The sequence below is a fragment of the Vicugna pacos genome, chromosome 13, assembly GCF_048564905.1.
Source record: "Vicugna pacos chromosome 13, VicPac4, whole genome shotgun sequence".
Taxonomy (NCBI): domain Eukaryota; kingdom Metazoa; phylum Chordata; class Mammalia; order Artiodactyla; family Camelidae; genus Vicugna; species Vicugna pacos.
The window spans coordinates 41,547,955-41,826,600 of NC_132999.1; the positions used below are offsets into that span (position 1 = coordinate 41,547,955).

Below are 278,646 nucleotides of genomic sequence, written 5' to 3' on the forward strand. Positions count from 1 at the left end.
AGACAGAGGCAGAGCCCCAAAGAACAAGATCTAGGAGTTAGGGACCAGGAAACAAGCAACGAGAAGCGGGAAATAGGGGGCGAGGGGTGACGGGACAAAGGGAAGATGCCTAAGATGCAGACTGACAGATATGGGCCAAGGGAGGCCCAGAAAGAGACAGCGGTGAAGAAAGTTCACTGAGCCAGTTGCAGAGAAATAAGACCCAGAGGGGCTGTGGGAGAGAGGACGAGCCGGCACATCCTTGTGCAAACGCGGTGTTTGCAGTTTCCTGCCCGCTAGCTCATGGCTCTCCGCCTGTCACCGACACACAGCAGTGGAATCTGAAATCTAATTTAGCCTTTGTCAGCTCCATAAATGCTGTTCTTTAGGGGTGATTCCCTTATAAATGGATGGAAGTTCTAAATTGGAAGTCCACATTGGCCGCCCGGGACCCGTTCTCCCAAACTCTGGGCAGGTCACTGCGAAGGAGCTAATGCTCGTGACAAATGGAAGTCACCAGGCTGCTTAGGCAGCGACTTCAGACAACCCGACCCACCAGCCGCTGGCCCAGGAGATGCAATCAGCCCAGGCCTGGCCCCTGATTGCTGTGGCAGCCGAGGAAATAACTAGGTCCCGGGAGAACGAGGGCCTGGAACTAATTATTAGAGCAGAGGAGAGAAGGGGTGTGGTCTTCGAGGGGCCTGGGGGTTCAAACAAAGCAACTCCTTCCTGGGGTGATCTCTGGCCCAGTCCTCACCAGCGGCCAGACAGAAATCTCCAACATGCAGAATGACCCTGTTCAAGTCTTTGCAGAAGACAGTTCTAGGCCCAGTGCCACCACCTCTCAGCCACACCTCCATGGACAGTTCTCCGCATGCTCAGATCCACCGGGCATGTAAAAAGCCCACCTCCAAGGGGCATTCCCGGCTTTTTCCCACTTCTGCCCCAGAACCATCTCAAACATTCCACGGGGATTGGGGGCTCACTGTGTTGCAAGAAAAGCTCAATTCAGACACGCAAGAAAGCTTGTGTCCTTAGGGGCATCCTTTCAACCAATGGGGTTGAGAGTCGGTGGAGAAATGTCTCAGCTCCCAGTCTTCCGGGAGCAGGATTCAAAGCCACTCGGCTGCTGGGGTCATGTTCCCACTGCCCCCAGAAGCAGCCTTGATAACTTACTCTTACTTTGGCTTCTCCTCCTGCCCTGTCTCTGTCCCCCTGCTCTCTCATTCCCGCTTCCTGGGATCATCCCCCAAGTAAACCACCTGCACCCAGGTCCTTGCCTCAGTCTCTGCTTTCAGCATTTTTCCAGCTGTATTCCTAGGGACCGCAGGGCACCTTAGGATGTGTCTAGCTCCTCTCTCATCCATATTTGGCTTAATGGTCTGTTGTTACCATTTTGAAATTTTTAATAATTTTTGAACAAGGAATTCCACGTCTTCATTTCGCACTGCACCCTGCGAATTCTACGGCTGATCGTGCTCTGAATTTCCCTCACTTTGCACTAAGTGTGGCACTTAGTGGGTGCTTAGCAAATATTGAACTGAACTGAGCTTTGAGGCCTCTGTCCCTCCCTCTCTCCTTTCTTGCTCTTAGCTCCTTCCCTTCTTCCCTCCTGAGCTGGACATAAAGTTTGCCAGGATGCGGGGCCAACAGCAGCAAGAGCAGCTCATGTGGGTTTTCCCTGGAGCAGAAAGGAGTAGGGCTTACAGCCTGCATCCTCGACATTTCCGAGAGCCCCCTGGTGACACAGCATCCTTTCTCAGATCAGGTATTCCCTCTGGTCACAGTCCCCTATGAGGAAACCATGCGTTTTCACTTTTAAATATCATTACACAGTTTTCATCATGTTTCAAAAAAGCTAAGTCTGCGATAATTTGGAACTGCCCTAACTCTAAGCCGGGGTAACAGAGAGCAGTGTTCCACAAAGAGGCGGTTACTTGAGCCAAAGCACTTCAAAGACACGAGGTTAATGGTTGACCTCAAGAATTAGAAGCAGGCTGGGATTTGAGACAAGACACATCTCCAAAGGTTGAGAAGTTTGGCCAGGGGAAGGGATCAGGGTGAGGAAATGCTTTTCTTAATTGGAAAAAAGACAGTCTGGGAAAACGCAGCACACATGTAGCCTGATCCCCGTCTCGTCTGTTTCCTGCTGTGAAAGAGGGAAGATGTAGGGGCTGTGAGCACAGACAAAGGAGACCAGGGCCTTTCCAGGGATTTGCAGAAAGCAATCACAGATAAGGTTCTTTCACCAGGGCAGTTAAAGCCACAGAAAGCAGAGGCGGGGGTTTAACACCTCGTCTGGCTGACCAGAGGCCCCTGGGGCTCAGGACAAGCCTCACAGAGGCCAAAATGAAATTGCCCTGAGCATGAGACAAGTTAAGAGTCAAAGTAAAATTAAGCTTAATTATTAGCCATTAAGGACTAAGGAGGATGCCTGACTTACCTAAATGTCTGCTTATTTCTGCATCTTGCTCTGAATGAGCAATCGCTGTTTGCATGTGATCATTAAAGACTGGGGGTTCTGCCGTGTTGTTTAATTCACTGTGACCATTAGAAATGAGTTAGCTGTTCTGCTGTGTTGTTTAGTAAATAACTGCACACACGCACAGTTTCGGGTTTTGTTTTGTTTTATCGTGATGGGCAGTTTTGGGAGAGCAGTAAATGTCCACAATTATCCACAACCATGGAGAGGTTTTCTGTTCAAGGCGACTCTAGACCCCCACAGCCCACCTAACGGCAGCTAACCAAACTGCAGCCTACTGCCGGGAACTCCAGAAAAGCTTCCGAGCGAGCAGGGATGTGTGCTCAGAGACAGGAAAGGGGGAAGGCCTGGGCTAAGTCCTATGGGGTGGGGGTGGGGGTGGGGAATGGGGTAGGGACATGAGGCAGTCATCAGGATGATGGCTTCGTAGTTGGCAGTGGGGGTTCTTGGAGGCCAGGGAGGTCCCAGTGACAGGAAGAGCTCAGAGGCAAAGAGGTGGCCCAGAATCTAAGAAAAACCCTCTTCCCTGGGTCCAGGCCCAGAGTGGGAGGCCCTGACCAGGTACAGGAAGAGGGCAGCAGCGAGAGCCCAGGGAATTGTATCTCCAGGACTGTAGAGGGGCTGAAGGGAGGAGGAGAGATGTAAGGAGGACTCCCCAGGAGAGGCAGGACCATAGTCTGAGAAGGGCCAGGGTGGGTGGAAGGTGGGAGAAAGGAACTTCCCACTGACCTCGGTCATTCAGAACATGTGCCTGGGCTTGGACGCAGGTAAATGTGGAGGCCCCGTGGGCATCAAAAGAGAGCAGATAATGCAGCTGAGCAAGCTAGCCTTTGCCCAGAGCACCCAGCCTCCCACACCTTGCCTCACCCAGCAGGTGGACCCTGACAAAGAGCATCATTTCCGGGGGTGCCTGGAAAGGTCTTCTTGGATGGATGCTTCTAACCAGCCCAAGCCTTATTGTCACCTGTTGGCTCATTTTTTAAATTTCAGGGAAAATGCCCTCTCTTCACTTGACCCCCAAACTGGGTCCAAAACAGAAAAACATCACCACCGGCAACCTTGGATGGGTCACAAGCAGCATGGGAGCCTAATGGGACTTGAAAGTATAAGCACCAACCATGTAAGGAACTTGGAGCAGGGGGAGATTAACAACCCCAGAGCCTGGTCCCACCAGAAATTCCAGCGCATAACCTCGCAGGGTGGTGTCCCTGGTTACGGGAGGCCCCACCAACTAGATGGAAAATTTCAACACAGGTTTGGGTTGAGCTGAGTGAGCCTCAGAAAAGGCAGCCTCTTCCTGGCCTCAAGCACAGCGTGGATGCCTGCATCTCAGGACCCCGGCCCCTGAGGGACCACAGCCCTTGGACCCCTTGCGGGAAGCCAGGCCCCTCAGGCCCACACTTGGGTCTCTGAAGCACTGTGTCACTTCCCAGGCCCGACATCAGGCCCACCACTGGGCCTCCCCAGCCCCTGCCACCTCGGGTCACAGCTCCTTTGACCCTTTCCAGATCTCGGGGCCCCACGAAGCCTCACTGTTCTCTCCTTGAGCAGCCTTCACCCCAGTTCTGGGACCCCCACCCAGCGCACAGTTCCCTCCCCACAGAACTGCCAGGGTGCAGGGGACAGGGGCCTGCCGGCTTCCGGTGAGGCAGGTGGGCTCACCTCCTCCTCTGAAGGATGAGGTGGCTAAACCAGAAGGCCTCTAAGAACACCTGCTCTTAAAAACACCTGCTCTGGCCAGACTTGCCGCCAGCCTGAGGTAGGAGGGCCGCTTCTCCGGCTGCCCCCCAGCTCTGGGGGCCTGGGTACAGGGCAGAGGGTGGGCCGCTCTGGGTTCAGGTCGGACAGTTCGCAGCCAACACAGATGACCTCTGCGCTGGTCTGCCCACGAAGCCTCAGGGCGGACTCTGAAGAGAATCCTCTCCATGGCTCCAAGGGCCCATTTCAAGACCCATGAACACAGGCGTCAGAGTCAGTTCCAAGTTTACATTCTGACTCTGTCACTGCGTAACTGCGTTATGTTGGGCAGGTCATTTCTCCTACCTGAGTACTGGTTTCCACATCTGTGTTCCTAGCACAGTAGTTGGGCTACAGAAAACAGTCAACTGTGGCTCAGAGAGAGAGAAAGGATAAATTATAAGAAATAAGGGGGGGAGAGATGCAAAGATACCCAGAGACAAGCATCCTGAGGATAAAGGCCTAAGACAGGGGCTTAAGCCCTGAAGAAGGAGGCGGAGGTGGGCTTGCGGAAGAGGAAAGAGCAGGAAGGTTTCAGGAGAAGAGTTGGGAGTGAGTCAGTTCTCCTAGCTGCTGAATAATTCACGGGGCAGCCGGGATGGCATATGCTTCCTCTAAGCCCTCACCAGTAGGAGTACCAGCCTCCTCCCCCTCCCCCATTCCCCACCCCTCGTCGCCCAGGAAACCAGCTCCCTCCTCCTGGAGGAAGATCCCCTTGGGGCCCAGAAACTGGGAGGTACAAGGTGCAGGGGACCTGGAAGGGGAGTCACGGGGCTGGGGCAGGTGCAGGCAGCCCAGATGCGCCAGTCACACCAGGCGTGAGGACAGGAAACCTAGGTGAAGAGGAGGCCAGGACCGTGGGCCCCCACTGTTCTCAGAAGCCACCAGAGATGCTAGAAAATATATAATAAAGGAAGAGAAGCAGAAATTGCTAACAGTGATGGGTCAGAAATGAGATTATTTGGACAGTGGGTTGAGGGGCAAAAGGTGTGCTCAGGACCTTGGTCTGTTTTGCAGTAGCCTCCTGTCTACGTTTGTGTCTGTCTTCCTCGAGGTCCCTGCTCTCCACCTTCTCCTGTGCCCGGCTCTGTCTCTAAGAACAACCTGGGCATCTCCTAAACTTGAAGTGGACTTTCAGGAATAGCTCCTTCCCAGCTCACCTCTGGTACATGTTCCAGCATCATCTTCGGTCTTGTATAGACCAGCCCAGGTAGCCCCTGGCCCAGGGATGCCAACCTCTCCAGTGTCACTCCTTTCCCCTCCACCTTCCCCATGTATACCTGCCCTGAGGGCCCGCCCATCATCTGAGCCTGGCTTCTCTTGTCTTGCATCCTCAAAATGGCCCATTGCCTTATCCCTGTCCTTGTCCCCATGGGGTCCCAGAGTGCTCTCATGTTCTCAGATTACTTCCTAATGCAGAAGCCAACCATGCCTGACTCACACAATGGACACAACGATGGACTCACTGAAACAGAAGCGTCTGTGGCCTGGCTGGTGCAGATGACTTTACGGTGTCCTAACAGAAAGGGGTCTTTACTGATCAGTGAACACAGGCTTAGCTCCTCATGCATCAGAAACCACAGTCGGTTACTGGCTGTCAAACCTTGTGCAGGTGCCTTAACCTCTCTGAACCCCAGTCTCCTCACCTACACAGCGGGGAGAGCCCTGTCTCAGAGGGTTCAGTGAAATGAGACAGTATAGCACACACTTAGGCACTCATGGTTATTGTTATTTGATATTGTTGCTATTGATATCATATTATACATCACATTTGTGTTACATACAACATAGACATGTGCTGTGGTGCCATGTGTTCATCTTTCTTCCTATCACACGGATATTTCTTCCCGCTCACCTCAGAGGAGCGCGTGCTTGGAGCTCAGCTGCACAAAGTTCCATTTGTCACAAAGTCTAAAACGCTGAAAATGTCACTCAATTAGCAAATTTGTCATTATTGTCGGGAAGAGCTATAGCCTTTGATTGAGTTTGTCAAACAGGATCATTTTTATTGAGGAAACCAAATTACATAAGGTTGCATTGGCACTCCTAAATTAAGAGAGTGACTTTAGCTATGAAAAGGGTGCTACAAAAATACGAATTGCATATGTTTCCAATTTTCCTGCAATTTCTATTTTTCCCCATAAAGAAAAATAAAAGGTTTTGGTTAATTTTTTTTTTAACCCAAGCTTTCCAAGTTTCCAAAAATGCAATTTCTCAGCCCCATAAGGTGAGGGAAATATGCCAGAAGCACAGCATTGCGTTTCTAGGACACTCTCAAGCCTGACAGCCCCATCTCTGAGTCACTCCACCTACAGCCCAACTAGATGGGGTTGAGCCAGAAGCCCTGTCACCCCTCCCCAGGTCCAAGGCCTCAAAGCAAGAAGGCAGATCTTGCCTGGCCCCAGTCCCAGACGGGTCTAGTGTTCCCTCCTTGTCTTCAGTTCTGAGCATTTTCCTATCTGTTCTCCCTTCTCCTCACACCAACTATAGGGGGTTGATTTGTATCCCCCCAAAATACATGTTGAAGTCCTAACCCCTACCCCCACCCCAGAGCCTGTGAATGTGACCTTTCCTGGAAATAATATCTTTGCAGATGTAAAATAAGATGACATGTATGGTGGGTCCTTAAGCCAAGAGGATTGGTGTCCTTATAAGAGAAGAGACACAGAGACACCCAGGGAGAGGCCATGCGATGACAGAAGCAGAGACTGGGTGAAGCAGTTACAAGCTAATGAACACCCAGAATTGCCGGGAATGACCAGAAACTGGGGAAGAGGCAAGGGAGGATTCTAGAAACTTCAGAGGGAGCATGGCCCTGCTGACACTGATTTTGGACTTCCAGCCCCCAGAACTGTGAGGGAATAAATGTTTTTTCTTTCAGCTGCCCAGTCTGTGGTCCTGCGTTATGGCAGCTGCGGGACTACCACAGCCACCCACCCCAGCCCCAGGGAAGCAGACACACATGGCCTCCCCTCCTCTACTAACGGACAACCGGCGGCTAGGGAGGCGCCCCAAGGTCACGTATTCCAGAGAAGTGGACAACGAGGGCCTCCTAACCACCTGGGAGGAGGGAAAATGAGTGACAGTCCTGAATCAAAGAACGGAGTTGAGTTCCACTTTTTGGTCTCATTTGCTGTGACTAGAAAAAGTCCCATAGCACTAGCTTCTCTTCAATATTTTTTTATTTGCTCATTATCTGTCTCCCTCCACCCCGTATTAGGACGTAAGCTTGGGAGGGCAGAGATTTTTATCTGTTTTTGTTCATGGCCGCACCCCACTGCCTTATCCTAGAACAATGGTTTGGATACAGGAAGCCCATGAAAACATTTTTTTAAATGAATGAATGACTCTCTCTGCCAGGGTATGTCCTGGGCCCTTGGACTACAGAGAACATTAGACATGGGCCCAGGCTCCCAGACAGCAGGAGAAGGTAACGTAAAAACAGGTCATTATGGTTCCTTGTCATGTGTGCTCTGGCAGAGGAAAGAGTGAGGTGGCGTAGGGCTCAGAGGACGGAATGTATCTACTTGGAATGGGGATCAAGACAGCTCCACCCGGGAGAAGACCATTGAATGGGCCTTGACATATAAATAAGAGATCCCTGGGACCACATTTTGCCATACTGAAAATGTCTGGCCTTGCACTGATAGGTGATGGGGACCGCCCCTCCTCCAGGGCTTCAGGCAGAGGGGTAAGAACAGAATCAGATTTGCACTTCAGAACACTCTCTCTGGCTACTGTAAGCAGAGAGTGGATTGGAGGGAGTGTTGGGAAGCAAGGGGAGCTGTAAAGGGTCTGTAGTAACAGGCCAGGTAAGAGCCAGAACTAGGGTGCGTTGTCTGGGATGGAGAGGAAGGGGCTGATTCGATCAAGTGTGTAGCCTGTTAGACTTGGAGGGACACATGCTCTAATGGGAAAGAAGAGAAGTCTGCACAACAGAGAGGAACTGATGGCATCATAGCCAGAAGCCTGGTGGCAGGAAGGTGGGTCCCAGGCAGAGATGTCTGCTGACTGGCCCGAAGATTTTGACTGATCCAGGCAAGTGTGTTAAGATGACATCACATCTCAGCTCACCTTCCCAGCTTCCAAGGTCCAAAGCCCCTTATCCTGGGCAATTTGGGGAGATAATCTCCATGCTGGCCCAGGGAAGGAAAGAGGTGGTTTGCTCTTGGTGACCCTCAGTCTGAGAACCCATCTGAGATGACTCCTTTGGAGCTGTCATCGGGGAGATGATGGTGGCAGGCGAGCCAGGTGAGCTGGCAGAAGGACAGAGGGGAGGGGTGGGGACAGAAAGGCTGAAGAAGCGGAGAAAGTGAGTGCAGAGGGCTCCTCAAGAAGTCTGCCTACAAAGGAGAAGGGAATAGAGGTGAGGAGGGAGCGATCTTTGGGCTGAAGGAAAATAGACAACAGAGGAGAAGGTACCACAGTGGGGTCCCTAGGGAAAGAGGATGGAAAAGGATACTGGGCAATAGTGAGGATATTTATCTTGGACAGAGGGATTCAGAAAATATGATTCCCCAAAAATGAACTGGCTGGTGAGAATAAGCATGGCATTAAGGAGCATTCTCAAATAATGGCCTCTTTTTCTAATGAAGCTAGAGGAGAGTGTGTCTGCCGAAAGTGAGGTCAGTGGGGACCAGGGGTTCCAGGAGGGCCAAAGTGGTTGGCACAGCCAGTGAGAGGGGCAGCCGGGAGGAGGCAGAAGGACTGTGGCGGTGGAGGTCCTGAGTGGGCAAACCCTCCACCAGTGCTGGGACCCAGGGTGCAGCCAGAGCAGTGACACAGGATTGATGTGTGCTGGGTCCTGCGTCCTACAGTCATACTTGGACTTGGCAGACCATGTGTCCTGATTTTCGAGTGGGAAAATATGTTGCCTGCTGTATCAGTTAGGGTCTCAGCAGGAAACAGATGGCACACTCAAATTGGGTAATTTAAAGAGAGTTTACGAAAGAAGGATCTATTTACACAGGTGTGGGCAGGGCGTAGGGGAACCACAGGAGCAGTACGTTTCCCTCAGGCCTGTCTGGGGGGAGATGGGTACTGTTGCCACCCTAGCACTGCAGGGGTAAAGAGGGGGGGGCAATGGACAATGGTACCCAGAGAGCGCGCCTTGGAGGTGGGCTGACTGACTTCCAGGTCAGGGAGGAGCCAGGTAAGAAATACCCCAACCTCATCTCCTCCCCTCCTCCAAGCTCTTTCTGAGGGTCCCCACTGGCTGAATCCAACAGGAAGCCAGAGGGTAAAGGAGCCCTTTTATGGGTTCATACTGGTCAGCAGGGTGGAGAAGGGCAGAGAGTAGGTCTAGAGGGGCAAACAGAAGGCAGGGAACCCGGCTGTAGGAATCCATCCCCATCTTCAGAAGTGCTGGACTACCTGTGGAAGAGGAAGCAGACTGGTCCTGGGGGCCTCAGGGAACTCAGACAATAAAGGTGTATTTTTGTGTGTTTAGGGAGGGGAGGGTATGATGCGGGGGAGAGAAGACACTTCTCATCCATCTGGCAACTCGCCCCCCTTCCACTTCTCCCGCAGCACCTGATTTCTCCGGCAGCAGAGTGGTAGCACGCCTGCTTAGAAAGAGTTAGTGATCAGATTCTGTGATTAGGAGAAAGAGGTTGGGGGAGAGAGAGAGCGAGAGAGCGAGAGAGAATTCTACAGGGGCTTGGAAACTCTGGACTCAGCGTACATCCAAATGGACAGGCAGACAGACCAGGGACCACCCCCCACTGACCCCTGTCCTGCTTCTTGTCCTATCAGGTACAATTGAGTCAAAGGTGCTAATAGATCCCTGAGAAAAATAGATGGAGTAATCAGGGTAAATGAAATTAACATGCACAGGGTAATCAACACTCATTAAGCCAATTTAGTCAAGTGATGACCTCAGTCAGCTTTTATTTAATCATATACTTAAATGTCAAATCAATATGCAAATCTCACCCAGGCCTTTTCCAATTATAACCCATTAAAAACTTTCAAGTAAATCAATGCAGCCAGGCAGGGCCGGCGAGGCAGGGAGAGACATGCTGGGCCCCAGATGATTGGACAGTGGATCTTTTGTCTACAGTACTCCCTCTGTCCCTACTCCCAGGGTCCTCAGTGGTCCACCTTGCCTTTATCCACCATCTACCATCACAACTTACCCCTCCTGTGTCCCATCCCAGGCCCCCGACTCAGCTATAAGGGAGAGAAGGATACTGAACTAGCTCTTCCCTAAAAGTCGCATAATAACCACATTCACACCGTGCACTCAGCACTTTGTTTTTTGCAGTGAGTATTTGTGCCCATTATCTTCCCCCAAAACCCTGATGAGGTAGACATTAACATCCTCAACTTACCAATGACCAAATGGAAGCTCAGAAAAACTGGAAGCTTCTCCAGTTTAGAAAAGGGAGACTCTTGCCAGCATCCTGAGGCCAAGCACAGCCCCGAGGTCAGTCTGCCACCCCAACAATCAGGCAAAGGAGGGAGACGGGGAGAGGAGGGTGGGAAACGGGCCCCTCTTCCCTCTCAAGACTGAATCACCAAAGTCCTCGTGCCTTTCCCCCAATACCTATGAAGCTGGGTGTGAGTGATCCACAGTTAAAAGGCTGTGCTGGGGGAGGGTATAGCTCAGTGGTAGAGCAGGTGCTTAGCATGCATGAGGTCCTGGGTTCAAATCCACAGTACCTCCATTTAAAATTAATAAATAAACCTAATTATCTCCCCCACAAATAAAAAAAAAAAATGCTGTGTCAAACTTGGTTAACTTTTCCCAGGCCCGTAAAAGAAGAAGTCAAAGCATGACTGTTTTTGCTTATTATTCACCCACCTAGCTCTGATGCTGGCAGGGGTAGTAACACCAGTGAGGCAAGGGACAGACAGACAAACCAAGGTCCCACAAACAAGGGAAATAAGAAACGGCCAGCTCTCACCTTATTCTTGCTGGGTCCCGCACGTGCCCTGTGCTAAGTGCTTTTCCTTCAGTGTTCTTGTGTGCAAGGTGTTACCACTCCCCCTCTATAGATAAACAAGGGAGCAAGATTAGAGAGGGTGGTGAATGGCTCTGAGGTTGCACAGTGAGTAAATGATGGACTTGAGAACAAAAGCCAGACTCTTCCGCGTCAGAGTCCACGGGTCTCACATGCCCAGAGGAGCCTGGGGACCTGTTCACATGAACCTTCTCCTAGGGGGATGTATCACCAGCTGGCACAGTCCAGGCTGCTGGGCTAGAGGCCTGGCTTCCTGGAGCTGACATGAAGTGTCAAGGGGAGAAGTCTGAACCCCCTGCCTGGCCTGGCTGGTGCAGCAGAAATGACAGCTGCTTCTCAGAGACCTACTTCTAGGGGTCAGCCAAGAACTGACAGGTAAGCACTGAAAGAGATTTGATAGCATCACAACAGAGCCAGACTGAAGATGCGTTCCTGGGGAGATGCACGGGAATTGCCTCCCATATGGCACCGTGGTGTTGGGCAGCAGCCCCGAAAGCGATCAGGAATATCGGTGACCACCGGCATGAAGGAGCCAACACTGGTGCCTCTGACAGTTTCAGGGCTGCTTGCCCACAGCTCAGAACCATTCCCAGGGGTTGGAGATGGAAGACCCCTGACTGAGTTGGGGGAAAGACAGAAACACAGTATTGGCAGAGCGGAGAACCAGGGTCTCTGGCCAAGACCGGAACCATGAGGTTTAGAAAAATGCCAGTCCTGTATACCTCATCCAAGGTGGGGTCAGAATAGACAGTGCAGGTGGAGCCTGCTTCTGGGGTTTGCGCTGAAAGTCCTGTGCCTCAGAAACCCCTCAGTTCTAGGCAAACCCGGATGATTGGGCCCCCAGTAGATGAGCCAATCGGGGCTGTCCATGGGGAGAGAAGGACGCCCACCTCCCACCCAGCAGCATGTAGGGTCGGGGTGGGGGCTTAAGTGACTCCTTCTGACAGTTTCATAACCAGAAGGCAGAGGAAGAGGGGAAAGGAAATGAGGATGGGAAGGGAGGAGCCAGATGATCCCTGCTCAGTGCCTGCAGGAACCCGAAACTACTCGGTACATCCAAATATATGATCTCATCTAATCCTTGAAACAACCCTGGCAGGTAAGATTTATTATTCCCTTGGTATAAGTGAAGAAACCAAGGCTCAGATCAAAGAACTGACAAAGTATGTAAATGTATCAAATCAACACATTGTACACCTTAAACTTACACAGTGTTATATGTCAAATCAATTTCCATTTTTTAAGTAACTACTTTTCTAGACAGATGTTAGCCAATAAATCCTTGCCAGAGAAGTGAGAGGCACAAAGGGACCTGGCCGTGCCAGCCCCTGTGGGCCAAAGAGGGAAAAAGCAGAATTTGGTCTGACACATGCCCCTCCTCTAGGAAAAGGCAGGTTCTGAAACATTTTCGTAGTAGAGAGATGGAAGCTTCTGTCTGGGTCTTCAAAGGGAAAGATGTCTCCAGAGGGGCAGATGGGAACATGAGGGTACACCAAGACCTGGAGTGGCCCTGGTAAAGAAGGGCAAGGAGGTCTGAAGGTATCTAGGGAGGCAGCCCCTGGGGAAGCTCTGACTTAACAGGGATTTTGCAGAAGTCAGGGGACCAGGGCTGAGAGCCCCACAGACCCACCGGAACCGCCAAAGCACTGAATCGCCACGGTTGCCAAATGCGAAGGGATCTGAAACATACAGGAAAGAACTTTAGATGCACATCCAAACCCCAGAAAAATTCCCATCCAGGAGGATGAGAAAGTCCAAGAAATCCTGGGGAGTAGACGAGGGACAAGAAAACTCCAAACAGGGAAATGTCTTCATTTTGCAAAATGATGAGAAGGTACATTTTTCTAACTTGACCTCCGTCCGGGCCAGGATCAAGGACATCCGGTTTGCTTGCCTATGAAAGGCAAGCCATGTCCAGGATCACCAGGGCCCAGCACAGGACCCCTAAAATGAGACATGCCGGACTCACCTCACCTCCCATTCTGTCCAGTGACCCATCAACCTAGTGAAACTCTGGGGCCTTGAAGAAGGTTGTGGACGAGACAGTAAAAAGGAGCTGGTGGCAGAGCTGCTCCAGGCATTCATAATGGCTCAGAGGGAAGAGGGAGAAGGATTTGCCCATGTGGGTCTAGGACCTGAGGGACAGGGAATTTCAGGCAGAGGAAGGGGCAGATGCAAAGGCAGGGCAGTGGGAAACTCAGAAAGGACTCCAGAGCTTTCCTTCCTGGACGGTAACTAAATAACTTCCCACCCATAGGACCATCCTCGCTGTCTCCTTTATCTCTCCCTTCCTTGACCTAACCAACCCCTATGACACTCATTTATCTCATTCCTCAAATGAGCACTTATGGAGCACCTACAATATGCCAGGCGCTGTCCTAGGTACTAGCCCCCAACCATGCACGAGGCAGGCAGGGGCCCTGCTTTCATGGCATTTAGTCTAACAGAGACAATAACGCTGAGCAAGCTTCTCCAGCTCCAGTCCCCTCCTAGGAATGCTCACCCAGTCACATGGGAGGTAAATGCTCCACGTTCACAGATAACTCCTGAGTGTATATCTCCCCTGAACGCCAGATGCACGGTTTCCACTGCTTCCTTGATGTCGACATTTGCATTCCTACCCAGCACTTTAAACTCAACGACTGCAAGACAAAGTGATTCCACACCTTCCCCTCCACAAAACCTGTTCCTTCATCTCCAGCCTTCCCACTTACTCAGGCAAAAACCTGGAAGGCATGCTGCATTCCCATCATCCTGCACACACCTACACCCACACACGTACACACACACGATCCAATCCATAGCCTCTGGTCCTTGTGTCACCCACCAAAATCCCCAGTGTGACCACTTCTTCCTGCTTACACAGCTACCACCCTGCTCAGTGTCATCATCTCTCTCTCCTGAACCATTAAACTAGCCTCCTCACTGGTCTCCTTGCTTCTCAATTCTCACCACCCTACAATCTACTGTGGCCTGAGGGATCATTTTTAAAAGATAGATCAGACTCTTTCTCTCCCCTGCTCAGAACCCTAAACAACAAATCATGCTCCGGTCCCTTCATCCTAAGAAAAAGCAATGCCCCAGTCTTACACCCTCTCTCTGCTCCCCTCTATATCAGGCGTCTTGAAACAGTTTTCCTTAACTCACTCTCTCCACTGCCTCACCTCTCAATCTCACTGCAAGGCACTTCTGTCTGCCTCCAAGACTGTTCTCACCATGGTGACTCATGACCCATCCTAGGCTCACACCACTGTCTCATTTGTCCTCACTGGCCACTGCATTCCCAACCCTGCTGACCATGCATTCCCTCCTCCTCCAAACACCTCCCTTCCTGGGGTCTCTGGACACCAGCAATTCCCTGGTTCTCCTTTCTCCTCTCTGACTACTCCTCCATCATCTCTGGGACCCTTCCTCAAGCCAGTGGGGGTTTTCAGGGCTCAAAATGTGACTCTTTTCTACTTATTGTAAACACCCTCATGCACTTTCACTACCTCATCGCTAATTCACTATCACTAACTCTCTGACGATTCCCTAGTCTAGGTCTTCAGCCCAGACTCCAGCCCCAGATTGATAATTAAGCTTTGTCCTGGCCACAGCGCTGCAAACCAACACATCAAAGCTTGTCATTACTTATCACTTTATCCATTCACAGAGCTTATTCCAATCCAGAAATTTTGGCGTCATCCAGTTCTCCTCTCTCCCTCAATTCCTATGTCTAATTTGTAACTCACCTTTGTGCCATTACTCCTTAATAGCACTTGTATCTGTCTCCTCCTACTACTCCTGCATCGGGGAAGGCCCTCACCACCTCTCACCTGAATCACCACCTTCAAGCTCACCTCCTCCAATCCATCCTCCATCATCCATCCAAGAGGTTTTTTAAATCTGGCCAGGTCATGCTCTTCCTTTGAACCCTCCATTGGTATAGCAACTAGCTATTGCTGCGTAACAAATTACCCCCAAATTCAGTGGCCTGGAATTACTGTCATTTGTTATAACTCATGCATCTGTGGGCTAGCTGGGGCCAGCTGACCTGGGCTGGGGTCACTTGTGGTCTGTCAGTAAACTAGGGGCTCAGCTCTAGTCTGGCTTCTCTGGGGTACATCCTCTCCTGGGACTAGCAGAAATGTGCAAGGCTCAGAATGGACACATGATCAGTTTGTATCATTCTATTGTCTAAAGCAAGATACATGGCTGAACTAGTGTCAAGAGGGGAAAATATACTCTGCCCTTGATGGGTGGATAAGCAAAGTCACCTAGCAAGGGGCATGGGTACAGGGAGGGGTGAGGAATAGGGGCCGTTAATGCAACTCATGAAATAGTTTCCCATTGCCCTTATGGTTACATCCCAACTCCCTAACATGGAAACCCTCCCGGGGCCGACCCAGACACCTCATCACCCCCATCTCCTGTTGCTCTGAACTTCCATCCACTCCCCACTTTCCACAGATCAGCAAATGGGCTTTGTTATTTCACGTTCCTGGTTTACCTATGCAGGTGCTGCTTTTCATGCTGATTTCTTGAATCCTTATCCATTCTTCGAGCTCTGTCTTAGCAAGCAGCTCCTTCCTGGGGAATCCCTCAAGGGCTACCTTCCCCATCCCAAGGGTGGCTCTCAGCTCCCGTTACACTCCTCCCCTTCTGTTGTACCCTGTGATAGCACTTATCCCTATACAAAGGTGTCCATTTTCTCCCCTAGGCATTGACTACTTTAGGGTAATATATTTCTTTGCTATTACCATTGAAACAAGTTGCCACAGACTCAGTGGTTTAAACAACACAGATTTATTCTCTGCTGTTCTTGAGGTCAGAAATCCAAAATCAGTTTCACTGGACTAAAGTCAAGGTGTTGGCAGGGCTGGTTCCTTCTGGAGCCTCTGAAGGGAGAATCTGTTTCCTTGTCTTCTTCAGTTCCCATTGGCCAACTGGATTCCTTGGCTGCTGGCTGCCTCCTCCATCTTCAAAGAGCAAAAGTATCTCTTCAATCTCTGCTCACATCACATTCTCTTCTGTGTCAAATCTCCCTCTGCCTCCGTCTTCTAAGGACACGTGATAACATTTAGGGTTTCTCTGGATAATCCAGAATAATCTCCCCAGCTCAAGATCCTTAATTTAATCATATCTGTAAAGTTCATTTTCCCATATAAGGTGATGTTCACAGATTCTGGGGGCTGGGATGCGGTATCTTTGGGGGATCACTATTTAACTTACCATAGACAGTCTTCATGTTTCTCATTCTGTTCTCTCCTCTACCTGGCCCATGATGGGTGTTCAATATACTTGATAAGTGAAAGAATGAATGAGTCAGAGAATGAATGCAGTACCAGAGGGGCCAGTGGAGGTGCCAGAGTCCCCAACAGGCTGGCTGGCAAAGGTAGTGAAAATTCAGGCTCCTAAAACTCTATCCCCTGCACTCACCATAACAGAGAATATTCTCTGTAATAAATAAGAGATCAAACCAGGCCCTCTGTGCAACGCAGGAGCCAGGCTGCCTGAGCTAAAAAGGGAAAAGGTTCCTCCCAGAACTGCAGAGACAGAGCTGTGAGCTTACCCCGCAGAAGCATTAACTCCCTGTTCTTCATCATAACTGCACAGACAGGGCTGTGTGCTGGTTCTATGGGGTGGTGGGGTGAGGGAGGGTTTTCACCCCCATTCTTGTGTATTTAATAGAAAATTATGGGTGCTACTCTGTGCCAGTCACATAAAACAAATGGTGCCTGCCCTCAAGGGGCTGCCAGTCCAAATGCCTTTAGAACAGCCTTGAAATGACCAATCCTCAGCCCAGCACAATTTCCAAACATGCTGAAACTCATGGAAGTCCTACTGCCTATAATTTCAGAGCCCCTCCTGGAGGGACCTTCTATTCATTCAACAAAATTGAGCACCAAGGACATGACAAGCCCCATATCAGCCCTGCTATTCGTTGTGTGGCTGTCCCACGAGCTTCCCTCGGCCACAGGTTGACATTCGCTGCAGGACTTCGGGAGCCTCCCACCTCTCCCTGAGAATCCCCACTGCCCTGTCAAAGACTGCGGAGAAGTTGGGAGGAAGGGAGATGGGAAAGGGCTACTGTAACATCACTGGTGATTCAACCGAGAGGCGGTTTTGTTCAGGGCAGGGAGGGAGTTCAGCTGTAGCAGACTGAGGATAACACTGGAGATAAACAACAATAATAATAGCCACTAAATATTTAATGAGCTCTTTCCATGTGTCAGACTGCACTGTTTTGTTCCACGTGGGTCATCTCACTTGACCCTCCTCACATCCCTGTATGGTAAACATTATTAATCCCACTTTACAGATGAGGAAACTGAGTCACAGAGAGATTAAGGGACTTGCCCAAGGCATGCAACTGCAAGGAGAGCCAGGATTTGATTAACTATGTTTAGACTATTCCTTCTCGAAATTTGACCATGAAGAGAAGGTAAGCCATGTGTGTGAAGAGGGAGGTGCTATGTTCAAGGGACTTCATGGTTCAAGTTGTCTTGTAGGTAGAAGAACGTAAACATGTTTGTGCATAAAATAACACATTGGAAGCACACTGATGGGTGGGGGCTTAACGGATGGGGAGGGCAGGATCCAGGACATGGATGAAGACTGGGCCAGGTCCAAGAAAGAAGGAGGAGAAAGAGTGGACAATGACCTAGAATCCAGTAAGGTGTCAGAGGGCCTGGGGCAAGTGTCAGGTTGGAGACAAATGGCTTCCATATTCACTGTTTCCAAATGTCCTTCATCATCTCTCTTGCTAGATGGAACCTCACCAGAAGCTAAGCAGGAATTTAAGTGAAACAACAGAGGTTTGAGAAGTGACACAACTTGCCCAAGTTCAGAAAGTTGGTGGAAGAGCTGGAATTCAAACTCACTTACTCCACAAACACACTCTGACCCCTGTTAGGTCCTGTGCAGGGATCCAACTCCATGGGGTGGGTGGATAAGGAGACTAGTACTCAAGCTCAAACAACCCAGAGGGACATGGAAATCAGGGCTTCAGCCAGCACATTAACAGGCGAGGATGGAGGGTCTCTAGAATCCACTCCTCCCCAAAGCAGTGCAGGCGCGATGATGGCTGGACCAGGCAGCCATGCTCAGAATTTCAATTCAAGACTGACTGGTGGAGTCAGGGCCTCCAGACACCCCCCCAGACAGGCTAGCAAGACACTTCTAGGAAGACAGAGCCATCCTGGAGAGCGTCTAAAGTCAGAAGATTTAGCCAGAGAAGGTGGGTGAGTATAGTAGGAAGACCGCCCAGAAACAGGAGGCGTGATGGAGCGCCACCTTGGGATGAGGATGTCTGCTGCCCACACACAGCTGGAAACATGGATGCTGGGACCTTTCTGGCTGCATCCAACCTGTATGTCTAGTTATGAATCCCACTTGCTCCTCCCCTCAACTGGGGAGCTCACAGAATGACATCAGGGAATGGACTGAGAGCCCAGCTCTGATGCAGCCCCCCAGGAGAAGGTCCCCAGCCCAGGAAGACCAGGAGGAAGACCGGGGCACTGGGCCTTCATGCATGTATTCACTCATTCATTCATTCACTCTTTCGTTCAACAAATATGTACTGGGCGCCTGCGGAGCATCAGCACGGAGAGTAAAAACGTGAGCAAAAGACAGACACATCAGTGATCTCAGGGAGTTTATGGTCAAGAAAGGAGACAGACTTGAATCAGACAATCACAGAAATAGAGGTAAAATGATAATCAGTGCGCCGTACAAGAGGCACGTGGTCTCCTGAGCGCATGTAACAGGGACTGACTTACCAAGGACTGCAAGAGACTTCCCTAAGGAAGCAGCCTGTGGCCCAAGATCAGAAGCACGCAGGGGATTGCCCAGGTGAAGATGGGAAGAGCGCCCAGGCAGAAGGGAACGGGCGACCAGGTGGGACACTACAGCAGGACAGAGGCGCTGGGATGGGCAAAGAGGAACACAGCATCTGTGAGCCATTAGTGCGCTGAAGGATTCCACTGGCATGGCGTCAACTGCAGGAAGCCTGGGTGAGCAACAGCAGCTAACACTCGTGTAACTATAACTAACAATCTACATGATGCTAATATAACTAATAATAATAGGGCCAATCATAGCTAAGACTTGTATAGAATTTACTCAATGCCAGACACTGATCTAAGCCCTTCTAATCTTAAGCCGTTTAATTCTCACAGTGATTCTAAGAGGTAAATACCATTGATACATCTATTTTACATAGAACACCCAGAGAGGTGAAGCCACTTTCCCTGGGTCACGCAGCTAGGAAGTAGTGGTACCTAGACATGAACCCAGGGAGTTGAGCTCCAGCATCTGGCCCCAGAGCCTGAAATTGCTGCCCTGTTTATGGAGCACTTACTCTACGCCAAGCCCTCACTCTATGTTTTATGTGTGTGAATGAAAAATATTGCAAGCCGTATCAGTAAACAAAGAATGCTGTGGCCATCAAGTCATCAGCCGCTTCCACCAACCCTGACGCTGAGCAGAAGGAACTCAGGTTGCAGACAAGCAGGAAGCCCAGATTCTGCAGCCACCCCAACGGTTCACCCTGAGGGAAATCAGGATGTGCAAGAACAGGATACTGGTCCTACATAGCTAGGTGCATGTCAAAGGAACGATTTCAGTGAACCCAGGCCTTTGCACTTTCCCGTACATAAAAAAGCGCTCGATTCTTTAACTTGAGATATCTGGTCTTCTTTAATAAACAGTAATCTTTTGATGTTCCGACTACTTGGTCTTTGTTGTAAAAACTCCTATATATCCTGGCTCCTCCCTACCTCTTCAGAGGTCAGTCCCTCAGAGCTATCAGAGAGGCTGTCATCCTGGGCTGAGTTCTCAGAAATTCTGCCGATTAAACCATAACTCTCAGCTTTTAGGTTGTCCATTTTATTTCCATCCACACACGCATGTCCCATTGGCTTCTCACAACAACGCCGTGGGAGGGGGTACTGTCAGTACCATCTCTATTTTGTAGATGAGGGAACTGAGACTCAGAGGCAGAGTGGGGCTTGCCCAAGTTCACACAATTTAGTACGTGGAGCAGCTGAGCTCAGAACCCAGAGTTGCTGGGATGGGTAGAGGGAGTAAGTAAAGGCTAAGGGAGATACTGGATGTCAGTACAGGAAACGACCACCCGGGGATCTTTCAGCGACAACAGATAGACTCTCATTCATTACTTCAGGGAAAAGGGGATTTGTTGAAATTATACATATGCATGGGCATGATATAATAAAAAGTAAATATTTGCTCTTTGTCCTGGTTCCTGGCACACAGCCCCTAAAACCGTTGGCATCTCCGAGTATTTAGAGTGTCTTTTGTATGCTAACGAGATGACTGATAGCTGCAGTCCCTAGAGAGCTGCAGGATGGGGGCTGGTTGCTGAAAGACCGAGGCCTGATTAGAGGGTTGGAACACGCTCTACTCCAGAACCTCCAGGGAGGGGAGAGGGGTTGGAGATTGAGTTAATCACTAATGGCCGTGGTTTAATCAATCATGCCAGCATAAAGAAACCACCATAAAAAATCCTGAGCAACTGGGTTTGCAGAGCTTCCGAGCTGGTCAGTCAAGGTCCTGGGAGGGTGACAAGCCCAGAGAAGACATGGACGCTTCTAGCCCCTTCCCCAGATCTTGCCCCCTACAGCACTTGCCTTTGGCTGTCCCTGAGTTGTATCCTTTCTAATAATTTGGTAAGTGTATATAAAATGATTTCCTGAATTCTGTGATAATTCTAGCAAATTATCAAACCTGAGGAGGGGTCATGGGAACCTCTGACTTACAGCCAAACATTCAGAAGTACAGGAAGCCCAGAACTTGCAACCAGTATCTAAAGTGGGGATTTGGGGAGCAGTCTTGTGGGACTGAGACCCTTATTTTGTGGGGTCTGATGCTAACTCTGGGTATTTAGCGTCAGAATTGAATTAAATGATTGGACACCCAGCAGGTGTTGGAGAAACAGAGAATTGGTGTTTAGCATTGGAAGAGTCCACATATTTGGTGTTAGAAATGTGGTGACTAAAAACAGTTCAATGGCTTCTTCACATTGGAACACTACTCAGACATAAAAAAGAATAAAATAATGCCATTTGCAGCAACATGGATGGACCTGGAAAATGTCATTCTAAGTGAAGTAAGTCAGAAAGAGAAAGAAAAATACCGTATGATATCACTTACATGTGGAATCTGAAAAAAAAAAAAAAGACAAATGAACTTATTTACAAAACAGAAACAGACTCACAAACGTAGAAAACAAACTTATGGTTACCAGCAGAGGGAGGGGGTGGAAAGGGATAAATTGGAAGTTGGAGATTTGCAGATACTAATTAATATATATAAAATAGATTAACAACAAGTTTATACTGTATAGCACAGGGAAATATATTCAATATCTTGTAGTAGCTTATGGTGAAAACGAATATGAAAATGAATATACGTATATTCATGTGTGACTGAAGTACTATGCTGTACACCAGAAATTGACACAACATTGTACACTGACTATACGTCAATAAAAATATATATACATGAAAAAAAAGTTCAATGGCCCGTAGCCAACCTATGGAAAGGCCTCCATTGTTTCAGGGCAGCTCACATGGCCCTCGGCACACTCGGCAAGGGATGGAAGCCAGTGCTTCCCCAGAGGTGGTGTGAGCGGCCTAAAATATGTCTAGTTCATTTGGGCTAAAGAAGCAGTTAGTATGGGGGGGGAGGGTACAGCTCAAGTGGTACAGCACATGCTTAGCGTGCAAGAGGTCCTGGGTTCCAGTACCTCCTCTAAAAATAAACAAACCTAATAACCCCCCCACCGCCAAAATAAAATAATTAAATAATACAATAATAAATAAATAAACAATGTTTTTAAAAGAAGCTTCAGGGTAGGCATCACAGGTCCAATCGGGAGGGGGCTGCGTGGGGCGAGGTCAGTGCTGAGGGTTACAGGTGAGGATGAGCAGAATGGAGGCAAGGAGTGGAGGGCAGGTGGGAGGACCATGTTAGTGACACACAGAGAAAGAGATAAACGCACAGAACTCTCATCAGCTGGTGGGCGGGAAGGCTGGCTGACCCTGACATTATGACAAGCAGGAAGGCCAGCACAGGGAGAGGTCAGTGTAACAGAGCGCCCACAGTGTCCACGGGGCCGGCTGTCAGTGTGGCAGAACGTGGCCAGGGAGGAGCGGGGCTGCGGCCCGCCCCTGCCTCTGAGTGTCAGCTTTGTGGACTTTTGCTGGGGCGAGCTGTAAGCGAGGCCGACAGCCGACAGATCAGAATGACAGGGTGGCGGAATGCCTGTGTGTCAGAAGGGCAGCGTGGCGGAATAGCTTCATATTGCGGTGTCAGTTGGGGGAATGTTGCTTTGATGGGCTGTCAGCGAATGGGAATGTCAGCCCGGCCTGTGGCTGGGGCGAGCCAGCGACCTTGACCTCTATTCCCTGAGACCCAGGCCAGTAACGCCAGGAGGTGGGGGCTCGCTGTGCTCCTAGCCGGGGAGAGAGAGCCCATGAGGCACTGCTTGTGCATCCAGAGCAGAGATTTGGAAAAGTGGAAAGGAGGTGCATTCGTTTGCTAGGGCTTCTAGAACAAAATACCACGGACCGGGAGCTTAAACAACAGAAATTTAATGTGCCACAGTTCTGGAGGCTGGAGGTCTGAGGTCAAGGTGTCAGCAGGGTTGCTTTTTTCTGAGGCCTCTCTCCTTGGCTTATTATAGATGACCACCTTCTCCTATGTCTTCACAGGGTCTTCCTTCTGTGTATGTCCCTGTCCTAATTTCTTCTTATAAGGACACCTGTCATACTGGATTAGGACTCATCCGTACGACCTCATTTTATCTTAATCACCTCTTAAAGGCCCTCTCTCCAAACACAGTCACATTCAGAGGTACTGGGGGCTTGAGACTTCAACACATGGATTAGGGGGTAGGAGAGACACAATCTAGTCCATGAGAGGGGGCAATTAGGGAAACGGGGCTAAGGAGATATTCAACATCAGGACTGGGCAGAGAGAGCAGCAGCCACCGGACATCAAGGGCTCAATCAGGGAAGACTTCTTAGGGGAGGCAGGATGGTAGACAGAACTTGGTTTGGACCCATGGAGACTCCAAGTACCCGCTAGGTGCCTAGATTTGTGGAAAACAGAGAACCCCTAAATATAGAGAGAGGGAAAATTCAGGAGGAAGAAACCTCCCAGAAAGCTGTGACCTAGAGGCTACCTTCCAGAGGGAAACTTGGGGGACTGAATTCAAATCTCCCCAATGTAGGGCCAGGTTTAATAACTCATGGTTGCTCCCCTCACCCCATTTTTGAGAGACTTCGAAGTTTTCAGAGTGTGGGATTTGGCACCTGAGAAGTCTGGGTTCCAATCAGGGCTCTGTCATGGTCTGTGTCACCTTGGACAGTCACATGACTTCCCTGAGCCTCAGTTTTCTCATCTACTCAATGAGACTAGTCCAAGGGCCAACCTCCTAAGGTTATTGGGGGATTGTTGAGATGGCACTGTGGTGACACTTGGAACAGAACTCGGCCAGTAACAGGGCTCAATAAATGGCAGCGAGATGATGAATCTGCAGGTCTTTGATTTTATATCTCTCTCCCCAAACCCAAGCATCCAGCAGAGGGGGATCTCCCCTCCTCTGCCACTGTGTGCCCTTGAAACCAGGGGAGACTGCCAGCGCCTGCATGGCCCTTTCCTCTCCACACAAGTCACTCTCCCCCTCTTTCAGTTCTTGGCTCATGTATCCCCTCCCGGGACCATGCTAATTAACATCACAACCCTGAACACTCTATTCTTTGTCTCGGCTTCATTTTTCTCACGGAACTTGTCACATCTAACATACTGTCTATTGTACTGATTAACATTTGTGATCCATCTCCTGTGTGTTGAAAATGGTGGTTCCAGGAGTGCAAGGGTTTTTAGATTATGTTCCTCAGCACCTAGAAGAACACCTAAATCAAAGGAAATGCTTAATAAATGCTTGTTGCCTGTGAGTCAAGGTGAGGTGCCAGTGCCATGGGGCAGAGGCTACAGGACACAGCCAGCTCTGGGAGGTCACTGAGTCCTCAGGTTTGTGGGAACTGGGGGGATGAGGTGGTACCCCCATCCTGTCTTTTCCTGAGGGTTAAGAATGATCAGGGGGCTATGACCTAAACCCTGCCCAGGCCTCCTTGGGTCAAGCCAGCCAGCTTTGCAGAGAGGGCAGGAGAAGTGGCCGTTCAGGTATAAAGACTCCAGCTGGAGCAGCTGGATCTGAAAAGCAAATCGCCCTCCCTGTGGTTTGCCCATTTCTGGCTCAGGAAGCTGAAACACCTCATTTCACGGCCTCTGATTACCAAGGGAAAGCCCAGAGGGGAGGCTGCAGTGGTCTCTGCTCATGACACACCCCCATTCCTGAATCTTGACCGTGAGCTGGTAGAGTACCACTCTCTGTACCCAGAGCTAGTGGCCGCTGAACCTGCTGTCTCTGGTGATGAGCATCTTCCCTTGGCCCCTTCATCAAGTGCCCAAGGTAAGTCCCCAGCCTCCCCTCCTCTGGACACCTCCAGGCTGTGCATGGCCTTTTTACGGCAAGAGCTCAGGAATAGACTTAACCCTGGGTGTGCTCTGAGGGGCGCAGGTGCAGAGCCACACATGAAAACACCTGCGCAGATCTACAAGTACATGCATATATTTTTAGGTTCACACATATGTACACACACACAAAGGCATGCATGCTACCCTGGTCCTCAGAGCAATATTAGAGGGCAGACTTCTGTGAAGGGTTGACTCTCACAACAGGAGGATACTTGGACCAGCTCCAGGCCCTCAGCCCCCAGAGGAGGTAATGAATCTGAAACCTCCTGGTAGAGCTGGCTGGAGACAGTCTTAGTGCTCCCAGACTGGCCCTTCCAGGATGACCCAGGATTTCCCTGTTTGCAGTGCTGGTGTGGGACTGAGGGGCAGAATCAGCACTCAGGTGAACCCAGAGAAAGCAAAATCAGAGTTCTGGGCCCTTGGGACACTTTGGCCAGAGATCCTGGCACCTTCAAACCCCAGAGGCTGGAGAGGGATGGGGCTAGGTCTGGGGCTGGGGCTGGGGCTGGGCTAGGACTAGGATGGGGCAGGGGAGAAGCTGGGGTTGGGACTGGAAATGGATCTGGCCTGAGTTGACACTGGAACTGGCATTGAGGTTGACAATGGGGCTGGGGCTGGTAGACGGCTGGATCCCTGAGCCTGTCCCGGGGAGCAGACATAAGCCCCTGGGGGTCTTCAGCTCCAGCAGAGCTGAAAAGCAAGAAACAGGACTTGGTTGCAATTGGCCCATTTCTACATTAAGCAGTGGCTGATGGATGACTCGCTTTTTTGGCTAATGAGGTGAAATAGGAGTGAGGAAATGACGGCTTGAGCCTGAGGTCTGCCCTGAAACATTGACAGCAAGAGCGCCAACCCTCCATCCAGCCCCTTGCCTATCCTGGCAATCCTATAACCTCTTTTGGGCCCATGTTTTCTCATCAATGAAATAATTCTATTTCTTTACCTGAGCAGGTTGACCACCCAGGTTGCTTTATAACTACTCATTACCTTATACTTTCTGTACTTTTCTGTGTATATGCTGTATTGCTCAATGATAACAAAATATTACATTTTTAAATATACATTAAATGAGGTAAAATATATACAAGGCCTCTGGCACAGGGCCTGGTACATAGTAAGTACTCAATTTTTTTTTCATTGGAGCACAAATGGTACCAGAAGTTCCAGAAGCTGTGACAGCACAGAGTAGACAGAGTCCTCCCAGCTGGAAGGATCCCTGCAGACTTCATGGAGGAGGTGACGTCAGAACTGAACTCCGAAGGAGGAGCTAGATTTCCCAAGGGGAAGGCAGAAGCAGGTAATGTCAACACATGACGACATGTGTGCAGTGTGAAAAGCACAGTGACAGGGGAGTTTTGAAAGCTCATGCTGGCAGCTGTGAAAGGAAAGAGACAGACTAGGGTGAGCTGAGACAGGAGACAAGAAAACTGCTCAGAAGCTGAATCTAGATGGGGGGTGACTGCAACCTGGATCAGGGTGGGGCAGAAGACCAGAGAGAAGGGAACAGAGCTACAGGGGTAGAGCCAATGACTGGGGGAGGGGGGAGGGAGAGAATGGGTGACGCACTTCTCAGGGTACCAGTGCCCTAAGAAGAAATGCAAAAGTCAGAAGATACCTATTCTGCAACAGAAGCCCACCCATGCTCCCCCCAGCTTACGGCCAGCACCTGTACACCATACTCAGATCGTACATAGGGCAGGCTGGAAGTGTCCAAAGCTGGCAGCAGCCAATGACTGATAGGAGTTAGTGAATGAACACCAACTTCGTCCTTGACTGGGATAACTCTGAGACACGTTCTGCACCATCTACAGCAGGATTATACACTCTTGTGCATAACTGCAACTTGTTCACATCACATTCCTCATCGACTTCCTTCCCTTCCCTGTTCCATTTTCCCTCTCCCCTACCAGTATTTCCCAGGCCACCTTCCCAAGAAGCTAGTTGTGCCTGAATCCTTGTCTCAGGGTCTGCTTCTAGAAAATCCAAAATTCTGAAGTTTGACTAGGTAGTGACCTCCCCATGATAGGAAGTATTCAAGGAGCAGCTAAACCAGTTGCCCTGCAAGATCACAAAGTAGGGCTCACTCCCACACTAGGTAGAAACTAGCTTTTATTCTCGCAGATTCATCAGACATTGTCCAAGTACCTAGTTAGGGAGTGTCTGGCTCTGCTGGGGAGAATGCGGCCCCTGCACCCATGCCCAGGCCTCATGGCTGGGACAGGGTTAAGGATGTTGGTTCCCAGGCATTCCCTGGGTCACACTAAGACAGAGTCCAGCATGAGAGATGTTGGGTGGCAACAACAAAGGAGGGGTCTTTCCCCAGTCTTTGCTCCCTATGGTCCACGGGGCTTGGAATACCCACTTCTGAGACCTGCACCCCACCCCAGGTGAACAGGTCTCAGCTCTCATTAGAGTGAGTGTGAGGAGGTGACTCTGGGCCAGACTCATCCCCCAGGAGCTTCTGCTCAGTCCCATTTCCAGGAAGATCACTCAGCAGAGTGTGTTGTGAGAGTTTCAAAGCAGTTTCTGAGTCAGGAAATTATTGGCAACATCATGGCCCCAGCGGCTGGGTCCGCACTGGTCTGATTGCTGAATGTGACCAGCTCAGAAGCTCCCAGCCTCCTCCTTAGCTCTGGCACACACTCAGCAGAGAGGAACCAGACTCTGTCCCTGCAGGGGCTGCGCCCCAACACCCGAGAGACCGAAGGCTCCCTCTTGGCTCTGCTTCTGACAGGGAGCCAGCCTCCTCCACTCCGGGCCTCGGGGTCTTCACAGGGACAGGTCTGGCTCTGCAGGGCGGACTGGCAACAAGGGACAACGCAAGAAAAATAAATTCCCAACATGTATATTGAGAACCTGCCGCAGGCCAAACCCGTGCTGGGGACTTGCACCCAGACGTAAGTAAGACAGAGGGCTGTCCTCCCTGCGTTCCCCAGCGGTGGGAGATCAAGCCTCCAATGAACACGATAAACGGCCCTTTGCCTGTCAGAGGCTTAAATGAGGTGCTATGGGAACACAGAGCGAGTGATCTCTCCAGTCTGGACGGGCCAGGAGGGGGTCAGGGAAGGCTGAGCGAGAAGGAAGTTGGCGTGACTCATTTATCCAACAGATTTTTTTTTTTTTTTTGCTTGTCTACTGCATTCAAACAGTTTTGGGGATATAGAAATAAACAAAAAGATCCCCAAAACGTCCCGGCCCTCGTGGAGCTTTAAGTCTGGTGGAGGGAAACAAACTAAATAATTTAAACTAAAATAAGAAAATATACAGTGTGTTGGTGACACATGGTATGGAGAAAAAGGAAGCAGGAAGTTTGCAGCTTTAAAGAAGAAAGTCATAAAATGTGTCCCTGAGAAGGGGCAGAGAACTGAAGCCGGTGTTGCAGAACAGCAAGAAGAGCACATGCAAAGGCCCAGAGGCAGGAGCATGCATGGTGTGATCAAGAAAAAGCAAGGAAGCCAGTGCAGCTAAAGCAGAGCAAGCATGGGCGGAGCAGTAGGAGGTGAGGTCAGGGAGGCCATGGGGGCGCAGACTGTATAAGATCTTTAAGATTGTGGTGAGGGCAGCAGCTTTCCCTCTGAGTGAAATGAGAAGCCAGCGAAGGAGTCTTCAACAAAGGAACAGAGAACTCAGACATGTGGGTAATGGAATGGGGACAGAGGGAGGAAGGACAGAGGCAGGGAGACCTGTGACGAGGCTACCACACTAACCCAGACCAGCCCCTGGCCCTCCCAGCCCTGGGACCGAGTGGTGAGAATGGTCAGCTTCTTGCTATGTTTTGAAATTAGAGGCAACAGGATTTGGTGACAGATTAGATACAGGGATACAGGGTATGAGAGAGAGAGGCCAAAAGGGTGACTCCAAGGTTTGGGGGTGTACACGCCAGAAGTGGGGATGCCATTCCCTGTGATGGGGAAGGCCGCAGGAGAGCTGGCAGGAGGAGGAAGTTGGGATTTCCAAGGAATGAAGAATGGCGAAGGGCTTTTCAGACTGAGGGAACAGCACCAAAAAGGCGTGAACACACATGGTGCAGCCTGGGGACCTCAGGTGATCCTGAGGACTGTAAAGCCGGGAATGCATGGTGGGACCAGGGTTGGGGTGGCGGGAGGTGGGGCTGGCTAGGGAGACTGAGGGCATTCTGGATTGATCCCACAAGCAATGGGGAGCCTGCTGAGGTTCTAAGAGAGGGAGAAGGGTCAGAGTTACTGTTTAGAACAATCACTCCAACCACACTGTAGAGGCTTCATTGTGGAGGGAGAGGCTGCGCCCACGGACTCCGTCGGGCAGCCGGCCATGGCAGGACTGGGTGGGCAGGAGATGGTGAGGCCTGAACTTGGACAGTGACGGTGGAGGGAGGGGTGGCCTCTCTGCCAGACATCTCGTGGGGGGGCCTGGTGGCCAACTGATCAGTAATGGAAGGAGGGTGTCAAGCACAACATCCAGGCTGCTAACTGGGGACTGAGTGGTGAGTGATCTGAGGCATTTAAAGGCAACAGTGAGGATGAGCAAGCATCTGGGGGTCACAGATCATACATGTGATGAGGGCTGGGGAAGGGCCCTAAGGTGGGCATCTCATAGGGCGGAGCAATGCCCACTCTGGGCTCAGACACAGGCAGAGCAAGCCTTTCTACTCTGCTCTCCCCCTGTTCACCTCACCCACCACCAAGGGAGGACGCAGGACGGGCCTCAGTCAAATGAACGCTCAGCCCCAGAGCGCTTCAGCCTTCAAGAGATGCCAGACTGGGCACCCAAGTGGGGGCGGCGGCTCCATTTCCAAGGTCAATTCCCGGCCCCCGCAGGACCCCCTCCTTTGCTTCCATTTCAGCTGATGTAAAACTAAGTGGCACTGGGCCCGCATGCTCTTCACATCAGCACAACAAGATGCTTAGTCAATAAAATAGTTGAGCCAAGTGAACTCAGCATGCGACTCCAGGAGGAGTTTTTTTTCCAGGGGAAATGTTATCATTTTCCATTCCTGTTTAATGAATCATGGGAATTATAGCAACATTACAAATGGCTTTCTGCGCAGGCTATTACTTTGTTTCTGCAGGGTTCTAATGGCAGGCCCGCTTCACTGAGGGCTCAGCCTGCCCCCGGCTAAGGAGAATAATGGTATTATTAGAAGCAGTCCCCTTACAAGGCTCTGGCCTGGGAGGGGTGGTCACCCGGGACCTTATGAATTGGGTCTAAAGTGGGAAGCCCCGAGTGATTGATTTGGGAATTTCCCGGGAAGTCTGCACAGGCGTCCGGAGCACCATCTCCTGAGACCCAGCACAGCTAAGTCAGGTCTCCTAGGGCTTGGCCAAAAATCTGGGGAGGAGGGTTGGAAGAGGAGGGGAAGCAGGAGACTTGTGAGCTATTTTCCTGAGCTGAGTGTGGAACAAAGGGAGCAGCAGTGAACAAGACAGACTCGGTCCCCAGGGGGTATGGGGTGCTCAGAGATGGGGCGTGGGGAGCAGACATGTCCCAGCCTTCACCAAGACTGCCCAGAGCTGTCTCTCACCATGGATCTCGCCATGGTGGCTACCAGAAGGAGCAAGCGTGGTCTCTGTCCATGGAAGCTTGCAGGCAGGGCAGGGACAGAAGAGGGGAGAAGGTGGGCGGGAGAGAGGGGATCCAACCCTCACCCACAGCGGCCGGCTGAGTCAGGTCTGGTGGACAGAGAAATCTGTGGGTGCAGGTAGCCCTTCCCCAGCCCCCGGTCCCTCCCACTTGGAAATGGAGGATGCAAAGAGCCTGGGGGATGCGCCATGGCCAGTATCCTCCTTGAGAACACCCAGCCTGTCCAGAGCTAAGCCTCACTGCCTAGAAGTGAGAATAAGCGCCACAAAGCCTTGCTTCTATGAAGCCTGCCGCCTGCTTTCTACAATGTCGATCAAGAGCAGACGTGTGCCTTAAAGGGCTATTTGACCATTGTAGTAGAACCCATCTGGGTGGCCTCCGGCTCACGAAACCCACCTGGCCGCAGCTGATTGGCTTAGGGTGGACACCCAAGCCCAACTGAGCCTTTCAGAGTCTGTCCTTCTCACGATGTAAGTTGCCAGAGAAGTTCTTCTGTTTCATTTGATCACTGCTGTCTCTTGGGGGCCTGCCTGAATTCTGCTTACCACACAGGAGGGGCTCGATAAATATTTATTGAACAAATGAACCAACAAATGAATGAATGAGCCACTATGAGGAATTTGGAATTTTTAACTGGGAAACGGAGACGGGGAGCTGTGGAGCCAAGCAGCATTAGCTGCAGGAGTTAATGAGCACATAAACTGCTCCCTGGAGAGAAGACCCACCTCCTCTGACCTCCAGGATCCTTGGGGCTACCTTGGTCTTGACTTTCCAAAGCTGCCGATGCTCCTCTTGTTACTGCCTGTTAGCTCTGAGATGGCCCAACACCCTGACCATAAATCCCCTCTCTTGCTTAAGTCTGTTTCCATTGCCTGAAACCAAAAAGTCTTTACCAACCTGATGGGAAATTTTGCTCCCTGATATGTCTTGTTCCCCTACCTGGCTGCTTCTCTCGGAGTCACACGCACTCCTGCTTGTGCCTGGGGCTGTACCCAGGTCTGCCCATGGCCACCATCACCAGCTCTTGATGGGCTCTGGCTCTGAGGCTGCAGGGACCCAGAGACAGGGAGCAGCGGCGTGCTGGGATGCCAGGTCCTTAGGACAGCGGGGTGTGGGAGGTGCAGTACCTCCTCTCCCTCCAGGGCCCTCACCCTACCCTAGCCTCAGATGTGGGCTCTGGGGAGGTGGTGGGGAGCTCACTCAGATACTCCCATTGTGTAAACCAGGGCCAGCCCCAGAAGTGCCTGACTCCTCGCCTGTCTCCCACCCTACACACACAAAGGGGTGGGAGTGTGATGGACTCAGAGCCCTGAGAAAATCTGAGTTACAAGCTGAAGCAGGAGGAAGGGCTGCCCCAGCCCCCAGCCCCCAGCCCTCAGAGGCTGCTCTTCGCCTGGCTGGATCAACTCTTTTTTCCTTTCTTCCGCCCTCGCCCCAGGTGCCCGGATACTAATTATAATGACCCGGTGAGTTACAAGACGGTGAAATTGCTTCCACCTGAGGTTGTCACGGGCTGGGGAGAAATACCAGGGCTGGAAATTAAACTGTGCCAGCAGGCCTGAAGGGGTGGGAGCAGGCGGGAGGAGGAGGCGGAGGTGGGAGACGTACCCGCAGCTTATAAAGTAGCGTTTATGAAGTGTCGAGAAGACGCGTCCTTGGCAGACTCACAGAATCTGGAGCTGTCCGCTGCTGGTTGCTGGACACAGGTGCTACAACAGCAGGTGACCAGGGACCAGCAGAAGCACCACGGCCACCTGGACACCCACAGACAGAGAGAACAGCGGAGGACTGCAATGGAGGGTGGATCGGGGTCAGGCTCCGCTCCCTAGACACGGGGACACAAGCACCCTGACAGGTGAACCTCCTCTCTGTGGGCTCTGAGAGAGAAGGAGGAGAGGGAAGGGGTGACTAGAGCCCAGCCTGACTTCAGCAGCCACCACATCTCCAAGCTCAGCCTGAAGAAATTCTCCCCTCCAAATCCAGGTCTCTTCACCCTAGGCCATGTCTGCCCACCAGCTCTGCTGTGATCTCTCCATGTGGAATTCTTACAGACCCGCCCAGCAGGAAGATCCCGGATGGTGGGAGGGAGGGAGCCACCCCGAGGACCCGGGAGTCTGCATGTCTGAGACCTGCGGTCAGCACCACCGAAACTGTCCTGCTGGACCAACCACAGCGGTGACAGGCTCACCTGAGTTACTGAGACTATCTTCCCAGGTACCAAGAGCAGGTTGAAGTTGGCCTCTTGAATTCTACCAAATCATTCATGGGTGGATCTCTCCAGCACTATTTAAACTGTCCCAGGACATGGAAAAATAAGGAAAGTTTCTAGATCATTTTTATGAAGTGAGCATGGCACTAATACTACTACCCAAATGGGAGAACATACACACAAAAAAATCATAGATCAATCTCACATTTATTTCCCTGTAACAATTCTAAATAAAGAAGTAGCCTATAGAATCCAGGCAACACAGAAAAAGAGCAATATATCATGATCAAGAGGGGCTTAAGAAATGCTAGGTCATTAGTGTCAGGACATCTATTGATATAATTTACCACATTAGAGAATCTAAGCATAAATTATCTGCTTAAATCAACAACCATTCTTAATTTTTAAAATTCATAATGAAATAAGAAAAAGCAGCTTCTTCTTAACAGGATCAACTATAACCATCTTCATCCCAAAGGAGGAACTTCTAACAGCATGCTCATCAATGTCAGGAACAAGGCCAGGACATCCAGTAAGTTCACTATGACCTGACTTTGTTCTGCAAGTACCACTTAATGCACTGAAATAAGAAAAATCACTTAACCAGCTGAAAATTGAAAAGGGTAGGTAAACTTATCATTATTTGCAGAAGAAACATACGCATAACTGGTGCAACAAAAAGAATCAACTGAAAAACTACTACCAACAATGAAGAAATTCAATAATATGGCTAGTTACAAAATTAATATGCAAATATCAATGGCCTTCATACTTCAAAATGACAGCCAGTTGGGGCATATAATGATATGATATGAACATATGATATTTACAATTAAAATGAAAAAGACAAAATGCCTAGGAGTATGCAAAAAATACATTTATAAAGAAAACCCTAAAATGCTGCTGAGGGACCCGAAAGATGACTTGAACAAATGGGAAGGCATACCATGTTCTTGGATAGGAAGAATTGACATCAGAAAGCCATATCTGTTTTCCCTGAGTTAATCTATAACATGTGCATGTTTCAATGAAAGTACTGTTGGGAATTGTTAATGAAACGAGATGACTCTGAGGTTCACATGGAAAAATAAGCAGGCAAAATAGCCAGGAAAATTCTAAAGAGTAATGAGGGGAGGCTAGCTCTATCAGGTATTTAAAGGTAGCCTAGAACTGCAGTAATTTGAATAAAATGGTAGGTGTGTCTTATGAGTAGACAAACACATCAATGGAACAGAACAGAAAGCACAAAAACAAATCTAAAAACATGTGAGCATTTAGTCTATGAGAAAGGTGGCATTTAAGTCACTGAGGAGAAGATGAACTATTCAATAATGTTACTAGGACAACTGGGAAGCCATTGAGACAATATTAAATTAGATCCATACCTCACACCTATGCCAAAGTGAACTCCAGAAGGATCAAAGATTTAATTATTTTTGAATGAAGCAGTAAGTAGCCTAGAAGAAACAATGAGAGAATTTTTTAAAAAATAATCTTAATGTGGGAAAGGCCTTTGACAAGACACCCAGAAGCCAAAAAGCAAATTGCTGATAAACTTAGCTACATAAAAGTAGAATACCACTTCATGGCAGAAATCACCATCAGCAAAGTCAAGACAACCAACAAACTAGGAGAAATACATGGTGCTTATCAAAGATAAAGTATTAATTTCCCACTTGTATAAAAAGCTCTTATAAATTAATAAGAAAAAGACCCGTAACATGATGGGAAAAATGGGCAAACAATATGAAGACAGTTCACGGCAAAGGAAATAGAGATAGCTCTTAAACATTTGAAAAGACACTCAACCTCACCCATAATAAGAAAAATGCAAAATGAAACTGCCTGGTATACCTTTCACCTATCAGATTGGCAAAGATCGAAAAGCTTGCTAACAGACTGTGTCGGGGAGATTGAGAGGAAATTGGCATCTCCTACATTGCTTCTGGTACAATCTCTGTTGAGGAGCAGACGATTTGGCAACATCTATCAAAATTACAAATGCATATGCCCCTTGGCACAGAAATTACACTTCTGAGAATTATACAAAAAGAAATTCATGGAAATATGTGAATTGGTGAATATATCAAATTATTCCCCCATATCATTGTTTGAAATAGTAAAAATAAATAAATAAAAGGGGGCAGGGGACTAAAGGGCCACCAACAGGTGATGGCTTAAAGAAATTGTGGTCTATGCATACAAGGAGATGCTAGGTGGACATTAAGAAGAATGCAGTGACAGTAATTCCACTCCTAAGTACATACCAGGAGAGTCAGAGACCTATGTTCCCATAACAACTTGTACAAAGATGTTCACAGCAGCACCATTCATCAAAGCCAAAATGCAGAAATAGTCTAAACATCCATCAACTGAGGCATGGATAAATAAAATACAGTATATCTCTAAGACAGAATATTATTCAGTTAAAAAAAAAAAGAATGAAGTACTGATGCACGCTACAATGTGGATGAATCTTGAAAACATCATACTGAGTGAAAGAATCCAGACCCCAAAGGCCACATATCATGTGATTCCATTTATAATCAGTGTCCAGAATAGGCAAATCCCATTCATTCAGAAAATAGATTAGTGGGTGTCAGCGGCTGGGGGAGAAGAGAATGGAGAGTGGCTGCTCATGGGTGTGGGGTTTCTTTGGGGGATGATGGAAATGTTCCAGAATTAGATAGCAGTGATGCTTGCACAACGCTGTAAATATATTAAAAATCACTGAATGTTACGGCATGTGAAGTATATCCCCACCCAAAAAAAAGAATGAGGAAGCTCTGTCTTGTTAGGGGGTGATCACTAAGACATAAAGTGACAAAACAAAGCACAGAACCCTGTGGATATATTATTATATGGTACCATTGGTGAACCAAAGAGGGGGGAAGTATAATTTATTAAAATACATGGGGGTATCCGTATATGGCCCTTATATGCAAAGACTGTCCCTGGAAGGACACACAAGAAACTGAAAACCCTGCCTCCGTGGAGGGGACTGGGAGGCTGGGGACCAGGTGGGAGGGGGACTTTCCTCTGTAGATACCCTTGAAATATGATAATTTATTACCTACTCAAATATTAAATTGAATTAAATTTTTAAAATGAAAGTGACCCCTCTGTCTGTCAGAGGGGGGGCCAGAAGTAATTGTAACGACACTGGGGCCACCATCGATGGAAGACAAAGGCCTGGGGCAGAGGTACCTGGGTCCAGCCATTTGGGGGCCTGAGGAGTGACCTGCTGCAGGGAAAAGCCACGAGATGGGCAGGGACTCTGGTAAGGCCCAAGAGGATTCCTGAAGAAGGGAGCCAAGGACAGAGGGAGGGGTTGGGGAGCAGGGAGGACTCCTGTGCTTTTTTCCTGGAGACAGGAGCCAGCTGCTCAGAGCTGTAGGGATAGCCACAGCCTGGATAAGGATGGAGAGCAGGGAGGGGCAAAGAGAGAGATTGGTTGGGAACTATGTGCTGAACCAGCTGAGTCTCTCTGTGTCAGTGACAGTAAAATGCATGTGCCCTCCCTGTGTTGGGCATGGGATATGGGGATGGATCAGACATGGTCTCTGCCTTCCAAAAGCCTCTAGTCCAGTGGTTTCTGAGTGGAGGTGTAGCTGTTACTATCCCAGGCCTGCAAGGCAGGGGAATCTGGAAACTGCAATTGTAGGGAGAGGGCAGGATGGCAGGAGCTGTGGCCTCAGAGTGTAGGAGCCAACTGCCAACCGCATGGCAAGGGAGAAGCAGAGGGAAGGGAGGGTGGGAAGTGGAGGATGGAGACCATGACTCCACTCTCTTTCCTGCCAGTGCCTCGCATTGACCCAACCAACCAGCCAATGGATAAAGGAGCCTGTTGAATTGTCCACACTGATCAGCCTCCTGCAGCACGGGGCAGGGGGTACAGAGCAGAAAGTGGATCTGGAGATGCACGTGGGAGACAGCCAGCGGTCCAGCACGTTCACGGCCCTTCGTCTGTGAGTTCCAAGACAGGCTTCTTCCCAGAACAGGAGCAAAGGCAAGCCCAGAAATTTAGCGTCATGGGGGCTAATTCCAAAACATATCAGCCTGGGAACCTGATGTTCCCCAGCAGCCCGGTCAAGGTGACCCATGGCACAGCCACCCTCTCCTCCGGCACTAGGACCCAGTCACCTGACTCGTGGGTCCTCGTCAAAGTCAAAAGGCAGAAAGCAAACGGCCCTCTCTGATCCTCCTGTCAATCCTGTATCTGGGCCCAGGACTTATTTCAAACCAACCAAGCGTCAGAAAGTCACACATCAGGCTTATCTCTCCTGCCACTCATCTCCCGAAAGCCCTTCTCCCCGTCCCTGTCATTCCCAGACAAACAGAATCCCTCCCCCACCCCAAACCCTAATAAATGTCTGAGCTGGGGGAGCAGCACCCAGCGCTGCAGAGCACCCGGTCTGCCCCAGCTGTGCTGTTTCGATAGGTGCATCCCTGTCTGCCTCTCCTGGCCTGGAAGAGGTGAACAGCCCTGTCCATGAACGCGAAGAAAATCGCCACCCCTCCCCACAGCCACCTGCCTCTGCCCCAGCGACTCAGAACTGGTTTCCATCTCTAGCCAAGAACCACAACAGGGGCTGGGGGCTGAATTTTCGCATCTTTGTCATCGTGCTATTCATTCCAGAGCTGCAATCAGGCTGAGGCGTGTCTGCTGGGACCCTAGACCCAAGGCATCCACTACTTGTATCAACCCCTCTCTCTATATGTTGCTTTCCCTTTGACAGTGACAGGTGGCATTGATGCAGGGGCTGCCAGTAGGTAGTGTTGTTTTGAACCTGGTTCCTAGTTGGAATCTTCATTCTGCTTTTATCAGCCCTGGGGCATTCGTTCGTTCACTCATCCATCCATCCATTCTTTCACTCACTCAACAAACATGCATTGTTCAAAGCACAGTTCTGGGTGCTGTTCTGGGCTCGGAGACACATAGGGGAACCAGACAGACAAGGTTTCTGCTCTTATGGAGCTTCCACTTTAGTGCGGGAGGCAGGCAATAAACAAGGAGGAAATAAAGTGATAAGATGGAAAGGACAAGGGGTGGGAGAGGGGCGGAAAAGAATAAAATAAGTGGTCAGAGAAGAATTCTCTGAAGAGGTGACATTTGGGAAAAGATCATGAGCAATGATCCAGGCTCTTAGAACCTATTTCCCAAAAAATTGGGGTAATTTTAATCATGCCTGTCTCTCCAGGTTGATAAAGAATTAAACAAGTTAATATACATCAAGCACTTGGCCCAGGGCCTGGCATCGAATAGCGCCCAATAAATTGCAGCTCCGTGTCTAGCTAGGGAAACAGGGACTTGGGGAGGCACCGCAGACCCACATGGGACTCCTGACCCAAAGGAAGGGCTTGCTGGCCTGGTTGCATGCCGGGAAGCTTCCTGGAGGAGGCTGTCAGCAGTGGCCAGTTGCAAACCTGAGGCCAGCCCAGACATCTAAATCAAGAAAACTCCTGCCTAGGTTAGGCGGACCCCAGCAGCCTGGGTCTCTGAATCTGGACCTCTGTACTGCCTGAGTCATAGCCTCCCCTCACCCACTCCTGGGCCCTTGAGCCTTGGATTTCCATTGAGGCTGGAATCTGCCACAAGTCCCACGTTTCTGCTCCGAATCACCCAGAGCCACAAAGTTGAATGAATCCGGAATACGGATGACCTACTTCAGGAAAGCCCATCCACGCAGAACTCAGTGCTCTTTTGACCGATGGCCACCACTGTACTGCCACCTCCCCAGGCTCAGCTCCTCCATCCAACCCAGTCCTGGATCCTCCCTCTCCACCCGGGAACCAGAATCCCATTTCTCCTCCATGCTAAACTGGTAAAGCCCCAGCGAGAGGGAGGAGCAGACAGCCTTGAGGGAGAGAAGGCAGCCATGGGAGGGCAGGACAGAGTACTCAGTCCCAGAGCACCATGTGTTCCCCCCTCCCCCTTCCCAGGCCTCGCACTGCCCTGCAAATGCCACCACTCCTGACTGATGGCAGGAAATTGGTCCCCGCTCAGCACATCTCAGGAGGACTGATAACTACTCAGCGAGATGGAGTGAGGGGAGGGCTGGGGGGTGGAGCCGAGAGGTAGCAGGGAGGGGAGGGCACCCACTCTGCTGAGACAAGCCCTCATCACCCCTAGTCCTGAGCCTCTCCTCTGCCTCTAGGGGAACTGAGGGGAGGGGGACACTGATGTGCAGACGGGAAACTCCTATGTCTCTCTTCATAAATATGGGGCATTCCACCACATTTCCACCAGCTAGAGTCTTTCTCATCCTTCAAAGTCTATCTGATGTCCTCCCGTCCTCCCAGAAGCCTTCCCAGATCCTTCCAGTTGGATGCCAGCTCCACTGCTGAGCACTTACTGTATGCCAAACCCGATGCTAGGCATTTCATATACAGTATTTCATCAATGTTCATAACTCCCTGAAAAGAAGGAACAGTTACACGCATTCCACAGTTGAGGAAAGTGAGGCTCAGAGAGGTTAGGTGACTCGCCCAAGGACACACAGTTGGTAAACTGTGTTTGGAGTTTGAACCTGGGCCCAACTGACTCCAGGTCCTGGGTGCTTCACCACAACTTTCTCCCACCTTGTTCTCCTATCAGCACCTCGAGCCTCTGATATAGACCCTGCTGGTATACAGGTCACGGGTTGCCATGGCTCTGTCTGCCTCCCCCATTAGACTGTGAGGTTCTCAAGGGCAGGGCCATGTCTCACATCACCTCCACCCCAAACCCCCTTGGGTCTGCTCACAGTAGGTGTCACTTTGTGGGACTCAGCCCCAAAAGACCCAGAGCAGAAACTGCCACCTGCACCCTACTCCCGCATTCCTGCCGCCTTCACCTCACCAAGCAGGCACTTCCTCGCCCACTGATTCTGCCGTGCTCCATCTCAGGGCCTCTAAACGTTCCTCCTGGCTTCACCGAGACTCTCCTTAGACTGTTTCCAAAATCTCGATGAGCCTTTGCATTTTAAGCAGACGCGATTTTATCAGATTTCCCCGTCTTTCCAGGCGCTCAGCTCTACCCAAGTTTGATGAACTGATCTCAGATAAATCCCATCAGCTGTCGGCTTTGCTGAGACTCAGGGAGTGACATTTCCCCGGTTTGCTCAGGTTTAATGCAAAGGAGGCAGTCCTGCTGCAAACCTTCCAGGCCAGGTGAGACTAATAAAGAGTCTTCTACAAATGGCCTCACTCCGCCAATCTGGGCCATCGGACTGGCTTCTGGCTCCCTGCCGTTTCTGGAAGGGTGGAAGCCAGCAGACAGCAGACCACGGAGGGCGCCAGGGATGCAGCCTCTCTCTTGGCTTAATGGTGGTTGGCAGCATTTCCATGCATTTCCATGCGGGATTATGCCATAAATTTATTTGGCTCCAAACAGGCATGCTCACAGCATGGATGCAGTAGGGGAATAGGGAGGGGAGGAAGTGCCCCCAGACTCTAGGCCTAAGCATCTTGGGGCACACCCAGCCCCATCACCCCAAAGCTGGTCATCACTCCCAACCCCTCAGGCAGCCCGGTTGCCAGCTGACTGTCCCGGGAAGGGAGGCCTGAGGATCTGCCCCCAGGGGAGCAGACGAATCGACGGGGGGCAGGGGGGAACAAGAGAGGTAAAGGGTCCAGGCATCACGTGATATCACGAGTATAAAGGGACACCCAGCAGCCTTGTCACATCCTCAGACTGGACCCAAAAGATAGTCCCTGCCCTGCAGTGGGGACCCTGGCTGCTCAGCTGACCAGGGCAGGCCTTTAATAGGCCATCTTTGCCCCTGTAACCCAGGGCTGGGAACGCTGGGAAGCAAAACAGGACAGATGTGGGTTGAAAGTTTATGTTTCCCCGCAACCTGGGTCCATTAGGAATAATGACTTGTAAGGAGGGGAGGAGTAATCTTGGTGGGGGATCCCTGGAGATGAGGTGGATGTGTGAACACAGACACCACAACAGAATGCTCACTCCCGAGCCCATGTGCATTCGCTGAAATGTGCGGGCACCAGCACACCCACTCACACACTCACGTTCACCCACACGCTCACAAATGTGTTCTCACTCATAGGTGCGCACACACACACACACTCCTATATACCCACATCCACAAACTTCGCAGGGACCTGCATTTGATTTGTGATGAGTTTGGGTATTTTTTTCTTTTTTATGAATATCGTTTGCAAAACTAATTAAGAGGGATTGAAGCCCAGAGCAGAGCTAATGAGCTATTCAAATACCCTGGCATCAGCCCCGCTGGTGAGGTTCAGAGATGTCTTGAGATAGAGTCAGAGGGAAGAGACGCCACCCCCAGGGTTCTCTCTCCAGCAGGGAGACTCAGTGGAGGTCTTGCAGCCTCCTCTCCTCCAAGGGGCTTCCAGCTGGGATGGGGGGACAGCGGGAGGGGTAGCCTGTGGAAGGGGCAGTACTGTGAGCAGTGATTCCCAAACTCCAACGTCAGGATCACTGGGAGGGCTGGGCCTGAGTTGGATTCACAATGTCTGGGATGGAGCCTGAGAATCTGCATTTCTAACACACTCCAGGTGCTGCTGCTAGACCAGAGGCCACACTTGGAGAAATTCTGCCTTAGAGGCCTCTGCTCCAAGATAACGTCTGCCTGGACCCACACACCACGGGGTTTAAATGCACAAGGGGTTGACGGGAAGACAACCAAAAACTTGAGATCCTGCCGTTACAGAAAGGGCCCATCACACTGAAGGATTAAAACCCACCCAGGATTCCAGCGAGAACGAGACTCCCATCCTCACCTTGATGTCCTGTCCCCATACAGCAGCCAAAGCTCAACCACAGGCATTAGCCCATCTGAACTTACGCGGCTCCACCGCCTGGCATCCCGTTTCACAGATGAGGAAACTAAGGTGCAGAAAGGTGAAGCGATGCACCTACTATAACCCAAGGAGAGCCCGGATCCTAACTCAGACGTCCCCTTTCCAACAAGTATCCTGCTTTGTGCCACAGGAAGCAAAGTACAATGAAGTGCTGTGGAGCGTTCAGAGGTAAGTTCAATGATGAAACACGTCGCCCACAAAAAGCTGCATGAGTAGCATTAAGCCAGAGGAACAGAGCTTCCAGCTCTTCCCACTTTGTCCCTCTAAGTCCCAGAACTAACAAAAAGCCCCAAACGTGGCCTGCTTCCCACAGCCCGCAGCCACGCCATGGAGTCACATGAAGCCAGGGAGGGAGGATGAGGCCAAGTCAGCACAGAACCTGCCCCACAAACCCAGGCAATTTCCCTTCCATCCCCAATCTCGCCCTCTGTGGACTGGCCCTGCCTGTGACACATGCAGTGTGACCTCTCACACCTGAACGACTGCCTGCAGAATGCCAGCATCACCAGGGCCAGCAGAACAGGTGGACAGGGACAGTGCCTGGGCCTCTCCCTCTGGTTTATCAGTTGATCATGAACTGACTTGGGAAAAGCCAGCAGGGGAGACTCCAGGGGCCCCTCCCTCCTCGCCTGCTCCCTCAGTCCATCCTCCAGGCTCAGCCTGTCTGGGACCTAGATTCCTCCACTTATAATTAATTGTTATCAGCTGGTCAAGTCAATGGGTGTAGTGAGCTGGCGTTGGGCTGGGGTGAGAGACACAAGAGAACTTGAGCACCTCAAACATGACGGAGCCCGCAGAATCTCCCTCTGTGCTCCAAACATGGTAGACCTTTCCAGGGCTCAGACTTCTAAATGTAGATGCCCCCAAGTAAGAATTTTTGCTGCTTTATTAAACACCAAGAGTTTGCCAAGCAGCTCATAGGACTATCATCAATCTTTACAATAACCCTGGAGAATCATTTGTTTTATCCCTAATTTATAGGTAAGGAAACAGATACAAGAGAGAAGTGACTTGCTTAACACTCACACAGCTGGCAACTGAGATAACTTGAACCCGTTTCATTCTGACTTCAAAGCCTGTTTTTCTTTTCTGCTTTGTTGCACTTTCCTCCTTTGTTGCACTTTCCTCATGAATGCTCTTCCAAGAACTCCTATTCACCCATCAAAACCCAGTGTTACAGTGTTATTTCCTATGTGAAGCCCTCCTTCATTCTCTCTGTTCACTTCATATTAAGAATGTTAGTCATTCTTATCAGAATTCTAAATGAGGTTTTGATTTAGTCAGTGGCATTTGACTGGAAGGCCTAGTTGTGCCTGCATTTTGTTTCACTAATTATTCCTTCTTCTTAAGCTACACACCCAAGGAATAACCAAAAAACAAAAAAAAAAGCCACTTATTATTAGCTAGGTCAATGTCTGAAACCCGAAAGTCTTGCCCACATCCCTAAATCCAATAGATAACTAAAACTGTGGCCAAGCCCAAAGCAGTGGAGACCCTAGACTTGTTTGAAAAGAGAATGAGGCTTAATATCTGGCTCCAGCCTTGGTTCCAGAATTTCTACATGGGCTCAGGGTTGACAACCCAACCAGAAGAGGCAGCTGGGGGACTTACCTTGAAGGCAATTTGTATAATAAACACACTCTTTTTATTTTAGTGTTTGATTCATGTCATTTCAGAGGGGAAATGCTAACAGAGGTTGGGAGTGGGGGCTGAAGTCCCCCAAAGTACCCCCTTAACACTGACCCTGCCTGGCTCAGGTTTAGTCCCACCATGAGGACTGAGTGAGTGACAGCATGGGCTCCCTGCCTGCTAGTAAACAGGACCTGACACCCTGAATCTGGCCAAATTTGTCTTCCTTTGGGGGAAGTGGTCCTGGGGGCTCAAACTGCTCCCTCCCCAACAGTGCTCTGCTCTGCTCCCACAGCACCTGTTCAACCTTGTCTCGCTCGGTCCCTTTGTCTCATCCTCGCCCAGCTCTAACCTGCCCACATGTCCTCAGTGCCGAGCCCAGGGCCCAGATGCAGAAGAGTCAGGTGAGGGCAGGTGTAGGAATCAAGAGATCTGGGTAAGAGGTAGGGGATCCTCCCAAGAAGTCAGAACCAACATCCTCAAAAAACATGTGGGAGTAAGGAGCAGGGTCAGAACTAAGACCAATACATCTGGAGAGCAGAGAGCAAGACTGAAATGCAAGCAGGTGAACAGGTAAGTAGGCAAGGAGGTAAGCAGGGCCTTGTAAGGAATAATGCGAAAGTGATATTTATCCTGGAGCAAAAAGGAGTGACGTGATCAGAATCACACTTGGGAGGATCTCTGTGGTCCTTTGTAGGAAATAGATTGAGACCTGCTGAGGGTTCCTGCATGTCCCTAGTCAGGGCCACGAGGAAGTCAGTCCTGTGATGGTTAGTTTTATGTGTCAACTTGGCTGGACCATGGGATGCTCAGATAGTTGGTCAGTCGTTATCCTGGATGCTTCTGTGAAGATGTTTTTGGATGAGATTAACATTTAAATCCATGGACTTGAGAAAAGCAGATTGCCCTCCATAATGTGGGTTGGCCTCATCCAATCAGTCGAAGACCTAAATATAACACACACACCCCCCAAAAAAGCCAAAAGGCCTCCTGGAGCAAAAGAAAATTCTTGCAGATGGTCTTTGGACTGGAACTACACCATCGGCAATCCTGGGTCTCCAGCCTGCCAGCCCACACTGCACATTTGGACTTGCCAGTATCCATAATCATGTGAGTCAATTCCTTAGAAGAAATGTCTTTGTATGTATACATAGGTATATATGTAGGTACACACACAAGCACTTGTGCACACACACATCCCATTGGTTCTCTTTCTCAGGAAAACCCTGACTTACACGGTTTCCTTCACAGAGACTCACCCAAAATCCTAGTTGGGCAGCAGACTCTGCAAGCAGTAGCAGAGGGTGGCTGGACCAAGCTGTCCTGTCTTCCATGAGGTTCTCCTTCCCCATCTAACTTCTCTCTTGGGTTTTCTTTGCTCCACCACGTGGGCCCCAGGGAGCTCCACCCAACTGCAGGCCTCTGGTCCTCCAACATTGACTGTCCAGTGATGGTGCACAACAGGAGCAAGACACAAAAGCGAAAGCAAGCATGGTTCATCCCACCTGCCACAAGGCACTGGTCCAGCGCCCTCATCCCAAGGTTCTGGTCTGCTGCTGTTAAAGGTAATAATAGCCACATCAAGCATGTACAGTGTTCTTAACACATCACACATATTAACTCATTTAACCCCCTCAACAACTTCAAGATAGGTATTATTATGATATCCATTTCACAGATGAGATGACTGGGTCACAGAGAGGCTTAGCAAATTGCCCAAAGTCACACAGCTTCTAAGTGAGAGAGCTGGGACTCAAACCCAGCAGTCTGGCTGGCTCCAGAGTCTACAGCATTTTCTTCAATTGTGGTAAAATAGACATAACATAGAATTCGCCATTGTAACCATTTTTAAGGGTACAATTAAATAGCGTTAAGGACATTCACATTGTAGTGCAACCATCCTCACCATCCATCTCCAGAGCTTTGTCATCATCCCAGACTGAAACTCCATACCCAGTAGACAATAGCCCCCATTTCCTCCTCCCCCTCCCCCCCAATCCCCAGTAATCTCTATTCTATTTTCTGTCTCTGTGAATTTGACTACTCTGAGTACTTCATTGAGTTTTGAAATGAAATCATACAGTTTTTTGTCCTTTTGTGTCTAGCTTATTTAGCTTAGTATAATATCCTCAAAGTTCATTCAAGTTGTATCAGGTGTCAGAATTTCATTCCTTTTTGAGGCTGAATGATCTGCCATTGTAGGGATGCACTACACTCTATCCATTCATCTGTGGATGGCAGTGTGGGTTGTCTCCACCTTTTAGCTATTGCTTCTGTGAACATTAGTATACAAGTATCTGCTTAAGCCCGTGCTATCAAAGCTTTTGGGTATATACCCAGAAGCAGAGCCCGGAATCTTAATTACTATGGTCAATTGTCCCTAAACAGCAGACTTTGAAACCAAGGCAAAGAAAGCCACTTCCCTCTTCCCAGATCTACTCACCCCAGCTGTTTCTACTCTCCATAAATCCTTGTCTCCAAGCTTAAACCTTCCTTAACACGAGGCTTTTTTTAACTACAACAGCCTCCTGGACATTTGCACCTCTGTGTCTTACCGACATCTCAAACTCAACACGTCCAAATTAGAATTTTCAGTCCATCCTCCCCCCAGCGTCACCATCTCAGTTGCTGGCATTTCCAAGAAGCCTGACGCTGGAACTAAAATCCTGGGCGTCATCCCAGACACCTCCCTCTGCTGCCCTCACTTACATGCACCATCCACAGCCAAGGCTTATCAATCCTAACCCCAAAATACTCCTGGAATCTCTTTACTTCTCTCCATCTTTGCCAGTCTCACCTCCCAGGCCAAGCCAACACCATTCTCTGCCTGGACCACTGCATCAGTCTCCCCTCCAGTTTCCACGCATCCACTCTTTACAGCCTGACAATCAATTCTCACACCCAAACTTTCCCTGGTCTTCAGATGCTTGTAGGATGAAGTCCAAAGCCTTTATGATGGCCCAGAGAGCCCCAAAGCTCTGCTGACTGCCACTTTTCCAGACTCCTTTCATGCACCCCCGTCCCTGGCCTCCTTGTAGTTTCTCCAAGGAACTTGCTCTGTTCTACATCAATCTTTACACCTACTGTTTCCTCTGCCTCTAACACTCTTCCTCCCACACCCATCCCCAGCACACCTCTGCCTGGCCAGTTCCTACTTATTCTTTAGGCCTTGGCCAAAATGTCATTTCCTCAAAGAAGCCCCCCTTAACCTTGACCCCCAGGCCTAATCAGGACCCTCTGTTTGTCTCACACAGCACTAGTTCTTTGCCTTCATAGCAACTATCCCAAAAATTATGATAATGTCTTTATTAGGATCATTATTTATCCCCTCCTCATTTTCTTCACGTAACTGTCAGCTTCATGGGTGCAGGGTCTTGGCTATCTGGTTCTTCACTGTATCTGCAACCCTGATGCTCAAAAAAATTGTTTCAAGTGAGTATTATTGAACATGGAAACACCTGACATCAGAAATGACCTTCAATAACAGGTGAACCCCACCACCACCACCCTGCCTCTACCAGAGTGTGGCTTTTCCCCAAAACACACACCAGCAGTCCCACACAGGTGCCTGGAGACACGTACACACACACAGTCACAGGCACATGTGGCATGCTGACACCCCCCAGCCACCACACACAGGCATATGGTGCAACATGCCCCCCTCCCAGCCCACACACTCACACACTCACAGACATGCACACACGTAGACATGTGAAGTCACTCACAGGCATCACATGGGCACACTGTCACACAGGAGGTCACACACCCACAGCCATAGTCACAAACTCACATGCAGACCCTAATGCACACGTTTCCATGCACACAGCATACTGCACCACTCACATGGTTGCTCACCCACAGACACAGTCACGCACTGCCCTGCACTCTCAGCCGGCTTCCAAGTGACATCTGGAGGTGGCTTCTAAAAGCCTCAGGGCGAGGACAGCCCTTCTCAGTTCCTGAATGGGAACCTCTTCCCAGGACCCCCAGAAGCCTTCTATACCCTTCCAGCACATTCTGCCCCCTCCCTTGGCCACCTGCCTACCAGCCCAGTCCATCCTGGCTCCCAGACTACAGGTTCGAGGTTGGGGCAGATATGAGAGTCATGACCAAGGGTGACGAGGACCAACTCAGCAGAACCATTTACCACTACACAACCACTGGTAATTATTTGCCCTCACACTTTTCTGTGCATTTCCATATGAAATTGCTCACTCTGATTCTTGGGAAGAATTCAAATGAGAAAATCCCATGAATAATGAAACTGCCTGGGTAATGAGGAGCCATTGTCATTTCTCGGGCTCTGAGCACGCCTCACCCTGGGAAACAGGAGCTTAATTCCATACGGGGGCCTGGCATTGCTATGGGGAGAGGGGTGCTATGAGGGGAGGGAAGAGCCGGAATCAGAGAATCTTATATGGATGTGAGTGTGTGTGTGTGAGCGTGTGCATTTGTGTTGTGTTTATGTGTTGATGTGAATGTGTGTGCGAGTATTTCCACTTTCCTATTGCTGATAACAAACTACCCACGAAAATTAGTGGTGTATAGCAACAATCGTTTTTATCACAGCTCACGATTTGGGGGATCAGAAATTCAGGCTGGGCTCGGCTGGATAATTCTCCTGTTCCATGGAGTGGGGACAGAAATAGTGACTTAAGCTGGAGAACTGGGTGGTCTAGGGGGTCCAAGGTGGCCTCACTCACCCGGGTGGGACCTTGGCAGGAGTGAGGAAGCCTGGGCACCACCAGAATTTTCCACCAGAACTCTGCACGTGGCCTCTCTGGCCGGACCGTCTCAAATTGTCAGACTTTTCACAATGTGGCTCAGCACTCCCAGAGAGTCTCCCCATGATGTGGGCAAGCTGCAAGACTTCTTACAGACTAGCCTTGAAAGTCTCAGAATCTTCTGTTCCCACATTTTATTGGTCAAGCCAGTCTTTGGACCCAACGCAACTCTCGGGGAGGGGAATTAGCCTCCATGCCTCTCAACAGGAAAGGTGGTAAGAATTTTCAGCCACCTCTAATGCGCCACCGCGTACATCACACTCCAGAATTCATCACAGTGTGATGGGAAGACATTGCATTTAATAGTGCGTTAAGATAGATTTGGATCCCAGTGCCTCCACTGACAAGCTGCCTGGCCTTGAGCAACAGAAATAACTCCTCTGAGCCTCAGTTTCCTGATCTGTCAAAGGCTGTTGTTGCGAGGACTTGGATGTAAGTTTCAGGCAACAGCATTCAGTGAGCACCTAATGTATGCTAGATGCCCAAAGCATGTGCTTTTCTTCCTGTTTTCCCCTGTCCTCCTGCCCTGGGTCACACACCTTAGGGGACTCTTGAGATGGGAGTGGGTAGGTAGGAGAGGCAGAGACTGAGGCCCCAACAGACTCTGCGCTCACATCAGGACGCAACCCACAGCCGCCTGGCTCCTGCCAGCCTCCTGATGGTCCCGTCTACTCCAGTGCCAAGGCCCAAGGTGAGCCCTGGAGCCTCCGCCATCTGGTCCAGCTGGGCCAGCTAGAGGCAGCTTCGCCAGCTCGGCGGGGGTGGCCCTGGCTAACAATGGCATTAATTTTTCATTTGTTTGTTTGATTTTCCGCAGCAAATGAGGAATGTTCCCACAACATCTGGAGCCGCCCCAGGCGGAGGCACGCAGAGCGGCAGTGGCAGCAGTGACAGCTCAGAATACAGCCCTCTTGTTGCGTGCACATCCCCACATCCACACACACACAGACCAGTACCCACGCACACATGTGTGCATCCATATAGGTCTGTATACTACACAAACGTACCATATACGCGTGTGCCTGGGTACACATGTGTCCTCATATGTATGCAACCATGCTCGTGACACATACGCATGTGGGCGTGCCTACATGCATAGATGCTATGTGTCCTCAAACACACATGTTCAGATGCACAGACTTACACACACACATACAATCACAGCCACACCACTAGGACTGGGCTAAGGGCTCCCAGTTCTGGACCAGAGCTTAGGAAGTCCACAGCCCAAGGAGGCCCCTGTAGCCTCTGCTCTGTGTGCCCCATTCAAGCCAGTGAGAGCCAAGCCTGACCCCCAGCCTGGAGCGGGAGCCCAGCTCCCTATCACCTCCTCTCAGAGATGCAAGTTCTACAGCTCCCTGCTCCCTCCCCAGGCCTGGCCCTGCCCCTCCCTGTCCTGGAGCCTGATATGACCAGCTGATCTCTCTGCTCCCAGGAACCTCCCCACCACGGACCCCACACTTAGAGACAGGTGCTCAGGGACAGTCACCTCCCCTCCCTGAATGATTCTTTCCCCTGTTGTAAAATGAGAGAGCTGACTAGACAACAACACCTGAGGGCCAGCCCGCGGGGACCCTCTCTGCTCCCACAGCCCAGCTCAGCTCAGGCCCAGGGGCACTTCCACACGGAGCTTCGGGGCTGTGTGTCCGCATGTGTGTGCTCGGTGTATCTGCACACATGTGCTTATGTTCATGTATCTGTGCAGCCAGGTCTGCCTTGCATGTTAGTGTCTGCGTATGTGTCGGCAAACACCTGTGAATGTGTGTCCGTGACTCTATATGTGCATCTGTTATCTGCACTTGTAAGTGCACCTCTGTGTTTTTATGCCTGTGCTTTTGTGCGTCTGGGTCACTGCACGTCCTTGTGCCTGTGGATGTTCTTATACATCTGTGTGAATCTGCAAAGCTGTGTATGTTGGTGTATAGGTCTGCAAACATGTGTCTCTGTGCTTTTATACATATGTCAGTGTGTCTGTGTGTGTGTATATGTGCAACAGAGTGTGGCTGTGTATACGTCAGTATGTGCAGGGGTGTGTGTGCGTGTGTGTATTGGGAGCCAGGGTGAAAGCATGTCAGTGTCAGGACCTGACCACCGGTTTCTCTCCAGCTCTGGCTCCATCCAGGCCCTGCCATCCAGCCAGGATGGTAGGAAGAGGGCAGCCAGAGAGAAGAGAGCTTCCCAGACCAGAAGTGAATCTTGGCCCAGCGGCACAGTGTGGCCACAGAGGCGGGAAGGCACAGGGGCAAGTCTGTGTCCCTGAGGCCCCTCACCCTCACCTGGCAGCAGGCCGATGGCCCTTGGGACCAGTGGGCAATGGGGGAAGCAGCGCAGTTTGTTCCCTGTGTGGCCCCCACATCTTCTGTGGATCTCCCTGCTGGTTGCTCTCCTGGAGGCTCCTCCTCTGGACTCTCTCCCTGCACACAGATGTGTGTCAATGATCAGCTTCATCCTCTCTCCCATTCATCCTTTCCCTGGCAGGTTGCCCACATGTCACACACACAACACACAGACCCTAGTTTCTGTCGCACTCACACTCCTTGTGAAACACACTGGCACACACACTTCACAGGGTCTCCATGGTTCTCTGTCTTTCCCCATCCCCTCGTCCTCCTTCCCCTCCCGGTGCTGGCAAGAGCAAGGTCCTTGCCCTAGCAGCTGTGGTAAGGGTTCTTGGATTGCTAGTAACAGCACCTAGTGGACAAGCTTGGGATTTTTTTTAAGTGGGATGTTATAATGATACAGGCGTGTCTTGGCAAACCCAAGGGCAGAACCAGAGCCCAGCCTCAAAAGGACTGTAAAGCTAGTGGGAGCCCAGAACCTTCTCTCTTTGTCTTCTCTCTCCTCTGCCTTCTTCTCTTTCAGCTTCTCCATGGACTGGACTAGCCAAAGACAGCTGCCCCACCCCAAGAGCTCAAAGTACCTCAGTTCCAAAGAGCAGCAGGGACCCACCAAGGATTCCAAGACTTTCAGAGAGAAAATGTAAGTGACCAAGCTCAGGTCAGTCGTCCACCTCTGGTCCAATCAGCAATGGCTGGGGGCGGGGTCACACAGAAACATGGCAGCCAAGCCCCACCCCTTAGGTGTGCCCAGCACTTCCCAGACAAAAGGTCTTAGGCAAGAAGTTCAGTGTCCAGTGAAGGTGAATGAGGTCCTCTGGGTCAGCCAGATAAGGAGCCCTGCTGGCACCTGGATGTAAAGGCCTGGATCTCCAGAGTGCAGATGACAGTGGGTGTTGTGGGCTGAACTGTGTTCCCCTCAAACTCATATGCTGAATTCATAGGGTGAATCCCTGACCCACCAGTGGCTACACTTGGACATGGGGCCTCTAAGGAAATAAACTTATATGAGGCCTTTATGGTGGGACCCTGATTGGCCAGAAACTTGATCTGGGACTTCCAGCCTCCATAACTGTGAGGAAACTAATTTCTGTCGTTTAAGCCACACAGTCTGTGGTATTTCGTTAAGGCAGCCAGAGCTGACTAATAGAGTGGGTTTATGCATTTAGGAGTCTTCAAAAGGTAAGTGATGTTGAAGCCACAGGAGCCCACGAGAGCATCTGGGTTGGAGGGTAGGACATGGGGTAGCCCACACGACAGGTCTAGTCCCGAGAACACCCTTCGTTCCTGTTGGGACCTGCACCCTCTGCAGCCCGCTGAGCCCCAGCCTGGTGGCAGCCCCAGCAGCAGCCCCTCCTCTGCCCTCCTTCTGGATGCACACCTCGACCCTCCCACCACACTGGACAGGCTGTCCCCTGCGTGCCATGTCACCTCTCCCTGGCTTCGTTCTCACCTCTACCCATCCTGGCCCCACCCTCCTGCACATCACCGCCTAAGAAATCCCCCAGGTTGGAGCCACAGACAGTGATGCTTAGACAAGCACCAGCACCCGCCCAGGCAGGTGACCCTGTGAGTGGGATCTAGAACTCCAGACCATGGCAAAAATGGGAAGAAGGGCTTCTTGCATTCATAGATCCAGTCACTGCATGTCCTTCCCTTAGATGAAGCCAAGACACTGAGAGACTCTGGGTCCTGCTCATGGACGAGAACCCAATCTCGTCCATCCAGGCCCCTCCATCATTTTTGCTCCAAGACGCAACAAATGCCTCTCGGCCTCAGAACCCCTGAAAGCAAACTGACTGATGGTACACTTTCAGCATATCCCTGAGAACGCTCATTTCAAACCATGTGATCTCTCCAGCCTCGCGTTAAGAACGGTGTTCACTATTTGCTGGGAATCATACTGGCAGCGGACAATAGTAATTATTTTAGCTGAAATTTAATGAGCACTTACTACCTACCAAGAAGAATGCTAAACACTCTGCAGGCATCATCTCATTGAATTCTCACAGCCTCTCTGTCAGATGGGTCTTTTTATACCCATTTTGGAGACAAGAAAATGAAGGATCAGAGGTTAGCTAACTTGCCCAAGGACCCCCAGCTAATTAATGGCAGAGCCAGGATTCAAATAGAAAGTCTGTCCAACTTCAAAGCCAGAACTCTGAACCTCCGTGTCCTGTCCTCACTACCAGTACACACATGTGTGTGGTTTGGGCAGTGGTTCCTGGGATGAACAGCCCACCCTCTGTCGCCAGCAACCGACAACACAGGAAAAGACTAAGGAACCCCTACAAGAACAAAAAGTTCCAAGGTGCTACCAGAGTCTGTGGTCACACACCTCGCAGACTCAGTACTTCTGCACTGTCTTGTTCCCTGCTTCAAGGCTGCGTCCCCAACTAAACTGTAATCCTCTGGAGGGCAGGACCCGGGTCCCCCTTTTCACCCACATTCCCCAGGGCTGCACAAAGTAAGGATTCAGTACCAGCTTTCCCCATGGTTGTCTACCGCTTGGTTAGGTTTAGTGGCAGATGGGTTATTTGTTTAGATTGTTGATTGGTCGCTTAGACGGTGAGATGGTCAGTTAGTTGAATTTGATGATGGTACCAACGTGTGGGGCAAGGCCAGGGCGTGTTCCCTGAGTGGGAAACTTAACCATCTGACCCCAAAGGGAGTTTTCTTGGGGCTAGAAAAACTCTCCCCAGGAGGAAATAGAGAACCCTCAAATGCTCCTCCCTTCCTTTCTCCTCTCCCCCTGCCCAAGACACGGCTTGCACCAAGGATCAGTGTGGTCCCCTTTCCTTCATCACCCGCAATGGCCCACTGAGGAGGACCCGGACCCGGGGCGGGGGGGGCCTTCAGAAGCCCAGCATGATCACCCCAGGGAAGCACATGGGTAACCATCCAGCTGTCCTTGGTTGGATACGTGGGCTGCAGGGTGGCTTCCTACAGGCTGGGGTGCTACAGTGTAGAGAAAGCCCAGCGCTTAGGAACAGCTCAGCTCATCCTGCCCAGGAGAAAGGTCATGTGCTCCGATATGAGTAATTAATTTTCTCCGAGCCGCGTTGAAAAGGTTAACCTGATTTATGGGACGCAATTGAGTGTAGAATGGGTTGTGTATCTTGTAAAAGGCCCGTTCCGGCGTCTGAGTCTATAGACTCGCCTACGGCTGGGCATCAGCTGGGAGTTGGCCCTGCCTCTTATGCTTTTCTGCGGAATCCAAGGGAAAATCCCAAAGAGAGCCCCACTTGGCTGAGAAGTTGCTTCCTGGACTCCAAACCCTAGAGAGGGGTCATTGGCGCAGGCGAGGGAAGGTGTCTCCTGCTCCTGTCACAACCTCCACTCAGCTGCAGCATCAGCCTTAATCTTCGCACAGCCCAGGGTCCAGGAAGAAAAGCCCAGCACTGGGCTTGAGTTCTGAGTTCCAGACCAGGTTCCTCCACTGACCCTCTGGTTTTGCTGGTAAGATATACAGTTTCCCCACCTCTAAAATGGGCTAAAGATTCCTTGCCCTCCCTGCTTCCTTCTTGCCATTTACTAGCTGTGTGAACTTAGCCAAGTTACCTAACCTCTCTGTGCCTGTTTCCTCATCTGTAAATGGCAATAATAATAGTACCTATCTCATAAGGTTGTTATGAGGATTATATGAGTTAATATTTTTAAGAACTCAGGACAGTGCCAGGTCATAGTTTATGGAGCACAGCGTTTGTTAAATAAGTGAATAAAGTCTTAAGATGAAAGATGACTGGGGACACAGATGTGTGGCTGTTCTTGGGAGGGTGTCGGGCAAGGCTAGGGCCTGGCCAGCACCATCACCTGAGCCTCGGCTCCCAGCTGAGCAGGACACCAGTGGTCCTGGGGCTTCAAGGACTTATTGGACTATGTTTGACAGAAAGGGAGCTGATGGAGATGGAATGTTGTAGCCAAGAGAAGTTTTCTCTTTCTGATGTCTGTCTCTCCTCACCCAAGATGTAAGCTCTGCTCCCCAGAGCCAGCCAGAAGTCTGCCCATCAAACCCAAAGATGCTAGTCTAGCACCACCTAGTGGAAAGACTGAAGTCAGCATGGGGGTGGCTTCTGGGCCCCTCTTTGGGGGAGGAAAAGAAGCAAACGTGCTTTTAACCTATCCACCTGCCAGCCACCAGAAGGGGAAAAAGCACTCCAGCAGAACCCTCCCTGAGAAACTGCTCCAGCTGAGAGCTCCTCACTTTGTGCCTCTGTGGTATGTAGTGATAAAGTATTCTATAGAAGATGAGTGGCATGGTACATAGGTCTGCATGGATGTATCATGTGAGTGTTTCTGTATGTCTGTCATTACTGGTTAAGTGGGTTAATAGGTATGAAGAACTTAGACCAGTGCCTGTGCATAGAAAGTATTTAATAAATGTGCGGCATCATTATAATGTGTATACATGTGTATATACTGTGTCTGAGTGTTCATGTAAACGTGGATGCACAGATTATTTACATGTCTATACCTTTGTTTATGGATGCAAGCATTATGTATATGTGTACCTAAAAATGTGTATGTGCTTATGCATGTATATACGTTTATGGATATAAACATGTTTGGATATCCTTGAACATGGTGTACATGTAGATGGAGAGGTGGGAAATTTCATATGTCTGCATATATGTGTGCTTATGTACATATGAATGTATATGTGGATATATTTGTGTACCCTCATTGAATGGAGTGCCTGTGTATTGGTCTCTATTACTGCACAGCAATATCAGAAATTACCACAGACTTGGCCACTTAGAGCAATATCCAATTATTATCTTGCAGTTTTCATGGGTCAGGAATTCAGGTACAGCCTGGCTGGTCCTCTGCATAAGGTCTCACAAAGCTGCAGCTAAAGTGTTGTCTGGGGGCTGGGCTCATCTGAGGCTCAGGGTCCTTGTCCAAACTCATGTGGATGTTGGCAGAATGTGTTTCCTTGGCAGTGTGCTTGTTCAGAACCAGCAGGAAAACCTCTACCTCTCTGAGCTCTGGACCTTCTTTTAAGGGCTCACCTGATTAGGTCAGTCCTACCCAGGATAATCTTTCTTTTGATTAACTCACAATCAACTGATTAGGGACCTTAATTACATCTGAAAAATCCCTTCACTTTTGTTCTAAGATATCACCTAATCATGGGAGTGATATCCCATCATAGTCACAAGTTCAACCCATATTTAAGGGGAGGAGACTATACAGGGTGTATACACAAGAGGGCGGGACTCTTGGGGGCCATCTTAGAATTCTGCCTACCATAAAGTGTGTGTGTGTATATATGTGTATTTTGGGCTCTGTATGTACACAGGATTGTATATGAGGTTGCATGTATGTGTGCATCCATGAATGTGCTTCTTCTGCGGGCTGTATTCTTCCCAGTGGGATTGCAGGTTCCTATAATAAGAAGGATTTCAGCTCTCCCACTCGAGAAGGAGCTTTCCAAAGTGGGGTCTGTACTATCTGCCCCACACCCCATGCCCCATGCAGTGTCAAGTCTGCATTTTGGAGGTGCTGAGTTACCATCACCATATCACTGGCTCACACACATGCATGCATGCGCACACACACACTGGTATGAATCACTCTGTGAGGCAGGATCTAGGATCAGATCTCACTCCTGCTCATTGAGGGAAGCCGCACCCCACTTCCCCAAACTGCCATGTAATTATAAAATCACTGCTCTTTCCAAAAGGTGGTCTGAAGGTTGTCCCCCAACCCGGGGTCCTGCTTGGAACCCAAATGACCCTGCAAGCAGGTAATGGGCCTCATGTCCTTATATGAGCGTTCTCTAAAGGGATTACTAGCTCCAGGAGATGCTGGAGCCCAGGTGAGCTATGGCTGGAAAGTTGCCAATGGACAAGTAAGTTTGTGAAACTCTGCCTTCTCTTACCCACCGCTTGGAAGTTTGCATTAAATATTAGCGTAGCAGAGGCTCTGGGAACACCTGCAAGAAGGGAAACCTATCTGCCTTGGTTTAACCAGCACTGCCCACACTTATCTGTCCACACATCCACTTTTCTCTAAACATGTTCAACAGAACACATTTTGCGCTCCGGTTTTAAGCCATTCTTTGGCTCCCTGGGAGGCTCATACAGGAGCTTGGGGTGATGGTAAGAATTAGAGGGGTGCTGTTGTGCAGGGATCCAGATCAGACATGGAGCAGGCCTTCTGGGAGGGAAGCAGGGAACCTACAGAAGTGATTTCACTGCATGTGGGAGTGGATGGTAAGTCCAGAGGCAATGGGGACATGACATGGGCACCCCTGGATCCCAAAGAGACCCTGGATTCAGAAGACAACTGGATGCTGACAAAGGAGGTTTATCCCTCCAAACCCGGGGTGCAAACTGGAGACTACAGTCTGAGATTCACAGGAATGGGGAGCACCCCAAAAGATATGGCTTAGTGGTCAGGACAAATTTTGTCAAAGCAGCTGAATCTCAGATCAATTGCTTCTGAGCTGCATGACCCTGGGCAAACTGCTTAACCTTCCCGAGGCTCAGTTCTTTCATCTTCAAAGCTGTGGCTTTCTCACACCTAATTAGAAAGATAATAATAACTTATTCAGTGTTTTCTATGTGCTAGGCACTGTCCTGAGCATTCTGTGCTAGCTCATTTAATCCCAGCAACAACCCTATAAGGTCAGTACTGTGGTTATCCCCATTCTACCGAGGAAGAACTTGGCACAGAGAGGTTAGGTGACTTGCCCAAGGACACAAAGCTAGCAAACGGCGGAGCTGGGATTCAAACTCAGGTGGTCTGGCTCCAGGTGTGGCAGGGATAGCCTTCAGCAAAGAACTCTTTAGTAAATAAGTGCTGACTGTTAGCTCCTGGTCTGCAACTGGCGGAGAAGTTGGCTTCTTCAGACTCTCTTACAACCAACAATCTATACCCAAATGAACAGCTAAGGGGAGGGGGCTCCTCTCATGAAGGCACAGGGCGGGAGAAGATCCCAGCTCCTCATGGGACAGAAAGGCGAATGCAGTGGCTGAGCTGAGACGTCAGAGGCACTGAGGGTTAATTTGTCATGTGCAGAGAATAAATCTAGGGGTGGAGCTGTGAGCCAGAGCCGGGGGTGCGCGGGGTCGGGAACACAGGAACACATCTGTGCATCTCCCTGTCATCTTGAATTTCATATTTACTTCTGTCGATGAGATTTCGTCATGCTCGATTACAATTCATAGACTCGTGTTTCCCGATTTTATGCATCAAAATGCTCTGATTTACAGAGTCACCCTTAGCCTGACACTGGCCCCCTAAGGTGCCGTTTCTGAGCATGGGCACTGAGGCTTGTCCTAGGGTCACGCGGAGGCCTCGTTTCTGGGTACAGTGGCCCCTAGGGAGCCTCAGGAGGAAGGCGACAGGATTGGGGAGAAGGCCAAGCACTCGTGTCTGGGCCATGCATGGGGACAGAGGAGCAACAGAACTATGGGGGCAGCCACCTGGCAGCCACAGAGAGGCCCACACTGACCCTGTATCTTACCATGTCCCTTTCCTCCTGCTCCTCCTTCAAACCGCTCTCTGGCTCTGAGACCCTCTCTCTCTTGCTAGCTTTGACAAAACGAGTGTTGCTTCTCACCAATACAATGTGGCAAAGGTGACAGGATGTCACTTCCGTGCTTATATTACATAAGATGGGTCTCTTGGTTAGAAGCAAGTCCCAAGCCCTGCCCACACGCATGGGGAGGGGTTTATGCACGAGCACGAGGGTAGAATTCCAAGAAGACAGCATTATGGGGGCTACCTCAGTGAGTGCCACACAGTCCCCAAAGCAGCCTATGGCACTGGCAACACCACCCCCGTTTTACAGGAAAGGAGACTGAGTTTTGCCAACATTATGGACATTGTCCAAGGTCAACGTAGAAAGAGCAGAAAGAGACTGCCCGAGGACTTGAACCCTAGGACTTCCACAACCTGACCTCTTCACCACCGGACAATACCATGAAAGGAAAACCAGTGTAAGCCCACGCTGACCTTCTTGGACGGAGACTGGGGCTATCACACTGGGACTGTTGCACCCTCAGCCTCCTCTAGGACATTGGATCTTTGGAATCTTTGCTCATCCTCCTATCATTTGCTGGTCTCCTTGCTGGGGTTCCTGATTCCAGCTGAGCTGTCAGTTTCTCCGGGACTCAAGCTTTGCCTTCAGACTTTCATGCCCCAGCAGGGCCCACAGTACCACTTGGCTACTGAACTATAATCTTCTGCCTAACTTTAGCCACTGGCACCTTACCACAGCTCCTCCCACTGTGGGCACTTCACTTGGTGGATATTGGCTCCCCCTCGGCCATCACACACAAGCCACATCTCCTGCTTCAGTTCCCCTCCCTTATCACCTCCACCCCATTTATTTTATTATTTTATTTTATTTTATTTTATTTTATTTTATTTTATTATTTTATTTTATTTTATTTTATTTTATCTTATTTTATCTTTTGTTTGTTTTGGTTTTTTTCAACTCCATTCTTATGAGTCTTGTCCAGCCCTGTGTCCACACCCATACTTCTGATTACTTTCTCAAAAGTTATCACCATCCTTCATTATACTATCCATCACCACTATTATGCCTTAATCACAATCTCACCTTTCATACCACCACTGCCACCATCACCTGTCACCACTAATGAAACTGTCACCATCATCACAATCCCCTCAACCATCAACACCATTACCTCTAACTCCACAGTAACCATCACCACCTCCCTTTCCTCACACCACCTCTAACAACAGCATAAGCCCACTACCACCATCCACCTCCTCATCATCACCGCTCCCACCATCTCCATCACCACCACCATCATCACCATCATCATTGCCACTTACTAGAGCCTTTATTAAGCACTGAATCAGGGCCCAGATATTTTAATTGGGAACTGAACTAGTCCCCAGCTGAACTGAATTGAAGTTAGAAAGGCAGAGATCCCAATCTCAGACATTTCATGGGGGGAATGCTAATTTGTCACTGAACCAAGATTAGTTTGCCCACTCCCGTGCTGCCCTCACCTCCATCCCCAACACTCCCACGGTCCCTCGAGGCTTTCTCTATGTCCTCAAGTTTAAATAATGCCTGTCCTTTCTGATGCCACAGCCACCGTCTGTCCCTACACCTCTCTGGGAGGCGGTTTCTCAAATACCAACCTCCTTCCCTCCCAACTTCTCCCCTGTCTAAGCTGGAGGCTCTCTCTAGGCCAGGCCCTCCTGATCCCGGCTGTTACTACAACTTCAGTCTTTGCCGGAGCCCAGGGAAAGCTGTGCCTCTGCCACCCCCACCCTGGGCAGCTGAGAGTCTGGCATTGATTACCAGCCCCGTAATTACCCTGCAGGCACTGGCAGGGATTTCAAGGCTGATTGACTTCAAATGAGAAATCCATGGGGATTCAGGGAGGGCGGGGGACTCTTTGCTGGGGGAAGGGGTGGGGTGAAAGCCGCCCTCACCTGCATGGGCCTTTGTGTCCAGAACCACAGCTTTGACAAGAGGGCATCTACCTGCTGGGTTAATACCTGGAGGCCTCACCTAGAGACTGTGAGATACAGCCAAGCCAGGCCCCCTGCCCACAGGCACCTCTGTCCTTAGAGAAGAGCTGTTCTGAGGGAGCCTAGACAGGCTTGGGGAAGAGGAGGGGTGCTGGAGACCTCCTCCAGAGTAGACAAATTGAGGGCCTCTCCTTCCTGGGTGCACGAGGGAAAGCTGGAAGGTTGGGATGAAGGCTGGAGAGGGGAGTGGCAGTTCAGTAAGGCCCCTCAAGGCAATAAAAGTAACTGCTCCTGGGCCCAGGGGAATTCAGGAGGGAGGCCCACTGAGAAATGCCTCCTGAAAGGAGATGCATAAATAAGCATCCTGTGACCCCCCACACATTTACAAGCCCATGGAGTTTACCCCAGGCACCTGCACACTCACACTTACGTTCGTGAACACACTCACTCACCTCCTATATCCATGCACTCACAAGCTTAGAGGCAAAAATAAATACCAAAAGAAGGCCATCACCCGTGTGTCCCATCACATACACGCACATCCTAACCACACACACCAACACACGCCACGCCATTACGCATGCACAGCCTCACACGCAAACATGCTGACACATCTTCAAGTGCATTCTCACACGCTCAGAAGCCAAATACCCAGAAAAGAGAGAGCCATCACCTCCACACTCACGTGCTCCTTGAGAAATTGTGGAGAGGGCTGGGCCGCTTGTTCTCTCTTCCCTCTCCCCCCATGCAGAGAGGTTTTTCATTTAAAAGTTGCCGGAGCCCTGGCTTTCAGATTACAGCCTAGACTATATAGGTTTCCTAAAGATAAGGCTGAGAAATTGATTTCAATTACCAAAGTGGAGAGGCTGCACTTCGCAGCCTCCGGAGCGGAGCATTAACCCTGGAAACCCGGGAGCTGGGGGAGAGGAGTCCGTCACGCCAGGCACACGGGGAGCCCGTGCACGTGCGTGCCCATGTGCAAAATCTCACAGGCACCAGCTTGGGCAAAGAGCCCAGGCCTCTGAGTCGCGAGGCCTGGGTTCCAGCTTCGATTCTGCCAGTATCTAGCTGTGTGATCCTGGACACCCATCTTTCTCCTCTCTAGGCTTCTCTTCTTGGACCACATTCCTGCTCCCAAGGGCTCCTGAAGCCTGAGCTCACTCCTGGTTGAGCACCCATCTCTGCAGAGACTGTCAGCAACCCAGGAGACCTAAGCAGCCACTCAGATGGCCTAGAACACAGCCTCTTCTCCACTCTGGCCCCCAGCTAGCGTGGACATCCCCGAACGCTGGAAAATAATGAGGCCTGCGTTAGAGTAAGCATCGTTAGCTGCTACAACCAGCAGGCTCTGCAAACTGAGTGGCCTGAAGGACTGTTTTCTTATGCACATGAAGTCCTATGCGGGTGTATTAGCTTTCTATGACTGCCATAGCAAATTAGCAGAAAATTAGCAGCCTATTAAAAATACCATTTATTATCTCATAACAGGTGAGATGTCCAAGCTGGAGTTTGGCTAGGTTGTCTACTTAGGGTACCACAAGGCCAAAATCAAGGTTCTAGCCAGCAGGGCTGTTATCAGAAGTCTCTGGGAAGAATCACTCCCGAGCTCATTCAGGTTTTTGGCAGATTATAGGGCTGACTGAGGTCCCCATTTCCTTGCTGGTGGTTGGCCCAGAGTCATTTTCAGCTTTTAGAGGCTGCCCACTTACTCTGGGTCATGACCTCTTCCACCTTCAAAGCCAGCCATGGAACATGAAGTCCTTTTCACATGACACATCTCTCTGCCTTCCTCTTCTGCTTTTAAGGACACATGTGATTACATTGTGCTTACCCAGATAATCCAGGACAATCCCCCTATCTCAGGTCATCTGATTAGTACTCTTAACTGTGCCTGCAAAGTCCCTTTTGCCAACTAATGTAGAATCCCCATGGATATAACTTCAGGGCAAAGGTCAAGGGGCCAAAATTCTGCCTGCCCCAGTGTAGCTCTCCTAATTGGCTCTCCTAAGTGGCTCTCCTCCAGTGATAACTCAAGGATCCAGGCCCCTCTGCCATGCAGTGCTGCCATCCTCGAGTTGTGGCCTTCAGTGTTGCTGCAGATAACTGCTGGATAATTTCATGGGCTGTTTTCAAGTGCCATCCTGGAAGCAACTTACATCAGTTCTACCCACATCTCATTGGCTAGAACCTGTCACATGACCCCAACTTAACTGCAAGGAAGGCTGGGAAACATGCAGGAGTACATGGCTCTTCGGAGCACATAGCTGGTCTCTATCACACAGCCCAAGCTCTAGGATTGAGGGGTAGAGGAGGGCCTGCCACGTTGGTCCTTTACAAAGAGAAGCAATAGGAAGCTGTATCTCAGAAACTTAGTCTAGGGTTCTCCTCTCCAGGGCCTCCCAATGGGCTCCAGAAAAGTGTACCAGTCTGCCCATGGGCTGAAGAGCCCTGAGATGAAGGGAAGGGAGCCACCCCATGTGCTGTCATCCTCTCGTGAGTTCAGGGGATAGAATAGGGAAGACTTGAAAACTCAGAGCCACATCCAGGGTGCAAGACAGAGTTGTGAGGTCTCCCCTGAGAGCACCTAAGGGGGAGTATCTGGGAGGTTCTTGAGAGTGCCAACCCACAGGGCAGCGCAGTGGGATCTTTTAGGAGGGCCAGCCTGGCACTGCGGTGAAAGGATATTCTGTTGACCATGACCCCTTCTCTTCTCTTCCCTTCCCTGTGCCTTCCCCATGGTCCTCATGGTGATGACCTCTTCTCTCTTCATTCTCATTGAGAACCCATTACAAGGGGCCCATATCTGTGAGGCACACAGCTGTGTGGGCCAAGTGGAACTGTCTCAGGGAAATGCTTCCCTACGGTGCCAGGATTGACATCCTTTAGTAGAGGGGTAGGGAGGGGAAAAATGCCCAACCCTCTTCCATTCTGACATGACCTGGTTTTTCTGGGACGTAACTGTCTCAAGGAGCCAAGCATGAGGATCACCATAGCTACTGTGCATGACCCAGTTATCTAGAAATCTCTCCAACCATGACCTGACCTGCTCGGCTAAGTGCAACGCACAGGACTCTGCTGAAACCCAGAAAACTGTGAGTCATGGGTCAGAACATTCAGTAGTCAGCATCATATCAGTGGGCAGATCTTGAGGCAGATCAGGGCAGATGATTTGGATTAGAAACTGAAACCCATTAGGGGGAGAGCTGGCTAAAGGAGTTGAGGATGGAAGCCCCAGCTTTAAGGTTCCTGGGCAGCTGTGATGGGGGAGTATGATGGAAAAATCCGATCACGCGGAGAAGACACAGGTGGTGGTTATACTTGCAAATGAAGACTGAAATCAGTCCCAGAGGAAAGTTAGAGTAACGGGCAAGAGACTTGCAGACAGCACTCAGGCCAGAAGACGTTCTTTTCGCTGCCTAAATCAACTGAATATTTTAAAATCCTTTCCACTGCTGCAGAAGATGTTCCAAGGCAAATCAGGAGTTGTTGCTCTGGGAAGACTCTGTACAATCACAGCAAGACATGGGAATAAAAAACCACAAGAATAAAAGCGCAGAAATGGTATGCTCTGGGCGGGGGAAGCAAATATGGTCTGTACTTAAAGGAAGAGTCTCAGCTTCCGTACCTCCCACACCCAACCCCCACTTCCTGCTCCACAAAAGTCAAGTCTGAGATAAGGATTTGCATGCGAGTAGTTTATTTTGGGAAGTATCCCAGGGACTAGGAGTGGAGGCCAGAGAGGAGGAGGAAAATCCACTACAAGGGTGCATTATCAGACTAGCCACTGCTGAGGGCCACTGGGGCTCTACCCTGCTGGGACCTTCTGAGAAACACTTCAAAGAATTACCCATCTGCAGATAGACAGTATTTAACCACCAGCTTCTGAGCCCCACAAGGGCTGCCCCACACGTGGCTGTGAATTCCCGCCAGTCGTGTGCCAGTAAATCCGCTCTGGATGGGGAGGGGCGAATGCCCTGATTTGCAGCATTTGCCAATTCCCACAGTATCAATACTCCCACCCAGGCTGATTTCAAGCCGCCCACAGCTAAACATCTGGCTAGCAAATTGTCTGGCTATATAACAATCAGCTCTTGCAAGCCAGGCCAAGCCGGCCTCAGCATGTCACTGACCCACGTTCCCAGGTTTGCACATTTATGGGTGTTGAGTGCATCCCCACGGGAGCCTCAAACCCTGGCACCAGGAGGCCCTGGGGTAGAAAGTGAAAGATATAGGATACAGCTGCACGAGACAAGGTTCTTGAACAAGAGCAGATAGAGAGACAGCAAGGCCCCCGGGGAGCTTATCAGGAAGCCGCCAGGCCACGTTAGATGGGACTCGGGAGAAAGCAGATTAAAAACCAGAAGCCCAGCCCCCGGGAGCCAAGAAGAGGGAACGTGAGACAGTCATCAGGGTGGAGACTGCCCGGTGAGGAGAAGCTGGTGGTTACGGCTGGAACCACACTGTAGCTACGCCTGTGGGTGACCAGCTGGGGATACTAGGTCCAACTCAAATTAACTTAAAACCTCAACATGGCTCATGCCCTAGGTGGGATCAGTTCTCCACTCTCCCTTTTATTACCTCAATGACACTCAATGAATTATTAAATTCTCTCTAAAAACCTTGCTCTCAATGAAGCACCATCACCAGTCCCATGAAACAGAGCACTGAGCCGGGCTCTCACGGGGTGGTGAGGACACAGGGCCACCCTGCCAGCATAGTCAGCTTTCCCCAGGCTGCCGCTCACGGTTCCCTCAGATTCCATCCCTGTAGCCCTGTAGCAGGTGGAAAGGGATGGTGGGCAACACCAGACCTCGGCCAGCCTCCCAGAGCATGGCAGAATAAGACGGTTCTTAGTCCATTCAGGCTATTGTAGCAGAAGATAATAGACTGATGGCTTATAAACAACAGACAATTATTTCTCACAGTTCTAGAGGCTGGAAAGTCCAAGACAAAGGTGCCAGCAGAGTTGATGCCTGGTGAGGGCCCACTTCCTGGTCCGCACATGGCTGTCCTCTCACTGTGTCCTCACACGGCAGAAGAGGCAAGGGAGCTCCAGGGTCTCTTATAAGGGCACTAATCCAACTCATGAGGGCTCCTTGCTCATGACCTAATCACCTCCCAAGGGCCCCAGCTCCAAAGACCATCACATTGGGAACTGGGTTCAACATATGAATTTAGGAGAGACACAACCATTTAGTTCACTGCAACTGCTTTCCTGGGGGACCCTCAGGGTGGAGGGAAATGTGCCTCCATCCAGACCCAGGGTCCTCTGACCATGTCTTTTGCCTCATCTGTCCTCTTACCGTGGGCAGGAAGGGCCAGGGTCACAGAACCTCAAAGATACCACCTCCTGTCTTGGAGCTGGGTGTGAAAGACTAGAGGTGTGAAAGGAGGCACGCTGGGAAAAGTCAGAGGCAAGGGTCCAATCCAAGCCAGAAGGTCAGAGGGGTCATGAAGGTGGACGATTTGACATCAGTCAGGAGACAAGGAACCAAAGGAACAAGACACGTCCAAGTGTCAACAGCCAAGTTCATAGAGAATAGAGGCCCACGAAATAGCAGAGAAGAACCTCAGGGGCAAATTTCTGAGCAGCCCAGAGAATTCTGGCAACATGGTGCCCCAAGTGTGTGGGCATTCACATGTGGGCACCTGCCTTCCCAGGTGCACTGAGGACTGCATCTAGGCACTTGCCAGGGCCCAGGAGAAGGGGGAGTATGGGCTGTGGAGTCCAGTTCTTCCCCCTGAAACACATGAGAGGAGGGCCTTCTTCTCTCTGGTCATGGGGGGAGAGATCGGAGAAATCTCCCCTGACCTGAAAGAATTCACCTTCATGGTAGAGATTCAGGCCCAGGGAGGGTGCTTTTTCAAGCAGAGTTCTTGCCTCTCCCCACGCTCCCCACTGTCCACGGCCAAGGCCAAGCTGCTGAGGGCTGGGGATGGGTGGGCAATAGAGAAGCTCCAGCTCAGGCCCAGCCAGCGGGGCCCCCCTAGAATCTTCCTCACCTTCAACACCTCCTCCTCTGCCCTCCAGCAGACCGGTCTCGGTGGACTCTGCCCACCGCCCTGGGAGGGGAGACGAAGGGAGAGCTTGGAGCCAGGGAGGACGCAGTGTTCCTTTTCTGCTCCTCCGTGCCTTAATTAAGTACTTTCATTTCCCTCCTTCCTCTCCACACAGGCCCAGCTGAGATAAGGCATTGATCCCCTCCCAGAGGAGGAAGAAGCCGGCGGGAGACCCGCAGTTCTCTCTTTGTGGAACAAGATGGATGGCTTATTAGCGAGCCCTTAATTGTGTGGTTTGTAACTTGGGGAAGTTCAAAGAGAAAAGAAAGAATTCTGGACTGGGGACTGCCTGGGGGTTCATTTCTCCCCTCAAGGAGGGTTCTACTCAACATCCCTGTCCAGAGAGCCCAGTCCAGATCAGCCTAGCCCAGCCCCACCAAGGGAAGCCTCAGGAATGTTCTCCATGAAAAGGACCAAGGAGACCGCATGTAGCCAAAGTAATGTTCCGTGTTGCCCAACCCAGTCAAGGACAGGCCCCTAAGCTGGGAGTCCAGAGACCTGGGGGTAGGTACCAGCTCTGCCACAGACCAGCTAAGTGACCTTGATCAAGACTTACCTCTCTGGGCCCGTTTCCCTTTTCATCAAAATGAGAGGGTTGGCCTGCATCCATGGTGTTTGAACTATGTGCGAGAACTGTGTGACGAGGGGGATGTGAAAAGGGAAGTCAGAGCCTCAGCTTTTTCAAGGCCCATGTAGATCTCCGTGTGTTGGGATTTCACGTAAGCTCCGTGACATTAGGCATGTTGTTTAACCTCCTTGTCTCAATGGCTTTAGCTGCAAAACGGACATGATAATAGAATCAGGATTGTCGGCACTGATCTGGTTCCCAGCACATAGTAGGAACTCCATCATCATCACCTCTTTTTAGAAAAGTTTTATGCTTTAAAAAATGATTTGATGCAATCTCACAACAGCCCTAGGTCAGGTAGTATTGGCCCTATTTTAGAGGTGAGGAGACTGGGCTTAGAGCAGTGGATTGTCTTGACAGCAGACACACAGCTGCCCCCAACAACCCAAGGCTGAGACCTCCTGGGTCCTCCCCCTTCTGGGGCTCAGGAGGGAGAGGTGGTGGTCTCTCATAGACCGGACTCCCACCACTCACCAAGGGGAAACACTGACCATACCCAGCTAGACAGAAGGCGCCTCCCCAGAGCAGATTTCAACCCACTCAGAAGCTAGGTCTCTTCTTGACCCTTCCCTGTGAAACAGGAGGGCAGGCACCCTGTCCAACACTCACACCAGGGGGAGAGGAAACAAAGCAGCCTCTCAAATTTCTGTTCAGTTTCCAAAAAACTAGAGTCCAGGGCTCCAAATGTTCTTCCCCAAATGCAGATGTTGAGAATCAAGACAACAGAGCTTACTGCCAGGGTTTTCAAGCCAGGTGCTGTAGAACCCTAGGGTTCCTTAAAGGAGTTTTAAGGGTCAACCAGGGTGTCGGAGGCCAGTAAACTGGGCTCCTTCCACCCCATCCACCCCACTGCCCACACTTCAGCAGGACATCTCCACTTTATCTGTTTTGTGTTTGGAGTTTTCATTTGAGATTTCACTTTTGAAAAGACTGTAGTTTCTTGGGTTTGTTTTTTTTTTTTAAGTTTAAAAATCCCCATTTAGTGGGAAAAGCATGGGGCAGAGAGACAGAAAGCCTAATTCTAGCCCCAAATTTGTCCTATGGACTTGGGCCCATCCCTTCCTGTGTGTGTACAGGGATTGGGTGAGGGGCTTTGTCTCCAAGGGGCATTTCCACCTGTGGGTCTCAAGTCCGGCTTGACTCCCTGGGCTTCTCTGCGGGGTGGGAGCGAGGCCCGGTGGGAGGGGACATCCCCAGCTATCTTGGCTGGGTGTCTCTCCGAAGCCACCAGAGGACTAATAAAGCCTGGAGTTGTTTTCTTCCTCATATCACTGTGGAAATATTGATACTGGCTTGCTAAACAGAAAAACAATTTTTCTCTCCTTATGGTGGGAGGACAACAAGGGAAATGAGCCTGCTCATTAGCAAGGCCGCCAAAGGTATCTCCCGCCTCCCCACTCCAGGCTCCCCTGATCTTCAGGATGGCTTGGGGCTTGGACTAAAACACAGATGAGAGATGTGCATGTTTGCATTTAATTTGAGGCTGAAGTTCACAGCTCTTGGCAATGGAGAGCTGCATTCCAATACCCAGAACCAGGACAGGGGTGGTGGAGGAGTGATTACTGCCTATGAGGGCCAGTAATTATAAATCAAGGGCTTCGCGGTAATATCTGGGTCTCTTCAGTGTTTCCCTGGTGATTAACGCAGCACATGTAAGTCAGGGCCGGGCGGCCGATTGAAAGGGGGATTGGCGAGGACTGGCCCTTTCTAGACTTCCGGGGAAGCCTGTCTCCATCAGTAATAGAGCTCATGGCTGCCCTTTATCCTACCATACACTCCACCCTGAGCTCAGAGCATTCAAGACTTTATCTCAATATATCCCCACAATAGCCTGAAAGCAAAATGGGGATAGTGAAAGCTCCATTTTACAGCTGTGAAAACTGAGGCTCAGAGAAGGTTAATAATTTGCCCAAAGTCACAAAAGTTAGACTTTAACCAGATCTGTCTCACTCCAAGTTCCATAGCCTATGCTCTTAACCGTTCTTCCAAGATTCGGAGTCTACAGATAATAATAATAACAACAGCAGCAGCAACAACAACAACAATAACTATTTATTTATTGAGTGCTTACTGTGTGCCAGGCACACTGCTCTAAGTGTTACTGGTTATCTCGTTTATTCAACAATGTAAAAGGTGAGTGCCTCTATCCCCATTTCACAGATGATAAAACTGAAGCATGAGGAGGTTAGGTCAGCTACACAAGGTCACACACCTAGTTAGGAGTGGAGCTAAGATTCAACACTCTGTCGTTTATCCAGATTGACTATTTCCTGTCAGTCTGAGGGCCTGGCAGGATGGGGAAGGGCTGAGCCGGGGCCGTGGACAGCTGGACGTGGCCAACACTACACAACCTCTTGCTGACTTTCTCGGTGACAGGCAGGAGGCAGAACTATCCTCTTCCACGTATAATGGGGAATTTTAAAAGTTTTCACAAAGGCACCAAGATACAACAGACGCTGCTTGCCAAAGCGAGGGCCCCGACCGATACTCCATCAATCCTGTGGTCTAACTCCCGTCTGGGAGATCTAAGTTGCAAAAGACTACAGCGGAGGGGAAGCAGCTGCCCTGGGGGTGGCCGGCACGTCCAGAGCAGGTGGGGCCAAAGGCTCTGCAAGTGTTTATATAGATCGAGGGAAAAGAGGAGCTTCCAGCCACACCAAGTGCTGCCAGGAAGAGCAAGGACTCAACAGCTAGACTCCTGTGTGGAGAGGACCCATAGGAACACAGGAGCCGAGGGGCGGCAGGAGATGTGCACCAGCCAGTCCCCGGGAGTGTGAAGCCTTGTTCAGACCAGAGCGAGGAAGGCATTTCACTGCCCCTCCCCACCTCCTCCATCCCCTTCCCCAACCCTGGGCAATTACCAGTCGTATCTCCTGTCCCCTACAACCTGCAGCTGCCCTAGCTTGGGGAGGGAAAAGGTTTGACCTTGAATCAAATATGAAATGGGAATTATTACCTGGGACTATACATTCTAATTTTGGAATCAAAAACTGCTTTATGCCTGAAAGTGACTTTTTAAAAAGGACTTATTATCTAAAAGTGAGCCAATAGGCCATGGAGGTAGAATTTATAAGGACAGTGGGAGACACAAGTAGAGTTGCATTTTGTTTACATCCCATAAATTGCAGTTGGCAATTTTTCAATGTAACGGTTATACCTGCCAAATCCAGGATGCTGTGGGATGAGGCAGCCCAAAGTAGAGAGATTCTGAAGTCCAGGCCAGAGCACAAGAATAGGATTCATGCCTTAATGGAACCATGTGGATTAGTCAGACTCTCTGGCCCAAGTCCTGAGCTGGTGTGTCAGGAGAAATAGCAACGTAACCTCCGAACCAGGTCAGTGTCAACAGCCACACACTCAGGGGCCCTGGGAGGCTGCACATTCCCAGCCCTGGCCTGGTCCTCTCCTTGAGACCCTCGTACCCCTCACTAGTCATTGGGGGTTGAAATAAGAGAACTTGGGAGTTCACGGCAAAGCCTACACTGAGCCTTATTCTGCAGGCAGTCCTAAATCACTGAAGGTAGCTGGGGGTCCCAGGTGCCTGAGACCCCAAGGGATTGAGAGAACTAGAGAGGAGGCCTTGGTCCCTCAGGGAAAAGGTTTCTGGCTGCTCCTGGGTCACACTCACCCACCCTCTGGTGCCAAGTCTGGAGTTTGTAACTTCCCACAGTCCAACTCTAGGTCAGATCTGGACCTCCCAGGACCCAGGACCTCACTGTGCTGTTCCTGTCGCAGCTGCCCTCGCTGCTTCTAGCCTCTGAAACCTCTCGAGGGCCCAGAGAGGGAGACCCTCAGCCCAGACTGAGCATCTTCCAAAATGCCTGAGACTCGGTCTCTGCCTGGGCCTCGGGGCAGGCGAGGGGCCAACCACCCAGGCAGAGGCGAACCAGGAGGGTGAAGGTGACACACCACCCAGATCCCCTGAGGCGCCGAGGAGGGAAAGTGAGCCCGGCATCTTCCCCACAGGCCTGCTGTTCACAAGGAAAAGAGCACGTTCTCTGTGGGCATGAGCTTCCAGCCACCCTGCTCCAGCCCGGGACAAAACATAAGCATCAGCTCCAGGTCGGATCCACCTCCTGTTCTAGAGCCATGCCCAGGAGTCAAGATGCCTGGGTTCAAATCCCTGATCTCCCACTTAGTAGCTGTGTGACCTTATGCCGGGTACTCAACCTCTCTGCTGTCCCTTCTCCCCATCTCTCAAATAGGCACTATAATAGGTCACAGTGAGGCTGAGTGAGTGACAACAGTGGGACATCGTTTGCTCTGCATAACTGTTTGTCCCCAGTCCTAGTGTTGACTCTGGCCCTCGCTCACTTTCCTGGCTTCCGGGACTCAGAGGCCTGATTTAGTGCACTCACCTCCCCTCTCCCTCTCTGGGATGGACTGGTTTGAATGCGATCTGTAATCTCCCCAAAGGCCCCAGAGGGACCCATCGGCTCCTTCCAAGAAGCATTAACTCAAACAGTAACCAGCTCTCCACGCCTGCCTGGAGGCCAGGGCCTCGGGAGCGCTTCTGACTGCCACCGAGGCACCAGCAGCAGCCTCGTTCTCCAGCTCAGGAGTGGGAGTCCCATGGCAGTGACCCCCAACCCAGCCCCACGTGTGCCCAGGAGCCCACCACTCCCCGGAGGTCTACTGCTCTGTTGCCTGCTGAGTCCACCCTGTAGGGCTGGTTTCCAGGGTGAGGGGAGATGGTTGCAGGGCCACTTGGGCAGGGACCACAATATTGCCAGACGCCTCCTGCCTTCCGAGGGTTGGGAGCAGCCCTCAACCTCCCAGCCTACAGGTTAGACTGTAAACCCTTGATCCTTGCCCAGGAGGCCCTGCTCCCCCTGTCCCCCTGCTGGGGTGGAGGTGAGGAGTCCCCTAGGAACCAGGGCCCTCGTGAACAGGGGGCAGGGACAGGTTACTGAGGGGTCTGGTCTGGGAAACGGTGCTGGAGCCCGGAGAGATCCCTCAAGGGGACCAGCAGGAGCTGGGCACAGGGTGGGCAGGGAGAGGCCTGACCACCAGCCCTGCCAGGGCTGACTCAGAAGTCCTCACTCTCAGCTGAGGACATCTTGCCCAGAGCACCCACTCCCTATGTGCCGAAATTGGAACTGGGCTCCAAGAGAGGGAAGGGGTGTTCCAGCTCAGAGGCCAGAGGCCTGGGGCCAGGCGAGGGAAAGAGAAGGCAAGTTTCCACCTCCCCTCAGACTGGGGCTCCCTGAGAACAGAGCTGGTCTCTTCACAAGCACAGCCTCTCACACCCTCACTGGGCAGGCCCGCCCCCTCCTCTGCCCCCAGACTGCCGTTCCAGACTTTCTCCACACTCCTCACCAGCCCGCCTCGGCCCCCTCTCTCAGCTTCAACTGCCATTCAGGTTCACTGGGAGGAAAGCAAGGCTGGCTGGTGTGACCTGCCTCACCTCCCACCCCCTCCCATTCTGCTCTGGAAGGAAAGGAGGACTCTGTGCTCAGCCCAGCTCCTCCCTTGCCTGGGGTCAGATCTTTTAGAATCCCCTTCCCCTCTCTCCGGATTCCCCTCTCCCCTGCTTCCTTCCGTCTGCACTTACCCACAGGCAGGTCTCCTGCATTAAAACATAAAGACCCTTCCTCCACCCTCCTTCTCGAGCTGTCTCCCCCTCCTCCTTTTCATAGACCTGCAACTTGAAAAACTGTCAGCTGGATTCTAACGGGGGAGTTCAGAGTGGTGGACACAGAAGTAGCTGGTATCTAAGCCAGCCGTACATCATTTATTCAAAACCACTTACTGAGAGCCTACTGTGTGCCGGCCCTGGGCTAGGGCCTAGGACTTGGCGGTGAGCAAGGCAGGTGTGGCCCCTGCCCTGGTAGAGAGCCCAGCCCCACTGCTGCCCCACCATCCACTCCCCCAAGCCAGTCACAGGGTCCGGGAATCAGAGCAGCAGGAATCCCCCCTCGTGGGCTCCTCCCTCACCAAGACCAGCCGTCATGAGGTAAATTAGATGCCAACATCCCTCCCCATGGGCCAGGCTTGGTCCCATTCAATCCTCCCAACAAAGCTCTGAGTTCACACCACATTCCTGGTTTACAACTGAGGCATAGAACATTCAGGCAGCTTCCGAAGGCACTGAGCACCAGGATCGGGGTGTGGGCCCCATCTATGAATTCCTGACTCAGCCTTCTAGGGCTGTTACAGCCTTAGCATCCTTGATTCCTCAAACCTCTCCAGGCGGTGCACTACTATGTTTCCATAAAACAATGAGGAAGCTGAGCTGAGGTTAAGAAACAAATTCCTATGGAAACTCCACCAAGGCAGATATTTCTCAGTTTCATTCACTCCTGCATCCTCAGGCTCTAAAACCGCACCTAGTGGGAAACACTCAAAAAAAAGTCTTGAATGAATGAATGAATGAACAAAGAAACAAATGAATAATTGTTTCTGGGGTCAGCAGTCAGCGGTTGGCCCCACTGTGATCACCCCTCTTGACAGGCTACCTCCCGTCAGCCCCAGCCCCCAGCAGTCCTCACAGCCGGAACACAGAGGCCCAGCCTCTGGCCCCAGAAGGTCTAGAAAATGAGGACACCCGGGGCCTCCATGGGATTTGATGCATGCGGTTGAAACGGAGGAAAATGCAGTTGAATCGATGCCTGGAAATCAGTCTATCAGAGAAGCACTGAAAGCCGGGCCCCTGATTCTCTCTCGTTTGGAATGGGAGAGGTGCGGGGGGGCTCTGCCCACCAGCAGGTTGGCCTGCTATACTGTCTGTCAGCCTGTTCACTGACTCCCTGGCCAGGGCCTGCCAGCTCCTCGCCCAGCTCCCCTGGAGACCACCTCTAGTCAATCCCCGCCTCTATCTAGAGCCCCCTACCTCTTACTCCAGGCCCAAGCTGGGGTCCTGCTGGGCTGAGAAGAGACTGAGACCCAGGGAGAAGAGAGAATAGAAAACAGTAAATGATTCCCTGCCCCGCCCCCTCCCGATAGGCACAGATGCAGGTTGCCACTCAAAAAGCAATCTCTCCAAACGTTTAAAAACTGCCTGCAATTTATATCTTGTGCTTGACAGAGCATCTCCAAATCATTTCCCAGCACACAGAAATACAGACTCCTGAGCCCAGGGGGCTGTTCCACCCCCAGCCTGGGTCACTAGGTTGGGTACCCCCTGTGGGGGAGGGGAGGGAATGAAGTGGGGAAATCCCCTGTGAGACCCTTCCCACCTTGGAGGGGGTCAGAGGGACGTCCCAGAGGCCAGCAGCTGCAACCCCAGCCGGGAGTCTCTGAAAGTTACAGAGCTGGACAAAAGGGGCGTGTTCCTCAACAGACATTTATGAATAAGGCCCCCCTCTGTGGGAAACAGGTGACTCAAATGTGGGGTGCCCTGTGCTCTAAGACAGGGAGCACTGAAACCAAGGGACTCAGAGGAGGAGTGGCAGCCTTCTCCTGCAAAGCTGTAGCAGAGAGAAGAATTCCAAGTGGAGGCAGGCACAGGCGGCAAAGGCTCAGAGGCGTGGAGGAGGCTGCAGTGCTGGATGCAAAGCCAGAAGGGGTAGCTAGGGGAGAGGGGGCATGGATAGGCAGGGATAGAGGGTGCCTGGCTCTGGGAGCTAGCCGTGTCCCCAGCATATGTCCACGGGGCCTTCAAACAGGAAGGGACGTTGGTAGATACACAAAGAGAAGCAGAGAAGCCAACGGGAAGTGGAGAGAGGCCACTCAGAGAAGAGGTGGGTCACTGTGGAGACCTGGAGACTGGGAATGTCCCCCTCCCCCCTCTCCCCTACCAGGGGATGGGGCCTGAAGTCCCACTCCATCTCCCCCACCTCCTCCTGCATGCCCCCGCCCCAGTCACACTCACCTTAGCTCTGTTTTTATAACCCGCCCATCTCATCCCTCCCCAGGACCTTTGCCTTCACTGTTCCCCTGCCTGCGGCACCCTTCCTGCAGATTCTCAGACAGCTGGCGCCTTCTTCTAATGCATGTCACCGTTCAGTGTCACCTCCTCTGGGAGGTCTCCTGTGATCTCAGTATCTAACCACACCTCCCTTTGCCCCATCAGCCTTTGTCATTGTCTTCAGAGCACTTACTGTCGTAGATGAGCTTATTATGGCTTTCAGTCGTTACTCTTTGTCATCGGCTTAGAATGTTCAACTCGTGGGAGCAGAGCCCTGGCCTGGCTTGTTCCCAGAGAGAGCCCCAAGCACCTAGAACAGTGCCCGGCACATAGTAGGCATTCAATAAATAGCTACCCAATAAATGAATAAGCCCTTCATCACAGCATCCGAGATTCTGATTCCCTGTTCATAGCGGAGCTCTCCTGCCTGCAGACTCCAGCCTGGCTGTTGTCTGTGTAGTTCCTTCTGCAATTAATCATGTTCTGTCGGTGATACCCTTTGTGTTGTCATTGGAGGCTGCACCTCATTCATCTCTGTCTCACCCCAGGGCCTAGCACATAGTAGGTGCTCAGTCAGCAGTTCCCTGTCATTACTGCCTCCCCCATGTGAGTGATGGGCTCAGCAGCAGACTCCTGAGGGCAGGAGCAGAAGGGGCTGAGCAGACACCCCCTTACCCCTCCCCCTGCAGGTCCCTTTGGGCAGAAGGAAGGAGTGGAAAGGGGGCAAATCAGAGAGCTAGGGGCAGTGGCTCAGAAAGGACCAGCACTGTCAAGGACTCGCCACCCTGTCCTGAAGGAAAACACTCTTCGCAGGCAGGAAAGCAGCTGGTACAGCCAGAAAGACACAGGTCTTGGTCTTTGAAAGATTCCACGGAAACAGCATCACCACTCAGGAGCTGGGTGACCTCAGGCAGGCCAGTTCACCTCTCTGAGCCTCAGATCTCTCATTAGGAAAAAACTTATCATTGGGAAGATCAAATGCTGAGCACAGACCTAGCACCTGGGGGTGGGGGGACATAATACATACTAGCAATAAAGATAACAGTAGTAACTGATAGACATCCAGAGCTCGCTCAATGTTAATCACTTTGCTTTCAGTGTTGTATTCAATCTTCACAACAGCCCTGCTGTAGGTGTTATGATTAATATCCTTTTGCAGGTGAGAATGGGGGATCCAGAGAGGTTAAGTAACTTGCCCAAGGACACAGAGCTGACAAGTGGAAAGAGCCAAGATTCGACCCCAGGAAGTCTGGCTTCAGAGTCCACCCCCTTAAGTTTATCATTATTATTGCTAGTACAATGCAAAACTAAAGCACAGCCTTACTTCTCTAAGCCTCAGTTTCTCTGTCCATAAAATGGGTGTAATAACACCACCTGCCCACAGGGGTATCACAAGGATTCAGAAACAGGTAAGAAAGCCTCTGGCACATGGTGAGCACTTAGGAAATGTCTGTGGCCTCCCCTCCTGGTGCCCAAAGGCCAGCAGCCCACTTGGAGCGCTCTGAACAGAAAGCCACGTGGAGAACAGAGCCAGCTGATAAAACAAGTGTCGGCTGCTCATTTGGTAAATGGGATTTGGTTAGAAAGATGAACGCTGCCACTTCTGGCTAATGTGTCATGTAAATTCTAATGATAATACAGCTCCCGCACCCGCGCCCACCCCATGCCCGCCGCCTGTGCTGCCGCAGCTCAATTATCTCCCGAGGCTCCTGGCAGAATCCATGCTTCACTGGGATCCTCGCCCCGGCCTGCCTTCCCCAGCCGCAAATAATGAAAACCCGCCTCGGCCACGAGATTGCTCACTTACATTTTCTATTAATTTCTTCCTTTCAGAGGAAAAATGAGAGGAGCTGGGGAAGGAGGAGGTGGGATTGGGGGCAGGGGCGAACTGCAGCCATTCCAAGCTCAGCCAGCTCTGTCCTGGGGACCAGACACACAGATGGATATTCTGGGGAGGGGTGGTCAGGATGATGAAGACTCCAACAGCGTGACCTCAGTCATCAAATCCCTGAGACAGAGGAAGCTCCCCTGATCAGTGAGACCCAGAGGTCAGAATAAGCTCCCTTAGGTGGGAGAAGCTGCTCTGGACTAGGAGTCAGGAGCAGGGATTCCAATCCTCTATTCGCTTGCTGTGTGACTTTGAGCAAGTCACTTAACCTCTCTGGAAACAGTGCCTTCACCAATAAAAGGCAAGATAAGCCAGCTAGTTGGTTGGGGTCCAGGGCCTATTGTGGGCTAATTGGCTGGGATTCTCAGTCTCAGGGACAGACTTCAGCTCCTTGCAAGGAAGGACTTCTCAGCAGACAGGAAGGGGTTTTGTGAGCAGTGGTAAGTTCCCCATCAGAGAAGGTATTCAAGCTGTAACAAGGATGTGCAGTGACTTACCACTCTCTCTGCAAGATTCTGAGTTTGCCCCCAGATACTTATGCAGAATCTGATGGTTAGGGCAAGATGGCAAGGGAGGGCGGGCAGGGGGAGATTTTCCCATTCTACAGAAAGGAAAGGGAGGATGTGCCCCACCCCAGGTCCCACCCAGAGTCTGTGTGGAGGCAGTACAAAGCTACAGTTATTTTTGGAGCCATTGTCTTCCATGCGCTAGAAATGGTAGGCACAGCCTTAAACCTAACCACAGTCTTTGCCTTCAGGGAGTTGTTTATAGTCCAGTGGTGTGGGGAGTGGGACCTCTAAACAGGCCATTATTCTGAAGAGGGTACACAGAGGAGTGAAAAAAAAAAAAAGAGGTCATAGCAGCAAAAGAGAGATGCCCACCCAGGGAAGGCTTCCTGGAGGAGGCAGTGTTTACTATAGGTAGCTCAAGAATAGGCAAAGGCAGCCTAGAGGACTGAATAACTTGTAAGAAGTCATCTAGTATACAGGGGACACTCAATAAACGGTCTCCCACCACCACCCCAACCTAGAAACCCAGGACATCCAGCTACAAGAGTTCATGAAGTGGATTCAGTCCTTCATGACTAGAGGACGGAACATCTAGGCTGCCCCAGACCCCATCTGGCCCGGATCGTGTTCCCTACGCACACCTCTGGTGCATCTCAGGAGAGACCAAGAGCACCACCTCACTGCCCTGTGATGAGCCCCAGCACAACCCCCACCCCCATCTCTGCTTCAGACATTGCCCGGTGAGGCCACCGTCTGCAAGTCCCACCGCCGAGGGGCCTTCTCCGAAGAACCAGGCTCTCCCACAGTCCGCGGTGGCCTCCTCTGCGGCCATGTTAGGGCATCCAGGCAGGGAGCCTCCCCAACAGCCTGGGCCCCATACAGGGCCAGATACACACAGCAGGGGCTCAGCACGTGTTTGAAGACTGAGAGTCGATGAGCCGGTGACAGAACTGTATTTATAAGCAAAAATACGATCCCACTTTTTTAAAAGAAAAATCATAAAACCTTATGGTCTTATTTGTATAAATACTGGGAAAGGTCTGGAGGAATACACACCGAACTGCTGACTGTGGTTTCCCCTGGACAGAGGGCCGGCAGGAGGGAAGGAGGTTGACTCTGTACTCCAGAACCTTCTCTATGCTGTTTTTTATAGTGAGGATGTATTACTTTTGTTAGCTTGTTTTTAGTGACGTATAGTCAGTTACAATGTGTCAATTTCTGGTGTACAGCATGATGTCCAGTCATACTTATATACATGTATCTGTCTTCATATTCTTTTTCATTAAAGGTTGACTACAGGATATTTATGTATTACTTTTTAACATTAACAACAACTTTAAAATGTAAGAAATGTTCAAGCTTGGTAGGCAAATTAAAAATTAAATCTATATCAGAGACAACTCCCTGTCCTCCAGTCCCCTAGCCAATAACTGTCCTTGTCAGGAAGTCCTTCCAGACATCAAACCTAAATCCCTTAAGACATAAAGCTCACTTCTTGGGCTGTCTCCAGGTAGGAGGGAGAGGAGTTGGCAGGATTCTTGGCCCAGCCACAGCCTGACGCACTGGCGAACTCCACTCCCACCCCTCGGAAGTGAAGAAGAGGGGTACAGTCTTGGCCTGGCCCCACTCTGGGGAGAGCTCCCCACCTCCAGGAAGGGATTTTCCTGGCAGAAGCGGCAGCCCCTTCAGCTCCCAGGACGCGTGGGATGTCTTCAGACCCAACATATGTGGGATCTTCTAAAACAAGGACAGGAAAAAAGGAAAAATAAAGTCTGTTCCCCCAGGTCTGTTGTCTCAACACGCAGAGGCCTCCAAGAATCCTCCCCACAAGAGGCAGTGGGGGCCCAGATTCAGAGGCAGAGTCCCAGTGTACAGATGGGCAAACTGAGACCCACTGGATGAGAAAGGACAGACTCTGAATCACCCTGCACAGTGGGTTAGAGGCGAAGCAAGACTGGACCCTAAAACCCTAGATTGGAACATGAGGAGGAGATCATGGGCCTAAGAGGGGATGCGGGAAGGGAAGGAGATGGAGGGGAGACCCACGGGTTGCAGGGACAGAGCTGGGGAGACTGGGACTGGGTTGAGGAGGGGAAGAGAAGGGCCCCAGGCCAGCACTCTTAGCGCCCCTTCCAGGGACACAGCAGTGCTCTGGGGCTCATGTCACAGGCAGCTGGCAGAGTAAACATGATAGGTGCTATTCACTGAATATTTCCAGTTCTCCCACTTCCTGGCAGGTGGTAGGATTGCACTTCCTGTAGTTGGAAGTGAGGCATGATACTAGTCTTGGCCACTTCTGTTAGTGGTGTGGTCACTCCTGGGTCATAGCACTTAAGTGCAATGCACCCTCCAGAGCTCCCTTTCCCTCTGCCCAGCAACTGGTAAAATCCAGGATGAGATGGCAGCCTCTCCATCAGCCAGGTGACTAAGATGAATAGAGTGACTGTGATGAACAGAGGTCCTGTGGACCCTTGTTGGACAGGTAGCAGAAGTGAGAAATGTCTTTGTTGTTTTCAGCCATTGAGACTTGGGGATAGTTTGTTATGGCAGCAGAACCTGGCCCATGCTGACTGATACACAAAACATGATCTTTGGAACAAGATGGCCCAGGTTCAAATCCACTAGCTTCACAGACTTGCTGAATGGCCTAGGGCAAGTCTTTTTGCCTCTGGTTCTCTGTCTCCTCTTTTATAAAAATAGAGGACCCAATATATTTTTTTAAAACACCCAAAAACACGAATTCAAAAATATACATGCACCCCAATGTTCATAGTAGCATTATTTACAGTTGCCAATGTATGGAAGCAACCTAATTGTCCATCAAAAGATGAATGGATAAAGAAGATGCAGTATATACACATACAATGGAATACTACTCAGCCATAAAAAAGAATGAAATATTGCCATTTGCACCAAGAGGGAAGGACTTGAAGGACATATGCTAAGTGAAATAAGTCAGGCAGAGAAAGACAAATACTATACGATATGATTTATATGTGGAATCCAAAAACTCCAACAAACAAGTGAATGAAAAAAAAAAAAGAAGAGGCAAACTCACAGTAATAGAGAACAAACTAGTGTTTACCAGTGAAGAGAGAGAAGCAGACAGGGGCAATATAAGGGTAGGGGGGGTAAGGGTTATCGTGGGACTGTATGAAATCATGTAAGTGAAATTTTGAAAATTGTAAAGCACTATAGAATTTAAAGAATCATTCATTCAATTTAAACAAATTGGGGAAAAAAAATAAAGGACCCATATATGAGATTCATTCCAGTTCCCAGAATTCCAGGACTCTGCCCTCGTACTGGAAATCTCCTCACCTCTGGCCAAGATCACACAGGGTCCTGAAAGTACCAGGGAGACAGCCTGCCTCTGGGGATCCCCAGAGGGAGGCCTTTGATGGCAGGGGGACTTGGGGAACATTTAAAATGCAGATCCCTTAGCCTGATTCCCAGAGATACAGACACAGGAGGTCTGAGGTGATGCCTCGGGCCGGGTTTGGGAAGCCCCAGACCAGAGAACCCCCAGTAGGTCTCCCCATGTCTGACAATGGGGAGCCTGGACAGAACAGATCAAGTCCAGCCCTGGATCTCCACAGAGCCTACCACCCTTCTTTCTTTTGAGAGTTGCTGCCCCCACCTACCTCCCAGAGCTCCAGAAGGGCCACCTCCTCCTGGCTGTGTCTTAGATAAAAGCAGACAGGACACTCAATAATGCAGCTGGAACCCAGCTCACCCGCACCACCACACGACTCCCCAGCCGGGGGCCAGCTAGATGAATCTAGCCTGGAGGCATGACACCTCCCACCTGATACCTCCCCATCCTCCCTCCATCGCCCTCCCCAACCCCTCACTGGGCCAAGGGGAGAAAAACACCAAAGTGTGAATTTCTGATTAAAAAACAACTCTGCCTTGGCTGTTCTCACAGGAGAGGAAAAAAAGAAGGTTAATTTTGTGTGTGTACACGTGGGTGCTCAGGCACATGCGTGTGAGTTACTGATTGGGGGTGCATGCTGATGAATAGTTATGTGTGAGCACCCATGTGTCTGATGGAGCCTGGGGGAGTGAGCATGTGTGTAGCCATGTCTGTGTGTACATGCATGGCTTGGGGGATTGTATGTATCTGTGGGTATCTACGTGTGTGCAGGGCTGTGTGTGTGCAGGGGGGGTGTGTGTGTACCTGGATACGCTTAGGAGGGTATGTGACAGTGAGTGTGTTCAGGCGTGTACAGGAAAAGCCTTCTGGTTAACCTAATACCATCAGTTTAGGGTAGCAGTTTAATAAAAAAAAAAATGGTCCTGGGGAAATCATTTAGAAAACACACATCTTCACAACTCCGTCATTTTTTCAACATATAGCATGTAAGTTTTTTGCCTTTTAAATTTTCTTTAGTTCAGGACCAAAGTTTTCCCTTTGCCTATGGGTCTGCCTTTGGGAACTGTGCCCTCTTTCTTGGTTAAAGTGAACCCACAACACATCAACCTCAATTTCCAATTTCAATTTCTCTAAAGTGGAGCATGAACTTAAAACACACTCGGAAAATTATATGAGTGTCAAATCTTCTCGATTTTTACAATTTTGTTTCACATCTTATCTTACAGTTGCTTATCCGCACCTAATTTGACAATTTCTTTAGCAATTCACTTCGATGGAGTCTTTCTAAAGACTTTCGATTTAGTTTTACAAAAACAACAACTTTTTGTGTGTTCACTATATTTTGGTTTAGTTATTGTTTCATTAAATCATCCAACTTCGTTGGCATAAATGAATGGGGAAAGAAATGCAACCGACACTTTGTAAGCCTGTGACTCAGCCTGTGGGAGGAGAAGCCCGTGGATCGGGACATTGGAGAGAAGCCTTGCTGATGGGCAAAGTCTGCATAGGGTGGACGTCAGGTTGTATGTTTTATGGTGAAAAAGTTGAATCCCAGGCAAACAGTGGAGGGGAGATGAATCAGAGGAGTCTCCTATCCATGTGGGTGTGCTCTGTGTGTGTGTGTGTGTATGTGCCTGTGCCCAGGTATCGCCAGAAGCACATCTGAGTGTCCCTGTCACTTACCCCCAGCAGACAAGTCTCAGCCCAGAAGACTGAGAACCATGGTTATCCACCCAACCATCTATCTATGGCAGATGACCGTGATGTTGGTAGTGGCCAGGTCCTCCCTAAGCGAACTGGCCCAGGCTGTGATATGATCTGTGTCCCTGACAACAAGGTACAGCTGGGATGGGGAAAAGCCAGTGTGTCCTGAGTATCCACTCTGCCCTCTCTTTGAGCTCTTTTTGTCACCACCACCAATGAGGAAGCCAAGGCTCTGAGAAGCAAGGGGCTCCAAGGCTAGACAGTGGCAGTGTTACGTTGCAGACATGGCTTCTCAGGCCCATGGCTGGCCAGGGCACTTCCTCAAGAGGTTTGAGAGACCCCTGATTTCCTGTGAAGCATTGCTGAGCCCTATCACAGACACAGCCCTCTCCTCATGGGCTTCTGTAGAGCTGGGGGTGGGGTGGGCGTGGAGGCTCACTGGTGGGTGCCCAGGAGATGAAGAGGGGTCTGAGAACAGACTGGCACCCACCACTAACCAGACCAGGGCTCCTCTTGGCAAAGCCCTCTGGATTCTTCAAAGCCACCTCCATCCCTCTGGGCATCGGATGCTCCCATCCTCAGGATGAAAGAGGAAAAGGTTCTTCTTTCCCATTTTACAGATGAGGAAACAGAGCCCAAAGAGGCACCCCTAGCAGTGAGTGAAACTTGGGCATGACTCCCCAACCCCATTTACCTCCTCCCACTCGGACTCTCAATGCCTGGTAATCAGTAAATACACAATAAAATGTATTCCACTGACTAGGGTTGCCAGATAAACAATAAATAATTTTTATACAAGTATTTCCAAATATTGCATGGAATATACTTAAAATTTTATTTGTCATTTCATATTCAAATTTAACTAGGCAGCCTACATTTTTATTGGCTTAATCTAGAATCCTACAATGATACCCCTAACCCACTCCCAAGCTACCTGCAAGACATCAGAAAGGGGGTGTCAGCCCCTCACCCCACCAGGGAAAGAGCTGACAACCCAACGGAAAGGACTTGGGAGGACCTAGGTGTTGACCTCAGACAGCCCTGGGTCTGAGTTCTTGTTCATTGATGTGTTACCTTGGCCAAGTCACTCACCTCCTCCAAGTCTCCAAAGGCTGGTTATGAGCGTTAAAGAAAATAATACATGTAGAATGCTGTGTTCATGTTCAATGGAAGGCAGCCTTTTATTATTATTATTTCCCAGGTGGTGAAATTGAGGCTGAGAGAGAGAAAGTGACTCATTCAAAGTCACCAGGAATCAGTAGCAGATCAGACAAATGCCCTTACTCTGGCCCTCTGTGTCCTGGGCCTGGGCTCTGCCGAGATGCTTTATTGCTTCATGGCCAAGAACCCCAACCCTGGGAAGTTCAGAGGTGTGCTAGGAAGACAGGAGTGGGGGGGGGCACCCCCACACAGCTATCTCCAGGAAGCCACAATGCCTGCAGCTCCTCACCCTCACACCCAGGTTACTTCCAGATGCAGCTTCCCCAAGAGACTGGCACTTCTCCTGAGCCTCTCTTGGGGCTGGGACATCACAGTCCTGCTGGGTCCTGCCTAGAGCTTCACAGGGGGCCTGGCAAGAACTCTGCCTCCTCCAACTCCCTTCCTCTGTCCCCCACCTCCAGCTCCCCATCTGTAACCCTAACGAGCTGCTGACAGCTCCCATCTGCTTCTCTCTGGCTTCCTGGGGAAAAAGAGAGAGAGGAAGGGATGACAAGAAAGGTGGAGCCGAGTGAGGAGGGTGGGTTTTGACCCTCAGCCCTGGCCCGGTTTCATGCTGGGGGCCTGCTCAGCATCCCCATCCTGTATAGGTAGCCCCGTTCAGCTGCCAGAGACTGCTTCTCACCAGCACCCTTGGAGGCCCCGCTCCTAAGAGTGGGAAGGTCTCTGAAAGAAGAGGTTGTAGCCACTTCCTGCCCTGCCGGGACCCCCAGACCCATCAGCTCCCAGAGCGATTCTCTCCAGAAGAGAAGGGACAAGCCTTCCTCCCTAACCCAGGAATTTCCCAAAGTATCACCTCCCACACCCCACCCCACCCCTATCACTCTGCTCTCGGGCAGTGGGGAGGGGCCGTGTCTTGACAGGAGAGCTTCGGCTGCAGCCTTAGCCCATCTGGCCCAGCCCAGCCCCCTCCTGTCACCTCCTACTTGCCTCCTGCTCGCCAATGCTGCCATCTAGAGGTGGTAATTGATACTGCAGGAACTGGTGCCTGGAGCAGGAGCCTGAGGAGTCCTTCACACCCAAGGCCACCATGGGTGGATGGACCAAGAATGGGAGGCCCAGTCACCTTACCCTGGAGGTGCTGGGAGAGGTCATCTCATCCATTCCCCCTGCGTCCAGGCAGCCGTGTAGCCATGAACTATTTCCTGGCTTTTCTCACTGGGCAACCCCCTACTCCTGGAAACCCAGGGCCCACAAGAAGAGAAAACTATGTGCTGGGCACATCTTATACAGAACCTCCTCTGAAAGTCACAGCAGCTGCCATGTGGATAACATTGCTCTATTTTACAAATGAGGACACAAGCCCAGGCAGGTAGAGGGGACCAGTCATTTAGAGCAATTGATGACCATACCTCGATGTAAGTAGTTTGCCTGGCTTTCTTTTTTCGGGTTCACTTGAGCAGCTTGAGGGTTCACTAACACGCCAGTCCTGTGCTGGAGGAGCACCCACTGCCTGCTGATCTGTGCCAGATCCTGAGCGACCCAGAGACATAACAGACTCTGCCCTCGCCCTGGCCCTTGCCCTGGCCCTCACCCTGGCAGGCTCACCATGGAGGATGTGATGGCGAGCAGGACCCCCTAGCCTGGCTCACTCACCTAGGGGTCACCTGCACCATGAGCCATGAGGTCCTTGTGAAAAGTCACCAGCTGTGACAGCAGTGTCAGCAGAGCCGCCTCAGCCAGGGTGCACCTGCCGCCAGTTTGGCTTCTTAGGAGCACTCTGTCCTGGGCTCTGTTTCCGAGTCTGCCATCACCTACCAGTCCTCTCCTCCAGAGGACCCAGCATCTCCCACAGGTGCTGTGACCAACCAGCCCTCAAGCGAGCCAGAGTCCATGGGGCCTGACACACAGTAGGTTGCTCAGTCTGTGTCTAAAGAATGATGGAGTGTTTTTACAATAGCCAAGACATGGAAGCCGCCTAAATGTTTATCAACAGATGACTGGATAAAGAAGATGTGATATATATATGTATATACATGATTGAATGGAATACTAGTCAGCCATAAAAAGAATGAAATACTGCCATATGCCAGACAGAGAAAAGACAAATATCATACGATATTACTTACATGTGGAATCTAAAAAAAAAAATGAGACAAATAAACTTACTTACAAAGCAGAAACAGATTCACAGACATAGAAAACACACTTATGGTTACCAGTGGGGGAAGGGGATGAGGAGGGATAAACTGGGAGTTTGGGATTCATAGATACTAACTACTGTATATAAAATAGATAAACAACAATGTCCTATCATACAGCACAGGGAACTATATTCAGTATCTTGTAATAACCTCTAAAGAAAAAGAATCTGAAACGGAATATGTGTGTGTGTGTGTATATATACATATATATATAACTGAATCACTATGCTGTACACCAGAAACTAACACAACATTGTAAATCGACTATATTTACTATATTTCAATTTAAAAAATTTAAGTTAAAAAAATAAAACTCAAAAAAAACACTTTAAAAAAAAAGAATGAGTGAGGGAGTGAGTGCATTAGGAACCGTTCACACAGGAGCTCCCCGCCATATAAGGTCAGATCTGCGTCCCCCGCCACCCCTGGCTGCCCTCTCCCAAATGGCCAGTGCAAAGAAAGCTCCCTAGAGCAAAGGAAGCATTCTAGTCCCAGTTCTGCTTCTCAGTTGCTGTGTGAGCCATGGCAAGAATCCACTGTCTGGGCCTCAGCTCCCCGCGTGCATACAGGGGAGCTGGACTAGCCAGGAGGCCTCCACAGCAGGCAAAAGAAGGCCTTGGTGTAGCAGAGGAGGTCTTAATCCCACCCAGCCACCCTGACTCTCTTGCCCCTTCTACCCAGGGTCAAAGGTGAGACCAAGGGCCAGTGACCCACAGACACACATTTGTGTGTTTCCTCCACATACACAAAGCACACATGTGCGTACACCTGGGCCTGAAACCACATACATACACACACATGCATGTGCAAGCGCCCACCTGCACACACCCCTGCGTCTGCACACTGCGCCCTCCGGTGCACACCCTCTGCTCGGCGCTGCAGAGCCTCAGGAGCAAGCTGGGGGACGCCCTGAAGTTACAAAATTGATTTCTCTGGGAACAGTTGGAATTAGTTTTAATTATCTTTATCTTCTTCCAATTGTGCTCTCAACCTTCTCCTCGATGTTTAATCCATTGCTATTGACTTCCCCGCGGGCACTGAGGCGGGGAGGGGCAGGGGACGGTGGGCAGTGTGTTCACTTTCAGAAAAAATAAGCAACAGCAACCACATTCCCCCACCCCACCCACCTCTTCTTCTGCACAGGAGAAACTGCCTCTCCCGGGAGGCCGGCGGGGCTCTCAGCACACAAACACACACACAACAGCCAAAACTCATCCTCCAAGGAAGCCCCATCTGGAAGCCCCCCCTGGCCGGGACAAAAGGCTGAGAGGGGTTGTGTTCAGATCTCAACATCTCACAAGTTTGGTTCTTCAAAGTGGTTCCCTGGGGAGGCTGAGCTTCATTCAAGCATCTCAAGCCCCCTGTTCAAAAGCCCTTTCCATCTCATTTTCTGTCCCCTTCTCTGAGCCCACCCCCAGCACACAGGGCCTCCCCAGCCAACATACCATGGGAGGGCAGGGCTGGGTCAGTTATCTCTGAGGTCAGCCACATAGTAGGAGATCGGTAAATATTTGTTGAATGAACGAAAAGCCTCTGTTGGAAACCTGTCTTCAGAGTCTAGCGCGTTCACTCATTCATTCATTCAACCAGTACTGAAGGCCAGTGATGCTCCAGGCACTGGGCCAGGTGCTGAATATACAGAAATGAATGTGACTTTGGTCCTGTCCTTGTGGACACCCCACCTAGGAGACCTGACAGGTAGGGAGGAGTTCCCCTACACTGAGCTGGGATGAAGGGTGTATTTGGAGGAGGAACAGACAAGGGCAAAAGCTCTTATTCTAAGCATCCCTGATGAAGCCGTATCTCCTTTTTTTTTTTTGAGGATGTGTTGATTTCTTTATTCCTGCTCTGCCTCTAGACCTGGGGGGACTGATCATAAGGTGTCCCTTTTTCCAGGGACTCCCCCAGCTGTGCCTAGGCCTGGGCCAATCCCACAGCAAGCTCCTGGAGGCTCGGCTGCTCTGGGTGGGTGTGTGGGTGTATGAGTGTGTGGGGGTGTGTGTGTGTGTGTGCACGCTCGTGTGCATGAGTGTTTGGGGGATATTGGCTCTTCCTCCTTGGGGTGCTCCCTTTGAAGCTGTGGAGAGGGCGGGGGAGCCATCCCTCACTAGCAAGGTGCCGGTGCTAAGTGCCCTGCGGTGCTAATATTTTATGATTAAAAACCATTAAGGTTTAGACCGTGAAAATCCAAGGGACACAAAATCAATGACCCAATATTGCTTCCCCTGGTAAGCTGTGTAAATATTGTGTCTTTTATTGTTTGGCCGATGGCAAGAGCAGAGATACAGGTGCAGATTATACCTACAAATCCCCTCCTGTCCCAGCCCTGATCTAGCGGAATTAGCAACCTGGCTTGGAGGAGCCTGGAGAACCAGACACAGGGAGCTCCCTGGCTGGCCCACGATGGAAGGTCATCCCATTCCCTCCTCCCTTCTAGAGACTCCTTGTCCCGCCCCATCCAGCCCCATTGGCCAGAGGCAGTGCCACCGCCCCAGGCTCCTCTCCTCCCCCATGCTGTATCCCCACACTAATCACACAGACACATACCTACACCCAGGTACACACATCACACGGTGAAATGCTCTCCTGACAGCCCGTCCATCACTGTGCTCTGCCATCTGCTTGGATTTGCATATTTAATCAGGATCTGTCTTTTCTCTTATGGGGGTTCAGATTAGGGTGGGGAAGACGATTCCAGAGGTTGCTCTTATCTCTTTGAGGAAGGAGATGATAAGGGGGTGTCTTTTCTATCTCTAGCTGGGGTAGCTGTGGAATACCTGGGGTTCCTCCTGCCCCTCTAGGGACGGGGTAGTGCCAGGTACTCCCCTGCCTCCGGGAGGAGTTGGAGGTGATGCTAAGATCCCTCCTGTCAATAGCAGGACGGGGATGCCTGAATTCTCTCTATCTTCTTCCAGTCTTGGGTGGCTCCACCTCCCTACCCTGTGCCTCTCAGGGAAGAGTGGAGTATGACTCCAGGATTAGACACCACAGGCCCTGACCCTGCTCCCCGTGTGGATGAAAGAAGTTGGACCAGAGCCGAGGGGACCCCCTAGCAGTGCCAGAGAGGCTCCCCTGGGGGAACCCAATACAGCCTATCCACTCCCAGAAAAGGGAGCCACTGAACTGATGTAAGGGCCAGCTGATTGTGGGGGACAGCTGGGCTGATGTTATGGGGAAAGATGCTGAAAAGATGTGCAGGGGAACAGCTGGGGTGACCTGAAGAGGAGTAGCTGGGGCTGACGCAGGGGGAGAACAGCTGAGCAGATGGGGCAGAACACCTGGCCTGATGTGAGGGCAGAGCCACTTTTCTGAGAAGGCAGAACAGCTGGGTGACTTGGGGAACAGCTGATATCAGCTGATATCAGGGAGCAGAGGTGAGAGAACTCACACTGGGTGGGAAGCAGCTGGGCTGATACAGGAAGGTCATCTTGTCTAACGCTGGGAACAGCGAGGCTTATACTGAGAGAGTGGTTGGCTGAAGAGAGGGAACAGCTGTGCTGAGGGGAGGGGGCAGCTGGGCTGAGGGGAGGAAACAGCTGGGCTGAGGAGAGGGAACAGCTGGGCTGATCTGAGGGGACAGCTGGGCTGAGGGGAGGGGACAGCTGTGCTGAGGGGAGGGAACAGCTAGGCTGAGGGGAGGGGACAGCTGGGCTGAGGGGAGGAAACAGCTGGGCTGAGGACAGGGAACAGCTGGGCTGATCTGAGGGGACAGCTGGGCTGAGGGGAGGGGACAGCTGGGCTGATCTGAGGGGACAGCTGGGCTGAGGGGAGGAAACAGCTGGGCTGAGGAGAGGGAACAGCTGGGCTGATCTGAGGGGACAGCTGGGCTGAGGGGAGGAAACAGCTGGGCTGAGGAGAGGGAACAGCTGGGCTGATCTGAGGGGACAGCTGGGCTGAAGGGAGGGGACAGCTGGGCTGAGGTAGGGGGACAGCTGGGCTGAAGTGGTAAGGACAGCTTGGCTGGTGGGGACAAAACGGCCCTAGGGCAGTGTCAGTGATTCCCCAGGTTCTAGAGATCCTGGGTATAAACCACTGTCTTCGGTGTTCTGGCCCACATCCTGGCCACAGAGTCACCCTGATGCCTCCAGTCCAGACAGGGGAGGGTCAAGGTGGGAAGATTGTCCCCACCCCTCACCGCACCCCCCACCACTACAGACCCACAGCTCCAGAGATGGAGTGGAAGGCAGGCAGCAGGGGCACTCAGGCCTGCCCTCCACCACTCCCCTCCAGAGACTCACCAAGGAGCTGGGAAAGATCCCGTATCCAGGGTCACATGGCATCGAAATAGAGCAGGCCTGTGGAAAGAGTCCAACCCAGGCCCCCATTTTACAAGTAAGGAAGGGACCTAAGACAAGTCCTGGGCTGCAGGTGTCAATAAGAAAGCCAGGTCTCAGTGCCAGCCTCACACCCGCCCTCTCCAGCAGCCCTCCATCCCTGTCCTGGTCAGCTCAGGCTGCTGTAACAAAATGCCACAGCCCTGGGGGGAGAAGGAGGTCTTAAACGACAGGAACTTATTTTCTCACAGGTCTGGATGCTTGAAGTGCAGGATCAGGATGCAGCATTGCTGGGTCCTGGGAAGGATCCTCCTCCTGGCTGGTAGGCTGCGGCCGTCTCGCCGCGTGCTAACATGGGCTCTCTGCACGCTGTGAGGAAGAGGGGGCTGAGAGAGAGCAAGCTCTCTGGTGCCTCTTCTTATAAGGGCACTAATCCCAACATGGGGACCCCACCCCCTGTCCTCATCTAAACCTAATTACCTCCCAACTGCCTCACCTCCAAAAACCATCACACTAGGTACTAGGGCTTCAGTGTATGAATTTGGAGGGACACGATTCAGTACAGAGCAATCCCCCAGCCAGCTTAACCCCAACCCCAGCCACTTGGGCACCCCCTTGTCTGAAACTCCCTGCCAGATGGACAGTCAAGCCCCTCTCCAGATTCTGGACCTCACCATGGTATCTGGCAGCTTCCCTCCACAAAGGTCCCAACAACGCAGCAGCCAATGGGTCAGAGGGGCCTGTATGTCCCACCACAGTGCGCCAGGCACTTTAGTATGTCATTTTATGTCATCCTCCCAGCAATCCTGTGTGTCATGTGATCTTGTGAGTACCATTTTTCTGACAGGGAAGCTGAGGATTAGGTGAAGTGACCTGCCCTCAGGGTTGGGTCAGACAGAAGTCAGGACCTGAACAGGGACTGAACGTGGGCAGCCCAGCTCCAGGCTCTCTGCGACACTAGGCTGCAGCCCAAAGCACCTTTCCCAAACTTGTCCCAAGGAACAAGACCTCCAGGCCCGGCTCACTGCTGTCTGCCTTCCTGGCTCACCTTCCCCATTCCCTGTTGGAGAAAACCAGTTCCCTGGCAGCCTTCCTGCCCCAAGCCCTGGCCCTGGGAGAGCCCACATGTGTGAGCAGCCATTGCCAGTGACGTACAAACATACAAACGAGACGGAGGGGCGCTGTCTGCTCGGACACCACACCCACAAAGCACAGCCCATGCCCACCCTTGGGACTCCTCTCCAGAGCCTTTCCCAGAGTGAACGGCCCCTCCCTTTGGAGGCCCCACCTCGAAGTCCTGGGGCTGCACCCTCCCTGCACACAGCCCTCCCGGGAAATAGGTGGATTCCCCCAGGCGGGTCAGTCCAAATGAGCCAGGCTGGTACCTTGGGTGAGTGTCTGTGTGGGCAGGTGGACCTGGGGCTGTGATGGGGTGGCACATGGGTTTGGGGGCCAGAGGCAGATGTGAGGGAACAGGACACGTAGAAGTTACGCATTCTTAGGAGACCGATGGCCTGAATTCAAATTTCAGCTCTACCACTCCAGAGCTGTGTGACTTTGGGCAAGTCACTTAGCCTCTCTGTGCCCAGCCCCCTCCCCCAGCTACAACCTGAGGCTAATAATAGTACCTACTTCCAAAGGCTGTTGTGAAGACTTTAAAAGCATATCCATGTAAAGTGCTTAGAACAGTGAGGACCGTGTGATAAGTGCTGTGCATGAATTAGCTGTGAATATTATGTGTCATCTCGCCTCCTCCACGAGAGGCAGAGCTGCTTGAGGGCAGCACCGAGTCTCATCCTCTGTCCAGCCCTGGTACCTGCTCAGGAAGAAGCAGAAAACGTGTTCCATAAAGACCAGGGGCCTGAACAAAGAGCAACCAGTGGGTTTAGGTGTGTGTGTGTGTGTGTGAACATTGTGTATTCGTGTGTAACATGCATCATTAACTCATATGTCAATGGTATGTCAATGGTGCCAGTGTCACAGTGTTTGTGTCCATCGGTATTAGGGTATCAGTGTGGCACAGATGTGTCACTTGGACGTGGATTCTGGTGTGTGCCAGGTGTGTCTGTAGAACTTAGGTCAGTGAGGGTGTGTTTGCATGTGCATCCCTACTGCGCGTGGGTTGGCACCATGCGCAGGAATGTGTCAGCACGCGTGTGTGTGATGTCAGGGCATGTGTGTCTGTGTCTGCACCAGCATTGTGTGAGTCTGTGTGCCGCGGTCGTGGGTATGTGCATGTCAGCAGCGAGCATATATATAAATCAGGATTACGCACTTCCGTGTGTCAGCTTTTGGAGTCCACATGTGTCAGTGATTGGGGGGGGGTGTGTCCGTGCTGAGAGTTTGTGTAGATGTGTGTCAGTGGTGAGTTCACACGTGTGTGAGTGACGGGTAGTTCTGTGTACTTGTGTGGATTTCATCAGCAGTGAGAATGTATGTGTGTCCACATGCTGTCCATGTATCAGCCTTGTGTGTATATATGTGTGTCAGCTTTGGGTGTGTTTGTCAGTGTTGAACATTGTGTCAGTGTTGTGTGTGTGTGCATGAGTTGGTGCTGGGAGTGTGTATGTGTCAATGTGTGTGTGTGTCAGAGTTGAACACACAGGTGCAGCAGTGTGTGTGCAAGAGTGCCTACCCCCTCACCCCCCTCCACCCCCATCGCCTTGAGGGAGGGGGGAAGGAGGAGCTCCCTCGGACCCTGACTCTGAGCCTGGACCCCCAGAGCCCCTGCGCCTGCGCCTGCGCAGCCCTTGCCCCCACCCCAGCCTCTCCCTGACTGGCATCCCAGTTAATAAGTGTTGCTTTTCTTCTATTCTACTCAGGCCTGTGATGGAAAATCCTCGGGCTGGAAGTGAGCCCCGAATCGATAGTCCATTCCATTTAACAGGGTGGCTGTCACCATAACGAGATAAAAGTGGATTAGCTTCTGCGCTGCTGCCGCGGCCACAGAGAGCCCATCTGTTCCCTGCACAGCCAGCCTGGCTCGGAGCGGCGGCTGGGCCTGACAGGACCTGGCCATGGGGGCTTTGGCCAAGACTGGGATGGGTTCGTGGGGGTCGGGGATGGCTCCAGACTGGGGTCCACATGAGGTTCAGAGTGGGGCTCAGGACCAGGTCCAAGTAGGATCACAGTGGGCTCAGGGTAGAGATGGGGACAGGGAGGTAGACAACTTGAGATGAGAGCCAGCGGTGAGCCTGTATTCCCAAGCTGAAGGTCCAGTGAGCCCTCAGAGAAGCCTGAACTCTCCTGGACCTTGCATGTGGCTGAACAATGTCTTCCAACGCAGGAAGATCCTGGGGCCTTCTGGCCTGGACGGCCTGGAGCCACACAAAGTGCCTGAAGCCACTTCAAGGAAAGGCCCTAAGGCCTGAAGGATCAAAAGTTTCCCTTTGCAGCAAGAAGGATGCAGGTCGGACAACAGGAAGAACTTCCTAATCATGAGGGTGAGCACTTTCACGAGCAGATGACCAAATATTTGTCTTTTCAGGACTTACTCTAGCTTCTGCTGATTTGTTTTAATACTAGGGGTCAGGAGCAAACTAAAATGGAGATTGACTGAATTCAACCTTACTCAGTTTTGTCTTTTTTTTTTTTCAGTACACACTGCCAGTATATTTTCCCAGTGTCTGCTTTTTAACTTCGAAAGTTTTTATTTTGATTTTATCGGTTCTCACAGATTCATCTGTGGTGTCTTCCCTTGTCTCCTTAGGAAGGCCCACCTCATCCTGAGATCATCTCCTTTGTTTCTTGTTTTATGATTTCATTTTTATATTAACATTTTTATCCATCTGGAATTGCATGAAATGTGCCTTTATTCCCTCCAAATGATTAACTAATTATCCATCTTTATTTCATGACTAACCTATCCTTTCTACACTAATTAGAAATCCCACTTTTATCATTTATTAGATGTCTTATGTTGGACATCTCTGTTAATTTGTTCATTCTTGTGCTAACACGAGTTTTATTTCGGTTAGCTTCATGATATATTTTGATATCTGGGAATGTGTTTCTCTTTAGCATTGACGGCCCTATATCAGTGTTATTTAATGGCTGTGTAAGTGCAAAACTTGATCTAATGAAAGTACCAGAAAAGCGTACTTTGTGAAGCCTGTGGTGAGTGTTTTTGAAATGTAAGTAGCAGCCCCAAACACTGTGCGTTCAGATTTTCTGGAGCCGGCCACGGGCTTCAGGAAGAGCTCCCTTTGCTGTAGCAGCTGATGGAACAAGAGGTGAAGTCCTAAGGACTCACCTGCCATCCCGGGAAGGGTGTGAAAGAACCAGATGTCCATACCCCGAGGCTCACCCTTGCAGGAGGGACAGACCATGAGTCCTGCCTTGATTTGGATTCCCCTAAAAGTCGACTCTGAGCAAGGATTTGAATGCAAGCATTTTTTTTACTGCAGCCTCAGAGGAAAGCTGCGGGCTTTTGGAAGTAGGGCAGGCATGCACTCCAAGGGAGGGCCCAAGGGGATCTGGGCGGGGTATCGATGGGGAGGAGCAGGGAAAGGGAGGAAGCCCAAAAGCATGCTTTTATCAAGCCAGTTACTACAATGGGGAAGTGGGGCTTCCTCCCACTGGGGACTTCAGACCAGGCCTCGGCCATCCTTCCCACAGGGGAAGGAGCCGGGGCATTTATATACCAATTCCCCTCAGCAATAGGCTGAGAGGGATCCCGAGAAGCCAAAGAGGAACATTACTTTCTGCCGGCCTGGGTGGAGGAAGCAGGCTGCAGCCCCAGAGAAATCCCGCGGACTTTCGGAAGTCCGATGGGCATGCATTCCATGGGAGGGCCCAAGGGGATCTGGGTGGGACATTGACCAGGGGTGAAACAGGCGTGGAGGCCCAATGAGGGCAAAGCACTGGGGATGGGGAGGAGAGGGGAGAGTCAAGAGGCTTTTAGGAAGCAGAGTGGACAGAGCTTGGGGACAGGAGACTGTGGGAGTGTAGGAGGAAGAGGAGACTAGGGAGACCCAGGGGTTTCTGGCCTGGGGCACAGGCTGGACAATGGAGCGAGGCACCTAGGTGGGAAACTCAGAGAGGGAGCCAGGATGGAGTCTTTGGAGCATCTGAGAGGAGCCATCTGGGAGGGAGACGGTATATGGGTTTAGGGCAGAGTCAGGAGGTAAATGGAGTGTTGGGAGTCATTGCTGAAACCACTGAAGTCAGGGGCGTGGATGAGGAAGAATCCAGGTTAGGACGGGAGACAGGCGCGCGGGGCCTTGGGGAACATCCCGCAGATGCACGGAGCAATTGTGAGTGAAGCTTAACTGAGCTTGTCTCTTCCTGGCTCCTGGGTGACTGGGAGGCCCCTCCCATCCTCCTGGGGTGGGGAGGGGTGATGCCGAGGGGGAAGGTGGGGAGGAGGGAGGCGACAGGGTGATGTGGATTCCAAAGGAGCCGACAGCTGTCAAATAATATAAAACCTCATATGTTAATAATTCTTACAATTTTGCCAAAGACTTAATGGCTGGCCTGTCAAGAGCGATGACAGAAGCTATTATGGAAACAAGACGGGAATATTTCGTAGGCAGTATGGATGGCACAGTCCCGTGAGCAGCTTCCAAGGACCAGGAGGAGGACAGCCTGGCCTCCCGCCACCCTAGGAAGGCCAGGTGCTCGGCCAGAAAGGAGCTGGGTCATTGCGGATTCAAGCCATTGACTGTGGACTGATCACCTATGAGGACATTTTAATTAACCGTTAGATCCCAGAGCTGCCCCATCCTTCCTGTCCCCACCACCTCCCTGGGCTGCAGCCACCTCCAACCCCAACACACAAAGAAGAAGCAATCAGCCAACCACACTATACAGCCAGAGGCACCCAACTGTGTCAGCGGCGGGAGGGGCAGATAGCGGGTCCAGGAACTGATCTGGCTGATCTGGAAGCCCTCTGAGGGGTCTTGCACAGCTCCTGGCCTCAGGTCCTGGGATTCAACCTGCCCGATTCTGTAGCTGATTCGCTAAATGAGCTTGGACTGACCTTTTGGTTTTCAAACGCCTTAATTGCTCATGTTTAAAATAGGAACAATAGCAGAAAGAGTAAATAAAATGTGCAAAAATGCTTGAAGAGCTTCAATATCTCAGAATCACTTTCCCCAACTCTCTGAAGCTCCTGCTTGCTCATATTAACTCTCCAATCAGCTCCAGGAGGCAGCATCACGATCTGCATTTTCCCATGTAGGGCCGTGAGGCGGGGAGCAAGGCTAACATGGGCACATGATACACGTTCTCAGAGCCAGGACTGAGCCCCAGTCTTCTCTCCAGCACCAGAATCTGCCTTAGTACAGGGATTCTTCTCAGACTAATAATAATCATGCCGGCTACCACCGTCCTGTGAGTGCTGACCTCGGGCCAAGAGTTGTGCTAAATCAGAGCTTCTCAAACTTGACGGTGTACAAGGAACCCCTTGGCATCTTGTTGAAATGCTGCTTCAGATTTGCAGGTCTGGGGTGGGGCCTGGAACTCTGCATTCCTAACAAGCACCCAGGAGATACCAAGGGTCCAAACATCATACTTTGAGTATCAAGTTGCGAAATGCGTTTTCTCATTTAATTGGCACAACACCCTTAGGAAATGTGTGCTATTGAGACAGAAAGGGGGCAGGGCACAGCCATTCAAGGAACAGTACAACAGTTAACATCAGGGTGGCTGAGGATTCAACCCCCAGGAGGCCTTGAGGCTCAAGGTGGTGGGAGATTTGACTTCTAGCAGATCTTGAGCTTCATTATACGCCCATTGTAACACACTAGCATGGTAAATAGCACGCCCGCAGGCGCCATGACAGTCCAAAAGGTCAAAGAGTGGGAAATGGCCAACTTCCTGGGAATCCCAGCCCTTTTCCCAGGCTAGTTGGACTGGTCCTTCCACTTATTAGCATATGAAGCCACTGAGCCCATAAAAACTGGCAACATGGCACCTCATGGCTGCCCCTCTCTCTCCCTCTTAGGAGAGACCATCTGTCTATGGAGTGTATACTTACTTTTACTCTAATCTGAGCACCCAACCCTCACACCTCGTGGCCTTTCTCTTGCCTTTCGATGTATCTCTCTAGATAAATCTACCTTCACTCAACTGTGGCTCACTCTTGAATTCTTTCCTGCGCAAAGACAAGGACCCACACTTGGCAGAGCACGTCAGGGGCTCAACCAAAGCCTGGGACACGGTCTTCTTCATGCCTCACATTCGTTTTTCCTGCATCACTATTAATACCATCCTTATTTTACAGAGGAAACTGAGGCTTGAGGAGATTGGATAAATTGATCACGTCACAGAGCTAAGGAGGAAAACCAGAATCAGAATCCAGGTCTCCTGGCCTGAGTCTGCCTACTTAGCCCCAGGCTCTCCGATCTCCCCGGCATTGGCCTGAAAAGTCAATGACCTGGAATTGTATGAGCCACACCAAGGGCAAGGCTCTGAGGATGCGTAGGACAGCCCTGATGATATGACAGCAGGCGGTGTCAGGAAGGAGCTGGCATTGAGACAGGAGGGAAGGGGGTAGGGCACAGTCACTCAAGGAGTGACAGCAACCAAAGTGGTGGAAGATTCACCTCCTAGTTAGCCTTGAGGATTAAGACGTTTGACTTCTAATAGACCTTGAGCTTCATTATATGCTCATTGTAACAGCATGATCAAATAACATGCCCGCAGGTGCCATGACAGCCCTAAGGCTAACCACAAAAGGCCAAAGAATGGGTGGTGGCTCAGTCCCTGGGAATCCCAGCCCCTTCCCCAGGGCAGTTGGATTGATCCCACCTGTAGGCATGTGAAGCTACTGAGACCATAAAAGGTGACAACACCACACCTAGTGGCCCTTGGCCTCTCTCTGGCTGTCAAAGAGCAATCAGGAGGCCCCAGAAGCAGGAGGAGGAGGGTAAGACTGGAGTAAGGGTCATGCATTCAAATGCCCACAGGGACCAGGTGGACAACAGGAGGGAGGGGCAGGCCAGGTGGGAGTTGGAAAGCCCAAAGCTCCATCAGGGCCCAGGGTCACCAGAGCTGATTTTTCAAGTATAGCTGGAAATGCAGATCTTTAAGTGAAACCCCTACTTTTTTAATGTTACCCACTACTGCAAAAGATACATATGTAACATTGTGCAGAGCTATTAAGTCCGGGAGCAAGATGTGCCCTTGGGCCACCGTTCTGCAGGCTCGGGACCAGAGCCAGCACAGACTGGGCTTTAGGGAAGAGTTGGGGGGGTTCCCACGAGAAGGTCGAGAGACAGCAGCCATGCCTGTTAGGTAAATCATGATGAGAGAGAGAGTGAGCGAAAGAGCAGAAAGTAGGATTAGGATTTTAAGATGCAGTGCTATGTGTGGTGAATAGAATCTTCCTTAGTGTTCTCCAAAAGACTTTCATGAACATTCAAGTGGTTTTTCCATTTGGGGGCTCCCAGACTGGTGTGTCTTTGGCTGTGACAACAGTCTCAGCGGAGACTGAGCCACACAGCTTCGTGGTTTTATACAGGTCCCCCAAGGAAGGCCAAGCCCACAGGAGGCAGAGGCCTGGGGGAAGCACCCGCAGGGGGTGGGGGGGCTGGGGTGGGAGCAGGAAGCAGCTGCCTGATGTACTGAGCAGACCTCCTGGGCTGAGCACATGAGACCACGTCCTGCCCATTCCACTTGGAGTGGAGGGTTTCCCAGGTGCCAACAAGGGCGTCCTGTCTCCTGAGCACTATATACCCACAGGCACCAAGCAGAGAGAGGCCATAGCTACAGAACACAAGCAGCCGCTGGAAACACCCCAGGGCAGCCACCCCCAGGTGGGTCCTGTTCACAGGGGCAGGTCTAAGGTAAAAGGTCTGGACAGACAGAGGGACAGGGTACAGATGGGAAACCAGACAATGGATAGACACGGAGGAGAAGAGCAGGGAGGAGAGCTGCCATCGCTGAACACCAGCACTGCTGTCATCACCTCATTTAATCCCCACAACAGCCATTCAAGACCCTTCATCCCACTAGGAAACTAAGTCTTGAGAAGATAAACATGAATGGTCCAAGGGCGCCCTGCTAGGAAGTGGCCCAGCTGGGCTGTCATTCCAGGCCTGTCTGGTTGCAGGACTCGGGTTCTAACCAGAGTTTGGGGGCCCTTTCCTGGTGTCTTAGCTCAGGCCGCTGTAACTACTTACCATAGACTCAGTGGCTTAAACTAGCACTATGTCTCACAGTTCTGGAGGCTGGGACATCTGAGGTCAAGGTGCCAGCAGATCCACTGACTGGTGAGGGCCCACTCTCTGGTTTGCAGATGGCTGCCTGTATCCTCACCTGGAGAGCAGAGAGCGAGCTCTCTCATGTCTCTTCTTCTAAGGACACTAATCCCATCACGAGGGCTCCATCCTCATGACCTAATTACCTCCCAAAGGCCCCATCCCCAACACCATCACATGGGGGCTGAGGGCTTTAACATATGAATTTGGTGGCAGGGGGACACATTCAGTCCACAGCACCTAGTATGGAAAGAGGATACTATCCATAAGAGAGGACCCCAGGGTCCACTTTCCCACAAAGAACAAGACCATGATGCCCCAGACAGTCCCCAGGGCTCTCTGTCTGGAAGCCAGGAAACACAGAGACACTCTCTCTGGTTCCTCCAGGTCCCCACCGCCCCGGCTCCCGGGCCACTGGGCTGCCAGCCCACACCGCCTGCAGCCACCCGCCCAGGAGCATTAATTGAAAATTAATCCGCTCAGTACGTGCCGATGTGCAAATCAAAGCTAAGTGTCTCAATTAGGAAGAGAAATGGAGTCGGGCACTCTTCTCAGACGCCGGCTTATTTATGGGGATAATATCATTTTTAATGAGGGGAGCTACTAAAAGACACAACAAATGCAACATTTAATAGAAAAATATTACAGCATTCCATCAGCAGAACGCGGCCGGGAGGGTGGCTTCCGGGGATCCACGAACAACCAGGAGTGTATCTGTGGTTGCGTGTGGGCACACATGTCTGTGTCAGCACGCACGTCTGCAACTGAACATGTGAGAATGTGTATATGGCGGGGAGGATCTGGAGGGGAGGATGAAGCATTTTTGCTACAAAAGGTGGATTTCCCAGCTACTGCCCACAGTACCCTATTCCAGGGTCTGGGACAGCCAAATAAGAATTCAGGGTGTTTTTTTTAATACTAAAGGCAGGGGGCGGCTGGGCCATCTGGTCCCTGGAGAACTGTAGGTCTCTGTCACTCACCTCCATGGAGGTCACAAAGCGGGAAATTAAGACTGTAGGGCTCCACCTCCTCTGGGTTCTCCTTGCCATACTGCCATACATGGGCCATGGCTGTCCCAGCCAGCCACATCGCTGCCAGCTGCAGAACAAGGCCCTCTGGGCACAACCCCCTGGCCCCAAGCTGGCACTTAAGCCCAGCCACCCCCCTCAGCCTTGGTCCCAGGCTCAAGAGCCAAGGACTTTGCTTGCCAGACTCAACTCCAAGTTCCCGCCCCCACTGCCCCCACCTCCACTCAGATGTGGTGCAGCCCCAGACCCAGGGTCTACAGCCCCAGCCCAGTATGGCCTCAGTTTTAGCATCTGTGGAATGGGAAAGCAGTTGAAGTGGGCCACTCAGAAGCCAGCCTGCCCTCCCAGCCCCCTACACAACATGCACACATTGACCTCCACACCTCTGCTCACATGGGAACCCCTCCTGGAATGCAGGTCCCAAATCCTGCCCTCACTTCCCTGCCCAGAGCAGCACCCTGCTACCCCCACCACGCCCTCAGGCAGCATCTCTGACCACCCCACCCTCCTCAGGCTCCTCACCCATCAGGTGGGAATAACAACGCGGCCTGCCTCACAGGGAGGAGGCTTGCAGCAAGGAGAGTGTGAGATGCATAGTGCACTCGGTGTACCCCCATCAGCACATGGGCCGGAGAGGCTCAAAGTTAGGATGAGCTTTGTCGCAGCCATCGGGGTTACAACATTCACCTCTGCCACCTCCTCTCAGCCCCATACAAGCCCACAGTGGCACAAAGTGGGGATTTTTATCCCCACTTATCAAAAGAGGAACCTGAAGTTCAGAGGTTGAGCGACTTGCCTGAGGCCACACAGCTGGTATGCTACATCAAAAGGTTTGCAGAGGTTCCAGAGGACACTAGACCCCAGGCCACCTGGCACCAAGACTGGGCTCTCCCATCTCAGAGGAGCCCGAGGGCTCCAAGCCAGGGGACTCAGATCTAACCTGGCTATGCCTCCCACCAGCTGTGTGACTTCGGACTCGTTACTTAACCTCTCTGTGTTTCTGTTTTTTTCGTCAATAAAATGAGGTGACAAGAGCACTTACTTGGTCAGGTTTTGTCAGGGTTAAATGATTAATACCCATAAAGCCGTTAGAATCAGGCCTGGCACGTGATAAACGTTCTGTATGTATCGAGATGTTGTTACTAATAATAGGCCACCCTACTCCCAAATCATTCTCTCCCTGGTCAGGCAGCAAGAATCATCCATCAAGCAGTCTGCCAAGGTCCTCCAGGCAGGGCCTTCCCCTCCCCCAAATGCCCAGCACGTGAGCCAATGTCAGATTCCCTGATCTGGGCAGCATACCTTCCTAGACACTGTCAGCATTCATCGGGCTGCCGGCTTATGCTTCATGCATCTTTCTCCATGTGTGTTAGACTTGCATTTCTTTAAGTAAAATAATAATAATAATAATAACAACAACAACAATAATAATAATACCAAGCAGGAGCAGGTAGGTTTGTGCCCAGTAGCGGGGTTCTAACTGGGCAGTGGCATTAGTGGTTATTCATTTAATATCATTGCTTTATGTTCCACGTGCCTCAGTTTTCTGGCAACACCCCAGCACCTAGAAGAATGTCTGGACGTGGTAGGTAATTAATTACTGAAGAGCGCAAAGGGCTGAAGGCAGCCTCTTCCCTGGATGGAGATCTGAGTCTGAGCGCCCTGGGTCTCAGAGGTGGAGACCCCCACCCAAGACCAGGAACCCAAACTGGGGGCTTCCCCTTCCCTCCCAGACCCCAGGCACCTCCAGATTGGCATACCCAGGCCTCCTCCTGGTGATCAGGGCCAGGGAGGGGTTCAGAAGGGCTGGTGGGGCAAGAGCTGGCACCCGTCACCCCAGGTAACAGTGTCAGCTCTGCCTCTTGCACCTGAGCAGCAGGGTGATGGGTAAAAGGGGAGGGCTCGGACCACCCCACCCCCAACCTCCTGGCAAATAACTCAGTGGGTGCTGGGAATCAGGTCCAGAGACAGAGGGCAGAGGAGGCTGGGAGGACAGAAAAATGAAACCAGTAAATGAACAAAAGGTAGGAGAGAGGGCAGAGAGGACCCACATCTTCCCACCCCAGCATGGAACGTGGTGGGACACCCTGGCAAAGGCAGCCCGTGTTGCCAAGGAGACTGTGGCTCTGGGGCCTTTAATCACTTTGTGCCCAGAATCATCATGAGTCCTCTTAGATAAGCAGCAGCTTCAAGGGCGCATCTTCAGCAGAGCGGGAGGCATGGCAGAGGAGCCACAAGTCCTGAAGCCAAGCAGGCCAGCGTTCAAATCCTGGTTCTGAATGACCTGGGACACGTTATCTCTCTGAACATCAATTTCTTCATCTGTAAGATGGGGCCAGAAGACAGCATCAGATGATGTGTAAAGAGCCCGGCACACAGCTTGGGCTCCATTAATGGTGGAGGATCCTTGGCTGTCTTTCTACTGACGGGGAGCTCATTAACTCACAAGGATAGGTCAGCTTGGCTGGAAAGATCCATCTTCTCACTAAAGCTGAGATGTACACCCTTAAAAATGAGGCTCTCTGGACCCCCTGTTATTTCACATACATTACTCTGGAACACAATTCCCTCAGGCACGGGAGATGAGAACCCACCGTCAAAACCTCCCACGCCCACCACAGGCTGTCAACACAGCCTCAAAACCTGCCCACAAATGTGCTGTCTTGCTGGGAGACTCCGTGGGCCCCACAGGGCTCTTGATGCAACAGTGTTATAAGTGGCACATCACACAACAGCCCTCCCCGAACAACGAGGTGCAGTGCAGGAGACACAACAGGGCTGTGTTAACAGTGAAGGTCAATCAGGCACCTGCTTCACCCTCCTTGTCCAGAGCTGGGACTCACCTCCCTAGCGTCCCCAGGGCGGGAACCCAGTCGCTCTTTCTCCTCCCCTTGCCTGGGATGCAGCTTGTGTTCACTAATTAGACCTTTCGCTGGCCCTGAATCATTCCCAGGCCGGGCCAGGGAGGTCATTAAGCCAGAGATGGAGAAGTGTTAAGCCAGCCTCACTCTGGAGATTTACAAGGCCCAGGCTGGGGAGGATTTATAAGGTTTGTTAAATTTCTAATTGAGTTTAGAGCGCAGTGCCGTGGTCTCAGTGACCAAGATGCGCAGACGAGAATTAAAGCAAGTGCAACCATCCCTCACGCTCTGAGAAGACGATAGCCTCTCAACTTGCCCCACCTGCCCAGCAGCACAGTCCAAGGGCTGCCAAAAGACAGAGCGGTCCACCCAGCACACCCTGCCCGGCCCCAGGCCCACAGACCAGCCTGGCACAGAGCCGCAGGCCCAGCGTCTGTTTGTGATTGGTTGCTTGTCTGGTTTTATTTTTTGTTGATTCTTTTTTTTTTTTTGAATGGTTAATATACCCACATGGTTCAAAATTCAAAGAGTATAAAGAATACCCTGAGTAATCTCTCTCCCTCCCTGTCTCCCAGACACTTAGCTCCCCTTCTAGGAAAAACTCAGTGTTATCAGTCTGGCAAATCATTCAAGATTCACACAAACAAGCAAATATATACATTCGTACACATATATTCTTTTGTATGTTTCTGTATTCTTTTTCCCCCTTGATACACGCCCTATGTATCCCGCTTTTTTTCTGCTTACTACCAGGTTTTAGGAATCTAAAATAGAATGCCAGTTGGTCCGCATCAAACAGGGCGGGGTTTGAATCTCAACTTTGCCCCATGATGTTCTGAAGTTGGCTCATACCTGCTCACAAGGGTCGATTGTGAGCATCCCTTCCCAGCTTCAAGTTCGGCGAAGCGTGTTGGTAGCTTGAAACTTGGCAGGAGTATTTACACCACAGAAATTGGCAAACAGCACAAATTGAGGCTTTTGTTTGTTTGTTTGGAGAGCTGATTGTTAAACGCTGACCAGCCCACCACCAGCTTTGCCACTTGTGTGCTGTGTGACTTCAATTCACTTGACCTCTCTCCAAGCCTCAGTTTGTTCATATCTAAAATGAGTATAAAACAGTGTTATAATGTCGCCACCAAATATGTGGTGTGCCTGTCCCCACGCTGGGCATGAGGGATGCAGAAATGAACAAAGCTCCAGGCCTGCCTGCGAGGGGATCTGGTCTAGTGGGGGAGGAGGGGCAGAAATCTAAACAGATAATGCCATTCTGCTAAAGAAATAGGCAGAACAGGGTGACTCCAGGGCAAGAAGAACCTGAGTCCCCAGGTAGGGGTGGGGGTGGCTTCCCTTTATGCTGAGAATTGAAAGAAGGCCAGGAACCCCAAACACAAACTGGGCCTGGAGGGCAGAGTGCCAGAGCCAGTGAAGCAGATTTTATTTCTTCTTAGCTCAGAGAGAGGAAGTTACCAGCCCAAGGTCACACAGCACTGAAGTGGCTGAGCCAGAATTCTAATTTAGATTTTCCTGGCCCAAAGCATGACTCCGTCTCCTACTGCCTTGTCTGCTCTCCACCCAGTCACCAAGCTGTCCTGTAAGATGGCCCTCCTGGCCGTGGGAGGGAGCTCAGGGACACTTCACACTCACACACAGGGAAGGGGTGCCCTCTGCACCCTCCTGACAGGGAACTCATACAGTCACAGGGCAGTCAGCATGGTCAGAAACCATCCACTCACTCAGCCTGAGTTTGGAAAAACAAAGGGATCTGGCACCTTGGCAATCCTGGGCTCCCGTCCCTGGAACACTAGGGGCTGGACCACACCCCCAGGCTGCACTGTCCGCCTCCTGCCTCCTGCCATTTTTTTGGCTTTGGTTCTTAAAGCCAACATTCCATGGCTTCCTGTGTGAGGTGCATGCCCACTCATGGGGGCATGGATGAGGGAATAAGAAGCCCAGAGAGGAATGGGCTCATCAGCCCCGGAGCATCCCAGAGCCTGGGGTCTCCCAGGAGGGGTCAGTGAGACTCTGCACTATTGTCTGCAGACTTGTGTGGGTGATGGGCCCCTCTCCATCCTCCTCGTTCACGCCCCCAGCAATGCCATGGGACACCGCCTACCATGGGCCGCATGCGAGACGTGGTCCACAGGGAACAAGTCCCGAAAAAGTCCCTGCTGTAGTTACATTTCCATTCTGACAGGGGAGACAGAATACAAAACAGAAACCGGGAAATTGGCTGATTTCAGATGGTGTTAAGTGCCCTAGAAAAAATAAAACAAGCTGGTGAGATAGAAAGGGACCAGGTGTAGTCAGGGAAGGCCTCTCTGAGGAGGTGACATCTGGCCTATCACCCGAATGACAGGAAGGAACCAGCCCCGTGAAGATATGAGGGAAAGACAGGCCAGGCAGAGGGAACAGCAAGTGCAAAGGCTCAGAGGCCGTGTTTGAGCTGAAGGAGATAACTCTCTGGAACGGAAATGGACCGCGGGGTCATTAGGCTCACCCAAAACAGAGGCTACACCCAAAAGCATACCACATGCTGATATGTGACTTCATAGTGTCCTTCCTACTCTCTGGGCCTCAGTTTTCCCATCTGTCTATGGGTCCACAGCAAAAAAAAATTCTAACTTATTGAGAGAATAAAATGAACCCGAGTATGTGGGAGCCTCCCCACTCAGAAGGCATCTCCCCAGGCCTCCTGGGATGGCCCACCTAGAGCCTCGGGGGTCTGAGGGACAATCTGCAGTCCAGGGTGGGGGCCTTCCCTGACCTGAGGACGGGCTCAGTCCTGAAGAAGGCCAAAGGGCTGGGACAGGTTTGCCAGGGTTCTGGCTCCTTAGAGGGACTCAAGAATAATTGGGTTACCCTGCTCAGTGATGCCAAAGGGTTTACTTGTCCAAAGCCCCAAGGTGATTTTGGGGTCCAAGACATGTGAGAAGCCACTGAGCATCCCAACACAGTTTCCAGTCTAGTGAGCCCAATTCATTCTCTCCCTCCCCAGGAAGACACAGGTGAATCATTTCTTGGGGTCTGTCTCTAGGTGGGGAGCCATGGGAGGGTAAGCAGCAAGAGTTGAATCCACACCCTGAGCCCTGGAGTGAGGGCTCTTGAAAATGCCTTTCCATTCCCCACGCACATTTACACCACCTACAAACAGGGGTCCTAAATGAGGGTCAATCACAGCAACTTCTACCAATCCAAAGAGGAGATGCAGAGCCTCGGGTCCAGAATCTAAGCATCGAGCGCCCCCTGGTGGTTATCATGACTCTCCAAAGCTGGGCGCCATCAAGTACGGATGGAGAACGCCTGGCTCAGCCCCCTGCAGCAGGGTGGGGAATTGAAGAGCAAAGCCCAGGGCTCGCCTGGCACAGTGCAAGGTGGGGATGTGGGGGGTGACTTTCAGCCAGTGCCCACTAGAAAGGGACATGCCCTGAGATGGTACAGGAATTGTCCACAGCCACATAGCGAGTAGATTGTACCCAGTGGCCAACAGGAGCATTCATTCATTCAGTCTGACTCACTTAGCTTCTACCATATGCCAGGCATTATTCTAGACATAGATAATGACCAAGAGTGAACAAGACAAAGTCCCTGTCCTCGTGAAGTCTGCTTTCTACCCAGGGAAAGGGATGATAAGCACATGGACAAATATATGTGCAGGGTGTTCAGTGGGAATAAGTTCTATAAATCAGAGGAGTAAGGGGAGAAGCAGCAGGGATGCTGTCTTAGATCACATACTCATGGAAGGGTCCCCTATGAAGGGGGGGGGCGGGTATTTGAGCTGAGACTCATGAAGGTATTGACAGGGAAATATCTAGGGGAAAGCACTCCAGGCAAAGGGAAGAAGTATTCCTTAAAGGAGGAGGTCCTTGGCATGTCCCAGTAACAGCAAGGCCTGGGTGGCCAGAGTGGAGTGAGCAAGGAAGAGAGGGGAGATGAGGTGAGACAGGTGGCGGAGGCCATGTCATACAGTGTCCTGTGCACCACCATAAGGACTTTGGGCTTTATCCTAAGTTGTGATGGGAAGACATGGGAGGGTTTTGAACAACCATGATGGCTCCAGCATCTTTAAGGCTCCCTGACTACTGAAGGGAAAATAGACTATAAGAGGATGAGGAATGAAAGCAGCTCATTTGGAGTTAGGAGGCTACTTACTGCAAGATTCCAGATGAGTGATGATGGTGACTTTAATCAGTAGTGGAGGTAATGAAAGTGTCTCAGATTTAAGATACATCTTGCAGGTCAAGCCAAAAGGAGTTTCTGAGATGCTGGCATAGGATATGAGGGAAACAGAAGAAAAGAGGATAAAATTAACATCTGGATGAATATTTCCTGGGATGAGGAAGACAGGAAGGAGAGATCTGGTGAGAGGAGAATCAGGAGTTCCATTTTGGACCCGGTGAGTTTGAGGTCTTAGCCATGATTATAAGTTGGATATAAGACTTTGAAGGTCGGAGTGAATGTGCGGGTCATTAGCATACAGATGGCGCTGAAAGGCATGTTGAGAATCCTGCTTCCATCCAAGGTAAAGAACAGAGAGTAAATGTACCCTCCCACCTGAAACAACAAAGAGAAACCATACAAAATATATGAGACAAGGGTTTTCAGGACACTGGACATCAGACAACAAAGGACAGTATCCCTGAGAGACAGGAAGCAAACAAGGCGAGCCCTAAAATCATCTTAGCTTAATGCCTTGAGAAAGTTTCCAGGTTGCGGAAGAAAAAAATGGGAATGGAGATGGAGCCTGGAAAGCCCTGTGAGTTGAGGAGATAGAGCTGAGAGTCCAGGGAGACAGAGACAACCAGAATTTGCAGGACAGAGTACCCTGGAGCTCTGGAGAGGGTCCCCCTCAAGTATTCATCAGAGTACTGATCAGCCTGGGTGTGGAAGGACAGTCCTCCAGGCTGGGTCAATGGCAATCCAAAGGGATTAGAGAGAACAGCCTCCAGCACTCATACAAGGCCTGGAATAACACCTGTCCTCACCAAGACCAGAAAACCTCATAATTCATGCAGCATTGGGTAGAGTACTCAGAAGAATCTTGCCTCAATAGTGAGGAATCATTATTCCTAAACTAAATGCTACTCTGGACCCATCTAATAGATCTTTCATTTCTTTAAGATTATTTTTGGAGGAGAGGTAATTAGGTTTTTAGTTATTTATTTATTTATAATGGAAGCAGTGGGGATTGAACCCAGGACCTCGTGTATGCTCTCACTCTACCACTGAGCCATACCCTCCCCCTGCCCACCTAACAAATCTTAAAAGCAAAACCCAAAAGGACCAAACTCTTCCTGCCAATAAAATGCATTCCAGAACAGAGTTCAGAACATTTATACAAAAATAACCAGGAATACAAAAACACCTCATGCATGCATAATTGGAGTATCCAAAAGGATGCAAAAGTACCCACAAAGGTAAAAATCACAATGTCTGGCGTCTAATCAAAGATTTCCAAGACTTGAACAACACTATGAACAACTTGACCCAACTGACATTTACAGAGCACTCCACTCAGCACCATCAGATTGCACATTATTTTCAAGTTCGTATGGAAAATTTAAAAGATAGAGTCATGAAACAAGTCTGAATAAATTCAAGAGGACCCAAGCCAGACAAAGAATGTTCTCTGACCACAAGAGATTCAGGTAGAAATTGATAACAGAGAACATGAGGAAAATCACCAGATCCTTGGAAACTAAAGAACACACTTTTAATAATCCATGAGTCAAATAAGAAATCGAAAGGGAAACTAAAAACTGCTTTGAACTGAATGAAAATGCAAACACAACACAAAAGAATGACACAAAATTAGTGGCTTGCCCCTGTGACAGGACTTAGGAGGAAATTTATAGCACTAAATGCAGTTGTTAGAAAGGCCTCAAATCACTGACTTCAGCCTCCACCCTAAGAAACTGATGGGAAGGGAGGGAATAAGTGAAGAGGATCAAGAGGTACAAACTGCCAGCTATAAAATAAATACGTCCTGGGGGTGTACCTTGCAGCATGGTGACTATAGTTAATAACATTGTATTGCATATTGAGCGTTGCTAAGAGAATAAATCTTAAAAGTTCTCATCACAAGGAAAAAACTTTGTAACTATGTATGGTGACATGTTAACTAGACTTACAGTGGTGATCATTTTGCAATATATACAAATATCTAATCATTATGTTGTACACCTGAAACTAATATAATATTGTATGTCAATGGTACCTCAAAAACAAAATTTTTTTTAACTAGTGGGGAAAGTAAATTAAACGCAAAGTAAGCAGAGAAAGGAAATAATAAAGATTATTTATAATAAATAATAAAGAATAGAAATCGACAAAAAAGAGAGAGAGAAAATCAATAAAGCCAAAAGGTGGTTCTTTAAAGAAAGTAATAAAGTTGATAAATCTCTAGGTAGATTGATAAGGAAAAAAAGACATAAATTACCAATATCAGGAATGAGAGAAATGATATCACTACGGATTCTACAAATATTAGAAGGAATATTATGAACAGCTTTCTGCAAATAAATTTGACAGCTTAGATGAAATGGACAAACTCCTTGAAACACAAACTACCAAAGCTGAGTCAAAAAAAACCCCAGATAACTTGAAGAGCCCTATATCTATTAAATAAATTGAATTTACAGTTAAAAACCTTCCAACAAACAAGCTACAGGACCAGATGATTTCAGTGGCAAACTCTAGCAAACATTTAAGGATGCCGTAATACCAATTCAACAAAAACTCTTCCAGAAAATTAAAGAGGGAAAAACACTTTCCAACTCATTCAATGAGGCCAGCATTACTCTAAAAACAAAGCTAAACAAAGACATTACAAGAAAAGAAAACTACAAACCAGTATCTGCAGCTGCCCTGATATGACAATGTTCCGTGGTTGGGTGCAGCAAACTCAAACAGTAACCCCGCCAAGGTCGTGCCTAACAGAGGAGGTCTCCCAGCTCCCCAGTGTCTCCAGCGCCCTGTGAGGGCGGGTGGGAGATGCTGAGATGCAGAAGGAATGTAGTTAAGGCTCCGCCTTAGGACCCTCATTTGAATCTAGCTCCTCACTTACTAGCCGTGAGGCCCTGGGCAGGTCACTTCACCTCCTCGAGCCTCAGTTTCCTGTTCTGTGAAGTAGTGCCTACTTCAGAGCTGTCATGAGGATTAAATGAGATTGTGGATGAACGTGCTTCACCCAGTGCCTGGCTCATGGTGAGCACAGAACCCACAGCCATTGTTGCAGATATTTGTCCCCACCCAGCTTGCCAGGAGGCTCGTGTCCCCCACTCACAGGCAGTCTAGGTCTCCTGAGAGCCTGGGTTCAGAGAGCCAGAGAGGCATAGGCTCCCTCCCCCAACACAGTCACACCCTCCATCCCTCAGCTCATCCAGGGGCTTCATAATAATCGAAATCCCTGAAACCTGGTAATCACCATTCCAGTGTGTGGATTAGCTCTGAGATCTCCAGCCCAGCCGCCGCTTCTCTCCCACTGGGGACCCTCCCACCTCGGCCCTGCTGTATCCAAGGCAAGGCAGGACCCAGCAGAGGAACACACTCCATCTGTCTCCCTCAGGCGGTGTAGTCCAGGGGCTGAGCGTGGACTTGGGCGGGAGCCCCAATGCTTGGTCTACTTCCCAGCTCTGTGACTTTAAGGAGGTCACGTGACCTCTCTGTGCTTTAGTTCCCTAATCTATAAAACAGGGCTAAAAATGGTAGCCCCTCAAACAGTTACTGTGTTGGTTAAATCAATTAGTAGATGAATGTAAAGTGCTTACAATGGTGCCTGGCCCCACTAAGTGCCACATTAAGTATTTACTATCCTTATCATCACCATTATCTCTATCCAGCACGCAGCCATGCACACAGTAGATTTCAGTGCATGCTTATTGAACAAATGGACAGATGGACGGATTCATTAATGAGCCGACCAACCTCTAAGAGTCCTTGTTCACGGATAACTGATAACAACGACTATGAGTTTTGAGTGCCTAGCAGGTGCCAGGTGCTTCATAACACGTGATCTAACTGAATCCTCAGAGCAACCCAAGGAAGTGGGGGCCCTTATGCCTGTTTCAAAGATAAAGAAATCATGACTCTTAGAGGTTAACGTGTCCAAGATCACACAGTTATTTCTTCCTCCCCTTTAATTTTTGTTTGTACATGATACAAAATCACCGAAGAAAAAAAATTAAATAGAGGCAAAATAAAAACAATAAAGATTAAAACCACTTGAGATTCCACACCCAGAAATTTCCATTGCTAAGTGTTTGCAGACTATCTTGAAGACTTTCTTCATGCAAATAGATATACATACATTTTTTAACAAAGCTGGGCCCACATTATGCATACCCTGCACTACAATAGAACGCAGCTCTCTTTCCATGTCAATAAATCCTTGCCACCAGCTGCAGCCAGTACTCTATTGTAGAGCTGAACCACAATTTATTTAACCAATTTGCTATTGTGGGATATTTAGGCTGATCCAATTTCTCACCATTTTATGTGATGAATATCCTCTTTATCCATACAACTTTCTGAACTTGTCCAATTATTTCCTTAGGATAAATTCCTAGAAGTGAAATTTCTGAGTCAAAGACAATACACTTATTTAGGGCTTTTCATATATACACACTGCCAAATCGTCTCCCAGAAAAGTTGTATTAATTTATGCTCCCATTGGTGGTAAATGAGATACAGGCCACTAATACTGAGGCTATACAAAACAGATCAAAATGGTGCATTTGTCAGGAAAGGGCAGGCCAAGTTGCAGTAACAAATTAACCCCAAATCGCAGTGGCATAACACAACAAAGATTTATTTGTGTCCCCACCCCCGCCACTGCAGGCTCAATCTGGATCAGCAGAAGGAGAGTCTCTGCCTTGCACAGTGACATTTAGGGACACAAGCTGATGGACATGGGAGCCCCCTCGCCACCACCATCTTGTAGCTACACCATCTGGAACACAAGACCTCCGCAGTTGCCCCAGAATTGGAGCAGTGAGCAGCCAGGTTCTTAAATGCCTTGGCTCAGAAGTGACACACGTCACCTCCACTCACACTTCCTTGGCTAGAGCTGCCACGCAGCCTGTCTGACGGGGTGGAAGAGGTGGTCTTCCATGTGTCCGGGAAAGGGAGGCCAACCTGACCTGCATACACACCAGCAGCATCTGTTACAAATACGACGGGGTGAAAGCCGCGGAAGGTTTCCTCCGGCAAGAGACATCTGAATCGACTCCTCTTGTTTCCAACTCTGTTGTGGCTTTTCTTAAGAGAGAATTGCTTGGTCCCAAGATAACGAAGACCTGGGGGAGGGCCAGGGTAGTGAGTCGGACAGTGGGCTGGCGACAAGCCCCCTCAGACCTGCAAGGCAGTCCACCACCAGCGTGTCCTGGGCTCCTCACCCAGACCCACGTGGGCCGCAGGAAGGCTGGGGCCGGGTCCCCTCTTCCTGCCAAGGCTATGGGAGGCACAGGAGTGAGGCCCACGGGAAATCCTGCCTTTTGTAGCCCACTCAGCCAGCCCCCGAACACCGTGGGGTCAGCCCATCCCCGTAAGTCAGGTGCAAACAGGAAATCGGGGGACAAAAACAGTAAAAATGAGGTTTCTGGAATGAGACTGCCTGGGTTTGTGAACCAGCTGAGCCACTTACCATTTCTGTGACCTTAAGCAAGTTACTTAACTTCTCTGTGCCTCTGTTTCCATCACTCTAAATGGGGACAATTAAGAGTAGCTACCTCCTAGGGCTGTTACGAGGCTTAAATAAGTCAATATTCCTTCATTTAGCAAGCACACAACAGACACCCTTATAGACACTGGGATTACAGAGGTGACCAAAACAAAGCATTTCCTTCAAGGAGTTCATATTCTCTTAGGGATACAGGCAACAAATAAACCAACAACATATAACATCATTTTTCAGGTGATAATAAGTGCTATGAAGAAAAATTAAGCAGGGTAAGGGGGAAAGACAGTGATGGGGGGTGCTGTTTTACCCAGAGTAGATATCTCAAGTGACATTTGAGCTGAGATCCAAATGGAGTAAGAAAGGGAGCCAGGTAGTTATCAGGAGAGAAGTGTTCAGACAGCAGAAAACGTAGGTGCAAAGGCCCCGAGGCAGGAGCATGCCAGTGCATATGGCTGGAGCAAGTGAGCAAGAAGCCAGGAAATTTAACCAGAGAGGTGCCCACGGCCATGAGAAGGACTTTAGATTTCACAGTGGGTGAAAAGGGAGGCCACCTAAAGTTTTGTATGGTATTTAAAACCACACAGCCATGCAACACCAAATGCCTGGTATGCAAGTGCTCAATAAATGTTTGCCATGATGCCTGTGGTCACGGTGATGAGCATGAGGATGATAATGATGATGACCAAGGGAGGGTGGGGTTAAGGGCAGGTGCTGAATCTATGTGTACCATAGAGATGGAGCCAGGAATCTGGGAAAATACAAAAATATATGTGTTTCCATGAAATCAATCTCTCTCCTTCCCATTCTACCCCCACCCCCACACTGTCCTCCCTCCTAGCCTCACTCCCCTAAAGTAAGCCTCAGGATGGAAGGAAAATAAATTATCTTCCAGGCACTAAAAGCTATTCACAAACAGTGTTGAGAGTGGAGGCAGCCTCAGTCAACCCGGACATCAGGCAAGATGGAAGTTGCTGGCAACTCCAGAAGCCAGTTTCCTCCTGCCCATTTGAGATGGGAGACAAAGGAGAGGAGGAAGATGAGGATTGGGATGCTGAAGAGACAGAGGGGGAGGGCAGGAGTGAGCAGTGTTCTGGTGGAGGGAGTCCAAGGGTCCAGGAGACTGGCGTTCTCCCGTCACTTGGAGAACACCCAGGCCCAACGGGGGCCAAGGCTGTGTGACCTTGTCCAAGGTCATCCCAGTGATCTGAGCAGTCTCCTCGCACCCCCTCCCCCAACTATAGATATGTTTTGGGCAAGGGTGGAGGAGGGACATTTCCTTATGTCTGCTCCTCCCCAACACCTAGATGGAGAGCAGACCTGAGGGGCTGGGATGGAGTGGGGGTGTTTGTTCCCTAATAAGTGTTGCTGCCCCTCCCCTCCCCCAGCTGTTTGAGCTGAATGTCATGCATGAACACACACACACACACACACACACACACACACGAGACCCACACAGACATGCTCTCTACTGAGAGGCAATAGAGTCTGCCAGTGAAAAGCAAAGCCTCTGAAGCCAGACTGCGTGTGTTCAAAACCCAGCTCTGCCTCTCACTGCTGTGTGGTCTTGGGCTAGTGACTTCTCCTCTCTGAGCCTCAGTTTCCCCGTCATCAGTTGTTGTGGGGATTAAATGAGTTCATCTGTAGAACAGCGCCTAGAACTATTCCCAGCACGTAGTAAGAAGTGTGAGGGGCTACTATCACACATATTTACACAGGCTAGCGGAGGGGGAGCAAAAAGCTCACCCCTTCACTCTCACAGGTCTGCAGACGTGCACGTGACACACAGACCCAGTGCACCTGCACACCCCCAAATCGAGAAGGCCGAGGGAGGCGTTCCTCTTGGGCCCAGCAGCAGTTCTCCTCTGTCAGCCTGGGGAGACGCAGCCCACAGGGCAAACTCTCCCACCGCCCCTCCACCAGCACCATTGCTCAAATCCCCGACCCCCACCCCAGGACCTGCCCACTTGGCTTCCCTCCCACTGGCAGAATGGCTCCAGTCCAGCCCCAACACGAGGGCAAAGCAGCAAGGGTGGGGCTCCTCTCAGCCAAGCCCTGGGGCTTGTATTCCAGCCTTGAGACTCTTGATCAAACTCTCCTGCAGTCCACCTCCCTCCTTCCCACAGCACCAGACCTGGCTTCTCACATCCCCACTGCAACCCTGTCACCTGTCCGCTCAAAAGCCTCCAGAGGCTCCCCAGAGAGTGGGGCCTACAAGCCAAAATCTTCCACCTGGTATTGAAGGCCCTTCAGATCTAATCCCAACCTGCCTCACCAGCATCTGCATCCATGTCTTGGTACACATCGTCACAGCCAGTGGAACCAGCGCCCACCACTGTCTCCCACCTCCTGTTCTGCCTGCCTGGAGTCACCTGTTGTGTCTCCTCCTGCCTTGACCTAACCAATCCCTTATGGTCTGGGTCAAAGCCTGCTTACTCTGTGGAACTTTCTGTAAACACTGCAGTCAGAAGACACCAGATTCTCCATCCCTCAGGCGCCTGCCTCTGGGCTCCGCCCACCCAGGGACACCTCTTACACCCTCCTCAGCCCACTGGCTGTCATGCGTCTGTGATGCTGCGAGGACAGGGACCTGGTCCCCTTCATCCCGGGACATCCAGGGGGCAGCACAGAAAAGATCCAGACTCGCCATTATTAAATATTTGTATGAGGACGAGAAGAAGGAGGAAACAGATGGAAAGAAGACCGTTCTGGACATGGTCAGATCTGTGCCTGAGCCTCAGGAGTGATAACTGACGCTTATTGAGAACCGACCTGCAGGCACTGTTTCAGCTGCCAGTTCTGTGAAGTCGGTGCTGGAGGAAACTGAGGCACAGAGAGGCTGCCTGGTTTGAAATCCCAGCCAGGGAGAGACAGAGACAGGAGCCAAACAGGAAAACTGGCAGGAGCCTGGGCTTTTGTCATCACTCTTGACTGCATCTGGAAAAAGCAGATTTCTTTTAAAAAGTTAGAGAGCTGAGATCCCCCCGCCCCTTGGGCAGCAGGTCAGTTCACCAGGGAGCCACTCTGGGCTGAGCTGGTCTCCCAGAGGGACGCACGGATGAATGAGGGGCCTGACCACAGAGGTGGAGGCTCCGGCCTCCCGCCAGGCCCAGGAAAGCAGCTGTGCTCTGCGCTGGCCTGTCCCTTCTCCACCAGAGTAAAAGCCACTCTGCCTCTGTCTGGTTCGCAGCTGTCAGATCTACAAGTGGGCAGTCGGGGCAGAACAAACATGGCCAGGAGGTAGGAGAGATGGGATCGTAGGCAGGAGGTGAGGCTGGAGATGAGCTACTGTCCCCGGGGCCAAAGGAGTGCAGCCCCAGGGTGCATGCAGGCTTGTGTGTGTGTGTGTGTGTGTGTGCGTGCGTGCACGCACTGTCAGCAACGGGAGGCCTGGAGCGGGCAGGGGCATCCCCGTGTGTGGCAGCAAGTGCAGCTCCACTTCTCCCAAAGGTACACAGATTCTCAAAACCACAGGCCAGGGGCTCGCAGTCCTCAGCCCCATCAGCATCACCAGAACCCCTGCACATCTGCCACCGGGCACCGACCCAGACCTGGCACAGACCCGTAGAGGGTGGTGGGGGCTTCGGGATAGGAGAGCCCACGGGTGTGATTGGGACCTGGAGGCAGTGCTGACAGAGGCTGTCAAGAAAGACAAACCAGCTCCGAACAGGGATAAAGCCAAGGCAGCAGACCAGGCCCGGGAGGGGAACTACAGAAGGAGGGCTCGCCTTCAGAAACCTTTGAGATAGGGAGCTGGTCCGGTGAAATGGTCACCTCTGCTATCCGGCTGCAAGTAGGGAAGGGTCCCTCCCAACACGCAGGTACCAGAACTCAGCTCAAGAGCCCCGACTGAAGCGAGCCAGCCATCACCTGGTCCTCCCAGCCCCAGGCTAAAGATGGGGCTTCAGAGTTGAGGGGAAAAGAGCAGAGAATAAAATAAGCAGTAATAGATGTTCCCACAGAGCCCTGTGGGGGCCTAGAAGAGAGAGAAGTTAATCCCGCAAAGCCCTTGCAGACTCCAGGGTGGATTATCAAAGAGCTAGACTGTGAGGACTCAGAGAAGTTGTGATCACATCTCAATCCGTGACCCCATTCACTATTTCAGAGAGACCCAGCCGTCAGGGAAGGCCACAATCTCTGGGTATATGCACTGCAGAGAGTTTTTTACATGAAGCTTCCTGCTCTCCCATGGGAACTGGATACACAAAGCAGAGGTGGTGGGGAAAGGGACCGTTGGTGACTGTCTAGGGAGCTTGGGTCAGGCTGTGGGTCAGCATGGGTGGCCGGGGCTTGGATACAGCCAGAGAAGGTACCCTGATTCTATCTCCAGTGGAGAGAAAAAAGATGCAGAGAACAAGGATGTAGACTAGCAGTGATCTGAGAATCCCAGTTGGCTGTGATGGCTGCATCCCAGGTGGGACCGCCGGTGTAGGACTCACAGAAGTCCCAGAGGGCCACGTTATCCAGTGTCGTGGGTTGAATTGTGGCCCTCAAAAGATACGTCCACCTAGAGCCTCAAGATGTGACCTTAGTTGAAATAAGGGTCTTTGCAGATATAATGAAGGTAAAGATCTCAAGATGAGATCATCCTGGATTAGTGGGCCCTGAATCCAATGACAAGCATCCTCAGAAAAGGAATACAGACCTAAGAAACGAACACATTTGGTGACTGTTCCAGTTATCCACTGTTGCATAACAAACTCCCCCCAAACAAAGTGGTTTAAAACAACAACAATTTACCATTGCTGTAAATCTGTGGGCCGGGAATTCAGACAGGAGTCAGATGGGTGTTTTTTCTGGGGTCGCTTACTGACTGCATTCAGCTGGCAGGTGGATCAGGTTGGAAACTCCAAGATCTCGCTCACTCACATTTCTGGTGCCCCAGCGCTGCTCTGCCTGGCCTCTCCCCCTACCCGACCCTCCGTGTGGCTGGCCTGGGCTTCCTCACTGTACAGTGGTCTCAGGGTAGTCAGACTTCAACGGAGCAGCCTGCTTCCAAGAGGGAGTACGAGAAGCACCAAAGTGGAAGTTGCGGATCGCTGTAAGATTTGGCCTTGGGAGTGAGACAGTCTCGGGTCTGATGTTGGCAGACGCTGTCCGGGGCCAGCTTAAATTCGAAAGGAGAGAAAACATACTCCAACTCGCAGTGGGAGGAGAGGCAAAGAACGTGTGGTGTGGCCATCTTTGACTGCCGTGGAGACCGAGACACTTGATGGGACCACTTCCTAAAAATAAGCCGAGTGGTTAAACCTCAGTTCGGGCTCTGGCAGGAAACAGACTGACCAAAGGACCCAAAGAGAAGGTTTACTGACTAGACTGTCTGCAGGGGCATGTGCAAGGTTAAAGGGACAGCAGGCTGCCACCCAGCAGAATTCTCCCATTGGTCAGACCCAAGTGGAAGTCGGGGGGGGGGGGGGGGATGGGCAAGTGATGCCCTCCATAGAGGGGTCTGCCTTCCGGAGGACTGGGGAGGGTGGAGGGGGCTGGGGCAGGATGGGGAGTGGGCAAACACCGGCAGGATCAAGAGAACCTCTGTTTACGGAGTCCCCTATGCTCACCCTACTCTGTGCACTTCCTCTACGTTGCTGCCTCTTCCTGATCTTTCCTGGATGGAAGAGTGAGTCAGGGCAGGGGTGGGCAGGCCTGGGCTGGGCCAGGCTGGGGGCTGAAGGGTAAAGGAGTGTAGGGTCTGCTCAAGCTGAAGGGGGCAGCAAGGATTGAGGGTGAGGAGGCTCCTGACACTAATGCCTGGAGGAGGAGGTGGGATCCTGCAGCCGTGTGCTCCCTCATCCCTCTGATGGGCCCCCTGGTCCTAGGACTCAGGACAGGGCACCCCCACGACTGCATCCCTGGCTCCCCCCATCCCCTGGCCACGCCTCACCCTCACCGCCTTAATGAAGTTCCCTGGCTGACACCTCCTAATTCCCCAGTGATAAACTTCCAGCGGATTAGAACCAGGACAGCTATTTAATTAACACGCATGTCTGAGATTACTCAGGACTCATTAAGACTCCATGATTGACTTGTTAACGTGCAGGAATTCAATTACTTGCCTGGCACTGAAGTCCTGGCCAGGAGAGGGCGGGCAGCGGCAGGGGCTACATTGCTCAGCCTAAGCGCTCCAGTCTGAGGGAGGACACAGGCCTGTCCTAGAAGAGCCCCAGCATGAGGGAGGAGACACAACTGGACCCCAGGGGAGCCCCAATCTGAACAGGAAATGACAACCTTTGTCCCTAGAGAGCCCCAGACTGAGAGCGAAGAGACAGCCTCTACCTTTGAGCATCTCCAAGTGAGTAGGGAGGGGTACATTTCTGACCACCACCCTCTCAGGAGCTTCCCAAGGGGGAAAACTCAGCTCATGTCCCTGGAGTGCCCTGGTCTGGAGAGGCACACCCTCTCTCTTTGGGTTCCCCTATTCTGAGAGGACGAGGCAGCAATCAGAGCAGGGCAGCCTCGCTCCTGTCCTGGGGGGCCTCAGCACAGGGGAAAGATACACAGCCATCATCTGAGGCCCCCACGTGAAGGGGGAGATGTAGCCAAGGCCATGGGGAGCCTAGTCTAAGGGAGGACACATGGCCTCTTCCCAGGAGAGCCCCTGACCCATGCAGGGAGACAGGGCACACAACCAGTGTCTTCATAGGAGAGACCCAGGAACGCAGAGAGACTGGGCAGTCACAGGGTGGGGGAGGGGTGCATCTGAACCCACCCTCCCCCAGGAGGGACCAGGGAATCAGTATTTCCTCTGACACTGATGGAAAGGGGTGGGTAGAGTGGCGGAGAGGACAGAGAACCAGTCCCAGGCTCCCTCCCTCCCAGCCTGGCTGCCCCATCACACCCCACGCTGGGAGCCTCAGGGGTGGGTACCAGACTGTTGATCTCTCCAGCCCCAGCCCCACTCTGCCCAGCCCAGGCCTGAACTCCATCACTGCAGAAGGACTCATGGAGGAAACTGAGGAGAGGGAGGAGGGCCTAGGGAACTGAAGTCTGACAAATGAGGTTGGAATGGCCACAATCACGATGATGGTAAATTTACTGAGCGCCTCCCAGACACCGAGCATTCCACACATCATCTCAGTTATTCTTCTCACTTTACAGATGTGAAGACTGAGGTCCAGACAGGTTAAGTAACTCATCCAAGGTAACACAGCAGGAAGGGGTGGAACCTGGCTGAAATTTGAGTGACCTCACCTCTGAGCCTCTGCTCTTAATCATCACCCTTTACTACACAGCACTCAAGTCCTCATAAACCCCAGTGGTCCTGTGGGATGGTGCTTCACACCAGCTGCTGCAGTTTCTGTGATTTAACACTCCACGGAACTGCATGTGAAGGAAATTCACAGGGGCAGGGAAGTGTGGGTTATCCATTGAGTGACATACCCTCTGGAGATGGTGAAGAAGAGACCTCCACAAAGAAGCATGGACCACTGCCAAGCGGACCAAACAGGATGGTAGCAACATGGGGGTGGATGCTTCATGCTAATCACTGGCAAAAACCCCTCAGCACATCATTCAGCGGACGTGATAAGACTGGCAGTGGAGCAGGGAAGCCAAGAAAGTGGGCCCCAGAAGCCAGCAGACCTGGGCTCTAAGCAGGGCTCTGCCTCCTACAAGCTGTGTGGCTGCAAGCAAGTTACTTCACCTCTCTGAGACCGCTTCCTTACCTGTAAGTTGGAGGTGATGCTAGTACTTTCCTTGTAAGGTTATTTGGGAGAATAAATGACATGATGTCTATAAAGAGTCTATAACCTCACCTGGCAGGTGGCTGGTGCTCACTGTGGTTTATAGTCATGATCTCTTGTGAACATTTCAGGAAGAAAAGTCACCAGGAGCCAACGATTCTCTTTAAAAAAAAAAGTTATGTCCTGCCAACCTCCACATCAAATAGCAGTTCTGGGACAAGGACTGGAAGAACGCTAAAGATATTTTAGAAACGAATGTGATGCTCTCCTGGGAGAGCCACGTTGATTTCTGTAGAAGGTGGGCTGGCTAAAATACTGTCATATGTTGATTGAAGCTGTACTGAGTGTTGATTAAATGCTTCGGGGGCCATGTCATTGGAGAGGGTCATTGCAAGTACATCTGAAGATGACAAGATGTCATAAAGCTGGAAGGGCCAACAGAAGAATGCCGAGTGACTCAAGTCCAAAACAGTGCCTTCAGGCCAAGAAGACGAAGTGTAATGGGGAAAGGTAAACCAGATCTGCTCTTAGAAAGAGTTCCAAAAGGAAAAAATAAGGTTCCACTGTGTGCTGCTTAGCAGACAAAGCACCAAACAGAAACGGGGGTGGGGAGGAAAAAGAGTGTGTGTGTGTGTGTGTGTGTGTGTGTGTGTTCTTAAAGAGCTTAAAATATCCTTTTAGACAGTTTAATAATTGCTTAAAAGATCTTAAAATAGCTTTATATATCTTAAAAGGTCTCTGGAAACATACATGAGAAATTAATAACTTTTCTTTAGTCCGAGGGGAGGAGAACGGACGCTAGAGGACAGGGGTGTGGGAGGGAAATTCTTCCTTGAATAATACCCTTTTATAACTTTTTAATTTTGAACCCTGTGAATTTTTGCCTATTCAAAAATTAAATTGAAGAATGTTAACACTGGTTATCTCTGGTTGCTGGGGTGATGGGTGGTTTTACTTTCTTCTTCGTATTTCCCTGTATTGTCTGAATTTTTCTAATGACCGTGTATTACATTTTTCAAATCAAGAAAAATAATAGAGCTATTAACGTTTTCTTTAAATCTGCCTACCTTGTATAGGCTGAGGACCTGACTGGGCCACAACTCATGTGACAAAGGAAGTATTGGAGGCTTGCTGTTCCTGGGGAAAACATTTAGAAATGCGAGCAGGCTTGGCTGTCTGGCCACAGAGGGCAGAAGGCGGAGGCATGGGCAGAATGACACACTGCTACTCAGGGCAGCAGCCAGAGAGAACCTCCTATCAAGGTTGCTCTGGGAGGAAATGAGCTCCCCATCACTGGAGGTATGCAAACAAAATCTGTTCCGTGGAGGTACAGTCTTCTAAGCCATCCGTGCTAAGCAGGAGGCCCACCTCAGAGGTTTGGGCCTTGCCCACAGCCCCTGGCAGCCTGGACCTACTGTTCATTACAGGCACAGCATCACTTATAATGCAGCAAATATAAAACTTAGTAGTATCTACCAATAAACGATCATAAAAACTGCTAATATTTATCGAGCACTGACCCTAAGCACTTCTGTAGATTAACTGATTAATTTTGAGAACAACTCTGTGAGGTAGGTAAAGTTACTGGCCCCATTTTACAGATGAGGACACTGAAGCAGGGCTGGTTCAAGGTGTTTTCTAGAGAGAACACTGTGCTGGAGGTTTCCTTCCTCCAGAGAGAGAGAGAAAATGGTGTCCCCCACCCAAAATTTCTGTGTTGAAGTCCTAACTCCCAGTGCCTCAGAATGTGACTGTATTTGGTAAGAGGGTCTTTAAAGAGGCAATGAAAATAAAATGAGTCCTTTAGGGTGGGCCCTCATCCAGCGTGACTGGTGTCCTTATAAGAAAAGGCGATGAGGACGCAGACAGAGACAGAGGCAGGACCTGTGAGGACACAGGGAGAAGACGGCCACCTACGAGCCAAGGAGAGGGGCCGCAGAAGAACTCAATGCCTTGATCTCAGACATCCAGCCTCCAGAACTGTGAGAAAATGCATTTCTATTGTGTAAACCATCCAGCATGTGGTACTTTGTTATGACAGCAGCCCTAGCAAACAGATAGTCTGGTGAGTTGCGGGTGGACAGCCGGGAACAGCATGTGGTCTCTCTCAGCTGTCAGGAGGTGAGAGTCGGGGGCGGGGGAGCCCTGGGCTAGTGCACAGGTGTGAGTGAGCGTGTGTGTGGAACGGGGTCAGGGCAGGGAGTGTATTTACATCTGCATGGGGTATGGAGGCGAGTGTGCACTGACTTGGTGTACGTGTGTGAAACCACGGGTGTGGCCATGTGGGTGGGATATGTGTACACTCGGGTGGGTGGAGACATCTGAACATAGGTGTGTTCATTTATCTGAATCTGGCAACAGATTCAGAGAAAGACTTTGCTGTGCACATGCACTCACGCACACCCGTACGTCCCCAACGACCTCCCCTCCTGAGCGCCCAGGACGCCCTGGCCGGGGAAGCACTTGTGCACCACCTTCAGAGTCTGCTGCCGGCCCTGTGCAGTGGCTGGGTCCCGGTTTATTATCATGCACCCAGTGAGCACTCATTAAACGTTTCCTCTGATGACCACTGTCGTTCTTAGCACAATTTTACAGATGAGGAAACAGGTAAAATGGTCCACTCAAGGTCACCCATAATTAGTACATGGTAGAAACAGCAACCAAATTCACAGAACCCCAGCTCCCAGCCACGGGCTTTTTCCCTACAATCTGCTCTTTCATACACAGACCTCAATACACATGAGGGCCACCACACAAAGACAGACACATGGGCGCTCATCACACACACCCCCACGCACAGGTGTCCATCACATACCCACACACAGTGTCCATCTCACACACACACACACGCACACACGCACAGAGTGTCCATCACACACACATAGTGTCCATCACACATACACACACAGGTGTCTATCACATTCATACACATACACAGGTGTTGGTCTCACACGCACACACACACACACAGGCATGCAGACACCTGACTGTAACAATATAATAATCGCTAATATTTTGCAACAGACTTAGCACTTTGTATGCATAATCCCAATTCAGACTCACAAAAACCCTGTAGAGTAAGTGCCATTCTGTCTCTCAGACAAGGAAACAGAAGCACAGAGTGGCTAAGGAACTTGTCCAAGGTCACCTCAGGTTAAACAGAAGAGCCAAATCAGTTTGCTTTCGACCCTCTGCGCTCCGCCTCCCTGTGCGCATCTCTCACTCGCTCTGCAGAAGGATATAATTATTCACCATACAATGGCCTGATACTAAAACGAAATTCGCAGCGACCTAGGCAGACACCTCAAACTCGGCTCCTCCCCGCCACCTTCTCCTCCCAGGGAGAGCCAGAGAGCAGTGGTAAACAATCCTACATCTGCATAATGGCTTCCTTTTTCTTCCCGACTAAATTGGCCAGAATCCACAGCTCTGCTAAACCCAGAGACCTACCCGACTGACAGACCAACAGACTGACCCACTGCCTAACAGACTGGGGTCCAGTTCGAGCCACCCGTAAACAAGGGCGTGGCTGGAGAGGTGGGGACATCCCTTTCTCTCTGTCTGGTCTGCACAGTCTAGAATTTGGGAGTTTTCAAGTTTGGCTGAGAGCACCAAGGGTTCGACTGATGACCCATTTGGAAGATGAAAGTTTGGGCTAACAGCCTCCAGAACAAACAGCAAAAGTCATGGCTGCAAATTATCTCTCCTGCCGGGGCCAGGATGCCTGGTGGAGATGAAGATAGATTTGATAGAAGGACATATGGAAGTTAGGTTCCCTTCAGGGCTCGTAAAGCCTGTCAAAAACCTTTCCGTCTGAGTCAGGCCGAACCCAAGATGCTGACTCTCATCCTGTGGAATCCACTACCTGTTGATAAAACCTCCAGAACATTCTGCCAGCCAAGCAGTCTCCACCCTAACTTTTGTCACGCCGCACGCAGAACTGAAGCCACAGCTATGGGAGGGTGGGTCCTGGTATCAAAGCACGAATATTTATTGAGCAGCTATTGCATGCCAGGAGCTGAGGACGTCCCTGGGAAGAAGCCATGGTCCAGGCCCTCATGGGGTCCGTGGTCTTGCCTCTGAGCAAGGGACAGGCCAGGGACAGGCCTGGAGCAGAGAGGGCTTCGCCTGGGGCTTGCTGTGGGAGAGGCAGGGCCGAGGGCAAGAGCCTCCCCCAGTGTGCGGCCTTGACACACGGCCTGGAATCCCTTGTGCACAGAGAAAGAGGCAGGAATCTTCCCAGGAAGGACCATGGAAACCCCAGGGATGTCCCTGCAGAGGATGGAGAGGACCCAGCTGGAGGGAAAAGGAAGAGTCTCCCATCCTGCCCCCTCCTGACCCTGCCCCATCTTCTTTTTCCAGCACTTCCCCCAACACACACACACACACACACACACACACACACACACACACACACACACACACATGAGACCTCTGGCTCTAAGGACAGATGGTCACCTCCAAAATAAAAAGGTGAAACAAAGAAACCAGTGTCCCTTCTGCAGCTTCCAGGCCCAGAGACACCCTGACCCTCACTGACAACATCAAGGTGGCGTTGGCCCCCAAGGGTGCTCGCCCCGGGCCGGGCACTGAGCAGGCGCTTCACACACCTGCCTTCTTTGTCCTCCCCGTAGGCATGGACCCACGGCCACTGCAGCCCGCGCTGGTGTTGGGGGGTGAATTTTAACAAGCTGCCCCCTTGGGCTAGGGGATTAGAACAAAGGCGCTGCCTGGGAGGGCACAGGGTTTAATGAGCAGGCGGCATCAATTCTTCTAACATTTAGTTGAGGGGTCTTTTGTTTTTCCCCCCTTAATGGGGGCACTGGGGATTGAACCCAGGACCTTGTGCACACCAAGCACATGGTCTACCACTGAGTTCTACCCCCCACCCCCAGTAACATCACTGTGCTTTTTAAAATGTGTCGCATTCAGTGCACAGGCCAGAGCCTTAAGCAGCACCCTGGCTTTGTGGAAGCTGGTACCCCTCTACTCTCCCTCTGAGGGATAGGTAGGAGGGGACCTCGCTGGGGTCACAGCTGGTAAGTTCCCAGATGTAGGATTTGCCCAGGTCTCCAGAGCCAAGCAGGTTGATGTAGCCCAGTCTGGGGCGGGTCGAGGAGACGCCACCCCGTCCTCAGAGCACCCAGCCCAGTATGGGGGCCTGGACCTAGGCAACAGGGACCTGGAGCCCTTCCTGGGGTTCTCCACTCTGAAGAGAGTGACAAGACAAGCATGAAGCCAAGGAGCCCTGGCAGATCAGCTCTGCCCTTGGTCCTTCAAACCTGCCGTGGAGATGGGGCTCCAGGTCCTCCCAGCCTGTGGTCGGACGAACGGCAGCAGCCCCAGGGCCCTGCGGAGGGAAAGCCAGGCGGGGGGGCGGCCGCCAGCGGGAACGGGCTGTCACTCAGCTGCCGCAGCTCCCCGGGGAACATTTTACAACTTCACCTATTCCGCGTCGCCTGCTTGACGGAGCATCCAAAGCAATTCCAGGACTATATTTCATTGTCACATTTATTTGCAAGGGGTGTCAGTCAGGCCCCGGAAGTCGGCTGCCCTGCCGCTCCGCGCTCTTTGTGACACACACACACGGAAGCACACGCTTCCCAAGCACAAACTCATGTTTAGGTACACCTGGAGACACATGGAACACACCCAGAAATACAACATCATGCCCACGTCATGGACACACAAACATGGGGTCAGTGAATCAGGGCCCCCAGGTTGCCCAGCCCCAGGACACACCGTTTCTGTCTTGGATGCTCTCATAGATGGTCATTTACAGGCACACAGCAAGGCACACAGGTTAGTGTCCATGATGTATACAGTCCCGTGCTCATGCGCGCACACACACACATACACACACAGAACACACCTGCAGTCACACAGACACCCGGAGAGCCAGAGTCCTCAGGCCACGGGCACCACAGCCAGACCAGTCCTAGGCAGGTGGGCAGCAGACACATCCTACCCCAGCTTTCTGGAGCCCCTAAATCAGGAGATATGCAGCAGAAGAAGAGCAGGGAGCTCCCCAAAGCCCCCCTCCTCACCCCATAAGTTCCTAGAGCTGAAAAGTCCCTGCTACACACACACACACACCCTGCCCCGCCACCACCACCACACACACCCCAACACACACACACACACACACACACACACACACACACACACAGCAGGAACCTCTTCAGCTGCCAAGTTGAAGCTCAATCATTAGCACTAATTACCACACTTGTTGGGAAAGGGATTTAATTAACTCTCTGCTGGGGCTCGAAGGGGAGCCAGGGCCCAGGGCAGGCTTGCTGAGGCTACGTCTCTCTCTCCCCTCCTTCATGTGGCTTTTCAGGTGTGGGGGAAGGGTCTCCAGTGAGGGAGTGGAGGGGGCCACATGTCTGGACACCTGAATATAGACTGGCATCTACCTTACACATCCAGATGTGCACATATATACATGGAAGCATCCCGACCAACACGTGAACCCCAAACTTAAAAACAGATGATGATGATAATGATGATGATGATGATAGATAGATAGATAGATAGATAGATAGATAGATAGATAATGAATGGCTAGATGGCAAGATAGAAAGTAGATGAATAGATAGACAATAGACGGATGGATGGGTGGATGGATGGATAAATAGATAATAGATGGATACCGGTGGAGGGGAGGGGGAAGGAGGAGGGAGAGGGACATGAGTGGGTAGCTGGGTGGTGGAGAGATGGATGAATGAACAAATATAGTTATATACAATCAGGTACACAAGGAACACACACAGCTATGCACTCTACACGGTCCTACAGGGGGACACACTTTATAATCACTTTATAACTACCCACTGTGTGCGCATTCTCTTTCCCTCTTCCCTTTCTCCTTCCAATGAAGGGAGGCTTTATGGCTTAGTGGTTGAGAAGTGGACTTGAGTGGTTCCATTTTCTAGGTGTGTGAACTTGGACACGTTTCTTAAGCTCTCTGGGCCAACTCTTCCTCACCTATCAGATGTGCTGGTGTGAGGAATAAAGAAGAGGAAAAGTCCCTCGAAGACGTGAAAAGTGCTCGGAAGAGTACCTGGTAGATAGTAAAGGCTCAGTGCGCCCTAGCGATTATCGCTGAAGTGGGTTTTTCTCCTACAGGTAACCATCTGGGGGCCCCAGAAATACCCAGAACAGGTCCACATCCCCAGGGAATGCAGCGGAGGGCTCGTGGCTCCACCTCTCCTCCACACTCCGGGAGGGCCCCACATACACACCCTGGAGACCAGGTCCTGGACGGAACCCCAGAGGCGGAAGGGAGAGCCCCTGGGGGTCCCGTGGGGCCACGATCAGGCACAGCATCCGCATGTGCTGAGATGGGCTGAGCCAGGCCCAAGCCATCAGCCAGGGAGGACCAGCCTCTGGGCTGCTGAGCCCCTGGCCCCAAACAATGATATATATTTTCAATTTTCTCAAAGATTATATTTTTTTCCTCCAGACGTTCATCTTGTGCTTTTTGACCAGGATAAACTGAAAAATAATGGAATCCAGATAGGAAGGGATAGTCATTTGTCCTGCACAGATTGCAGTGTGGACACCAGCTCCCCCACCAACCAGGGGCCACTGGGGAACACGTGGTCAGCCCAGAGCGGGATGGGGGATCTGGCGGAGGTAGCTGGCAGCCCCTGGGACACTGCAGTCCCCAATGGCCTCCAGACAGCCTGGTGGCATGAAAGGGCTAGGGTGTGACCTTAACTAACTGTCACCTCTTAGAGACTCATTTTCCTCATCTGCAAAATGGGGATGATAATTCCTTACTTGTCTCCCCAAAGAGACGACAGGAAATTTAAATCAGCTGCCCATGGGAAATGTTCTGTGAGATGTGACCCCCCCACCCACACAGGGGGCACCTGTATCCTGAAGGACACACTCTCATAGCTCTGGGCCTCAGGGCTGGGTCTAACGAATGGGCTTCCTTATCTCTTCTGCAACTGACCCTGTCAAGTCTCCCAGACTCTGGCACAACCCACGCCCTGGGACCCTCAAGCTCCACTGGATGGATTTCCATAACTCCAGCACCTTGTCTAGCTTAGAAAGACTGCCAAGATGGTCCCTCTTGTTCTGAAAGACAATCAAAGAAGGCCAACCCATAAACCTGAGAGTGTACGTTAGTGCCCACTCCTTTGGGAAGTCTAATTCAAATCCACTTTGCTGCAATATACTTGCTTACTCTTACTGTGTTGTCAGTAGGATCAAAGCCTGGTTGACCAAGGTCTCATTTTCTGCCAAACAAAATCCTTCTTTTCCGAAGTTCCATTCCTGGTGACAAGGCTGACTAATGAATAAAAAAAGACATTGGAGTTGGGAGTTCAGGTCCCAGCTCTGCTACTTACTGGCTGTGTGACCTTGGACAAGTTACATAACTTCTCTTAGTCCTGTTCTCCACAGGGCTCAGGATCGTGACTTGCCTGCCTCCAAGGCCACTGAGAGGAGGTGCCGAAGTCCCTCAGGGGTAATGAAATAATCCCTCACGAGGTGAGGGATGCTGGATCCCAGGAAACTGGCCCCTCTCCAATCCTGGCAACACCCCTCCCACCCACCCCCACCCCAACGCCTGAGCTTCAGCCTCCCTGCCAAGGGCGAGACTTTATCTCTCCAGAGCAGGAGGGAGGTGATTTGAAGGAGAGGAGTGGAGCTGCTCCCTCTCCGCCCAGAGTAATTGGTGGCAATCCCGCAGCCGGCCTATCGCCTCACTCCCAGCTGCGGGGAAGCTGTAGCCTCATCATCCGTCATTAACCGGGCTCTTCTGGCGGCTCAATTGTAGAACATGATTTTAATAACCCTGGCAGGAGCGGATCATTCTTCTCTTGTCACTTAACTCCGATTCTGTTGCAGAGAGACAGAGACGTGAAAAGGGAGACAAGCTGACAGAGCGGCAGAGACATAGTGAAAGGGAGAACTAAGGGACAGCAGGTCAGCAGGGAGAGGCATCTAGAGATCTGAGAACGGGAATGCAGTGGTCGGCCAGAAGAGGGAGAGGGGCAGCAGGGAGGAGCAGGTAAGGGGGCGGCAGTCGGGGAGAGCACCCTCCTGCCCTGGCCGCCCCCTCACCTGCCCTGTGGTTCCCACGGCTGCGCCCCACCACCCGCACCCACAGCAGTGGTGGGGTGGTCAGGATCAGACACCCCCCCAACTAGGCAGGTCTGGGCTGCTCTCTTGGGCCGTCCCTTCTTGCTCAGCTTAGGGCCTCATGTGGATGGACAAAGTGCCCCAGGGTTGGGGTGGAGGAGGATAAAAGGAGGGTCCCGGATTTGGGGCCCTTTGCCTAAGATCAGTCATTCCTCCAGAAAATGGCTATAGCCCAGGGCAGGGGTTAAGAACACAGATGTGAGTCAGACAGATGCCAGGCTACAGGCCCAGCTCTGCCAATTGCTAGCTGAATGGCCTTTCCTGATCTTGATGTTCTGGTCTGTACAATGGGTACCTACTTCACACAGTTGCGTGATGAATACATGAGCTGATGTGTGTGCCACACACACGCAGTGCACGACACATGGAAATAGGTGAAACACAGAAAACAGATGGCTTGGGCAGCCAAGAGGGCTCTCAAGACAGCAAGGAGCTGGAGCAAGGGGCATGCTATGAGCTGTGTTCGGACTTCTCGAGGCCTGGCTCTGCCAGCCCTGGGAGACATCCTGTTCCACCAGAAACCACCAGCAGAGGCAAGAAGAGAGCCACAAAGAGAGTCTTGATGGGATTCATGGGGCCCTCCCAGGTTGCAGCCGGGATCCCAGCATGGGTAGAGCAGAATTGTAGAGCAATTGGGTAAAGCTGGGGGCACACCGCCACCTACTGGTCACTTTGGGAAAGACATGAGAGACTCACAGGAAAGAGGAAACAGGCTTGCTTCTCCAGCCTTCAGGGGCACCAACTTTGGGGGCCTGACCCAGACTGGGTCCCTAGGTTCTGTTCCCTGGCTCAGGGCCCACCCAGACCTCCTGGGCAGACCCAGAAGAAGGTAGTGACCAGGGCACAGTTCTCCAAGTTGGAGGTTACAACAGAGGCAGCTCCATTGTCTAAATGGCACATGTCCCTCCAAGCCCCGGGGTCAGAGCCCAGCACTGGGAAAGAAGCATCTTCTTCAATTTAAGTCTGTAAGACTTTGCTGTGGACTGGGGTCTCAGAGAAGAGGGAATCCAGTTCCCGGCTAAGAGGAGCCACAGTCCGGTTGGTGTGAAGGGGCTGAAAGCAGAACCTGCCGGCGGGAAGAGGGGACTGTGAGACGTGAGAAGGTCTGCAGTGAGAAAGAGCTCAGGGAACGTGGGGTACAGCTGGGGGTTCTGGAAGTGAGGGGAACCCCATCATGACCATTATTAACTCAGTGAGACCTCAGTTCCTCCAAGGGCCAGGCCGATGGGCAGGTTTGTTCCCAGCCCATCCAGTGACTGTAACGGTCATCCCCAGTCTAGCCTCGTGCTTCCCTATCTGTGAAATGGGATGAGGAGGCGGCACTCAGGTCTGTATCCTGAGCTTCGGGCTTACAGCCCAACGGTGCCACTTCTGATTTCTGCTTTCTCATGTCCAGGAGGAACCATGCTGTTTTGAGACCTGCTGGTAATTCCTCTTTCTCAGGAATGGCTGGCGAGCCCAGTGGTGAAGTTAGAACCAGGACAGGAAGGGGGACACTGATGTCCATTGGACCAGGGTTTGAACAGGGGCGGGAGGAATGACCAGCACGTCCTGAGGCCAGGATGCAAAGGCTCTTAGCCAACAGACCAGCAGGTCTGGCCTTTGTGACCAAGGAGCCCAGGTCAGGGTGTCCTGGGACACTGGAGACTTCCCAGGAGCAGCCTGAAGGACAGCTGAGGCCTTTGTCCTGAGGCTCAGGCTTGAGTGGGAGGCCTTGCCCTTAGACTGAGGCCGCAGAGCTCCAGGGACTCCCCGACAGCCTTCCCACTGGTGTGGGGCTCCTCTGGACAACCCCCCATGCTCCCTGCCTCCAGGGCCCCACCGACCTCCCACAGAGCCTGCTCATTCCCTGCCTCTCTGTGGAAGCCTTCTCTGAATCAGGTCATGGTTTATAATGTGGGGACTTGCCATCAGAAAGCCCCCCAGGGTGTGGCCGCCCGCATCACACTTGGGATCATCGTCATTCCCTCCTCCCCATGGAGAGCAAACGCATGCCGTGTCACAAGTCCCTGGTCACATCCAATCAGTGTCCAAGTCCTCTTCATTCTCCTTCCTTGAAATCTGCATGCTTTTCTCACCCCCACGGCCTGGGCCACTGGTAACACCAGCCTCTGCATGCTCCCAGCTCCCCCACTGCGTGGGAAGACCCAAGCTCCCTCATTGTCCCAAGCCCCTCAGTGAGTACCTCCCAAAGAGCAGCAGAATCAGGTGCCCGGCCTCAGCACAGCCTGACTCTCGCTGGCCCGTCCTCGCCTCTTTCTCCATAGAGAGCTGGGAGTCACAATCCTCGGGTTCTACCCAGAGGTGCCCCTATTGTCTGCCATGATGGTCCCCACCCACCCTGAGCTACACAGGGGCACTTTCTCATCTTCGGGGCAGTGTGTCCCTTTTTCTGTGGCTTGCCCCAAACTGCCCCTTGAACGCTGGCAAAATTCCAAGTCTCCCCACCACCGTGAGATAAGGGGCAACTTCGGTGCTGGGCTGCTTTCTGCTTCCTGGGCAGCCCCAGCTCTGGGTACCAAGGAGGACCCAGCATCCCGCAGGGCTTGTCCTCTTTAGTTTGCAGCCAAGGGTACCCGCAGCCAGGCTGCTCAATGCCTTAAACTAGCCCTGAGGTTGGTGGCACTGCTAAGCCACTCACCCCCAAGTGAAGGACAGCAGAAGGGGAATCCCAGGGCAGCAGCCTCACAGCAGTGACAGACAATAGCCTGGGAGCTGAGAGCACAGGCCTTTAAAGCCGGGTCGCCTGTGTTCTCCTCTGGGTTCGGCCACTTTCTGGGTCACCTCAAGTTGGTTACTTAACCTCTCTTGTTCATCTATAAAATAGGGATGCTGCCAGTAGCTGCTTCATCAATTCTCATAAAGACTGAACGAGTTAGTACATGGAAAATGTTTAGTTAGAATAGTGACTGGAACACAGCAAGCCATATACGAACACGACATGAATCAAAAGTGCTATCAGTTGGTTTCACTGTCTTGGTGTTCAAGTCAGGGTGTGTCCACATAAGAACCCAGGTTCCATTAACCACCTGCCCCCAATGGATACATGTTGCCTCTCCTCAAATAAAACCCACGTGGCCAGCCTCCCTTGCAGGTAGGTCTGGTACGTCACTATGCCTGGCCTCTGAAGTGTGGTGTGGCAGCTTCTAGGACTTTACTTAGAAGAAAGCCAGAGCTTGCCTTTTGCAGCCTGTCACCCCACCCTCCAACTTGTTTCCTAAAACATAGGTCTGCCATCTTACACCAGGAGGACAAGAGCTGCTCCCTGGGGATGGGGAGCAATGAGATGCAAGAAGCCTGTGCCCATGGACACCCCGAGCCCCCTCACCAGCCCCGGGCCTCTACATGACAGAAGAAGAAACTTCTCTCTTTTTTAAGCCCCCAGACAAAAAAATACACTTTCCCAGTTCCCACAAAGTTGGAAACGGGGGCCCTGGACTTGGGCATTCCGGTTGGGGAAGCATTTCTCACAGGTAGCAGCCTTCAAAAATCTCCCAAGTCAAGTCACTTCCAGGAGGGAACCCACATTCTGATGGAGGCCTTGCTCACATCACTAAAACCCACTCAGGGCGCCTTCTTATTCCCACCCAGAAGGACGAGCCTGGGTGTTGTAGGCAACTGGTCAACCCTAACCTAGAGGTCTTGACTCTCATGGATAAGAAGTGTAAGTATGTTAACTTCTGAGGCTTGGCGCCTGGAAGGGTTCCTGGATGAGCTTCTCATGCGGGCGTCTTCCATCAGAAGTCAGGTTTCCTGTTTGTCCTTGACATCATCTGCCATCTTGGGCCAGAAAAACTGAGCCCAACCAGCTAGAGTTCTGTCCCTCTTCAGGTGGTCAAAGCCATCCTCCGGAGCTCGGAAAGGCAGTACTTGGGGGCAACTGGGTCTTTCCTGATTGTTCCCATTGCCCTTGGCAGTTTCTAACCGGTGAGTCTGTCTACCCCAGTCCCCATAACACGGAGGAGCCTTTGGAGAGGGTCCTGCTCCCTCCAGCCAGGCCCCACTGCCGGTAATCTTTCTAAATAAAACAGCTCCTGGGGGTCCCCATCCTCCATCTCAGCCAGGTTTGCAGGGGGCCTGCTCTGGGCCACACACGATGGGGAGGGGGAGCGCTGTACTGGGGCCACATCCCAAACCGCCCTTGAAACAAGTCAGTGGTTCCCATCTCCCAGTTTCTCTGTCCCCTCTGAGCCTGGCATGGACCACGCACCTTGGTCCTGTTCCCCCTTGTCCTTTCCCACCTCCACAATCACTTCCCCTGGGAGTCTTCCTGGAGAAGGCCATCTCTGTTTGGCTGCATCCTCTTCCCCAGATCTCCTGGACACTTAGAGGCTCAGCCTATGACACCTGATGTTTGTTCCTCCTGTGACTGTGTCTGGCCCAGAGAGATCGCCCAGCGGTTGCCCTCAAGGGTGATGACCGTCTTCTACTTTCTATATACCTTCTCCCCCAGATCCATCCCCTCCACCCCCACCTCCACGTATCTCGTATCTTAGAATCTTGGCTGAACAAGCCATTAGTGCGGCCACAGAAGAACCAAAGACCAGACCCAGGACAACACCAGAGGCGCAACTCGGTGGGGCCTCCATCAATAGGAGAGAGAGAGAGGCCCAGCCAGGGGAGGCAGCTCACCCCCAGGGCCCGCCCTCCCTTCTGCCCCACCCAGCAAGGGCTCTCTTATCCTCACCTCTCCCCTTCCTCCCCAACCCCAGACGTCGGCCCCCTGACCTGGGATTCCTTCCTATGCTTGTCTTGAGAATTCTCTGCACTTATTTTACAGACATAATAGCTGAGGCCCAGAAAGGGCTACAACTAATTGTAGGTCCTCTGGCTTCTTGGTGAAGAGCTGGGGTCCCTTGGACACATGCACAACCCCAGACAAATGCTCTGTCCATCCAGTGAGACAATGTGACCACATCATGTTCCTCCTCCCTTCCTCGCTGCCGGTCAGCGTTCCCTCGCTGTCCCCCATCTTCCCAGCTACTCCTGCTCTGTCTTCTTCAGGACTTTTCCACAGGTCTCGCCCAAGGATCATGGATCCACCCTCCCCTCCTCCCTCTCTCATCAATTTCATCCGCTTTCTTCCCTTTAGCTCCTTCCTCTGGGCAAAGGGTCTCCAAAGCCTGCTTCTAGTCCTTTCCTCTCACTGACCTTGGGTCCTTCCCAAGGTCATCTCTTCCTGATATTGGGGTTGTCAGTGGAACCAACCGCGGCTTGTGTCTGAGCTCAGTCCTCCCCTGGAGCTCAGGGGCATCTGAGGGTTCCTAAGTGGGGAGGGAGGGGGCAAGCCACCGTGAGAAATGTGCGTGGAGCAGAAAGAGCCTGGGCAGGAGGAGAGAGAGGACCTTTCGAGGGCTGTGCTGAGTCTTCCAGTTCTCGGGTCTGTCCCTAGAACTCACATCAGAGCTGTGAGTAGCCACAAGGGCTACTAACAGAGCAACTTTCCCCACGATTTCTGTGATACATGGGGACGGAAGCAGCCTAGCTTCAGTACCCACACAACAAAAGGTGACCCAGACGCGGGGTGGGCGAGGGCCAGGCTGCTCACTTCTTCAAGGAACTCAGTATAACTGTGATGCCTTGAAGTCTGCAGGAATGCTGATGCCACTCTGGCTTTTGGGAGTCTCAAGGCAAAGTACCAAAGTCATGGCAGGCATGGGTGCCCCACAGAGGGCCCTGGCAGCTGTGATGTGGCGAGGAAGCCTCAGGCAACCTCACAGATGGTGGACGTCAAGGGGGTAGGAGGTAGGAGCAGGAGCTGAGAACACGACGGATGCCATGAGGTAATTCAAGCTGGTCGGCTCTTTCACAAACACCATGCAAAACCCCCTGGAGGCTTCCAGAAATAACTGGACGAGAACTGCAGGCTTCTGGAAATCCTGGTGAACAGATGGGTATAGAAGCCAGCCAAGGACAGGTCGTGACTCTTAAAGTGACCCCACTGATACCTTTCCCAGGCCTTGAGGGAGACTCTAGACAAAGTGCTTGTGCCCAGTCACCGCCAACATCGTTGATTCCCTTAAAACCGAATCCTTCTTCCAGTGAGGCTCTTGTGTGATTGTCCAGCTGCCCAGGTTCAATGTTATCATCAAGAGTTCACGTGTGTCAAACATCTACTCTGTGGCAGACCCCATGCTAAGTAGTTTCCAGGAATTATGTTCATTAATCCTCATGGCAACATTTGAAAGTAGATACAATGAAGATCCCTATTTATAGCTAAAGAATCTCAGAAAAATTGTATAATTCGCACCAGGTTCCTGAGCAAATGATAAGCAGAGCTAAGATATAGAGGCAGTCTGGCCACAGAGCCCTCAGTCTCCACCAGCATCCTACATCATCCTCAGTTAATGGCTAATTCTTCCCCTGCTCCCCCATATCCTCTTGTTATTGATGCTGCTGCTGCTGTCAATGTTTTAAAATCCACATATGCTTCGTTTTTTCCCAAAAGGACATGAGATGGCTTTACAGTAGGAAAGATTAATTCACTCAACAGATTCATACTGCTCAAGGGGAAAAAAAAGCACTCTTAAGGGTTGCTGTAGGTGCTGTGATTGATCCTGAAACTTGGCTTTGAGCTTCCTGGCAGCCAGGGCAAAAAAAATGAAACACTAAGTTCTGACACTCTTATTATCAGAAAGGAGGAAGCAGATCAGTTCCTCCAGAGGGACAAATATTTCCAGGAACCAGTTCTGAAAGAGGCTTCTCATATGGGGCCTCATGTCGGGGACATGGTGACATAATAAAAAAGCAATCTTCTGAACGATTTGATGGCAAGAGCAGATGGAGGACTTTCAGTATAAACAGAGAGGGCATCATGCAGTCTTGGAAAAAGCAGACTCAGGGTCCCCAGCATGTGGAATGCCTGTAGGCTAGAGCTCAGAAAAACTAGAATTTCCCCCCATGTGTCTAAGCTCTTGCTGGGTTTTGTCTTTTGAAAACAAAAAGCTGTATTTGGTTGTCTGATACATCCCAAAGCATTATGGAGTGGGGATGGGACAGAGCCACAGGCTATGAACACCAGAGATGCCCCAAAAAGGGTAGTTCTGTTCTGAAATTTGAGGTTTCATGCACACACTCATTTATCAGGTATTTATTGTATCCTTTTTTTTCTTTTGTTATTTAATTATTTTTTATTTAATCAATTTACCTTGTTTGTTTTGGGGGGGGTAATTAGGTTTACTTGTTTGTTTATTTATTTTTAATGGAGGTACTGGGGGTTGAACCCGGGACCTCCTGCATCCTAGGCATGCACTCTGCCACTGAGCTATACCCTCCCCCACATTGTGTCCTTTTTGTGCTAGCTTTTGCACTAGATGGAATGAATGAAATAAATAACACAGGATTCCTAACCTCAAGGAACTCAGGATAAAGAAACTAGTTTTTTTTTTTCTTGAGCACCTAATATGTGTCAAGCACTGAGATGGGAGCTTTGCATATGGCATCTCATTTAATATTTCTAACAAACCTATACAATAAGTATTATTATTGCCAACCACAGCACAGGACCAGACAGAAACTGAACCCCATAGTACTGGGCCTCACACAACAGCACATGCCCAACAAGGAGGCCAAAGACCCATCAGCTTCTGCATGTCCAAAAGACCTCATCTGGTTGTAGGAACTTCCTTGTTCCAAGCTCTGGTGGGGAACCCCAAGTCAACATCAAATGATGTCCTCATATATGAAAATGCTCCTAATCAACAAATAATTCCAGGCAAAGGAAATTTTAAGATGGAAAAAAGCCTCTGTTCAACGCAACAAATGTTGATGGAAAACTTCTCCAAGCCTGGATTTGTGCCAGGCAGTGTGGATACCCAAAAGAGTAAGACGCCATCTCTGACTTCAAGAAGCACCCCTAGCTGAGTGGGGCATGAAATACATAAATGGTAACTTTCAACATGATTTGATGGCTGCTAAAAATAAGGTAAGCCCGGGGGCTTTGAAAAGACAGATGAGTCTTCCCTGGAGGGCAGAAGAGTCCTCCAACCTGAAGGAGGACTGCGAAAGGCTTCCTGGAGGTGGCAGCACATAAGGTGAGTCTTACAGGATGAATAAGATTTATCCAGGTGGAAGAAAAAATAGTGGTAGGGGAGATAGTTGAAAGGGAATTTCAGGCAGTAGAAAGAGCTTGAGCTAGGTAAATAACATGGAGAGAGACTCAGGGGGAGAGGGTAGGGGGAAAAAGTTAGGAATTAACAGAGCCTAGTATTCAAGGCTAGAAGCCATGAGGATGAGATTAGACAGACTAGCAGGGCCCAAGTCTCGAGGAGCTTGGACTTTATCCTGAGGATAGTAGGAATTGTTAGAAGGTTTTAACCAGGGAAGTAACTTGATCACAGTTGTGCTCTGGGAGCTTCTCCCAAGCATCAGTGTGGAAGACGGTTTTATAACCTGGAGACAGGAAGAACACGTAAGTTACGAGAGAGAAAGTAGGGAGTTGCATGAAAAGGAGAAAATCTCTTTCAGCACCACTGTAGATATTGGGCCCTTACACTGCAAATCAACCAGCTCCTTGAAAGAAAGTGCCTTTTAGAGCACTACTAGGCATGCAGAAATAAGGGACTGCTTCAAGTCCTCTGGCACCATCAGCAGAGAAATAGGAAAAACTGAGTTTTTCCCATTTGGATGGGAAGAGAACTTTAAGAAAACAAGAGAGTGAGAGCAAATGCTACTGTTAGGAGACCAAGACTGGGATAGATGCAAAACGGGGGCCGTCACTTTGACATTAACCCAGGACACTCCATAGTGACTAGGACAAGCCAGGACAGCTGTGCTAAAATTAGAAGGAAAAAAACAAACTTAGGATGAAAAACATTATTAAAGATAGAAAAGGTCAGTATATAAAGATCAGAATTTTACTTTTCCTGGAAGACAGAGCAATTCTAAATCTGCATGTACTTAATAAAATAGCATCCAAAAATAGAAAGCAAAACATGATAGAACTACAGGAGGAAATAGAAAAACCCACTACTATGGGGATAGATTTGAATACGCACCTCTCCATTACTGGTGGGTCAAACACATTGTGTTGGCAAGTCAGAGGGTTTGAACAATATAACAAGTTGAGTTTAATGGAAATCTATGGAACTCTGTATTCAACTACACTTCTCAAGTACACATTTCTTTTAAATTATTTTAATTAGTCATGTACGAGGTTATAAGGCAAGTCTCAATCCAAAGAATCATCATGTACAGATCATGTTTTCTAAGCACAACAACTTTAAATTAGAATTCAATAAGAAACATACATTTTTAATTCCCATAGATTTGGAAATTTTTTTTAAGTTTTCTTCTAAGTAATTCATAATTCAGAGAAGAAATCATATTGGAAATTTTAAAACACTTAGAACAGAATAATATGGAAAATAATGCCTACCAAAATTGTGGGACAGAGCCAAAGTAATATTTCTAGTAAAATGAAGAGCCTTGAAAATTTCTGTTAGAAAAGATGAAAAGACAAAAAAATTAATGAACTAAAGCCCAACTTAAGAAGTTATAAAAAGAACCATAGAATAAACCCAAGGAAAACAAAATCACAAAAAAGGAATAAGTGCAGAAGAGAAATTAATTAAATCAAGCAAAGAAAATCAAATTAATGCAAAGTAAAATAAAACCAAAATCAGCAATCAAAAATTGGTTTCTTGAAAAGATTCATAAAAAGACAAACCTCTGGCAAGATTGATCAATAATAAAAGAGATTAAAAAACTAAAAATAGACTTACCATATGATCCAGCAATCCCACTCCTGGGCATATTCCTGGAGGCAACTGTAATTCAAAAAGATACATGCATCTCAGTATTTACAGCAGCACTATTTACAATACAAGACATGGAAACAACCTAAATGTCCCTAGACAGATGCCTGGATAAAGAAGATGCGGTATATATATATAACGGAATAGTACTCAGCCAAAAAAAGAATAAAATAATAACATTTGCAGCAACATAGATGGATCTGGAGATCGTCAGTCTAAGTGAAGTAATGCAGAAAGAAAAGAAAAATACCATATGATAGCACTTATATGTGGAATCTAAAAAAAAAAAGACACAGATGAATTTATTTACAAAACAAAAACAGACTCATAGACATAGAAAACAACTTATGGCTACCAGAAGGGAAAAGGGGTGAGAAGGAATAAATTGGGAGTTCGAGATTTGCAGATACACACTACTACATATAAAATAGATAAACAAGTTTATACTGTATAGCACAGGGAACTACAGTCGATATCTTGTAGTAACCTACAATGAAAAAGAATGTGAAAACGAATATATGTATGTATATGTATGACTGAAACATTATGCTGTACACCAGAATTTGACACAACATTGTAAGCTGACTATACGTCAATTAAAAAATGGGAAAAGTTAAAAATAAAATACCTTAGAAGAGCAAAACCCCAAGAATAGATACTGCTGGCGAAGAAAAATAAGGCAAGGGAATGTGCTTTACCAAATATCACAGTTAAAGCAATTGTAATGATATGGCATTGACATAGGGATGGTCAAATAGATCAATGGGACAGAATAGAGAGCCTCAAACCAAAAGCATACAGAAGTAGCACTGCAGATCGGGGAAAGGAAGACCTATTAAATATGTGAGTAACTGGATAGCCACAAAGGAAAAAAAAATGAAATTGGGTCCTTTTCTCCAACCATATATGATACCAGTACTAAGAGGATTAATGCCTTAAATCTGAAAGGTAAAACTTTTAAACTCAAAGAAGAAAATACAAGAGTATGCGGCCTCAGAACAGGAAAGGTTTTCCTCAACAAGGTAAAAAGCATCATCCAAAAAAGAAAATATTCATAAATTCAGTTACATTAAAATTAAGAACGTTCATCCATCAAAACATCACAAAGGAAATAAAAAGACAAGCCACCAACAGGGAGAAATTATTTGCAGCATACACAACTGACAGACCAGCTGAAAACATGAGCAAAAGACATGAACAGCCATTTCTCAGAAGTGGAATTTGAAAGACTGATCAATGTGGGAAAAGAAAATCAACCTCATTAGTAATCATTAAAAAGCAAATTAAGACAACATGAGCTACAGTTTTACACCATGCCGGCAAAAATGCCGAAGTCTGACACCACCAAGGGTTGGTCAATGGGAACATTTACACCCGGCTGGTGGGAATTAGCACAAGCACTTGGGAAAATAAGATGGTGCCAATTGTTAAGTTTGAACATTTGCATATTCTACTTGTCCAGCAATTCTTATTGGAAAGAAACTCATGGACTTATGCAGCAGGAAAGAGGTACAAGAATATCCCTAGCAGGGAAAAAAATGGAAACTACCTCCACACCTATGAATAAGAAATGGATAAAGCTGATTTTTGCTATGGCTACACAACGAACTCTACAGAGACGAAAATGGAAAAGCTTCCCTCACCCATAGCAACATGGCAGAAATACAATGTTGAGAGAGAAAAACAAGTTGCAGAAGACCGCATTCAGTATGATAGCATTGTGATAAAGTTCAAAAACGATCAAATCAAACAATATATTATTTATAGAAACATACATATGTGGGGAAGGGTGTAGCTCGGTGCTTGAGCGCATGATTAGCGTGCACGAGGTCCTGGGTTCAGTCCCTAGTACCTCCATTAAAAATAAATAAATATATAAATAAACCTAATTAATTATCTTCCTTCCAAAAAACAAAATTTGTTTTAAAGAAACATATATATGTGATAACTATATTTTTAAATAGAAAAGAAATAATAAATACAAAACTCAAGATAGTGGTTACCTCTGGGGGCTGAGGAGACAGGGAAGTAGACTAGGAAGGGATTTACAAGTGGATGAGAAGACATGGGTGATGTCCTAGATCTGTGCTTTCCAATATAGTAACCATGAACTCCATGTGGCTATTTTGATTTGTATTTAAATTAATTAAAATTAAATAAAATTTAAAATTCTGTTCTTCAAGTCGTGCTAGCCAAATTTCAAGTGCTAAGTAGCCACATGTGGCCGGTGGCTACTCAACTGGACAGCAAAGATTTATAGAACATTTCCATCATCACAGAAAGTTCTACTGGACAGCTTTGTTCTAGACCAGAGTTTGGTAAATTTTTTTGTAAAGGGCCAGATGGTAAGCGTTCTGGCTTTGAAGAACATAAAATCTCTGTCACAACTCTATTCTGATGTTGTACCTCCAGGGCAGCCACAGACAACATGTGAATGAGTGGACGTGACTGGGTTCCAATAAATCCTTATTTACCAAAACAGGCAGGGCACCGGAGTTGGCCTGCCAGCCAGTTTGCCGACCTCTGTTCTAGATCTTAAGTTGGGTGATCGGTTGGCAGATGATTATTTTATCATCTGTCATAATTTTCAAGCATTCTTACAGATCAAATATTACACTATACATTTTAAAATATATATCTAGAGACAATTGAAAAAATCTGAATAAGAGCTGTAGATGAGATATTAATTAATTATTAATTTCCTGATTTTACCATTGGACTGTGATCATGCAAGATAATGTCGTTGTTTTTAGGAAATACTATGGGTAATGGAGGGTCACAAGGGCAATTTACTGTCCAACGGTTCAGAAAAAAATTCGTGTATCTATGCATGTATATATCAAAACACCACAGATTGGGTGGCTTAAACAATAGTTTACTGGACACTAGAAGTCTAAGATCAAGGTATCAGCAGGGTTGGTTTCTTCTGAGCCCTCTCTGCTTGGCTTGCAGATAGCCACCTTCTCCCAGTGCCCTCACATGGTCTTCACTGTACATGAGCATCCCTGGTGTCTCTTCCTCTTCTTGTAAGGACACCAGTCATACTGGATCAGGCCCCTACGTTCATGGCTTCATATTAACTTAGTCACTTCTTTAAAGACACTACCTCCAAATACAGTCACTTTCTGCTAGGGGTTGGAACCTCAACATTTTAATTTTGGGGGAGACACAACTGAGCCCATAAAAGGTAGGTAGGTAGGTAGATAGATAGACAGATAGATAGAGATAACAAATTTGGTAAAATGTTAAGAATTCAGGTAAAGGTGAGACAGAAGTTTTCTGGACTATTCCTGCAACTTTTCTACATACCTGAAATGATCTCAAAATTAAGAACTTAAATACACATATATGTAATTATAAACACTTATAATAAGGCTAAAAATTACAACTACAATTTTACAATGGTGTATAATGTTATTCTTCAATAAAAATTTTACTTAAAAAAAATTAAGTCAAAAAAGATGAGAGGTTGATGTGCTGGCAAATCCAGCAGCCCAGAGGAAGGAGAGGACTGGGAAGAATCTGGTGATCAGAAGGCTATGTGTGATCTGGAGAGAGACGTTCCAATGGAGGGAGGTGGAGGAAGCTAGACTGAAGTGGAAGGTAAGGAAGTGGAAATAGCAAATGCTGACAACCCTTTACAATCATTTGGTTGTGAATGGGAGAAGAGAGGGTAGTACCAAAAAGGAAATTCTGCTGAAGGAATGGAAGAAAATGGATCATGGTGCAATGCTGCTGGCAGAGCCACGGAGCAAGGGAAGCCCAGAGCAGCACGGTATAGACACAGTGGTCATGCGCACAGAACCTGGAGTCAAGCTGCCAGGACTTGGAACCAGATCTTGGCTCTGCCATTTGCCAGCTCTGTCAGTTTTCCTGTCTTTGGTCTCTGGAGTGGGGGTGGTGATAACAGACCCTACCCAACAGAGTAGCCAGAAAGGTTAATAAGTTAATAAATGCAAAGTGTTTAAAGCAGAGCACAGCACCCAGGAAGCACTTAGTAGAGAAAGTTGTGGTAGATATTATTAGTACAAAAGCAGGGGGTGGGGGGTGGAAAGGGTGATGAAGATTGCTAGGGAAATGGGAGGAACTTGGAAGAGAGGTGGAGGGAGAAATTGGTTCTGGACCATGGGAGGGATTCCTCATCTTGAAAAAGGCCAGGATAGGTATGTTTGGGAGTCAGAAAATCAAAATTAGACTCTTTACTGGCCAATTGAGAGTTGATGGGGGGAATTTTTGAGAGGGGGGCCTTGAGTCTCAAAAGCTCTGAAGGGAGAGTTTAGGGACAGAGGACAAGAACAGAGTTTGAGGGGTTGTTTGAGGGCCCAGGAGAAGTCAGGACCAGGCACTTGTCTGATCTTCCATGAGGGTTTTCACAGACCCCATGCCAGGACAGGGTGAGGTGAGGTGAGGAGGGGGAGACAGCCAATCACAGCCTGACCTAGAAGGCTCTTGTGGCCAGGGAGGTGGGAGGACAGGGCTGCAAAGGTACTGAAGGTACAGGTCAGAGTCATCAGTGAGTGTACGCTGGGCTCCTGAGGGAGAAGGAAAGGAAGAAAGGTGAGAAGGGGGTTAACAGACAAGGAAATCGAGGAATTGGGGCCTGGAGGCCTCTCTGAGCTCAGGGAGCAAGAGCTGAGGGCTCGGGGGTGACAACTAGATGGACAGAGAGTGGTGGTCAAAGAGACGGGTGTTAGAGCATAAGGTTTTAGAGGTTGAGCAGTTCCAGGTGACACTGGGGTCCATGATATGACCACAGTATTGGTGGATAAAGTGGAAAAGCCATTGGAGGTGACTGGTCAAGGAACGGAAAGAACCAGGGTGTGGGCGCATCATCCATGAGGCTGATAAGGCACCCCCAGATGGGGCAGGATGGCAGCTGAGGGGAAGACTCTGAAGCAGGCACCCAGGTCAACAGAATGCGGCCGAGTGAGTGTAGAACAGGGTGATGGGGAAGGGTAGAGGGTGACACAGCTCCAAGGGCAAGATCCACATCTGGACACACCCCTGGGATCAAGAGGAAAAATCCAACCATACTCCTGGCTCCTGTCATACCTGGAGTTTGGGGAAAAGAGCTGCCTCCATTCACAAGGGCCGCAGGGAGGAAGTATGTTGTCCTTAGGGATAGGAGGCAGAGGTTCTGTGAAGAGCCTGAGGGTGTGGAAGGTTTACTTGGCAAAGACCATGACAACCTGGCTTTTGGCTCACACACTATCCCCAGGCCCAAGTGCAGGGCCAGGTTGGCAGTAGGTGCTTGAAAATATTTGCTGGATTGATGAGTGGGTGAGCAGATGGGCAAGTGGGTGGTAGATGGATGAGTGAGTGGACGGGGGTGATGGATAGATACATGGATGGATGGATGAGAGGGCAGATAGTTGAGTAAGTAGATGGAGAGATGGATGCGTGGATGGATGGGTGAGTGAGAGGATGTATGGAAAGAAGAGTGAGATGGTGGGACATGTGTGGAGGTGGGTGAATAAATAAGTGAAGTGAATGAATTGAAAAAACTGAACATTCCAGGAAACAGGACAACAGCCTGGGAGGTCAGAGAGGTGACAGAGGTCACAGGCCAGGCCTTTCCCCAGCAGCCTCGACCACTCATTAGAAAAGCTACACCCACAAGGAGGTTGCAAAAACCACTATCACTCTGCTCCCTGAGGGCCCCCAGCACAAAGGCTCACCTGTGGGCAAAAGCCCCCACCCGTGGCCCCTGGGTCTAGACTGGAAGCATAGAGGACACAAGACTAAGGGAACAGACTGGCTTGGTCTGGTGACCCCCTTCCCTCTCAGGATCGAGGCCAAGCACCCTAGGAAGCAGGGGAAGAATGCAGACCCCAGGTTCTTATCACAGAAGTTTATGGACCTGGCTTCGCCTCTGTCATGCCTTTAACAGATTATACGACTTTTCCTGGCTACTCTTTCTGACAAGACTTTTAGGAAAAATGCTCCTGTCTTCTCCCTTCTGCCTGCCCACCCCAGTGCATGGGGACATGAATCAGCTGCCTGGATCCAGTTACCTCACTGAAGGAAACCCATGATCAGGGCAGAAGCTGGCCTGGCCTGGGGGTTCTCTGCCAGCCACAGGGTTGCCAAGGAGATAGATTTCCTCCAAGCCAAGATAAGCATCTGAGCTTTATCTCACCTCAGCCTCTGATCCCCCACCACCACTAGGACCATACCCGCTCCCCAGACACACCACGGCAGGCCAAGCCCGGAGAGCAGAGATAAGGTGCTCCTGGCCAGCAGACCACAAGCAAGAGATGGAGGCGGGGGTCTTCCCTTTTGCCCACTCGAAGCTAAAATTCCGCTTCCTTCCTTAGAAGCGGGCCTCCAGAGAGCATCTGGGCAGCCATCCCAGCCTCTTCTCAGGTGGGGGCCCTGCATTTCACCTTCTAGTATTCAGCAATGATTACATCCTAATTGATTTCTCTCTCATTTTGGGCACTAATCAAAGGCAGAAAATCCAGCCAATCTGAGCATCAGGGAAGCAGAAGAGTGCATTACAGTAAAAAAGATTTTTCCAGATCTCTTAACAGATAAACTGATGGCCACTGCGGATCCTTCGGGCCTGAAGACCCAGATCCAACATCCAAATTACTCAACACCCTATCACAGACACCTCCCCCAAGCCAGGCCCTTGCTGGATCCTGGGGTCACAGATCCAGTCCTGGCCTTCACGGAGCACCTGGGAGCCTGGATGAGCAGTACCTGACCCAGCCTGGGAAATCCAGGGAGGCTTCACAGAGGAGATGACATTTCAGCTGGGTTTTGAAGGATGAAAGGTATTTCTTCAGACACAAAAATAAGGGGGATGGGCCTTCTAAGCAGAGGGAAGGGTGTGGGAAAGTCCTGGAGCCACGAAAAAGCAGCACCTGATTGGAAAGTGATGGTAAATGAAATGGCTGGGATCTCAGGCCCTTGAAGGGGAAGAGGAGATTGGGAAGGGACTATGGAGAGATGAGGCTCCAGTGTAGGGAAGGAGTTCCAGGTGCCAGGTTTTCAAGAGAAAAGCTGGAGGAGCTCAGGCGGGGGCATGTGTAGTTGGGGGATCTGTGTATTATCAGTGGGGAGATGGGGGTCTGAGAGATGCTGCCCAAGGTCATGTAGAATCAACGTCATCTCTGGGTCTGGAATGCAGCCCTGCCCCCGCCCCAGTCCCCCACTAATCCCAGGCCTGTGCTGCCTCTTCCTGCCTCCTTAATAGCCTCCATGCACACTCTTTCCTTTCCAGCCTCCATGCCTTTGCTCTTGCTGTTCCCCTGCCCAGAATACCCTTCCCTCCTCTGTACAAACCACACCCATCCTTCAAGTTCTAGCTGGAGTCCTACCTCAACCAGCGGCCTGGAGCAGAGATCCAGGGTCAGAGGTGGGTAGGGGTCAAAAGAGAGGTGGTGAGTGTGGCAGAAAGTGTACAGACCTGATTGAGAGCACAGCTCTGCTGAAAGTGAGCTGTGTGACTTGGGGCACATCACTTTCCCTCTCTGGGCCTCAGTTTTCTGCCTTTTCAGAGGAGAATAAGGAAAGGTCCTTATCCTCAGGGAGCTCACAGTCTAGAAAGGACCGTAAGGTTAAAAAAAGGACCTGTGAATTTCGAGGTGTATCAGATGCCTTGAGTATGCAAATGAGGGGAAAGTTTATGGAGAAACATTTAGGGGCATTTTCTCTGAGCCTTGAAGAACGGGTAAAATTTCAAGTAGTAGAGATGGAGGCAGAAGAGGGCCCACCAGGCAGAGAGCACAGCCTGAGCAAAGGCTGGGAGGCGGAAAGTTTAGGGTGTGTTCAAGGAAGAATGAGTGTCCCGATTCTGGTTCCTTCTGAGTCAACAGTTCAGGCGCTTTTTGTAAGCGGGCAGCCCAGGCCAGGCAGCCTCCAGTAAACACCTGTTTGCACAATCGAGGTCACACACAGGGGCATGCTTGCACAATGACCTGTTTGCACAATCTCAGCCGACTGCTGTATTCCAGCCAAACTGGCTGCTGGTGGACTAGCCGAGCCTCTACTTCCGGACACTCACCCCAGCTGGCCCACCTGGTCTCTGCCCAGGGTCCTTCAGGAACAGGCTGCTCCTTGACCCACCCAGCAGCCCATACACGACAGGCAATAACAGAAACAGAAACCATCCAACCCTCAGTAGGTCTGCTGAGAATGAGGTCCCCTCCCCAGGGCTCCCTGACTGGGGTTTCCAGGCCACAGAGGCCAACAGGCCTGATGGAGGAGGGGGCAGGGCAGGAGGGCTGGAGGGGGAAGTATCCACAAGGCAGACGCTACGTGTGAGTGAGGGGATGACTCCACATCTGCCTTGTGCTTTCCAGCTCACCAGAGTAAACATTTATTGAGCACTTACTGTGTGCCTAGCTCCATTCCATGAGCCTCAACCACATTATTTCTCCCAAGAATCCCATGAAGCAAATATTAATATTATCCCCATTTTAAAGATGATGAAACCAAGGCTCAGAGAGGTTAAACAACTTGCCCAGGATCACATAGCTAGTAAGTGGGAACCTAAGCAGTCTAACTCTTCAGCCTCTGCTCTTAATCTGTCTATATGCTAATCCCTCTTCCCTGAGGAAAGTTCTTCCTTAAGTCTAACTTTCATTCCAGCTGCTGCAGCTCCATTTCCTGGTGCAGGTCCTTGGTGGAGAATGGAGTACAGACGAGATCAGTAAAATCTTGCTCTGACATATTGAACTATGAGGAGGGGAAAAAAATAAAGGAATTTTCTTGAACACCTACTATGTGCTTGTTATCGTGCTAGGCTCCATACCGCCCATAGCTCATTTAATCATCACAAAACCCCTGGGAGGAATTATTATCCCTGTGGCAGATAAGGAAACTGAGGCTTGGAGAGGGTAAACAGCTTCTCCAAGATTCCACAGCCCAGTAGATATGCATTGAGAATTCCCTGTGTGCCCTATGCTGAGGCTGGAGGCAGAGATGAGAACATGGTTTCTGTCCTCAGGTTGTCCACAGTCTAATGGAGGAGGCAGACAGCTAACAACTACCACAGCATCACAGGATCGCCAAAAAGGGAGGGCACCTGACCCAGCCAGAGAGGTGCTTAGGGCAGGTGAGATGTCTGAGCCCCGGCAGAGACAGGACTCGGCCAGCGGGAGGTGACAGGGGATCAGCCCAGGCGGAAGTCTGCAGTGCCTCCATCTGAGGGGTGCAGAGACCCGGCAAAGGCAGGGAATTTCAGAGTTGTTGACAAGACTGAGAGCTCCCTCTAGGCAGGAACTAAGGCTGCTTTTTCTCACCTTTGTACTCCAGCATCTGCTCGAAAAACATGTTTTCTGAATGATAAACGAAAGGCCCATTCTCCATTAGGAACTGATTGGATGTGCAAGTGTGGGAAAGGGGTCTGAAGAATGACTCCTGGATTGGGTGACTTGGGGAGTGGGGATGGTGGTATAATTTACCAAGCTGAGGTCTATGGGGGTTGGGGACAGTTGGGTGACGTGAGGGGGGAAGATTCAACTATTCGATCATTCACATTAAATATTCAACAAATATTTAGTGAGGGCTCACTACGTGATGGACAGTGTTGAAGATACTAGAGATAAAGTTTTAAATGAAACAGGCTAAAACCTTTGCCTGAATGGAGTTTTAGTTCTAGTGGGAGCTAGGGCAGGGTCTGCCAGTGTCAGATGATGAAAAGTATAATGCGGGAAAGAGGGCTAGGGTGGTGGAGTTGAAAATTTTTTTAAGGGTGGTCATAGAAGGCCTCAATGAAAAGGTGACATTTGAGCAAAGACCTAAAAAGGGGGCAAGAGTGACCTATGTAGTTATTTGAGGGAAAAGAGTCCAGGCAGAGGAAACAGCAAGTGCAAAGGCCCTGAGGCAGGAGGGAGCCTAACAAGTCCAAGAAATAACAAGGAAAGGAGAGTGGCTGGAGCTGGACAGCAGAGCAGCAAGGGGGAAAATAATAATAGGAGAGGGGCCAAGGAGGGAGTAGGGCTTTGTAGGTCACTGAAAGGGCTTGGACTTTGAGTGAGATGAGAGCCATTGAGGGTTTGAGGCAGAGGATAACATGACCTGACTTCCATCTGATCAGTACCACATTGGCCACTGAAGAAACACTAGACAGGTGGAGGGACAAGGATGAACGGCAGTGGGGGAGTAGGGAGGGGGCTACCGCAATGATCCTGGTAAGAGAAAGGCTGGCTTAGAGCTGGCTGGTATTGGCTTAAGTGATATTTAGATTTCCAGTTTTTCATCAGGAATATATTCAACGTATGGCCAAGCTGTATTTTACAATGAATCCCTGTCTACTCAGGATTCTGGTTATATTTTCAAAGAAGCGTTAATGGGATTTGCTGAGCACGTGGGGCCTCTGGGATACCTCAGGGAGGTTACTGCAGACGGTTGGATATTCCGAACTGGAACCAGAAGTGGAGCCCAGGTCTGCCCCATGACAACAGACTCAGGAGCCCACTTTCCCTAAAAAGGATCGTAAGCTACACATACTCTGCCAGTCTGTTGGTACCTAACTTTTATTGGGTCATAACTCCAATAAATTATGAACAGACTGAAACCTCTTCAGAAAAATGTACAGAAAATTACTAGTAAACAATTATGGGAGAATTGTGGATACAGAAAGTGGAGGATATAAAATATAGTCTACTTCACTCAATGAAAAAACATTCAGTTAAGCAGAACCACTGTGAGTGAACGTTGCCAATTTCTAGTAAGCCTATGAAGAACCGAGCCTTACAGGTGACCCCCTTGCCTTGTTCCCAGAGTCCCCATTTCTCTGTCTGCCTGGCCTTTGGGCCGTGGTGGGGAACATGCAGTGAAGAGGGCAGCGGGGAGGAAGGTACCATGTTACAGAATTCCCTGTAGCCCCCTGAATACTGGGAAGCACCCCGAGGCTAGTGCCGAAAAGAGGCTTAGGACTGAGCAAGCCTTCAAGCCAGGGTTTGCCTCCCAGTGATGCTCCCCCCAGGGCATGGGAATAGCACCCAACCGGGTTGGAGCCTGGGCCCTGCCAGCATCAAACCTTCAAGGTCAGGAAATCCGGAGGCAGAGGAGGGGGACAACGTTGCCACATCCCTCAGCCCCTTTAAGACCCCCGAGGCAGGAAGGCTGCCCGGGCCTCACCAGCTTCCCTCCCAGGCTCCTTCCTGGGAGGAAGGGGCTGCCTGTGCCAGCTTCGGTCGACAATGCAAAGGAGGGAAGGAGGCTGGGCAGGTGTTGCAATCCACAGCCCCTGCGCCTGTCAGAGGCCAAGCCATTAACGACAGGGCTGGGGAGAGAAGCTGGGCTGCGGCTGTTTTCAGGAACTTGCCCTGAAGAGGAGAGCAGAGACCAGGGAGGCCTGGCGAGCGCCCACCCACAGGCTCCAGCGTGAGTAGGGGAGCCCCGGGGAGGGCTGGGCCTGGGGCTTGATGGGGCCCTGGAATCCCAGGTCCGCACCACCCACAGCCCCAGTTCTGCCAAGTGTGTGTATGCCGGGGGCCTACGCCTGGGGCCAGAGCTCCTGCCTTTGGGATTTGTTCCTGGGAACCAGGAGCCCTGGACGCTGGAGTCTCTTTTCCCAGGGTGCTTCTACTTTTTTGGGTGGGGGATGCATGGGAAGTCACAAACAGATAAACATCTCTTTGGGGACACTGAGCTGGGCTCAAAGAAAGGGCTGGACTCAGGGAAGGGCATAATCATCATTCCTCTCCGCATCTCTGTCCCTCGGAACCTGTGTCTCAACCGCTCCTGGTCTCCATCTCTCGCTCACTCTCCGTCTCTCTTTCCTCCTCAGCCCCTCTCTGGCTTGCCTTGGCTCTGAGCTCCCCTCTGTCTGTCTCAGAGTCTCGCTGTTCCTCACTCTTTGTCTCTCACGGTTCCCTTTGTCACTTGAGTATCTTTTGCTTCTCGGCCTCCCCATGCCTCGGCCCGTGTATCAGCATCCTTGTCTCTCGGGCTGTTTCCTCGCTCTACTTCAGTCTCTTGACATCTCTCCTGCCTTAGTCTTTATCTCCATGAGTCTCTCTCCATTGTTTTGGTCTGTGTTTCTCACTTTCTTCCTCTTTCCACCTGTCTCTCTCTCTCTCTCTGAACGACATCTGGGAAGTCCTCTCCCTTTGTTCATTCCCAGCTGCTCCTCCCCTCAACCCTCTTCCCATAGAAAGAATCTCCACGTGAAGGAGAGTAGAAAGAAGAGGGGAGAGAAGGGTGTGAGCTGGAGAAGGCGGAGGGGAGAAGGCTGAGTGTGATGGGAGGGAAAGGAGGGGAAAGAAAAAGGCGGGGGGGGGGGGCGGGTAGGTTGCAACGACCCCAGGGGACAGCGCTGTATGCCAGGACTCAGAAAGAGTCCAGGGAACAAGCCACAGTGGCTGGAGCCAAAGGGGAGACTGGAGGCCAAGGAGAAGGGGACCCAGAAACAGGGGGTTGAATCGTGCAGTGGGACACAGACAAAGCAAAGTGGCAGTCTTAGGAGGCTGCGGCCACGCAGCCTGCAAGCAGGGAAGGGAGGCACTAAACCATGCTGATCCCAAGAGGCTGTGGCCCGTTTTCTGGCACGTGAAAATAGCTCGGTTAGCGAGCACTTCCTCTGCACAGGCTCCAGGCTAAGGGCTCCTATCACGGACCATCTCATTTCACCCTCACCACACCCCTGAGAGATGGGCACTGCTGTTATCCCTCTTTCACAGATGGAGAAACCGAGGCCCAGAAAGATGAAGTAACTTGCCCACGGTCACCAAGCTGGTAAGTGGCAGACCTAGGGTTCAGACCAGGTGGTCTGCCTCAGAGCTGCGCCCCTAGAGGGTGAGACGGTGCTCCACCAGGTTCCAGATCCCACTCACCCAGGGTGGGGGGGGGCGCCCAGGGCTGCCGTTGGGGACCAGGCATTGAGGCCAAACGTGCCAACCACCAACAACCCAGGGAGAGGATGCCTGGGCCTCTCAGGGTTTGGGGTTGTGTTGTCCACTCTGGACAGGAGCCAACAGAGAGGGATGAAGTGGAACCTCGCTGGATACAGGCTGGGCCTGAAGCTGACCCCTGCTAGGGCAGCAGGGCTGGGATATGATCAAAACTGCATCAAGATGGGCATCAAAGTCCCAAAATCTGGGCCAAGGAGGCTAAATCTTCCCCAATGAGTGTGTGTGGTGGATAATCAAACTGGCATGCTGTAGGAAGGTTGCCAACCACTGAGTGGTAGACGGGGGTGCTCTGAACAGTTGTGCAGGTTTCTTACTACACAAAGCTGCCCAGCTGAGGAGCAAGTAGAGACTGAAATCCAGCCTCTTCTGTAGTTACCAGGTCCTAGTGTGGGACTGCATTTGTCCAGAGGAAAGGGTGCTTTTTTCCTGATTTGCCAAAAGGTGACTTATGGGCTAGCATTCACCTGGTACCCTGATACAGCAACATATATTGATAGACCAGGGTCTTAAAGTAAGACCCCTGCAGGCAGGAACAGCCTTGGTATCTGGGCAGTTCTTATTCACACCTCTGTCTTAGAGGGAGAGAAGTTTAATTCCTTCTGAGCACAGGGAATCTACTGGGACATCACCTACACATACGAGCTCATGTATGTACACGCAGGCTGGTCAGCGACCCCCACTGAGCTGTCACCAAGAGCATCAGTTAGTGCTGGAAGACCAGGTGTCTGGCCCCAAGACCCCAGTGGGAGCAGAGTGGAGGACTAGGCTGGAAGCCCACCCCAGCAGAGAGAACTTCACATACTTCCTCAAACTAATGAACTAATTAGCGAGAACTAATGCTCCCTCCAGCTGGGCACTGTCACCCTGACCACAGGATGCCTGGCCCTAGAAGGCCTCCAGAGGTCTGTGCCCAGAATTGGGGGTATCCTCTCAGCCCACCTTTCCGTCCAGCCATCACTGCAGAAGCCAGCTTCCCACAGCTGTAACGTGACAGCCCCTTGCCTCAGTTGCTCCGTGGAGTTGTCCCTTTCTGCCCGAGGGAGTGTCTCTGACCCTTTGAGCATGGCTCACCCAGGAGAGCCTGCCTATTATGCACGTGTGTGCAACCTGGGATGTGTCAGGGAGTTACCACCCCAAGCAATGGCCCTTGACCAATGGGGGACAGGAGTTGGTAGATAAATGTTCCCATCCTCTCTGCCAGCCAAGGGATGAATTGTCCCTTGGGTGGACAGTTCTGAGGTATGTTTGCATGACTCCTTGGAAGATACTAGTAGGACTGAGACCCAGTTGTCCATATAAGTGACAGACTTGATGACGCACCCTTGTGTTGGCTTTCTCTCCTTACCGGTTTCATTCTCCCCACTCCCTCACTCTGTTTCTGGAATCATCCCAAAATAAACTACCTGCATGCAAGCCCTCATCTTAGGCTCTGCTTCATGGGGGGGAATCCAACTAAGACAGAAGGGAAGGGGGAAGAATGCTGTTCCCTGCTGCTCCTTTCCCTGCTCTCTCCCAGAAGGCATATATAACAGTCAGTGGCTATCACTTAAAGAGTTGTTTCCTCTGTGCCAGGCACTGTGTGAAGCCCTTGACTTGCATAATTTTGTGTCTTCTTCTCAAAACCCTATGCAGTATAGGCTGCTGTTACCTCTATTTTGCAAAGAAACTAGGCTCAGAGAGGCCAAGTAACCTGGCTGAAGCCACAGTGTGGGAAAGCAAGGACTAAACTCAGCTCTGATTCCAAAGCCCATGACTTTAACTGTCCTCTCTGCCTCCAGGTGAGCACCAAGCTGGCACTATGGTGGGGCTGGGAACCTGCAGCCTGGCTGAAGCTGCTCTGATCATCCTGCTGCTCCCCAGAAGTGAGTGTGCCCAGGGGTGAGGGGGAATTACAGGGAAAGAAACTGTGGGTGAAGGAGGGAGTTACTTCACTGCACGGCCACAGTTCTCCTGGAATTCCCAGAGCATGCCAAAAGAACCGACAGGGCTACAGATGTGGTGGCCAGCCCAGAGAAGGCCAGGAGTACCCAGGTCTTGTCTGAAAGTCTCTGCTGGGGTGTCAGAAGACACCTCTGAGCCCTGTGCAGCCTTCATGGATAGCAAAGGGATCAGGGTGGAAGTCAGAAGGAGGCAGGTTTAATCCTGAAATAAAGAATCTCAGGTAGAGCTCTCCAATTATGGAAACTCTACCATCTCCAGGGATATGCAAGCCAAGGCCAGTATTGACAGGGATGCTGCACAGCAGGGGTCGACAAACTTCATCTCACAGTAATGTTCAGCTGTGTAGGCCACATACAGTCTCTGTTGCATGTTCTTTTTTTTAGTTGAAATATAGTCAGTTTACAATGTGTCAGTTTCTTGTGTACAGCATAATGTTTCAGTCATACATATACATACATATGTTCCTTTTCATATTCTTTTTCATTATAGGTTACTACAGGATATTGAATATAGTTCCCTGTGCTATACAGTATAAACTTCTTGTTTATCTATTTTATATATAGTAGTTAGTGTCTGCAAATCTTGAACTCCCAATTTATCCCTTCCCACCCTCTTCCCCACACCCCGTAACCGTAAGTTTATTTTCTATGTCTGTAAGTCTGTTTCTGTTTTGTAAATAAGTTCATTTGTGTCTTTTTTTTTATGTTCCACACATAAATGATATCATGTGGTATTTTTCTTTCTCCTTCTGCCTTTTCACTTAGAATGATGATCTCCAGGTCCATCCATGTTGCAGCAAATGGCATTATTTTATTTTTTATGGTCTAGTAGTATTCTGTTGTATATATATAACACAACTTCTTTATCCAGTCACCTACTGATGGACATTCAGGTTGCTTCCACATCTTGACTATTGTAAATAGTGCTGCTATGAACATTGGGGTGCATATATCTTTTCAAATTAGAGTTCTCTCCGGATATATGCTCAGGAGTGGGATTGCTAGATCATATGGTAAGTCTATTTTTAGTTTTTTAAGGAATCGTCATACTGTTTTCCATAATGTCTGCACCAAACTACATTCTTACCATTTGTTGTGTGTTCTTATTTGTTTTGTTTGCTTTTAACTCTTTACAAATATAAAAAATTGTTCTTAGCTTGCAGGCCGTACAAAAATAGGCAGCCCTAGCCCTGCTGTAGAGGGCTCAGTATCAGGTAGAGTTTAGAAGTAAACAGTTGGCAAGTTTCCTTCCAGTCAGAAATCCTGAGTCTATGAAGCCATAGGAGCCCCATGAACTGGCTCTGTGGCCCTGGGCAAATTGCTCCTTCTCTTAAGGCCTCAGCAGCCCCATCAGGAAAATGGACTGAAAAACATGTGCGAGAGGAGAGGAGGCATAGTGGGCAAGGTACAGTGCTTACTTCATACTTAAGCCCATACACATTCACCAAGGGCCTCTCTGTGCTAGGTGCTGGGAACACAGTCATGAGTGAAACAGCCGAGGTCTCTGGCCTCACACAACCTGTGGTCTAGCTGGGGAGGGAGGGCAGACAAGCACATAGTCACATGACTCTATAGGTATGAAGGAGAATAAGAACTTCGGGAAAGTTCAGAGGGCATGGCCCGGTCTGGTCGGTCAGGACCTGGTCTGGTTCCCCCACAAGATACCTAAATGTTAACCAGGTGAAAGAAGGGTAGGAGAGAGGAAAAGGGGCACCTCCAGGAGGAACAGCAGGGACAAAGGTCCAGCAGTTGGAGGGAGTGAGGCATTGTTAAGAAACAGCAAGAAGGGGTGGGTGGTTATAGCTCAGTGGTAGAGTGCATGTTTAACATGCACGAGGTCCTGGGTTCAATCCCCAGTACCGCCGATTAAAAAAAAAAGAAAAAGAAATAGGAAGAAGGCCAGAGAGAGTGGAGCTGAGAGAGCACGGTCTGAGCTGGAACCGGGAGGGTTAGGCAGGGGCCAAGCCACAAGGACTGTGAGAAGGATCTGGGTCTTTATCCCAACAAATACTTATGCCAGGCACTGTTCTAAGTGCCTTAACTGTGTTCTCACATCTACTTCTTCCAGCAACACCAAGGTAGGGGCTTTTTTATCCCCATTTTACAGATAAGAAAACTGAGGCTCAGAAAGTCTCAGTCACATACCAAAGTCACATAATTAATAAGCCCTAGAACCAGGCTCTAAATCTAGGCAATTCCAACATCCATGCTCTTTTTTTTTTTTGTCTGTTATTATAATTTTTTATTGAGGTGTAGCTGAGATACAGTATTATGTGTTTCAGGGGTACAACATAGTGATTTATAATTTTTAAAGGTTATATTCCACTTACAGTTATTATAAAATATCTGCTATATTCCCTGTGTTGTACCATATATCCTCGTAGCTAATTTATTTTATCATAGTAGTTTGTACCTCTTAATCCCCCATCCCTGTCTTGCCCCTCCCTTCTACAACAACCAGGCTCTCATCCATCACATGGTACTGCCTTTCAGAGCACTAACGTGCCGTTGAAGTGCCGTGATCAGGATAGGGTGACAATCAGATCTGAGTTCTGAAAAGATTGCTGTGGCTGTAGGGTTCTTATCATTCTAACCATTGTTTCGCCATCGCCGGGGAAGGTGGAGGGGACTAGTCTATCTGATGGTGTGCTGGAGATGGCTCGTAAGAGCTGATTGCGTACATCTCTTCCCAAGTTCACATTCAGTGATGTCACACTGGTAGCTGAAAATCAGCCATGGTGGGAATATTTACCAGGGAAAGCAGCCCATGCTACACACCAGGATCTGTTTCTCTCTGTATAGCCAGTGGATAAACATTTACCCGCAATCTATCTCCATCACCCCTGAAAGCCTCTCACGGTCCCCAGACACACTCACCCCGTTCCAGCCCATGTCTTGGGATAAAGCAAGAAGGTAAAGGCACTGAGTCTAGGAGTACTGAGTCTAGGAACCCAGCTCTACCAGACAGAGGCGTCACTTACAGCCCATCCTCTCCCACCCAGGCCTGGAGGAGTGCGGGCACATCAGCCTCTCAGCCCCCATCGTCCGCTTGGGGGATCCCATAACGGCCTCCTGCGTCATCAGCCAGAACTGCAGCCACCTGGGCCCCGAGCCACAGATTCTATGGAAACTGGAAGCAGAGCTTCAACCTGGGGGGAGGCAGCAGCACCTGCCGAATGGGACCCAGCTGTCCACCATCACCTTGCCCCACCTCAACTATTCTCAGGCCCTTCTCTCCTGCTGCCTGCGCTGGGGCAACAGCCTGCAGATCCTGGACCAGGCCAAGCTGCAGGCAGGCTGTAAGTTCCTGCAGCCATCCACCCACTCTGCCTCTTCCCTCCTGCCAATAAGAATAAGAGCTATTATTTCTTGAACTCTTGCTCAATAAGCACTTTATAAGCAAGATATCACATAATCTTACCTGCTGGTGGGTAGTGTTATTTAGCCCCATTTTGCAGGTGACGAAACTGAGGCTAGGGAGGGTAAGTGACATGCTAAAGGTCACAAACTAATAAGGATGGAGCCAAGACTGATATCAGGCAATGTGACTCCAAAACCAGAATACTCTGTTTGGCTACTGAGTAAGCCCAACTTCCCAACCATAGGAGGGGATATCCAGGGAGAACATTCTCTACGAGCTGAGCTTGCATCCAGCTTCTCCCCCACCCCAGTCTTAGCCTTTTGCTCAAATCAAGAGGATGGATTTGTGCCAAGCCAATGCATAATTAAAAACAAAGAAAGACCGGGGTAGGGTATAGCTCAATTGCTAGAGCGCATGCTTAGCATGCACGAGGTCCTGTTTAATCCCCAGTACCTCCTCTGAAAAATAAATAAATAAACCTAATTACCTCCCTCCCCCCTCCACACACACAAAAATGAAAGACAAAGTTTCTTGTTTAAGAATCAATAATAGTAACATAAAATGAATAAAAAGAAAAGAAAAAAGAGACAGAAAAAAAAAGAGAAACAAACAAACAAAAAAAGAATCAATAATAGTAAAAGCTAACACAGAGCATTTACTATGTGCCAGGCACTGCTCTGAGCACTGTATACATAGTAAGTCATTCAACCCTCACAATAACCCAAGGAGTAGGGCTATTACCAAGACCTCCATTCTACAGATGAGGAAACTGAGGCACAGAGCAGTTAAGTGACTTCAAGATCACACAACTAATGCATGGTAGAACCAGGATGAAAACCCAGATATACTACAGCATCATTGTCAAAGCGAGCAGAGTTGAGAGGGTTGGAGGCTTTGTTGTTTGTCCTGGTTCAGGCCTGTAGCTTGGTTTCCCCCAGGGCTGCCCCTCCGGGGTCACCCTGCATGGGGACAAGGTGACCCCAAAGAGAATGATCCAGAGCAAGGAAAAAAGGCCAACTGGTCCCAGTGGGAGCCTTCCATGGGGTCCTACCTGAAGCCCTCACTCTCCCCACCCTATACAGACCCTCCCGCCACACCCCACAACGTGTCCTGCCTCATGAACCTCACCACCAACAGCCTCATCTGCCAGTGGGAGCCAGGACCTGACACCCACCTGCCCACCAACTTCACCCTAAAGAGCTTCAAGTAAGTAGGGGTCTCTACTCCAGCTCCATTCCTTTGGGTCCTGGGGCGGAGCGTGGGTAGGACTGTGGGGGTGGGGGAGCCAGAGGCAAAGATAGGAGAGAGTTTCTTTCCCCACTGGACACCCAAGCTTGGCCTTTTGGCAGGAGCCGGGGTAACTGCCAGACCCAGGAGGACTCCATCCCTGACTGCGTGCCAGAGGACGGGCAGAGCCACTGCTCCATCCCACGCAAACACCTGCAGCTGTACCAGAATCTGGGCATCTGGGTTGAGGCCAAGAATGCACTGGGGACCAGCGTGTCCCAGAAGCTGTGCCTTGTCCCCATGGATGTTGGTGGGTGACGCTGGGAGTGGGGGAGTGGAGGGGCCCCCACAATGGGCAGATCCAGAGAATCACAGGGAGCAAAACAGAGACAGACAAGCAGATGCCAGAATAACTAGAGTAGAGGAAGAGAAGAGGGAAAAACAAAGTGGGATGCAGCTGCAGACAGAGCTAAGGAGACAGACAGGGACATGGAAGAAACGCACAGAGGCAAGGAGACACACTCATTTGCTCTTTCAGCAAATTTCCTGACGTGCCCACTATGCGCTAGGTACTGTTCTAGATGCTGGGGACACAGCAGTGAACAGCAAAACTCTTGCCCAGAATGTTATATTCTAGGGGGAAAGATAAATACAATAGAACGTCACATAATAAGCCCAATGAGGAAATTAAGCAGGGACTGGACAGGGAGAGCTGTGGGGAGGGAGGGTGCGGGGTTGGGGGTGGTTGCTATTTCAGGAAGGTGGTCAGGGAAGGCCTCACTGAGAACAGGACATTTGAAGAGATCTTTGAAGGAAATGAGGGAGCAAGCCACTGGATATCTGGAGGGGAAGTGCTCCAGGCAGAGGGAACAACCAATGCAAAGGCCCTGGGGCAAGAGTACAAAAAGGAGAGAGAAACAGACACACATACAGAGACAGATCAGAAACATGAGGACACAGAGAAGAGACACAGAGAGAGAAAGGCACAGAGATCCCATGAATGGAGACCCAGGGAGGAAAATGGAACCACAGACAGGGAGACAAGCGGGAGCTAGGGTAGAGCCCTAATGGGATGGTGCAGAGACAGTGCCTGACAACCCCTCTCCTCGCAGTGAAACTGGAGCCTCCCACACTGTGGGCCCTGGAGCCCAGCCCTGAGGTGCCCCCGCTCCAGCCAGGCTGCCTGAGGCTGCGCTGGGAGACATGGAAGCCAAGCCTGCATATTGAACAGAAGTGTGAGCTGCGCCACCAGCCACAGCTTGGAGAAGCCAGCTGGGACCTGGTGAGGTGGAGGACATCCTCAGGAGCCTGGGGTGGAGGGGAGGGTAAGTTGAGCTGGCCTTGAAGGGCAGAGGGATCCAGGCTCACAGCCACGCTCCACCTCCCACCAGGTGGGTGCCCTACCCTCCAGGACTCTCCGGTATGAGCTCTGCGGGCTCCTCCCATCCACAGCCTACACCCTGCAGATGCGTTGCACCCGCTGGCGCCTGCCTGGCCACTGGAGTGACTGGAGCCCCAGCCTGGAGCTGATCACCACACAACGGGGTAAGTGGGTGATGAGGGATTGGGAGCAGCCATCAGGACCCAGTCTGGCCTCCAGGGCCCTCCCTGATCTTCTTCTTACACCATCCACAGCCCCTATTGTCAGACTGGACACATGGTGGCGGCAGAGGCAGCTGGGCCCCAGGACAGTGGACGTGCAGCTGTTCTGGAAGGTGATGCCCTCTGAAGGCCATCCCTCCACCCCTGACAGACCCTGCGAGCTGGGGCTCAGGACTCCAACAGGGCTGGGAGGCTTGGATGCATTTGTATGTGATTTGTACGTACTTTGCCTGTGTCTAGGAAGCTGGGAGTGTCCTTCTGGACAGACTACAATGCAGGACTCAGTTACATGCCTGCTGCATACACCCACTTGCTTCTCCCTTCCCTCCCTCCTAGGACCCAGCCCAGGGGAACAGAGGGGAGAAAGGAGGGAGGGAGGAGGGCTGGCTCCCAGCCCAGGGGTCTGTTCCTGGGACATGTCCACCCCATCTAGAAGTTCTCCCTGACTCATGGCTGTACATCCCCTTACCTTTTCCTCCTCTGCCCACCACAGCCAATGCCCCTGGAGAAAGACAGTGGGCAGATTCAAGGGTACCTGGTCTCCTGGAGACACTCAGACCAGACTGGGGCAGACCCACCCCTCTGCAACACCACGGAGCTAAACTGCACCTTCCAATTGCCTTCAGAAGCCCGGGGGGTGGTCCTTGAAGCCTATAACACAGCCGGGACCTCTCGTCCCACCCCAGTGGTCTTCTTGGAAAGCAGAGGTAAAGGGGGCAGGCAGCTAGAAGAGCGTGGTGGTTAAGCATGTAAATTCAGAGGCTAGACTGCCTGTGTTCAAATCTAGTCCTGTCACGTGCTAACTGTGACCCTGGGCAAGTTACTTAACCTCTCTGGCCTCAGTTTACTCATCTAGCAAATGGGGATGATACAGTGCCTACCTCAAAGCATCGCTATTGAGATTGTATGAGTGAAGATGTGTGCCTGGTGCGAAGTAACCATTCCCTATATGTTAGCTATTATTATTATCATTAGCCAGAACCAGGTTAAGCTGGTAGTGGTGCCTGTACACACACACACACACACACACACACACACACAAGTCCATTATGCCAAGGAAACAAGAGAGAAACCCTTAAGTTTTTCCAGCTAGAACACAGTCCCTGAGTTAATTGGCTCATTCTCAGGGAATCAGGTGCCCCTGATCATGGATCACAAAGAGACTAACAGTAACAATAGCTAATATTCCCACTTACCAGCCACGTGACTTTAGGCAAGTCACTTAACCTCTCTGTGTCTCCGTTTTCTCATTGATAAATGGGGGACAGTAGTAGTGCCATGCAGTGGGACTGCCAGCCAACTCAGTGAATTAACACATACCAAGCCCCACACAGTGGTAGCTTTCAGCATGACCAAGCACTACTCGAGGCCAGGCCTGTTTCATTTCATTTAATTTTTCTTTCTTTGGTTGGGGGGAGGTAATTAGGTTTATTTATTTATTTTTAGAGGAGGTACCGGGGATTGAACCCAGGACCTCATGCATGCTAAGCATGCACTCTACTGCTGGAGCTATACCCTCCCACCATGTACCAACTCATTTAATCTGCACCACGACCCTATGAGGTAGAAACTTTTATCACCATTTCCACCTTACAGATAAGGAAATTGAGGCTCAGATGTTGACTTACCCAAGGTCACCCAGCTTGTAAGTAGCCACTGGTGGACTTGAACCCAGGCTTCTGGCTTCCAGGCCTGCATTATTTTCATTTTCATGCGTTCATCTCTTACTCTTTCCAGGCCCACCCCTGGCAAGACTCCATACTGTGGCCCGAGACCCTCACAGCATCTGGGTGGGCTGGGAGCCCCCCAGCCCTCAGCCTCGGGGCTATGTGATTGAGTGGGGCCTCGCTCCGCCCAGCCCCAGCAGCAGCCAGAAGGCCTGGAGGATGGAGCACAATGGAAGCATTGCAGGGACCCTGCTGCAGGGTGAGGCAGGCCTGGGGGCTGGGCAGGTGGGCAGGGCTTGGGGGTCAGGGGGAGGCACTTTACTCGACTGACAGTAGGCAAGGGGTGAGCTGATCCACCCCAAAGAAGCAGATCCCCTAGTCTTTCCTGATCCTACACTGTCCTCATCTCACATCCTCAGAATCAGGAAGACCTTCCTACAGTCTAACTGGATCCTCTCTTTCTACGGCCCTGATTCTGCCACCTTTCTAGCTCTCTCTTTCACTTTTTGCCCCTTACCCCTGCCAAATGGCTCACCCTGCAGTATGAGGCCCAGGTTATCCCTGGTCTGAGGTTAGCCCCTGACCCTCATCAGAGGCTAGCCCTGAACTAGGGTGTCGACCCCATTTTCTCTCTACAGAGAACATCAGGCCCTTTCAGCTCTACGAGATCACTGTGACCCCCCTGTACCAGGACACCAAGGGACCCTCCCAGCACATCTATGCCTACTCCCAAGAGATGGGTTCGTCAGCCACCAGGCCCCTTCTCAGAATCCCCTCCTGTCTCTCAAGGCCTGTCTAGGCCCCCAAAATCAGGAATGTGAGGGAACACTCCCTTCCTCCCCTGCCTCTAACCCAGAAGAGGGTCTCTCCCAGTCCTAAGATTACCCCTGGTTTATGCTGGACCCCTGCAGCTGGAAAGAAATCAGGTGGTAGGGTAATAGAAATTGGGCAGTGAGCTCAGAAATTCAGGAAGCAAGTCTGGCAAAAATTGATCAATTGTCCTGACAGCAATCAGGCATCCCATGTGATAGAAATTAGACAGAGGGCCTGGCATATGCAGAGAGTGAGTGGCAGAAATCAAACAGTAAACGAAATAAAATCAGGCCTGGCAGAAATCAGGTAGCGAGGCTTTGCAGCCAAAGAGAAGCAGGTTCAAATCCCAGCTCAGTCCCTTACTCACAGCTGATGGGATTCAGTGAAAGTTCCTGGGAAGATAAGGCTTGGACAGGAGTCCCCCATGCTCTCTTAAATCGCCCACCCCTGCAATATGTCCCAATTCTTGGGTCTGGGGAGCCACAAGAAGTCCACCTGGGGCTCCACCCAGCCCGCTCCCTGTCAGCCCCTGTACCTCTCTCTTCCGGCAGCCCCCTCCCATGGCCCAGAGTTGCATCTCAGGCACATTGGCAAGACTTGGGCCCAGCTGGAGTGGGTGCCTGAGGCCCCTGAGCTGGGGAAGAGCCCCCTGACCCACTACACCATCTTCTGGAACAATGCTCAGGACCAGTCCTTCTGTAAGTCTATCCTCAGTGACCCACAGCCCCAGAAGGCCCGGAGAGGTTGTTGGGGAGCCTCAGCATCCAGGTCCAGGCTGACCATTCTCCTCTACTCCCAGCCACTGTCCTGAATGCCTCCTCCCATAGCTTTGTCCTCCGTGGCCTGGAGCCTGCCAGCCTGTACCATGTCTACCTCATGGCTGCCAGCCAGGCGTGGACCATCAACAGTACAAGCCTCACCCTGATGACATTGGCCCTAGGTAAGAGGAGAAGAGGGCTGGCCAGACAAGGCTGTTGGGAGGGTGCTTCATCCAGAGGATCTTCATTTGAAAGTAGACAGGCCTTGCCTGGATCCCCTGGTTTGAGGGAGGAAACCCAGCTCTACCCTTGGATCCCAGTCTGAGGCAGGAGGCCCAGTCCTACCTGCATGCACTCTAACCTCTTCTGACTTCTTCCTCACCCCAGAGGAGTCTGAGCTGCACATCCTCCTGGGCCTGTTAGGTCTCCTGGTCTTGTTCATCTGCCTCTGTGGGGCTGCCCAGCTCTGCTGCAGACCGAGGTGAGTTTTTTTTGGAGAGACCTGACACCTAGCTACTCCTGCCTGCAGGGAACTGCAGGCCTGAGTGAGCCAGTCTGAGTTCCTCCCAGCCTTGCCAGGCCTCAGGGCCCAGGTCTGGGAGTCAGGCCCTTCATCTTCTCCTCACTGCAAGGGGCCATCCCTTCAGCTGCTGGGAGTAGGTGGGAGAAAGGACGGAAAGACAGGAGGGCATGCCTGACCCAGCCTTCACCTGCCCTCTTCTCCAGCAGGAAGAATGCCCTCTGGCCAAGTGTCCCAGACCCAGCACACAGCAGCCTAGGCTCCTGGGTGCCTACCATCATGGCAGAGGTGAGAACACTGGAGGGAGAGGGAGATGGGTCTGAGGGTATTGGCCTAGGCTCAAAGTGAAGGGATACCCTTCTCAGGATGAGTACTCAGGCCTTCCCATCACCTCACCTCCCTTTGGAGCAAAGCAGACCTGAGTTTGAATCCCAGCTCTACTTATTTCAAAGCCTTCATGACTTCACTGTGAAATGGGACTAATCCTACCCAGAATTGTTCGGGAGATTCACCAGGCTAAGTCTGAACAGCACTTAGCATGTCAGAACAAATGAGATGCTTTGCATCCTTTGAGTAACCCTTTGAGTTCCAGCAAAGAGCAGCAAGAATGCCCCACAACTGCCCCAACTCAGGAAGGGACAGTGGCTAGGGCAGGCATCTGAAATGAACCAGACCCTCACCCCACATCTTTCTATGCAGGATACCTTCCAGCTGCCCAGCCTACGGGACCCTGGCATGCCACCCATCACCAAGATCACAGTGCTGGAGGAGGAAGAGAAGAAGCCAGGGCCCTGGGAGTCCAATGACAGCTCAGGGACCTGCAGTCTCCCCACTCTGGTCCAGGCCTATGTGCTCCAGGGGGACCCAAGAGTACCTTCCACCCAGTCCCAGTCCCAGTCTGGCACCAGTGACCAAGTCCTTTACGTACAGGTGCTGGGCAGCCCCACAGACCCAGGGCCAGGGCACTACCTCCGCTGTGACTCCACTCAGCCCCTCTTGGGGGGCCTCACCCCCAGCCCCAAGTCCTATGAGAACCTCTGGTTCCAGACCAGCCCCCTGGGGACCCCAGAGCCCCTAGTTCCAAACCCAGAGGACGACTGTATCTTTGGGCCTCTGCTTGACTTCCCTCTCCTGCAGGGGCTCCAGGTTAGTGGGGTGGAGGGGCTCGGGGGCTTCTAAGGCTTCCTGGGACTCCCCACCTGGGCCTACTTCTTGATAAGCCTGGGTCATCCAGAGGAGAAGGTCAGTACACTCATCACTGAAAAACCAGCCAGTCCCAGGAAAGGCAGAAAGGCTCCCAGTCTCCCCTATCTCTGGCCCCCAGCACCACTCCCCCATCCCCTCAATCTCTGTGGACTGGGTCTCCCACTTTAAAGGCCAGCGAATGCTTTGTCCAGCCCCGCCCACTAGCCTTTTGTACTAGTTTCCTATAATTTTAGTCTCTTAAACTAGTTTATGGTGTGGTTTGGTTTGGTTTGGTTTTGAGAAACTGTTAAGTGTGCCTGAATCTCTATTCTTTTTCTTTTCAAAGCCCTAGCAGTCGGTGGGGGGGGGGGGCGGGCAGTGATACTCCTCAGAATCGTTTGTTTCTTCCTTCCTTAATTCCTTCATTCAACCAGCCCTCACCTAGTATCTAGGCGCTGTGCTGGCAGCAGGGGTTCAAAAATGACTAGGCTCAGTCCATCCTCAAAGAGCTGCTATCCTAGTGGTGACTTGAAAAATGACTACTAGGCCACAGTGGCCAGGGTTACCAAGGGAGTCACAGAAAACTATGCGACATTGGGAACAGACCTTGGAAAAGAATAACCCCTGTTGCAGAAGTGTAATTCAAAACAAAAATCTCCCACCAGTCTAGAAAACCTCTCCACAAGGGAAGAAGAGGAAGAAACAGTTTTATGATTGGATGAAAATTAAACCAGAATGTGATGCGAGTCACAGGCAACCTACTCAAGAGCTTGCAAACACCCTTTTACACAGCCAAGCTTTACACAACTTACTGCACACATTTTCTCAAGATAAACAATAACTAGTCCTCAAGCAAGAGGACTTGATAGCACTATTGGTCACACAGGGGTCATCCTAAATATAGCTAGGAAATGGGGTAGCCACCTGGGTTTGCTAATTGCATTTATCCAAAGGAAAAATAAATTTTTCATGGCTTTATGAGAGGAGGGAGGTTTGCAACTTGGAGCTGGACACCAGCTGAAGTTAGTTTCCTACCCTTCTGCAAACTGGGAGACAGGAGCACTATCTTTTTAAATGATTACATTTCAAACAGACGGTTCCCAGGTCCTAGAGAAAGACATTCCTGAGTTGTAAAACTGGCAAGAGGCTTATTTAGCTTTTTAAAAGATTTATGTATCTCTCAAAAGGGCAGAGAAAGAATTCACAGTTACATGTACTCTAAGGTAAATGCTCTAAGAAAAGCAAGAGGGAGAAGATTCTTTCCCTTTTTTGCACCAAGGAAAATTAAGATTTCTTTTTCCTACTTTTAATATGCATTTGTCCTTATGCCCCTCCTTTCACAAATATCACAGCTATTATTTCTTGAATGCTTACTATATTCCAGGCGCTCTGCACACAGCTGTCGCAGTTAATCCTCTAACAACCTAAAAGATAGGTAATGTTATTACCACCCCCATTTCATGGATGAGTAACTACACTGCGGCTCAGGAAGTGTGAGCGACTTGCCCACAGAATCACACAGCCAGTAAATGGCCGAGTTAGGATTCCAGCCCAGGGCAGTCCAAACTCAGCGACCTTAATCACCAGGATGCAAGGCTGCCAAAAAAGAGGTTGAAACCTAGTTCTTACAGGGCCCCAGCCTGGATTCTGGGGAGACAGGGAGTAGAAATACTTGGTTGGGGGAAGAAGACCACAACAGGCCCCACGAAAGCCTCCAAGATAACTAGGGCCTGAGCTCAGGACAGCAGAGTGGGACTATGGGTGGGATGCATGCTCAAGAAAAAGTGGCATCTTAGAGTTTACACAGGACCACACACCACTAAGGAGGCCAGGCAACGACCAAACCTCCCACTCTCGCTCAACAAACCTCTCTCCCTTGATCCAACTCCGAATTCCTCCTCATCAAGGCATCCTGCCTTCCAATCCATCACCTCGGTCCTCATCTGCTCCGGTCTCGCAACTGCGCTCGATTGGTCGAGCCTGAGTCAACATGGCGGCGGCCATGTAACAGAGTCCCTACCGCGAAGGCGACGGCGGCCTTAGGGCGAGCCACGCAGGGGTCGAAAGTCACCATGCTGAGGGCGGCGTGGAGGGCGCTTAGTTCGATTCGGACCCAAGCAGTGACCCAGGTGCCAGTCCTCGGGCTGCCGGGAGGAACGTGTGCCAGGCTTTCCTCCGTCCCGCGGGGCCTTCCCTCACCTCCTGGAGGTGAGGAGCCGAGAAGCTCGGCATTGGGAGTAGGAAAATGCAGTTCGGCGAAGATACAGGGTACGCGGGACAAGAATGGCGAGGCGGTGGGGGGAGTGTAGCAGCGGGAGAAAGGAGGAGTGGTGAGTGGGGAAGAAGTGAGGTGGGAGAGACATGCGGCATCGGGGTGCGGAAGAAATCGGGCGGCAGTTCGGCGCACAGGCTCCAAGACCATGGAGAAAGGGTAATGCGAGAGCAGTAGACCAGAATCGAGGCTGGACTCTTTGAGGAAACGGGCCTCAGCACTCTTTCTTCTGCATAGGTCTCATCCTCCAGGCTGCCCGCGGATATGCCACCCAGAAACCAGGTAGGAGGTCTTGGGTGGGACTTGGGGCGGGAAAGAAATTGCCTGGACGGCTTGGAGTGGCCAAGGGGACAGAGGTGGCTAATTAGAGCCACTAGGTGAGGTGCGCAGAGGGATGGGCCAGAGGTCTTGCGAAGAAGACACCCCACCTTCCGACCAGCTGTCACAAAGCTGTAGGCCTGAAGCCTGAGGAATGGCAGGTGGAGGGTGGGAGGGGAGCCTTTAGACTGGTGTGTGTGGAAATGAGCTAGCTAGAGGGAATATATGGCTGGCACTACCCAGGTTTAGCTAGAACATAGCACTCTGTGTCAGCCCTTTCTAGGTGGAGAACCTGGTTTCTCATTCCTAGGCAGTCTGCACAGCTATTCAGATTTATCTTACTAGATCTTAATATTATTCGCATAGCAGCAAAGCAGGGTCTGACCGGAAAGGACAAGTTGATCTCCCCTGTGCCTCTCCTGCACCTCCAAGGGACGACAGGGAGGTACACACCAAGGCTGAGGGTTTCCTGTGGTTTCTGTTTGGTGCTTACATTTCAGGCGTCCTAAAGTTAGGGGTTCCTCCACAACCCCCTCATCCCATTCATGCAATCAGCCAGTGATTTTTTATTGAGTGCCTATTCTGTGCTGGGCCATGGACCAGACTATGGGGGATTCAAAGGGGGTCAAACTCAGTCCATCCACAGGAGACCCATCCTAGTGGGAGATCTGGTAACTGTAGAGCCAGACAGGTGTGTGAGAAGTGAAGGCACAGTACAGAGTCTTGGGAAAGGCCATCTCCCAGCATGAAATACCAAGGCAGATGCCCACAGGGTTTGCAGAGGGGAAACTGAGCCCAGAGATATCCTCTCCCTTGCTTGAGACCCTGGATGTCTCTGAAAGAGTTGGTGAGAAGAGCCAAGTCTGGGAGTTGACTCTGGGTGTTTTCCTTACACTTGACAGTCCAGCCCAGCCAAGATGATGACCTGGCCCCTTCTATGCTGCTCAAGGACTACCAGGACATCCCTGGAATTGAGAAGTAAGCAGGAAGAAATCTCCTTGATGAGGCAAGGGGCCCTGGGAAGATTGGCAAGGAGAGGGCTTCGAGTTAGAGGCCTGCTGAATCTGAAGTTGATTATGGAAAGAGGCAGAGAACTGTGGAAGCCCAGGCATGGTGAGGGTGAGTGGGCAGCAGGCGCAGATGGAGCTCAGCTGCTTGCTGTCTTTGTGCTCTGGGTGAAGACCCTCTACCGTGAGATACTAGGAAGCACCATGCCTTACAGGTCTTTATAGGAATCTCTCCTCTCTTGATCCTGTGAGGGAAGAAATAGTGTCCCCATTTTATAGATTATCTAGCTGCCCAATGCCGTATAGCTCCTAAGGGGCAGAGCTAGAGTTTGAATCCAGTGCTGAAAGACACCAGAACCAGGATCGTTTGCTCAGCTCCTGTCCAGTCCCTCCCACTGTGCAATGTGACATGAGAAAGAAGCAGTGACTGTAGAATTGAAGTGCCTCGAGACAGACTGAACCATATTCCAGCTAAAATGGAAATCGTCTGTGTGCCCTCCCTGTGATGAGCCTAGAACACTCGAGCTGACAGCCCATTTTCTGTAGTTATCACCTTGTTCCATGTTCTCAGCCCAGCAAATCAGATCCATGTGGACTTTTAATCCCTGAAAAGTGGTGCCCCTATCCAGAGACTCATATGTTATAAAAGAAATTTTTCAGTCATCCTTGCTTTTCAAATTGAAATTAAAATGGCATTGCTTCCCCTTCCCCCTCTCCTCCCACACTCATCCTTTGTTGCTGTGGTTTCTCCACAGGGTTGATGATGTTGTGAAAAGACTCTTATCTTTGGAAATGGCCAACCAGGTGAGTAGCCTTTGCCAAACCTCAGCCTCTCTCAGTCCTCTAGTCTGGGACTCCTCCTACCCTGGGAACACCTCCTATCCATGCTTCTCAAGTCACAGCACTTATCCCAATGTCATTCTGTGTCCACTAGTCAATACCCCCAGGCTGGGCATCTCCAGGGCAGGGACAGTCTTTTTCCCCCATGTACCCTCAGCACCTGACAAACAATAGGTACTCAATAAAGATCTAATGCCCAAACGAATGGGCAAGGTCTGGGGGCATTCATCCAACAAGCCATTTCTCCTGTCAGTGGCACTGGCCTTGGGCTCACCTAGATGTGGATAGCCATGTGGTTGGCCCAGAGGCCATATCTGATAAGCAGAGTGAAGTTGGGCCCTGAGCCTTATGGCCTAGTTGCTATGACTGCAGCCCTGGCCTTGGAGGTCTGAGGGCTCATTCTTAGGGGGTGGCAGACTTCACAGATTCTCTGTCTCTATCTTCAACAGAAGGAGAAGCTAAAAATCAAGAAAGCTCTGTTGATGAACAAAGTGGCGGAAAATCCTGAGGACACCAGATCCCTGGAGGCTCGAAGTTGGTCAGGGGGCCCTTGGGGAGTGGGGGGATTGGGGAGTCTGCTAGCTGGTACTTGATCCAGGCCCCTCATCTACAAATACACTAATTATTAGATGCAGCTTGATAAAGGGAGAGACAGGAAGGACCAAGGGCAATGAAAGCTGGACTCTGTGTCCTGAGTCCTGTGATGCTGTTGTCAGTGCCTGGGTCCTGCCTCGTCCCTCTGTGTGCTCTCAGGCAAGATTCCTCAGGAACCAGAGCTTGTCTTTCTGTCTGTCTCCACCCTGCAGCTAAGGTGGAGTGAAGGGACATGTGGTCAGGGCCAGCATTCCCACCACACTTCTTATGGTGTTCCCAGAACCCAGCGTGTGTACTGAAGGGGCCTGCTGTAGTGATGGCCTCTCCTTGGGGCCACCTTCTGCTTTTGCCTTTTCCCCTATCTTTGCCTTACAGGCCTGAGTCAAATAAGAAGATATCTGAAGGAAGGATATCCTGGGGCTTTAGATGAGTGGGAGCTGATATTTCTGATAACTCATTATGAAAACACAGAGATAAAGTTGGCAGCTGGAAGGGGAGCGAAAGGAGTAGTCCTTGACAGTTTGGGAATCTTATTGCAGTGGATGGGACCTCCGGGGCAGGGTTGGATCATTAACCATGATAGCATGCATCCCATGCAAATTCCTGAATTTAATAGGAAGACTAAAGTTTTACCGTTAAAAATGCTATTTGCTCAGGTTTAGGGATGATGCCTTCGTAAGATTAGGGAACTTCCCTTCCCTGGGCTTTGCTTTCTAAAGGAAAGGTAATCCAAAGTCTTTTGAGCTCATGAAATTCAGAGTGCGTTGGGGGTGGTAGAGAGCCGTGCAAGAGCTTTGGTGATTGTTATTCCTTGAGGTCTTAAAACATAACCGAGGTCTGGGCCCTTCCTTCCTCTGTGCCCGGCTCTCATCTTCTGTGGTTTGTGGTTTCAGTTGTTGCCTTGACTGTCAAGATCCACAGTTATGAAGACCACATGCAGAAACATCGGAAGGTAAAACTCGGGCCCGGCTCACAGCAAACACCAGCACCTGGGGGGAGGAGTCTGAGCACTGAAGTGTCTGGGTCCAGAGAAGCAGATGGAGAAGCCAGGTGGCTCCAGCACCTGAGCACATGCCCCTCACTTCCCTCCTGCCTCCGGGGGGAGCAGGAGCCGTACAGGGCAGTGCTGAGCATCACGGATGGTCAGGATCACAAGCTCTAGAGCTCAGTCACAGTGTGAGGCACACAGTGGGTGCTCAGTAAACATTTGCTGGATGCATGAATGGGTTTCAGAGTGCCCTGGGTTCAAATCCCAGCTCTGCCACTGCCACCTCTCCAGCTGTGTGACTTTGGGGAAGTGACTTTACGTGTCCCAGCCTCAGTTCTCCTGTCTGTCAAATGGGGGTCATAAGAGTCCCTGCTGAAGGTCTGTGTGAAGTCATAATGGCAGCCAACATGACGCATATATTTAGGCCTCCTGCTAAATACATGCATCAGCTCATTTAGCCCTTAGATTCATCTTTGTATTCCATTTTACAGAAGAAGAATCTGGGCATGGGGTGATGAAGTTCTCCCTCAAGGCTCACCACTAGGAAAGGACATGCTAGGACTTAAAACTTGGGGGTTTTGCTCCAGGACCCACATCCCTAACCATTCTGCCAGATCTCAGCACCATGTCAGGCACAGAGCTGCTGTCACTAGGCAACTGCTGGTATTTTTAATAAACACATAGTCGTGAACACAGACTGGTCTGACTTCATGCCTGGCACCTCATGTCCCCTGGAACCAGTTAAGCCTGCTCCTTGGAGATCACAGTTTTGTTCATTTGGAGTTTGGAACACCAGCCCCACTGAAGGAGCAGTGCCTGGCAGGGGTCTTCCTAGGCCTTCCCTCTTCTCCACCCCAGCTGACAGTTTGCTGAGCTGTGGAGAGGCTGTGTGGGTGGTATAGGGGAAGGAGCATGAGATCTGAGGTCAGACCCTCAGACCCGGATTCAAGACCTGACCTCACACCAGGTCCTGACCTACTATAGTTCTGGGACTTTTTGTCAGTCAGTTAGTATCTTTGAGCCTTTATTTTCTCATCTGTAAAATACGAATAACAATGACAATACCTACCTCAGAGTTGCAATAATACTTGCTGAGATTGTTGGGAAGTTTCAACTCTGTGATAAGATGACCATCCTCTGTTACTGTGAAGTGACACACCACTTATTTATGGACCGACTCTTCACACAGGACAAAGCCCACAAGCGCTATCTGCAGATGAGCATTGACCAGAGGAAAAAGATGCTCAAAAACCTCAGAAACACCAACTATGCTGTCTTTGAGAAGACATGCAGGGAGCTGGGCCTTGAGTACACCCCTCCCCCTCTGCACCACCGAAGGGCTCACCGCCGCTTGGCGGCCAAGAAGGCTCTGTGCATTCGGGTACGAGTCAGAATTGCTGCTTTGGTTGGTCCCATTCCAGGACTCGGGTGGAGGGAGCAGAAGGGAGCTGGCCTTGTGAGGGCTCGCAGGCCACCAACCCCATGGAGAAAGGCTAGGTGACCATCTAGGGGAGTCCCCATCCCAGCAGCTCCGAGTCTGAGGTTTTGCATAGCATTACAAGTCTTTTCCTGCCCCTCTTCATCCCCAGGTTTTCCAGGAAGTTCAGAAGCTAAAGAAGCAAAAAAGGGCCTTAAAAGCTGCAGCTGCAGCAGCCCGGGAACAAGGCCAGAAGAGCCCAAAGAGCCCTTTCAAAGCCAGACCAGAGGCAACCAAAGAAAACCAATAAAGGTTGTTAAAGTTAAGTCTTGCTGCCTTGAAGAATAGCAGTAGAGAAGGCGGGGTGCTTTGCCTGAGGAGGAATTCATTCTTCCATGCAGCTCTGGGATCCCAGGGGTGTGAGGCAGAGTCCCTACCTTCACACACCACAGGGCACATTCTTCTCTAACACACCTCAGACACACTCGTGTAAACAGCTCCCTGTGGTCCAGGTGACGTTCGGTGGCGGCGAGCCTGAGTGCACAGCAGCACAGAGGAAGTGTGGTGGGCTGGCTGCCGGGTGAGGAGGCCAGCGTAGGAGCGGCCTTGTAGACAGGGCCCTGGAGGGTGAGTGGACGTTCACCGGGCAGAAATGGGGTAGGAGCGCATCCTGGGCAGGAGGAACTGCAAGTGCAAAGGCAGAGTGGACCGGTGCGTGCTATGTTCAGAGAGCAGTAGAGCTGGACAGGTGGGCTGAAGCTGGGGTATGAGAGGCTTCACGTGCTGGCTGAGGAGACTGTGCACGGTCCTCTGGGGAGTGGGGACACAGGTATGGTTTTGAAACTAAAGGAGGGGTGATAGCTAGCAGCAAGTCTGTTTCAGATAGGCGCCTGTGGTGTGGGGGAGGGGGAGAGAGCAGAGCGATTATTGTTTGGGGGAGAGAGGTATTGGTGTTCGAATTGAGAATCTGACAGAAGCTACAAGTCCTGTCCCTTAGACACAGCACACATACAAAACATTGCTTATAAATTCCGGGGAGTTATGGATAACCCCTTTCTCACAAAGCCCAACCACTCACCAAGTTGAGTGCCAAGGCCTTGCTTAGCATGTTTGAAGAACCCAAAGACAGTGTGTCCAAAACTGAGTGAGAAACGAGTAGGAAAATAAAAGGTCAAAGGGGTAAGTAGACACCAAATAATACGGAGCTTTGGGGGTGTGTTAGTCTCTTCAAGCTGCCATTTTAAAAACACCGTAAACTGAGTGGCTTAAACAACAGAAATGAATTTTCTCACAGTTCTGGAGACTAGGAAAATCCAAGATCAAGGTGCTGGCCGACTCGGTTTCTGGTGAAGAATCCTCCTGGCTGGCAGACAGCTTCCTCCTGGCTGGCAGACAGCTGCCTCCTGACTATGTAATCATGGGGAGGGAGGGAGAGCTCTTCCTCTTGTAAGGGCATTAATCCCATCCTGAGGGCCCTACTCTCATGACCTAATCTAACTCTCATTATCTCCTAAAGACTCCCATCTCCAACTGCCATCACTTTGGGGGTTAGGGCCTCAGCCTTTGAATGTGGGAAGGACAAATATTCAGTCCATAGCACTGTGGGAGACTTCAGACTTCATTCTGAGTAAGAAGGAAAGCCACTGAGGAAAGTCAGAAGGAAGATGTGGGAAAGTGATGTCCAAAGAGCAGATGGAAATTAGAGACAGGTTTGGGAGTTAACGTTTAAGGTGACTGAAGCCACTGGAGGGAGTGAAATTGCCCAGGAGTGGAATGTAAAGGCAGAAAAAAGGGCCATGTCTAGATGGGAAGGATGATCTCTGAGGCATAGCCTGAGTCAGGGGTCAGGTCAGGGTGGGGTCATGGCGTAGCAGAGAGCCTGGGGTCCTGCAGAATCAAAGGTGAGATGAGGGTCAGATACCACCTCCTGGAACAGGAGGGAAGGCCTTTTATGGGGGCAGGAGTCAGAGTGCACACAGCTATTTAGAGATACTTTGCTGGGGGGCCAGGTGCCAACAGGTAAGAGGTGCCAACAGGTGGGGAGGAGAGAGAAGGAACGCACATTCACACAGTCATGAAACAGGCTCTACAGGAAAGGCACTGTTTTAAGTGCTGCCTTAGGTGCATTATCTCATCTCATCTTTAAAACCACCTTACCAACCTGCCCCCATATTGGCTTAATTATCCTCATTTTACCATGAGAGAACTGAGGCTCAGAGAGGTTAGGCAACTAGAACAAATTCACACAGCTGGTTAGAGACAGGCAAAGATTCAAACCCACATCTGTCTTGACTCCAAAGCTCATGTTCCATTCATTATAACACACTGCCTAGGGCAAAAAGTGGTCTGAGCAGCTCTGGGAGGAATCTACACTATAGTGAACTCATGCCATTAGCAACCAGGCAGGTAATATAATGCAGGACAGCCAGGTGTAGGATAATGACACCAAGCTGCTTGTTACATTCCCATCCTAGTTCTAGTCCCTTTTAAGATAGTGCACAGAACAGGCAAAATCAGTTCAAGCCTTGGGCTGCCAGCTTTCAACTACTGTGTAGTATCCAATGCTGAGATGTCAGTTAAAGACCAAAAAGTCTCTGTGGAGCAGTTTCAGTGGAGTGGAGAGAGCTAAACCCAGTTACAGTGAGGTGGGGAATGAGGATGTTACAGAAATTAAGGTTGTGAGTGTAGACTACTCTTAATTTTTTTTTATTGAAGTATAGTTGATTTACAATGTTGTGTTAAAGGTATACAACAAAGTGATTCAATTATACATATATATACTTTTCCAGACTCTTTTCCATTATAGGTTATTACAAGACATTTAATATAGTTCCCTGTGCTATACAGTAGGTCCTTGTTTATTTTATACATAGTAGTGTGTAAATGTTAATCCCAAACTCCTAATTTATCCCTCCCACCCCACCCCTTTCCCCTTTGGTAACCATAGTTTTCTATGTCTATGAGTCTATTTCTGGTTTTTAAATAAGTTCATTTGTGTCATTTTTTTTAGATTCCACATATAAGAGCTATTATATGATATTTGTCTTTATCTGACTTACTTCACTTAATATAATTTCTAGGTCCATCCATGTTCCTGCACGTGGCATTATTTCTTTTTTATGGCTGAGTAGTATTTCAGTGTGTGTGTGTACACACACCCCCCACATCTTCTTTATCCATTAATCAAATGATGGACATTTAAGTTGGTTCCATGTCTTGGCTATTGTAAGTAGTGCTGCTGTGAACACTGGGGTGCATGTATCTTTTCGAGTTAGTTTTACCTGGATATATGCCCAAAAGTGGGATTGGTGGATCATATGGTAACTATTTTTAGTTTTTTAAAGAATCTCCTTACTGTTTTCCATAGTAGCTGCACCAATTTACATTGCCACCAACAGTGTAGAAAGGCTCCCTTTTCTCCACACCCTCTCCAGCATTTATTACTTATATACTTTTTAATGATGGCCATTCTCACTGGTGTGAGGTGATACCTCATTGTAGTTTTGATTTGCATTTCTCTAATAGTTAGCAATGTTGAGCATCTTTTCATGTGCCTGTTGGCCATCTGTATGTCTTCTTTGAAGAAATGTCTATTTAGGTCTTCTGCCGATTTTTTTATTGGGTTTTTTAAAATACTAAGCTATATGAGTTGTTTGTATATTTGGGATATTAATCCCTTGTCGGTCTTATCGTTTGCAAATATTTTCTCGCAGTCCATAGGTTGTCTTTTCATTTTGTTTGTGGTTTCCTTTGCTGTGCAAAAGCTTGTAAGTTTAATTAGACTACGCTTTTTAAAACTTGGCTCTGAAAGGAACAAAAATGGGCTCAAGAAGGTGTGGGAAGGACCTGAGCCTGGTATAAGGCAAGATTTTCCAGTGCTGGGTGTGGTTATGAGGAAGAGGAGGTGGTGCTCCATACAGGGGCCACGCTGATGAGCTGAGTTCAGCTGGACTGGGGAGTGCAGGAAGTGTCTCTAGAAAGGTAGTTAGAGCCAGAGCGGACAGCCTTGAATGCCACTCCAAGGCATTTCGCCTGTGATCCACCAAATAGTAGGGAGACACTAACAGGATGTGTCATACTGAAAGTGGTGTCTTTTGAAATTTAGCCTAGCAGCCAGGCAGGTAGAGGAGACAAAAAAGCTGTTAATACTGACAGTCATGCAGAGAGAAAGAAATGAAGAGATACGTGTGAGAAAGATTTTGGTAGAAAAAGCAGAATTAGTGACTGATAATAGGACCCAGGGGGAGGGAGTTGGAAGCTAAGACTCAGATTTCAAGTCTGAGTGGCTGGAGGAGGGAGATGATGAGTAGGTCTTTGAAGTATTGAAATTTTCAGAAATGATTGCTCATCAAAGTAAAAAGGTACAGCAGATGAGAAGGTGATCCTGGAGCTCAAGGTGTGTATGAAGCACGTGGTCACTGCCCTCAAAGCAGAGATGCAGATAGCAGTCCTGCTTAACAGCATGGTCAGAGCTTTGGGAGAACCCTCAGCTGGCATCCTCCTGGAGCCGCACAGACGCCAACAAGCCTGGTTTGCTTCACAGGGTATGAAACCACGTGGGGCTTCACTCCAAGTATTTTTGATGGAGGATATGCAAAAGATTTGAGGACTTCCGGTTGTTGCCCCACCTAAAAGTCTGTTACCATTTTATTGAGTGCTTTCATAGCATTTTGCGTGATCTCATTGATTCCTCTCTGCAATCCTGGGAGGAGGGTGTCCCTTCCATTTTCCGTAGAAGGAAGCCCATGCTCAAAACACCTGCCCCCAAATATTCGAAAAGACATTTCACCAAAGAAGATACACGAATGGCTAATAAGCATATACAAAGATACTCAACATTAAGGAGATACAAATTAAAACCCCCAAAAGATACCACTATACATCCAATAGAATGGCTATAATCAAAAAGTCAGGCATACCAAGTGTTGGCAAGAGCATGTAGAAACTGGAACTCTCATACATGGCTGAGGAATACAAAATGTTATGGCCACTTTGAAAAATAATTGTCAGATTCTTATAAAGTTAAACATAAATATAGCATGTAACTCAGCAGTTCCACTCCTAGGAAGGTACCTGAGAAAAGTGAAAGCATATTTCCATACAAAGACATGTATGTTGATGTTCATAGGAGCATTATTCATAATAGCCAAATGTCCACAACTGGTAAATGGATAAGGAAAAATGTGGTGTGTCCATAAAATGGAAGACTATTCAGCAATAAAATGATGAAGTACTGATACATAACTACAAAATGAATTAACCTCAAGAACATTACGCTTTTTAAGCCAAATTCAAAAATATTTGTTGTACTCTTCCTTTTATATGATATATCCGGAGCAAGCAAACAGAAGGCAGAACAGTGGTTGCCTACGGTTCAGGGAAGGATCTTTTGAGAGCAGTGGAAATGTTCTTAAATTGGAATGTGGTATGGTTGCACAATTATAAATTCACTATCATTTATTGAATTGTACGGTCACAGCAAGTGAATTTTACAGTATGCAAATTATCTTCAGTTGTTTAAAAACTAAAAATAATACAGGATTGGGGTGGGGGGCGCTGCCCAAAGTCACACAGCGAGAAAATTGCAGAGTCATGATTCAAACCGAGGTCTGTCTGCCCGGAGTCTGCTCTAAAGGAGTTTTGCTTGGGTTTTCCCCGTGCAAGGACAGGAAGGTACGCGACCGGCGCGGTGAGGGTGGCGGCGTGAGCGGAGAGACACCGCCAACCCTCCCGGGTACTCACCCATCAACAAGGGCTCAAGAAACTCAAAATCGGCACTCTGGGCCCACGGTGCTTGGCGCTCCCGCCTCCGGCTCGAACCAATCCCACCCTCTAGGTCTCCTGGCTCACCCAATACGCGGCCGCCCCTGGGCGCCTTCCAACAAACAGCCTTCTGATTGGCCTCTTTTGCTGCCCGCCGCGTTGCCTAGCAACCAGGCTTCGGGGACGCAGCTGCTGGGCCTCCAGGCCTCTGGCTACGGAACCTCGGGGCTCTTTACCTGCTGCGCTCGCTTCCTGCACCATGTCGGTGCGGACGCTACCGCTGCTCTTCTTGAACTTGGGAGGTGAGATGCTCTACATCCTGGACCAGCGGCTGCGGGCCCAGAACATCCCGGGAGACAAGGCCCGCAAAGGTGAGAGGCGCCCAGCGCGCAAAGCCAGCCCCACGCCCCACAGCCCGGTCCCTCACCGCCGCCCCAGCCCCTGCAGCCAGACCTCCATAGTAGTCCCCTTTACAGACTGACGGACACCCATGCACGCTGCGCTCTCGCATTCAGGGACTTCTCTCACCACCCACAGCCCTATCCAGTCAGAGCCCCTCGGGAGCAAAGTCCCTAAAAGATCGTCTCACCGCAGAGGGATTTAATACCCCTACTTGACATTGTTAGGGTACCTGACCTCCCCCTCCCCCCATTAACTCATCTCTTCAAATGATTTCCCAATCTCTTGACAACCGGCCCCTCCCAAATGTGGGAGTCCCAGCAGCCTACCACCTGGCAACACACTGCTAATCGAAGCATCCTCTTTCCCTGAGTGAACCTTCTGAGTCTCCATTCCTCTGTGCCGTATTCCCCTTCATGAACTGGAGGCCAGTCTTGCTAATTTCAGAAGCTATTTCTAGAAAGATAGGGTTCTAAAATAACGTTGATAAATCAGAAAACATGAGAAAGTTATGTCTTTCCCTTAACAATTGTTGGAAAAGAATGCAATTGTGGAAATAATTTTATGAGAGTTTCTAAAATGCAAGATCTGTCTCCTATACACACCACATCTAATCCCCAGAGAAATGGCCATTCCGAACTCTCTGCCACCCTTTTTCTCTCCCTCTTTCCCCCACTTCTCAACCAACCACTGCTTTCACCAAGCTTCCTGGGATTAAATATGAAGGCAATATTATATTTCAAGGTAAAGGAAGAAAAGTTGGTATAAAGGTGCCTGACATGATTGCAAATTAAAACATTTATACTCTCCAACAGTCTCTGTATGCTCAATTGATGTTAAACAAATGTATTCAGATGTTAAGCATACATACTCAGATAGTCACTATTGTATCTGTGCAGTTGAGTCCAAGTCCATGCATAAAGAGGTTTAAAAAACTCCCTTTGGCATACCCCCTCCATTCATTCTGTAGACTGCTGCCGGTGAGCTTTCCAAAATGCAAATCTGTCCATACTGCTTGCTACTTAACACCCTTGGTCAGCTTTCCACTGCTGTATGGATGGCTGCCAAGTCCTTGGCAAGACCTTTCAGGGCCCTTCCTGATCCTCTGTCCACCTCTGCAATCCCACCTTCTACCACTGCCTGCCTCCTACTGTGTATCTTAATAATACCAAACTGCTTGTAGGTCTCCATTTAAAGCATGTTCATTCGTGTTTCCATGCTCATAATTCCCATTCTACCCAAACTTCCTGTGTCTGTGCTAGTCATTCGCCTTCCATCCTGCATTATTTAGCTTAAGAATCATCTCCTTCAGGAAGCCTCTGCACATGGGGAAAGGGCCTGCACATACTCCCATAGCATCCCATGTGTGCCCCTCTCCACCTCATTGCTGGCCATATTATACTGAAATGGTCTGTATATGTGTCTGTCTCCCCCACGTGTTGTCTTATTCATCTTTGTATTCCAGCACCTAGCATAATGCCTACAGAATAAATTGGTTCTCAGTAAATGTTTGTTGAGCTGCTGTTTTATATGACATTGCCATTTCTTCCTCAGAAAGGTTCTGTTTTTCTTGGCATTGTGTTATGTGATTTCATTTGGGCTGGTGGCACCTGTGAGCTGACAGGTAGTTTTTGGGCTAGTAGTCTGCATCTTGGAAGGCAGTGTATATTAGCAATTAAAAGCATGCTCTCTGTAGTCATACGGAAATGGGTCCCAATTCCACCTTTGCTGTTTAACTAGTTGTATGACCTTGCGTATAACCTCTGTAAGTCTGTTTTTTTTTTCCCCCATAGAATGGGAATAATAATACATACCTGACAGTGAAGTTGTAAGGATTGAATGAGATCATGTACTTAACACGTTTAACACAGTGAGTAGCAGGCGTGGTCTTTCAAGAGGAGGTCTATGCAAGACTCTATGAGTATTAGGGGACTGACTTCCTTTGGGTTCAGGAACTGTTGTCCTTCTGGGTTTGCTAGATGCAGCTTTAGAGAGTTTCAGACATCGTTAGTAATTCACATTCACACACTCATTCCTGTCACAGTCAGGGTGAGTGTCAGATGTGAGATGTTGGGTGGAGCATGATGTAGCCATTCTGCACCTTCACTGGAGGTGGGGCTTTTGATCAGTCTGTCTGCTAACTGATTCTAAAATTGGGGGACCTATCTTCCTAATACAACAACAAACATTTATTAAGCACTTACTATGTACCTTGGACTTATCTGAACACCTTAATCCCCATAACTAACCTGTCATGTATGTAATACTGCTGTCCCCATTTTACAGGTGCTCAGAGTAAGGAAAGTAAGACTGATTTTCCCAGGGTTACATAGCTGGTAAGAGGAAGAGTAAAGGATTTGAAATCATGTCATCAGGCTCCAGGTCTCAGATCCTTAACCCAAATCCTTAACTGCTGCACTCTACTGCCATACCCAAGGGGACTGTACCAGAATCTTTGTGTGGATGAAGGATGGAAGGTTGGGAGGAGAGGGAGTGGTTTGGGGGAAAAATCCAATATACCCACTGATTTTAAAAAAGAAATGGCAGGAAAAATAAATAAAAGAAATGGCAGAAAGTAGTTGGTTGACAGGGACCTGTAGAAAACAGAGCAAGAAACCAGAGCAGAGAGTATGGGATTCCAAACACGGAGAAACACTCATCTCTTCTACCATTTAGAGCTGGTGTCGCTGCGGGAGCAGGAGCCTCTGTGCACAAAGGCCTGTAAAGCACCAGGTGCAGTAAACTAGTCCTCATTGCAGCTTTGAATGGAAATCATATTTCTGCTGGATGTTTTCACTACCTTGCACAGCTAATTGGTCTCCTGGAGGCCGTCCCACTCCCACAAGGCCAGTGCAGATATTGCAGTTTTTTTCCCCACAGCGCAGCCCCTAGTTCAGCATTCAACAGAAAGGAAGTCCTCTCTCTGTGGGGCAACTTTTGAGTGTTGCATACTGAGTGTGGTCCCAGGTTTTAAGCAATAGCGAGAATAAGAAAAGCTGCCTTTGCCTCACTCCCGTCCTCTTTAAGATACTCATAAGTAAGACCCTCTTACATTTGATTTACATTCCTCATTTGACAGAAGGGGAACCTAAGGCATGGGGCCATTAAGTGACTTATTTTTCCAAGATGCCCAGATCCCAGTGTAGGACTGAGCAACCAAAGGCTGTGAGGTTCTATTTTTATTTTTCTAGCAGGCAGCTCTGGATAGCCTTGGGCTTGCCTCCCACTCAAAATATAACTAAAGTGGAATCGTCACAAACAAGTCATCTGGAGAAATAATAGAAAAACAGGGCATCCTTTTCCTTCCCCCGTCTTCAGGAGGAAGGAGGCTGGGAGCGCACAGCACGACAGAGACCTCTGCTGGAGCTGAGCGCCACTGCTGCAGGAGCTCCTCGGAGCCCTGGCCATGGGTTCAACAGCTCCTTTTTGTCAGAAGTAGGCAGTCACCGTCCTTTAGTGTAAATGAGCCCCTGGTAGCCCCTTCTGTTCCAAACACACCTTCAAGAGAGTTGCATCTCAGCCTCTGCTAATTCCCATGAGCCTAACAGACAAGCCCACCTGTAAAATATATGCCACAAAAATGATAGAAGATGTGGACATTATGCTAAAGAAGCCAGCACCTGCTTTAAGAAGGCCAGACTCTTGGTGCTTCTTCCCCAGTATTTTCTCTCCAAAACCCTGTGACTCTTGTGGCAGAAAGATGGTGAATTTTCCCAGAGGAGTCTGACCTTGTACTGGGAACCCTTTGCAGCCAGTTAGGACTGTGCTTTCAGACTGGCCTCAGGAGCTGTTGGTATTGCGTATTGAAGGCTCATATATACTTTGATTATAACTTCACCTCTGAAACAATCAAGTACAAATATTTCCATGAAGGGACCATTCATGACAAAATGTTTTCAAAATGTGGATGTGTGTAGAACTGTTTAATCTATGGGTGGTTTTTCTAGATTAAAATCTCTCCCCCAAAAAATTAAGGAAAGGAAAAAAAATCATCTTGCATCCTTTATGGGTGGTGTCCAAAATTGTGCAGTAGAGAAAGCAGAACTAGGAGGGAAGCCAGCCAAGTGCTTGATGTGTCTGTTTCATCCCTACAGCAACCCTACGAGGTAGGTGCAATTATGATCCCCACTTTACAGATAAGGAAACTGAGGTTAAACAAGTTGTTTGAAGTTTTATAGCTGGTAAGTGGTACAGCCAGGTCTCAACCCATAAAGGGTCTTGGATCTCACAGATTTCTCTGGCCAAGTACATCTTTCCTTATTTGGTCTCCTCTTGGCATCTCCCTGATTACCTTTGGCCTCAGGAGCTTTCTTTATAGTGGTGCCGTCATTAGTTCCCTCTTTTTACATGGAAGTCATGCCTCTCTAAATAAAAAGTAAATCAGAAACAAACAGACTTTTTTCCTTTTAATTCATGTTTTCATGTTTTCTAATTTTAATAGTTCCATCTGTACTCTAAAAAGGGAAATCTTACATTAATTTTAAAAATCAGGTTGTAAAGGAAGAAAATCCTTTCTCTACCTGTTCTTGGGATTATTCTTCCTTGTGGAAGTTAGTGTTTTTAAAAGCCTTATTTTCAATGAAGTGTATTCTCATAGCGTTAGACAGGATGACTTCTTGAGCCTTGTGAGATAAACCCCAGGGTAGCTAGTTCACCTGAGCTTCCTCTCCTCCTAGGCCACCCTCTATAAGATACAGCTTCCCTAGGGCTTTTTTGGAACTTGTTATTTATCCGTCATCCTTTTAAAAGTTTCAAATGGAAGGCAGAGTATTTGCATTAAACACTAATGCAAACGTAAAAAATAAAGTTTCATAAACCAGATCATTGGAATTGGTGTTTTTAAAGCCTCGTTGAAAATAATGTTCTTACTTCATGAACTGGTGTTTTCTTTTTATATGCTTCATGTAGATGAATGGACAGAGGTGGACAGAAAACGAGGTATGCTATCTCTGAGCTGCATGTATTCAGTCTGCATCCACAGGTTCACTCAGTCCTTCATCAATGGGGCTTAAAGTGGGACCACTCTAAATATTTCCAAATAAAAGAACAGGCGTGAGTTTCTCTCTAGCAGAGACACTGGTTATACATTTGAATCTTTTACTTATATAAGTGCAGCATATAAGGATGAAACCCAAGCAAACGTTGGCCAAAAGACCATATTGCACCTGAGGTATTGGTCTCTTTTCATCAGTTCCAAGCTTTGCAAGGACAGCTGGGGCAGCAGCTACATTTCTGGGTAGGCTGTCCTATTTAGTAGTCCTTAAAACAATTCTGTGACCGTATCGTGTAGCTAAAGAGCTGTTCTCCGTAGCACACAGAGAAAAATGGAAGCACTGAGAAAAATGGAAGCCTGTTTAGGGCAGGAGGTTGGGATATATAGCTCAGTGGAAGAGCACATGCTTAGCATGCATGAGGTCCTGCGTTCAATCCCCAGTACCTCCATTAAAAAATAATAATAAATTTGTTTAAATGGAAGCCCATGGCTGCATGGCCACCAGGATGGCAGGCAGAAGGCATGATACACACCCACTGTGGCCTTATTGTGCTAGGTCTTCAGTTTCCCCTTCACCCCCAACTAGCAGCAAACCTGAAAAAGTTACCAATTCCTCAGAATAAAACCTTACAGACTTTCTCAACTTTAAATGTGGCAAGTACCTCCCATCATTTGACATTCGGGTGTAGTTTATGCATGTCTCTCACCACACCAAGTATGCTGAGCAGATAATATATATAACATTTAAGAGCGCAGGCAGTAGCATCAAACAACCCCATCCTAATTTCAGTGTCACCATCTGCCTCTCTAAGGCTCAGTTTTCCTCCCTGATAAAATAGGATAATAATTCAGAGTTGCCTTGGGGTTTAAATAAGATAATGCGTGGAAAGTTCTAAGCCCAGTGCCTAGAACATAATAAGGCTTCAAAACATGGTAACCATCTAGAAGTCATAGCTTCTGTTTTACCCTTGGTTGTAAATGTGTGTTCCCATAAACAATAACGTTTACAGCAGAGGTAGTTGCTAAAAATTCAATACCTTTCAAGAGAATTATTTCATCATGCCAGGCTTGAAGAAAAGCCCAAAGTGCCTGATACGCTTTTATAATAATACGTCATAGCACTTCCCTTGAGCAATTTTTGACTCACCTCTTGATGCATGGCAGAATTTCCCAGCGAGAAGTGTAGATTTTGAAGGCTTTTTGTAAATGCGATTAAACCACTGGAGTTTATCTTAAGCATTCAAAAATAATGAGGGGAAACTGACTTCACGCTCTGAACCCCAGATTATAAGCCTGGTGTGTTAAGAACTCAGTTACTGACCCTTCGATGCACCTATGAAAAAATCACCCCAATACCTGGCCTTCATCTCCTGATGAAACCTGGCTCCTAGTACATTCCTGCCTCATGAAATTACGCAGAGGTCACGTGAGTGCCGAAAACTAACATCAAGACCGACCGAGAGGTCTGGTTAAAACTATTTCTCAGGTTTGAGTTAAATGCGACGTGGGGGCCTACTCTAGGGCGAGGACATTTATTTCGTCTTTGGGCCTGGTGTTTATCTCAGTGTCTGGTGTATAGTAGGTCCGCATCAGCCAAGTGCCAGGTGAAGCACGCTGTGAGAAATAAGCATGTTAATTCATGTCCCCATGCTCTTTCCAAAGAATTAAATGAGAGTTGGAGCCCTGGGTGCCAGAGCCCAGCCATAAGACTGCCACTTCCTCTTGGGGGCATTTGTGTTCACTGCTCTGCCCACAGGGACAGGGCCTGCTGCGCTGTCTTTCCAGCAGGTGAACTTTCTGGAAGTTCTCGTGCAAGGAGCCATGGTGCTATATAGCTTATTCACTTCCCAGGGGGAAAGACTTCACTTTGCTTTTTACTATGCCAGAGTGGCTAACAATCGCCTTGGGATTTTCTTTCTTTTAGAACTGATTTACTTGGGTCTCAGCTATTTTTCTAGCTCCTGCTAAAGGCTCAGAGACCCTAGAGAAATGACTCGGCCTCTGAGAGAATGTAAGCGTGCACTTGATCAGAGCTTATGTGGTCCTTTAACTTGAATTCTTCCTTTTTGGCACTCCTCCCTGGCCTACATAAACCTGTGGAGAATTCTTCAAATTCTCTCATCTGAGGCCTTATATGTGACTTTCCAGTTGTACCTATTTCCTTGCAAATTCTGCATTTTATATAGGCCGCGGTAAGAAAAATGTGAGGAAGCCCAGTTTACTACAGGTCCCTACTTGTTTAGGTCGAAGGCGAAAGGCTGTGCTTGGGGCAAAGTGGGAAGAGTTGGTCTGTCTCCAGGTTGTCCCTGCTGGGGAGGGGTTAGTGCACGTGGAGGCAGGCTGCCGTGGGTTGGGGTTGTGGGTTGTCCGATGGGAGGGATACCCCGTGTTGGTGATGGGTCTGGTCCTTCCTTACTAACGGGATGGCGTCCACAGTAAAATCCAGAGGTCAAGTGTGAGTTCAGCACTTCTGGAAGGAGTCACAGTCAGTTCTTTTTTGTCATGGTGGGCGTGGGGAGGGGGTGTTTCGTTTCCCCATTCCTCCTCTCTAGCCCTTCCATTTAAGGTTCACATACAACTAGCCCTCAGCTCCTGGCTTCTCCCCAAAACTGCTCTTCGAGATGCTTTAAAATACTGGCCTGAGCCCTCAGGATACTTTTAGCAATTACTTAAAGGTGGAGAGGGTGCCTGAAATCTTGACCTTGCCTTCACTTGCTAAGACACAAGGCCACAGCCAGTCACCTGGTGTGTCCTTCGTGTGGCAAGAGAAAGAGGCGTCTGTCTCTTTCAGTAATAATCACTCATGTTTAACGGTTGATTTTGTATAATTATTTTAAGTAACCAGTTTTCTTTCAGCTTTTAATTACTACGAATGCATGGTCTCAGCATCCATATACGATCACCATTAGGCCAGAAAATATCTGGCTTAATTAAGAATAATCTGTGTTCAACCATACCTGTTGTTGTTCCTCGTACCAAAGGGTTTTCCTAGCCCTCAAGTAACGTTATTTGAGTAGCACAAAATATCTAAATGAATCAGTGAATGAAGAACTAGCATTATAAATCCTTTGGTTTGCACACATCTTGGGACCTTTTATTCTCACCACGTGCAAATTTTCCATCTGAAAAACAGTGCAAGACATATATGACTGTTACAGTATAATATCAATATTATAGATCAAATACAGAAAGTAAATTTTTAGGCTTCCTAAAATGGTGTTAATCTGAAGTACACTTGTAGAAACATTAGAAATGTTTTCAGCTCTAACCAGTGGGTAGCCTTGTCTATTTTTTAAACCATTTTGCTAAAAAAAAAAAGTCAATTACCATTATAGGTCCCATTTTTATAAAATTTGTTTTTAAGTAAAAATGTTATAGACTTGCTAAACAAACAGACAAAACAATAGTGATGCTGTTTTTCATTTTAAAATAAAACTCTAATCTAAAATGCTTATAGGAATCTTTTTTAGAGAAAAAAGATACTTTCTTCTTCTTCTATCTTCTTTCTCTAGAACTAGAATTATAGATCCTTGGTTTGCACACACCTTAGGACCTTTCTCTATTTTCTTTGTCTTTAGAGACCCTAGAGAAATGACTCAGCATTTCTTCTTTAGAGACTCAGTGTTTCTTCTTTCTCTTCTTTCTTTAGAGAAAGAAGAAAGATTTCCCCTCTCATCAAGTGAGATAATGTGTGTGAAAGTTTGTAACCCCTGAAGCACAGCACACTTGTACTTTGTCTCATTTATGTTTGCCCTGAGATGGTCTCATAAAACACTCTGGACCCTGCTTTCTCCTGGGGCATCTGTGTGGTTTTTCCCCGGGGAGCAGCTCTCACTAACGATATCCACATCCCCCCTCTACTCAGGCCCAGATCCTCCATTCCATTCATATAGAGACCATCTCCTGAATAAAGCTTCCTCTGATACCTCACTTAGCTGCGTTCTCTCTTGTCTCTCCAGTTCTGAATGACATCATCTCAACCATGTTCAATAGAAAGTTTATGGAGGAATTGTTCAAACCCCAAGAGCTCTACAGCAAGAAGGCCCTGAGGACTGTCTACGACCGCCTGGCTCATGCCTCCATTATGAGACTGAACCAGGCCAGCATGGATAAGGTGAGCAGACAGCTGCCTCTGTCCTCTGGCCTGCATTTCTTGTGGATGAGCCTAGACTGGAATCAAATGAGGTGATGTAGGCAGTGGTGCCTGGGAAAAGAACAGGCACTTGTCAAAGAGTCGTTCTTGAGCTTCCGAGTTGGGAGGACTTCAGAAGTCATCCTCACTGACCCCTCCGTTGTTTATGTCATTCCACCTGCCCAAAGAGAGTGCTGGTCTGCATGCCTGTATTTATGACCACCTCAACCCAACACAAGCATCCAACCCTAATTAAAAGCTTTAATTCTGCTTCCTTCTTAACAAATCTCAGCTCTGCAAACCAGGAATTTTTTCAAAAGCAAATTTCAAAACTGCTCAACTTTACTTATAATGTAAACATATCTGTTCCGTTGTGAAACAAATTTTTAGGGTACTCTGATTTTAGAAGTAAGAATTCCAATAAGCAATGGCAGAGAATTAATAAATCTCTTGTTCAGAAGAATTCCAAACACTTATATAGGTCTCTGCCCTCGAGGAGAGAGAGCGTAACTCCCTACTCCTTGGATGTGAGCTGCACTTGGTGACATCCTTCCAAAGAGGACAGTATGGAAAGAAGGGGGGAAACAGCCAGCTTCACAGTGGAGGAACATGACAAACATGACCTCAACCAGGGCATGACATCAACAGTGATTAGCTACGTGGTGGTACCCTGATTTGATGTGACGAGGATAGCACTCCACCTCCGTGATCGTCCTCCCAAACACCCACAACCCCAGGCTAATCATGGAAAAAAACCGTCAGGCAAATACCATTCAGAGGTCATGTTACAAAATAATACCTGACCAGTAGTCAGAACTGTCAAGGCCGCCAGAAACAAGGAATTCCAGAGAAACTGCCACAGCCAGTAGGAGCCTAAAGAGATATGATGACCAAATGAAATGTGGGGTCCCGGAACAGAAATAAGACGTTAGTGGAAAACTAAAAAGATCCAAGTAAAATATGAACTTGAGTTAATTTTTTTAAATAATTACAATAATAGTAATTCCTTTTCAATCCCCTTCATTATGTTAATTTTTAAAAATCATGAGGACTGATGGTGCTAGGTGTGCAAAAATCAACACTGTCTTATTGCTAGTACCTGGAAACCTTAGACAGACTGGCTTTAGCTATGCCCTCTTGCTCCTGCCACTTACCTTTAGAAAGTGACTATATCTCCTTGAGCCTCCATTTTCCCTTCTGTAAAATGGGGATAATAATAGCTGCTTCATCCATTACTAGGAGGACTAAGTGAGAAACCTATATAATGACACACCTAGGCCTGGCACATAGTAGATGTTTAATAAATGTTCATTATCTTCTCTGCTTGTTCCCCTCCCTCTGCCTTTAAGGTTTAGGTTTGCAGAACGAAAGGACACAGAATTTGGAATCGGGGGAAGGGTTTAGTTCAGTGGTAGAGCGTATGCTTAGCATGCACAAGGTCGTGGACTCAATCCCCAGTACCTCCTTTAAAAATAAACCTATTACCAACCCCCCAAAATAGAATTTGGAGTCAAAAAACCTAGGTTCAAGTTTTATCTCTCCCAGTAGCTGTGAGACCCAATTTGCTGAATAACCCTGAGCTTTCATTTCTTCATCTTATTCCTGTTTTTATCCATTATTCCTAGCAGTGTCCTGTATGCAACAGGTACTTAATATTTGATAATGATGGTGGAGAGTCTCAAATCTACAGCTCTGGATTATATACCCCTGTGACCACACCCCTGACACACACCCCAGGCTGCTCCTGTTGTATGCCACTTTCGAAGTGAAATGTTTAGCTGCATGTTGGAGAAATGGGATTGCGTAGAGGGTTCTAGCAAGGGTATCAGGATTTGACCATCTTTAGTTCAAATCTCATTCTGCTACTCACTACCAGCTATGTGGAATTAGGCAAGTTTCATCATTTTTAATCTTGGGGTAATAAGCTACCTCACAGAGTTCTTGTGAAAATTAAATGGGGTCAAATGAGGTAATCCTTATGTATGTGCTTGGCACAGCACTGAGATGGCTGTAATTTAATTTCCAATCCCATCTCAGACGTGTCCATAACTCATCTCCCAAACTGGCTCCCCCCACTGCCCCTGCCAGACTTCCCCGTCTCAGTCAGTAGCATCATGTGTGTCTCCCAGGCACTAAGCTGAAAGTGCTGTGGTCATTTTAAACAGCCCTCATCTTCATCCCCCAGATCCAGTCAGGCACTCACCGTGTATTGACAGCTTTCCTCCTGAGTATCACGTACTCTTCTTTCCCCAGCCTTGTCCATTCCCACTGTCTTTACTCCAGGCCTTCTGTCTGGGTTACTCCTGTTGCAGAAAAATGTGTTACAGCTCCGTGTTATATAGCTCAGTGTTACAGCTCAGTTGTGACAGCAACCTGGATCCCCGCAGCACTCAGAGAATTGGAGAACTCAGGTTTATTAAGCAAGCAAGCCCAGAAAAGTTAACACTCCAAGCTCTGGAACCCAGGTGTAGGTTTATACAGGCCTTTATAGGCTGCGAGTTTTACACTTTGCAACGTCATATGCAAATAAAGTATAACAGAAGTTGACCAACCAGGAACAAGCTTTGTAGGAATAGACCAATTAGGAGTGAGAGAAATAACCAATCAGGAGTGAGCTCCATGCAAATGAAGTACTACAAATGGACCAATCAGAAGTTAGGGAAGTGGACCAATCAGAAGTGAGAATAATAACTAAACAGGAGTGAAGGAAATAACCAATCAGAAGTGAGTTCAGGGAACCAACAGAATTTTAGGGGTAAGCTATTTCAGAGGCAAAAAGTGAGAGAGAGCCTCTGGGCCAGGGAACCAGATGGTGCCAGCAGGAGAGTAGTGGCCCTGCTTGGGGGCTCTGCCAGTTTTTTTATGGGGCTTCCCGCCTCACTCCAACAGAATGTCTTTCATTCATACAGTCAGGAGATACTGCAAACCTCTTAGGAGCCCAGCACCAGCTAACCTTCCTCCCCCCTGCTCTCAACATCTCATCATCCCCAGACTCACTAATCTCGCTTAATTACCACTTTTATCACATCAGCTCAGGAAGTTTCAGTAGCCCCTAATTCCTACCACATCTAATCTAAATTATTCTGTCTGCCTTTCTAAAACCTTTAGTATTCTAATCTTGCCGTAATTATCCACCTTTATTTCCCAACATCCCCAACACAAACCATCCCCTTTAGTCAGGCTGCTGTGCTCCTTCTCCCAGAAAAAGAGCATTATCCATGGCGGCCTCCGGCCCCTCACACATGCTATTCCCCTCAACTAGAATGCCTTTCCCCTCCCTCAGCCTGTTCGAACCTGCCTCGAGTTCACATCAGGCCCACTTCTTCCACAAAGCCTATCTTGACCACTTTGATCCTCACCAGTTTCTCACCTCTGACCATCAGAGGTGGTCACAACACATGTAGGACTTGTTGATATCTTATTAAATATTGTTCATCATTTTAAATTGTTCTCATACAGTCATAGAACTTTATTCTTGTCGTTTTCACACATGTCATCTCATTTACTCCTCTCGGTGATTCTGCAACGTTGGAAAATTAGGGAGTAGTTTTTACACATGAGAAAACTCAGGCTCAGAGAGGTGAAGAGACTTGGCTTGGGCCATCAAGTCAGCAGCAGCAGAGGGCTTGAATTCGTGTTTTCATTCTCCAAGTCCAGCACCAGTTCCAGGGCCCCACAGCTGCCCAAGCTGACCAGAAATCCTGGTTTTCTCAGAAATGTCCTGGCTTACTCCTGTAGTCCTGGCTTAATTGTTAATGTCACCCCCTTTTACTCTCAAAAGTGTCTTGGTTTGCGTGATAACTAGATATGGTCACTGAGCTGTAAGGTAAGCCCAGAACTGGTTTCTAGTAAGTGCCTGACTGAGTCATTGTTGGGAGGTTCTGATTTCTGCCTTTATGGTCCTCTTTCTTTTGTTCATCTCTGGGTTGGCAGCTCTATGACCTGATGACGATGGCTTTCAAATATCAAGTACTGCTGTGTCCTCGTCCCAGGGATGTGTTGCTGGTCACTTTCAATCATTTAGATGCCATCAGGGGATTCATCCAAGACTCCCCAACCATCCTGCAGCAAGTGGATGAGACTTTCCGGCAGCTGACTGAAGTAAGCATGTCACCAGTTTATCACCTCTCAGCCCCAGTACCTGTTCTCACTCCTCTGTTAAGAACAGGCAGAGTCAGCAGGGAGGGTATAGATCAGGGGTAGAGCACATGCTTAGCACAAAGTCCTGGGTTCAGTTCTTAGTACCTCTACTCAATAAATAAATAAGCTTAATTTCCTCTCCACCCCAAAAAAAAGAACAGGCAGAGTCCAAGACAAAGAGAACAGGGTGAGGAATGACAACGCCTGCCACTGTCCCAGAAAATTCTAAAAATCTACAGGTGTCCATTTTGGTAAGACAGTAGATGTTATCACCTTCCACCCTCTCACCGTTGCCTTCATAACTGGGAAAGCAATGATAAAGAGCATAGCTATTTTCTCCTAACTTTTCCAAAAGGGAGTTGGTGGTGGATGTTCTGTGAAATCTTGTGGACTGGGAGAGTTGACGTGCACCCCACTCAGTGTGCCGTGGTGAGGTTGGTGGCTCTGGTGAGGGAGCAGTGCCGGCCCTCCTGCCCCAGCAGCTGAGTCTTCTCCTTACTTTCTGGCTCCCATCCCTGAGCACCCCCCACCCCTGCCTGTCTGCACTTCCCATGGCACTTCTGAAATTGGAATGCTTCTTTCTGCCTTGCCTCTGGCAGACATATGGGCGGCTCTCTGCGGGGGAGTTCCAGATGATCCGGCAGACACTCCTCAGCTTCTTCCAGGACCTGCACATTCGGGTGAGTGAGTGGGCAGCCCCGGGAGCACCCTGCCACTGCTGTCAAGGGAGATAGGGTGCAAGTCTTCAGGGCAGACAGGGCTGGGATTCTGCCCAATTAGCAACGTCCTCAGTGTTTTGCTGCATGACAGTAACCTTTCTGATGACCAATCTCAGCTGTTTTTAAATAGACCAAGGGAGACAGTGATGACACCATTCCTTCCCAGTTATCTTATGTTTTTCTTTAAAATACGGTTTCTTCCCTGGCTTCTCCAGGCCAGCAGCCTGATCTTAATTCTAAAACCTTTTCTTGAGCCTTTATCATCTTGACTTCTCCAGGATCTGAGCTGTCAGGACGCTGCCTTCCTGCTCCATGAAAAGCTCGCCTCTCCTGGGCTTTCATGGCATCATACCATCCTGGCCTTCACTCATCTCTCCCATCTCTCTGTCTTTCACTCCTTCCTCCCCGTCTTCCTGTCTCCAGCTCTCCCCTCTTCTGCCTCTACCCACCCCCTGCTCTTTCCTCCCTACTTTGACTACCAACTCCTCCACATAAGACTCCTGCATCTAACTTCTACCCACCCTTGCCCCAGCTCTGCCATCCAGCCCCACATCGCCCCTACTTGCTGAGGCACTCTACCAGTGCCCACAACCGAGTGTCTACAGCTCAACTAGTCTCCAGAATCAAGACCAGCTCAACTTCCTGATTCCTATTGAAGACTCCGCCATTCGCTCATTCATTCAGCTCAGAACCAAAGTGTCACCTTTGATTTCCCTTCTCTGATATTCATCTAATTGCTAATAAGGCCAATCGAGTTGGCCTTTTCAATCTCCATGCCCTCCTTTCCATTCCTGTCACCACTAGCCCTGCCCAGGCCTTCATGCTTCATGTTGGCGCTTACCTTCCAAATGACCCTACCTCCTCCTTTCATGCCTGCTCCAGACAGTTCTATACCCTGACTTGGAAAACACATTCTGAGCTTCTGAATTTGGGACCTGTCTGTCTTAGACAGGACTTTGTTCCCTCCCAAAATTTAACACACTGATATGGGAAGGATGGTTGATACGGCAAAATGAGCCCAGGCTCCAGAGTCAGGCACCCTGGTGTTTGAATCCCAGCTCCAGCACAGCTCCATGACCTTGGGCAAATTACTTCTCTAGAGTCTTAATTTTGCCATTTGAAAAATGGAAACAATAATACCTAATTTAGAGTTTGTCAGGAAGATTAAGTGAAGCAGCACATGTAATACACATGTATTTGCTTGTCCTATATATAGACACACACATACACTCTCTCTGTATGTAACACACAATAGAGTGCTTCTGGAAGGAAGGACAGGAAACCTGTCACAGTGGTTGCCTCCTGGGAGTGGGAGCTACATGGATGACAGGGGTACAAGAGAGAGTTACATTCCCTTGCATACCCTTTGAACCTTTTGAATTTTGTACGTGTGTGTATAACATAGTTATAAAATAAAAATTTTTTAGAAAGAAGAAATAGAGCATGCTTAGAACCTGATTGTTAGTTCCCTTCCATGAACAAAGAAAGACAAATAGATTTCAATACTGGTGCCAATTTTATTTTGAACCCTCATGAATAATTTCAGTTGCTATGGATGGAGCAATGATAACATCAATATAAATTAAGATTAAAATTAAAAATATGAAAGTACAAATAAGATTAACTTTTGCGTTGCTATAAAATATTGAAAACTCTGCATCATATTATCGTCAAAACTGTGCACGTTTGGACATTGTTTTATGGATTGTAGTAATATAAACAGCTATATTGATTTCTCAATTCTGACAAGATAAAATTCATTATAATGAAAAGACGTTCCTAATAATAAATCTATAACAAAATCATTCAAATATATTATTAAACCGCAAAATATATTAAGCTTTACTTGCTAAATGGGCAGGCAATGAAACAATAGGAAGTTCATCAAGAGAAACAGGAATCACATATCCTGACATTCAGCCACTGATCTGTAACATCTGGCTGGTTTTCCAAATCTGCTCTCTAATGTTTTTTTGGCTCAGCTGCAATTTGTGATTGCCTGTACAGATTTTCTCTGTGTTCAAAACAGTCTTGATAGTTTTGAGATTTGTTAGCAAAACCAGCTAACTAAATCAAGAGTACACAGCTCTGACCTAACAATTCCTTGCTCATTGTTTAACCAAAGCAAGTACAAAACTCCTCATCGTAATGTCCAGAATTTTCTGTGATTTCACAAAATAGCCTGAGACTGGATGTGGGGATTGAGCGAAAGAAGAATGAAGAACAACTGCTAAGTTCTTGGTGCCATTTTCTGAGTAGAGAAAGGACTGAAGGGAAGTATATTTGAGTAGAAAAAGGAATTAATTCTATTTAGGTTTAATTTGCCTTTTAGACCTCCAAGTGGCAAAGTCATGTCAGCAGGTGAATATCTAAACCTGGAGCTCAGAGGAGAGAGCCAAGCTGGAGAGAGAAACGTGGGGATCGTCAGCATACAGCAGAGAGACAGTATTCAAAGTCTTCTGGCCACTGGATGGATGCTGGCCCTTCTCTCTCATCCACAGGCAGGATGTGAGAAGCAGAGTCAGCATTCTGTCAGCTTCTGCCTCACTTTTAGATCATGATTTTTCTGCCCTCCTCCTGGAAGGCCAGACCGGCAACCACAAAACCATCCAAAGCCCAGGACTCATCCCTCACTGCCGAACCTGGCTGCCAGGTCACTCACCCACATTCACTGAGCTTTTAAATCCCCGGCTCATTCTCCTCCCAGCCACTAGAATCCCACCATCATCCTGGGGAGTGCTGGTGCTTAGGAGATGTCTCATCCAGCACTCCAGCCCCACAGCTCCATGACCTGTATTCCCTCTTTCCGTGGGAAACCTGGGTCCTGCCCTCAGGAACTCATCAGAGAAGGGAAGGTGCACTGAGGGCCTTAACAGGTGTTCAGTTCTGACACAGAAGAGTGTGAAGAGAGAGGACACAAAGCAGGGGGTGGTCAGTTCCACCTAACAGAATCAGGGAAGTCTTCGTAGAGGATCTGATATCTTCTAGAAGAAATAGGTTTTCACCAGGACCATGGGAAAAAAAGGGAGGGGTTAAGAAGACACCATCTCAGTAAAGGCACAACACATGTAACCACCTGGCAGAATTGGTGGCACAGGGAGCCAGAAGGCTGCAAGCAATCGAGTATGGCTAGAATATAAGGTTCAAGGAGGAACATGGCTACAGAGAGGAGCAAAGGGCTAACTGGACATTACCTGGCAGACAGCAGCCAGTGAAGCAGGAGAAGGACACAGTCTGATAAGAGTTTAGAAGATTCTCTTTAGTAGCAGAATAAAGGTGGAACAAAAACAGATGAGAAGAGGCAGGGAGACCAGTGCAGAGGCTCTGCAGTGGCCAGTCTAGAGGTGATGGAGGTCTGAGCTAGGGAACATGGTAGAGAGGAAGGGCCAGACACAGAAGTGATCTCTGGGTGGGCAGGGCTTGGCGACTAAGTAGCCTTGGGAAGGTGGTGGGTGGGGGAACTCAGGTTGCCAACTTGGTGACCTGGTGGTGTCATTCACTGGGATCAGGTTAGGGAGGACAATAAGCCCTGTTCCAAGCAGAGTGAATTGGAGGTGCAGCTGAGAAACCTATAGGTGGACACATTTAATAGGCAACAGGATAGGTGGGTCTGATGCCAGGGAAGAAGACTAAGTTGAAGTTCCAGATCTGGGAGCCATCAGGGTGGAAGTGAATGCTGGCACATGGGAGTAGATGAGATCACCTCAGGAAAAAAAAAGGGTGGAGTGAGAAGAACAGGGCATGGGAGAGTCACACCTACAGCTAAGGGCCAGCAGAGGAGCTTGGCAAGCAGGCAGACCCAACAGTCCCGTCCAGCAAAAAGCAGATTCTCAGGTCAAACATAGACCCACACTTGGATTAAATTTGTACATTTCAGATCTACGGCATAGTCAGCTCTATTAGAATCAGCTAACAGGGGGTCCAACACATACATAGTCTCACTTCTCTCTCCAAACTTCCTTTCTCCATGCTTGTATTCATATCCCTTGGTCACAGAATCTCAAGGTTAAAAATTCCTTAAAAATCATCAAGCCAAACCCTCCAGCCAAACCAGTGTACACATCCCCCCTAAAAAGATGACTTGTGCCAGCCCATCTCTGTTTCTGAAGTGTCTTCACACCCACCTTCTCCCTCCAGGCCCAGCTCCAAACCCACAGTCACCCCTACCCACCCCATCTGCCTGCAGTCATTCTCCTCAGCCGACTAACGTGCAAATGCTGTTCAGCATGTCCTGCCTCATAGTGTCATTGTTTTTCCATTTTATGCTGTTTCCTGTGTCCAATCAGACGGCAATACAGAGAATGTTAGCTATCACTTACTGAGCACTCATGTGTCAGGCCCTGTGACAAATGCTTTCCGTTCATTATCCGTTTTAGGGGTCCCACTAACCCACTGAATAGGTACTGTTATCCCCCGTTTACCAGAGAGAAAGGTGGTGCAACTTAACGAAAAACCCAGAGCCCAGGAGGGCCCCAGCTGCGATGTGAGCCCGGACAGTCTAACATCAGCAGCCAAACTGCCAGCGTACAAATCCTCACCACTTTGCATTTTCACTGCCTTGTGTGCACCAGATGTTTCCTCCCGATGATGTTACGAATATAATCTTGTCAAGTTTTTGAGTCTGAAGGGACCTTCAAGTTTATCTCACTTTACAGATGAGGAAGCTAAGAGCCAATCAAACTGATTAACTGCTACAATCCTAATGGAATTTAATCTGACCAAGACCTCAACACATGAAGCAAGGAGTAGAAGTAGGCAGAATGTGGGGTTTTCAGTCACGCCGGAGACCTTCCAACTCTAATGCCACTGGATCCGCCAGTCCGGCCCCTTCCCACCAGCCCAGCATGTGACTGAGAGCTTGGAGTCAGAAACACAAGGTCTGAATCCTCAGCTCTGCCCCTTATGAACTGGCTGGCCTTGAGGAACTGTTTTAACCTCTGAGCCGCCGATTCCTCATCTGTAAAATGAGGGTAATGAGGATCTTATAGCTCAAGCCTCACAGCTGTATGGAAGGTTAGCAAGGAAGCAAGTGGGTGTGGGATTTGGAGTCATCCTGGGGTTTGAGTCTAGTCCTGTCTCTTATTGTTCTCTTTGGGCAAGTCACTCCACTCTGTGAACCTGAGCCTCCTCATCTTTAAAAGCAGGGATAGCATCACTCACCTGGAAGATTTGCTATGTGGCTCCAAAGAAGTTCTGTTTGTAAAAAGCACTCTAACTCGTCAGGGGCTAGTTCTGGTGACTTTTCTCTCACTGTCATCAGGTCACTAGGTAGCATTCCCACGCCATTACACGTGTTCCATCTTCAGAATGCTGATGTCTATGGACATATGCCAAGAGAAATGACAATAAGTGTATTTTTTTCCCAGGTGTCCATATTTCTAAAGGACAGAGTTCAGAATTCTAATGGCCGCTTTGTATTGCCCGTGTCTGGGCCTGTTCCCTGGGGAACTGAAGTTCCTGGACTCATCAGGTGAATTCTCAACAGTCACTATCAGACCAATGTTTGGAGTTTCAGGAAGCCAATACCTGGGCCACCCCATAGAAAGCAGCCCTTCTGAGGCCCCTCCCTTTCTTCAGCGAAGCACAGCAGTGAGGAGGTCAAGTTCTAATCCAGTCTGTCACTGAGCAGACACTTGAAGCAAACCACCTAGTTCTCCAGGATTCATTTCCTCACCTACCGAATCATTAACTGTGAGGATGAATAAGACAATAATGCTCCAAAGGGCTACCCAGCACATAACATGTACTCAGTAAATATCATTATTACTATATTACTGTCATGACCTCCACCAGCATCTTAATCTTGAAGCAGTGCATGAATTCCCTTTTGTCCCATAGTACAGGAAATAAAGAAGTATCCGGGACATTCCAAGCTTGGAGAACACTGCAGCATGTCCTGCTCTGTATTGTAGAATGTTCAACCGCAAAGGCGAAGAAGTGAGGAAGGCAGAATTCAAGCATGGCGGGAACTATGTCGCGGCCCCCAAAGAAGGGTCCTTTGAACTCTATGGAGACCGAGTCCTGAAACTGGGAACTAACATGTAAGCAAATATCCCTCCCCGAATGGATCCAAGTCCAAGGGCAGTCCCTTCATTTAAAAAACCAGCTTGACTTCTGCTATGAAAAAAATCCCTGCTGACAGTTGGAGGAATTCCCCCTTAGTTACACACGGCATGCAGAGCCCCGACGTATCCAAAGGGCACCTCAGATCTCCCAACATAAAGTAAACTCAACAGATTGAAAAGATAAATAATTTTAAAGAGCCACACGAGAGAACCCGCCAAAACCTTGGTTGCAATGGCGATCCCAGAGGGCTTGGCTATCATGTACCATTCACATTACTTTCAGCAATACACATTACTTTGCAAGAGGAGGCATTTCCACACAGCTTCCCAGGTATTTTGTTTTGGGAAGAAATGAAACGTGAGTGGTTGACACCCACTTAGTTGTATTCTGTATTCCCAGCACCTTTCTGGATGCTTTGTCACACCTCGAACTAAAAGCTCTGCGCTATATTCACAAGTTAGAGGGACGTCAGGGTCAAAGGGCTGGACAAAGTTATCGCGGTTCTCTGTTGACACCAGGTACAGTGTGAACCGGCCCGTGGAAACCCATATGTCTGGAGCATCCAAGAACTTAGCTTCACAGACACAGGTGAGCTTCTGCCTCCCTTACTTATCTTCTTAGAGCTTATTTCAAGATACAAGAGTCTGGACGTGGAGAAGAGTGGGAACTCTAGATTTCAAAGCTGGCCAACTTTACCCTCGTTGTTTGTAGTCTTCTCAGTTCCGCCTCACCAGTACACAGGTTTTTAATTATAGTTTCTCATGGAGACTTCCCGCGATCTGACTAATTAGGTAATTTTAGGCTTGGCTCCACCACCGTAATTAAGCAGGAACCACACACCAGGACATGTGAAATAGCATTTGTACCAGTGCTCCTAGGCCCGTGGTTGCTGAGTTCAGCAGTTGGGTGTATTCTGACCATTAAAACATCCCTTTTCAGTGCTTCCCTGTGTAATGATGTGGAAGCTAACTTCAAAATGGGGGTTGGGGTTCTCTAAATTCTGTTTTACAAATTTTCACTGAACTAGCTACCAGCTAGCTGGAGGACAAATGACAGAATATTCAGTTATTCGGCAAAATTCTATGGGCTAGGTACTCAGGACGCAGAGCTGGCTTAGATGTGGTCCCATCCTGAAGGGGCTTGTAATACACTGGAAAGACAGTGGTAGGAACACAGAACCATAACATGGCAGAAAAAGACTCGCTGGGCATCCTAAGCAAAGTGCTGTGCCCAGAACACATGTCCTGTCCAGAGTGTGCAAGCAGGGGACAGAGGTCAAGAAGGCTTTTCAGAGGAGGTGACGTTCAAGCAGGGTCCAGAATCAGGAAGATACGAAACAGCCGAGAAGGAGAAATAGGCATGCAAACCAAGGTCAGAGTACAAGCAGAGGCACCCAGAGGCACCCAGAGTCACAGTGTTCAGGGGAAGCAGGGAGCCCGCGTCTCTCCCACGTGGCTAGATCATAATGCAGTAGAGGCAGCGGCCAGAGATTTGGCTGGACAGGGACACCAGGGCCAGATTCAGAAGGGGCTGAAACAATGTGGATTCTGTCCTTTAGGCAGGAGGCAGCGGGGTTTGTCTCAAGCAAGGGAGAAGTGAGATGAGGACCACATTTTGGGTAACTGGCAGCAGAGTGACGGAAGAGGCAAAGCAGGAGAAGGCTGGTCTAGAGAGAGCCAGTCAGGAGGAGGGGTGAAGGCTGCGGTGGGGCCAGGCCAGGAGAGCGGGAGCCATAGGAGGGAAGGGATTCGGGGGTGTATACTCGGGTCACCACCTGAGGGCAGTGTGGGAGTGCCTGCGGAACGAGTGCCCTCGGACCTGGATCCTTCACCCAGGCTGCTCGTAGATGCCGAGGGAACTAGACTGCCTGTAGAGGAACAAAGAAACATTCTTCTCCTTCAAGGAGGAAGGCAGTGCGAGGAGAACGGGGTCCCTGGGGCCTTCTACTCCTCCGGAAAGCGTTGACTGTCTCTGGTGTGTCGCCTTGCTAGAGTCCCTCTGGTTCTGACGTGGATTATTTCTGTTTTGGTTAAGCCTGTTTCCTATGCTTCATTTGGACCCAGTTCTTCCCAGTTATTGTTCTGCCTTGTTTAGTAACACCACCCTGGGTCTCTGGGGGTCTCAACTGGAAACCGATCACCTTCATGTGGCTAAAAGTCATGAAACTGTCTCTACAGGAAAGCATTGCTCCCAACCCTCTTGCTAAAGAAGAACTGAATCTCTTGGCCAGGCTGATGGGAGGGATGGAGATTAAGAAACCCAGTGGCCCTGAGCCAGGATTCCGGTTGAATCTCTTCACCACTGATGAAGAGGAGGAGTATGTTTACAACTTGTTTCTTTAAAGACATATATAAAAATCTTAAGTGTGATAAGAACCCAAAAATGACCATTATAAACCAATGACACTTCTCAACACAGAGGTGAAGATCACAATGAAGTACCAGCAAATTCAATAACCTAGTTAAAGAAGAATCCACGAGCATTAAATAGCCTGAACCTTCTGGATTCATTCAAAAAAATAGTTCTAATGTTTTATTTAGCAAAGCACAGTTCAACAAGAGAATGAGAAGTCAAGAGAATCATATTAAGAAAAGACTGTTAAGATATTAGAAGGAGGTTGGAGCAGGATGTCTTTAGGATTAGACAGTATGCCCAAAACCAATAGCAATAGTAATTCACAAGGTTTTTAAAGTGCTTTACAGTTTACAGAGCACTTCTGCATTCATTATCTCGCATGCTCCTCCTCACAAAATATTTGGGGTGGGGGTTGCCTTCCCTCATCAAATTGGCAGGTATTGTGGTAAGTGTCAGGATCCAGAGAAGGAGTGTAAGACCTGGAGCCTGTCCTCAGGTGCTCCCAGTGTCCTGGGAGCGTGAACATGTGCACGGGTCATTCCGGCACCATGTCGTAACCATGATGGAGGACACAACTGACTTTGCACCAGCAGATTGAAGGAGTTGGCAACTAAGCTGGGTCCTAGAGTCTGCCAAGCAGAGGAACGGGAAAAACATTCTTGGCAGAGTTCAGTATGTGCCAAGGCACACAGACATAAAAGGACCTGACTTCCTGGAGTGTAGGGTGCATTGGTGGGGATAGCATAGAAAGCTGAAGAGAAAGGGCAGAAGATGAGGCAGAAAAAATAGATTGCCAAATTACCAAGGGCCAGTTTGCCACGCTAGCAGGGAGAAAACTTAACCTTCATCCATTTCTCTATCATCTCGTGCAGACAAGCAGCATTAACCAGGCCAGAAGAGTTATCCTACGAAGTTATCAACATCCAAGCTACTCAGGTGTGTGCAGGGGATTACACAAGACAAATCTTATTCCCCTCCTCCTCTTGCAGTAATCTTGAACTTCAAAGGCCCTCCCTTCTCCTATCTAATCAGCACTTAACTATAGTCCCTATTCTGACAAATAGGTGAGGGACTGAAATTCATCACAGTGGTGGGATGAAAATTAACTACCAGCTGCACAAAGAGGCTGCAGTGCCAACATCCTCCTCATTCCCTTCCACGTCTCGTTTCTCTCACAGGACCAGCAGAGGAACGAGGAGCTGGCTCAGATCATGGGGGAGTTTGAGGTCATGGACCAGCCGAGGCGGATCACCAGCAAGGGCGATGATTTGCTCGCCATGATGGATGAGCTGTAGATGTGCTGAGCGGGCACGTCCCTCCCCCTATGCAGAGGATGCTGGATGAGGACCCCGGGGGGCCCCCCAGGGAGCCAACTGATGCTGCTAGTTTTCTACTGAGTGAAGCCCTTACCTCTTGTTCCTGTTTAGGTAGGAACGAACTGTGCGGGTCCCCCTCCGGGAGCACTCTTCTCTGGAAAGCACACACATACACCGATTTTCAGCAAAATATATTCTGGCTTTTAAATTGGACCGTTCCCACTTTCTTTCTGGTTTTATGACAGTTGTGCAAAGCATCCGGGGCCATAGTTCAAGCCCCAGGGTCAGTCAGAGGGCACTCCTGTTGCCGTTTTCAGTTACAGCTTTGCTGAGAGGACCACGGCTGCCCATGAATCATCATGAAACTTCAGAGCTTTCTGGGATGTGTTCTGCCTTGTGAGTCTGACACAAGTGGGAAAGGTAGTTGCCTCAAACAGCCAGGGCCCAGTGTAGACAGCCCTCCTCTCTCAGGCACCCTGGGAACTGTAACCTCAGAGGCAGAGTAAGCAAGGCCATGACAGGCCTCACACAGCGCATGTGAGTGTCTGCAGTTCTCTGCACATTTCTCTCTCCATATGTGGTGTGGGCTTATTCCACATGGAAATGTGTACCAAGGAATCAGTTTGCTTTTGAGCTCCTTGCCCCCAGAGTCTTCCTCTGCCACGTAGTGTTCTTGCCTTGTAAGAACATCCAGCATGACGTGCCAGGACATCTGCCTCTCCTACTTCGCCATCAGTGGCCAAGCAGAGCCTTAAGTTGGATGCACAGGAGGCGCGCGTGGTGTGCCACCGTCCCTTCCACGTACCAGATGAGTTACTTCCCTTGGCAGGATGCCAAGTCTAATTGGAATCCATGAGAAACATCTCAGGCCAGGGCTACCTTAATTGCTTCAGGAAGGAGGCTCAGCTCTTGCCTCATGCTCATCCTGGACTGAGTAACGGCAGGCGAGGGGTCAGCTGACATCCAGAGGCCAAGGTCCATTCAGTCCGATGGAGGGAATATCCAGAAGGGCAGAGGTAGGCGAGAAACTGAGCTCAGCTGGTCGTTGCCTGAGACTGAGCCAACCACCAGGACCACTTGGACCCTTGCACCTTGGCAAGAGTTGAGGCAAATATATTTATGGAATGTTAGGGCCAGGGTACCTGACCTTTAGCTTCCCCGTGATACAGGGTTTGGATACAGAAAGGTAAATCACCAAATAAATTTAAGTTGCTTCTAACCCATGAAAGTGACCCACAAAAGCCCCCAAAAGGTCCGTTGGGGAAGAGAAACACATGGCGCTGTAAGCCACTGCTTCCAGGCTTACAAAGTGCCTTCTGTTTTAGTCTCTTTTAAGCAACCTGGCTACCACTTGTGGGTGGCCTGACTGGGTGACAGATGAAGGGGAAAGCTCTGTCCTGAGCCTGAGCCTGTCTGCCACCACACTGCCACAAACCCAAACTTCACTGTCTGCCCCAAGTGTGTCCTGGGGCCTTGGAGGTGGGCCACGCGCTGCTGAGAAGCAGCCTCCTCCCTCCACCTGTCCCAGAGCCATGCTGATGATTCCAGACGTATCTGTTCTCTCCGTGAATAAACAAGATACAGATCTCTGGTAAGGCAGCCCGGTGATGAGGCAATCTTTGAGTTTCATGTCTCCAGACTTGCACAAACGTTGAGAAAAACAAGTTATTTGCATGGTGGTTCAGGGCACCCAGAGAAATCATGGGAGTCAGGAGGGAGCAAAGGAAAAAGAAGATAGGGATTACTCTGGCAGGAATGTGGACTGAACACTGACAGCACATCATTGTTCATTTAAAACCAGATCACAGGGTCTGAGAGTGTCACACAACAGTGGCCAGGGCGCTCCAAGGGAAGACATGCTGTGGTCCCCGTCCCTGCCTGAATTCACCATGGCGTTGGGCAGTTACCCTCACCGAGCCTTGGTTCCCTCATCTGTAAGAAAGGAAAAGAACTAGCCCATTGACTCAAAGCCTGCTTGCCCAGCTAAGCTATTGAGTTGACAAATTTCTAGTCCTTGCCAAGTGAGACCTTAGAATTGGAATTTTACCCATGCTTCTCCCCACTCCATGCTTCGGGGGTATATCTGCTCTCTGGCACCAATTCTGTGACTCACCTCTTCCTGAACTAAGCTTTAAGCTGTTCTGCTCTTGTTCCTGTGAGTGTCGGAAGGCCCTGTAGAGCAGGCAAGGCAAAGCTCTAGAAAAGCCTTCTGAACAAAAGTGCTTTAATGGCTCCCAGAAGAAAGATGTAATAAAAATTGAGAGTGAAGGGGGGAGGAGCAAGGGGGCAGGTGTATTTAGCCCTTAGTTCTAGGAGGAAAGTCATCCCATGTGATCCACATAAGTATGTAACAATATTTAAGGATAAGTTCACTTTTTTCCCTCAGATCCAGATCCTGGTAGGTAAAAACCAAACTCGAGCCTCAGCACCAGATCCTGGAGATCCTCGAGTCTGGACAGGGTCAGATTCCCTCATCCTCTTCCACCTGGCTTATCACTCTGATTTATATCCATGGAGACCAACTCAAGCCACAGGAAACCACAGAGAGACAAACACAAATTTTAGAGAAAAAAAAATATATCATAATACCTAATCGTAAAAACCCAAATTAAAATCTGAAAACTAATACAACCTTTACCTACCCTTCCTTCCTTTAAGTGATGCCCTGGATAACTCCTCTTCAGCCGCTAAATTCTTGGACAGCTGACAGTCGAGGAAGTGAAAGGAAGTGTTTTCAAGGATTGGACTAGGGAACCCCCTTCAGAGTGAATCTCCCTGCCCAGCTTCATGATTCCGGGTGAAGTAAATTCTCAGATCATAACCCACCCCTTTTCAAATGAGAATGTCAAGATGCCTTCCAAGGGCCAATGGAAATTATGAGTTGCTGGAGTGTTTGATTACCTTAACCCCACCACCACCCCACATACACACACACACTCTGTATGCATTTTGTTTCTGGCTGGTGGTTCCTCTGCTGACAAAAAGTAGTATTACCTTCTCTTTTTGTTCCCCAAACCACATGGACTCCCAATCGCATTAGGCCTATTGAGGCCACATTTCTAGCACAGTCCCAGGAGAGCTGGGGACAGACCCAGGATTCCTGAATCCTAGACCATGTTTGCCTCAGATCATTCCACCCTCCTTTCTCTTTATAAAACTCCCCAACTTCCTTATGAAATGTCAGGGCTGACGTTTTTCAGGTATTCAAGGGGAAGTTCCTGTGAGGGCCAAGGACGCTTGACTCGGGCTCTCTGGATGTCCCAAAGACCTCTCAGTTCAGTCACAATTGAGAAGACAGTGCCTGTGTCGTGTGCTGTCCCTGTCTCTCCGCTCTCACTCGGCACATCATTTATCTCTTCAGTCCCTACACGGCTCTCTTTCCACACCTCAGATGTTCACCCAACAGCAGCTCAGGCTGTCTGACCCACCCCCACAGAGGCTGGCCTCTGCTCCTCCAGGGCCGCCTCCACTCACTTAGCAGCCCTCCAGGCTTCCAGACCTCACCCTCCTCCCTCCTGTTCCCTGCAGCTCCTGTCACTACAATGTCCCTTCTCCAGCCCCCAACTTTGCTGGACCCAACTGTCTTCTCTGTGCCCCATTCTCCTTGGTCCTGCTAAACACCCTTTTCTTCTTAAAATTCTCCCACCCTTTGACCTTGGGGGGCTCCAGTCCTACTAATTTCTGACCACACATCCCGTCTCTCCCTCAGCGGTTTCTGATTGAGGATCTCCCTATATGATATAGATGTTGATGTTGCCATTTTTAAAAGTCTGTCAGAATATCAGGGCCATTGCTGGAGGCTTCCCCCTCCCTGCCCCATCTTCACTCTCACCTCATCTTTCTCTCTCACTCCATTTCTCACACTCACCCTATCCCTTACTCTCACCCCAGTGCTGACCGAATGTTTTATAAGCCCTGCAGTGCTCAGTTTGCATTCTTCCACAAATTGTTTTGAGTCTTTTTTTTTTTTCAGAGAGGTCATTACTGTTAACTCACAAATCTCTGTATTCTGCCCCCCACCTTAACTTGGGCTGCAGGCTCACTTTCCCTATTTCATCACCTCACACTTAGTGTCTAACACTGATGTCATTTTCATTTATTCACTTTCTTTGTTGGTTTTGTTGTTGTTTTGGGGTTTTTTAAATTGAGATATAGTTGATTTACAATGTTGTGTTAGTTTCTAGTGTACAGCATAGTGATTCACTTGTGTGTGTATATATATATATTCTTTTTCATTATAGGTTACTCCAAGCTATTGAATATAGTTCCCTGTGCTATACAGTAGAACCTTGTTTATCTATTTTATACATAGTGGTGTATATCTGTTCATCCCAAACTCTTAATTTTTCCCTCCCCCCTTTTCCCTTTTGGTAATCATAAGTTTGTTTTCTATGTCTGTGAGTCTATTTCTGTTTTGTAAATAAGTTCACTTGTGTCTTTTTTAAGATTCCACAGATAAGTGATATCATATGATATTTGTCTTTCTGACTTATTTCACTTAGTATGATGATTTCTAGGTCCATCCATGTTGTTGTAAATGGCATTATTTCATTCTGTCTTATGGCTGAGTAATACTCATATATATATATATGCACATACCACATCTTCTTTATCCATTCATCTGTTGATGGGCATTTACTTTGCTTCCATGTCTTGGCTATTGTAAATAGTGCTGTTGTGAACACCGGGGTGCATGTATCTTTCTGAATTGGAGTTTTCTCTGGATTTAAGGACATTCACTTTCAAAAGGCATGAAGAAACTTTTTAAATAAAATATAATACAAAATAAGACAGTTCTCCAAAGAAAAGAGCCAGAAGTGATGGGTAGAAGTTACCTAAAACTTCCTAACAATAGAGTAGAACACCTGGCAAAGAAGTGAGTTGCTGGTCACTGGTGTCTCAGGCAGTGATTACGGGGAGCATCCTAGGGTTGCTGGAGAGGGGATTTGGACCCTGGGTGGTAAGTTGGAGCAGGTGACCTGGGAATCATCCTAACACTCAGGATTCTATGATCCTCTGACACGTGGAAACAGAACCACAACAGAGCTCCTCTAAAGGGAACAGAGAAATTCAAGGCTCCTGAAATGAACGCAATTCAAGTGGGCCTGGTACTAGTCTAGGGTTGCACAAAAAAAAAAAAAGAAAACAAAACAAAATTCTGGCCACATAAGTGGAATAGAAATCTATTGAAATTCAGGCAACCCACATTTGTCAGGAAGACTGAAGAACCATGGGGAAATGGCCCAGAACCAAGGAGAGGTAGGCAGCATAGGGAAGGACCAGCAGCAACAACCCCAGGATTGAGGCACTGGATGATGCAGAAACCAGGATGGAGCCTAAATGGTTCCTGCTAGTTTATGTCACTTGCTCCAGATTTAGAATCTGATAATGCCTGAGTTTAGGTCACAAGCCCATGCCGTGGTTGACAAGGATCAGAGACAATATCTGGCCTTAAAACCATCTGTAGTGGGAAGCAGAACTTCACCTCCCACTGAAAGTCATAGAAGGTCAGATTTCCTCAAAAAGGGCGAAAGGAGTTCAGTGGCTAAGTAGCCAGAAAAAAATGAGAGATCCTCCACAGGCATGACCCCCAGACCCACCCTCAACCCTCTCATTCCTATCAACAGCCCATCATCTCTCTGGATACCCGGTGTGAAAATTTAAATCATTGATTCCTCCTCCTGCAAACCACACTCCAGATTTAATCAGTCCCTGAGTCTTCTGATTAGCTCTTTTCAGGGTCTTTAGCACTCATCCCAGGGGGCGAAGAGGGTGAGAAGGGATAAATTGGGAATTTGAAATTTGCACCTCTTGGGGAGTAATGGAAATGTTAGCTATCTTCACTGTGGTGGTGATTTCATTGGTGTATACATCTATCAAAATTCATCAAATTGTACATCTGAAATATGTGCAGTTTACTATACAGGAATCATACCACAATAAAGGTATTAAAAAAAAAACTCATCTCTTTGCCGTTCCACTGCCATCATCTTCATTCAGATCCCCATCCCCTTCTCACATTTATAAACCAGTGTTCCTCATGCAACTGCAGTTTGCAGTATGAAGCATTTTGGCCTCTGAAGGCCTTCTCCCTGTCTCAACACCCAAGAGACTAGTAGGAGAGGTTAAGATTTACGAGAAATAACTGTGGCGAATCTGCATGCTACGAGCAAACATACAGCAAGCAACATGCTGTAGGCATCACTCCCAATCAGGGTAATCAGTGAAGACTTCAGAAAGACACAGCAGTGGAGCCAGCCTTTGAACGAGGGATTAGGCTTAACATCTATAGATAAGCAAGAGGGGAGCCCAGGCAGATGGAGCAGGCTAGCACAGGCACAGACAAGAGTGCAGGGCTTGTCTGGGGGTTGCTGAGGGGCTGAGGCTGACTAGAAAGGAGGGCAGTGGGTCTCCAATTTGTGTGCATTGTTAGATGTGCACATGCCTGGGCTCCACTTCTGATTCTGTAGGTGTGGGATTGGGTTTCACAAGCATTTCAGTTAACGTTAAGGCAACTGGTTCCCACACCACATTTTAAGAAACACTGGTTGCAAGGTTTGGGTAGAGAGCCTGAAGGAGATTCTGCCTGAAGGTAGGTTGGAATCAAATCAATGTTAGCATCAGAACCTTTATCCTGCTAGTGAATTGAAAGTTTTCTTAGCAGGTAAATAAGATCATAACTGTACTTTGTATCTCTTCACAAAGGATCCTGGGACACAAAGACCAGTAAGATGGCTTTTATACTGAATTAAATGAGAAAAAGGGGGTCTCATCTAGAATGGTGACAGAATAAAAAGACAAATGAAGAGTGGGAGGGAAACTCCAAAGAATTTGCAGTGCTCAGTGACTATGACAGACATGAGGGAATCAAGGAATTTTTAGAAGTTGTCAAGTTGATTCAAGGGGTCCAGCTTGGGTAGTTGAAAAACGGTGGTAGCAACTACAGAGGTTAAAAAAAAAAATTCAGAGCAGCAATTCATTTGGGAAGGACTTGATGAACTTTTAGACATGCTGAGTTTCAAGTACCAGTGAAACATGTGGGAATATGCGACACAGTTGGGAAATGGAGGTCTGTGGCGCAGTCTGGGCTGGAGACCGAGACATCAGCACATGGTAGCAGACAGCAAAGAGGTGACCATGTAGAGGGCGAGGCAAGGAATACAGGCCCAGAAAAAACACACATGTTTAGGGAGCAGAATGAAATGGGATTTTAAAAAGAGAGCAATGGAGAAGAAACAATCAGAAAATAGGTGAAACCAAGTGATACAAAGCCCCAGCGGGGGGGGGAAAAAAAAAACACTGAGGAGAATGGTCAATGCAGTCAAGCACTGAGAAGGATCTAGGAAGTGAGGACTAAGAAAGGAGATTAGCAACCCCTGCCAGAGAAGTTAGTGGGAGTAAAACTCAAAGCAGTCTTGAGAAGAAACCAGATTCCAATGAGATGCCTGCGTAGGTGAAAGCTCTCAGGATAGAGCAGCAGCTCTCAAACTTTCAGTCCCAGAACTCTTTTCTACTCTTAAAAGTTACTGAAAAACCCCAAAAGTGCTTGTTTATATGGGATATATATTTTTGATAATCACATATACATGAACTTGAAATTTTAATGTGTATTTGCTTTTAAAATAACAAGAACAGACCTATTAACATAATATATTTATTTTTAAATAACTCTATTTTCCAAAAGAAAAACTTTGGTGAGAAGAGTGATGTTTACATTTCTGCAAATCTCTTTAATGTCTGCCATAATAGAAGACAGTTGGCTTCTCAACGTCTGCTTCTGCATTCAGTCCACTGCGATAGGTTATTTTGGTTGAAGTACATGAAGAAAATCCAGTCTCACACAAGTGTGAGGTTGGAAAAGGGACTACAATTGGAGAACCACTGACACAGAGGTCTCTTCTGGGGAGTTCCATGGTGGAAGGTAGGAGAACGAGAGTAACTTGCATGGAGGAGAGAGATGGCTTCTGTTTTTAAGATAAGAAGAGACCAGCTGTGATGACTAGTAAAAACGGAAGGTTCCTGGGGGAGATGAAGATGAATGAATGAGAGAATAAAGGAATGAAACAAGCCTAACTCTTTTTGAGCTGCTGCTGTGTGCTGGGTGCTTTCACACATTAATTAAGGTCACTCGAAACTTAAAATAATTCTCTGAGTTAGACATTATGTTGTGTGTGTGTTCCTAATGAAATTGAGGCTGAGAGAAGATAAGCAGCTTTTCCAAGACTATACAGAGTGGCTTTTTAAAAATACAAATTAGATCGTGTCACTCTCCTTTGATAGCCTATCATTGCACATCTAGTCACAGATGAGGAAACCAAGGCACAGAGAGGATATTAACTTATATAAAGACATACAGTTAAGAGGAGCAGATTTAAACCCAGGCACAGCCCCCAGGGCCTGCACTCCTCAACAAGAAATCCAAATTCCTTACCTTGGTTCACAAAACCCTAAATACACTGGCTCTTGCCCTCCTCTCCCACCTCTTGTCACACCTCTCCCCAGTCTTACTGGCCTTTCCGTTTTTCCAAATTGTCCAGCTCATTTCCACCAGCAACTTTACACAGGCTGTTCCCTCTAATTGCAGAGCTCCTCTCCTAGTTTGCACAAGCTTGGCTTCAAGTCATTCACCTCAGCTCAAATGTCAAATGTCACCTTTTCAGGACATCCCCGACCATCCAGTCACTATAATATCGCCCTGTTTTAATTCTCCGAAGGAATGTTATCATAATTTTGTGTTTTCTTACAGATGACTCACCCTCCCCTCCCCGCCCCGCCCACCAAGTAGATTTTAAAGGTCGGGTCGTCAGTTGGTCAGCTTGTCTCCTTGGTCATCGTTCTATGTCCGGAGCCAGGTAAGGCGCTTGACACACGGTGAAGGTTCAATGAATACTGCCGGCCCCCCGTATCCGCGAACGCGGAACCTGCCCTACGCCGCCATTTTGTAGAAGGGACTTGAGCATCCTCGGGTTTCGCTATTCGCCGGGGGCCTGGAACTAATCCCCGCGCGGAGGAGGGACGACAGGATTTGCGGAATGAAACAATGACTGCAAAGAACGAGAGCATCCAATGACGTAGGCCGGGGGCTGCAGGAGCGCGAGCCGCGCGCCCGCGAGGCACTCTGGGGATTGTAGTTCCGGGCTCCGCGGTGGCGCGGGCCCTGCGCGCGGCCACCCTCTCTATGCTCCGGGAGGACCGAGCGGCCCCGCGGTTGCCATGGCTTCTCAGTCCCACCGCGGGAGGGAGTCCGCCCCGCTAGGCGCCCGCTAGCGTAGTCGACGACGCGGAGCGGTACAGCGGAAGGAACCGGAGTGGTGGGTCCGGGAAGCCGGGGGTGGAGCGCAGGGGAGCCCGGAACCCCGGAGGCGGCGGGAGAGAGGGAAGCGTTTTCCTCCCGATTGCAGAGCGTAGTTCCTCTCCCAGACTCACTCCCACGCTCTGTGAGTAAAGGGTCGTCACCTTCCCCATCTCAGCGATGGGCTGACAGGCCTGAAAAAGCCAAGTGGCTTGCTCCAGGTCACCCCTCCAGGGAAGTGGCCGCGCTCGTCCTCGAGCCCAGGCCTCCGCTTTGAAGTCGCTATGCTGCCCCAAACCCTTGCTTGGGCACAGACTCCTGGTGAAGTTCGGGTGGGGTCGTTAGAGTCTAATGGCCCGGCCTCCAGCCTCTGTGGGTCGTTTGCCTCACGTAATGCCACCCTGCACAGCCCTGTTGGGATTCTGAATGAGGTCTTAAGGAAAGAAAAAGTTCTACCACTTTCCAATCAGGGTCTGAAAATGGCATAAATAAGACAGTTCCATTAATACAGTATCAGGGCATGTCAAAGGCGAAAGAAAATACATTCAATGTGAAGAGAGTCTGTTAGCCTCGGGTAGCCCATGGTTTAATAGACGTGGAAACAGATTCACAGACATTAAGTAACTGTCCTAGGTTTACAAAGTGTGAATGGAGTGGGGATTCCAACCTAGGTTTCTCTGCCTTCAAAACCTAGATGCTGTACGTGCTACCATTTCTTTTTTTCAATTATCTAAGTTTCTACTTATATGGTGGCAGCATCGTGTAGATCAGTTGTTCTCAGTGGGCCCCAGACCAGCAGCATCAGTATTAAAGGAGAACATGTTAGAAATGCACATTCTTGGGCCTCACCTCAGACTGACTAAGTTAGAAACTGGGAGTGGAGCCCAGCAATCTGTCTTAACACATCCTTCAGGTGATTCTGATGCACTCTAGTGTTTGAGAACTGGTGATTCACCTAGGGGTCACGTTAAAATGCCAATTCTTTCAGAAGGTCTGGGGAAAGACTGGAGATTCCGCATTTCTAACAAGTTCCTGGGTGGACTGCTAGTCCACAGACCATACTTTGAGTAGCCAGGGTGCTAAATTTTAGAGCAGTGGTTCTCAAACGCATATGCACATTAGAATTACCTGGGGAGCTTTTAGAAAACTAGGATACCTGGGCCCCACCCCTGACCAAATGAATCAGAACCTCTGGGGTGTGGCGGCCAGGTGAAAACTCAACAGGTGATTCTAACATACAGTGGGGGTTCAGAATCACTGGTGTGGGGTTTGGAGTCGGAAAGCCATGGATTTGAATCCCAGCACCTCCTTGGGTCTGACCTTGGGCAAGATACTTAACATCTCTCCTGGCCATATTTTCCTCATGTATAAAATGAGTCTAAGTAATCCTTGGCTTGCAAGGTGGTATAAGGATTCTATGAGGTGTGTTCATGGAACACCTAAGGATACTCCATAGACACAAATACTGGGGAGGTGGACAGACTTGGGTAAGTCCAGGCTGGGGATCTTGTGCTAAAACCTGTGGAGGTGAGTTGGCAACTACACCCTCTAGCCTGCTACAGCTCTGCGCGTGTGCCTCTCCCACAGCGAACAGCCCGTGGGGTGAAAGAATGGCGGTGAGCCACTCTGTAAAGGAGCGGACCATCTCTGAGAACAGCCTGATCATCCTGCTGCAGGGCCTCCAGGGCCAGGTCACCACTGTGGACCTGCGAGATGAGAGCGTGGCCCGTGGACGCATAGACAACGTCGATGCTTTCATGAACATCCGCCTGGCCCAGGTCACCTACACAGACCGCTGGGGACATCAGGTCGAGCTGGATGACCTCTTTGTGACAGGCCGGAATGTCCGTTACGTCCACATCCCAGACGACGTGAACATCACCGCAACCATCGAGCAGCAGCTGCAGCTCATCCATCGGGTGCGCAACTTTGGCGGCAAGGGTCAAGGCCGGCGGGAATTTCCTTCCAAAAACTATAAGTGAGCCTGTCCCCTCAGCCCACCCTGGGCCCACTCAGGTTCCTCCAGAGTTCTACTGAGCCAAAGCCTGCTCTCCCTTCCCGCCCAGAACCTGGGAAGGGAGCAGGGCCAGCCCAGAAACTGATGTCTGATAGACATCACCCATCACAGCTGCCTTTCACGGAGTCCCCCTTCCCGGACTCACCCTGGGGCCTAGAATTCTAGTTATCTGTCTGTGGCCTTGGGGTAGGTGACAATCCTCCCCTTTGATCATTATTTATCTGAATCTCTGACCTATTGATTTAGGGAATCTGTCAAATCGTTTTCAGCCCTCTCCCAGTGAGGATTATTAAATGTGCTCGGCCTGAGCCACCCTTGAGCATCCCTGTTTCTCTTGCAATCATGTTTGTTTTCTCACGAAACGAAACGGGGATGTAAACAAGCCCATGCCTCATGCTTTCCCCTAAGTGCTGGGCTCCCTGTTGGTCCTGTGTTCCCGGGTCCTGGGTCCCAAGTTTGCCTGCACATTGGAATCACCTATCCCACTGTCACAGATTTAATTGGTATGAGGTGTTGCCTGGGCAGTGGGAATCGCTTAAGTTTCCCAAGTGATACTAATATGCAGCAAAGTTTGAGAATGTGGGTGAGGCCTTCAGTCTGGTCGGGGGGAAAGTGGCTTTTCTGTTCAGATTTCCTGTTGAAGAGGACGTTAGTCTCCTTGCTCCTTTCTGAGGTGGAGAGATGGAGTAATCCCGGGCTGTCTCCTCAAATGTGGGGGCTCAGCCAACGGCAAGAAATCTGGTTCTGCTTCTGAGAGTCGTCGGGTCCTCAGGGAAGAAGGGTTTCTCAGGGTTGGAACCTAGGTCTTTGTTGTAGCTGCTCTGCAGCCATACCAGCCCTGCCAAGGCAAGCAACCACCTCAGTACAAGCGGCTCTGTCCTGTGGGACCAGAGAGTTTGTCTTCATCAAGCGGAATCCACAGAACAGCTGCTGTGCGCCAGGCCTCCTGCTGAGCACACACTGTCCAATAAAATTTGGCCCCTTCCTGAGAGGGGCTTGTAATCTCATGTAGGAGGTAGTCATTTCCTGAGGGAAATTAGAGAGTAGTGTTCATCTGGGCATCAGCAGCCCAAGGTCATTGCATTCATGTTCTAGCCCAGTCTGTCCGAGTGTTGTCCTTGGACCACCTCATCAAAGCCAACAGGGATGTGTCTAGAAGAGCTGCCTTCCTGGCTGCCCCTCACCCCAGATTTGAAACAGAATCTGGAACCCTAGAATCTGCATTATTTACACCCACCTACCCACCCACCATAAGTCTTCTGCATATTGTATTTATTTGATTGCCCAGAGGTCCCAGAAGCCACTTGGACTCTGCCCTTTGCCTTCAGGAGAGAACAGTGGGTCCGAGCCAGGAGAAAACCACTTTTCTGAGTTCCCAGGCCCCTCTGACAGCTAGAGTTAAGGGGAGCAACACAGTAAGAAGCCTACTGGTAAGAGAAACCAGAGGGAAGGCACAGAAGGGAGGTCCTCACTGTGGAAATGTCCCCGTACTCACAGCCAGTGGGAAGAGAGTCACCCGTCTGAAGTGATGAACTGGCCAGGGAAGTCCCCACACAGCCTCTCTTGCAGACTTCCCACATGTCTGCATATGCTTCCAGACTTGAAGAGGGCTTATTTTGGAAGTTTGGCCTAAGGATAGAAGAGAGATCTAGCTGTGAGTCTTTTACATAATGTACCAGGGGCTTCTACATCCTCAGCAGAGCAAGGGAGAGCCCCCAGACCAGGGAGGGCAGTGGTAGGACTAGCGTGGACTGCTGAGATAAGAGACTCTGGACGTGTTCCATGAGCATCGTGCAGACCCCGGCAGGCCCCCGTGGTTCCTAGGCAAAGCGCCAGGAGGACAGGTGGGAAGGAGGGAAGCAGGCCCCTCTGAGACACACTCCTGCTGAGCCCCTGGGGTGGAGCACAGCTAAGTGCTCAAGCCCCAAGGTTATGGATTTTGGCATCTGATCCTGGATCACTGGGAAAGGCTGGCGGTGTCCCGGGTAGGGATTGAGGGAGCTCAGCCTTTGGCAAGCCAGGAATTCCATAACTGCCACAGGTCATTCCACAAGTAATTGAAGTCACAGCGCTAGCTACTGAGGGAACATCTAGAGGGACTGCGGTCCTGCTCTTAGGGAGCTGACATTTTAGAGGGGGAGAGACGAACAAAAGTAAAAATGTAGTTGTCGTGAAGGAAATAAACAGGGCACTTTGAGAGAATAGAGAGGCAGTCTTATTTCAGAAAATGTGGTCTGAAGAAGTGAAAGTAAACTGAGAAAGAGCCTGCCCATTTAAAGAGCCAAAGGAAGGCAGAAGAAACTGCCGGTGCAAAGGTCTTGAGGCAGGAAAGCTTGGGGCTTGGGGGAAATAACAGCACCATTACAACTATTGATGGGGGAGAGGGGCAGATGAGGCAGGAGAGATGGGAGGGGGTGAGGCAATGACATGAGGCCTTGTGGGTAAGGAGTGTGGCTCATTCCAATTTCTGGTGTGTAAGAAATATAACTTGAATTTTCTCTAACTCAACTGAATTCACATTTTGCCTCACTCAGCCAGAGTGGCAGAAACATAATTGTAGCCAACTCAAAGTTCCCCACCACTTCCCTCAGAATTGGTTGAATTCTAGGGCACTTCTTTCAAGGTCCCCAAGCATGGGAAGGGCAGTGTGATCTGGTGGTGTCTGGTCCAGTCACACTAGCGTCCACTGAGATGTCCTCGTTTTGTCCTGGTCTTCTGTCATCGGCCCACTCGGGTGGCTGCTGAGTTGCTCCTCCCTCACCAGCAGGCCTCCTGAGATCCCCTCCAAGCGGAACCCGGCCCCCATCAGTGTTCAGATTCTTACTCTGCTTTTTCCAGGCCAGTCAGGCCCAGGAAATTCTTAGGGTCTTGAGTTAGTTAGGCCCTGTTTGTGCCAGTGCAACACACAGCTGTTTCTTCAGAGGGTTTTGTTATTCGCTGGCGCTCCATCAGGAGAAGGAATTTCCCGTCCCTGAGAGCCAGCTGATACCCTCTGCTTGGAGGCTGTGGGGACGCGTCTCTCTTCGCAGGGACACCCGTCCAGTCTCAGTCCCCAGATCCCCCTTCTCTAAATCTGTATCTGTACTCTCTAAATCAGATGCTCTTTCCATTCCTCCCTGAAGGCGAGGCTTTGGGAATTCAGAAGCTAAAAATGGACTCTGCATTCTGTCGTATCATTTGTTTCCTGGCATAATGAAGGCAGAGTAACCTAACTATCTGTGTGAGGGAGAGGCCGAGGGACACCAAGGAAAAGATGAAAAATGTATTTCACAATGTCCCCATCCCATCGGAGTTTGGGTTTTGTGCCACTCATGGCTGTGCCTCTGTTCACGCCCGCACACTCACCAGTGTGGGGTCCCAGTTGCCGACCACCCCCAGGAACCCTGAGTGCTCAGGTGGTACATCACACCCCTCCCTCCCCTCTGGGTCCTGGAGAGGAAAGTACAAGGGTCTCTCTAATCTGGGGGAGGAGCCCACCTGAGCTCTGAGGAGAGCTGAGTGGGCCTGCAGCTTGAAGTTCAGATCTCCCTGGAGGCCACACAAGTGATGTGGCCTCTCCAGCTCTCAGCTGGTTGGGACTGAAGGAGAATGTCCAGTTCAGTGAGTTCTGGTCTGGCATCCCCAGCCAAAGGGTCCCTGAGGGCAGCAGGCATCCCTTGAGTAATTATCAGTGTTCCAGAAGGACCCAGAGAAACAGCACATGGTATGTGGTGAAGGTTAACCAAGCTGGCTTGGTATCTGGTTCAGGCTGGAGTTATACCAACAGCGTGGTGATCACACTGGCTTGTTCTTCCTGATCCAAGCTCTAATGGCTCCAATACAAGGTTATAACCAATAAAAGAAATGATTCGATGCAGGTTGTACAGGAGACAAAATCCTACCAGATGTAAGGCTCATGTGGACAGAAATTACTAAAAGAAGCTTTGAAGTTGAGAAGATTGAGAACCACTGATCCAGTTCAACTCTGTCATTTGACAGTTGAGGAAACTGAGGCCATTTTCCAGGGGGAAGGGGAGGGGCTCTCCCCAGGTCCCGTGATTAAAGTAATGGCAGGATGCCAAGATGGTCATCATAAATAGCTACCGCTTGTTGAACCTCAGTGCATTCCAGGCCCTGTGTCAGGGGCTCTACATGCTCCAGGAGGCAGAGCTGTGGTCTTTTTGGTCCCACTGGATCTCCAGCATCCAGCTCAGACTCTGCACATAGCAGGCACTTCATAAATCTTTATGGAATGAGAGAATCATCTCATTTCATCATTGGAACGACCCTGGAGGTATGTATTAGTAGCCCCATTTTACAGTTGAGCAAACAGGCCCAGAGAGGTTAAGTGACTTGCTCAAGGTTGAAGAGCCAGTGAACAGCAGGGCGGGCATTTGAACTCAGGTCTGTATGCCTCAAACTCCATGACTGCACAACTCCACTACACTATTCTGCCTCCCAGCGCTCCTGACACTGAGGACAGTGCCTCTCCTCACCTCAGTGGTGGTACCCAGTCACCAGGTGTGAGCCTGGCACTCAGAACTTGGGCCTAAAGGCTTAGCCACAAAGAGAAGCCAGAAGCCAGCCAGTAGGAAGGGTTTGCTGAGTTTCAAAAGCCTGAGGAAACTCCCTGGGGTTGAAGGTCTCATCTCCTGTAACAGGCACATCTGCCTGTACCTCGTCAAGAAGCCATCTCATGCTGTTGTGACAGGCGTCACTTTGTTGTGGCAGCGCTGTCTGCCAGTGAGCCCAGAGTTGGAGAGCCCGCAGGAGAGTATGTCAGTGTGTGTGTGGCACAGTGGTCTCCTCATGCTGGTGTCTTGGCAACAGTTTTTCATTTCCCTTGGCTGGCACCTTTCCTTTCTATTCATTACCTCTCCTCCTCCCCTTTTGCTTTTCCTCCTCCTCCTCTTTGTTAAAATTCTATATTTTGAATCAGCTGAGAGTCTCCTGGGGGTGGGGATGGTGGTGTCAGCTCCAAGTGATTCATCTAGCTGATAATTAGAGCTCTGGAAAACCCAACACTCATTCCTGTCAGAGTCAGGGCTTCCGGAATCCCTAGGCTTTTCCCTTTGTCAGAAAGAGGAGCCTGGTGGGCTGGGCCTGGCTTCTTTGTGCCTGACGTTCGGTCCTCCACTGCACTGAAGCTCGGTAGCTGAGACAAGAACTGGCACTCTTCTTTACCAGGTCCTGTGAGAAGCTTTTTCCAAACTCACTGAATCCTTCCAGTGATCCCACAAAGCATTACCCTATTTTGACAGATGGGGAAGGTTAGGGAGCTTGTGCATAGCCACTCAGCTTGTAAGGGACACAGCAAGGGCTCAGATCCAACTTTTTGGAATCTGCGAAACTTGGTTCAAATCCCAGCCCTGCCATTATTAGCTGTGTGTCTTTGGACAAGTCACTTCCCTTCTCAAAAGCTCTAGCTTCTCCATCTGTAAACAGACTCCTTGACACTGATGTCTCGCACGTGCTTAACACAGTGTGTGACATAATAGTGGGAGCTGTTTCCATTACTGTTGTTAGTCAGCCCTATCAGCTCAGTGTGTGCCAGGCATTGGGAGACAGAAAGAGATGGACACAGGAGGAGGCAACCAGGCTTACACCAACTCTCACGTCCTGGCACTGCCTGTGTAGGGATGACAAATGCCCGCATACACATAAGAACCTGGCCACACACCCTAGGAAAACCCAGCAGTGCACACAGGCTTGGACACGTGTGCTCACAGATGAATACACAATGACACGGGACAGCTGGAAAGACACCCAGGAGTTAGATAGTCATCTGCAGCAAGTGCCCTGGCTCATATCTCGGAGACAAAAGAGTGGGACCATGGTCGCTGATGCTGCTGCCACGGAGCCCTTCTGGCTGCTTCTGCATGCCAGCGGAGGGAAGCCAGGCCCTCAGAGGGCCCCAGTGAGTCACCAGCCTGATGCAATCCCTTTAAAGGGCTCATCTGCTGGTGCAAGAAGCTGATTCACGGAGGGCGTGGTTGCTGGAGGAGGAGGAGGAGGAAAGAGACCGAAACTGCAGCAGGAGGGGCTGAGGTTAGGTGACTGGAATCGTTAATAGAACTCTTCACTGTGAACCTCCCTGGTCGAGACTCCAGAGATCCTCAGATTGAAGCGGAGTTTCTACAAAAGCGAGGGGCCCAGAGGGAAATGAATTGTGAGGGCTGCGACAGGAATTCCTGTCTCTGATTGAGCCTCACGGCAGCCCTCTCCACACAGAGCGCCAGAAACCGAGAAATGGGTGTCAAGGAAGAACCACTTTTCTGATAAATATACTACAGCTGGCCGATCTTCCAACTGCTAGAGACGTCTCCAGACCCGGGAGGGCGAGTGTAGGGCACGCGAGGTTCAGTGGAGTCAGGGCGGGGGCGGTGCCTCCCGTCCAGCCTCACTGCAGGCGTAGATAAGCGGTAAGTACCGCCCCTTAGAGTCTCGGTCTCCAATCGTCTCCCGGGTTTTAGCCCGTACCCCACTCTGAACCAATCCTCAACTGGATTCCGGCCTCTTGGCTGAAGGCTTCCGCCCATCGTTAAGATGGCACCCAATCCCTACGCCGTGAGCTGGAGACACGGGCGAGGGGCGGGGCTGCGGCTCCGACCGGGAGGAGGGGACGGTGCGTCACTTCCGTTGTCAGGTGGCGGCGCCGCAGCCATGGAGGGAGGCGGCGGCCGCGGCGGCGGCGGCTGCTCGAGCTGCGGCGCTGGGAGGCGGCGGTGAGCGGCTCCCACTCCCCCGGCCCCGGCCCCCCGGGACGGAGTGCCGAGCAGCCCCGGCTCCGGGCGACGGACTATGGGCGAACAGCGCTAAGCACCGGGGGAAGGTGAGGGCGCGGGTCCGGGAGCGGGGAGCCGGGCGGGGGGTGCGGGTTGGCCGGGCGGGCCTCAGCTGCTGTGGCGCGGGGACCCGAGTGACAGCCTGAGGCCGTCTGGCTGCAACCGAAATGATAATAGCGAATGGCTGTTCTCCGCTAGGGTCTGTCCCTACCGGGCGGCGGGGGCGGGGGCTGTGCGAGCTGGGTACCGGGGGGCTGCCGGGAGCCTCGGTCCCACTGCAGCCCTGAGAAGCGGCACTGCCAGCTTTCCCTGGAGTCAGTCGGCCAGTAAGTGTAGGCACTGGATTTGAACCAGCCAGGTTTTTCCTAGGAGGCACCCTCTGCCTCTCCATGCTGCCCTTCAGATCCTGCGAGTGACTTGAAAGTTGGAATGAGTCCCCAGGTAGGACCAGCCAGGGCTTCCTTCAGGAGCCCTCACCCATTGGCGCGGGCACCATCGCTGCTAGGGAATTTTGGAATCCCGGGCGGCGTTCAGGTGCGGTCAGAGCTACTTGCCGGTGCTATGTTTGGCCGGCCTTTTCCAAGGAGAGAGCCTGCTGCCATGGTCACTCTTTGACCTGCCGTGCCCTGTCAATCCCGCCCATTCCCACACCACTTGGCCTCACCTTCCAACCAGTAGGTAGGGGCACTGGGATTTCTGACGCCTGTCACCCCCGTTCCCTAGATGTGATGCCCGTTTGTTGGCGGAAGGAAGAGATGACAACCGCCTTCGCTGGCAGACTTTGTTCTGTATTAAGTCACAGGAGGAAACCGGTTGGCTTTGCGTGATTTTAAGAGCAATGAAGAAGAGGGTAGTCACTCTGGGCTGGGCACTTTCCCTCTTGGCTTAGCTTTGCCTGAGATAAGGAAGAGCCGGGTATGTGATTGTAAGGCCAGAAGAATCTTCTTGAATAGTGCTTGTGAGCTGCACCAGTGCTCCTTAATGGCCCTGCTGTGCCAGTTGTGTGTCCCTTAGATCTGGGCAGTCTGGAGATTGCCCTCATTCATTCATTGATTCCCCACATAACAGCAACACTGTCCTTCCCTGGACGGGCAGGTACCCTATATTATGGAGGTAAAGAATAGGCTATGCAGGGGAGGTATTGTTCATTTGATAGTGTGTGCTTAGCATGCACAAGGTCCTGGGTTCAATCCCCACTACCTACATTAAAATAACTAACTAAATAAATGAGTCTAATTACCTCCCCCCATAAATAAATAATAACTAAAAAAAGAAACTGCCACTTAAAAAATTCAAAGTGGGCTTTGGAACGAGACTTCCTAAGTTAAAATTCTAGATCTGCAGCTTTATAGCTGTGTGACCTTGGACACATTGCTTAACATCTCTGTGCCTCAGTGTTCTCAGCTATAAATTGGGGGTATAACGTAGAGTTGTTATGAAGATTCAAAAAAGTTAATACACATAAAACACGTAGAACAATGTCTGCCACATAATAAGAGTTCAGTAAATGTTAGCTATTATTCTTATGTCAAGAAGCTCATGGTCTGGTTAAGGGAGACTGACCTGTAAATGAATTGTTGAAACATAGTCTAAAAAAGCTAGTAGCAGCAGAAACAGAGGGCTGTAGGAGCCCAGTGAAGAATCTTCTAGCTCAGCCTGAGTTGGGAAGATTTTGGGGAGGCTTGGCAAAAGTGATGATGCTGGAGCTGCATCTAGAAGGATGGGAAGGCTCAGCCAGGTAAGAATGAAGGGGTCTTGTGCGCTACTGAGAGAACTTGTAAACTCAGAGTTTATTCCAGAAACGTCCTATTGTTCAGTATGATGATATGAAAGTGAACATGGTGCCAGGTAAAGCAGTACTGGTGGACAAGAGAATACCACATGACCAATTTGGGACTTTGTACCAAGGGCAGTGGGGAGCCGTGGAAAGGTTTCAAGCAGAAGTGTGCCATGATTGGATATGTGTTTTAGAGTGCTCTCTCTGGAGCCTCAGCAGACAAGGGAAGGGAGAGGAGAGGAGAGACTAAAGGACTGGAGACCCCTTCAGAGGTCACCGCAGGCCCTGACTGAGGAAAGTTGGTGCTGGGGTGGTACCTGAAGGATCACTGGATGCCACTGGTGGCAGGTGACGCGCTCCCTGCACTGCCCTGGGCTTCCCTGCCTAGCCCAGAAGTGCCTGGCACACATGCCCCTCTCTTCCCGAGATTACGGGCTGCCCGGGCAGCTGAGGTGGTGAGGCTGTCCTCTCAGGTCAGTTGTCAAGGGCTGCCGCACTTACTCCCTTGTGCCTTTAATTTGACCTTTTGGGAAGGCAGCCGACTGTAGTGGTTAAGAGCCTAGTTGGCTCTGCTCTCAGACAGAATCTCGGTTCTAATCCGAGCCTTGCCGGTCACTGGAGGTAACTTAGTCTCTCCATGGCCAGCTTTCTCATCTGTAAAATGGGGGCAGTAAGACCCCTCCCTAGTGGGGCACTTGTGAGGATTAAGTCAGATGTTGCAGGCTGGGCATTTAGCACACACTGAGTAAGAAATGCTTGCTAAGTGTTAGCTGCTGTCACAGGCTGCAGGAAAGAATTTCTAAGAATTAGTTGAAGCAATTAGTGGCAACTAAAACTGTGTCCCGTTGAGCTGTCAGAAGTGTCCTGACGGGTCACAAGATTACAGAATTTTATTGTATTCTCTCCAAAAAAGAAATCTATGGGGAGCTTACCCAGTGTGTATGGGCGCCATGCAGATGATTCAGCTCGGCTCCTTAAAAGAAACATTTTTTAAAATAGAAGTAGAACAACTGAGAAAAACATTGTATTTTTAACTATGGATGGGAGAAAACGTATCTAGAGTTTCTTCCATGTGTGTCCCTATTAGTGATCCTAGTCTAGTATCTGACTTAGCACCATCTGGAAGCACACATCGATGTGTGTGGTGGCTTAAAATGCAGAACCCCAGTTCCACACACATGAACCCCCATGTGTGGCTGGGGATGTGCTGGGTCCCAGGCACAGAAGGAGCATGGAGAGGCAGGCCCTGCCCTAGAGGAGCTTGTGATCTAACAGGGATCAGTCAGGCTCCTCACCATTTGACACGTGCATGGAGGAAGTCTGTGCAGCGTGTAGTCAGGGCAGAGAGGAAGGAGTGATTCCCCTGGGGGATGAGGAGGCAACTGGGGAGAACTTTGGAGAGCCCGCAGAACTTAAACTGGATCTTGGTGAATGAACTGAATCTTGAAGGGTAAATAGACTTTTTCTGAGGGCTCATGAAGCACTCCAGGCAGGGAGCAGCAATGCCCAGGTGTGGACGCAGGCTGGTGTGTGTGCACTTTAGGCCACCATGAGAGATTCTAGCACAGAGCATGTAAGGATCCAGCTTCAGAAAGTGCCAGAGAGGTAGTTATCAGTGCTAAGATGCTTGAACTTCTTATTCTGTTGGTGATGGGCTGATTTGTTTTAAGTGGAGGAAGTACCATTAAACTTGCATCTTCCCAGCAGCCCTTTGGCTGCAGGTAAAGGATGGACTGAGGAGAGAACAAGACTGGAGTCTCTGTAGGAAGCTTTTGCAGTAAGGGCTGGTGGGGGCCTGGGTCAGGGCAGAGGCAGTTGGGATGCAGAGGAAGGGCAGAGATCAGAACCGTTGGGGAGGGAATCAGCTAGACTGTTTAGAAGTGATGATGGAGGGAGGAAAAGTGATAGCAGGTGACCCTGAGGTTCCTGATTTGGCTGATAGAGTAAATGACAGTGCAGAGATGGAGACGGCAGAAAATAATGGCCAGTGAAATCCACCAGCTCCATTCGGGAAGCTCTCTCATGGGAGAGGATCAGTGGTAAAGCCGGTGGCACTCTGTCCGGCTTTGGGCCAGGCCTCTCTCTGATTTTGCCTGAGTCAGCCCCTGGGAAAAGGTCAGCTTCCCTTTATCTTCCATATGTCCAGATTTGCTCAGGGAGATGAACTACTTCAGTGTTTCAGAAACTCAAGTGGCTGAGTCTGCAGAACTCCTATGACTGCTTCAGCCTTCACATGGCCCTAAAGGGCAGCCCTTCGGTCTGATGCTATCCACACTGATTCAGCAAGTGACGGGGTCCTGGACAGCAGCGTACCCTCAGGGGAGAGATGGCATTCTCAGTGCTCCCTGGAGATCTTACCTAGAAAGAGACTTGAGATTGGATTTACTGACTCAGGAGAGTCAGTCCCTCTTCTCAGGAAGGAGAGATGTCTGCCACAGGCTGCCCCAGACTGACTCAGAAACATCAGGGAAGTGAGCGGGGGCTGCCTGCATGCACCCATCCCCCTGAACTCTACGGGAGTACAGAGCTAGACCTGAATGGGATTGGGCTGCGGAGAGGGCTGCAAACAGGCCCTTTGGGATCGGGGAGATTTCCACAGGATTTGTGCTTGCATTTGTAGTGTAAAGAAGTTAGAAGAGAGAATGACCTCGAACAGGAGCATTTCTTCCTCCTCCACCTGCTCAGGTGAGACTGTCACCTTGGAGGTGGCTCCGGGCCCACAGCATCCCTGCATCTCCTCTCAGGATCTGTAATCAAGATTTGAGGGGATGGTGTTGCTTCCTTCGATTTACTTATAATCTTAGAGATGGTTCCACTTTGTCTCATGCAAGTCTGGGTCATTTTTGGCAATATTGTGTCATCACTGTGTAATTTATTCAACAAACTATTAATAAACAGATTATTCTCTGCCTTTTGCTCTCCAGGCAAAGCTGAAGTGACTCTCTGCATATGTGTGATTTTGCCCACCTTAGGTAAGGATAGATGCCAAGAAGAGTTGCTTCTTCAAAGAGTACCTTTTATTTTTGTTATTTTTAAGGTAATTTCTAGGCCCCCTTTTAATGAACTAGAGCAGCCTGACTTTCCCCCAGCAAGGATTGGTACTCTTTCACAGTTGGCGTCCCTCTTGCCAAGGGCACTGAGACCCCCAGTGGTGGCCATCCTCCTCTGGTTGTTGTGAGTGCAGGCTCCCTAGCGCTTACACAGGACAGCAGTCTACAGGTCTGATGATTTCAGAGACACTCCAGTTGATGGAAAGCACTGAAGCAAACTGGGAAAGATTGTCATCATTTAGAAGGAAACTGCCCCCTCTACATCTCTTTACAGACCATCACCTACTTGTCAAAAGAGGCAGACAGGATCACTAGCCCCAAGGATCTGTGACCCAAGGGTCTAGAAGGAAGAGAAGGTGGCCTGGACATTGTCGTGGGAGTTAGCAAGGGCAGGACTGGTGTGCCTGTCACTTGTCTTTGGATTTAGGGCAGAGCTGGTTTGAGGTTAAGGTTAGATGATAAGGGGTAGCAAGTGCCTTTAGGGAGAGGCTCATTTCAGCCCCTTGGGAGACCGTAGTTCTGGCATAGCCCAAAATTCTGTGCGGCTTTCGAAACCCCACTGCTGGCATCACCACCTCTAGAGAGCAAGAGTCCTGCCCCTTTTTTGCAGTGGACGTGGAGCCCCTGACATTACTGTGTTTAGGGTGACTTCCGTGGGGTGTGTTCTCTTCCGACTCCCCTCCCAAGGTGTTCCCTCCTGAAGGAACAGGAAGGGAACCAGCCGAAGCAGAAGGCTCCCCACCACCTTCCAGGTCCTTTGCTAAGTACTCTATGATGTGTATTGAATCCTTTCAATCTAAGGAAGGAGGGGTTGTCTCTGTTTTACAGAGAAACCCCAGGCACAGCAGGGTTAAGTAACCTGTCCCCTGTTACTCAGCCAGCAAGGGCCGAGCCGAATTTCCACCCCACTCTTGTGTGACCCTAGAACCCATGCTGTCCCATTCCCCCATCCTGGCCAGGCTCTGGCCCCAGGGAGCCCAGCTCACTTGGAATCTTGAACTCATAAAGTGGTAGAGCTGGAAGGGACCTGGACAAAGCTAAAGCAGTCTCTTCTTTGCCAGAAGAATGGAAATTGCCACTGCCTGGAGGCAAGTCCCTCCCCTCCTATCCTGTGAGTAGTGGGTTAGGAGACTTTCAACCATGTCACCCCGCACTTAAGGTTCAAATCAGACCTGGCCTCAGAACCCAGTTTTTCCACTTGTTAGCTGAGTGACCTTAGACAAGTCACTTTCCATCTCCAACCCTAGTTTCCTTCCCTGCAAAGTGGACTTGCTGCTCCTTGTTCTGAAAGTAGTAATGAGGATTAGACGCAAGTATTATTGTCTGTGCCAGGTTCGGCCTGGTTCCTGGTCTGTAGTCAGGTCCCTGGGGGCTGGCTCTGGTGAGGCTCAGGTGAGCTCTTTGCTGGTGGGTCTCTGTCCTGGAAGAGGCGTCGTGAACCAGCTTCCAGATCTCTGGTTGAACAGGTTAGTGGTCTTCCTAGCCCTTTTGGAAACCAGGTAGCAATCAGGAAGTTCCTTATAAGCAGGTTTGCAAATTATCTGGGAGAGCTTAAGCATACCTGGAGTGGGTCCCTCCGCCCCTACTCTCCGGATGCAGCCTTGCATCAGCATGCCGGCCCACACATTTGGGGCCCTTACTCTCACACACCTGTTCCTGTGCCGCACTCCCTCAAGGGTGCCTTCTCTAAGACCCAGCCTCCCCTGATTCCATTACCACTCTTAATGATAATGGGTTCAGAAATTTTTTAGATTTTTAAAAATTATTGTTCTAGTAACCTATAGTAAAAATTAGTTAAACAACACAGAAGAATATAAAATAAAATTCTCCATCTCCTTGGGGTTTTAGTTCTACTGCCTGGAGGTATTCACTGTTAAGTTTCTTCTGGAAACTTCCTCTGCATATTCAAGAGTGTATATAATCTTTTTTTTTTAACCCAAATGGGATCATATTATACAAATAGTACTGCAGTTTGCTTTTTTTTTTTTTTAATGTAATGTATTATAGGCATCTTTGTCTATCAGTAGGTGTGGGCCTGCTCTTAAAGGCTACGTAGTATTCCCCTGTCTGAATGGCCCATGACCAAGTAAACCAGTCCTCTCTCGGTGGACACTTAGATTGTTTCCTGTCTGGGGGCAGTGTGTGTGTGTGTGTGTGTGTGTGTGTGTTTTGATTTTTGTGGTTTTGTCTTTGTGTTTTTTTGCTGCTACCCAACACTCTCCAGGGACCCTTGTTGAGCACATTGATCTTCGTGAACTTGTGTGAGTGGACCTGGAGGATGAATTCCTGGAGCTGGAAGTACTGGGCCCGGGGCAGGTGCATTTCCTTCTGCTTTGTTGGCTGTGGTCTCACCATGTCTTCTGCACACCTGTTGGGCCTGTGCAGGGGATCCGGAAGTGGTCAAGGCCCCAGGCCCCACCCCCAGGAGCTCACCCTCTGGGGAGACACAGGCAAGCAGACAGGCGATGAGCCTGCTATCACTGACACATGGACAGTGTGTGCCGGGGGTGGCGGTGGCTGTCCTCAGCGGCTCAGAGCAGACGAGGCCCTTGTGTGGGTCCACTTGTCTGAGCGGCACTCTGATGGCGGAGCATGCTGTCTGCCTGCCTTCTGTAATCTTGCCCTTCCGAGCAGCCACTGCCAGCAGCATTTGGTAAAACTGCAGAAAATGAACTTTACTGTTCATTTGCAACGCTGTAAAATTGAATTGAATTGAATTTTTGATAGCGGCAGCTAAAGAAAGGCAGTTTGCTGGCCCTAGTCCAGATTGACTTTCTCACAGGATAATTATAGTGACTTTTGCTGTTAAAAACAGTATAAAGAGAGAGAATCACATGCACCTGGGCTTTCCCGTCTGTTGCTCTGGAAATCTGGGGTGGAAGGAAGGAGACATAACATTTGCCTGGTGCCTCCCACACACTGGCTCCCCACAGTCCTCAGGGAACCCTGTGCAGGGGCAGCACTGTCCCTCTCCTCAAGGTGGGGAGACTGGAGCAGAGAAACACGGGTCCAGGTCACACACGTGTCCAGGACACAGAGGTGCTCTCAGACTCAGCCAGCCCTTCTTCAGTCACTTGCTACTTTCTCCTTGCCTGATTGGGCCATCGTGGGAGCCAAGGACCTGAACCCCATGTGGGACTCCGTGGCAGGCCTTGTTCCCACTGAACAAAGCAGCAGCTTATGGTTTGAGCTGAGGCAGGGTTCCCTGGTTGCAGGGCAGGGTGGCATGACCAGGGAGGGCTGTCAGTGACTCCGTCTGCTGTCACTGCGCATGACAGAAGGGCCCTCCCCCAACAGAGCCAAAGGGCCACCAGGAATGTCTCCCAGCCAGTGTGCTTGGCGGCTTTCTCTGGCTCCTTCTCTAGATAGGAGATACTAGGGCAGCTCGGCCCGAGAAAGAGCTGTTAAGTCTGTCCCTTCCTCTTCCAACACCCACACAGTGACAGATTAGTTGTTGTCACATCAGCTGCTTCCGGAGGCCCTTGGGAGGGGTGAGCCGGTGGCAGGGCTGGTGATGCTGCCCTGGATTCTGCTCTGATGGCTCTCAGAAAGGCTGCTAGTGCAGCCCTTTGCCCCGTCCACAGGGACTGGTTTCTCACTCCGTTTATCTTTTCCCCAGAGGGGCCTGCAGGTCCACCTCTGTGTACACAGCTCTAGAGCTTCTTCTCCCGGCGTCACTCTGGAACACATCCTCCCAGCCAGGGGCCTTCAGCCTCCAGTCTCTTCCCCCCTCCCCCCACCTTCATGGAGGCCGCAGAGGAGCCCAGTAGGGACTTGCTCAAGGCAGGGGGGTGGAGAGGGACATCACTGATTATGTAATCTCCTTGTGTGTGTCTCCTGGAGGAGACTAGAGCTGGACCTCAGAGCTGCAGACACTGGGCTCCCTGTGAGCAGCGGGGTCTTCAGACCCCTGTGGGCCCCCAAAACTGCTGTGCTCAGCATGCTGTAGTCCTGCCCAGGACAGGTGGCGACAGAGGAAGGGTCTGGTGCGGATGTGCTGAGGGGGAGCAGGCTGGGCACAGGGCCCTCGTTGTGACCGCCCCTCCCACTTCCCACTGGGCTGAGTCACTTCCTTTCTGGCGGCTGCAGGTACTCTCCCACATGCCCAGCAGAGCAGCCTTTAGGGGGTGGGGTTTGCCCTGTGCAAGGGAGGAGCTCTGGTTAGTAGCAGCCAGTTCCCCTGTTCCCCCACCCGAGACAGTAAAGCACAGCGTTTGGAGAATGATGTGATGTTATGTATTCCTGACAGATTGGAGCTATACATATCTTGTATTTTTAAAATGAATAAAATCATCACTCTGTTTTGGAACTGTGGAGATGACAGCACAGGCATGAATCTTTGTCATCAGGGAGTCCTGGCTGAAACCGAGGGATTACTAATCCACCTCTCCACCCCCTAGCATCCATCCTGAGCAGGGAAGCAAATGACTTCCAGCAGGTTCCCAGAGAGATTGCTTGTAGCCTTCTGGCTCCCAGGGAGAGGGTTCCTGCCCGCTTCAGGGAAGGCTATCATTCAAACTCAAAGGAAAAGCCCTCACATAGAGCCCCTTCCAGCCAGCTAGCAGGAACAAAAGAGAACAGGCCACAGGTGCCTCCTCTGGCCCAGTCTTCTGGGCTAGGGTCTCTAGACTTGCAATAAAATGGGGAAATCTTTACTTCATAAAGTTGTGGAAACACTAAAAACAGTTCCTGGCAAGCAGTAGATGCCCATCAAATGATAGTTTAAAAAGTCTGCCGCTGAAGAGCCTTGTCACCAGGGAGATTACCTCAGCGTGGAGCAGGGAATGCTCACCTTCATTCAGCAAAGACCGCGCAGCATACCTCTTTTACAGATGAGGACGCTGAGGCCCACGGAGGGTAGGTGACTAGTTCAGGGTCATAAAGCTAGTGCATGACGGAAGATGAAATTTGAACCTGGGCCTACCTGACCCCCAAATTCATCTTGTTCTCCCAGCTGGCATTTGGGTAATCAGTCCATGGTTTGAAACACTTGGTTCCCTGGGGCAGCTTTGTGGATGGAAAGCAGGTCTGTAGGGAAGTTGGGGCCCTGGTAGAAGTGCATTCATGTGAGTATTGAGGTGCAGTGGGGGCGGCTCCGGGTGGGCTTGGGTAAGGAAGAGGTCAGGGATGCTACCTTGTGGGCTGATAGGAGAATGTCTCAGTAACCTGGCCTCGACTCAGCTCCTTTCTCCAGAGAGACTCTGTTCGGGGGCCCTGAAACACCTTCTCCAGGGACAAGCCCCTCTCTCCCTGCTCACCTGTCAGTTTCTGGCTGGCCACTCCAGAAATTGACAGGTAAGCAGGAAGAAAGGGGCTTATACCACCCTGTCTGTGGTTGGCATTCCTAGAACCACAGCCACATCAGGTGGAGAAGGAGCCGTTGAGGAAGCAGTGTGGTCAAGTAGAAAGAATATAGGATTTGGAGTTGGAAAACCTGTGTTCATACCTAGCTCTTTCAGCAACTACCAGGTGACTTTGGACAAGTCTCTCAGTATCTCTGAGCCTCAATCTCTTTTTCTAGAAAATGCTGTGTTTTGGGGATGGGGCAATCAGTTATAATCATGTATTTGGAAGTTCTTTGCATCCTGTAAAGCTGTGTGTGAGACTTAATTGTTGTGATAGTTTTATAATGTGAGGGTGTGGGCCTTCCACGTGGGTTCCGAGTCTGAAATTCACCACTGAGAAAGGAGCCCAGGGGAATTTTGAGGGATTGGGCAGCTCTCTAGTGTGGAGGGGTCTGATCTGGAGAGCACCGACCCACAGATCATCTTCGCTGGGTGGTGTATTGAGATTTCACACTGCTCACCCACACTGCTCACCTCGAGTTGCATCGTTTCTCTCCAGGTGTAGTCAGCTAAATGTGTAGATAGGCCAGAGGGTCTCTTCTTTGGGAAACAAGAGTGGTAGGAATTTTTCTGACCAGTAGAAGGACCTTCACACCACAAACCTAGATTGTCTGGAGAACCTGTCACCGGTGTGAGGGGCAGGCCATGCTGTCACTCGCATACTTCCACCCTTGCTGCAGGAAAGCAGATCTTTTTGCAGGACTCAACAAAATGGGGACTGGTTTGTCCCTTCTGCAGTGAAGGGTTGGTCCCATGCTGCAGTCATGCTGTGAATGGGTTTTATTCCTTGTGGCGGGGAGTGGGGGTTGCCCTCCCACAGCAAACAGTGTCTTAAGTACAACCCCTGGCGATCAGCCTAGAACCACCCTGCCCTGGGCATCCAGGCTTTTCTGACATGAGACTTTTTCCTGGACAGACTATTCCCAGTACCATGGCAGCCCAGCTACCTACAGCTGTTACCCCCATCTCTCTGATCCTGGGTTCTGGCTACTGACATTGAAGGGACCATCCATACTTTCTTCTGGGCCCCACTCCAACCCCTGGCCTCTAGTTGGATGGTCTCTCTCCCCTGCCCTAGTTTGGACTTTGGTGCCTTCTGGGTACTAACAAACAGTTCTGCACTCTCCGTTTTCTCATCCAGCAGTTTGCTGCACACCGCGTGGGTGCAGGAAAGCAGAGGTGACCTGGGACTGCTCCCTCAGGGGAGCCCACAGCCTGGAATCAGACAGATAAACCAATGGTTACAGCAAAATGGGAGCAGACACAGTATGCTCTGGGAGCTGGAGACCAAAGGGCTTGCTGCAGAAGGTGACACCAGTGAGGACTGAGTGAGGACCAGCCAGCTGAGGAGAGGAGATCAGGGCAAGGGTGTTCATGGCACACTCAGGGAATTGTGAGTCGTGTGATGTGGCTGGATTTATGGGGCGTATGAGGGCAGTGAGGCTGGAGAGGTAGCCTAGGTCTGGCTAGGCTCACTGAGGAGTTTGAGTTTCTTCCTAAAGACCGCAGGAGACATTGGAGGGCCCCACAGCAGAGACAGACAGAGATACTGCAGGCCTAGGTCCATGAGCAGAGGAGAAAGCACAGCCTGCTGGTATCTGTTTGTCCAGCCCCAGTTACACAGGTAGCTGAGGCGGGGGTCTTCTGATGGAGTTGTTACTGCATCCTCCTGAGTAGCCTGATGGAGGGCAGTGCCCCACCATCTTGCAGCGGTGCAGAAACCCTTTGAAGATGTGCTACAGAAAGATGCCACCAGGTGGCAGACCTGGAGATTGCACAAGGACTTTTTTTTTTTTTTTTTTTTTTTTTACCCCATTCCTTTAACATTGTTTGGCCTGAAGAAAGGGGGGCATCCAAGACTGAACTCCGGTTGGTGCCAGGCTGGCTCCAGCTGACAAGTATGAGATTCCAAGTACTGCCACCGTGAGCTATGTAGCTACAAGAAATCCTTTTGAACCTGTGAATCTGGACAGCAGATTCCTCCAGGATGTTGGGAGCTATTACAGTAGGTTGGACTTTCTGTCTCTGCAGACCTAAGAGTAAATTACAGACATCATGACCCTTCGCCTCCAAATACTTCAGCATCTAAGCACAAGGATATTTTCCTATATAACCACAATGCAGTTTTCAAATTTGGGAAATTTAACATTGTTATCATCCAGTATCCAGTCCATATTCAGATTCTGCCAATTGCCCAGTCCTTTTCTTTATAACTTTTTCCCCCCAAGATCACCTGTCACATTTATTTGTCATGTCTTTAGTCTCCATAATAGAGACTAGTTGTTCTTCAGCCTTTCTGTAACTATGACATTGATGTCTTTGACGCATATAGGCCTGTTTTGTTGGATGTTCCTCAGTTTGAGTTTGTTTCATGATCAGACTCAGGTTATTCATTTTTGGCAAAAAATAATAGCTTAAGTGATGTTGCATCATATCAGGAATAATATGACGTCAGTTTGTCCTTTTATTAAGTGGTGTTAACTTTGATCATTTGGTGAAGGTTGCAGCTTGCTTTTTTAAAAATTGGGGTATATTTACACATAGCGAATTTCACAGATCTTTTAACTGTACTGTTCAGTCGTTTTGACAAATGCACACACCCAGAGTTATGTCCTTTGATAGTACAAGTTTTATAGCCCAGTATATGTGCTCTGTCCCCTTCCCACAGTCCTCTCCAAGAAATCCTGGACTAGAGGCACTCAGTCTCAGTTCAGCTCCCCCCACAACTCAGTCATGATGAAGAACTCATTTGAGGTGGCCTTATCATCCTGGACAGTACTTTACTGTGCCTTGAGTTGAAGATTACCAGCTAGTGCTCCAGCCTCCACTCCCCTACAAACCAGTGAACGGAGTGAGAGGATGAGATGCTGTGTGCTTCTGCCCAAAAGAACAGGCATTCCCCTTGACCCACAGAATTACTGTACTGTGCCCTCCACTACAGAATGTATTCCTGGTACTCCCCAGCAGCCCTCTACCTCCTCAGCAGCTCAGCCAGCCCCCAGGCCACCTCTCCTCCCCATACTGAGTTGAACATGTCAATCAGGCTGGCCACCAGACCCAACACCTCTCAGTCCCCTCTAACCCCCTCTCCACCAGCCTGTAGTCTCAGGCCAACAGACAGATGGCAGGTTCAAGGCCTCTTAAGCCTTCAGCCTGGTTGCCCACCTTCTTCTGCTCCTCAGTCCCACCCCGCAAGTCAGTGCGTAACTATCCCTTTCTTCCTGTGCAGGAGGAGATACTCCAAGCTATTGTGTCTAAGCTAATAATAGCACAATTTATCAAATGCTTGCAATATGCCAGTAGGTACTCTTGCTAACCCTTTTGCATAGGTTATCTCACTTAATCCTTAGACCAACCCTGTAAAGTGGATGCTGTCCTCTGGGTTTTGTAGGTACAGAATAAGTACCTTGTCCAAGATCTCATCACTGTTAAGTGATGCTCCTGGGCTTGGAACCGGGTTTGACTTACTCCAGAGCCCTTTCTCTGACTCCTAGCTTCCCAGTCAAGGTGATCCTTTTATCCCAAGAGTGACTGGGCCAGGCAGAGGACAGCAGGAGCCCCCAACTGCACCCTCAAGTGCCGTACAGATATTTCTGTCTGTGTTGTGGCATGGAAAAGATGAGGCCCGCTGCTCTGCCCACGTTGTTCTGCTTCCTTACTGTCCTGTGGGCAGAGACTCTTTTCTACCTTCCTTTTGGAGTCTGGTGTGGGTCCAGCCACACCGCCCCTTAACACATGCAGGGCATATAGGACCGAGGCCAGGGATGGGTGGGAGCACCTGTGTTCACTTCCAGGTGCCCAGTGGGCTGGACAGAGGGGCGCGTCCTTGCCTTTGGTAGACACTGCTAGAGGTAAAGTCCAGAAAATGGAGGCCGGCACAGCTCAGGAACTTTTTTGTTTGTTTTGTTTTGACAGAGCCAAGAAGCATGGGGTGGGGATAGAGACTGCTGACAGGGACAACTTGAATCGTGACAGCACTGGCTTGGCCTGACCCTGCAGTGGAGACAAGTCCTTGGACTCTTAGCCAGCATCAGAAGCTGCTGACAAATCGTAGCTACCAGCTGTGTTGTCGTTGCACACACAGAGGTGGCGCACAGGGCCAGGGTTTGCTGCTTGCTCCTTAGGAAACCGCCCTTGCTCTCTGCCACCACTGGTTTGGTTTGCAGGGTCACCCGTCTCTCCAGGAACCCAAGGGTGCAGCAGGAAGCCTCGAACAAAGCTGAGAGCAGAACTCTCTGCACATGTGGGCAGGCCCTGTGCTGCCCACCGTGTTCGTGGGTGTGGGGGCTCACGATGGCTCAGCGCACGTTTGTCTGCTGCCCAGGGCCACGCATCTGCGCCCCTATGTGGAGGCCTGTGAGGGTGCTTCAAGGTGTGAGTGGCAGGCCCCTCCTTGCCTTGGCTGGGCTTCCACTGCTTTGTAGTTGGATAAAGCTGAGGAAAGCGTCAGCACCATCTCTCTTTGCAGCCCACCTCCTTTTGGGATTGGTGGTATGTCCACTGTGTTGAACCATGCCCTGCTCAGCTGTCCTGAACCCTGTCACCATAGCCCTGGATTCAGCATCTTGGGCCTTAGAACCTTACGTGGTGCTGCTTGCTGGCCAGCCTTCCTCGCCTCTGCTCGTGTCACCCAGCAGCTTTGAGGTTAGATGACTTTATCTGCAAACTGACAATTAGTGCTGGTATCCCCTTCTCTGGGCATGCCGTGATGGCTGTCACCTAGCTGAGGCCCACAGCTGGGGCCACAGCTCGCTCCCCAAGGCTGGGCCAAGCAAAGGGAACCTCAGGTTTCAAAATCAAGGAGCACAACCTACAGATGGTGGGGATGCCACCTTCCCAGCCTCCACCCCTCACCCCCATTGTTGCCTCACTGAGCTTCCTGTTGAGTCCAGGTTCTAAGGGAACTGGTGCTGACTTGGGAGGATAGCACATGAAATAGTTGACAGATTGAAAGCTCCAGAGACTTCTAAACCAGGACTGCTGAGCTCCTGGTGACACCAGGTAGATAGCTGCCCCTTAGCTAGGCTGGGCCAGGGCCCTGCACCCTAGCCTGCAGACCCATGTCTGGAGGGCCCTGGCCCCAAGTCCTTCTGAGACCCAGGCAGCCAGAACCTCCACCTTGCAGATCTCACTGTGAAGCCAGGATCCCTCAAAGTGGCCTCCCCAGTGGGAGCACCTATGGGCCATATGCAGGTGTGTCTCTGGAGGGGAACACATCAGGTTGATTTGAAGGTGGGGCAGGCCTGCCTGTGCAGCAGCAGCGAGCAGCAGACAGGAGGGTCTGTCCCCGGGAGGTTGTCTTTGCTCACCCTACCAGTGAGCCTGCAGCAGCTTCCGTGTCCAGGCCTGCCTCTGCACCCTGCTTCCGTTGCCTCCACCAGCTCTGGGGGGCACGAAGGGCTATCGGGAAGGGAAACAGCGTGGCTTCCACTTTCCTTGCCAGTGTTTTTTCCCTCTCCGTGAACGTCTGCTCTCATCCTTCTGCCTACAGTTTGGAGCAATTCCCATGCCATTTGCCTGAGTTGAATCCTTAGCAGGGTGGGTGGGGTCGAGCTGAGCCCACTCAGTGTCTGTGCTGCAGCTGCTCCCAGCAAACTGTAGTCTAGACCATGCCTGTGCGTGGGCGCCTAGGCAGCGTCTACACAGATGGGATGACGCCGCTGTGGTGCTCTCCAAGGAACCAGGAAGAGAGGGGAGGCTTAGTGCTCCCGGAAGGCGGAGAACAGGGCCAGAATGGTAATGAATCCAGCTTACCTCCCAGGACAGGGCAACTCCAGCACAGGGCTGCTGACGCCTTAGGAGCCATGACCAACTGGGAGGGAAGGCGTCCAGCCCTTCGTAGAGCATCTGCTGGGTCGGGCACTAGGGATAATGGTTTTATGTATTTTTTTCTTTTTTTCTACTTTTTGGGGGATTTTTAATCTGGTGCTAGAGGAAAAACATTAAACATATAAATACAAATAAATACATAATCCCCAAAAATGGAAAGTGCTATTAATGAAAATTACAGGATACCTGGTGAGACAGACGGCGACCCCTTGGTGGTAGGAATATCAAGAAGGCTTCTCTGAGAAAGTGGTATTTAAATTGAGAAGGAAGCATAGAAGTTAGCCAGGCAGAGAGTGGGAACACTGTTCTAGACACATTACTGCCCCACTTTTTAAGATTTTTCTAGAAGCAGTTTTGTTCTTTCCTGCTTTTGTGTAAATGACTGAATCTGCTTCCAGCAGAGTCTGACTGTGGCTCCTGCTCCATATGGGCATTGTCAGGGCAGGCTGAGTTACCGGATCCTAGGATGAAATCATGGGTCTGCTCCCCCATGGCACAGCTCTGAAAACAAATTGGGGCTTGATGGGAGGCAAACCTGGTAGATTTGACTAGAAGTGCATCAGGCCATCCTCTCCTACTTTCCAGCTCACTGCATGGAGTCAGTCTCCTGAGATTTAGAATGAGGGCCAGAGTGACAGCATGTGAAGATTTAAGCTAACTAGTGAATACACACCTGCTCTCAGTAGGGGCGCCTTCTAGGAATAACAGCAAAGGCAAACTAAAGGAAAAGAGGACTATTTGATACCATAAACATTAACCTTCTGTAATTAAAAAACATTTTAAAAGAGTAAGGAAAACTATATCCTTTGTCAGTTATAGCTTTAATATATAAAGAGTTCCTAAAAGTCACTAAGACTAACACAAATGGGAAAAGAATATGAACTGGAAGTTCATAAAAGAATACATACAACCAGTACACATGTGAAACAAGTCCAACCTCGTGAATAATTAGGAATTATGGGTTTAAACAACAATATACTTTTTATTGCCCATCAATTTGGCAATTTTTTAAAATACGGAAATACCCAGTCCTGGTGCAGCTTCTAGGACTTACTCTCCTACACCACTGATGGGGTATAAATTGGCCCAGCCTCCCTGCTGGCAGTGTATGTTACACACCTTTAAAAATGTGTGCCTCATTTGACCCTGCAGTTCCATTTCTTGGAATTTATCCTGAGGAAGAGTGACACTTATGCTAAGATGTATATGCATGATTGCTAATAAAAAATATAAGTGGAAAGAATGTAGATGTCTATGAGTAAGGGTGTGGTCCGATAAGTCCTCTCTGCATTTGACTGGCCCCTTCAAGGCGGGCCAGCTGCCCTGTAGCCAGTACATCCACCTTCAGCTCCTAAATAATCCCTAGTGAAAGAGCCGTGGTTGTTTGTCTCTGGGAACCTTCCATGCTGCTCTGGGAGGGGAGGAGGAGGCAGCGGCGGCGGGGACAGCAGCAGCAGCAGCTGTGTGATGCATCCCGGAGTCAGGGCCTTGCAGGCTGGGTGAGTGTAAGGAAGCTTACTGACTTGCTGAGTGAGAAGGCTCTTCTCTGTCTTGTCTAGAGCTGAGAATGAAGCGGAGAGCATCAGACAGAGGAGCTGGGGAAACGTCTGCCAGGGCCAAGGCTCTAGGAAGTGGGATTTCTGGAAATAATGCAAAGAGAGCTGGACCGTTCATCCTGGGTAAGCCTCTGTCCACCGGGTGAGTTGGGGGCTGGGGCTGGGGCTGCATGCAGTGCACACTCAGACCTGTGGACCCGAGGAGGGAAGCACCACACACACCCCAGTGTGGGGACCCGACCAACCCTGGGCCGCATTAAATGGAGTCTGTTTATGAGAGGGAAGGTCACTCTGCACCAAGAGTTGTCTTTTCTGTTGTGGCTGCACCAGCCTGAGATTAGTCTTAGCTGAGAGTTGGACTGTCCCTTCCCCCAGGGAATCCTCCGTGTACCCCCGGGATGTTGCCCACAGGAAGCATACAAGCTGCCTTAGAACCCAGCGTCCGTCGTCCAAGGCATTTCTTTGACCATTCCTGAAGGGCACGGTTAATTTCACAAAGCATTTGGTACAGCCTCAAACTTCCGGTAAAACTGGCACAGAAATCCTATAAAATTGTGTTTTCCCAGTGGTCTGGGGGAACAGCAGGGCCTTTCTGCATGATGTTCGATGCGCAGCAAGTCCAGACTGCTTGTGCTCAGAGTTGCAGGCTGGGTGGGCTCTGAGGACCCTGACTCTCCGAGCAGCCAGAGACTGAATGTGAATTTTGCTTCAGGATAATGCCTTGGACTTAAGGGCACAGGCTGGTTTTAGCTCCAGTCACTCAGCAAATGGTTCCTAGTGCCTGCTGCATGCTGGGCCTGTGCTGTTTGTCAGGGATGCAGCAGTGATTAAGACAGACAAGTTCCTGCCCTCACGGAACTTAACATTCCAGTTAGAAAAGGAAACCGAGAGTAAACAACACACAGAGATCATCATGGGGGTTGGGGTAAGTGCCTGGAAGGAAGTAAACAAGATGATGTGCGAGTACGAAGGGCCTCTAGAGATAGTGCAGACGAGGCAGGTTCTGACTGAGGAAGTGACATTTGCACTGGCACCCAAGGATGAGAAGGAGCAGCCATGTGAAAAGCAGAGGGAAAGCATTCTAGACAGAAGGAACAACAAGTGCAAAGGCCCAGCGGCAGGGAAGGGCTTAACATTTTAGGCGTTAAGAGCCCAGCATAGTTGGAGGATGGTGAGAAGGAGTGGGGAAATATGATTAATTGAAAGGTGGACAGGAACCAAATCATGCAAGACCTTAGAGGCCAAATAAGGAGTTTTGAATGCGTATTAAGAGCAGTGGAGCGCTGTGAGCTTTTTAGCAGTGCAATGACGCTGTGACATTATCTGGTTTATGCTGTGAAAATTCAGGGTGCTGTCACAGGACAGCGAGCAGAATACATCTCCTTCAGAAGTACAGAAGTTCCCAAAGGCTGGCACTTGGACGGGGGCCACGTAGCCATATCAGACCACCAAGGGAGCCTGCAAAAGGGACAGTTTCCCGGATCCTCACCCTGGGGTTGCTGACTCAGCGGGCCTAGGTTGCAGCTGGGATCTGTTTTTACACAGGCTCCTCAGAGATTGTAGCACACACCCCATGTTGAGAGTCCCTGTTTTTGAGCAATGTGCCTGTAAAAGCTGGGTGTACTCAGGCAGATAGATACACACGTACTCTTGCATTTTTGGAGGGGAGATCATGAGTTCAGTGGATGTGAACTGTGGTGCCCTGCAAGAGAAGATCTAGCTGAGAGACCGCGTGGTGGCACAGTGCCACGGTAGACAGGGCTCCTGAGAAGTCAGCCAGCCGCTCTCTGTGCCACAGGTCCCCGTCTGGGCAACTCACCGGTGCCAAGCATCGTGCAGTGTTTGGCCAGGAAAGATGGCACAGATGATTTCTATCAGCTGAAGGTAAGTGAGGCACCGGGTGTAAGGGGCCAGGGACCCCAGGGCCATCCTGCCAGCCTGGCTCCTCCCTCTTCACACCTTCTGCACCATTTGTGGAATGAGAGCAGCGCGGTTTCTCCCCGGGGAGCTCTGTCTGTGCATACATCACATTGCCATCACGTTGGGAAACTATTTCACTTCGTCCATGCACGTGAGGGTGCATGTGCCAGGGTTGTGTGGGAGAACATGAACCCCTGCATCCGTGTTCTAGTCACCCTGCTTGGAAAAGTAAGGGTTGTGGGGTTTTGTTTCTTCTTAAAGATCCTTACCCTTGAGGAGAGGGGCGACCAAGGGATAGAAAGCCAGGAGGAGAGGCAAGGCAAGATGCTGTTACACACCGAGTACTCCCTGCTCTCCCTCCTCCACACGCAGGACGGCGTGGTTCACCACCACGGGCTCTTCCAGGTGAGTGGCAGAGGGGGCCGCCTGTCCTCCCGCCCCGCCCCGGGCTGGCACTGCTGGGGCTGCAGCGCTCCCACTGTGAGGGTGGCAGCCTAGTGGGAGCACCCCAGTCTGCAGCTTACAGGCTTTCTTAGAAGAGCCACTTTTCTGAGAAAAGAGGAAAGCAGGAAGTGATTTAAAGACCCACAGGCTCTTTCTAGCTGTGTTGTGAGGAATGGGCTGGGCCGGGGTGGAAGAGGGGGCAATGAGGAAGGCTGGGCACAGGCCACCTGTGGATCTCTACAGTTGCTTTTGGTACCAGGAGTTCTGCCTACCTGGGCAGCAGGGGTCCCTGAGCCCCCCTGCTCAGCTGTTCCAGGTCCCTTAGGAAAGGTACTACTTAGCAAATGGTACCCTGAAAGGAGCCCTCCTCAGGGCAGAACTGAAATTGAGTCTCCAAAAATGAGGAACCAGGTTCAGAATGCCCATGGTGGGGTGGGGGGTCCAACCCAGGCCCTGCTCCAAGCCTCTGCACCACCCTCAGCCAGATGCGCTGGCCGGGCCCACTTGTGCTGGGATGGACCTGGCATGTGAGAGGCAGCTGCAGGTTTTGGAGCCAGCAGTCCTGAATTCAGGTTGTATGACCTTGGGCAAGTCAGTTTAGGTTCCTAGGCCTCAGATTCCTCATCTGCAAAATGGGGATGGTAATAACATGCCTACCTTGCAAGGTGGTGGGAAGATGAATGAAAGCGTGTAAAGCACTGAGCTGCTTCTGATACTCGCTCATCCCTCTTGTTATTTCAGGCAATGAAAACTGGTCAGCTTGATTTCTTGAGGTAGAATTAGTGGAAACAGCCTCCCACCCCCACACATACACCCACCAAGGTGTTTATTCTTAGATGTGCAATGAGACGCAACTCAGAGCATCATTAGGCAGCTCTGAAAATTAGAGTTTCCTTAAACATGAAATCAAATTGGGGTGTGAGGGGGATTGTGATTTCTTAGTATTTCATCTCTGATAGCTTCCAAACCTTGGCCTTGGTGAATATAATTTTGGATAAGAGAACTTGAATGATCAGAAGTATTTCTAGAGTCCTCTGTGTGCCAGACACTGTGCTAGGCCTCAGGAAGAGAAGGGGAGAGGTACGGCTTTGCCTTTAAGGAGAAATGTGGATGTTTAGTCCCCAGGAGTTCGCCTGATTGTCAGTCTGCTGGGGATGACACTGAGGGCCTCCTCTATCTAGTGGGATAATAGCCCACCTACTGTACCTGTGTTTTCTCTTACTTGAAATACCTTTTCCGTAAGGAAAATGGGCCCAGGACTACCAAACGTGGAGCTGGTAGCAGTGCCGGCTTACCGAACCCTGGCTGGGCAGCACTGAGCACTTGGCGCAGTTGTCTTTTCTCTCAGTGACCTGTGAGTTAGGGGTCACTGGCTCCCTTTCACAGATGAGGAACTAGAGACTTGGAGAGTTTAAGTGAACTGCCCCAGGTCCCACAGCTAGGACGAGGTGGAGCCGGGACCTGATCCCAGTCGTCAGAGGTCAGAGCCCAGAGCCATACTCTTACTGTCACGTGGCTGTTCAGGAGTCCTGTGTCCGAATGAAAGCAGTTGTCTTAGACACAGAGAACACTTAGCTTCTACCGTCTTGAACACTGGAGGGAAGTTTCCATTGGTCATTGCTAGAATCCCTGCGTGTGTCATCAAGGGGAAGATGTCCCGGGGCCCTGGGTGTGCTGCCTGCACGCTGAGCTCAGAGGGCCCTTTGGCTTTAAATGCCCAGCCCTGATCCAAACACTCTACACTAGGATCAGAGCCTGAAGCCTGAACCTGAGCTACTCCAGCCTCCGCCCCCAACTGGGCCTGGCACAGGGGAGGCGGGGCAGAGCCAAGCTGCCCACAGTCCCTGCTGCCCAGGCCTCAGGCTTCCACCACTCACACACATGAAGGCTTGTTCCAGGCTCTCACTGGTTTCTGTGTCCAGCTCCAGGGGAGAGCCCCACACCCCTGGCCCTGGCCCTCCTGGGTCTGCAGCCAAGCCCTGGTCTGCCCGCTTCCTCCCAGGACCGCACCTGTGAAATTGTTGAGGACACAGAATCCAACCGAATGGTTAAGAAGATGAAGAAGCGCATCTGCCTGGTCCTAGACTGCCTCTGCGCGCACGACTTCAGCGACAAGACCGCCGACCTGATCAACCTGCAGCACTACGTCATCAAGGAGAAGAGGCTGAGCGAGCGGGAGACCGTGGTCATCTTCTACGACGTGGTGCGCGTGGTGGAGGCCCTGCACCAGGTGAGGCTCTGCCCCCTGCAGCTCCCTCTTTCTCTCCATGGAAGGCCACCTCTCTTGCTACTGCTCAGTAGAAGCAGCTCTGTCCCACCCTCATGCAAGTGCACTTTGCAGCTGGGAATGTCCAGAAGGAAAGTGGCCGGATGACACACACACCTCATGAGGCACCATGCTGCAGGCATCTCCCACATTCCTAGGGAGGTGCAGGCAGCCCAGCAGAGCCCAGCACAGTGATGCCCCGTCAGTTGAGAGGCTAGACTCCGGTCTCCCAGCTCAGCTGACTGTGAGATATCCACTGAGGGCAGCCACAGCCTGCCTCTGAGCTCTCCCTAGGGCTGGGGGTGTCAGGAGCCCTGAGGCACAAGTTAGGAGAACCTAGGCCTCTTCCAGGCACGCAGCTTCTGTGGGCCAAGCCTGCAGTACTTGGTCCCCAGAACCGTGAGAATTCATCTGTGACCCCAGATCCAGGCAAATGCTTAGGGTTTTTTGGTTTGTTTTTCTGTCTGTTTGGTGGGCTGTTTGCTGGAGGCAGAGAGAGGAGTGGTTTTCCCCGTTGGCAGCTGGCCTAAGGGGTGAAAGAACTGGGGAAAACATCCTAGTGGGGCAGAGACTGCCTGGGCTCACATGTTACCCGGTTCATACACTTGGTTAATGAGGCCTTAAAATGGTCCCCATCTGTCTGTCGCTTACTTGTCAAGGCACAAGAGAGCCCACATCTCACAGGCTGAGTCCAACCCCGGCTCTCACAAACCATGTGCCTATTGTTTTCCAGAAAAATATTGTGCACAGAGACCTGAAGCTTGGGAACATGGTGCTCAACAAGAGGTAAGGTTCGCTTTTCTTTGATGATGTGACTTCGGGGTTGGGACAGGCTACGTGCTGCCACTACCCAGAGCCCTGCAAGCGTCCCTGTGGGGACTCTGACTCAGCACAGCCCACCCCTCCCAGGAATCCCCGGGAGGACGGGGTTGGGGTGGGATGCCTGCTTCTGTCTTTTGCCACATGGGAATATGGTGCTCGCTCAGAAGGGGAGCCTTAAAGGCCACAGAAAGAGATCTCTGGGGAGGATTTCAGAGGTCCTCCAGGTCCAGTCATTTGTCATGCCCAGTGGGTGTGCGGTAAATGACTGTAAAAAATAGACCAATGGTTGAAGGAATGACAGATGAGCAAAAGGAGGCCTCGTCATGGGTCGAGTTCCCAGGAAACAGACTCTGAGATGTGTGTACAGGGCATGCTGGACGTTTACTGGGGGTGTTCTCAGGCAAAGCGGGCAGGACTGGACAGGGGGAGAAGCTGACTTGGACAGTCGTAACAGGACCTCAGCCTGGAGAGCTCAAGAGCCAGGTGGCCATGCAGGTGGCCCAGATCAAGGCAAGGGAGCACGTGGCCCTGTACCCCCACTTCAACCAGCCCATGAATATAAGCTGTGCCCGGGGGCTAGCCTTAGCCTCCTTTGGCTAAGAGGACTTCCTGGAAAAGGGCGCAGCTACGAGTAGTCAGAAGCCGACATTCCCAGTAGCAGGGGAAACAGAACCTCGATCTTGGAGGGGGTTTGGGCAGCTGCCTGCAGCATCCTCCATGAGCCAGCGGCAGAGGGGGATCATGGGAGGCCCCTGCCTCAGGCTATCCTCCCACTCAGGCAGAGGGTCTGGGCTCCTTCCAAGTGATCTGGGGCAGTGGTAGAGGTACACCAACCATGCAGGGGCCCAGGACCGAATGAGGGGCCCACTCTGTGTGCCACCACATCCTAGAAATGCAGGGCTGGGAAGGGCACACCCGCCCCCCACTCTCTCTGAGCCTCTCACTCTCACCTCCCTCCCACCTCCTGGTGTGAAGTGGGTTGGAGGGCTTGCAAACAGCAGGCAGCACGCACCTCATGGCAGAAGTGGTATGATGAGGGATTTGTTCCACAGTGTGGCTGCCCACCCAAGGGGGGCCTGGGCCCACTGTCCCTATGAAATGGCCAAAGCCACAGTGGTCACAGGAAAAGGAGCTGTAGGGAGACAGGCCTCTGGGGAGAGGCATAGGGCACCAGACCCTGCAGTGCCAGCCCAAGGTGCCATCGGGAGGACGCTGCTGCCTCTCGGCGCTCAGCCTGCCTCCAGCCCCACTCGCACTGGTGCTGCAGAAAGTCTCCGGGAGCGCACTGTCTGATGGGGCCGAGCAGAGAGCAGATGGCAATGTGTTGAGGGCCAGTGTGCAGAAGACAGAAGGGGGCAGAGACTGGTCATCTCAGTCAGTTCGTGAAGGATGAGTAAAGATTGCTGGCCTGAGAAAGTGAAGTGGTGAAAACCTGGTCCTGTTGTGCTTCACAGGGAGGAGGGAGGGAAATGAGAGTTGCAGGGCTGCTTGAACCCTTGACTGGTGGCAGGGAGAGAGACAGAGATAGAGAAACTGGGGAGGAGCAGGCCTTGGGAGTCAGACCTGGCTCACAGCCCACCACTGCTTCTTAACTGCCCTGAAAGCGCGAGCCCTTGTCGTTTGATTATTCACGCGGTGATTAAGTCATCTGTGTATTGAGAAGCTTCTGTGGAACCAAGTACTTCTTCGAGCTTCCATGTCCTCACCTGCAAAAGTGGAGGTGATTGTACCTATCTGCAGAGACTGGCCCGAGACGTGAGACTGCCTAACAGGGTTTGGCCCCTCATAAGCGTGCCCCCATGCTAGCCAGCTGGAGCCTGAGGGCCTGTACACTCACTCCCTCTGGAGACGAGACCCGCTGGGTCATGAGTGGCTGATGCAGGTGCTAGTGGCGAGGCCCCGCAGTGCCCTGGCCCCAGCTCTGAACTGCACCAGGAGGGCAGGTGAAGGGGAATGTGGACCATCCTGGCCCTGAGAGCATGTTGCCTCAGTGTAGGGAGACTAGGGTCCTGGCCTCCTGTGGGACATTGGGCCAGTCCCCATCCCACTCTGGGCTGCAGGCCCACTGTTCACAAAGAGAGGGCATGTGTTTTGAGCACCCAAGTCCATCTGGCTGCTGAGCACTTGTCATCCCAGCCTGCCATTGGCTCTTCAGTGAGCATCCCAAGGGTGCCTATGGACACACACCACCAGGGGCCCTGCGCTGCTAACCGGGCCCTCACCCCAGGCCTCTGTCTCCATGGTGGCGTAGTGTACATCTCCCACTTCTCCAGGCCCCCTACGTTCTGGGAATGTAGTCAGAAGTCATACCTCTCTTGAGTAACGCCAGTGTAGCTGTAGCAGCTCTTCCATGTGTGCATGTGTGTGTGTGTGTGTGTGTGTGTGTGTGTCTATGTGTGTGCCTGTGCGCACACAGATGTGTTTTCCTCGGATTGGAGAGTGCCAACACCTCATTTAGACTCTGGGTCTTGGCTGCATTTTCTTTAATCCGATAAGCCTCTTTCTGTGTCCTGGGCAGACAGAGGTTCTGGCCCCCACTCACGTGAGTCATGGGTGCTTGGAAGGCACCGGGTGCTGCAGAGACCCAAGATGAACACCCAGGGCCTGCCCCCGAGGGTCCACAGGCACCCCCCTACCCCCTTGGGGCCTCGCTTTCATCCTTGAAAAGTCAAGGATGGACCTGGAGGAGCTACGGCTCCTTCCTGCCCATCGGGCCAGGCCCTCACTCCAGCTGGAGTGGCCGCAAAAAAGCCAGAGGCTCTCAGCAGATCAGAGAGATCCCAGGAGAGGAAACAGGGAGAAGGGTTTGCAAGGCAGCTGTGACAACAAGTTCCCCTGCTGTGGATAAAGGGTAAGGGTTGAAATCTGAAATCCCCTTCTGGGGTTACATGAGGTTCGCTGCAGGCTCTCTCCCCGTCCTCCTCTCTTTCCGGGTGGGCGCGTTGCACACCCAGTTCCTAGAAAAGGAGAACACGCTGTGGTCGCCCAGAGGGCCATAGCTGAGGAGTGACTCACTGGAGCGGGTCCTGCTGACGCAGAGCTCCCTCCTTTCACCCCTGCTGCCCTCGCTTCTCCTGCCAGGACAAGCCTGGGGGGTCTGGACTCCCAGGGATCTGTGCACCATGCCGACTTGGGTGATGGTGGCAGAGCAGGGAGCGTCGCCTGGCTTCGGGAGGGCTCGGAGCTGACCGTGTGCTTTCCTGGGAGAGGCTCCAACTCAGCCCTGCTGCCCGCCCTGCAGAGTCTTAGCAGAGCTTTCCTCCAGCCCCACGCACAGAGGGCTGGCACATCCTGCCAGCAGAGCTGAGTGGAAAGCCAGCCACGCTGGCACGTGCACTCCTGGGCCTGTCGTCACCACGTGGCACCTCTCGCCCGCCGCCTCAGGACGCCATCTTCCCTGGGGTCTCCAGCTGTGCCCACGGTCTGAGGATGCGATGACTATCTGAGCCAGCAGTTAGTGATCCGTCTCTGTTTGCCCAGCCCTGGATTCAGTGCTTTCCTAGGGATTATCTTCTTATCTTGTTAAATCCTGACACAGCCCTGGGAGTTGGGTGCTACTGTTTTCCCTGCTTTATAACGGAGATTGAGGTTTAGCAAGAGATTAAATAACCTGACCAACATCACACAGTCAGGAAGCGGCAGAGCCAGGACTGGACCCTGGGAATCTGACTCCCAGGCCTACCAGGCTCTCCCCTGAGCGGTGCTCCTCCCAGTGGCTCAGGCCTCCCCCTGCCGCGGCCATCCCTGATCGGGGGGGAAAATGCAGTGCTTCTGCTCTGGTGGGTCCTCGCAGACAAGAGACCTGAGCCGTCCCGTATTCAGGTCAGTGATGCGAGTGGTTCCAAGCTGGAGCTGTCCACTTTCTGACATGATCCTTGGCCGAGACCCTTCGCCTGCGCTCTCCGGCTCTAGCCACCCTGGAGGCCACCAGTCAGGTTTCTGTGGCATCTGCCAGGGCAGGCCTGTACGGAGAGCCAGAGTCAGTGTTTCCATTTGGAACGCCGAGGACAGACCTGCCTTTGTGTTCACCAAGCCCTTGCCAGCAGAATTCCCCGGGAAAGCTGAGGGCTCCCAGAGCCTCCTGAGCGCAGCCTCACACACCTGTGCCACTGAGACAGCCCCTCTCCGCCCTGGAGGCTCTTCGGGGTGAGGCCACCCGAGGCCCCCTGTGGGCTTCCCTTCCTGCCATCTTCCTGGCTTCTCTGCCCAGCTGGCTGACACGGGAGCCAGGCAGGTGGCCCTGCTCAGCTATGGGTGGAGGCCAAGGAAACTCCACATCCCCAGGGGTGGTGTACAGCGTCCTCTCTGCACCACTCCTTTGGTTCTCGTCATGAGCTTCCTAGAAAGGATTGGAGCCCAAAGCTGCTCGCACCACAACGCTCTCAGATGGGGCATCTGTGGTTTTCTAAGTCAGAGCAGAAGTACAGGCCAGGGGCTGAGTCAGCTTGGATGAAACAGAGGGGAGAGTCAGTGGCTGGGCACTGTCTGGTGACATGGTGGGGTCAGACAGACCTGGGTTGGATCCTGCTCCACTGCTCACTAGCTGGGTGACCCTGGGCAAGTCCTTTCACTTCTGTGTGTCCTAATTGCATCATCTATGCAGTGGGCAGTGAGACGATCTCCCTTGTAGGCTATTGTGAGGCGTGAATGAAAACAGTCCCCACCGGGCACGGAAGTCAGGGTCTGCATGTGCGAAGGGCTCAGCAAGCAGCAGTTTTTAGTACTGTCGGTGATGCTGTGATAATACGAAGGGTGGTGACCAAAGGGATCAGCACCGGGGAACGAAGTGCACTCAAAGGAGGCCTCCGAGGCTCTGCAGGACTCCTGCACACGTAAACGAGGGAACTGAATTCAATCTTCGTCACTCCCAATCTAGATACTATGTGAGGTCATTTTGGGAAATCTCTGCAAGTTGTTCGAAGCCCTCAGCTGCAGCCCCGGGACTCAGCCAGGGTGCAGGTTGAGGTGAGCGCCCCGACTGAGTCAGGTCACTGGTCGGAGTGACTCAGGTCCCTGCAAGGACAGCTTGGCAGGTAGCAGCCAAGGGTGACTGACTGCCCTGTGTCGGCACCCCCGTGGCACTTCCCACACAGCCGTGAGGAAGGCCATGAGGGCTGGGGAGCGGAAGAGGACATGAGTGTGAGTCCTGTGCTCCCTAGACGAGCCGTGGGGGCAGCTGGGGTGCCCCGGGGTACAGACACTGAGGTTTGTTCTCTCTGCCTCCTACTCCCAGGACACATCGGATAACCATCACCAACTTCTGCCTCGGGAAGCATCTTGTGAGTGAAGGGGACCTGCTGAAGGACCAGAGGGGGAGCCCCGCCTACATCAGCCCAGACGTACTCAGCGGTATGTGCTGGGTGCCAGGCAGCAGCCCCGGGGGCCTTACACGGCCAGGCTCTGCAGCTCTTTGTTCAGCCAACAGCTGTATATGTCGGTGGGCCCCGAGCCAGGAGATAGGGCTTCCAGGGTGGCCCAAGCCAGTGCTGTCCCTCCAGGTACAAAATTTGGGATCTTATGGAAGAAGACGGTAGTCATCACACTCATGCACATTTAATTACTCTCTGAGATTAGTACTTGGAAGGAAAGAGGCGTGATTTCTCTGAGTGTGGAGAAGGGGCGCTTGAAGGACTTCCCCAGGGAAGTGGTGTTTGAGCTGAGATGGTGAGAATAAATAGGAACCCACTGCAGGGTGTGATGGCGGAGGTGGTACTGCACATTTGAGGAACTGACAGAAGGCCCCTGAGGCTGCTGCTCAGAAAGTTCAGGGGGAACCCAGAGAGGTGGGTGGGCGTCCAGCCACCGAGGCCTGATGAAGAAATGCCATTCTTTATTTCAAGTACGAGAGGAGGCCGTTAAACAGGTCCTCACTGAGGTTACCATGATGAGGTTTGCATTTCAGAGGTCTCTTTCCCTTTGTTCCTTCATTCATTCATTCTGCCGGTATTTACCGAGGGCCTGTCATGTACAAGGCTCTGTTCTAGACACTTTGGATACAGCAGTGGACACGCAGACAAACATCCTGCCTCCGTAGATGGTGAGCTGACTTTCTAGTAACGCTGAGACAGATAATGCACAAAGCACGTCAGTTATGTAGTTATCATCTACTGATCATGTTGTTAAGCTCCACGTGCTTTGCTGAGCATGTGATGTGCATTATCTGCTTAAAACCATGCAGCTGTCCTGTGAGGTAGATATTCATAGTCCCTTTTTCACAGATGAGAAAACCAAGGCTTGGAGAGATCAGACCTCTTGTCCAAAGTCATCGCTGCTAGAAAACCAGGAAACTGAGGCTCGATCTTAGGGCTGCCTCCTGCCCAAGCCCATGCCCCACCTGCTTCACCGTTGCCTTTCTTTCCTTTTCCACTCGTACTTTGCCAAATTGGGGTCCCTCTGTCCTGATCCCTCCAGGGACCAAGGGCTCACATCCGCTCCTATCCCTCTGATGTGAAGGTTTCAAGGTTCAGGGTGCTTCATCCCTAGCACTCACATGTCCCCCCCTCCTCACAGTGGCAGAAGCAGCCTCTTCCCAGGTTGTCCCATGTCTTCCTGGGGAGCAGGCTGCTGTAACTTCCACAAGCATTTGCAATCCCCTGGAGGCCTTTTCCCAATGGAGGGTTCTGCTGGACCGCCAGGCCTCGTCTATGGCTGCCACTTCATAGGGTATTGGTGCTATTCTCCAGGCCTGGGGATTTTGGTTGGAGTCACTGTAGCCTCTGCTAGAAGGATCTGGGTGCCAGGGGTGCACCCCAACTCCCTGGGAACCCACCCCCCACCCCATCCTGGATGCCCTCCACAAGAGTCCCCAGAGCCTCCCTGACAGAACGGGGGATGAACCAGAGCTGTGGGGGGGTCTCTGTGTGCCCTGCACAGGCTGCTTCTGGTTGGGCCTCCTCTGCAGCAGCGCCAGGCCGCACAGGGGTGGCCCCCACACACAGTCACTCCCAGCTGCTGCCTGTGGCCTCCTCTCTCTGGCTCTTCCAGACTCATGCCCGTCTCGGAGGATGAAACAAAGGAACCCCTGCCTCAGAAAGAGACCTGGACTGGGAGGCCAGAGACCCAGGCTCTGGGACTGGCCTTGCTGATTACCCAGCTATGTGACTTGGCCCTCAGCCCCTCTCTGAGCCTCAGTCTCCTCATAGGTTAAAAGCTGAAAACAGTCCTGCCGCTCCACAGTTAAAAGGATGAAATGAGGTGATTTAAGTCGGTTCTGATCCCAGGTCTGCGTATCTTTGATTCTGTGTGCCAGCCACAGCCCTCGGCACTGAAGCTGTGAAAAGGCAGCCATGGCCTTGCCCTCACAGTTCATAGTCTGGTTAATAACTGTGTGACCTTGGGAAAGTTACTAACCTCTCTGGGCCTCAATAAACATTAGCTGGCATTGTCGATACTAAAAGGAAAGCTTCAAGTTCAGTGTTGCCTCAGAATCTCGGAAAGGTCCCAATGGTTAGAGCTCCTGGGAGAGCTGGTCTGCTCGGGGGGCCTCTCCAGTTCAGGGTGGAAGTTGTGGGACTTCCCGGCAGCCGTGCCCCTCCCTCCTGGGCCCTGAGATACAGGCCTCTTGGCAGGAACCAGCTGACCTTCCAGCTGCCGCAGGAGACACAATACATTTTATGGAGCCAAACAGAACTAAGAGAAGAGACCCAGTGGATGCGTGTTGGTGACCACCCTTGGGGAGAAAGGATCTGCCCTAGAGTTGGCCATAGAGTCAGGACACAGGGTCACCCAGGCTGCTTTTTTGACACTGGGGGTTGGAAAGGGCTGGGGCTGGTGCAGCCCTGGGGAAAGCGTGACAGAGGCTCATCTCCACAAAGCCTCCTGCTGTATCGGCCAGGGCAGAAGCTCACCCCCAACAGCAGCCCTGTGAGGTCGATGTCGGCCTCGATGAACAAATGAACAGGCTCTCTGTAGGAGAGCCGTGGTACCCCTCTGACGGCGCAGGCCGAGGCCTGTGACAGCACTTCCATGCACGAGCACACACCCACCCTGTTAGGCTGCCTGACCTTCAGTAGGCCTGATGAGACCATCAGCACCAGCGTCCCCCAGCCTAAGGCCTCTCCAGCCACCCAGAAGGCTTTGAGACCAGAGGAGGGATGGGAGTTGTCCGGGCGCTGCCTGCTGTGCAGGGAAATGACACCGAGGCACCCAGCAGCACCTCTTCCACACCTGTTGGAGCTGCGTGGTGTTTGGGGGTCCAGGCCTCCGCCAGCCAGCGTGCTCCTGTCCCAAGGACTGGGCAGCAGGCGCTTCCAAAAGGCTTGGGCGGTTCTCCTGCTTTACATTTGGAGCAGGTCAGGCAGCAGCTGGCGCGTGGGAGGAGCTCTGCCATGATGAGTGGACGGATGGATTGCCCCAAAAGTGGGAGAGCGGGGCTTTCACAGTCAGCGGTGTGGCCTTGGATGGATAGCATCCCTGCGTCTCGTTTTACTCTTGAAAAATAGAGAAACATCCAATTCATAGAGTTGTGGTGGAGATTTAATAAAATAAAATGTTTCCTCCAGGGCTGTCACAAAGTGGATGCTCAGTTAAATGCCTGCTCCCTTCTGTTGTACAGATGAGAAAACTATAGCATGGAGGGCTTACTTAGCTGGATATTCATTCATTTAGCAGCTCTGAGTCCATGCTGGGCACCGGGACTCAGCAGCAAGCAAAGCAGAGAGGGGCTTGCTTCTGCGAGCTTACCTTCTATGGGGGAGACAGGGAGTGAACAGACAGAGGAGAGCATCCTGACAGACTGCTAAGTGCTGGGAGGACAGGCCAGATCAGCGCCAGGGAGCTGGCGGTCAGCAGAGCAGGGCTGGTGCTGCGAGGCAGCGGTACGAGGCCCCATGTGACCCCTTCTCCTTGGGGGTCATGCCCAGGTGGAGCATCCCCCTAGGGAGCCAGGTCACCAGAGCACGAGCAGGAGCCAGCCTGCCGAGTAGGGGAGGAACAAGCCTGGCAGAAGCTTGAGGACTGGGCCAGTGAGGCCTGCTTTGGGAGGAAGGTGACCGGAAGTGAGGGGGTAAGGTGGAGGGGTCCCGTGGTGGGACTTCGGGCACGTGGCCAATAGGCTAAGGGAATGCCAGGACCAGGAAAGAATGGCCCTGGGCTGAGTGTGCATGCGTCCCTGTGCCCTGCAGGCCGGCCGTACCGGGGCAAGCCGAGCGACATGTGGGCCCTGGGCGTGGTGCTCTTCACCATGCTCTATGGCCAGTTCCCCTTCTACGACAGCATCCCACAGGAGCTCTTCCGCAAGATCAAGGCCGCTGAGTACACCATCCCTGAGTGAGTCCTCCCTCCCTGGGGAGGGAGCGGAGGGAAGGGAGGTCCAGCCCTTCAGGCTTGAGGGGTGGAAACAACACAGTGAGGCTTGAGGCCCTGGGTTCCAGCACCAGCTTCCCAACCCTCCCTCTCCCTCTCCCTCTCCCGCACCAGGGATGGGCGGGTTTCTGAAAACACCGTGTGTCTCATCCGGAAACTGCTGGTCCTCGACCCCCAACAGCGCCTGGCTGCCGCCGACGTCCTGGAGGCCCTCAGTGCCATCATTGCATCGTGGTAAGTGGGCAGGTGCCAGGCTGGGTTCTTCCTGCCCGTAGGCACTGCCCTTCCTACCCAGAAAAGCAGCCTGAGGTTGGGCCTGTTTCTCTGCCAGGCAGATTCAGATCCCCAGGTTGTCCCCATGGGCAAGGTCAGGAGGTTGCAGGCAGAACTCAGGGTTGAGCATCTCCTGCATGCCAGTGGATGCCAACTGTGGGAATGGTATTAATCTCACTGAGTTCTCATCACGGTCTTCAAGGTAGAAATTGTCCCTCACTTACTGGGTGAGAAAGCTGAGGCTGAGAAGCAGAGGCAGCTGTGTCAGGAGGAGCTGAGCTGGAACCCAGCCCAGGTCTGTTGACTCCAGCCAAGTCTCAGAACAGTGGGGACCGTGCCAGCCAGGCCTGGGGAACAGGGTCCAGGGCTTCCTGCAGCCAGCCTGATTTACCTGCCTTCCCTGCAGGCAGTCCTTGTCATCTCTGAGCGGGCCTTTGCAGGTGGTTCCCGACATCGACGACCAAATGAGCAACGCAGACAGCTCCCAGGAGGTGAGTTGGGGAGACCAGCCAGGCCATTACCCAAGTCCTGAGGCAGCAACCTCCAGGGACGGCAGGGGTGGCAGCTCCCGGCAGGCCACAGGGCCCCCTCAGCCTCTCCAGCCCTTGGAGCCCGAAAGGGAGACTTAAGTCCTCAGCCTGAGCTGCCTGGGGCCTGCCTTGTGTCTGGCTCAGTTGGCAGTTCCACGTGGCCTGAGAGAGGGGCTGTGGGGCAGCCTCAGTGGAGGCCCCACTGCAGCCCAGGCCAGCCCTCTCTCAGCTTCCTCTTTCTGCCCAGGCCCTGGCCCTGCCCCATGCTGGCTCTTTAAATGGTCACACTTGTCTGTGCCTCTGACTCACAGGGTTCTCTCTCGCCCTTCCTGCTTTTCGTTTTTTAGATGATTCGTTTTCCCCCAGTTTTCTCTCCTCCCCTGTTCCCTGCACTGGAGAAAGTGCTGGGCCCAGGATAGGGGCAGAGACCTGGGTGCTAGGCAGCAGCTGGCAGGTGATCTTAGGGTGCCCCCTGGGGGCAGGGCTTAGCTGTGTCCTGAGAGGGAAGCTGTAAGGCCCTTCCCTCTCTGGGCCACCCTGTAGTCCCGCAGCAAGCACTGGACAGGTAAGGCCAGGAGGAGCCAGCCTGGGACCACAGCAGAGCCTCCTGGCCCTTGAAGAGAGAGTTCCAGGCCCTACCCTCCAGCTCCCACCCGCTCCGAGGGCCATTCAGCATCTAAAAATTATCATCATTAGCAGCAGGGAGTGCCCCCTAGTACATCTCATTCAGTTCACATGATAGGCCAGTGTGGGCTGTGTTCTTATCCCCATTTCACCAAAAAAAAAAGAAAGAAAACAAAGAAACAGGTTCAGAGAGGTAAAGTAATTTTCCCAGAGTCACACAGCTTGGAAATACGGAGCTGAGCCTTGAGCCCAAGTCCAATTCCACAACCCTACTTTCTGCCTCCAATGATTAGCACAGAGACCTACCACTTCACTTTGTTGCTGTGACTGGGCTGTTCCAGGGAGCTCAACTTGGGGCAAAATAGAGAAGCAGCATCGCCCAGGAGCTGAGCACCCCAGTCCCAGGCCTCTCTCTTAACACGTGACAGGCACTGGTTCCCCAGGCCTCTTGAGAGCCTCTGTGAGGGGAGATTACTGCCCCACTTCACAGGTGAGGACACTAAGCCTTCTGAAGTACTGTGACCTCTTCCAAGGTCAGTGAGACTGGGAGATCACAGGTCTGAGTGACACCCAGGCAGCTGGCAAGCTGAGGTTCAGGTCAGCTGGAGGGCTTCAGCGACCCACACTCTTGGCCACTAGATCTGGCCCAAGGGCGTGGTGTCTGGGGAGGGAGGCCTTCAAGCCAGGCCGCCTGACCTCACTCTTCTGTTTCCATATCCCCCTCTGTCTGTCTGTCTGTGCTCGCTCTCTGTCACACAGGCGAAGGTGACGGAGGAGTGCTCCCAGTACGAGTTTGAGAACTACATGCGGCAGCAGCTGCTGCTGGCCGAGGAGAAGAGCTCCATCCACGAGGCCCGCAGCTGGGTCCCCAAGCGGCAGTTGGGCAGCGTGCCGCCGGTGCGACGGCTGGGCCACGATGCACAGCCCATGAACCCCCTGGACGCAGCCATCCTGGCGCAGCGCTACCTGCGGAAATAGCAGCCTCGGCCAGGGGCACCGGCACCACCCGCCGCCTCTCCCCACCCCAGCCAGCGGCCCGGCTACCGAGCTGGGCCCCGTCGTGCTAAACGCTCTCCCAGGCCACACGGGGGACGGGGTAGGGACAGCCCAGGTCACACATGGGGTCAGCAGAGGTACCACGTAGCTACCTTTCGGAATGATTGCTTGATTGTTTGGTTTTTAATCTGAGAAGCCTCGATAACTAATTCGCTTTTAATCATGACGTTTTAATCTACCTCTGTCTCTTTAACCATGCTGTCTCTGGACTGAGTGAGAGGGAGGAGGAGGGAGCCCACCCGCCCAGGGGCCTGACCACCGCCCCCCAACCTACCGGGACAGCTGCTCCCCAGTGTCCACGTAAGCTGAGCGTGCAGCTCGCTGTTGGCTCCAAACACAAATGCCCACTCCCCACAGCCCTCCCCGGCCCCTCACAGTGTTTTCATCCCACCCCTTCTGACCCCAGGCCCCCTCAATCCAAGCTTTGGAAAACTCTCACCTCATCTTAAGCGAATTCAAATGTATTTATTTTTGTACTGAAACCAGTTTCTCTCCCAGCTCTCAGTGGCTCAGCCTGTGGCCGCTCCCTGCCCCTGGCCTGGCTGGACAGCAGGGAGTCCACAGCCCTAGACGGGGCCCCGCCACACCCCCAGGCTCAGAAGCCCCTTCTTGCCGCCCTCCCCCCCCCCAGCCCACTGGCCCTCCTGTTCCTGGTGCTGGGAGGCCTTTCTAGACTTGGTTCTCTTCCCCCCACCTTGGCCCCTCAGAGGTGCTGTACACCCGCACTGGCCCTGGTTTCTTACTCCACCACTCACCATGATACCAAGGTGACGCCAACAGATGTGAAGGGTGCCTGGTGGGCGGCTGGGGAGGGGTGCTCTGGGCAGCCGTGCACAAGTGGCCCGGCTTGTGTGCCCTCTCACTCCCCCCACCCTCTGTGTTCAGAGAACGGTGCGGGCATCTCTCCTCCTGCCCCTGCCTCATAACAGATGTGGTATCTCTCCCTGCAGACCGCCAGGGTCCTTCCTGGGGGCTGCAGGGTCTGTGGGGAGAATGGTAGGGACGGGGGGACCCAGCCTGGCTTGAGAACAGCCCTGCTGCCCTTTTTGAGCCGAGATTTTTGAAGTGGATGCCTGTCTTGCCAGAAACGCTGTTCTCACCAGAATGCCCCTCCCCTCCCGCCCTCCCTCACTGGACTTGGCCCTGCCCAGTGCCAAGCAAAGACCTCCCCCTGGCCTAACCCCCTAGGCCCCTCAGAGAGGCTGCGTGTTCCCCTCCAGGCAGCCCTGGGTCCTCGGGCCCTTCCTGCCTGCCCTTGCTCCCCAGCGGGGAGGTGACCGAGGCCTGTGTGACCTTGTTTCCCAGAGTGTGAGCTGCCCTCTCCCCAAAAGCTGACTCACTGTGAGTGACTTGGGCAAGTTCCCAAACCTCCTTGTGCCTCAGTTTCCCCATCTGGAAAAAATGGGGCCACCTCTTGCCAGCAGTAGCAGGGCCACCCACGCCCCTTCCTCCCCATGCCCCCATCCCAGCACTTGGGCACCTCGTGCCTCTGCCTCAGTGGGTCCGTCAGAGCCCACCTGAGCCCAGCACTTACTCCCCTGAGCACCAGGCTCTGCCTCCCTCAGCAGTCCAGCCGCTGAGAACTAGGGTCTCGTGCGGGGGGGGGCGGGATGCCCTCTTTTCTATATTTATTTCAAAAAGAAGTCTCCTAAAGGAGTAGAAATGCAGTTCAGCCCAGGGCTCCCAGCCCCTGTGACTGTTGTCCTGTGAGGGCCTCACCCGAGCCCCTCGTCCGGCAGCCTGCCCAGACCCTCCAGGCCTGCTTGCCACGTGTGGTCATTCTCCTTTTCAAAGCAATATCCTCTGGGTCTGCAAAGCCTGTCAGACAGACTGGCCCCTTCCAAGGTCAACCCGTGTGCCTGATTAATTTCTGGCAAAGCAAATGAGAGGAGGTTGGGTCTGCCCTCACTGGGTGTCACACGCTGAAAGAAGTCCTATTGTAAAGAAACAAAATGGAAAAAGTCACAAAAAAGTTTGTATAAAGTCATATTTTTGTACTACATGGGGACTCTCCCTGCATGTCAGCAATAAAACTTCCTGATCTGGAGCCAGTGTCACTGTCTCATCTCTCACCCTCCTGCGTCCCCATCTTCCACCCAGCCAGGCAGTGCAGCCTTCCTGTGGTGCTTGGCTCTACCACCAGGTGCACTGGATGGGCACCCCTTCCCTTCCTCCCCACCCCCTACCCCCACCATCGCTGTCTTGAATGGGGGATGGGCCAGAATCTCCCAGCCTCCAAACAGGTCCAGCCCCGCTTGGCTTGGCTCAGCCCTGACCTATGCAGGAAGGACGCATCCCACAGCGGTTGCCACCAGCAGAGTACTGATCCTATCTCCCTGCCAAACCCCCATCTGGGGTCGGGGACTGTAACCAGACAGACTGCCCATGTGCCCACATGCCCATCCAGGGCAGCTGGGGTAAGCAGAGCTGGGCCAGGCCTTTTCCTGCACCACCCTCCCCCTACTCCCCTCCATAGGAAACCAAGGGGGGTTCCTTCCTTCCTTCTTTCCTTCCTTCCTTCGCCTAAATTTAGACTTTGCAGATTGAGCTTTGGAGCAGTGTAGCTGGAGGTGGGCTGGCCCCGCCCCCAACAGACCCACTTTTGTGTTCAGGAACCACACACAGCCTGGGTCACAAAAGGAGCAGAGACCCATGCTGGAGGAGCCCCTCCCAAGCAGGTGTCCACATAGCAAGAGAAGGTAGCATTGCCCCAAGATCTGGTTCTCGGCAACGTCTTCAGGGTGGGCCCCCAGGCACCCCCATCCCTCCCTGCACCCCACCGCCTCACAGCTACCGCAGTAGCCAAGTGGTCCCCATCCTTCTGGCCACTTTCGAGTCTATAGAAATTTTGCCCAGTACCTTCTCCGTTGAGATGTCCCAGAGGCAGTACCAGAAGGTGCTCTCAGTCCCAGCCCACCATGGCCACACTGGCTCCACCAGCCGTCGCTCCGGGCCTCACCTCCATTTTCAGCCTCCCTCCTGCACCTCCCACCTGATCAGCCTCTGTTCTGAGCACAGGTATCACCTGTGCTCCTACGTGTCAGGCTTGCATTCAGCAACACTCCAGACAGCCAGGGACTTTGTTTTGCTCACTCCGGGGTCCTCAGCACCCTGAACAGGCCTGGCACGTGGCTCGCATGTCAGAACTGTTGCTTTATTGATCGAAACTTCTTAGATCGCCCTTTACCAGATTTTATTGTGAGCTCTAGAAGCAAAGCAAGGGGAAAGTACCAAAAAGATGGATGTGATCATAGCCTCTTTATGCCCCTGAGGAGTCAAACAAGAACTGCGATGTTTCCACCAGTGTTGGCCACTGCCTGGTCCCCAGTGTCCTCAGGGAGAGAGCGTCAGAGAGAGGCCAGCCCGGATCTGTGGCGCTCTCTCAAGTGGAAAGGAAGTGAGGAAATGGAGGCTGGGAGGCTGAGCTGTGCAGGCTCCAAAGCCACGTTCGCCTGCACGTCTTGTCTCCCCACCCCCACACCCCGTGTCCAGCCCACTGTTGAGCTGCCCAGCCTGCCGGCCAGCCGGCCCAACAAATTCTGAGCGCTACTCACAGCTCCTGCGACCACCCCATCTGAGCCCCGTTTTCTCCCTGCTCCCAGTCTACCCCTGCCACAGCCCAGGGCCACATGGAAGCCAGAGTGAGCCCTTTCAAACCCAATGTTGTCCCTCTCCTGCTCACACCTGTCTGATGGCTTCTGTACGTGTAGGACAACATCCAGACAGGCCTGCGTGTGGCTTAGAAAACCCTGCACCACAGGGCTCTCCATGAGGCCCCTCCCCGCTCTCACTCACTGGTGGTGAGTGGCCCCCACCACAAGGCCTCCTTGCTGACCCCAAAAGAGCCAAGCAGCTTCCACCTCAAGGCCTTTGTATTGGTTATTCTTTCTGGAAGGGTTTCCCCCTTAGATATTTGCCTGGCTCCCTCCCTTGCTTCCCTTGGCTCAAAATGTCACCTCCTCAGAGAGGCCCCACCTCCCCGTGCTTTATTTCCCTTCCTTGTGCTCCTTACAGCCTGGTATTACATCCTACATGTGAGAACTGATTATACCTCTCTCCCGTCCTGGAATGGTCAGCTCCGAGCGGGCGAGAGTCCGTGCGGGGGTGGGGAATTTGGGGGGTCTGGTTGTCACAATGACGGGGTCAGGGAGAGTGCTGCTGGCATTGGGGGTGGGGCCAGGGACTCCAGACAACCCCACAAAGAAGGCAGACTCCATATCCTGCACGACAGGAATGGAAAACCCTGATTATAATTACCAGAGCCAAGAATCTAACTCTATTTCACACATAAACACTGAGGACTTGTGTATATACACCAAATTTTCTGAGAATGCAAGTACTGTGTAAAGTGAAGGAAATTTGTACTCTTTTTTTGTTCGGAATTTTACCAAGAATTTGTCACCATTTCAGACACTTGACACAATATCCCAGCGTCGGGCTGCACTCGCAGCTGTTAACTTCCCAGCAATTAATCACTTCATAAATACATAACATTTCCCTTTATTTATTTTATATTGCAGGACAAGAATGTATATATATTTTTAAATTATATTATCTATATTAATTCAATTATATAATTATTTAATTTATCATATAATATATATTAAATTGGGGGAGGTGGAGTAATTAGATTGGTTGGTTGATTTTAATTGAGGTACCAGGAATTGGACCCAGAACTTCATGCATGCTAAGCACACATTTTACCACTGAGCTATACCCTCCCCCCATGTATATTAATTTTATTAAAAGTAGAGGTGGGTATATTAGCCATACATTTCATTTCTGGAGCATAAAATAAGCAATACAAAATGTGAAAAGGCAGCTCTGGGTCTGCTGAGGTGGAGAACTGTGGTCTATAACTGCCCAGTGGACGACCAGCAGGGAACCTGGCCCTGAAGTCCAAATCCAGGCCCCATCACTTACAGCCACACATATGCTACTTGACCTCTCTGGGCCTCACTTTCCTCCTCTGTAAAATGGGAGTTACGCTACCAACTACACAAGGTCACAAGGAGGATTTGAAGGGCTGAGGCGAGCACAGCGTCCAGCGGATGGCCAGGCACCCAGAAGACACACAGTATCCACAACCACTGTTACTCATTTTGCAAGCTTTCACAGTGCCCTCTTCCCAGCAGCTGTCTTGGGTGCAGAGGGGGCATTAAGAGGACTGGGCAGGTCTTAGGAGGCCTTGAGTGAGTCCCATTCTTCCCTCTGTCCAAGACCTAGGCAGTGGGGTGAGGCCCCAGGGTCAGGAGCAGGGCAGTCAGGGCCAGCCCCCAGATGGGTTGATGGGGAAGGAGGCAGAGCTGGGCTTGGCCTCAGGCCCTGAATATGCCAGCCCTCCCGAGGTCCTTCCCAGAGGCACTTTGACCACCCACTAATACCTGTCCTTCCTGTGTGTCATCTTAGGATCACTCTCTGTACTTCCCAAGGTGACAAATCTCTAGTCTCACAGGCAGACAGGAGAGCAGGGAGGCAGCCAACAAGCCGGCAGGCGGGCAGGCAGCAGGTCAGTCACAGGCCGACAGACAGGGAGGAAACCAGCAGGTGGAATGGTGGCTGCAAGCCAGGCAGGCAGGTGACAGATATGAGAGATCACAGCCAGCATGACCGGAAAACAGGTGGCTGGGCAGAGCTACAGACAGGCTGGTGGGTGGGCAGAGGTAGGCAGAAAAGCAGATAGGCAGGTGGCCAGGAGGGTCTGCAGACTCAGAGGATGGTCTGAGTGGTCCAAAGGCTGCGGGCACCTCTCCCAGGGCCTCAGGGAGCAGCCCTCAGCTTCCCTGAACCCTCCAGGGCAAGGCTGCCACTTCTCCCACCTGGCCTGGATTGGCCACATGCATCCCCCTGGAGAAGGCAGCCTTCTAGGGTACCCTCTGGGTGTGTCCCCCTCTCCAAGGGACTAGAAACCATCTCAACCCCAACTCTGCTCCAACATGGCCACCTGCTTCAGCAGGGTTGAGTCATACCTGACTTACTCGAAACACACAAGTCATATGCCAACCCAAACACAGACACACCTTTGTCTTAGGTAGCAATCCACATAGCACAGATGCCCAGAAACAGCTTAACACAAACATATCCAAAATCTTACAGCCCCCACTCAGAGAGGCATGCACGTGGACCCACAAGAGACACAGGTATGTGCCAAGCAAACCGAGGCACAACATGCTCAACACTTAGGCTCGGCCATACACGCATGGCCGCAGCGCATGCTGATATTCACATGGATGGCAGGCACTCAACATGTGAGTAACACCCATGGAAACCCATCCAAGTCACAGCCCGTGGTCAGATTCTGGCCTCACCGTCTCCTCACAGCCCAGTTTAACACGGCTGATCATGGCCACGTCCGGGTCCGAGCTAGGCCTTCCTCCTGTCTTCCTCCCACCTCACTGGTCTCTCCTGGCTGAGGCCTCCTGCAGGAGATCCACAGTGGAGCAACCAGAGCTCTCCTCTCCCTGTCCCCTGGGCAACCTCAGCTATACACCACCCCCCCGGGGGGGTTTCAGTCCATCTTGGGTGTTGAGGAATCTCAAACACACTCGCAGCCCAGACTCCGCAGGGCCCCGCCTGCCTGTCTGCCAGCTCCACCCAGATACCTTACTGACTCTCAAATCTCACCACCAAAACCTGCTCCTCAGCTGAGCTTTCCTCAGGTGCTCAGGGCCAATATCAGGCAGCTGTCCTGCATTCCTGCTTCCCTCACAACCACATCAATCCAGAGAGTCCTGCTGATACTCCCTGCACAATCTGAGCCTGGCTCACCTCCTCCACTGGTCCTCCTGGGCCAAGCCCTCAACCACTGCTGGCCAGGATGGCTGCCAGTCTGCTCACTGCTCTCCCTGTGGTGGTCTGTCCTACACTGAGCCCCCACAGGGACCTCTCCAGAGTGCATCATGGAACCCTGACACTCTCCTGATGGAAGCTCTCCAGGGGCTCCCAACACACTTGCAATAACATCCAAGCTCCTCTGCAGGCCCGCAGACTGCTTTGCAATCACCTGGTCACCTTCTCTGTGCCTCGGCGCCCCTGAAGAGAGGTGCCCTCAGACGCTCCTACCTCAGGGCCATCGGCCTCATTCCTGCCCCAGATCCTGTCCGGGCTGTCCGCTCTTCAGGATTCAGGTCTCCCCCTATGTCACCTGCGAGGGCTGCCCCCAGGTGTTCTTCATCACAGTCCCTATTCTATCGCCCTCTGAACACTTAGCCCCCCAAGATTATCTTCTTCACGTATTGTTTGTCTCTCCGCCTGTGTCAGCTCCATGAGGGCAAAGATTAGCATCTGTTGTTTACTGCTGAACTCCATTACTAGGAAGTGCTAGGCTGACCAGTTAGCATTTGTTGACTAGCGGCTGAATGGATTTATCCACAGACATACTCACCACCACAAAAATACTCAAGCAGATACATGAAAATAGACACACAAATATACAGATATGGGCAGAAAAACCTACATACCCGCTCACAAAACAGACTAAACAGTCACAGAGACACCAGGAGTTCCCTTCCCCTTCCCTTGGGAGTCAGTCCTAGTCCTTTCCACAGCCAGATTTGCCCTCTGCTTGAACTCAGTCTCAGGACTGGGAGTGGGGGTCTCCAGCCTGGACAGAGCTGGGGGGGGTCACTGGTCCACAGGCCTCAGGCTGCACCTCCAGCTATGTCTGCAATTTCCTCTCCCCCTTCCTTCCCTCCTCCTCTCTAAGGCTCCCGCCAAGAAGGCCTCCCCCTCACCCGAGCCCAGCACAGGAAGGGGGGCCCAAAAGGGGGGGCCTGGGAGTCTGGGCAGGAAGAAGACCCGGGCTGCATGCTGATCACACACACATTGCAGGCACAAGTCCTGAGCCTAGGTGGAAATGCATGCACATGCACTGGCAGGTTTAGCCGGGAGCCAAATACACCTCTGCCCCACGTCCTGGTACAGAAGAGCATAGGGGCCAGCAGAGGCCCTGGGCTGGGTTCTGCAAAGCTGGCCTGGGCCTGGCTTGAAGCCAGAGTCCAACATTCATTAACCCTGCGTGACCAGAGCTGGGCCAGCTGGACACACTCACCGTCTGGGCCCTGGGAGGAGGGGATGGGAGCTCTGTCCCTGGATTGTGGCTGAGGGTCTGGGAGAGGACTGACATCTAAGCTGGGGAAAAGGGCAGTCTCCCCTAGGTGAGGGGGCCTCTTGGGAGGAAGAGAAAGGTTTAGAGGAGGGGTTTAAGAGCCCAGGGTCAGAGAAAAGTGGGTTCAAATCCTAACCGTTTGGGTAAGGATCTCTCTGTGACTCGGTGATTTATGTGTCAAGTGGGGATGACGCTACCCAAGCTACAGGGTTGTTAGGATTAAATGAAAAGATATGGTCAAGGGTTTAGCCCATGGCCTGGTACCTAGGCAGAATTCCATCCTCATTATTATTATTGTTGTTATTAGTGGCCTGGGGGCGGGTCCCTGCAGCCGGCCTCCCCAGCGGTTTCCTGTGGGGGAGCACACGGCCCCTGGGGCCTCGCCCCCGCTCCTCCAGTCGCCCTCCTCTCCCCTTCCTCTCCCGGCCCTTTTCCTCCCCGCCTCCCCCACCCCCCACCCCGCCCCGCCGCCCCGCCCCGTCCCGTCCCGTCCCTCCTCTTTCCTCGGAGGAAACTTTCTGCCGGCTGGTCCATCGGCCCGTGTCCGGCCCGCGCTGCCGCGGCCTGGAAGCCGAGCCGGGCGGGCTGGCGGCCTGGACCGGACGGGGCGGGAGCGGCCAGGCCCCGGGTGTCTGCGGCCGCCCGACGCGCCAGGGCCGGGCAGCGGGGAAGCGGAGCGCCGACGGTAAGTGAGCCCGGGCCTCCGGGCCGGGGGTCCCCGCGGGGCGAGTGGGATGGGACAGGGAGGCGGCTTCCCTGCTCGGAGCCCGCCCAGGTAGTGGGGAAGGCGCCCGCTTCTCTCTCCTCCATCCCGCTTCCCGGACGGCGAAATAGGGCCTCGTCTGGGGACCCCACCAGGGGCGGAGCTTCCTGCGGCCCACTTCTCCGACCCTCAGGTTGTTGGGACGTCTGCGCTCAGGGGAAGGATTCCCCAGCCAGGGCCCAGGACTGCAACGAAGTTAGGAAGCTGTTCTCTCCAGGGTGGAACCTGGCTGGGGCTGCCTTTCCAGGGAGCAGAGCCGTCCCGAGGAGGAAGCTAGGTCAGGATCGGCTCCAGACGTGGGGAAGGATCTGACCTTGCTGACCTCGCAGGCTGACAGGGGAGCTGTGCCCCCAGAGCAGCATGGATGCCCCCCGAAGGGACATGGAGTTGCTCAGCAACAGCCTGGCGGCCTACGCACACATCCGCGGTGAGGGCAGACACCGGGGCATGGACCCCTCCCTCCCTGCCTCCTCTCCTCCTCACCTCCTGGCCATCATAACCCTGCTTTAGCCAGTCACCTACTCTCAATACCCCACCCCACCCCCATTCTCACTACCCCCACTGCCCGATGGTGCTACCTAAGGTCCTTCAAATAGAAAGTACTGTCCTGGCCCTCCAAACTTAGAACTTGGAATCTTTTCAAGATGGGATGACTCCCACTCGCCAGGGCTCCTCCATGACTTCTGCCTTCTGACCCCCAGCTAACCCGGAGAGCTTTGGCCTCTACTTCGTGCTGGGCGTCTGTTTTGGCCTGCTGCTCACCCTGTGCCTACTAGTCATCAGCATCTCCTGCGCACCCCACCCACGGCCCCGGGGCCCCGCTCCGCGCCGGGACCCCCGAAGCAGCACCCTGGAGGCCGAGGACGACGACGACGACGAGGACGACGACGAGGACACCGTGACGCGCCTGGGGCCTGACGACACGCTGCCGGGCCCCGAGCTATCTGCGGAGCCCGATGGGCCCCTGAGCGTCAATGTCTTCACGTCAGCGGAGGAGCTGGAGCGGGCGCAGCGGCTGGAGGAGCGGGAACGGATCCTGCGGGAGATCTGGCGTACGGGACAGCCGGACCTGCTGGGCACTGGCACGCTGGGGCCCAGCCCCACGGGCACAGGCACCCTGGGCCGCATGCACTATTACTAATCGACCCTGCTCGCGCTGTAAGGCGCTCTGAGTACTGGACAGGCATAGGAGCTCCGAGCTGCCCCACGACCTTCGGACTGCCCCTGCCCACGGTGCTATGGAGGCTCCGCCCCCACGGCTCCCCGGTGCTACTGGGCCTGGATCTCTGCCCCCTAGGAGACACCCTTCCCCAGTCCAGCCAGAAGGCCCTGGGGGGAGGGCTGGACCCAGAATCCCCACCCCCTCTCTAGGGGATGGTTAAGAGGTGAAGTGATCAATGAAAGCTGCATTCTCAGTGACTCAGTCTCTCTGTTACCCTTGCCCCTAAATGACCCCCAGGATCTTGCCATGCAGGGGACCCCAGGGCTGAGGCCCCACTCGACTCCTTTATCAGGCTGACCACCTCCTTCTAGCTATCGACGCCTCAGCACAGGTGCTTGCGTTCAGTTCACACGTGGCAAAAACACACACTCCTTCACCCACACTCCACCACTTCATCACAGATTTACACAAATATCAGCATTCCTTACCGGCAAACGCCTGGGTACACATCGCCCCTGTCGCTACAAATGCCCTGGGTTTATGCATCATTGCAATCACACACACGCACACACACCAGGACACGGGACCCTGACCTTGACGCTAAGGAGCTATTAGCCCCAGTGTAACCATGTGTCTGAGATGGACTGTGGAATTAGTGTTTGAGCCGAGGTGCGTTCCTGGGTCCTGAGCAGACAGTGGGGCCAATTGGGAGGGGTCAAGCGCTCGAGAGCCGGCCCGCCCGGCCCCTCCCCTGGCGCACACAGCTGGATTCTGGAATCCGGGCCTCTGACAGAGCTCCGACCCCTCTTGGGCCCCTCCTGAGGGCCATTTCTCTAGCGCGGGGCTGGCGTCCGAAGGAGACACCCCCACTCCCCCTTTTCCCCGCCATCCGGTGGATAAAAATAGCCGCGCAGGCCTTGGGAACGGTAATGGGAGCCACATGTTGGCCAGATGTGCCCGGGAGCAACTGCCAGGAATGCGGAGGGCCTGGAGCGCCAGCTCCGCCCCGGTCCCGCAGGCCCCGCCCCGGCCCCGCACAGACCAGGCCGGCGCGGCACGCGTACACGGCAGAGTTTACTTTCTTGCGTTTCCCAAAGTCCCCTTGTGCAAGGATGTGGGTGGCCGGAGCCAGACCTCGCTCCAGGTCCCGCTGTAGTCCCTCCTGGGCCCACCCTTAGTGCGTCTGCGTCTGCACGTGGATGGAGTCCCGGGTCCGGGACTCCTGAGTCCTCCGCTTCACCAGAACCTGATCGAGAGAGGGAGTCAGGGGAAGGTCCGGCCCTCACCCCCGCCCCACCTGGGACCCACACCCCACCCACCTCCAGCAACTGGCGTTTCTCCCTCTCGCTCTTCAGCTCCTTCCAGATGTCGGTCAGCTTCTTTCTGCAGACAGGAGATCGAGGGGAAGGGGTGAGCTGGGCAGGCCTAGAGCCCCCACCCCTCTCCTTCCCTCCCTGCCCCTCCCCACTTACTCCAGCTGCACCCCCATCAGCTCCAGCAACCCCCTTAAAGCTTCCACCTCGTTCTTTAGCTTCTTTATGTCGTCTCTGTCACTTTCGCTGTCTGTGGGACTTTGCAGGACCAAGGAGTGGAGTGTGGAGGTCACTCGGGGCTCTGGAGTCAGCATGATAGGATGTGAATTCTTCTGAGCAGGGGTTACTTCTTTGGGGGGTACTTCCTCTTCCGGGGGTACCTCTTCTTTGGGAGCCTTCTCCTCTTTGGGGGTAGTCTCATCCTTCACAGGCGCCTCCCCCAGGAGGATGGCAGCCTCTTCCTGGGGGTGGGCCTTCTCAAGGGCAGGCATGGACCCTGGCTTGGACTTGGACTCACACTGGAGAGGGGAGCTGTCCCTTTTATCCAGGGGATGTTTCCCCACGCAGAGGGAGGGCTCCTCTGGCATGTGGAACTCCTCTTGGGACTGAGCCTCACCAGCCTCAAGAGACCTGGCATTTGGCAGGGCTTCCTCTGAAGAGAAGTGATACAACTGAGTGTTGTCTCTGGTGGAGGCCCCTTCAGAGAGCACCTGCTCCTGGGTCAAGAACTTGCCTAGGGTGGAGGCCTCGTCCTCAAGAGGGGCCATCTTTGGATGAGGGGCTCCATCTTCAGGTGGGACTTCTGAGGCTGGGGCTTCGTGCACAGAGAAGACCCTGTCTGGGCTGGGGGTGTCGTCCTCCAGAGCTGGAGTTTCCTCTAAGGTAGCGACCTTATCTGGAGTCAAGGTTTCCTCTGGGCTGGGGGCCTTGTCCTGAGACGGGGTCTCCTCTGGGCCGGGGGCCTTGTCCTGAGATGGGGTCTCCTCTGGGCCGGGGGCCTTGTCCAGAGACGGGGTCTCCTCTGGGCGGGGGGCCTTGTCCTGAGATGGGGTCTCCTCTGGGCCGGGGGCCTTGTCCTGAGATGGGGTCTCCTCTGGGCCGGGGGCCTTGTCCAGAGACGGGGTCTCCTCTGGGCCGGGGGCCTTGTCCAGAGATGGGGTCTTCTCTTGGCCGGGGGCCTTGTCCAGAGACGGGGTCTCCTCTGGGCCGGGGGCCTTGTCCAGAGACGGGGTATTCTCTGGGCAAGGGGCCTTGTCCAGAGTCAGAGTTTTATTCACATGAGGGGCCTTTGTGAGGCTGCTCTGCTCTTCGCCCTGTGGGATGGGGGTGAGGTCTCAGCCAAGGGCTGGGTAACTTGACAGTTTGAATCTGGTCCCCCTTGGCCTGGGATCCTTCACCCTTGCACACCGTACCCCTGGGAACCAATCTCTGCCAAGTATCCCTGCTCTCCCAAGTCTCGGGCCTCTCACCTGATTGGCTGCAGAGCGTTGCTGGGAAGCCTGGATTTTGGATCGCCTTCTGCCAGGGTGGCCTGGACCCCCACTGAGGAAGCTGCCACTGGAGCCTGTGAGAGCAGGCCCTCAGGGCCCAGGCCTACTCAGAACCCGAACCTCTCCCCATCTCTGTTTCCCAACACAACGACCCCAGACCTCACCCCACTGCAGGGAGGCAGCGAGACTTACTGGAGTTTCGGGACGGGCGCTTCTGACCGTCTCCACTGGGTGTCCAAGATGGCCTAGAATATGTCCCCATCAGACCCAAGGGTGGGGGCAGTGAGTAGCATTTCTTTTGTACCCTCCTCCTTTCCACTCCCCCACCCTGCTCCTTACTTGGCTTTGCTGGGCCCAGTGGGGGCTGTCACCAGCTTCTTGACAGTAGGGAAGGCTGTTTTGGGCATCATCTTTTTGAGTTCCTTAATAGGAGCTGGGACAGGAGAGGGGAATAGGGCATTTATTCACTCACTTACGCATCCACCTGAAAGTCACTGGCCCTGTCCTGTGCTGTGCACAGGGGACTAGTGACAGGTGAATCATATTTGACTCTGCCTCCTGGGAGCTCCAGGGATGCCATGAGGGCACAGGGAACTGTGGGAGCACCCCAAAGAGCTGTCAGGGAAGGCTTTGTGGGGAGACAGCTTCAAATCCTACCAGTTTATTTTATCCATGGTTTTCTAAGAACTGTACTCAGCTTAGTTCCCACAGCTGCTTCAGATTCTCTTCCTTCCTGGACCACAGCAACAACCTTTCCCTGTCCAATCCATGCCCCTTCTTTGTCTTCTCCATCACATCTACTCCCTAAGAGATCTCACCCACCCAGTCTCATGGGTTTAATTGTCATCAGCAAGCCAACAACTCCATTTTCATCTCCAGCCCCTTCCTCTTCCCTGAAATCCAGACTCTTACCCTCTCAGTATTTCAAACACTTGGAGAGCTAATTGGCACCACACACTTAATATAGCCAGAACTAATCTCTTGCTTCCCAGTCTCCTTGCCCCTGGGATCTGCCTCTTTCCCAGCACTCCCCATCTCACCCGTTCACCCACTCGCTCAGACAAAAACGGGAAGACTCCTACTTGGCCCCTTTATTTCCTTATGCTGCACATCCAAACCATCAGGAAGTCCTGTCTGCTTACATCTGGAATCCAGCCACTCGTCCCCACCTCCCCCACTGAGCACTTTAGATCGAATCACACCATTCTCACCAGGACTACTGCAACAGCCTCCAGCCTGGGCTTGGGCTTCACCCACCCCTCCTGTGCTGCGCTCTCCCCACAGCAGCCAGAGCAAGCTCATGTTCTACTGAGGAGGCAGGCATAAACGAGAGAAGTAAACTATGTAGTGTGTTAGTGATTTATTAGTTGTTGAGGAAGAATAAGCAGGGGAGTTTATAATTTTAAATGGAGGATGGGTCAGAGAAGGCCACACTGAGAAGGTGACATCAGAGGGAGCCCCGGTCACACACACTGACATTCGTACCCATGGACACACAAACAGCCACTGTGGCGTATGCACACGTTGAAATTCACTCTCACACACACACATTATCACACACAGATACAAACAAAATCCCCCTCTGGGAGTCACGGTGGGCGAGAGCACAGATCCTCTAGCCAGACAGCAGGCTTGGAATTCATGCTCCATTATTCCCCAGCTGTGTGAGAACTTGGTTGCTAACTTAACCTTTGTACCCCCACGTCCTCATCCATAAAACAAGGATAACAGCAGTGCAATATCATATAGGGTTGTTGGGAGGGCTGAGCGACTTAGTCCATGTGAGGTGCTTAGGAAAGCGCTGGGCACACAGTCAAAGCTGTTAACTTTGACTCCTGCTTCTTGGAGCATGGCTGATGAGCTGCTGCGGGGCCCTCCCACTAGAGAGCAATGACAGCCTGCTTAGGATACAATTTTGAGGCACTGTTGGACATAAAAGAGGGAGGTGAGGGCCACAAAAAAGGGAGGAGACTTCCCTTCTGGCCCCAGTTCTACTTTGTGGGCACTACTCCACAGTACTCACTGCTACTACTACTGCTCTGCGGCTTCCGAGCCTGGGGCCTGTGACGAGGAGCAGGTGTCCCAGATGCTGCTTCCCTGGCTCACCATGGGCCCAAAGCTCGGTGCCAGGCAGCCGTGTGAGCCCTGCACCACTTTGTTTCGGAGGGCTGAAGTGGTCTCAGGTAACCGGTTGGTGCCCTCTGGCTACTGGCGGAAGTAAAAGCAAGTCCTCTCTGGAAGAAGTCTTCCCTTACAGAGGCAGGCAAGACTCCTGCAGACTGAGATCACACACGTAGCTCATAAAACACATGAGAGGGCAGGCCACGGAGAGCTGGAGTCAGCAGAGCCAGCACACAGCAGATACTGGAAGGATCAGGGAGTGAACACAGCACGGCTGTGTTTAAAATATTTGAAGAAATAAAGAATGAGCATGCAATAAAGGGGCCATCAGGAATAAACAGGCAGATTTGCGGGGGAGCGGGGGTGTGGGGAGAAAACCATACTACTAGAGATGAAAAGTAGCATATTTGAAATAAAATGCAATGTATAGGTTAAGCATAGCCAAAAATCTAGTAAATTAGTAGCCAAAATTAGAAAACTAGAAGTAGAGTGAGACAAGGAGTGAAAAATTTGAAGGCAATGCTAAAAGGAATAGATAACAGAACCAGGGTCTGACTCTGGCTAAAAGAGGTGATAGGCAAGTTGCCTCCCCACACGGCAACTAGAAAGCTGGACAGAAATGATGCAACAACCATCTCAGTGCTCTGGAAATTGACCAAAGGCATAAATAATCCAAGAAGTATTTATGCTTGGTGGTGGTCTTGCTTGTTCGCATCCCTCCCCCGCCCCCTGCTGCCTTGGTCCATGTGGACATTTCACTGGTGGAACAGGTTGAGGATTGACAGCTTTACTGCCATGGTTGAGAACAGCCCAATCAATATGGAGTGCAATTTGGATTTGGCATTGGTTTCATAGATATGACACCAAAAGCAGAAGCAACCAAAGAAAAAATAGATAAATGGGGCCTCATCAAAATGTTAAACTTTTGTGCTTCAAGGGACACCATCAAGAAACTGAAAAGACAACCCAAAAAAATGGGGAAAAAAATACTTGCCAATCATTTATCTGATAAAGAACTTTTATCTAGAAAATATAAAGAGCTCCTACAACTCAACAGAAAGACGACAACTCAATTAAAAAATAGGCAAAGGACCCAAGTAGACATTTCTTCAAAAGAAGATACACAAATAGCCAATAAACATATGAAAAGATGCTCAATATCATTAGCTGCCAAAGAAATGCAAAGCAAAACCACAATGAGATACTACTTCATACCCACGAGGATGATTATAATCAAAAGACAGATTAAAAACAAGTTTTGGTGTGAATATGCAGAAACTAGAACCTTTGTACACTGTTAGTGGGAAGGAAAAACAATGCAACCACTTTGGAAAACAGCTTGACAGTTATTCTCAGAGTTAAACAGAGTTATATCACCTAGCAATTCCTTTCATAGGTATATACACCCCAAGAGAAATGGAAACATGTCCACATAAAAACTTGTACATAAAAGTTCATCGCCAACTCAAATGTCCCTCAATTAATGAACGGATAAAAAGTGATACAATAGAATATTACTGGGCAATAAAAAGGAATGAAGTACAACACATACCTCAAATGGATGAACCATGAAAAAACTATGTGAGGTGAAAGAAGCCCATTAAAGAGACCATATGTTGTATATTATCATGTATATAAAATGTAGGCAGATCTATCAAGACAAAGTAGGTTGGTGGTCATCTTGGGATGGGAAGGAGGGAATAGTTAGACTGGTAGGGTAATGGCTAAAGAGTACAGTGGGTGATGGAAATGTTCTAAAATTGACTGTGGTGATGTTGCACAACTCCACGACTATGCAAAAGACCACTGAACTGTAAGGTATATAAATTATATCTCAATAGATCTGTTACCCCTCCCCCACCTCAGAAAAGGTGGCAGGCCAGATTTGGCCCAGTGACCATAATTTGCTCACTCCTGGTCTAAACACTCCAATTAAAAAGCAGAGATTTTGTTCAGGAGGAAGATTAAGACTTTGAATTTAGACTTGAAAAGTTAAAAATACATGATGAATTTCAAGAGCAACCACTGAAACAATAAAAATAGTGAAAAAGTTATTGAATTAATGAAATTGATGAAAAAGTAAAATTAAGAAAAAAAGAGGAAGGAATCATTTAAAATTATAAAATAATTACGGTTAATACAGTCTAACCTCATCAATTTATTACCAAAGACAAAGACTGACTAGATTAAAACACAAAGGTACTTCCAGAGATTTTTGAACAACAATGTACAGAAACACTATTGTACACTTAAAAATGGTTAAGATGGTAACTCATACTTTTTACCACAACTTTTTAAAAATGTACAATAGAAATAATTTTTTTAAAGTATTTGAATATAGTAACAATTCTCTCGTGATATTTAGCAGGAAAAAGAGAGGAAAAAAGTAAACATTATTAGAAATGAAAAAAAGACTATGACCAGAGATAATAGATTGAGATTAAAAGGCTGTAAGAGAATATTATAATTTTTTATAAATAATTGGAAAACATTAATTACATGGATAATTAAAAATATATATAACTCACTAAAACTGATTCCAGAATTGTAGCAAGATTTTTGGCCAGACATGGTTACCCAGGGACCAGGAGACAGAACACTATCTGTGCAAGTCTCCTAAAATGTGAGGCTTCTTCCTCATCTGAGTTCCAAGATAAAGCTATTTGAAGAGCAGTTAGTTGTAAAGGGTCTGCAGATGTAATCAAATTAAGGTGATGTCATATTAGATTAGGGTGGACCCAAGACCAATAGTGTCCTTATTAGACAAGGGAATTTGGACACAAACACACAGGGCAGAAGACCTTGTGAAGACAGAGGCAGGGAACGGAGTGATGACTTCTAAGCCAAGAACTGTCAGAAGCTAAGACAAGGCAAGGAAAGATTCTTCTCCTAGAATCTTCACAGAGAATATGGCCATGCCAACACGTTGATTTTAGATTTCTAGCTTCCAAAATTGTGAGAGTTTTCTGTTGTATTAAGCAGAAAAAAAAGAAAGAAAAAGAATTTTATTCAGAAGACAAATCTACTTATAACTATTAAAGAAACTGAAGTAGTTTAAAATCTTTCCATAATGGAAAAAAACTGTGCCAGATGAATTTATAAGCAAGTTTCACCAGCTTTCAAGAAAAGATGATTCCCATCTTACATAAGATCTAAACAAGACTTAAAAAAAAAGTATACTCCTTAACTTAGTGATGGGGCCCGTATAATACTGATAATCAAATGAGGACAGTAAAAATGACTGCAAAACTCTTAAGGAAAAAAAAAAAAAAAACTGGGAAGGTATCCCAACAGTATATGAAAAGATAATAAACCATGACCAATTTGAATTTATCCCAGGAATTAATGGTGGCTTAATATCAGAAAATTCTGCAGATGTCATTTATCACATTGACAGATTAAAGAAGAGAACCCATATAATCATTTCAAAAGATTCATATAAACAATTTGAGAAAATTCAACACTCACTCTCGGTAAAAATTCTAAGTAAACTAGAAATAGAAACCTTAACCTTAACCTGACAAAAAGATACCTACAAAAGATCTAAGCGAACATCATTGTTAAAGGGGAAAAGTTAGAAGCACTCCATTAAAAATCACAAATATGCTAATGATGTTCAGCATCATTACTTCTATTCAATATTGTATTGAGATACTAGCCACTAGAGTGAAATAAAAAAATGAAATTAAAAGGCATAAGGAGTGGAAAAGATAGAGCAAAACTGTCATTACTCACAGATGACATGACTGTCTTTGAAGAAAACTTATTAAAGATCTACAGATTAATTACTGAAAACAATCAGCACCATGGCTGGCTACAAAATCAATATACAAAACCCAGTGCGTTTCTATAGCCCTGCAATAAAAAGAAGGATATCGAATTTTTAAAAAGACACAATAAAACTCACATGCAGAAATAATTAATGATGCTGAACAACTGACTCTCCATATGGAAAAGGGTATAATTGGATCACTCACTAAAATCAATGCTACATAGATAAGCTCACTTAAAAGTGAAAAGCAACACTTTAAAAGTTTTAAAGAAAATATTAATGACTGTCTTTCTGAACTTGAGGCAGGGAAGATTTCTTAAACAAGAAAAAACCAGCTAACCCATTAAAGATAAGATCAATACATTTGCATTAAAATTTAGAACTCCCAGATAAATACTTCATGTTATCACTCGTATGTAATTATCACTAATATGTGGAATCTAAAAAACAAAATAAACAAATGCATATAACAAAATAGAAACAGACTCATAGAGAACAAACTAGTGGGTACCAGTGGGGTGATGGAAGAGGAGAGGGGCAAGATAAGGGTAGGAGATTAAAAGATACAAACTACTGTGTATAAAATAAATCAGCTACAATACAGGATATATTGTACAACACAGGGCATACAGCCAATATTTTATAATAACTTTAAATGGAGTATAATCTGTAAAAATTTTGAATCCCTATGTTGTACACTTGAAACTAATATGATACTGTACATCAACTATACTTCAAGAAGTATTTTTTATTTTTTTTTATTTTTTTTAAGAAGTATTTTTTAAATTAAGAACTCCTGTTCATCAAAAAAATCACTCAAAAAAGAAAAAAAGGCCACAAACTGAGAGAAAATATAACATGTATAACCCATAGTTCAGAATGTATAAAGAACTCCAAAAAAGTATTACTAACCAGGAAAATGCAAAGGAGTCCACAATGTGATGCTATTTTGTACTGGATTCACAAAAATAATGAAGTGTGACACAATTTAGATCAGTAAGATCTCTTATACACTGATGGTGGAGTGGTAAAGCGTACAATCGAATCACTTTGGAAACCAATATGACTTTATCTCATAAAAGCTGAACATTCACATGCCCTGTAATCTAGCAATGCCACTCCTAGGATTATATCCTAGAGAAACATCATACCTGCAACTGGAAGACAGACACATGAATGTTTTTGGCAGCACTGTTTGTAATAGTAAAACCTAGAAACATAGATAAACAACTAGGTCCTATGGTATAGCACAAGGAACTATATTCAATATCTTGTAATAACCTATAATGAAAAAGAATATGAAAAAGAATATATATATTCATACACACACACACACACACACGACTGAATCACTATGTTGTACACCAGAAACTAACACAACATTGTAAATCAACTATACTTCAATTTTAAAAAGTGGAAAAAAAAAATTAGAGACAATGAAAATGTCCAACATCAGGAGACCAGAAACAAACTGTGGTTAATTCTCCACAATGAATATTATACAACAGAGAAAAATAAATGAACTACATCTACACACAACATGGATTAATCTTAGAAACATAATGTTGATTGGAAACAGCAAGTCCCAGAAGACTATAAACATTTTATAATGCTCAAAACTAAACAAAAATAAATTGATACATTATTTAGACATATACATGAGCACACTTAAAAACTCAAGGGAATTATAAACATGAAACTCGGGATAGTGGTTGGTGGTGACATTGGGTGTTGGAGAAGTAGCAGGATGGGAAACAGGAGCATGCAAACTACTGGCAATGTTCTAGTTCTTGGGTTTTTGGGTTGACAGACTATGGGTGTTCATTATTAAGTTTTAAAACATGTATGTTAAGTATATTTTTGGCATGTGTGAAATATTATGTTGAAAGGTAAATTAAAAGACACACATCCCCACAGACACACTGATACATAAACAGAGCTATTCACTGACACACTTATTAGACACATAACACACACACACAGTCTCAAAGACCCAGATAAATCAATCCATACATTTCCTTACAAAATGAAACAAATTTAAATACATTCATTCATGAGAATGATAGCCACATTCTCAACACAAAGAAACAGGAATATATTAACATGCAAATTGACATATTCCCAAACACTGACCCACATAATACATTTCTACCAGGCCCTTAGCCCATGGGGAGGTACCCCCTAAGGGGGTGTACTGGACCACTGAGGTGCTCTGGGTGTTTATGGTCAACTGGACTGCTGGGTCTCCCAGAAAGCACCCCCCCAGTCGCAGGCTTCCCGGGCACCCACCTGACTCCCGGGATACCACTTTCCGTGGGGCCAGCTTCTTGATCTATGCGGAAAAGAGGTATCAGCATATCAAGAGATGCCCTCACATTTCTAAGTCCACCCTCATTTGCAGGTGGCCCTCCAGCTGTGGTCAGTGAGTGCCACAACCCCCAACTTTGTCCAGAGTAGCCTGCCCCTGCCATGTGAGTGCCTTCTCCGTACTCACCGGGGGTGGGGGGAGAACAAAGTTATCTGGGAAGACTCCTCTTCTGCCTTGAGACTCTCCTTCCCACCAGCCCTTATCCTCTGTGGTCTGGGAGAGAAAGATGCCATGGAGAGGTGAGCCAGATCCCCAAGCTCTTTCCTTCCCCAGGCTTACCCTTCTCAACAGCACCATCCCTGCACCCTCCCCTGCCCTGTGCCTTTCCTACCTTCCTGAGTACTTTCACTTCGTCCCCCCTCCGAAGCGCCAACTCGTCTGGGGCCTCAGGATGGTAGTCAAACAGGACTCTGTATGTCTCAGGGTGGGAAACTAAGGGGAGGTCAGTCCACTGAAGCCAACCCCCCTCTCCAGATAAGTCATGGGCTCCCTCCTCCATCATCCTAGCTGGGTTCCCCCTCCCCCAAGTCAGAGTGGCTTGGGGAGGGGGTTTCGAGGGACCCTTTGGCTGTGTGCTCACCGGTCCGCAGGTAATCTGGAGGGCTGTCATAGGTCAGGCTGCTCAGCTAGTGGGGGCAGGGGGAGAAACAAGCTGAGCCTCCAGCCCCCCTAAGAGGAACTCACCACCTCTTTACCCGCTCCATTCAATTTACCTTGGGAGGTCTCTGGGGATCAAGGCTGACTGAAGGCTTGTGTGGGTTACCAAGGCCTGGTGGGAGATAGTGAGGTTAGGGGAATGCTTATTCAGTTTAGATCATGGGAGAGGTCAAAGGGGTCATGGGGAAGGATGTGAGGATCACAGGCTCAGACCACTGGGGAGGGTCACTGGAGATTGCCGAGTCTGGTCACAGGGGTTCACGGGGTCACAGGCTCCAGGTCTCACTTGGGGGCCCACTGTCCAGCAACTCCACAAAGTTGGACGGGAAGGCTCCCAGGTGCCCGTTCTTCTTCCCCAGCCACCATCCGTCCTCAATCTGGGGAGGAGGGAGGACGCAGGGGCATCTGGTTCTGCTCCAAGTGTCTCTTTAGGAATCTTATACCCTGGTTCATCCCGTTTCTGCCCGATGACCCCTCCCCTCATTTTCCCATTTCTGTGCCCCTCATCATTCCCATGGCCCACACCCTCAGTGTACCCACTACCCTCACCCAAAGACGTGCTCCATCATCTCCACCCAAACCCTCTCATTACCTCATCCCCTCACCTCCTTTATCACTTCCACAATCTCCCCCGCTTGCAGCTTCAGCTCGTCCGCCTGCTCCGGGCTGTAGCTGAAGTTCACTTTGCACCATCTTTGGGGGCCCGGAGATTTGTAGGGGCGACCTGGGATCGGACGCGAGTGAGGACGCTTGAGCCTTGCGCCCCAGTCAGCTGAGCTAGGGGAGGAGTGGGTCGCGAGCACCCAGCTCCGTACCTCCAGGCCCCGCCCCAGGGCGGAGCATTGTGCTCGAGAACCAATCACAGGCCTCAGAGCGGCCGAGTGGCCCCGCCCAGAGTCGCGCGGGTCTTGGGGAGCTGGGGTTGACCTGGCCGCCAGAGCCCCGCGCGCCTGCGCACCCCACTGGCGCTCACCTCGGCGGCGCGCACAGCGCGGTCTCGGCGCGTCCCCAACGCCGCGCAGAGTCTCTGGGATCTCCTGCAAATGATGGCACCAGGAGGAGGGCTCTCAGCTCCCAGGGGCGCGCGGAGACCACCCACCAACCAACCTCCGGCCCGGCCTCACCTGCACCAGGCACTCGGGGAAGAGACCACAGTGGCCCCGCAGCTCTCCACGCAGCCAGCCCTGTACAGGTCCCTTGCACACCTGCCGGACCAGGTCCCCGGGCGCCAGGCTCAGCTCGTCGTCCTTCTGCGCGCGATATCCGGCCAGGACCAGCACCTCTGAGGGCGGAGGATGGCGCGGGGACGCGGCTCAGAGTGGCCGAGTAGGGACCGACTGGCCATGGCCCGAGTCCGGGGCCCCGTATGGACAGCGGGAGAGCGGGGTGGTGGTGTAGGCTTTTGCCGCCATTTCCACGCGGTTGCAGAGAACAGCCACCCCAAGCCCTCGGAACATACCCATGGCTTCCGGGGCGCCCTCCAGAGCCGGGCAGGGAGGATAGCGCAGTCCCGCTGGCAGATGAGTACTGGGTTCAGGTAGGGTGGGACAAGCCGCGAGATTGTGAAGCAGAGGAGGCGGAGACGGGAGCCGATAGGTCTGGCTCCAGGTGCCGGGAGTGGGTGTGGGAGAGGGGGCGGCCCGGCTCAACAAGTTCTGTCCCCAACCCAGGGGTGATTAAGTCCAGGGCCTCGGACCAGTGCTGGGGCCACAGCTCCCCTACATGCTCTTGTCTGCCTAGACGCCTAAATTAGCGACTTCCCCTCTTCTAGCCTCGGCCCTGAGGCCCCCATCCACCAATAGCACTGAGCCTTCCCTGGCTTCCCCTCTCCCAGCTGGCAAGCTTTTAGCTGCCGGGGAAAAGGTGGGGAGAGGCACATACCAGGGTGGCCCCCCCCCCCAGCAGGCAGCAACCGCTTTAAGGCGGGTCCTGGGTGGAGGGGGTGGTTGCTCGTGTGTGCACAAAGCTATTGCTGCTTTCCCAGGGAGGCATATTCCTCCCTGGCCTACCCCGCTCTTCAAGAAAGGAGGAAGAGTACAAAAAACTTCTTTTGAGCCACAGGGGCCTGGTTTTGTTTCAGCAAATACCTCCAGATTCTCCTTGGGAGGAAAGCAGGAAGGGAGCCTCAGGACCTTTTGAAGTTCCTGCTCCCTACAGCCAAGGCCAGAGTTGGCAAGGGCTGAAGGTTAGGGCCCACCTAATGCCTGCCCCACATGGGCTAGGCTTTCAGGCCATCTTCCTGC

At 50.5% G+C, this 278,646-nt stretch overlaps 8 protein-coding genes and 1 long non-coding RNA gene across 42 annotated transcripts; 6 read left to right on the forward strand and 3 right to left on the reverse strand.

The window, feature by feature from the left end:
* Positions 1–15,977: 15,977 nt before the first annotated feature.
* LOC107034401 (uncharacterized) lies at positions 15,978–177,840 on the reverse strand. Of its 19 annotated transcripts, none has more exons than XR_012079286.1 (6): positions 177,642–177,834; positions 138,489–138,533; positions 138,143–138,202; positions 106,408–106,520; positions 104,372–104,513; positions 101,161–101,719 (listed from the first exon to the last, which is right to left on the reverse strand). XR_012079286.1 is itself a non-coding variant. In XM_072974754.1 (6 exons), the coding sequence occupies exons 1-6, from the start codon at positions 177,643–177,645 to the stop codon at positions 101,586–101,588; spliced, it is 552 nt and encodes a 183-aa protein (XP_072830855.1). In that variant the 5' UTR covers positions 177,646–177,765; the 3' UTR covers positions 101,161–101,585. The 19 variants fall into 19 exon arrangements, 1 of the variants encoding a protein (XP_072830855.1); XR_012079281.1 differs by lacking the exons at positions 104,372–104,513; positions 106,408–106,520; positions 138,143–138,202 and adding exons at positions 110,744–110,818; positions 111,408–111,551; positions 114,704–114,868 and having other exon boundaries at positions 177,642–177,833; XR_012079278.1 differs by lacking the exon at positions 138,143–138,202 and adding an exon at positions 103,111–103,357 and having other exon boundaries at positions 177,642–177,768.
* CSF3R (colony stimulating factor 3 receptor) lies at positions 149,754–164,774 on the forward strand. 4 transcript variants are annotated; one of them, XM_072974746.1, is made up of 17 exons: positions 149,754–149,861; positions 151,160–151,214; positions 153,169–153,252; positions 156,333–156,629; positions 157,774–157,897; positions 158,041–158,228; positions 159,031–159,200; positions 159,310–159,463; positions 159,554–159,726; positions 160,014–160,227; positions 161,258–161,446; positions 161,826–161,927; positions 162,552–162,698; positions 162,800–162,940; positions 163,146–163,239; positions 163,485–163,566; positions 163,978–164,774. In XM_072974746.1, the coding sequence occupies exons 3-17, from the start codon at positions 153,189–153,191 to the stop codon at positions 164,455–164,457; spliced, it is 2,619 nt and encodes an 872-aa protein (XP_072830847.1). In that variant the 5' UTR covers positions 149,754–149,861; positions 151,160–151,214; positions 153,169–153,188; the 3' UTR covers positions 164,458–164,774. The 4 variants fall into 4 exon arrangements, with proteins under 4 accessions (XP_072830847.1, XP_072830849.1, XP_072830850.1 ...); XM_072974748.1 differs by having other exon boundaries at positions 163,488–163,566; XM_072974749.1 differs by having other exon boundaries at positions 159,554–159,633.
* MRPS15 (mitochondrial ribosomal protein S15) lies at positions 166,426–172,225 on the forward strand. 2 transcript variants are annotated; one of them, XM_072974753.1, is made up of 8 exons: positions 166,426–166,731; positions 166,973–167,017; positions 167,956–168,031; positions 168,816–168,864; positions 169,350–169,434; positions 170,388–170,446; positions 171,672–171,863; positions 172,072–172,225. In XM_072974753.1, exons 1-8 carry the CDS (start codon positions 166,536–166,538, stop codon positions 172,207–172,209), a joined length of 840 nt encoding a protein of 279 aa, XP_072830854.1. In that variant the 5' UTR covers positions 166,426–166,535; the 3' UTR covers positions 172,210–172,225. The 2 variants fall into 2 exon arrangements, with proteins under 2 accessions (XP_072830854.1, XP_072830853.1); XM_072974752.1 differs by having other exon boundaries at positions 166,426–166,671.
* OSCP1 (organic solute carrier partner 1) lies at positions 177,808–201,995 on the forward strand. Of its 2 annotated transcripts, XM_006212679.4 has the most exons (10): positions 177,808–178,033; positions 187,014–187,168; positions 191,120–191,287; positions 191,926–192,006; positions 197,412–197,515; positions 197,958–198,086; positions 198,630–198,699; positions 200,289–200,428; positions 201,339–201,402; positions 201,645–201,995. In XM_006212679.4, the coding sequence occupies exons 1-10, from the start codon at positions 177,922–177,924 to the stop codon at positions 201,759–201,761; spliced, it is 1,140 nt and encodes a 379-aa protein (XP_006212741.2). In that variant the 5' UTR covers positions 177,808–177,921; the 3' UTR covers positions 201,762–201,995. The 2 variants fall into 2 exon arrangements, with proteins under 2 accessions (XP_006212741.2, XP_072830852.1); XM_072974751.1 differs by lacking the exon at positions 200,289–200,428 and having other exon boundaries at positions 177,817–178,033.
* LOC116282972 (uncharacterized) lies at positions 185,769–197,333 on the reverse strand. Its single transcript, XR_004192521.2, has 4 exons — positions 197,206–197,333; positions 189,390–189,489; positions 187,986–188,059; positions 185,769–186,176 (listed from the first exon to the last, which is right to left on the reverse strand). It is a non-coding gene; the product is annotated as an uncharacterized lncRNA (long non-coding RNA).
* Positions 201,996–210,524: 8,529 nt separating the features above from the next.
* Positions 210,525–213,415, forward strand: LSM10 (LSM10, U7 small nuclear RNA associated). 3 transcript variants are annotated; one of them, XM_072974758.1, is made up of 2 exons: positions 210,525–210,634; positions 212,662–213,415. In XM_072974758.1, the coding sequence occupies exon 2, from the start codon at positions 212,685–212,687 to the stop codon at positions 213,054–213,056; it is 372 nt and encodes a 123-aa protein (XP_072830859.1). In that variant the 5' UTR covers positions 210,525–210,634; positions 212,662–212,684; the 3' UTR covers positions 213,057–213,415. The 3 variants fall into 3 exon arrangements, with proteins under 3 accessions (XP_072830859.1, XP_072830858.1, XP_072830857.1); XM_072974757.1 differs by lacking the exon at positions 210,525–210,634 and adding an exon at positions 210,772–211,219; XM_072974756.1 differs by lacking the exon at positions 210,525–210,634 and adding an exon at positions 210,776–211,093.
* A 5,700-nt stretch (positions 213,416–219,115) lies between these two features.
* On the forward strand, positions 219,116–256,697 carry STK40 (serine/threonine kinase 40). Of its 4 annotated transcripts, none has more exons than XM_072974759.1 (12): positions 219,720–219,902; positions 224,253–224,317; positions 237,416–237,535; positions 239,211–239,296; positions 239,594–239,737; positions 241,779–242,006; positions 242,776–242,828; positions 248,098–248,213; positions 251,987–252,131; positions 252,282–252,401; positions 252,847–252,931; positions 254,354–256,697. In XM_072974759.1, the coding sequence occupies exons 2-12, from the start codon at positions 224,275–224,277 to the stop codon at positions 254,570–254,572; spliced, it is 1,359 nt and encodes a 452-aa protein (XP_072830860.1). In that variant the 5' UTR covers positions 219,720–219,902; positions 224,253–224,274; the 3' UTR covers positions 254,573–256,697. The 4 variants fall into 4 exon arrangements, with proteins under 4 accessions (XP_015101974.1, XP_072830860.1, XP_072830863.1 ...); XM_072974762.1 differs by lacking the exon at positions 224,253–224,317 and adding an exon at positions 233,943–234,671; XM_015246488.3 differs by lacking the exons at positions 219,720–219,902; positions 224,253–224,317 and adding an exon at positions 219,116–219,492.
* A 6,546-nt stretch (positions 256,698–263,243) lies between these two features.
* On the forward strand, positions 263,244–264,939 carry EVA1B (eva-1 homolog B). 3 transcript variants are annotated; one of them, XM_072974774.1, is made up of 3 exons: positions 263,244–263,442; positions 263,768–263,947; positions 264,222–264,939. In XM_072974774.1, the coding sequence occupies exons 2-3, from the start codon at positions 263,881–263,883 to the stop codon at positions 264,659–264,661; spliced, it is 507 nt and encodes a 168-aa protein (XP_072830875.1). In that variant the 5' UTR covers positions 263,244–263,442; positions 263,768–263,880; the 3' UTR covers positions 264,662–264,939. The 3 variants fall into 3 exon arrangements, with proteins under 3 accessions (XP_072830875.1, XP_072830873.1, XP_072830874.1); XM_072974772.1 differs by having other exon boundaries at positions 263,245–263,442; positions 263,738–263,947; XM_072974773.1 differs by having other exon boundaries at positions 263,245–263,442; positions 263,850–263,947.
* Positions 264,940–265,743: 804 nt separating this feature from the next.
* SH3D21 (SH3 domain containing 21) lies at positions 265,744–277,956 on the reverse strand. 4 transcript variants are annotated; one of them, XM_072974768.1, is made up of 16 exons: positions 277,863–277,956; positions 277,528–277,685; positions 277,377–277,440; positions 277,009–277,127; positions 276,690–276,780; positions 276,460–276,515; positions 276,327–276,372; positions 276,078–276,178; positions 275,873–275,959; positions 275,668–275,710; positions 267,825–267,918; positions 267,678–267,730; positions 267,465–267,559; positions 266,155–267,308; positions 266,002–266,065; positions 265,744–265,928 (listed from the first exon to the last, which is right to left on the reverse strand). In XM_072974768.1, the coding sequence occupies exons 1-16, from the start codon at positions 277,864–277,866 to the stop codon at positions 265,857–265,859; spliced, it is 2,301 nt and encodes a 766-aa protein (XP_072830869.1). In that variant the 5' UTR covers positions 277,867–277,956; the 3' UTR covers positions 265,744–265,856. The 4 variants fall into 4 exon arrangements, with proteins under 4 accessions (XP_072830869.1, XP_072830868.1, XP_072830872.1 ...); XM_072974767.1 differs by having other exon boundaries at positions 267,465–267,574; XM_072974771.1 differs by lacking the exons at positions 276,690–276,780; positions 277,863–277,956 and having other exon boundaries at positions 277,528–277,597.
* Between the last annotated feature and the right edge of the window lie 690 nt (positions 277,957–278,646).

Bases quoted from the DNA above. Each gene is read 5' to 3' on its own strand.
- CSF3R (XM_072974746.1), top strand. From the start codon at position 153,189: ATGGTGGGGCTGGGAACCTGCAGCCTGGCTGAAGCTGCTCTGATCATC. The intron at 159,727-160,013 runs GTATGTGATTTG...TGCCCACCACAG, and splicing joins TGGGAGGCTTGGATGCATTT to CCAATGCCCCTGGAGAAAGA. The intron at 161,928-162,551 runs GTTCGTCAGCCA...CTCTTCCGGCAG, and splicing joins TGCCTACTCCCAAGAGATGG to CCCCCTCCCATGGCCCAGAG.
- MRPS15 (XM_072974753.1), top strand. From the start codon at position 166,536: ATGCTGAGGGCGGCGTGGAGGGCGCTTAGTTCGATTCGGACCCAAGCA. The intron at 169,435-170,387 runs GTTGGTCAGGGG...TTGTGGTTTCAG, and splicing joins CAGATCCCTGGAGGCTCGAA to TTGTTGCCTTGACTGTCAAG. The intron at 170,447-171,671 runs GTAAAACTCGGG...CTCTTCACACAG, and splicing joins ACATGCAGAAACATCGGAAG to GACAAAGCCCACAAGCGCTA.
- LOC107034401 (XM_072974754.1), bottom strand. The intron at 111,552-114,703 runs GTCGGTTCTCAA...GCCCTCCCCCAG, and splicing joins AGCTGAAACAGTGCCTGCAG to GTCTTCGTTATCTTGGGACC. The intron at 101,720-111,407 runs GTGTGTATGCAG...CCCATCTTACAG, and splicing joins ATTTGTAACAGATGCTGCTG to ATGAAGAAATTGATGTTCAG.
- OSCP1 (XM_006212679.4), top strand. From the start codon at position 177,922: ATGTCGGTGCGGACGCTACCGCTGCTCTTCTTGAACTTGGGAGGTGAG. The intron at 197,516-197,957 runs GTGAATTCTCAA...TCTGTATTGTAG, and splicing joins GAAGTTCCTGGACTCATCAG to AATGTTCAACCGCAAAGGCG. The intron at 198,087-198,629 runs GTAAGCAAATAT...TGTTGACACCAG, and splicing joins CTGAAACTGGGAACTAACAT to GTACAGTGTGAACCGGCCCG.
- LSM10 (XM_072974758.1), top strand. From the start codon at position 212,685: ATGGCGGTGAGCCACTCTGTAAAGGAGCGGACCATCTCTGAGAACAGC.
- STK40 (XM_072974759.1), top strand. From the start codon at position 224,275: ATGACCTCGAACAGGAGCATTTCTTCCTCCTCCACCTGCTCAG. The intron at 239,297-239,593 runs GTAAGTGAGGCA...TTCTTCTTAAAG, and splicing joins ATGATTTCTATCAGCTGAAG to ATCCTTACCCTTGAGGAGAG. The intron at 252,932-254,353 runs GTGAGTTGGGGA...TCTGTCACACAG, and splicing joins ACGCAGACAGCTCCCAGGAG to GCGAAGGTGACGGAGGAGTG.
- EVA1B (XM_072974774.1), top strand. From the start codon at position 263,881: ATGGATGCCCCCCGAAGGGACATGGAGTTGCTCAGCAACAGCCTGGCG. The intron at 263,948-264,221 runs GTGAGGGCAGAC...TCTGACCCCCAG, and splicing joins GGCCTACGCACACATCCGCG to CTAACCCGGAGAGCTTTGGC.
- SH3D21 (XM_072974767.1), bottom strand. The intron at 277,128-277,376 runs GTGAGCGCCAGT...GTCCGATCCCAG, and splicing joins GCGCTGTGCGCGCCGCCGAG to GTCGCCCCTACAAATCTCCG. The intron at 265,929-266,001 runs GTGGGTGGGGTG...TCTCTCGATCAG, and splicing joins AGAAACGCCAGTTGCTGGAG to GTTCTGGTGAAGCGGAGGAC.